Source organism: Oryx dammah, unplaced genomic scaffold (assembly GCF_014754425.2).
Source record: "Oryx dammah isolate SB20612 unplaced genomic scaffold, SCBI_Odam_1.1 HiC_scaffold_2, whole genome shotgun sequence".
Taxonomy (NCBI): domain Eukaryota; kingdom Metazoa; phylum Chordata; class Mammalia; order Artiodactyla; family Bovidae; genus Oryx; species Oryx dammah.
The window spans coordinates 149285518-149573875 of NW_024070186.1; the positions used below are offsets into that span (position 1 = coordinate 149285518).

The following is a 288358-nucleotide window of genomic DNA, read 5'->3' on the forward strand; positions in this document are numbered from 1 at the left end:
GGGCTTCCCGGGTAGCTCAGCTGGTAAAGAATCCACCTGCAGTGCAAGATACCCCCGCTTCGATTCCTGGGTTGGGAAGTTCCCCTGGAGAAGGGATTGGTTACACACTGCAGTATTCTTGGGCTTCCCTGGTGGTTCCGATAGTAAAGAATCCCCCTGCAAAGCGGGAGACCTGTACTCCATCCCTAGGTTGGGAAGATTCCCTAGAGGAGGGCATGGCAACCCATTTCAGTATTCTTGCCTGAAGGATTGCCATGGACAGAGCGGCCTGGTGGGCTACAGTCTGTGGGGTCCCAAAAAGTCCACACGACTAAGCACACAGCACACACAGATGTAGTTAAAGATCAGAAGTTGAAACGGGTTTTTTTCAGGGTGAAACAAACAGCTGTCAGGCTTAGAAGGTCCAAATTGTATTTGTTTCTCTCTCTTGGTCAGATTTTTCTGTGTATAAATTGCCCGAACTCTTATTAAACCAGTTTTTCATTGTAAGCATTGGAACTTTTCGATCTACTGGAATACAGAATGGAACAGTACTGTTTTATAACATATCTTTTAAGATTTTAAAGCACAAATTGCCTTGCTGTAAAATGAACTGTTTTTATTTTAAAGTCTTGGGTATTTCTGGTCATGGAATTCTAATTATTTATGAGGCCATGATAGTTATTTTCAAATAGAAGCCTCCTGGTAAGATTCAACAGACCTTCCTACAGCACAGTAAAGGCTTGTCAGATGTAGAGTGGTTCCAGAAGTTAGAAACCCCTCAAGTCTGTTGTTTTTGAATATTTCATTTGGGAAGTTAGGTGCTAGTGAAGTTGCTCAGTTGTGTCTGACTCTTCGCTACCCCATGGAGTATAGCCCACCAGGCTCCTCTGTCCATGAGATTTTTCAGGCAAGAATACTGGAGTGGATTGCCATTTTCTTCTCTAGGGGATCTTCCCAACCCAAGGATCAAACCCTCATCTCCTTAGGTGCTACAGTGCCCCTTAAATACCGTCAAACCTATTTCTGGAATGGGGATGATTTGTACTTTTACTGTATATACAAGATTATGTTGTTGTTTAGTCACCAAGTCATGTCCAACTCTTTGCAACACCCCTGGACTGTAGCCCGCCAGACTCCTCTGTCCATGGGATTTCCCAGGCAAGAATACTGGAGTGGGTTGCCATTTCCTCCTCCAGGGGATCTTCCCAACCCAGGGATCAAACCCTCATCTCCTGCATTGTCAGGTGGATTCTTTACCACTGGGTCACCAGGGACGCCCATGTACAAGATTATAGGGGAGGATAAGTACAGTAGAATCAAGAATTTATGTATTTAATTGCATTCTTAAGAGTATTAATATTCTAAGGTCAGATTACTTGGATGTTTTCCCAATTCATTGTAGAGATGTATAAATACAGGATTTCTCTGCTACTCTAAGTCTATTATTAGTAGAAAGCAGGGGTGCTCTTGTCTTCCCCTGGGATATGCTGATGGATTCATGAGTTACTTCAAAATGAGAGAAACATCTTTTATAAATAAACGTGATAATACCTTTTCATTTTTAGGAAACACCAAACTAGGAGCTCCTTCTGGGAAAAGCTGATGTCTTCCATATTAATATTTCCAACCCTAAATTAACATTCCATTGTTTATGTAATGTTTTGTGAAAATCAAAAACTATTATTTTATAGACTTCAATCACACATCCAAAATTTCAACAGTTTTGAACACTAAATGAGCACTAAGTAATTATTGGAAATTAGGTTATTTATAAATTTCTTTTATATTTCCATGTATTTTCAGGTGAGGGATGAGTCTGGGGAATAGACATTAAAAGTAGCATGAGTTATTTTCCATGAAGTATATTTTAATACCACTGTGCTAATATTTATTTTATTTTGTTTTTTTAGAGTGGAAATATGCCTCGAGGTTGGCTCAGGGTCTGGAGTGGTATCTGCATTCCTAGCCTCTGTGATCGGTCCTCAAGCTTTGTATATGTAAGTGTAAGTGTACACATTCATCCACACCTTGGTCTAAGAGAGTCACTGTCACTATGACTGCTTGAATGAAACCATTTTTGTAAGTGGATAATATGTATCTGATAGTGTCTATTTTAAGTGTACTCTGAGAGTCACTTGGACTGCAAGGAGATCCAACCAGTCCATTCTAAAGATCAGTCCTGGGTGTTCTTTGGAAGGAATGATGCTAAAGCTGAAACTCCAGTACTTTGGCCACCTCATGCGAAGAGTTGACTCATTGGAAAAGACTCTGATGCTGGGAGGGATTGGGGGCAGGAGGAGAAGGGGATGACAGAGGATGAGATGGCTGGATGGCATGACTGACTCGATGGACTTGAGTTTGAGTGAACTCAGGGAGTTGGTGATGGACAGGGAGGCCTGGGGTGCTGAGATTCATGGGGTCGCAAAGAGTCAGACACGACTGAGTGACTGAACTGAACTGAGGACTCTGATTACAAATTATGCCTCCCTAAAAGTGACAAATGCATGTTCAAAATTGTCCCATTATACTGCATAATTATAGAAGCCACATAATAATTTTAAGTCATCTGTAAATTTGAATCATTTTTAGATAATTTATCAGAAAAAAATTGGAACATAATAAAATTTCTTTATAGAAGATTTGAGAATATAGAAAATATAAACAAGAAAATAAAAATCACCCATAAATTTTACCACACGTGGCCCAACTGTTTCATTTCTTTCCTTCCTGTGTTTTTCATTTAATACTGTATGATGAGCATTTTCCTTTTAAATTTCATTTTTGGTAGCTGCATAGTATTTCTCCATTGGATTCATAATTTAATAAATTCCTTCAGATATGTTTGCATGTAGCTATATCCTACTCTTGGACTTTACATCAATATAACAATTTTTTTCATTAGTATGACAAATCCAAATTGTTTTTCTATTCACCATTATTAAAGTATTTCAATTTTGTTCTAAATCTACTTTATATAAAAGGAGTGGGACATTCTTTGAATTTTTATCCATTGACATAGGGTATAGTTTTTTCTTTTCTGTTTATAGGTGCACCGATGTCAACCCTGAGGCAGCAGTATGTACCCTGGAGACTGCACGCTGTAACAAAGTCCACATTCAACCAATAATTACAGATTTGGTAAGCTGTTACTCTTTGCCCAGCAGTGTAATAATTAATTTTCTTTTCAATTAAGTTAAGGTCAAGACGATTTACGTCAAAGAAATTTGAGTGGTTAATTAATTAACTTTTAACCCAGTACAGTACAGTGCAGTTCATTCAGTCATGTCCGACTCTTTTAACCCACTAGACAAAGTAAATTCTTCACTGATCAGTTCAGTTCAGTTCCGTCGCTCAGTCGTGTTCTACTCTTTGCGATTCCGTGAACTGCGGCACGCCAGGCTTCCCTGTCCATCACCAACTCCCAGAGTTTACTCAAACTCATCTCCATTGAATCAGTGATGCCATCCAACCATCTCATTCTCTGTTGTCCCCTTCTCCTCCTGCCTTCAGTCTTTCCCAGTATCAGGGTCTTTTCCAGTGAGTCAGCTCTTCGCATCAGGTGGCCAAAGTATTGAAGTTTCAGTTTCAACATCAGTCCTTCCAATGAATATTCAGGACTGATTTCCTTTAGGATGGACTGGTTGGATCTCCTTGCAGTCCAAGGGACTGTCAAGCATCTTCTCCAACAACACAGTTCAAAAGCATCAATTCTTTGGCACTCAGCTTTCTTTATAGTCCAACTCTCACATCCATACTTGACTACTGGAAAAACCATAGCCTTGACTAGATGGACCTTTGTTGGCAAAGTAATATCTCTGCTTTTTAATATGCTGTCTAGGTTGGTCATAACTTTCCTTCCAAGGAGTAAGCATCTTTTTATTGCATGGCTGCACTCACCATTGCAGTGATTTTGGAGCCCAAAGCTCTTAAGCTAATACAATCCACTTTTTCCACAATCCAAAGGAAACTTCTGCTGGCTTGTACAGATCAGGTATCATTCAGTCAGGAGTGAAGAGAATCCATCAAACCAGCTTTAATAAAAAGAGTGGATGGCTTCAGGCACGGCTAGCTTCAGGAACTCAAATGATGTTACAGGCATCTTTTTCTTAGCTCTAAACTTCTTTCTGGTAGCTCTGTTCCTCTGCAGTCTTTGGCTGCATAGTAGCAAGATGCTTGTATCTCCGTATCTTATTTCTCAGCAACCCTATAGGGAAAGAAACTTTCTATTTTCAGTTACTATAGCAGAAACCCCAGACTGAGTACCGTTTGTATCAGCTTCTGTCACGTGCCCATCTCTCAGTCTGTGATCCAGGGGGATTAGATATGCACAGATTGACTTGAGCCTGAGCGGTAGTCCCACTCCCGCAGCTGGGCTGAAATAAACCCTACCCGTACCACTCCTATTGAGGAGGAGTGGAGGTAGAGTTTCCTCAGTGAAAGGCAAGGAGACCTCATCACAAGAAAGGCAGAACAGGTCCAAGGCTGGTAAAAACAACAGGTGACAACTCCAGAACCATTATTTTAAGTCACACATCATACATTTCTCAGTTCCAGTTTTTAGAATATTTTCAATTGTACGAGTAAGATTTGGATAATTTTGAAACTTTTTTTTACTTATAAATATTAATGACTTTTTAGAAGCAAAAATCATGATAGTATGTACAAGGTGGGCCTAAGACATATAAAATGCTTTCATGTTGTTTGGCCTGTGTTACTCTTAGACTGATAAAGTTTTGAGGTTTTCCTTTTTTTTAAACTCACAAATGATTTAAGGAATCAAGCCAAAGATCTAAGAAATTTTGTATCACTGGAAGTCGTTAGTGCTATTATTAAAAATTAGACTATCAAGAAAGGTACTCAGTTGATTTACATGAAATCAGTATGGTGCTTTTGCTCTTGAAATTTTTTAATATGTCCATAATTAGTATTAAATATTAAATTTTTTTTGTATAACAATAAAACTTCAGAAATAGAAGAAATTTGGAATATCTATTTTTGTTAACAGGTAAGGGACATTTTTTGAAAGTCACTGAACTAATACAGTGATAAATCCAGAGTTTATGCCTAGATTGTCTGAATCAAAATCTAGAGGTCTCACAGCTTTTTAAAGGTGGAAGTCAGTTCTAAAGCTGTCAGAATCCATTTTGTCAATAGTGAAAGTTGACCATAATACTCAGTGCTGACTTGTGGCAAAGAAAATAGAAAGAGGTAGGTATGAAGTGAAGTGAATGTTGCTCAGTCATGTCCGACTCTTTGTGACCCTATGGACTATACAGTCCATGGAATTCTCTAGGCCAGAATACTGAAGTGGGTACCCATTCTCTTCTCCAGAGGATCTTCCCAAGCCAAGGAATGAACCTAGGTCTCCCGCTTTGTAGGCAGATTCTTTACCAGCTGAGCCACAAGGGAAGATCACTTTGAAAAACTTTATATTTACTTGTATTCAGAACATTAGATATAGATGATCACAACTATCAAAAACTATTATTTTGGATAATTGAGTTTGTTTACAGAGTTTGTATTTCCTTTTTAGCTTTAGAAGGAAGTCTTTTTCAAATGTGTCTTATACACTTCCTTATATTCTTAAACTGAACATAATTTTACCTTTTAGTGATTCAAGGTCATTAATATGAATATCAGTTATTCTGTACTGCATGTGATGATGACAAGGCTTATTAGATTCTAAGTTTTTATTTTCTGCAGTGATTCTGAGTTTTTATTTTCTCTCCTCTTTGTCTTTTCACTTACTTTATGTTGTCATATTTTACTGCTCCCCATAGATAGCACTTCCTCTCTCTTTTCATATGCTTTGTGCTAGAAATGCGTGGATGTGTGCTAAGTCAATTCAGTTGTGTCCAACCCTGCGACCCTGTGGACTGTAGCCTGCCAGGCTCCTCTGTCCATGGGATTCTCCAGACAAGAATACTGGAATGGGTTGCCGTGCCCTCCTCCCAGGGATCTTCCTGGCCCAAGGATTGAACCCACGTCACATACATTGCAGGTGGCTTTTTTTACTGCTGAGCCACCAGGGAAGCCCTTGTGCTAGAATATCAAGCAACTGATTTAGTTGGATTTGTATTTAAACTAAGAGGTTAACAGTTCTGAACAATTCTATAGGAAGTTGTATCAGTTCAAAGATTTGTAAGATGCCAAACAACTTGTTTTTAGTGTCTCTTCCCACTATTTTTAGTTCTTTTTTTCTTTGATATATAATTGCTTCAGCCAGTACATTTACAAATTACTAAAGAAGTAAAAAGAAAAGTACAGCCCCATCATCTGGTATTTTTGTCATTAATATATGTTTTCTGTCATCTTATAAAACATTTCTGTTATTTGTAGAAAATAAGTATTTAAGTTAGCAGCTGTAAGTTTAAAGTTGTGTACAAATCTATGTAAAGTATATGAGAGCTTGCCTCCTTCTTATTTTATCTTCTAAAAGTGAGCCCAGGGTGTAGCCATTGAAGCTATTGAAGAGCAGAGTGTTCATTCTGATAAATAGCTTATTTTCCTTGTTTCTGGGTGGAAACATGTTTTTTTTTTAATCTGAATCAAAATACAAAAATATTTATCTCCATTTCTGTCTTAAATATGGGCTCTAACACACTTTTGTCTAAAAACGTGGGAGAATATATTTAAAGATTGATTGATTGATCCATCTATCCAACCATCTACTTATTTATTTATTTCTGGGTCCAGCTTAAAATTCTGACTCTCTTGAACATTTTTTAGGTCAAAGGCTTGCTACCAAGATTGAAGGAAAGTGTTGATCTTCTTGTGTTTAATCCTCCTTATGTTGTGACTCCACCTGAAGAGGTAAGACGTACGGCAAAATTTAATTACTAATATTTTCAGCTGTTTTCTATCTCAGATCAGATGTACTTCATCAAATGACATCAGTCAGCTGCTAATAACAGACTGCTCTGATTTTACTCATGTGCGAAAGTGAAAGTCATTCAGTCATGTCCGACTCTTTGTGACTACATGGACTGTACAGTCCATGGAATTCTCCAGGCCAGAATACTGGCGTGGGTAGCCATTCCCTTTTCCAGGGGATCTTCCCAACCCAGGGATCGAACCGAGGTCTCCCGTACTGCAGGTGGATTCTTTACCAGCTGAGCCACAAGGGAAGCCTAAGAATACTGGAGTGGATACCCTATCCCTTCTCCAGCAGATCTTCCCAACCCAGGAATCGAACTGGGATCTCCTGCATTGCACGTGGATTCTTTACCAACTGAGCTATCAGGGAAGCCTGATTTTACTCATAATTGTCTATTATTCAATACTGTTGGTAGACATAGGAAAGGAGCTTGAAATTAATGGAAATTCAAACTGTGATCCATATCTAGTCTTTAAAATCCCATGCATATCAGGCCATGGTATTTAAATCGTATGTGTGTGTGTACCTTTATCATGAATAACAAATCTGCAAAACAAAATATTTTACTCAGCCTTAAATTCACATAGGAATTATCTCTGAAAGGCTCATGTTTCCATCTTTCACAAGTGGGGGAAGAGGAGAAACAGTTCTCACTTCAGGTAGGAAAAGATATAACCTTGAAATACATAATTATAGCGTTTTTAGTCATGAAGAGGTAAACCATATTAGAAGTGTTAGGTACTCAGTCATGTCTGACTCTTTGTGACCCTACGGACTGTAGCCCGCCAGGCCCCTCTGTCCATGGAATTTCCCAGGCAAGAATACTGGAGTGGGTTGCCATTTTCTGCTCCAGGGGATCTTCCTGATCCAGGGATCAAACCCCCGTCTCCTGTGCTTCTTGCATTGCAAGTAGATTCTTTACCCTCTGTGCCACCAAGGAAGCCAACCATATTAACCACTTCCCAATTTAAAGAAAGAATGGACAAAGCAGACAAGTGTAATAATGGACTAAGGCTTGCTTTCCTTTGAATTATTATACCTATTTTATTCTTTGATTATCAGCAAAGGCTGATGAATATTGTATTCATCTCCACCGAGAAGGGAGAGGTCTGCATTGCTGCTGCCGCTCCTACTGAGAAGCTGTTGCTCCCTTGACATCACTTCAGTTCAGTTCAGTCGCTCAGTCGTGTCCAACTCTTTGCGACCCCATGAATTGCAGCACGCCAGGCTTCCCTGTCCATCACCAACTCCCAGAGTTCACTCAGACTCATGTCCATCGAGTCAGTGATGCCATCCAGCCATCTCATCCTCGGTCATCCCCTTCTCCTCCTGCCCCCAATCCCTCCCAGCATCAGAGTCTTTTCCAATGAGTCAACTCTTCGCATGAGGTGGCCAAAGTACTGGAGTTTCAGCTTTAGCATCATTCCTTCCAAAGAAATCCCAGGGCTGATCTCCTTCAGAATGGACTGGTTGGATCTCCTTGCAGTCCAAGGGACTCTCAAGAGTCTTCTCCAACACCACAGTTCCAAAGCATCAATTCTTCGGCGCTCAGCCTTCTTGACAGTCCAACTCTCACATCCATACATGACCACTTGAAAAACCATAGCCTTGACTAGACAGACCTTAGTCGGCAAAGTAATGTCTCTGCTTTTGAATATACTATCTAGGTTAGTCATAACTTTGCTTCCAAGGAGTAAGCGTCTTTTAATTTCATGGCTGCAGTCACCATCTGCAGTGATTTTGGAGCCCAGAAAAATAAAGTCTGACACTGTTTCCACTGTTTCCCCATCTATTTGCCATGAAGTGATGGGACCAGATGCCATGATCTTCATTTTCTGAATGTTGAGCTTTAAGCCAACTTTTTCACTCTCCTCTTTCACTTTCATCAAGAAGCTTTTTAGCTCCTCTTCACTTTCTGCCATAAGGGTGGTGCCATCTGCATATCTGAGGTGATTGATATTTCTCTCAGCAATCTTGATTCCAGCTTGTGTTTCTTCCAGTCCAGCATTTCTCATGATGTACTCTGCATATAAGTTAAATAAGCAGGGTGACAATATACAGCCTTGACGTACTCCTTTTCCTATTTGGAACCAGTCTGTTGTTCCATGTCCAGTTCTAACTGTTGGTTCCTGACCTGCATAGAGGTATCTCAAGAGGCAGGTCAGGTGGTCTGGTATTCCCATCTCTTTCAGAATTTTCCACAGTTTATTGTGATCCACACAGTCAAAGGCTTTGACATAGTCAATAAAGCAGAAATAGATGTTTTTCTGGAACTCTCTTGCTTTTTCCACGATCCAGCGGATGTTGGCAATTTGATCTCTGGTTCCTCTGCCTTTTCTAAAACCAGCTTGAACATCAGGAAGTTCATGGTTCACGTATTGCTGAAGTCTGGCTTGGAGAATTTTGAGCATTACTTTACTAGCATGTGAGATGAGTGCAATTGTGCGGTAGTTTGAGCATTCTTTGGCATTGCCTTTCTTTGGGATTGGAATGAAAACTGACCTTTTCCAATCCTGTGGTCACTGCTGAGTTTTCCAAATTTGCTGGCATATTGAGTGCAGCACTTTCACAGCATCATCTTTCAGGATTTGAAACCACTCAACTGGAATTTCATCATCTCCACTAGCTTTGTTCGTAGTGATGCTTTCTAAGGCCCATTTGACTTCACATTCCAGGATGTCTGGCTCTAGATGAGTGATCACACCATCATCATCTGGGTCGTGAAGATCTTTTTTGTACAATTCTTCTGTGTATTCTTGCCACCTCTTAAAATCTTCTGCTTCTCTTAGGTCCAGACCATTTCTGTCCTTTTAAGAGATCTCTAGTCTTTCCCATTCTGTTCTTTTCCTCTATTTCTTTGCATTGATCGCTGAAGAAGGCTTTCTTATCTCCTCTTGCTATTCTTTGGAACTCTGCATTCAGATGCTTATATCTTTCCTTTTCTCCTTTGCTTTTCGCCTCTCTTCTTTTCACAGCTATTTGTAAGGCCCACCAGACAGCCATTTTGCTTTTTTGCATTTCTTTTCCATGGGGATGGTCTTGATCCCTGTCTCCTGTACAATGTCACGAACCTCATTCCATAGTTCATCAGGCACTCTATCTATCAGATCTAGGCCCTTAAATCTATTTCTCACTTCCACTGTATAATCATAAGGGATTTGATTTAGGTCATACCTGAATGGTCTAGCGGTTTTCCCTACTTTCTTCAATTTGAGTCTGAATTTGGTAATAAGGAGTTCATGATCTGAGCCACAGTCAGCTCCTGGTCTTGTTTTTGTTGACTGTATAGAGCTTCTCCATCTTTGGCTGCAAAGAATATAATCAGTCTGATTTCAGTGTTGACCATCTGGTGATGTCCATGTGTAGAGTCTTCTCTTGTGTTGTTGGAAGAGGGTGTTTGCTATGACCAGTGCATTTTCTTGGCAAAACTCTATTAGTCTTTGCCCTGCTTCATTCTGCATTTCAAGGCCAAATTTGCCTGTTACTCCAGGTGTTTCTTGACTTCCTACTTTTGCATTCCAGTCCCCTATGATGAAAAGGACATCTTTCTTGGGTGTTAGTCTAAAAGGTCTTATAGGTCTTCGTAAAACCGTTCAACTCCAGCTTCTTCAGTGTTTCTGGTTGGGGCATAGACTTGGATTACTGTAATATTGAATGGTTTGCCTTGGAGACGAACAGAGATCATTCTGTTGTTTTTGAGATTGCATCCAAGTACTGCATTTTGGACTCTTTTGTTGATCATGATGGCTACTCCATTTCTTCTAAGGGATTCCTGCCCGCAGTAGTAGATATAATGGTCATCTGAGTTAAATTCACCCATTCCAGTCCATTTTAGTTCGCTGATTCCTAGAATGTTGACCTTCACCCTTGCCATCTCTTCTTTGACCACTTCCAATTTGCCTTGATTCATGGACCTGACATTCCAGGTTCCTATGCAATATTGCTCTTTACAGCATCGGACCTTGCTTCTATCACTAGTCATACCCACAGCTGGGTATTGTTTTTGCTTTGGCTCCATCCCTTCATTCTTTCTGGAGTTATTTCTCCACTGATCTCCAGTAGCATATTGGGTACCTAATGACCTAGGGAGTTCCTCCTTCAGTATCCTATCATTTTGCCTTTTCATACTGTTCATGGGGTTCTCAAGGCAAGAATACTGAAGTAGTTTGCCATTCCCTTCTCCAGTGGACCACATTCTGTCAGACCTCTCCACCATGACCAGTCCATCTTGGGTTGCCCCGCGGGCATGACTTGGTTTCATTGAGTTAGACAAGGCTGTGGTCCTAGTGTGATTAGACTGACTAGTTTTCTGTGAGTATGGTTTCAGTGTGTCTGCCCTCTGATGCCCTCTTGCAACACCTACCATCTTACTTGGGTTTCTCTTTCCTTGGGCTTGGGGTATCTCTTCATGGCTGCTCCAACAAAGCACAGCCTCTGCTCCTTACCTTGGACGAGGGGTATCTCCTCACCGCCGCCCTTCCTGACCTTCAATGTGGGATAGCGCATCTAGGCTCTCCTGTGCCAGGGCAGCTACCGCTCCTCGGGTTGCTCCTCCCGGCTGCCGCCCCTGGCCTCGGGCGCGGGGTGGCTGCTTAGGGCCACCGCCCCTGGCCTCGGGTGTGAGGTGGCGTCTCCCAGCCTCCCCTGGCCTCGGACGCAGGGTAGCTCCTCTTGGCCACCCTGGCCTTGGACATGGGGTGTCTCCTCCTGGCCGCCCCTGGCCTTGGACACAGGGTGGCTCCTCTCAGCCGCCGCCCCTGATCTCAGACGCGGGGTGTCTCCTCCCGGCCGCCACTGACCTGGGACGCTGGGTAGCTCCTCCCAGCCGCCGCCCCTGACCTCAGACTTGGGTAGCTCCTCTCAGCTGTTCCTGCGCCGTCGCAGCCTGGCACTCTCAGCCGCTGCCCCTGACCTCGGATGTGGGGTAACTCCTCTTGGCCACGCTTAGTGCGCTGGGTCGCAACCGCCCGCGCTTGGTGCGCCGGGTCGCAGCCGCCCGGATGAAATCATTTTTGAGAAGGAAAGTCATTGTCATAAGGTGAGCAGCAGTTGAGGGAAATGCAGCTAAATAAAATACATGCAGCTCAGGAAAGCACTATGGAAATAAATATCAAGAGTAACAAAAATGGTTTAGTCTAGTAATCTCAGTCTTTGAGATGTAATTTAGGAAAATCATTAACAACAGAATAAAAATTTACAAAAATATGTTTATTGCACCTTTATGTGTGTCTAATGTGTCGTCACTCAGTCGTGTCCACTCTTTGTGACCCCATGGGCTGTAGCCTACGCAGCTCCTTCTGCAGGGGATCTTCCCGACACAGGGATTGAACCCGGGTCTCCTGCATTGCAGGCAGATGCTTTACCCTCTAAGCCATGTATATGATGGCAAATAATATGAACCTAAGTATGAAACAGAAAAGAAACAAGTAAATCATGGTTTATCAGGCCCACAAACTACTGGGAAGCCTAATGAATGAAGAGGAGATTCTGGGAACATGCTGGCACGATTGGGCTTCTTTTCTGCCATATTCCTACTACTAAGCTATGCGTGTAATTATACAGATAATTGAGTGTGGGCAATGTCTTGGACTTTGTCACTGTTCCAACAGAGAAAGCTAGTGTCATCCGTTAGCAGAGCAGTTAGCAGGGTTAAAAGGCAGCCATAACAAAGATTTCCTCAAGCTTAAAAACATGTTTTACAATGTAAAACATTAGGAAACGAATTGAGAGACTGTAGTCTCTATCATGACCTGAACCAGTGGTCTGGAAACCAAATAAACTATTTTGGTTTATGAAGATAAAAACAATGAAATCATGAAGGTAAAAGGAAACTTAGAGGTTAGATCCAGGAGATGTAACAAACAAATACCAGGAGTTTGCGCATATAAAAAGTTGTGTCTGTACTTACTGTTCCATCCCTAAACGTGAGGTTAGATATTGTGGTTTGAACCTGTGACCTGTCAAGGATTAGGAGCAGGCAGTCAGCAGGCCACCAAAGGTGACCCTCCTTCCGAAGATGAGAACTCCCCTCTGTGGCCTATGAGATTGTGGTTGATGCCAAGCCATCCTCCTGAAGGGCTGTCTCTAGTGCAAGCAGACAGAGCTGGCTGAGCATCCCCGGAAGGCAGGTAGACAGGGTCCAGCACCGAGGGCTCCTAGTCCATGCTAAACAGGCCATCACCATGCACGCTTTGCACAGAGCAGTGTACCCTATGAAACATTCAGAGAGTGGGCTCCTCTGAAAAAAGGGAGGAAGCCAAGGAGGAGGAGGACATGAGCCCCAGAAAAAGAGGGTGCTAGGGAGTGCTAGGAAATGAAGTCTCCAGGAGGAAGGTCTTGATTAAAACAGAGGGACTGATAAAGTCCTTTCTGTGATTAACTGTGGGAAAGTGTATGGAAAAGCTTATGACATGTATGAGAATAATGTAAATACAAAAAAATTAAGCAAATGGACATGCTGAATGCCCAGCAATAGCTAAATAAGAGATGATACTTTTACACCATAAAATATTATGTAGCCATTAAAAAGGAAATTGAACTGTACCTGTTCACAGGAAGAGATTTCTATAGGGTATTGTTGAGTGAGAAAAGTAAGACACAAGTAAGAACGTAGATACAATCCTATCTTTGTAGAACATGGACAAAAAAGAAAAACGTGTATATATGTGTGTGTGTATAGAAGATGGGATGGGAGCAGATGAACAAAACAGTAAAAGGGGAAAAGTACAGTGCTTTTTTTTAAGGTGTATGAACATACTTCTTTTAATTATACATGAACATGGTTATAGGTATAAAGAAATTACTTTTATGCCTTGACGAATGAAAGTAGAGTGTACAGCTGTACATAGATAATTTAAGCTTAAATATGGACAAAAACCATTAAACGGACTAGGAAGAAAATAATTATATTAGAGTTTAAGTAGTTTTTGAGTGATTTATTCAATATATTCCTTAGTTTTAGAAACAATATACAGTGGTAAGGCTCTAAAGATTTTTAATGCTATATAAACTCTCAGGGTTTTGTTTCTATAATAAGATTGTTATAGGAAAAAGTGCTTCCTTATACCTTTATATAATAAATGAGTTCCTAAGAAAGGGCTGTGATACTCTGAGTATCTAAGAGAGCCGGCTGCTCTGGGACGTTGTCAAATTTTGTTGGTGTGAAGTAGATCTCTTATAATACAAGTTCTCCCGTCTATTTTCTTTCTGATTGTTCTGTTTTAAATAGAAGAATTTAAACATGTTGATGATAACAGCTATTACTAAGCCACATTATTATGTTCAGGGCACTGTTCTCAAACTTTAAATATACTTCCTCATTTATTCCTAATGGATAAAAAGATTTTTTTGATCATTTTCCTAACTGTACAGGTTACTTTCCTAATGTTGCAGATGAGAAAGGAAACTAGTTCATCAAGATTAGAGACTTACATACAAGGTTACACATGCTAGGAAACAGTGGGGCCCAGATTCAGCTTTACCACCACCTCCTCATCAGCTGTCAAATACAGAATACATACCTGTTTGGTCATCGTAGTTTGTCAAAAAGATTCCATTTTTTGTGTGTGTAACTTAGAACAGTCTTTCTAATTGGGTACAGGTCGGGAGTCGCGGGATACAGGCGGCTTGGGCTGGTGGCAGAAATGGTCGTGAAGTCATAGACAGATTCTTACCACTGGCTCCAGATCTCCTTTCACCAAGAGGATTGTTCTATTTAGTCACCATTAAAGAAAACAATCCAGGTAATACAGACCATTTTATCTTTTAACCATTTCCTTAGCTGAAATCAAGGTTACTTGTGTCAAAGACTGTAATTAAGTAACCCAGAATGTTAATGAATGTAATGCTGACAACTGCTAATACAGACTAGCATTCATGTTGAAAGAGGAGATTTTTAAGAGGTAGATTTTTCTGATTTTAAAAAGTATTGTGTTTTTGGGGGGTTTTCCCCTAAATTATAAACCAGTACTCAAATACAGAGTCTGTAGTTTCTTCTTCTAACACCTGACCTTCAATACTGTGAATTTTCTATTTTCTAGTCTTTTATGTCATCGGCAGTTCTGCTGTATATTCTTTAGTTCATCTGAAGTTTTATCATGAAAGCTATCTCCTGATACTGATTTTTATATCCTGGCTTTCAGATTAGTTGGTAACTAAATTGACTGTAATCTTTCTTCTCTTTTCTGTACATCTCAGGTTTGATTTTTATGTGGTATGTTATATTCTTAGTTCCTCAGATCACATCATAATTACTAGTGTTGTTGGTTTGCGGGGGGGAGGTGGGTTGTGTGTGTGTGTTTTTTTTGGGGGTGGGGGGTAACTCCAGTTTCCTGGTTTTGTCTTTGTAGTGTTATATATTAACAAAGGGAAAGGTTTACTTTTTTCAGTACTCCTGAAAAAAATAAGCTGTTTCGTTTACTGCCACTTTTCAACATCACCGTATGATTTGCCCATACCCTTGTTGGCATTTTTCATCCGGAAGGAGGAATGTAGGGCAGAGATTAGAGTCAGGCAACTCAAAAATGAAGTATTTATTGTAATAGCAAGTATAACTCCTGTTTCTGTTGAGTCCAGAGCAGGCTACTACTGCAGCGCAGTCATTCACTCTTCATTAGAGTTCTCAGCAACACCCTGAAAATACAGAGTGCACTCATCTATCTGAAGTACAAGTTCACTTTAATAGAAATTGCATGGTGTTCACTGTTTTCTCAGATGAGTGGAATTTGTAAATAGTCCGTTTATCATCTTACTAAACTGTCTAGTGATCATGCATACTTCACCAAATGATTTAATTGGATTTTATCTTTTAATTTTCATTTTAGAAGAAATTTTGAAAATAATGAAGACAAAAGGTCTACAAGGGACCACTGCCCTTTCCAGGCAAGCAGGCCAAGAAATGCTTTCAGTCCTCAAGTTCACCAAGTCCTAATCTACAGTGTGTGCTACTTAAAGCCGAATGCTTTTGGCGTATTTTGAAACTGAAAGTTTTTTCTTTGTTAACAAGTAAAATTGTCAGAAATTTGTTATCTAGAAAAAGGCAGGCGAGTACAGCATTTCCTTTTACCCAGCAGTCAGGCCTACAGGAATATTTGCACAAATGCAAGTAAATATATATATACATTTTTTTTCACATATTTATAGGTATTATATGTGGAGAATATGTAATGAAAAAATTACACTTAATTATACGTGAAAAGGGTGTTCATTTTAGCATTACTTGTAACGGCGGAACAATGAAGTTAACTGTCCATCAGCAAAGGGATTGGTAAAATAAAGTACAGTATGTTCATGTTACTAAACATCTCCAGCCATTAAACATGAGTCATGTCTGTATATACTGAACCAGAAGGGGTTCATTATGTACTACTGATCAGTGAAAAAAAAAGCAAGTTGTAAAATAATGTTAACCTATATGTATATTTTTAAAAAACTAACCAAGAAGGTTTGTGTGTATGTGTATATAAGAAATTCTCAAAAAGTACATGCTGCTGCTGCTGCTGCTAAGTTGCTTCAGTCATGTCCAACTCTTTGCGACCCCATGGACTGTAGCCCACCAGGCTCCTCCGTCCATGGGATTCTCCTGGCAAGAATACTGGAGTAGGTTGCCATTTCCTTCTCCAGTGCATAACAGGTGGGAATAGAGGAACCTTCATTCTTTTGTGTTGGCATTTGTACAGCGATAATCTATTCTATAATGAAACAGTTTTTTATATAAAAATTTTTCAAGTTTACATGCTTATTGTCTCCATTCTCTTCTATTATTTAGCATGGCTTCTGCTTCCATTCTTCTCTCTGGTCACATTTCTCCCACTTTTTATCCTCTATCATATATTTCTATTTTCTTCATATATATTTCAAACTGTTCTTATTTTTTTCCTTAGATAAGGGAGAGTTGTATGTAAATAAACTCAACACTCAGATTAATCACATAATGTAAGAGCCTAGGGACTTCCTTGATGGACCAGTGGTTTAGAATCTGCCTTTCACCACAGGGGACGCAGGTTCGATCTCTGGTCAGGGAGTTAAGGTCCCACATGTCATGGGGAACTGCCCGCGCACCACAACTCAAGAATCCCGTGCGCCGCAAGGAGCTGCCAGTGTGCCTGCCCCAGCAGGAGAAGCCCACGAACTGCGCCAGAGACCCAGTGCAGCCAACATGTAAATAATCAATAGTAAAAGGTTTTTATGTTTTTTTCTTTTTAAAGAGTCCTCATGTATCTTTCAAGAAATGTCAAATTACCTTAACTAAGTTTAGGAACCTCTTCTGTAATTCCCTTCCCAACCCCCATTTAAAGTATGCAGTTGACCCTTGAACAACATGGGTTTGAACTGTACAGGTCCACTTACTTGTGCACAGGTTTGTTTCAATAAAGACACTGCAGTACTTCACAATCCGTGGTTGGTTGAATCCGTGGAGACCATGGAGGGTCTGGCTATAAAGTTACATGTGGATTTTTGATGTGCAGAGGGGATCAATGCCCTAACCTCTGTGTTGTTCAAGGGTCAACTGTATTTATGAAAGTCAATTAGCAGGACTGTAGGACCAGAGTGAGAGAAATCTAGAATTTATTTTTATTTTGGTTACATTCAGAATCACCTGAGGAAGTTTCAGTTCAGTTCAGTTGTGTCCGACTCTTTTCGACCCCATGAACCGCAGCATGCCAGGCCTCCCTGTCCATGACCAACTCCTGGAGTTTACCCAAACCCGTGTCCACTGAGGCGGTGATGCCATCCAACCATCTCATCCTCTGTCGTCCCTTTCTCCCACCCTCAATCTTTCCCAGCATCAGGGTCTTTTCCAATGAGTCAGCTCTTTGCATCTGGTGGCCAAAGTATTGGAGTTTCAGCTTCAACATCATTCCTTCCAGTGAACACCCAGGACTGCTGATCTCCTTTAGGATGGACTGTTTGGATCTCCTTGTAGTCCAAGGGACTCTCAAGAGTCTTCTCCAACACCACAGTTCAAAAGCATCAATTCTTCAGCGCTCAGCTTTCTTCACAGTCCAACTCACATCCATACATGACTACTGGAAAAAGCATAGCCTTGACTAGACGGACCTTTATTGACAAAGTAATGTCTCTGCTTTTTAATATGCTGTCTAGGTTGGTCGTATCTTTCTTTCCAAGGAGTAAGCGTCTTTTAATTTCATGGCTGCACTCACCATCTGCAGTGATTTTGGAGGCCAGAAAAATAGAGTCAGCCACTGTTTCCACTGTTTCCCATCTATTTCCCCTGAAGTGATGGGACCAGATGCCATGATCTTTAAGCCAAGTTTTTAACTTTCCTTTTTCACTTTTCATCAAAAGGCTCTTTAGTTCTTCTTCATTTTCTCCCATAAGGGTGGTGTCATTTGCATATCTGACGTTATTGGTAAAGACAGTACTTAATACGTCTGTGTGATAAGCTGAATGGTAGCCCCCAAAGATATCCATGTTCTAATCCCTAGACCTCTGTAAATATTACTTTATATGGCAAAAGGGACTTGGCAGAAGCAACTAAGAATTTTGAGATGGGAAGATGATCCTGGATTTTCCAGGTTGCCTCTCAGTGTAATCACAAGTGTATTATGAGACAGAGGCAGAGGGAGATTTTACTACAAAAGAGAAGAAGGTATTATAACGACACTGCTGTCTTTGAAGATGGAACACGGACTGTCAGCCAAGGAGTGCAAGCGATGAGCCCTGGAATCTAGAAAAGGAAAGGAAATGAGTCTCCCCTAGAGCCTTTGAAGGGCTTGAAGCCCTGCTGTCAGCTTGATTTTGGTCCAGAAAACCACATTTCAGACTTGTGGCCAACAGAACTGCAAGAGAGTAAATTCCTGCTGTTCTAAGCCACTAAGGTGGTGGTAATTTGTTGCAGCAGCCATGGGAGACTAATACATTATGGTCAAAGTTCAAGGGTAACTACCAAAATAGTAGAAACAGGAGAGGAAAACAGCAAACTATAAAACAAAAAGCCTCAATTAATGCTCTAGGACACCACCTTTTGGTCTTTCTGAGCTCTTAGTGAAGGTTTACCTTTAGTAATACTTGTAACTTCCTCCGTAGGCCCTGAATTTGATTTTTGCTTAAGACAGCAAAGTGAAAACAATTGAGGCTGAGTCTCGCTGTCATTCTCACAGATCTTTAAACTCCAAGTACATTGGCTTAACTCATCAGCATAGGCAATAGAATTGGCAAGAAGGACCTCACGATTTAAGTGAAGAGTGGGAAAAGAGTGTGAAGTATAGGTCACCAGGGAGACTTGTTTCCGTCCCGTAGCCCTTGGTGGTGGGTCCTACAGAAACACTTTTGCAAATGGGCCCTTACAACGTTTGGGGTGTGGACTATCGCATGAAGACCCATTGGCTCCAGTAAGCCAGCATTAATGGAGGTTCCGCAGGGAATACTGCAGGACTCGGCACTGCCCAGAAGTGTAGAAAGATCGGAACGTTTACCCTACTTGAAAGCTAAGAGGTTAACCTGACACAGTTTCACTGTTGGCAGACGAAGGCAAGCTTTCTGAATCAAGAGACAAAGAACTTCATTACTCAGCATAGCAAATAGTATGAACATCAGCATATTTTCATCGGCTTCCCCATGCCCCTGAGCCCCATGGGAGCACCATGGAGGGGCCCAGGTGGGTACCTGCTTACACAGTGGGTTGCATTATAGGAGAGAAAGCCTGGCCTTGGGAAAGCTCAGTTCTTCACCACAGGCATCAAGCATGCCTTCCCTTTGCTGTTAAGACACACTATGTTTATCAGACTGGAGGATAAGAGTACCTGTTCTTTAGTTGAAAAATGTCCTCTCTGCTTTGAGAGACACTATCCCTATTTGTATAGTGACCACAGGATGGTCACTATACAAGTATACTTGAAGAGGTAATCCAGAACAGAGAGAAGATAGTGCCTTGATTTCAAGACATGAAGAGACCCAACAGGCCCATGAAGAACTATGTTCCAACACGAATCTCCAATCAAGTAGGGGAGATACGGGACTAGGAACAGTGACTGCGTGTCCACAGGGCCTGCAGGGACTGTAACAGCTCATGCGATAGGAGTCTCAGAGCCTGGGCCATCTGAGAGGTGGTTTCCCTGCATGACTGCTCCAGTAGGGTGATGGTGGAGATTCTGGTGAATGGTTTGGTCCTCCAGGCCCAATCTATTCAAGTCACCACAACTTGAGCTATGCTAACCAACTGATTTCAAATAGGTGACAACTAGGAAAATGTAACCATTTATCATTGCCAGAATTCAGAATACATTAGTGAGACACCCAGAGTTTGGTGGCACCACCGGAGGCTTCTGTTACAGCTTTGGAGGGCTATTCATGTTGTGTTGATCTAGTTCAAGGGCTGGCAAAGCATAGCCCACAGGCTGCATCTGGGCCACTATGTGTTTTGGTGAATAAAGTTTTATTGGACCACAGCTCTTCATTCGATTCTGTGATACACCGGCAGAGTTGAACAGCTGCCCATAAAACATAGAATATTTACTACCTGGCCCTTGGGCTTCCCTGGTGGCTCAGATGGTAAGGAATCCACCTGCAATGTGGGAGACCTGGGTTCGATCCCTGGGTTGGGAAGATCCTCTGGAGAATCTTACTGTCTTGGATCACTCACTCTGGAGGAATCCAGATGCTGTGTTTGCTGGAAAACTCAACCCCTTGAAGACATCCAAGTGGTGAGGGGCCACAGTCTCCTGCCCACAGCCATGTGAGTGAATCATTTGCAAGAATATTCTCCAACTTCAATCAAGTCTTCAGAAGATGACTACAACCACAACCAACATCTCAACCTCAATTTCATGACAGACCCAAAATAGAACCACTCAGTTAGACCAGCTTCAAATTCCTGACCCATAAAGAAAATGTATCAGAAAATAAACGTTTTTTAAAATGGAAGGCTTGGGATGATTTGCCACATAGTTATAATAAAACCATTAAATAGCTTTCTACTCAATGTTGAGCTTCTTAATTTGTAACATGCACTTTGTGGTCAGATGTTGGTTGTATCTTCAATGGAATGAAATTTCAAGAGGTTCATTCACTGTCGTGAATTGAATTTTAAAAATTTTAAATCAATTTTGGCACTGATTTAACTGATTTCTTTTGATGTGTCTAATGACCCTGGTATAAAAACTGACATTTAACTACAGAGTTCTGCTAATGGGCTTCCCACGTGGCACCAGTGGTAAGAACCCACCTGCCAAAATGAAAAATGTGGGTTTAATCCATGGGTTGGGAAGATCCCCTGGAGAAGGAAATGGAAACCCACTGCAGTATTCTTGTCTGGAAAATCCCATGGACAGAGGAACCTGGCAGGCTATAGTCCATAGGGTCACAAAGAGTCGGACACAATTGAAGCAACTTAACACACACTCTGCTAATGAAACACATCAATTATGATAGTTTTGCTTTTCATGTGCGAAGTTAAAATTGGGATAGAAAATAATGAAATTATTTGAGAAAAATCACTTCATTTAAAATGAAGTCATGCTTCACAGAGTGATACGAATGGGAGAAAATAATAGCAAATGAAGCAACTGACAAACAACTAATCTCAAAAATATACAAGCAACTCCTGCAGCTCAATTCCAGAAAAATAAACGACCCAATCAAAAAATGGGCCAAAGAACTAAATAGACGTTTCTCCAAAGAAGACATACGGATGGCTAACAAACACATGAAAAGATGCTCAACATCACTCATTATTAGAGAAATGCAAATCAAAACCACAATGAGGTACCACTTCACACCAGTCAGAATGTCTGTGATCCAAAAATCTGCAAGCAATAAATGCTGGAGAGGGTGTGGTGAGAAGGGAACCCTCCTACACTGTTGGTGGGAATGCAAACTAGTACAGCCACTATGGAGAACAGTGTGGAGATTCCTTAAAAAATTGCAAATAGAACTGCCTTATGACCCAGCAATCCCACTGCTGGGCATACACACGGAGGAAACCAGAATTGAAAGAGACACATGTACCCCATTGTTCATCGCAGCACTGTTTATAATAGCCAGGACATGGAAACAACCTAGATGTCCATCAGCAGATGAATGGATAAGAAAGCTGTGGTACATATACACAATGGAGTATTACTCAGCCGTTAAAAAGAATACATTTGAATCAGTTCTGATGAGATGGATGAAGCTGGAGCCGATTATACAGAGTGAAGTAAGCCAGAAAGAAAAACACCAATACAGTATACTAACACATATATATGGAATTTAGAAAGATGGCAATGATGACCCTGTATGCAAGACAGCAAAAAAGACACAGATGTATATAGTGGACTTTTGGACTCAGTGGGAGAGGGAGAGGGTGAGATGATTTGGGAGAATGGCATTGAAACATGTATAATATCATGTAAGAATCGAATTGCCAGTCTATGTCCGATGCAGGATATGGCACGCTTGGGGCTGGTACACGGGGATGACCCAGAGAGGTGTTGTGAGGAGGGGGGTGGGAGGGGGGTTCATGTTTGGGAACGCATGTACAACCCATGGTGGATTCATGTCAATGTATGCCAAAACCAATACAGAATTGTAAAGTAAAAAAAAAAAAAATTTAAATAAATAAATAAATAAATATGCAAAAAAAAAAAAAACAAAGAAGGCCTTGGGAAAATTGTCAGCAATGTTAAATTTTTTACAACCGTCTTTACAATTGTCCATATGGAAAATAGACATTAGGTGAAGTCTGTTTATATATGATACAACTTTGTCAGAAAAATTATGCCCAAATCCCTACTTGATTTGTTCATTCTAAGGATAAAAAAATAAAATAAAATAAAATGAAGTCATGCTTCACAGAGTGATACGTAAATGCACTTTCTGCAGTAGCTTATAATAAAGCCATTGTTTTTGAGCAATCACCTTGAAATAATTAAATTCAAACTCACTTCTGCTTCATCGCTTTCTTAAATTAGAAAGAACATTTTTTCTAGCACAATACTGTACTCCACCCAAATCTGTATGTGCCCTATCTCCACTATGCGGATTTTAAAGTACGTCCACAAATTCTTTGACACTCCTCCCTTCAAAACATGGAGCCTACTTTTCAACATCTTGGGTGTAATTTGGACTTAGCGATTCACTTCCTAGGATCAGAGTATGCAAAGAGAAAAACAGTAACCACAACAAACTAGAAATAATAACCACAGTGAAGTCTATGAAGAAATTTATTTTATTTTCACTATAAAATAAAAAGGCCAAAATGCTTCCTGTATTTTTTTAAACAAAATCTAATTATCAGTCATATTTAAAACTGAAATGAAAAAGTACCACATTTCAGTACTTGTGGAAAATGGTTCAACTAATAGAACCTCATCTCCCAAATACATCTACTAGAAAACAAAAAAATATAGAAAGTCAATGAAAAACATATTACAAAAAAAAAAAATCATTACAAGTATAAAGAAATAATAGGAAAAAGTAATGAAATAAAATCTGAATGGTTAAACAAAATAAAACCTGCAAAGATTAATTAGACAAATCTTTAGTTAGGTTGATCGAGAAAAAGGAGAAATAAATATTAGGGATGAAACAATCATACTTACAACTAGTGTACAGATACTAAAATTCATAAGGAAATATCACAACTTTATACCAGCCATTTGAAAACTGATGAATGATTTCTTAAGAAAATAAAAACTTGTGAAAAAAAATCTTAAACGAGTCTATGACCATTAAAGAAAGTGAGTTAGTATAGTCTGTCCATTCTATTTTACAAAATAAAAGCAGGCTTCCCAGGTGGCTCAGATGGTAAAGAAGCTGCCTGAAATGCAAGATACCTGTGTTTGATCCCAGGGTTGAGAAGATTCCCTGGAGAAGGGAATGGCTACCCACCCCAGTATTCTTCCCTGGAGAATCCCTGTGGGCAGAGGAGCCTGGTGGGCTATACAGTCCATAGGGTCACAAAGAGTCGGACACGACTGAACTGACAAATACACACGTGATTCTACAAATGAGTTTTACCAAACATCCAAGAATCCTAACATTTTTTATATGAATTAGTATATCACTGATATGCTAGTATATCGGTGACACCAAAACCAAACCGAAACAATATAAGAAAATTTTAGGTTACTCTCACTTGTGAATATACAGTACAAGAAAGATTATCATAGGGTGGTTTGTGAACAAGGATTCAAACTTAAATATATTTAAAATCCACAAATATATTATTAATAATAGTATTGATCATGACCAAGTAGGGTTAATACCAAGCATGCCAGGATGGTTCAACATTAGAAAATCTATTTAGGAAATCACCACAAGGATAATGGGAAGGAAAAAAGAAAACCTTGCCATTTAATTAGATGTAGAAAAAGCATTTGTTTAAACTCACCATCCATTCAGGCCTTAAGAAAACAAGATGTGAGATTCTATAGAACTTTTCTCAGAACTACCATCAAGCAGATTATGATAAAACTTGAGTTACTTAGCCATGTAAGGGTTTTAAATTAAGAGAAGTGCTATCCAAAAAAAAAAAAAAAAAAATCTAACTACTTAATTGTAATCTTGTGACAACTGAAAACTCATTTCTAGTAACACATGTTAAAGTGTATATTCTTTTGTTGACAGAAAATGTAACCTCTACATACCTGTGTGGGCCTAGTTTTCAAAAAATATACTTCAGTCAACAGATGGCAGGCAATTGAAAGCAGAAGCAGACATAGGAATCCAGCTGTCTTCCATCAAGTCAGACATTAAAGAAATCTACAAAATTATCAACTATGTTGCTTTCCCCCTAAACATTTTATTTTGGAAAATATAAATGTTTGTCATAAAAAATAAGCCAGTTCTGTACGAACAGTTGATGGATTTCTTACTGTTCATTTAAAGTAAATTAATATGTGTTAAAGAAAATACAATCTTTTCACTTTGTCAGAGCTGTCAGTTCTCATTAGGGAAGAATTAGGGCTTCCCTGGTGGCTCAGCACTAAAGAATTCACCAGCAATGTAGGAACCACAGGAGATGGGATTTGATCCCTAGGTTGGGAAGATTCCCTGGAGGAGGGCATGGCAACCCACTCCAGTAATTCTTGCCTAGAGAATCCCATGGACAAAGGAGCCTGGCGGGCTACAGTCCATGGGGTTGCAAAGATTCAGACACAACTGAAGTGACTTAGCACAGCATACACAGGCTTTGACTACAAACAGTTCTGTTTAACTTCTCTCTTTTCTGGCAATGACTAGGATCCTAGCAACAGGGCCTTTGGAAGACCTGGCCCAAGCAATACAGCAGTTTCTTCAACATTCCTAGCACCATGACTTGACTGGCTCACCTGGAAGATAAAGTGACCTGCAATTTATAACAGATGCTCTAACACCAAATCTAAAGTTAAGAAAAATTTTTAACTCTCTAAAACGTTCAACAAAAAGCTGTTTGTGTGGATCTGTCAAACTTGTATGGTAACTTGCTGCCAACCTTTCACTTACCATTTGTCAGAAAACAATTTCCCAAACAAATTTTAGGTAAGTGTGTACCACTTCACATATTTGAATAAAATCAAGTTTAAACAAGTGTAAATAAGATAATTTCCAGGGGCATACTATAAATACACTTTTATAAACAGAAATTGCTACATCATTCTTTTAAACATATCTAATAGAAATTAAATACTATAGCAATTTGATTCCCACCATTATCAATAAAATACAAGAAAGTTCAACAGTCAAACATTTAACTTCATTCACTGGATCTGTATTTTTACTCCATTTCCCTTACAGAATTATAGTATATTTGGGGTGCTGAAAATAACTTATTTTATTCCTCCTACAATGTATGTGTGTGTGTGTGTGTGTACACACCAAGTCACTCAGTTGTGTCCAACTCTTTGTGACCCCCTGGACTACAGCCTACCAGGCTCCTCTGTCTCTGGAATTTTCTTCATCCAGGGGATCTTCCTGACCAATGATTGACCCATGTCTCTTGCATCTCTTGCATTGCAGGCAGATTCTTTACCACTGAACCACCAGGGAAGCCCTATAATACTGCTGTGTAATAAAAATATGAATATAAATTTTAAAAAATTTTAATTAATTTCCTGTGAATAAGCTGTAGGTATTAAAAATATTTTTCTAGATTGTTACTAAATAAAAATTAGAACAAAAATGTTAAAGATAGAAACATTAAAAATATTATAGGTAGTTAAGAATAAAATATTTTAAATCATACTGAAAATTCATCTGTTAGAGAGTTGAGAGTAATTTGTAGGTGTTTTAGTTCATAGTTTCATAAATATATATTACTTATAACTATATAATTATTTCTATAACCTGTTTATATATAACTAAAAGACAGCAGTTGACATAAATTCTACTCCTACTTTTCCTGATTATGCATGAAATCACTGAAAAAACTTTTCATGTAAATATGTAGATAATGGAGTTTTATAGTAACTCAATCTTTTATTAGTTGATGTCACTACCTTCACTAAATTTTTCTGAGTAATATGCTAAATATGAAATAGTGTCTAATGATGTATTGACTGAGAGCTCTATTAGGACTTTCCTTTTTGGCCATGTGGCATGTGAGAGCTTAGTTCCCTGACTAGGGATCGAACCCATGTCCCCTGCAGTGGAAGTGTGGAGTCTTAACCACTGGACTACCAGGAAGTCCCTCTGCTAAGCTTTTAAGCAACTGAAAACCACTGAGTTGCAAACAAGCATTTGTTAGCCATTACAAACGTTTTTTGCAACATATTTCAAATTACCTCTCTAGATTCCCAGGGTTTCTTTTTTGTTTACCCCACCATGGCCACTGTAAAATTAGAGCTACATGAGCCAGAATCATGTCTTAATTTTGTAAACAAAAGGACAAATGTGCAAAAGGACAAATGTGCAAAGGACAAATGTAGGAAAGAAAACCAATCTGAGGTGAGTATATTAACAGGAAGATTGATTTTTGGAGAGTACATGAGAAAATAACATTCACTTAAAATTCTCCCTGCACAACAAGCATCTCTTGAAAAGTCTTGGTGTGTTCTATTTGCTAAAATCTGATTTAGGTAACATAAGGGTATTTACTGTCTCACATTTAGGAGTAAATATAGTATCAATGAGGGTCTCTGCTTATGAATTAAAATGCAGCCACTTCTGCATACTGTCCAAAGTTATATTGATGAATTTATCTGAAAGAGAGTTGGAGGGTGTGGACAGTGAAAGTCACCTATCATTCAGAAAGCCTTCACACTGGTGAGCATTTGGGAGAAAAAAAGAAACAAACAAGGTTTAACTCAAGGATTGACTTGGTATATCTGTGTATGTTCTTACCTTGCAAAAATCTGAATATTATATAGTCTCTTAGTGTGAGTCACTTCTGTGAACTATAATTGACACAGAGTCTACAAAGTATCCAGATGAAAAGACTAACTTAAATTCAAACTAAAACACACAGTGAAAGTTCCTGAACCAAGACAGATCAGATTCTAGTTTGAAATCAAATAAAAAGGGAAAGTATGATCTATAGCTGGCTTCACCAGTGCTTCTACCAAACATCCTCTCTCCATCCAAGCATGAGATGGTGAAAGCGTGTGAAAGCTCTGCATAGACTGAGGCATGGCAGAGTGATAAAGCGTCCTGAAAAGTGCTCAAGCAGAGATACCAAAGTGTTACATGTGTATATAGTATTGCTTTGAAGGTTATAAAGTTTCTAAAAGAAGAGAGGAGAAAATGAACAGGACTGATATTCTAGGAATAATCTAGGTAACTGCTTTCCTCTAGTGGGGGCTTTGGTCATGCAACAGATTGTGGGGACTTCTGATTTTGGCTATAGGAGACTAACATTTTATCAGGCCAACTGCCCTGGCCAAATATTAGATGTAGTTATAGATACAAAATCCACCTGCAATGCAAGAGACCCAGCTTCAATCCTTGGGTTGGCAAGATCCCCTGAAGAAGGAAATGGCAACTCACTCCAGCATTCTTGCTGGGGAAATCCCAAGGACAAAGGAGGCTGGTGAGCTACAATCCATGCGGTCGCAAGAGTCGGACATGACTTAGCAACTAAACCAGCACCATAGATACCAATATAAAGATGGAGAGATCTTTATGGTCTACTTGAAAAGACCAGGGCCACCAAAGCAGTAAGGACTGAAGGCTCAAGAGCATGCCCAGAGGGAAGTACAGAAATGAGGCTATTTAGCATTTGTTTTCCCTTTACGGCAACTGCCAATTCATAAGCAGTGGCCCAAGACTGAAAAGTATGAAAAGGCAAAAAGATATGACACTGAAAGATGAACTCCCCAGGTCAGTAGGTCCCAATATGCTACTAGAGAAGAGTGGAGAAATAGCTCCAGAAAGAATGAAGGGGCTCTGAGCCAAAGTGAAAACAACGCCCAGGTGTAGATGTGACAGGTGATGGAAGTAAAGTCTGATGCTGTAAAGAACCATACTGCATAGGAACCTGGAATGTTAGGTCCATGAATCAAGGTGAATTGGAAGTGGTCAAACAGGAAATGGCAAGAGGGAATATTGACATTTTAGGAATCAGTGAATTAAAATGGACTAGAGTGGGCGAATTTAATTCAGATGACCATTACTTCTACTACTGTGGGCAAGAATCCCTTAGAGGAAATGGAGTAGCCCTCATAGTCAACAAAAGAGTCCGAAATATTGGTACCTGGATGCAATCTCAAAGACAACAGAATGATCTCTGTTCATTTCCAAGGCAAACCATTCAATATCATACTATGCGCCAACCACAAAGCTGAAGTTGAAAGGTTCTGTGAAGACCTACAAGACCTTCTAGAACTAATACCCAAAAATGATGTCCTTTTCATCATAGGGGACTGGAATGCAAATGTAGGAAGTCAAGAGATACCTCGTGTAACAGGAAAATTTGGCCTTGGAATACAAAATTAAGCAGGGCAAAGGCTAACAGAGTTTTGCCAAGGAACACACTGGTCATAGCAAACACTCTTTTCTAACAACATGAAGGACGATGCTACACATGGACATCACCAGATGGTCAACACCAAAATCAGACTGATTCTATTCTTTGCAGCCAAAGATGGAGAAGCTCTATACAGTCAGCAAAAACAAGACTGTGAGCTGACTGTGGCTCAGACCATGAACTCCTTATTGCAAAAGTCAGACTTAAATTGAAGAAAGTAAGGAAAACCACTAGACCATTCAGGTATGACCTAAATCAAATCCCTTACGATTATACAGTGGAAGTGAGAAATAGACTCAAGGGATTAGATCTGATAGGCAGAGTGCCTGATGAACTAAGGACGGAGGTTCATACACTGTACAAGAGGTGGTGATCAAAACCATCCCCAAGAAGAAGAAATGCAAAATGGCAAAATGGTTGTCTGAGGAGGCCTCACAAATAGCTCAGAAAAGAGAAGCAAAACGCAAGGGAGAAAAGGAAAGATATATCCATCTGAATACAGAGTTCCAAAGAATAGCAAGGAGAAATAAGAAAACCTTCCTAAGTGATCAATGCAAAGAAACAGAGAAAAAACAATAGAATGGGAAAGACTAGAAATCTCTTCAAGAAAATCAGAGGTACTAAGGGAACATTTCATGCAAAGATGGACACAATAAAAGGCAGAAATGGTATGGACCTAACAGAAGCAGAAGATATTAAGAAGAGGTGGCAAGAATACACAAAACTATGCAAAAAAGATCTTAATGACTCAAATAACCACAACGGTGTGATCAGTCACCTAGAGTCAGACACCCTGGAGTGTGAAGTCAAGTAAGCCTTAGGAAGCATCACTACAAACAAAGCTAGTGGAGATGATAGAATTCCAGCTGAGGTACTTCAAATCCTAAAAGATGATGCTGTGAAAATGCTGCACTCAATATGCCCATAAATTTGGAAAACTCAGCAGTGGCCACAGGACTGGAAAAGGTCAGTTTTCATTCCAATCCCAAAGAAAGGGAATGCCAAAGAATGTTCAAACTACTGCATGATTGCACTCATCTCACATGCTAGCAAAGTAATGCTCAAAATTCTCCAAGCCAGGCTTCAACAGTTTGTGAACTGTGAACTTCCAGATGTTCAAGCTGGATTAAGAAAAGGCAGAGGAACCAGAGATCCAATTGCCAACATTCGTTGGAACACAGAAACAGTAAGAGAGTTCCAGAAAAACATCTATTTCTGCTTTATTGACTATGCCAAAGCCTTTGACTGTGTGGATCACAATAAACTGTGGAAAATTCTTAAAGAGATGAGAATACCAGACTACCTTACCTGCCTCCTGAGAAATTGTGCGGCCCTAAATGGGAAACCTTAAAAAGAAGGGCTAGCTTTGCAGTTTAAAGCTAAGATGGCGCCTGGCGGAAGAGATGAGGGCGCGGCTTAAGTTGTTTGTCAAAACTTTTGATTGGCTCTCTTGATTTCCGTGCACGTGGACAACATGTGATCACCATAGACCCCTGTCATGATGTAAGCACGTGGTAATCTGACCTTTAACTTGATTGGTAGAACTATGGAAAGGCCCTCGCAAAACCCCCCTGCTTGCCTATATAAACCAAGAGCTTGCAGCAATAAAGCGGAACTGCTCAGACGGAACCCGTCGTCACTCGCTGAGGGGCTGGGTTGGCAGACAGCAGGCTCACCTCTCCTCAGGACCCCTTGGCTTTGCTGAGGGAAGTTCCACTGCCTCTCTCTGCAGAGTGCCCCCCGCAGAAACCTGTATGCAGGTCAAGAAACAACAGTTAGAACTGGACATGGAACAACGTACTGGTTTCAAATTGGGAAAGGAGTATGTCAAGGCTGTATATCATCACCCTGCTTTTTAACTTATATGCAGAGTACATCATGAGAAACACTGGGCTGGATGAAACACAAGCTGGCATCAAGACTGCTGGGAGAAATATCAATTACTTCAGATATGCAGATAACACCACCCTTATGGCAGAAAGTGAAGAGGAACTAAAAAGCCTTTTGATGAAAGTGAAAGAGGAGAGTGAAAAAGTTGGCTTAAAGCTCAACATTCAAAAAACTAAGATCATTGGTATTGGGTCCCATCACTTCATGGCAAATAGATGGGGAAACAGTGGAAATAGTGACAGACTTTATTTTCTTGGGGTCCAAAATCACTGCAGATGGTGACTAAAGCCATGGAAATTAAAAGACACTTACTCCTTGGAAGAAAAGCTATGACCAACCTAGACAGCATATTAAAAAGCAGAGACATTACTCTGCCAACAAAGGTCTGTCTAGTCAAAGCTATGGTTTTTCCAGTGGTCATGTATGGATGTGAGAATTGGACCATAAAGAAAGCTGAGCACCAAAGAGTTGATGCTTTTGAAGTGTGGTGTTGGAGAAGACTCTTGAGAGTCCCTTGGACTGCAAGAAGATCCAACCAGTCCATTCTGAAGGAGATCAGTCCTGAGTGTTCATTGGAAGGACTGATGTTGAAGCCGAAGCTCCAATACTTTGGCCACCAGATGCGAAGAACTGACTCACTGGAAAAGACCCTGATGCTGGGAAAGACTGAAGCCAGGAGAAGGGGATGACAGAGGATGAAACAGTTGGATGGTATCACTGACTCAATGGACATGAGTTTGAGCATGCTCCAGGAGTTGGTGATGGACAGGGAAGCCTGGCATGCTGCAGTCCATGAGGTCTCAAACAGTCCGACGTGACTGAGCAACTGAACTGAATGGAACTGAAGACTGAAAAGCTAAAGGTGGGAAAAGCTGAGCAGAAAATGGTAGTCCAGAGGCTGATAAGGTAAATAGAGTTGAACACAGTCTTATAAGTGTGGGGATAAACCAAAACTGGAGTTCAAGATCAGCTGAGGTGAAAGAACGCTGGATGAAATGTAAATATACCAACCCTCAAAAGGACTGAAGATCAGTTGTGAACCAGTTAATTCTCCCAGTGATCTGTTTTTATGCAAACTGCCTGCTGCTAGGGTCAAAAAGTAAATCCTTTCTGGACTTTTGGTGGCACAGAGGATAAGAATCCTTCTGCCAAAGCAGGGGACATGGGTTCAATCCTTGATCCAGGAAGAGTCCACATGCCACAGAGCAACAAAGCCTGTGTGCTAGAGCCCATGGTTTCCAGCAAGAGAAGCCACTGCAGTGAGAAGCCTGTGTACTGTAACGAAGAGCTGTCCCTGGCTCACTGCAACTAGAGAAAGCCCTCACAAAGGAATGAGACGTGGTGCTGAGTGTAAAGAACCCGAAATGCCTGGAGCTTGAGCAGGCACCTTGGCCCATGGAGTGGAATCACACATTGCGGATAGTGGAGCAACAACATAAGAAATCTAGGTCAATATACATATATAAGAAACCCAGGTCCATATTCATACACAAGAAAGGTCTATACACATACATAGGAAACCTAGGTCCATCTTCATACATAAGAAACCTAGGTCTATATACATACATAGGAAACCTAGGTCCCCAAACTGCTTATATCTAGACTTCATTTAAAAAGAGAGAAATTTCTTTCTTGTGTAAACCACATTTATTTTGGATTTTTTTGTCACGCAGAACCAAACCTAATCAATACTGAATTCACAAGAACTTCTCCTAAAACTAAAGAATATTAATATCCTTCTAATATTAGACTAGATCTTGTCTAGTATCCAGAGAATAATAATAATAAAAAAAACTTAACAGCAACAACAAAATTTTATCCCAATTTAAAAATGAACAGGGCTTCCCTGGTGGTCCAGTGGTTAAGAATCCGCCTTGAAATGCAGGGGACACGGGTTCGATCCCTGGCCCGGGGAAGATCTCACATGCTACAGGGCAACTAAGCCCGCGTGCCACAACTACCGAGCCTGCACTCTGTAGAGTCCACAAGCTGCAACCACTGGGCGCACATGCCACGACCGCTGCAGCCTGCACCCCAAGCCCATGCTCTGCAACGAGAAGCCACTGCAAAAAGAAGCCCTCGCACTGCAAATAGAGTAGTCCCTGTCCACAACTACAGAAAGCCCACGTGAAGCAATGAAGACCCAACCGAGCACAGGCAAAAATGAATAAATTTGAAAAAAGGCTAGACAAGGGTTTAAATGAAATAAAAATGAACAAGGTATTTCTCCAAAGATACACAACAGTCAACAAGTATGTGAAAAGATGCTCAACATCATTAGTCATGAGAGAAATTCTATTCAAACCCACGAGATAATACTATCTATCCACTAGGACGGCTATAATTTTTAAAAATGCAAAATAACAAGTATTGGAGAGACTGTAAAGAGAGTGGATCCCTCAATGACCTTGCTGAAGCAGAATGTAAAATTTGGCAGCTGCTGTGAAAAACAGTTTGGTATTTCCTTAAAAAGTTAAATACAGAATTACCAGCAATTCTACTTCTGTGTATGGACTTCCCTGGTGGCTCAGAGGTAACGAATCTGCCCAATATGCAGGAGACATGGGTTCGATCCCTGGGTCAAGAATATCCCCTAGAGAAGGAAATGGCAACCCACTCCAGTATTCTTGCCTGGAAAATCCCATAGACAGAGGAGCCTAGCAGGCTATATAGTTGGTGGGGTCACTAAGAGTCAGACATGACTGAGCAACGAACACTTTACTTCACTTTCCTACTCCTGTGTACATACCCCAATGAACTGAAAACAGGTGATCGTAAAGATAATTGAACACAAATGTCCATAGAAGAAGCACTATTCACAACAGTGAAAAAGTAGAAACAACCCAAGTGTCCATTAAAGAAGACTGATAATCAAGTTGTGGTATATACATGCTATGGAATGCTATTTAGCCATTTAAAAAAATGAAGCACTGATACATGCTACAACCTCAAAAGCACACTAAGTCAGATGACAGGCATAAAAGGTCATGTGTTGTACAATGCCATTTATATGAAATGCCCAGAATAGGTAAATCCATAGAGACAGAAAGCAGGTTGGTGGTCACCAGGGGCAGCGTGGGAGGTTGGGGAGTAATTGTTTAATTTAAAATAGTTAATTTTATGTTACATGCATTTTGCTTTATTAAAAAAAAGAGGTAAATTCAGCAAAAGCTATTTAACTAACAAATCCAGTAAGAATAAAAAAGCCTCTCTCTCCACAGTCCTGATAAAAGACTGACTATTCTACAGCCAGTAAAAAGTGAGTTAGAACCAACTCAGAATCTATTTAATCAACAATAACTTGATCAAGTAACCTTGCCTCTGGAAGCCAACCATTCAGTGAGTCTCACACTTTTGAAGGCCAACCAGTCGACGAACTTATCACTAAATCTTCTGACAGCCAGCTGGCCAATGTGTCTTGCCAGAATAACCATGTTTGTAAGGATGACGTCAACCCACTCCACCTTTGTAACCAACATAACATGAAAACAATACTCAAATCAAAAACCTTATGTAAAATTAGCAGTTAGATTTACTCAAAATGACAGGCCTAATCAGCATAACTTTCCCTTAAATAATACAGATTTTGTTTCAGATATCAAGTGGTAATCTTGATCTCTCCCTTGGACAACCCTCAAATCAAGATTTTTTAAAAAGACCTTACTGACAGTATCCCAAGGAACCCTTGGACCAACAAGGAAGACCAGTGGCCTCTTGAGTCCCAAACTCCAATAGTTCTCACATCTGTTTGCCAGGTGAGTCTCTCAAAAACAATCTGAACTTTGACTAGGTTCTTTGAGATCCAATTGCTGAATTTATTTTATCTAAGAGTTCTAAACAAATAACAGATCTTCATATAAGATTACTGAGTACATTTAGATATGAATTTATGATGATCAGACCCACTGCTTGGTTTCACTTTCTTGTTGATCTATTTATATAAATTCTTATGTTATATATTTTTATTTTGTCCCTTACTGTCTTGTATCTTGAACATATATGGAAGTGCTTCAGAGGGAACAGATGGAGGCGTAAGCTAGGTCTCCAAGTCAACACAAGTTGGCCCTAAAGACTGATGGTTCATTAGTTGGATGAAAACAGGCTGCTAAAATGATTGGGTCAGACTTTGCTTTGAGTCCCTGATGAGATCCTTTTAAGAGTACTCTGCAAGGCCTGGCAATTTGTGAAAGAAGTTCATTTTGTTTAGTCCGTATTTCAGGACCAATTGCTGGGGTCCTTGATCACGTGGCTCCTTCCTATCCTCTGCTTCATGAATTAACAAACAGCGCTGTTCATTAGCAAACACACTTCGCTGTCATTAACACAGACACTTGACTTACATAGTGCCTTTTCCTTGTTGTCACTGATTAGACTGTCAAAGGCATGACATTCTCCTGGCAGAATTCTCACAATAATCCAATCCCTTGTGCTTACCTTGATAAAAGGAGATTCTTGCTAAAACTGTCTTAGAATTACAATAACCATTATAAGGAACTTCTGATAGGTCAAGGTTTATATATTTCAAAGGAGCTCTAGAAAAATAAGGGGGGGAAAGGCTAAAGCATTCAACAGTCAACTGCTGAGGCCTCTAAATGAAACAAAGACTCTTAGCCTCCCTGAAAGAAATACCAGTTAATTCCTATTTTAACCTTCTGAAACCCACCCTGCTTGCACCTTTCTCTCTACCCAGCTGTATCTCTACCATCCACTAAAATCCCTTCTATCCTTCTGCACCTTCTTTTACCTCCCAAACAAGTAATCATTTCCTGCAAGTTTTTCTTAACAGATCATTTACATTATACATATCCCTTCAAAACTAATACACCAGAATACAGATCTAAAGAAACTGATCTTTGAACTATGATCTAGAATCAAGTTGACAGCTTTAATCAAGGATTTTTCTTAACCTTAGGAAGACAGGTTTATACAGAGTTCAGATTTTGTACGGTTTTTACTGTCCTGGACTACTAAGTTTGTACCAACAAGTTCACTTAATTATCAGCCCCTAAGATGAGGGCAAAAGAGTCAAAACCAGCAAAAACAATGACAACAAAAACAACACAAAGAGCTAGGAGATGGCTTAAATATTCAGCTCTTCATAATTCAAGGAATGACCTAGGAGTAAGCAAACAGGAAATGTATGATTAAGGCATTTCAGATGCCTTTCCTTTAGGAAAAGTCCTAATGAAAATCAAAACTATAAACAAACAAACATAAAGATGAGGTGAGTAAGTAGCAGATTCCAAAACAAATCCAGAAAAAACTTCAAACAACATTCTAGAGTATCCTCAAAAGCAAACATGAAGACGGGCTTGCCTATTTTTTGAAAATGGACTCCAGAAGTACCAACCAAGATGATCTTCAACATGTCACTAAACACTTCAAAAATCTAGAAATCAAAACAAACTTCTGACCTTCAAGATAAAGCAGATGATATACAAAACAAACATAAGACCAAAAGGTTCTCTGTTCTATGAGAAATGGGCAGCTGTGTTAATACCATAAGCACGAAGGCCAGGGGAAGAATTCACGTTCTGTAATGACTAAAAAACAGGACAACTAGCCAAAATCTCCTCAGTAACTTACTCCAGGAAACATTCAGTTCAGTTCAGTCGCTCAGTCCTGTCCAACTCTTTGCGACCCCATGAATCGCAGCACACCAGGCCTCCCTGTCCATCACCAACTCCCGGAGTTCACTCAGACTCATGTCCATCGAGTCAGTGATGCCATCCAGCCATCTCATCCTCGGTCGTCCCCTTCTCCTCCTGCCCCCAATCCCTCCCAGCAGCAAAGTGTTTTCCAGTGAGTCAACTCTTTGCATGAGGTGGCCAAAGCACTGGAGTTTCAGCTTTAGCATCATTCCTTCTCACCCATTCCAGTCCATTTCAGTTCACTGATTCCTAAAATGTTCACATCCACTCTTGCCATCTCCTGTTTGACCACTTCCAATTTGCCTTGGTTCATGGACCTGACATTCCAGGTTCCTATGCAATATTGTTCTTTACAGCATCAGACCTTGTTTCTATCACCAGTCACATCCACAGTTGGGTATTGTTAGTGTTAATCGCTCAGTCGTGTCCGATTCTTTGCGACCCCATGGACTGTAGCCCACTAGGCTCCTCTGTCCATGGAATTCTCCAGGCAAGAATACTGGAGAGGGTTGCCATTCCCTTCTCCAGGGCCCTGGCCTTTTAAATATAGATGAACAACAATATACAGATATGAGTAACTTTACATACTAACAATTCTAGAACCACAGGACATCAGATCCCTCAGAGTACTAAAACCACTTAAGTGGTGGAAGTGTCCAACAATCTTTAATGATTATCTTGGGACCATTATCAGAATTTAGTACTTTCCTCATGATACAACAATTTAATAGGTAAGGTTTTGTTTCATAAATGAAACTGCCACATAGAATTTACTGCAGAATTATTTTTCAAAATTGTGGGAAATGCTATGTATGACCAAAGTATAGCTGATTTTGACATACAACTACACTATGCATGATTCAAAATTAACCAAAGGATAAGCTATGACCCCAGAATTTTATGGGCAAAAGACTCTCAAAACATAGGTAAAGTATTTGGAGGTGAATTTAAGGGTCTAGGCTGATCCTTCCTAGATTATCACAAGCCTTTCTTTTTGTACGGACATGTAAGGTTATGCCTATACTGTCCAATACAATAGCCACTAGCAACATGTGATTAGTGATCTCTTGAAATGTGGCAAGTGTGACTGAAAAACAAAATTTCAAATTTTTATTTAATTTTAATTAATGAAAATTTCAAAAGGGACACCAGATCCAGTTATTGGAAGACCTTCAAGTGCATTTGGGAAAAACTTGGGCACATGAATTTATTTTTTAACAGTAAATTTTCTGAAATCAAAGTATTTCTGATGAAAATTTCCTATCTAAATTGGAATGTGCTATAAATTTAAAATACATTGAATTTCAAAAAAAATATGAGAAAAGAATATAAAGTACCTAATTCTTACTGATTAAATATTGAAATAGTACTTTGGATACCAAGTTAAACAATATGTGTTATTAAAATTTCACCTATTCTTAAATTTTAGGCTATAAGAGAACTTAAGATAGCATATGTGGCCCACACTGTATTTCTATTGAATGGTGCCTGATTAGTCCATGTTATAAGGCAATGACTGTCACCGAGGGACAATTTTACCACCTGGAGAACATCTAGCAATGCCTGGACATTTTTGGTTCTCACAAGGATGGTACACTGGCATTGAACAAATATAGAGGCCAGGGATGCAGCTAAACATTCTACAATGCCCAGGACAGTCCCCGAAACAAAGAATTTTGCAGCCCAAAATGCTAACAGTAGTGAGGCTGAGAATTTCTGCTCTAATGGTTTTTCAAGAGCATGACAAAAATAAAAAATCTGTTGCCTCCTACAGCCCATCCTTTGAGCCACCAGCTTATTTTCTCTTGCACCAAGAAACTGCAGCCTAGATTAATTAGTTGAAGTATCTTCAGAACTTGTACTCAGGTCACCTTTAAATTTGATTGTATTAACCACAGTTTAACATCATAATGCTGAAAGACTGAACGCTTACCCTCTAAGATCAGGAAAACAAAGATTATCTGTTCTCACCACTGCTATTCAATACTGGAGTTTCTAGTCAGATGTCTAATAAAAGGCATGCAGACTGGAAAAGAAATAAAACCATCACTATTGCCAATGGTAAGGCCTTATATATAGAAAATTCTGGGTTATACACACACACACACACACACACACACAATTAGAACTAGTAAACAAGTTCAGCAAGATTGCAGGGTACAAGATCAATGTGTAAAAGTAAATCTCATGATACTATATATCTTCACTTTCTCCTTCTCATTTTACTATCAACTATACACTAGAAATGTATGCCTTCTCATATTGAGAAATTCTTTTAACTTTAGCTGATGAAATAAATTCCCACGGTTATACCTACACAGTTAAAGAAACCCATGCTCAGAACAGATGCATTGAACACTCTACTCCTAAGTTGTTATAGATAACCGATTGTTAATGGGTCTTAAAGAATGAAAAGGAGCAATACTCTCTGGCTATACAATAACTACACTAGAGTTTTTTAGTATCCAGTACTTAACTAGGTAGACTCCAGTGGTCAAACTTACAGTCTTCTATAGGGTACATAATACAAGAGTAAATTGTATACTGCAGCCAGTATTTTTGAGATAACACGTCAATTTGGAATGCCATGGAAACAGGTTTCTTGACCTCCTCAGGTACCTCCATAAAATCTGGACAACAAATATACGAATTATTTATGCTTTTGTGCTACCCAAAGAAGTTGCTCTCCTTAAAAAGAAAGTCACAGTTAAAAAAAAAAAGACACTGTTAAAGCTACTGGAACTAGCTGAACACATGCTAAACACTCTCCTTGACCCAAAAGTCCTTTTGCAGAAACTTGTGTAAAACAGGTATCAACCCACTCCAGTATTCTTGTCTGGGAAATCCCATGGACAGAAAAGCCTGGCGGGCTACAGTCCATGGGGTTGCAGAATCAGACACAACTAAGCAACTAAAACTTTCTTCTTATAAAACAGGAAGAAAAATTCATGGTGAGGTTCAAGGATTTCATTCATAAACATACAAAATTTTTGCCTCTAATTTTAAAAACCATACAGAGAATAACTAGACTGTAAAACCTTAAGTATAAAATTTGGCAAAGCCAAAAGAGCCTCCTGGTCCCACTAGTTAAAGCCTAGGATGGACACCTATCAGATTCTTCCATAAGACGACCCATTATAGTAAGGGCAAATAGGCCATGAGAGAACACAGCAGGGGAAGAGAGTTAGAGTTCTTGGACAGCAGAGGACATGTCTATCTAGGAAAAGTCTTAAAAGAAGAATAAGACTAGAAGACTACTTACCTACTCTGCAAGATTAATTGTAAAGCTATTTTTTAAAGAAAAAAAATATATATGTAAAATTAACACAGATAAATAGACCAATGGAATAGAATACAGAGACCGGAAACCAATACACATACAACAAGATTTGGTAATATAAGTGAGGAGGCACTGCGAAGTCAATGGATAATGGACAGACTATTTAATAAATAATATTATGAAAACTGGCTACCAATATGGGGTAGGATTTCTACCTAACACTCACAAAATTGCATTTCAGGTAAATTAGGTATATGTTGAAATTCGTAACTTTTAGAACAAAGTATGTAATATATACATATATATTTTTATATCTGAGGGAAGGAACCAGTTTTTAAAAATGAACACAGAAAAGCCTCAGTCATAAAGGAAAAGAATGATCAATTTGACTAAACTTAACAGAAAAATTCTGTATAATTACAGATAGCCAAAGACCATGTTAATGTCAAGCCACCTGCCAGAAGAATCCCTGTCCACAACATGTGCAATCTGCAGGGAAAACAGGCATATAGATAATATATTCACAAATAAAGACCAATAAATATATGGAATAAAGCTAAGATTCATGGTAGCCAGGGAAATACAAATGAAAACAAAGAGCTACTATCTCACAGCTCTGACTGGAAAACTTTAAAAGTGGTAAGACTAAGTGTTTTGGTGATGACGTGGGAAAACCAGAATCCTCTTGTATCACCATTGAGAGCACAAACTTACACGCCACTCTGGAGAGCAATCTGTCAACATGTAAGAGTCAGACACAACTTAGCGAATGAACAACAACAACAAAGTCACAGAGCACATATCTAAAATCAGAATATCTATTACCTGAAATCCCATTTGGGGACGTGTGTTCAGAATACCTAGCACGTTTCATCTGCATAAGAAAATACTATCAAGAGTGTACACTGGCAGCACTGTTCAAAATGGCAAAGAGTAACAACTGAAATGACCATTAGTGAGGGAAATGATAAGCAAACTGGTATGATACAAAACAGCAGTAATGTTGAACGAAAAGGGAAACTACAAAAGAACACATCACAAAATTTTGAAAAACTGCTGTATTATTTACAGACACAAACATGTGGTAAAATATAAAATCTTAAGCAGGAAGGAGTCATACCAACTTCAGGAAGGTGGGCGAGCTCCAATGAGGAAAGGAGGAGATGGTCTCAGGGAAGAGTACAAAAGAGTAACATTTTATTTCTTTAAAAATCAGAAGCAAATATGGCAAAATAGTTTATGAAGAGTACAAGGGCATTTATATTATTATTATTGTTATGTATATTTGAAATATTTTGCAATTAAGAAGAATTTTAATGGGCACATATGGTATAACAATCAAATAATTATTCACACCATACAAACTCAAGTAATGACATTGCTTTAAGCCACAGAAACTTATATACATACATTACAGCATGTGATAAATAAGAGTTAAAAGTAAATTATAAAATTTGCAATTTACATCAGGGCTTTAAATTAACAATTTTGGTAATGGGCTCTGAATCTCATGCAATTTTAAAATGTCCTTAATGCTAGAATTTTAAGGGATGCTCTCGAGTTGTCAAAGCTATATCAACAAATTTAATTATAATGTGATATTCTGAATTTCAGTTTTATTTTGGAAAGCTTCTTCTTTAGTGTATAAACAATAACAAGCTTTACATTTGTATTTACAAGTCTCAAAGAAATGTGCGAAGAGTCCTAAGTATGACAAGTAGCCATTTCACTTAATTATACTGTTTCACCAGAGAACCTGATGCCCCGAAGAATAATGTGGAAAAACAAAGCTCCATTATTCCCTTTTCTTTTCTGCTTGGGGTCTGGGTCAGAAACAAGGTGTACCACTACTGGAAAAGTTATAAACAAAGCCTTACTATAAAACAATTTTAAAGGGAAAGCATGTAATTGTGTTACAGAGGAGTTAACACAATCTTTTGGGTTTACTATGTCAGAGAGAGACATAGGAAAAAGAGAGAATATTTTAAGAAAGGGGTTAAGAAGAGGTAGTAGAATTTTGCTATCTGTATTCCTTGAGCCTAAGGCTGTAAGATAATAAATACTACAGAGAAAATTTTAGGAGACAGATAAAACTGGGTAGGACACTGCATCTACACTACAACTCAAGGTCTTTAACTCACACGGAATTCTTCAGTCTCCACTACAATGCTCTGACCACATTCATACTATTTCAATAATAACCATTTTACCCAGTAGATAGTAAGCAGTAATTTTATTTAACACGAGTTGCTTTTTGCCAATTAAACATTTGCAACAGAGATGATTAGCTGAGTCTTCATGTTACCTGGCTATGAGATAGGCTAATTATTTCCCATGTGATGGAAGACTGCAAAAAAATTATTCCAAGTTCCAAACTTTCAGACTTTTATATTTTGGGCACAGTTTTTAAGGGCAGTAATGCTGTAGCAAAACTCAGGTCTTCACCTACCCCATTTCAGCCTGTTATACTGAATTATACTTAGTATTAAAATGTCTAACTTGCACTTATGAAGGCTAGAAAAAATTAGCTCCCCTCAACTCTAATTTAGTGTAATTCTGACCAGTAAGAATAGCAAAATTTGCTTACAAAATTTAAAGCCTCCTACAATGTTTTTATATTTTTTGCTTTTTCCACCACTCTTAAGTTTCAGAAATAATTCACTAGTTCTTTGCTCTTGACAGAGGAATAGAAACCACTCTGCTTCAGGAATGAAATAAGGTGACTTCTGTTTCTCTCAAATTCTCACCCTCCAGAGACTCACTGCAACTGAGTAATAAATTCACTGACACGTCTGCAATCCAAATTTCACTAGCACAAGGAAATTCTCTTACAGTAAAAAGGTCAGTGTTCTGAATTTAATTTTCTGAATTTCAAAACCCTTAATAAATGGAGGCACCTTAAAGTTCAGTTTATACTCTTTTACATAGGCTTTCAGAGCATGCTTTAAATAGCTTAAGATAAGCTATATTAATAGCTTATGTCATTTTATCATTAAAATAATCTACAAATATCAGAATACTAATTAATTTTTTTGTTGTAACTAATAAATAAGTCTCAAAATATCTGTGGATCTAAATCAACCCTCTCAATTCATTTACCTCACTCGGACTGTTCTAAACATAGATAAACTAACTGAATAAGTTTATCAATATAATATACTTGTGCAATGCTTTCACTAATTCCAACTCTGTACTTTAGGGTTTTTCCATATTTATTGTACAAAGCGATTAAACTATTAATATAAATATTCTTCTCTCCAATATGTAATATTTTTATGTAAAAGAAAAGGTTTCCAAACATTTACAATCTAAAGATAAGTAAACCTGATTTTAGGATCATTACATGAACCAAAATAATTTTCCAGAGAAGGCCCTATTTGAGAGTAATGCTCAGTGGCCTCCTCACATCAGCACTTCAAGATGAATCCAAATCCACTGCCTTTGCTTGAATTTCTTCAGGGATCAATTCCAATGAGGGGAAAAAAAAAAATCTCAGAAAAAGGTCTCACGACAGAGTGGACAGGTGGATTTGTTGCTGGATGTAAACCATTTGTACTGAAAAAGAAAAGTCTAAGTATTAAAAACTTTTTACACTGCCATTTTACATATACGTCTAAAGTAACAATTTTTTAATATAAAAATATACTTTATAATTACACAAAATGGAAATTAAAGCAAACATTTCTTATCAAACTGGCCAAGTTGAAAAGACAATATTATCTTTTTTTAAAAATAAAACAAGATGACTACAGCAATCCTTTATTGAACAATGATGCTCAGCTTTGCATGTTCCATTTAAATAGTGGTAGGTTTTACATAAACCATCTTTTTTTAATCCTTTCAACAACCTTTAGAAAAGTATTACTATCTCCATTTTACAGATGAGAAAACTGGAACTCAGGGCCGCAAGTTGGTGCTTTGCAGACTAAAGTAACTTTAAAATGATTAAAGTAAGAAAAGGGAGACTACCGAAGTGTTCGTTCTTTGCATTCATCTCCAAATCAACACGGTTCAGTGCTCCTTCCAGAGGCCAGTGGTTCTCCACACTCAGGCTCACGCTCACAAACACAGAGGTGTATAAAGAAACCTGCTGTGACGGGACTGAGCATAGCGAGACTTTCTTTATGATGTCTGAAAAGGGCAAAAAGCTCTGATGCCAGATGGCTCTCAGTTCCAATTTGTTCAGTCTCCTTTACGGTATACATCTTACAAAGCCATCCATTTTTTAAGTGCCAAGAGCTATTTTAGAAACTTCCATTTATTAAAGTGCTTTGATGCTACCAGTCTCAGTAAATTACTAATTTTCTTTTATAGATTTTGAAAAATCATTTTTAATATGTCTCCCATTAACCACAATTAAGAGTTTAACATCCACAGTTTTCCAAGGTTAGATATCATCCATATATAATATTAATATATGTATGATATAAATAAGCTAGTTTCTCTTTAGACTTACCAAACAAGCTGAATGGAACTTTTTTTTGCACGTTCTACAGGCTTTTTTGGGAAGAGAATAGTTGAAACCGTGAATGACTGAGAAACAAATCATGCAATCTTCAACACCCTCAAAACGTTTGTCTACATTATTTTTCCATAATGCTAAGCCTTCCATAATACTTCCATTCTGTTAACAAGGAAAAAATAAAAAATAAAAAAATAAAGTTAATATACCCTTTACACACACACAGTGTCGCTTAGTCGTGTCCTACTCTTACGACCCAGTGGACTGTAGCCTGCCAGGCTCCTCTGTCCATGGGATTCTCCAGGCAAGAATACTGGAGTGGGTTGCCATTTCCTTCTCCGGGGGATCTTCCCAACCCAGGGATTGAACCCGGGTCTCCTGCATTGCAGGCAGATGCTTTATCCTCTCAGCCACCAGGGAAGCCCTAATACACCCTTTAAATCACCAATATCATCTTTATTCAATTTCACAAGTTTTAAAATTGTATTATAATCTGGAGAGAAGAGAATCTGCTTGGCTATATTCACAATTCTAAGTTTTATGAATACTGATTTTCAAAATGACCTCCCACGTTTTAGGAACCAGGTACATTTCTTCATTAAGTGTCAACTTGAAAGAAAGGCTTCTGACCCAGTTTTCAATTTTTATAGTCTTAGCTTGTTATCTGATGAAACTTTTTAAATAATTAAGTTGTTTGGATCAGTTCTCCTAACTGTTAATTAACAATGATAAAATTAACTATCTCACCTACTCAAATGCTGATTTGTTCCAGCTCTATAATACTAGTGAATAGACTTGTTTTAAAATACTTTTCCTCTACTGTAGAATGCCTGAGAAGCATCACCAGGTGCAAACAAAACTAGAGAAGACTTAACAATCTGTTTAAAATGCAAAAAGGTCTTTGAAAGTACTGGGATTTCTCTAACCACAGGAGGAGAGGTGAAACGTTTAAGTAAAAGCAGCTCAGAAGACATTCAGCTGTCCCGAGACTTACAAAAAGATTCCCTCTCAAACTTTAATACCAGGTATTGTTCTATAACATCTACAGGGTCAATGAAGAAGAGTCGATTCTTTTCAAACACAAGGGGAAAATGCTACAGAGCATTTTTAATTTTAAAAAATTAAAATAAGCTTGGCAGGGTCAAATCCTTTAGACATATATCTGTTTCAGTTTCTGTTCAGTCACTCAGTCGTGTCTGACTTTTTGTGAAACCATGGACTGGAGCGTGCCAGGCTTCCCTGTCCATCACCAACTCCTGGCGCTTGCACAAACTCATGTCCATCGAGTCAGTGATGCCATCCAACCATCTCACCCTCTGTCATACCCTTCTCCTCCTGCCCTCACTTTCCCAGCATCAGGGTCTTTTCAAATGAGTTGGTTCTTCGCATCAGGTGGCCAAAGACTCTAGAGTCAGCTTCAGCATCAGTCCATCCAATGAATATTCAGGACTGATCTCCTTCAGAATGGACTGTTTGGATCTCCTTGCAGTCCAAGGGACTCTCAAGAGTCTTCTCCAACACCACAGTTCAAAAGCATCAACTCTTCAGTTCTCAACCTTTAGGTTTGGTCCAACTCTCACATCCTTAATGACTACTGGAAAAACCGTAGCTTTGACTATATGGACCTTTGTCAGAGTCAACAAAATATAGTATCCATTTCTACTGAAGCAGAAGAGAGAAAGCCTCACTGCCCTTTCGCACGGTAAAGCAGCGACTTCTCTCGAGTTCAGAAAGCCTAGCAAGCATGTACCTGGACACTTACTTGATGGGTGAGGTAAGTGCTTAGCTGGAGCATCCAGTTCCGCCACTGCTGCACAGCCACTCCAACTCTTTTCCCACTCTCCACTGTTATTGAGCCCAGTGGATAATTTGAAGGCAGCTGTATTATAAGTTCAATCACTATATCCTCAATGCTGTAAGTGGCCATGACTTCTCGAGTAGTAGCTCGAGCTTTAACCTGCAACATATGAAAGGTAATTTTTTTTTGGCCAATTTTCTTTTCCTCTCTTTCATTCAAAAACCATCTTGACAGGTTGACAGATAGCAGCCAGTCCTCATTCAAACAAAACACGGGTAAACATATTCACTTATCTAATGTGAGATATTTAAGAAATAGGTTCAGATATCTGACGTGTTTCATAGCGATGTTATGACAAAGATGTTTTTAAAAGAAATGCACTGAAAAAGTATGTTTTGATTATATTAGGCTTGTCATATTGTAGTTTTTGAATAGAAGAGTATAGAATGGGTTATTATTAATTATCCCTTCTCTTCCAAAGTCAGTGTATCAAATATCACTTCTATTTAGATGTCTTCCAAGTCTTTCCCTCGGAGAAGGCAATGGCACCCCACTCCAGTACTCCTGCCTGGAAAATCCCATGGGTGGAGGAGCCTGGAAGGCTGCAGTCCATGGGGTTGCGAAGAGTCAGACACGACTGAGCAACCCCACTTTCACTTTTCACTTTCATGCATTGAAGAAGGCAATGGCAACCCACTCCAGTGTTCTTGCCTGGAGAATCCCAGGGACGGGGGAGCCTGGTAGGCTGCCGTCTGTGGGGTCGCACAGAGTCGGACACAACTGAAGTGACTTAGCAGCAGCAGCAGCAGCAAGTCTTTCCCTACCACAGAATTCCCCTGAGCTTTAGAACCAACCATCAACTGCCAGAATATTTATACCTGATCTTTATTTTCCTACTAGGATTGCAAACTCAATAGAGAATACAAATCACCATCCTTTAAAAATTTATTCTTCTGAATTTCATATTCTATGCTAAAAAGTGTAGCATCATCTTAAATTTCTCTTTCAGATATTAATTAGCTGTAAGTTTGGTTAAATCACCACAGAATTTCTCACATCCCTCCCCTTTTAAGGACTAGTCTCACTGATACTGTTTCCCACAGGCCCTCCTCATAATGTCTACACATTATGAGCCTCCCTAACTGCTCACATGAACCGACAGCCCACGCCAACAGCCCATGCTAAGACTTCAGTCACAGCAATTTCACTGCTTTAACTGTGACACCATCACTGCCTCAGAAGAAAAAAATTCAGTGGCTATGCAGTACTAAATATTTTAGACTGTTAGTTGATGCCTTTTCCAGTATGGACTCAATTCATCACAGAAGCAGTCTGTTCTCTATTTACCTTCATGAAAACTACTCTATATGAATACTGGGCTACTCATTATTTCTTAAGCAATCACAGAAATTATTAATAGATTCTTATCTTCAAACTTTTTGCTTTTGCTGTGCTGTTTTCTCTATATTAACCCAAAGCAGCATCCTGCCGACCTCAAAATAAACTGCCCCCATCAAGTCTTACCTAGGCCCCTAAGCCAGATGACCTTTTCCCACCCTAACTGCAGAATACTGTTCCTCTTAATGTGCCACTTTCCAGTTTCCAATGCAAAGAAACCTTACCAGTATCACCTCTCTTTCCTTTATCGGACTGTATGTTATTATACAACAGGAATGTGACCCTTCTGAACTATTTTGCAGGTGACTGGCACAAAGCACCTGGCATCTGTAGGTACTCCAATATATATTTTGAATTAACTAATGAACATTCAAAAACTATTTAGCATAGGTAAATGAAATTATAACACCACTTCAATCGATGCATTAATTTGAGATCTGATGTCTAAGAATCAGAAAATAAAATAGACAATTTCTGTAATTTCTGAACCAAGAGCTACAATTGTGATCATACTCACTACACTGGATAGGCATAATCAATACTGAGACTTTTCCAGAAAAAAATTCAAGATAATACTAACCGTCATGCCATTAAACAGCTGTGTACTTGTTTGCACAGAAGATATTTCTTGAAACGAAAGAACACTGCTAACATACTTGCTGGTAAATCTATCTACGATATTGAAAACACGCTTCTCACTACTGTTCCACCACAGCCTAACCATGGCTGGCAAGTCTTTTAATGTCATGTGATAGACTGAACAAGCCAAGTGTGGAATATGGTAGGGAAGAGCTGAGGTATCTGAGGAAAAAAAAATTCTTAGTTAGTAACATGTATGTCTTACACAGAACAGACTAATATGAGTACTTTCCTTGGAAAATCACTTTCAATTCCTTAACACTAGCACCAGAGCTCATAAAACAAACATACCAAGGAAACCAGAACTCTGTAGAATATTAGCTTTTTCTCCCACATTCGAAATGAACAATTAGAATGGTAGAAAGAAGATCCTGAAGGATACTGAAAAATCTGCCCCCAAATAGCACTATTTTGCAGGAAAGATCACAAATAAAATGAAGCATACACAATTCAAAGAGGAAAAATTAAAGATTCTTTTTCTTATGAAAGTGAAATCGCTCAGTCATGTCCGACTCTTTGCGACCACATGCACTGCAGCCTATCAGGCTCTTCCATCCATGGAATTTTCCAGGCAAGAGTACTGGAGTGGGTTGCCATTCCCTTCTCCAGGGGATCTTCCCAACCCAGGGATTGAACCCGGGTCTCCTGCATTGCAGGCAGACGCTTTATCATCTGAACTACCAGGGAAGCCCCAAATTATGAAAAAAAAAAATTGGTGGCCTTTACTTTCCCCAGAGTTCACTGATGTGTTATACAGAAGTTCTAGAGTCCTACTGTACTATTCATAAGACAAAGTTCCAACCTCAGATCTCCAAGGCATTTAAAACAATTCCTATTCTCAGGAAATCCTTTTTAACACTGAGGCATAGCTAGATGCATGCATGTCTACCCCTTCAGCTAAAATGTGAGCTCCCGGAGTGAAAAAAATAATAAATTTTACTCATCTTCATTTCCCCAACAGAAGACCATCCACAGGCCTATAAAACATTATTGTCTACAGAGTAAAAGATAATAGTAATCAAGAAACTAAGCTCCAAAAATGAATTAAATTCCTAAAAACTTTAACCATAAGATCTAATTATTTATTCTATGTAGAGAAATAGGGAAAATCTGGCACTTCAACAATGTCATAGAGGGGACCCACGTTTGGGGTTACTCTCCACGTCCTCATGGTAAACAGTCATACAATCTGACTTGAGCCTCATCCCCAGGAAGAAATACACACACACATCATACTGACCTCTAATACTCAACTGGAGCTCTTCTGTAAAGAAAGTTCGAGGGTCCTTATTGGAGAGCTCAACAGCTGTCTCTGCAAAGGCTGGATTTTCTGGCATAAGCCTGAACAGGTGATAAAGCAATTTATTCAAACTTTTTGTTTTTCGAAGGTACATTGAATACAGAGCTCGAAGCTGGTGGAAATGAGAGAATTTTTGTTAGTACACCCAATTAAATAGGACATTCAGCAGACCTGGAACGAATTAAAGTATAAACTTCCCTGAGGGTGGTCCAGCAGCTGAGACTCCATCCTCCCTATGCAGGGGGCCCAGGTGCAATCCCTGGTCAGGGAAACTAGATCACACATGCTGCAACTAAGATCCAGCACAGCCAAATAAATAAATAAATATTTTTAAAAATATGTATATTACCTATATATATAGTACAATGTATATATGTGTATGTGTATATACATATATAGTACAAGAACACAATGAAAAAATGCATTTATCTGAATACTGAGAATGACATGGAAGAGTCCTACAAAATACATCACACAGTGTTACTTTCCAGTCAGGTCGTCTGATGACACTGCTCTCCCTTCTCATATACTGGCAGAAGTTCTCACTACCCCTTTGTTATCAGACATATGCCTCTAACATCTTTTCCAAACTGTCTCCTATTGATAAGTTCACCGCCACTTGGGAGTCTGAGCTGAGAAAAATCTATTTGCCATTGCCCACAAGATGCTTCACTCATTCTCCTCCCAAATCTTTCACACCACAATCTCTAATCTTTCAAAATTCTGCTCAAAACTAATCCCATTGCTATGGCTGCCCTCACCCTATACCAAACATTCCAGCATCCCTTTACGACAGCACAATCTGGTAGCTCAAAATGTCCTGAAGTTGTTTTATAAATCAAGAAATTTCACATAATAATATGGCTTTTTTTTTTCTGATTTCTTTCTTAAAAATAGGAAAAATCTGGCACCACTGGGTATACTACAGGTATCTACATGAGACATGTGTTTTAGAAACTCATTCCTCAATGATGTAGTTTTCATTTGTTCACATTTACCTTGCAGTTCTTTGGTATTTGTACCTGTTTTAAAATTACTTTTTCCACTATGCCATATTGTCTCCTCAGAGTACACAGACACCATTTTCTGGACACAATGAATGCTCAAATACAAAGACCAAGCCACAGGATCTGGCATTTGAGATTCCTAAAAAATCAACCAAAGACCTTTACCGTGAAGAAATCTGGAGGACACTATCTTTACCAAGTAACCAAACTTAACATCACCAAGTAAGAGGACACACGATATTTTGTGCTCCTAAGGTGACAGTGAGAACACAGCACCACTGTGCAGCAAATCCTCTTGCTGAAAAATAACCAGAATGTAACTACGAGGAAACTACAGACAAACCCCAACTGGAAGACAGTTTACAAAATAACTGACTTGGTGAATGACAAGTAAGAAAAGGAGAGAAATTATAACCTAAAGAAACATGATAGACAAATACAAACATAATCCTTGACTGAATCCTCAATAGAAAAGGAAATAAAACTATAAAGGACATTACTGGGAAAACTGGGAAATTGTTATTTTTTTAGGGGGCAAATTTTAAATACTAATAGATAGTATTATTGCATCAAAATTAGAGTATAATACCTGTATTACATTTATGATGAAACATGTTCTTATCTTAGGAATTTATGTATATGTACATGGGTGCTTGGTTGTATCTGACTCTTTGTGACCCCACAGACTGTAGCTGGCCAGGCTCCACTGTCCATGGGATTTCCCAGACAAGAATACTGGAATGGACTGCCATTTCCTACTCCAGTAGATCTTCCTGACCCATGCGTCAAACTGAGTCTCTTGTGTCTCCTGTGTTGGCAGGCAGATTCTTTACCACTGCACCATCTGGGAAGGCCATTTCTAGGATATACATGTTTAAATACTTTTAGCAAAGCATCATGATGTCTGCTGCCTACCATCTCTGCAAATCTGAATATTTTTCAAAATAAAAAGTTGGAAGGAAAGTAGAATTTTTAAAAAAATTTATTGCATATATCAATGGGTTTTTAAAAAACCATATCTACTGGCCAGCAGTCCCATAGTATACAACACAAGAGAAATTAAAATAAATGAGCACACAAAAACTAAGGCATAAACCTTCACAGCAGCTTGATTCACAATCGGCAAAAAGTGGAAATAACCTAAACGCCCACTGGATGACTGGATAAGCAAAATGTGTTACAGTCATACAATGAACTATGTTTCGGACATAAAAAATGATGCCATACTGACACACGCTGCGTTATGAACCAACCTTGAAACCACTGTGCTATAGGAAATAAGCCAGACACAAAAGGCCATGTATGTGAAAAGTCCACAGTAGGCAAATCATAGAGACAGAAAACAGGCCAGTGGTTGCAGTGGCCAGGGGGTTTGAAAGGAAAAGGGACAGCAGGTGGGCAAGGGTGTTTTTTTGGGGGGGAGGGGGGTTGGGAGGAGGGCTGGGTGTTGATGTGTGTGGATATTGAAAATGTTCTAAAATTAGATGGTAGTGATGGTGTACCATTCTGTAAATACACTAGAAACACCAAACTGTACTCTTTATCATTTTTTTTTAGCCACACTGGGATCTGAAGTTTCCTGACCAAGGGTCAAACCTGCGCCTCCTGCAGGAGAGGTGCCTCCTTAACCACTGGACCACCAGAGGAGTCCCCAAAGCTGCATCCTTTAAATAAGCAAATTTCTTTCTGATGATATGTGAAATACATCTCAGCAAAACTGTAAGACACACACAGACACACACAGACACACACACATTTCCAATTCAATTTAATTCACTAATTCTTTTGAGATGAATGTTAAAACCAACCCAGGTTAAGGACCAAAAATTTATTTTAAAAATGGTCTGTTTTAGGATTCTCCTAATTACTGTTATTTACTGAGTTATGATAGTTTACTTGTTGACAGCTCAGTTCAACTTCTAGGCTCAATAAATGCTGATCTAATTGTGCCCCTCCCCCACCCTGGCTTAATGAAAAAGATGATGTACTAATAATTTCTGAGTATAAGAATTATATAATTATTCCTAATTTCTGAGTATAACAAGAAATGAAAAAGACGATGTATTCCTAATTTCTGCATATAAGAATTATACAATTATTCCTAATATCTGAGTATAAGATAACAAGAACAAAATTCTTAGATATAAGGCCTCAATATGCTGCAATTTTTTAGAGATCAACAATATTCTAAGAAACAAATGCAGAAACCCAAGTAGTTCTTGAAATATATAATCAGTGAATTAAGTCAAGCTCAAATCACAAATTAAGTGGTAAGACTGAAAATAAGTGAAACAATCTGAACATCTAGATCAGTGTTGCCTCTGTGATTTCATTTTCTCCTTAGATAAACAAATGCAAAAACGTATATGTTGATATATTTGTACCAAGAAATAGATTATTGAGCTTCCCTGGTGGCTCTGGGATAAAGAACCCACCTGCCACTGCAGGATACATGGGTTTGATCCCCAGTCCGGGAAGATCTCCTGGAGAAGGAAAGCAAAACCCACTCCAGTATTCTTGCCTGGAGAATCCCATGGGCTACAGTCCATGGGGTCGCAAAGAGTCAGGACTAAGTGACTAAACAACAACATGGGTTCTTAGCAACAACCTAAGTTATAACTTAAGGATTTTGAAAATCACACTGAAAATGAATGCCATGATATTTAGTCACACTTTAAATATGTAGTGATTTAAGTCTTGTATTAACCTGACAAAGAAGTGACCTACTTTATTAAACTGATTCAATGTTTAAAATTTATTAAAAGCAGGCATCTGTCTAAAAGAATTTTTTTAACTGGAAGAGAGCTTGCCAGCTTCCTTCTTAAACGTGAGACAACAGAGACATCTAGTGGCTGCTAAAATAATTTGGGCAAAATAATTACTATAGGATATTTTCATTATTTAGTGATAACACCTTGAATTACATGTGGTAATATTTCACAGATCTTTCTCTAAACACTGATTTTCAAATAAGGTGAATTTCCGTTGATATTCCCACAAGAGTCAGTAGTTAACCAAAGGGAAAAAGGAAATAACAAGATCTGGTTCTTTAGAAACTGTTACTATGATAGCACAAAAGTAAATTATAGAAACCTGGTTTCCCAAAATAAACAGACTTGGTGGATACATTCCCTTAGAAAAAAACTGATCCAAGCATAAAACTGTGGGAGGATAACAATGTAGAGACAGAAATAAATTTAGCAGAATATCTGTAATGAGCCAGATAAGATCAGATTAAAATGTGAGGCATATCCTCATTTTTCTCCAAAAGGAGGGGAAGGAAAGGGTTTAAGACAGTAAGAGAGAAACACATATAGGACAGAACTGTCAAAAGTTGTCTCATTTTATTTACCTGAGATGAAGCAGCTTTGAAGAAAGTAAGTATTAATTTCCAAGTGAGGAGGTACCCCAGAACATAACAGAAGTCTTCACTCAGTGGCTTGATAGTAACTATCTGTCCAACAGGAATACATCCCAAAATATTTTCTAGTAAGTCCTCTTGAGTGCTAAGAAGAGACATCAGTGCAGCTGGTGGCGACCTAAGAATAAATGATTAAACACCACAGTTTTCTTCATAATTTGTCTCTTAACAAACTGACAGCATGTATAAATTTCTATTTTCCAAAAACCATTTTAAAAGTTCCCCTTTATAGGTTCAATTTTGACCCCTAATTTTGTATAAAGGCAATTATAGAATCTGAAAGGCATAAAGTGATATAGAAATATATTCATATATTTTCATATTTATAAATATGTAAGATATGCTATAAAATTTACTCTAGAAGTTAGTACTTAAAAGAAAAACTCTCTTCAGTTCAGTGCAGGTGCTCAGTCCTGTCCGACTCTTTGCAACCCCTGTCCATCACCAACTCCTGGAGTTTACCCAAACTCATGTCCATTAAGTCAGTGATGCCATCCAACAATCTCATCCTCTGTCATCCCCTTCTCCTCACGCCTTCAATCTTTCCCAGCATCAGGATCTTTTCAAATGAGTCAGCTCTTCACATCAGGTGGCCAAAGTATTGGAGTTTCAGCTTCAACATCAGTCCTTCCAATGAATATTCAGGATTGATTTCCTTTAGGATGGACTGGTTGGATCTACTTGCAGTCCACGGGACTCTCAAAAGTCTTCTCCAACACCGCAGTTCAAAGGCATCAATTCTTCTGTGCTCAACTTTCTTTATAGTCCAACTCTCAGATCCATACACGACTACTGGAAAAATCATAGCCTTGACTAGACAGACCTTTGTTGGCAAAGTAATGTCTCTGCTTTTTAATATGCTATCTAGGTTGGTCATAAGTTTCCTTCCAAGGAGTAAGCGTCTTTTCATTTCATGGCTGCAGTCACCATCTACAGTGGTTTTGGAGCCCAGAAACATAAAGTCAGCCACTGTTTCCACTGTTTCCCCATCTATTTCCCATGAAGTGATGGGACCAGATGCCATGATCTTAGTTCTCTGAATGTTGAGCTTTAAGCCAACTTTTTCACTCTCCTCTTTCACTTTCATCAAGAGGCTCTTTAGTTCTTCGCTTTCTGTCATAAAGGTGGTGTCATCTGCATATCTGAGGTTATTGATATTTCTCCTGGAAATCTTGATTCCAGCTTGTGTTTCTTCCAGCCCAGCATTTCTCATGATGTACTCTGCATAGAAGTTAAATAAGCAGGGTGACAATATACAGCCTTGACGTACTCCTTTTCCTATTTGGAACCAGTCTGTAGTTCCATGTCCAGTTCTAACTGTTGCTTCCTGACCTGCATATAGATTTCTCAAGAGGCAGGTCAGGTGGTCTGGTATTCCCATCTCTTTCAGAATTTTCCAGTTTATTGTGATCCACACAGTCAAAGGCTTTGGCATAGTCAATAAAGCAGAAATAGATGTTTTTCTGGAACTCTCTTGCCTTTTCAATGATCCAGCAGAAAACGTATATTTCAACCTTTTGTTTTATAGATGAAAAAAAAAGCATATACCCAGAGAGGCTAACTGATTAGTCTGAAGTCCCTGCCTAGCCAGGGGAACAATTAGGGCTAACAAATCCTATCAGGTCCTTTATCAACCAACAAAGGTTTAGAAGATCATAAGATGTATTGTCTTTCAACACAGTTAAAGAAATGCAAAAGGAAACTTAACATTCATAATTAACTCATGGCAATGTAAGGTAATTTTCTTCTTTATGGAAGTAGTGTACTTATTAACACTTTTAGACAAGCTTGTAAGAGTCTTAAGAAGTGAAATACTTGTGTGTGTTGTTGTTGTTCAGTTGCCAAGTCATGTCTGACTCTGCAACCCCATGAACCACAGCACACCAGGCTTCCCTGTCCCTCATCATCTCCTGGAGTTTGCCCAAGTTCATGTCCACTGAATCAGTGATGCTGTCTGACCATCTCATCCTCTGTCACCCTCTTCTCTTGCCTTCAGTCTTACCCAGCATCAGGGTCTTTTCCACAGACTTGTGTGTACCTCCAGTCAAATTCTCTCTGACATTCTGACTTCAGTCTCTTGTTTTACCTCTGTGATCTTTCTTTCCTTGTGGCTTCCTACTACCAGCCCATAAGTAAAAGTTCTCTTCAAGCTTCTGCCCTTAAGTTTTTACCTTTAGCACCACCATCTCATGTACCAACCCTTCTCCATTCCATACCAACCATCAGCAGATTTTACAAAGAACAACTCTCCACTTTACACACTAACCTCTATGCACTTTGGAACTTCTGGAATGGCCTCCACCTCTGCTTGCTACTTGTTCAGTTTATGAACCAGCTGATGGTATCTCATCTTCTAACAAACAATGCCCCGCTCTCCAGAAAATGTCATTTTAAAGGCCCTTCATCACCCTCCAGCTTTATTGTTCACTCTACGCTCCTTGCCTACTCTGCACATATTTATTTGGCTGCACTGGGTCTTAGTTGCGGCACGTGGAACGTCACTGCATTGTGGCACAGGGACTCTCTAGTTGTGGCAACGTGGGCTCAGTCGTTTCAGCATGCAGGTTTAGTTGCTCCCCAGAATGTGGGATCTTAGTTCCCAAACCAGGGATCAAACTCACGTCTCCTGCATTGCAAGGCAGATTCTTAACCACTGGACCACCAGGGGAGTCCCTCATTTATTCTCTTACTCAACAAATGAGGATTATTCATAACTATTTAAGGCCAATAACTGGGTGCTAGAGGGGAAAAAAGTCAGGAGTAAGAGACTAAAAGCCTTAAAGAGCTTATATTCCAGTGGAAGATCTAAAAATTAAAAAATATGTCACATGGCAACAACTTGATATTCCCCAAGCATATCATGAGCAGTCATGCCTCAATGCCTTTACACATGGTGTTCCTGTAACTTTCCCCTGCCTGCTGAAATGCTCCCTAATCTGAAAGGTCTTCCCTTTCATCAATGTCTTCCCTTCTTGGCACAGCAGTTGTGTCTCACTAACATCATCCTTTTTCTTAGCACTTGTCACACACTGTCTTCTATTATAGGGTGGTTGTTTAGTCACTTAATCGTGTCCAATTCTTTTGTGACCCCATGGACCATAACCCACCAGGCACCTCTGTCCATGAAATTTCCCAGACAACAATAATGGAGCAGGCTGCCATTTCCTTCTCCAAGGGATCTTCCCAACGTGGAGATCAAACCCACATCTCCTACACTGGCAGGTGGATTCTCTACTGCTGAGCCACCAGAGAAGCCCACTCAGTTTTAGGGTAATACATCGAAATTAGATTATAAGCTCCTTAAGAAAACAGCTTACTGAGCACTATATTCTCCCCTCACCATTTAATTAACACTTGCACAAAGGGGTGCTCAATACATTTTTGAACGCTATACTCTATCCCCAGTTACTATGTGGCCAAAGAAAGTTTTACTAAACAGTAGCAAACTGAAAATGACTTAGAAACAAATAGAAGAGAGAGAGTAACTATCTCTTCAAGTGAGCTCTAAAATTCATTTATATCTTACAGACAAACGTACAAGACTTGTGGAATGAATGTATTCACTAAATTTAGAGCTTTTGCATTGCCTCAGTCTTCTAAAGTCATCATGATGGATTAAGAGAATTTAACGAAGCAATCCAACTTATGATGGTTTGACTTCTAATTTTTCAACACTACAATAGTGTCAAAGCGATAAGTGTTCAGTAGAAACTATACTACAAATTGTGACCTTTTCCCAGACTGGCCATATGCAGAATGATACTCTCACCATGCTGGGCAGTGGTGGTGAACTGTAGCTCCCAGTCAGCCACGCAATCACAAAAGTTTAACAACCAAACCACTCACAACCATTCTTACCCAGACAACCATTCTGCTTTTCACATTCAGTACAGTACTGAATAAATTACAGGAGATATCTAAGACTTTATCATAAAACAGACTTTGGGTTGGATGACTTTGCCCAACTGTAGGCTGACGGAGTGTTCTGAACACGCTTCAGTAGGCTAGGATGAACTGATGTTCAGCAGGTTACGTGTATCAAATGTATCTTTGACTCAACATGTGTTCAACTTACAATGAGGATGTAAACCTGTAAATTGAGGAAGACTTGTATTAAAAATAACTTACAAGGCTGGTTCTTCTTCTTCATCTCCATATGATTTTAGATTATCTTGATCATATTGTGGGAATTCAGGCATCAATCTGGAAGTCAGAATATTAAGTTACATGTTTCAATGCCATTCTCCCAAAGTAACTAACCTCCAATTAAAATAAATAAATTAAAAATAAAAGGATATTAAGTTACATGAAATGGTTCATTGTTAAGTCATGCTTAGCAATAGAAAGTCCAACACTTATTCTGTAATGAGCATATCCTTTTACTGAGCGTATTCTGAAATAATCCACTATGGCCAGGACTATATAAATGTAAACTGTGCATGGAGAACAGTGACCATTCCTGTTACTGAAACGCTTAGTCAAGCTTACTCTGTTGCTGTTTTTACTTTTACTTTTTTTTTTTTTTGGTAACTTATTTCTACTTTGACTTTTTATTTAATGACCAAAAATTAAAACTACATATGTGAAAGTGAAAGTCATTCAGTCTTGTCCGATTCTTTGGGATCCCAAGGACTATACAGTCCATGGAATTCTCCAGGCTAGAATACTGGAGTGCATAGTCTTTCCCTTCTCCAGGGGATCTTCCCAACCCAGGGATTGAACCCAGGTCTCCCGCATGGCAGGCAGATTCTTTACCAACTTAGCTATCAGGGAAAGCCAAAACTATATTTCATTTTTTAAAAAACCACCACAATACTGATTCAACTGAAAGAATTCTTACTTGTATAGCATATGATAGACAGCAATTTGCACAGGCCGAGCTCTATAAAGGAGTAACGGGGCTAATGTATTTAACAAAGTCTGGAGGTATTCTGGCAAGTTTGTTTTCTGACCAGCAATCAATCTTGCAGGGAGTTTCTGACTCAATAGCTGATCCTTTGGGATATAAGTTAATGTTTCACACATGGGCTTCAGCATTGCATTCTGAAATGATGTTTCAGATGTATCTCTGTTTTCTCCTGATGACAAAAAGGAAAAAAAGAGTCATACCCCAAACAAAGTGAGTAATACAACTTGACCGATTCATAGATAACCAAATGTTATTTAAGAAAATGAAATAAAAACTTGACAAACATTAAAGCAGTCCAAACTAGAAGCATGAACTGAATACATATTTCAGATAATCTCAACTATTTAATGACTTCTATTATCTTATCCTTTAAAAAAAAAGTTTGAGTTAAAATAATTTATTCATATTTTCTGAATTAGTATGATTCTAATTTTCAGTGATCTTTAGGTATCTTGTGATGTTTCAATTCTTGTCTGTAAAGCAGAAGAATATACGATGATTCTGAGATGATAAACTTTCTCTCTGGTTCTTTTACTATTTTGTGTTGTGTGACCTAAACGTCCAAAGTTGATTTTGGGGTGTTTTGTGTTGTCTTTTTAGTTTTTCAAAACAAGTTATTTTCAATGACTATCAATATTACTCCCTTTTTCACTTGCCTGTAGCAGTCACCAAAAGAGGTAAAAGCAAACTGTGGATGCCAGGAGAAAAAAATTCTTTCCATTCGCTGATTAGATTTACAGGAAGGCTGCCAGTGGTGCCCAGAGTTGTGGAATCAAAAAAAGCGCTGAGTTCACAGGCCAAATCACAGCTGACATAGGCAAACAGTTGTACAAGTGGAACAGAATACAGTGCCTGATTCTCATTTGTTGTCTGAGGAAACAAAAATTAAATAGGTAAGCAACCTCCTGTAGAATATTACAAGTCAAGGCAATAAAGAGAAGTTCCTTTTATTTCTCTAAATTTGAGAATAAGAAACAGTTTGAATGTATAGTCTCAGGAGACATTTATATACCCAAATAACTTATTTTCAGAATTAAATGTTAGGAATTAGAATTAACCCATTTATCGTGAACTGTTCTTTTTCATTTCTGCAACCATGAAGGAAAATAATATCAATTACTATATACCAAGTTAAATATATTAAAAGCACATTTATAATCTTCTCAGGAGCCCTCCTAATTGGGCATTATTAAGTTATTTTAAAATGAAGAAACTGAGGCTCAACTTAACTTTAATTCCCTAAGCCACACAGTAAACAGCAGGGAGAGTAGAGATTCAGACCAATTCAACACTAACTGACTTGCTGCATGACCTGCTACCTAATACCCATAGTTATTACACAGCTGGTTGCTTGGAGTCATAAAAAGAACTCTAATTCCCTCTGAATTTGTTTAATCTTTACTGCACTAGTCTGGCAATAATGAAACAGTACACTGTAAGAATAGAAGCAAAAGACCAAAAACCTTGTCATGAAAAGATAAAACCTTAAAGGGCTATGCTACACATATTACCCTAAAATAAGCTAATGGAGAGACCATTTTAAAAGCAGTTGGCAATAAATAAATAAATAAATAAAAGCAGTTGGCAGAATGGTTACTGAATGATATCAGCAAACACTAAACCTCAGTCATTTCACTGATCTGTCAAGCAGCAGTCAGCAAGGAACATATCTATAAAGTGTTCAAATGTTTGCAAAGGAGCGAACTACAATCATTACTTAAAGAGGATGAGAAAATACTTCTGGCACACAGACATGCACAAAAGCCCAACAGCGGTGATGACTCAGAAGGTTAATTTACCTCCAACCAAGCCAACATGGAACACATGATGAAGTCCCATTCGCTCTCTGCCAAAGGAGATGAGCAGTATTTCAGAAACAGGGAAAGGAAACGGATTATTTCTATATTTACAGCCAGTATCTCTGGACTTACTTCTGACAGATTACTGTGATAAAGACAAAAATAAAACATCGACAAATTATACAGACATTCACTGAGAAAAATTTAAATCTTATATACTTAGACTGACTTAAATGCCTACCACCCTATTACTCTACGAAATAGTGACTATAAGACACATAATCTGAGTCCACATCATACACAGAGGGAAAAATATAAAGTATTACCTACCAACTGAAAAGAAAAATATCTTCGTGATCTTTTTTCCAAGTTATCAGAATTTTTAATAGACCATGTAATAGCTCTCCATCATCTATGCTTTTGGTCTGCAGACAAGAATTGAAAATGGCAAGATGTCCAAAACCTCCTATAGCAAAATTAAAACATTTTAAAATTGTATCGCTACTATAAAAAAAGAAAGCCTATGCTGAGATACGTTAAAGACTTTCTTCAAAAGTGTCCAGGTTAATAACTCTAAAATTAGGGCTTGTAAGAAAGAGTCAACAAATGAGCTTATAAACTCCATAGGCAGGGACCTGCCAACATACTCAGCCCCCAGCACGGAGAAGAAAGTGTGGCGGGGCAGGCAGAGGGAAGCAAGTGAATGACACTATGCATTAAACTCGCCTATGCCGTTTTTTCCTTTGTTTCCTTACGTATAGGACTTACTCAGCATACCCACCTCTCAACAAACAAACAAATCTCTAGCTAGAGTACAAAGTTAAATAAAGTTGGAAAATAGAACATACTGTTTTATAATTCATACATTCACTCAGTAAGCATCTATGTTGGGAAAGCTCGTGTGGGGTTCCCTATTCTTTAGACTCCCTGATTCCTCCTTATTCTTCAGTTCTCAGCTTAAACACTGCCTCCACTCTGAAATTCCCAAGTACATCAAGTATGCCCCTCCTCACTCCTCTAGTATCACTTGTTTGTTGCCTTTACAGCCCTAATGTTTGTTATTATCTCGTCGGGAAGTAAGCTCCATGAAAGCAGGAACCTTGTCAGTTTTACTCATCACTGTTATGGCCTCCTAACACAATGCCCGAGATACATTTATTTTGACTGACTAAATAAAGAACGAATAAATGAATGCATACAAGGTACACTGCTAGACAGATACCAGGGAGAAAGCTGAACAAAATCCAGTCCCTGAAGGGACTTACTCAGTAGTACTGGCAGACTTAAAAACAAATTAGAATAATATGGACAAAAACTGAGACCCAGAGCAGGAAACTATAGTGAGTCAGAAAAGGCTTCCCCAAGTTGGTGTGTGAACTGGGATTTTCAAAAGATCAAGGTCTGCAACACTAGAAAAAGGACGCTCCAAGGAGTGCTAAGGCACAAAGCTGTAAGAAAGCGTGGGCTGATCAAAATTCATGACAATTTAGCATGGTCAGGGCCCAGAGTGGAAGCAAAAGAGGTGAAACTGGAGAAATTGGTTGCAATAAGATTTTAAAACATCTTACAGGCCAAACTAAGGACTTAGGTTTTTATCCTGTAGGCAAAAGAGAACCAACAAAGAAAGCAAAAATTAATTAATTAATAACAATGTAGTCTTCCTTTAAAGGCAGAGGAAGAATTTTTTTTAAATCTTCCTGACAAAATATCAATAGAAGAGGCTTCAAGTTTAATCAGAAACAACTCATGTTCTAATAACCGAAAAGTATTCGTTAGCTAATTCTGCTTCATCACTTGGGCTAGAAGAGAAAAACTAATTGTCAAACCTTAAAAAACTACTCTTTCATTTACAGATTATACTACCACCTACCTGACATGGACTCTGAAAGCAGTATTTCCATCTAGCCAACAGCCTACTGCTTACTGACAATCCCCATTTGAGTACTTATTCCATAGCCACCTTAATCGTAATCTCATGTGTTCAAATCTTAACATCATCTCCCTGTACACTCCTTCGCCACCTTCCATCCAGCTCTGAAGTCTCCGGGCAGGGTTTCCTATAAGGCCTCATGGTACTTCCATCTGCCCAATCCAGAAATATAACCACAGAACCCCAGCAATTCTACTTCCTACCTCTCTCAATTCCATCTCCACTCTTCCATCTGTGCCTACACTCAAGAGTTCTTATCTCTCATTTTGATTATTCGAATGGCTCTCTATCTATATAGTCTCCTACCCCTAATTCCTCTCTTCTCCCATATCCACCCTTCACACAGCTGTCAAGATAATCTTTCTAATGTGAATATGATAGTCTGACTACTTTCCTACCTAATTTGGGCCACTAGTTCCTTACCTCCTATCGCTTAAAGTCCAAACTCCTTACCTGACAAAATGAGGCCTTTATGATCTGTGCCCTGCCATTCGCAAGATCCATATTCTTGTGCACCCTAACACTCTTTGTCCCAACTTTCTACCTTAAATCCAACCAAAAGGAAGCTACCTGCACTCTTCTAGTTTCTGTGTACCTGGGATGCCTTTCTCAAACTATAAGGAAAAGTACCTTTTACCACTACTAAAATATTTCTCTTTGTGAAATAGCCACTGCTATCTCAAAGCAAAGTGGAAAATCTTTTTATGCACTTCTGCACATAAGATATCTTTTTGCTATATCAGTAATCATATAACTTTATATCTATCTTCTCTACAAAAGAGACTGCCACATGGTCAGGGCTCAGTAAGTGCTTGTTAAATTAGCAAGCAAAGGAACTAACAAGAGTACAGAATGTCTGAAAAGTTTAAAACATAACAAAAGCTGTTTCCTCTTTTGCTTTTGTAAGTTCACTCGTCGGTTGACTATAAGAAGAGCTACACACAGTACAGAAATGATCAGAGGGTACCTGTGGTTATACAGCTTCCCTTAGGCTGCAGTATTTCCATACTGCAAAGTAACAGTCACTCTCCAATGAATGACACTTACCCTACTGAGTCAACTTGTTATGTAACAAGTATATTAACTAGGAAAAAAAGTAGCTATAATTTATCTCTGTCAGATTTGGATTTAGATGTTAAGAAACACTTCTTTCATCTCAAGCAATAATTAAATTAATGAAACATTTATTACCAAGTAACTAACCATTAATATGGCAAACATTTTCCTTGGTCCAGGCCAAAAGGGCAGGTATACACTCAGCAATGAATTCTTTCTTGTCTTCTTTTGACAAAAATGGACAGAGACTTTGAATAGTATGCATATTACCTTCTGTTAGTGGAAAAAAACTGTTTAAAGAGGGAAAAAAAGGTGTGAATTATATTTATCCTAAATATTTATTTCAGAAAATTCCTCTTATTCATACAATTTAAAAAGACTAAAATTTCCACTATATAAAATAACTGAATAGAAAAAGAATAAAAGAAACTCTGAAAGAGGTTGACACTTGCTGATTCTCTTTCATGAAACTGTGGACAATTATTTTTTTCTGCTTCTCTTTCTTACATGTTTCTGATTTTCAAAAAATAAGCATATATAACTTTCCTCAAGGATGATTTTTTTAAATTATACAAACAGTACATGATTATGCTGTCATTAAGAGCCAACTAATTCAATTTAAAGAGGACCAGTTACATATTGCTCATATGAACTGATACTCATATATATGCATATATATACTTGGGTTTTATGTATCTAAATTTTATATTACCTGACATTTATATACTTTCTAGACCACTTTACAGCAGAACATATAGGTACAAAGTATTCTATTTTAAAACTACATATCTAAATAAAAAACAAAACCAAAATATTTCATACAATCATAATTTAACTATTTTTCTATTAGTGAACATTTAGGTTTTTTCCATCAAATTTTTGCTCTTACAAATAACACTCTGTATCATGTGCAAACACCTCTTTAGCCTAGATTCCTGGAAGTAGAACTTCAAAATCAAAGGATCTGCATGTATTATATTTTGATAATTTCAAGTTTTTCTTCAAAGAATAATAATCAATCCACAGTTTCACCAAAAATATACAAGTTTGACTTTTCTGCTGTACACCTAATAATTCTTTTTAATTCCTGGCAATAAGGTAGATAAAATATATACTCCTTTGTATTTGTCATTATTAACAAAGCAAATCCTTTTCCATTCCACATTTCATTAATGAACTACCTTTGACTATGTCATCTATGAATTACCTGTTCAAGTCCTTGACACATTCTTCAGTTTGAATAGTTTAATTACTATAAGCTACTTATATTATGAATATTAATTCTTTATTAATTAACAAGTATTTTCCTCTATTTTGTCACCTATCCTTTATACTGTATTTTTATCATACAGAAGTTTCTTTTTTAACTGTGGTAAAATACGTAAAATTATGTAAAATTTACCATATTATTTTAATTTAAAAAAATGTTTTTTTGGTCATGCCGTGCAGCATGAGGGGTCACAGTTCCCTGACCTGGGGTAGAACACATGCCTCCTGCATTGGAAGCATGGAGTCTTAACCACTGGACCATCAGGGAAGTCCCGCAGATTAACTTTTTAAGTGTACAGTTCAGTGATGTTAAGTTCACTCACACTGTTGTGCAACCAACCTCCAGAACTTTTTCATTTACAAAACTGAAACTCTGTCCATTAATAAGAACTCCCCATCTTCCTTCCATTCAGCCCCTGACAACCACCATTCGACTTTCTGTCTCTATGAATATGCCTCAGTACTTCATATAAGTGGAATCATACAGTATTTGTCTTTTCATGACTGCTTTATTTCACTTAGTATAATGTCCTCAAGGTTCATCTACATTTTAGTATGTCAAAATTTCCTTCCTTTTTAAGGCAGAATAATACTTCATTATAACGCATACATTTTTGTTTATCCATTCATCTGTTGATGGACACAAAGGTTTTTGCTTTTACAAAGTCAGGTACCTACTGTTTCTTCTATGGATTCTGGGTTTGTGCTATGTTTAAGATCTTCCCTGTGCCAAGACTATACAGTTTCTTATTTTCCCAAATACATTTATAGATCTGTTCATTACATTTAATTTTCATCTGGACCTTACTTTCATGTATAATGTAAGGGAGTGGGTCTTACTTTTTTTTTCAAATATAAGTCCAATTTTCCTATCTCATTGATCTGAAAGACCACCTGTATCAAAAACTAAATTTTCATTTATGTGTGCATTGGTCTTTGGACTCCATACTTTGATCCAAGGATATATCTATTCACCAATTTCATACTGCTTAATCACTGTGTTGGTAGGGCAAGTCCTCTTCATTTTTCTGTTTCATAAATTTCCTAGCTATTCTTGAGCATTTTTTCCTTTAAATGCACACCATATTTAGAAGAGTTTGTGAAGTTTTTCAAAAACTGCTGCTGAAATTTTGACTATTATTACACTGAAATTAGATACGACAATTTTTACAATTCATCTTCTCACTTTGTTTTATGATCTTTAAGTTTTACAATTGCAATTTTTTGTTAAATTTATTTCAAAGTACTTACAGTTTTGTTGTCAATGTGAAAAGAATCTCTTTTTTCCTATGCCATTTTTAAGTTGATTATTACTGATGAATAAAAAAGATACTGACTTTTGTATGTCAAGTATATATCCATCTCACTTGTAATTAGTTCTAGCAGTTCTTTAGTTAATTCCCTATGACTCATGTAAACAGAAAAAAATTTTAAATTATGCTGAATAAAAAAAGTTAATATGAAAAGATCATATGCTGTATGACTCCATTTATATAACATTCCTAAAATGGTAAAAATTATAGAAAGAGTAAGATTTACTGGTTGCCAGAGAGGAAGAGAATGGCAGGAGGGCAGGTGGCTGTGGCAAGAAAGGGTACCACAAGGTATCCTTATGATACAACTATTCTGTGACTTGGATTGTGGCAGTAACACGTGATCTACAGAATATACACGTAGATGCAAGTTAATTCAGTCAATGAACTATATCAGTGTCATTTCTTGGTTGTGAAATTGTACAAAAGTTATCCAATGGGACCATTTGGAAGAAACTAAGTAAAAGGTACATAGAACTTCTTTGTGTTTCTTATAATTGCATGTAAACCTATAATCCACATTAACTGAATTCAAAACAGTAAATTAAAAAAAAAATTAAGACTTAAAAATCAAAATTCAGCTTACAATTTTACTGTGCCAGAACACACACACACACACACACACACGTATATATACACATATATATAATTTCCAAATTCTTGATAAATCTGTAAATTCAAAATGGCTCTTGGTAAATTTCAGGTAAGTGTTTAATCTGAATGCTCAGCTTCTCTAATATAATCAACTCTAGTAAATCTGTAGTATGTCCAACCTCACTATCTATTTCTTTGCCTTAAGGAATATATTTATTGTCTTTTTAGAATTCACTTCAGTGGGATGATCCTTATTTTGAAGAGTAAGTAACTTTCTTATCACTTCCATTTAGCAAATAAAGGGATAGAAGGATGTTAGAGAGAGGGAAAAAGATTCTACCCGAGAGATTTCTGGGTAAAAGAGAATAAGCTTATCAAATGCTAATTATTTAAAGTACATACAAAATTCTTCAACAAAATGTTATAAGGTTAAAAACACCTCTTAAAAAAGTATGGGTCCTCAACCTAAAATGATTGGAACTGTTTTACACTCTTCAAGTCTCATATTCTTTCATTTAACTTCCTCATGTCCTAAACCTGTTTTCCTGATTCATTACACAGTCAAGGGTTGCCAGAGTGACCAATCATAATAAATTTCAAAGTAAAAGTATTTTAAATAAAAATACCCTTCTTTTCTCTTATAATGCTGTTTTACTTCATCAGATGAAACACTTCGGGAAAGGATCAATTTAGCAATAATAAGAGACCAAAGGGTGCCGTTTTTCCTGGATCTAAAAAAGAAAAAAAATTCTGTTTTGAAACTATACTTAATGTTCTGAAACACTTGCTTACCTGGATACCTTTTACAGAACTAAATAAAACACCCTGCAGGGTATAAATTCACATAGTACTTTTGCACATAAATAACTGCTGTTACCAAAAGGATGGCAACTTAGGCTTCTGAAACTCCTTTACTGAGCTCTCATCAAGGCAATCGCAAAGCCCCTTCGTCCCAAAAGGGAAAAGGATCTTAAGGATTAAGCTGGAGGATCAGAAGTTGCAGCTTCAAAGAGGACAGAGAAGACCCAGAGGAGACCAAGGATTGGTGAAGCTGAGGAACCAAGGAGGGTATTAACTGAGGAAAGTTCTGCGAGTCAAGTAAGTGGAGGGGGACTCGAGAGGAAGACCTGTTCAGTCTGAGGCCTCTGATACTGCAAAGCATACGAAAAATACTACAGGCAAATGTAAAACTCTTCAGGAGAAAGCAGTTCAACAGGATAATTTCAACCAACTAAACATCAGACCACTATAACCTCTACAACGACTCTGTTTTCAAACCTATTTCCTCATTGAGGGGCAAGGGTTTTGTGGTTATGATATTAAGACATACCTGCAATAAATAACATACAAGATAAAAGGCTAAATTTTACCTTGGAAATTTTAGGTGGAAGGATGGGTCACATATGACAAATTGAAACAACTTCTACAGGACTCTCTCTCTTCCACTGTCATCTGCCCCTTGCATCATATTCATGGATTTAATAACACAAAGTACAAATATCTCCCCAGAAGAAGAAATCAAGTACTTAGTACCCATAAAGTATTTATCATTAATGACTGGGATTAATTTAGCACAACCCTCTGATTCAAAGATTAGCATGAAGTGGGCTTACATTTTATAGACACAAAACCATAAACTAGCAAAACAGTCATGAAACAGAAATTGAAAAAAGGTTCCCACCTGTCAAATAACAGCTGCAGAAGGCCGGAAGTATTACCAAGTCCACATAAGTTATCATACGTGATATTCATTTTCTGAAGCATTTCACAAAATCCAGTTAGGAAAATAGGCGGATTGTCTAATTCTTCATACCACTGCAATGAATAGAGCAGTTCTGCAACTAACAGAATGGACAGCACATTATCGGGTGCACTCTGTGAACAGCACTTCCAATTGCCCTCACTTGTCTCCTGTTCTCTAACACCGCTGTGCCCACCAATTCTAAAATATCTATGAACTGATTTCCAGCTCCTTGATATACAATTATAATGAAAACTGAGCGTATCGGATACAAAATACCACTCCTCTCCCAAACCTTACTTGGTCCCTTTTCTGGTGAGTTAAGAAAGTGACAGGAACCGAAGTTATCAGATATGCCAGAAGAATCTTCCTACTGTTTTTGCCACAAATGGTAAGAAGTTACATCCAGGATAAACAAACTAAGGGACCCAAGACCTGAGAAGTTCAAGTCATTGTGTTAAGGAAGAGAGCAGGACCCAGTACACAGGGAAGGGCCTCGGTGACAGACCCGTCTGGATTCAGAAGAGCTGCATACACTGTTATCAACCAGGATACGATAAATCTACCTCAGGGGACTGTTGCGAGAATGACTGAGTCTCACGAAATCTGGCCATACCACAGGTTCTTAATACATAATTAGTCACAACTCTCCAGGTATGGATTTTGGAGTCGAGAGACTTGAAACCTGGTTCAAAATCTAACCCCGTCCCTTGAAAGCTCCAGATTAAGAAAAACAACAAAAATTATTACCCTAATTCCCAGTGTTGTTTTTGGACAAATTCACTGAGTAAAGTAAACAGCAGGCTAAGCTCCTTGATCTTAACTGCAGGTGGAGCTGGCTCATGGTAAGAGGTGTTTCCAGCTTTCTTTCACAGGCATATATTCTCTTCTGCTAGGAACCATACTCCAAGTCATTACAACCAAGCCTGACACAGGAATTATTCAAGTCCTCCACCTTTCAAACTATTTTGTACAGGTCACATGGTTACCTACAATGCTATACCATTTCCTAGAATGGGGAGGATTTTCCAAATCTTTTTGAAATTCAACATCTGAATGACCACTTGCCAGGGAAAAAATTATCGCCCTATACAAAAGGACTGATCCAAAAATTAACTGAAAAAAAATTAATTGAAAATTCAGAATCCCTGATGAAACACAAGGCTTAATTAACCATTTTCCTCAGGGTTATGTGCTACAGGGTCTGCTTTTATTGACGTCATGCCAGCTAAAGTAACTGTGGTGGTGGTTTACTCGCTCAGTCGTGTCCAACTCTTTGTGACCCCATGGGCTGCAGCCTGCCAGGCTCCTCTGTCCATGGGATTTTTCAGGAAAGAATACTGGAGTGGGTTGCCATTTCCTTCTCTAGGGGACCTTCCCCACCCACAGATCGAATCTGGGTCTCCTGTATTGCAGGCGAATTCTGTACCAACTGAGCCACCAAATTCTGCTCTACGGATAACAAGACTATAGCAAGATTTTTTGGTATGATTCCATCTGATTTGCAATTTAACATTCATCTCTTGAGAGGCCTCAATTTCTCATCACTAAAATAATTAAAAGGAGCTGAAGATTTTTCATTCTTTAAAAACTTAAAGTATAATCAAAATTATTTCAAATTTTTAATTAATTTTAATTAAATTTGATTTTAATTAATTTTAACTAATTCAAGATTTATATGTGTTTATCTGAATGCTCATACATACTTACTTATTTTCTCAAGTTCATTATTTTCTAGGACTGTTTCCTTTTTCAGTGCAACTAATATCATTTTGCTCAATAATGCTGAAGTACACAAATGGCTGGGAAGTTTCTTTGTATCTTGCTCTTTAAAATCTGTTTTGAAACCCTCATAATTCAAACTCAATCTTCCTTCTAAAAGAGGCCTATGCAACCACTGTAAAAAAAAAAAAAAGCATTAAATTATATACAAAATCATTCAACAGTCTAAATTATTTACTGCCTACACAATTAAGGCAGGGGACAACGATGAAGTTAATAGACTATCTTCAAAATGTTCTTAGAATAATTTCAAAAAGGAAGCTATTGCTAGTTTACTAGTAAAAGCACAGAAGCCTAGAAATTCGGTTTCCAGTAGCAGAAACTACCAACGTGTGTATTTCAGGGTACCTTCAGGACAGAACTATGTCCTGTCCACTGTCAACTGTCGTGTCAACTGCTGTCTTGTAAACATCAAATATCCAATATATGAGCATTCAAAGGCAGAAAGAGAAAGTAAGATACACATTTCATTTACATCTTTTCTTTCCCAGAATACAATTAAAATACTTAAGCCTGTATGAAATACAAACTTCAGAATGATATGAGCACCCTCCAATATCAAACACACCTGAACGGGAAGAGACTGTCTCATTTTTTCCCACTCGCTGTTGTCTGGCATTACACTTCCAATATAAGCTCCCAGGAGATTAGCATCTTTACTCTCTAGAAGCACATTTAGCAAATCATCAACAGCAGACAAGAGCACCTGAAGACTGAAAATAAAGCAAGGAACTTAACTGCTGTAGTTATGCTACAACCAATCTGAACACCTGGGTAAACATTAAATACCCTATGAGATAACAGTTTACCTGAGCAAAAAGACAAATGAAAATAAAGGTAAGTGACACCTCCACCCTCCTCTCGTGACTGACACACAATCGAATAGGGGATTTCATCCAACATTCATAATTTGAAATTAAGTGCTGTTTCTATTTCAGAATGAAGGAGACGTATTTCAGATCAGGTATTTCTGAAATACAGCTACTTCATTTCATGAAAAGAGCATGACACTGAGAGAAAGATTTAACCCAACCATGGCAGCTCTGGACGTGTTCTCTTAGTTTGCATTTTTTTATATATTTGTGGATTTAAGTACGAGACATCTCCAATTTCAACCACTTACAACAGTGTCTATCAGACCCCCCCAAGAAACCAACAATGAAGGACAATCACTGTCTGTGGTGGCCGTGAGAAGTTACAGAGTCACAGCCCACACCAGTGCAAGACCAGGACAGAAACCTATCACATCAGTGACCATAAGTCAGGAGTTCCGCAGGGAAGCGAAAACAAATCATTCTTCAATTACTTGAGTTCAAACGGATGTTCATTAAAACAAAATCCTTTCGAAAAAACCTATTTGGATCTTCTCTTAGAATCCTGTAGGTTTCTTACGTAACAAGTCATTTTTCACAGGCACTCACACTGATCATGAAAACTTATTTAAGGACAATGATCAGTTATTAAAGAGAAACTCTGCAACGGAGCCTCAAAAAAAGGTTACCTTGTGACATCCAAAGTCGAAGACTGAACTTGGTTCTTCAGCCACAGAGCAGATAAACGTAGGAAGGTGCTCTGTTTAAATGTGTCGCCAGTTCGATGAACCAATAAATTCACACCAGAGAGCCAAGTATTTTTCAGTTTACTGATGATAAAGTCTAAAATCAAGATGTCAACAGTAATTTGTAGTCCCTCTAAACTAACTATCAGCAATACAAAACGCTTTAAAGCACTCACTGCAGATCTGAGATTTTTAAGGTACCATTAAGAAAACATAAAACTATTATTTGCTTGCCAAAACAAAATAACTATGTCAGAAATATGTGATGATACAAGGTAGTTCATGCCATACAAATGTAAAAATGGTAAGAATCTCAATTTCATTTTAATATATACCAAGATTGAATGTTTCTAACTATTAAGAGAATGAGATATTAATATATCCCTTTATGAATATGGAAACTGAGGCATCAAGAAATTAGCAACTTGCCAGAGATACTGAGTGAAGGGGTTAGGACTAATTCATCTATCACAGCTGCTTCTAAACGGTTCACTCAACATCAAGTCAGAACTTGAGACAAAAGGTCTACATTCATCTTGGTTTGGAAACTTGGGTTTCTAAAGCTCAAAGTGTTTTAAGATTAGTAGCCCTTTACTCGAAATGCTTTCAACTCGCAAACACATTATGATTCAATTAATAAAGCCTGGGCACTTACACTATGAAGGTCAGAGCTGGAGAATCCCAACAAAACATTTGAGCAGTAGGCTATTACCTGGCAAATGTGTTTTTTCTTTGCTCTCAGCACATAACTGAAAGAGAGTTAATAATAAGTCTTCAGATGATGGCATTAGCAAGCATCCTTTTGCTGAGCTGAAATAGTTATAGGCCACATCACAGATAAAAGACACTGATGAGTCATTATTTTCAGCTTCTGACAATTTCTTTGCTTTGGATAAAGTTTCATGAAGTTTAACAATAATTCTTTCAACATAAACTTCTCCAATCAAGTAATCTAGAGAAAAAAATTCAGACAGACAAAATATAAAAAATATTAACAGTGAATTTTCTTTTTTTCAATCTTTGTTTTTCCTTTTTCAATCGGCGTATTTTAGTACTTCACTTTGGGTTAACATTCCACCTTGTCTCTCCATGTGTTTTTTAAAAATCAGGGTGTTTATGTATTAGATAGAAGAAAATTACATCAATAAATCAATCTGTTCCATCACACATAAAAGCCTTCATATAAAAAAGTTTTAAATTAAGGAAAAAAGACAAAATTAGAGTGAATAGTTAAATTCAAATCCCTTTAAAATATAAAACTAAAAGCATTAAACATCTCAAATGTTACAAAGGAGAAGGGGACGACAGGACAGATGGTTGGATGGCATCCCTGATTCAGTGGACATGAGTTTGAGCAAACTCCTGGAGATGGTGAAGGACAGGGAAGCCTGGCGTGCTGCAGTCCACAGGGCTGCAAAGAGCCAGGCACAACAACAGGGTGTTTACAAGATTAAGATATTTGAATGAACTAAATCCTGCTATTCTCAACTAATACTATGCTAACTGAATAACATGGAATCCCCCCAAAAAGGTGAAAAAAAATGACTCCCTTCCTACTGAAAAAAGAAGCCATATTTTTACCTACCGTTTTTAACATGTTGGGATAACACCAAGCTTAAAAGAGTCCATCTTTCTGAGAAGTAAGGTTCAGAAGATACTGTGGATTCCAAGTCTTTGTTACAAAGATGCTCTGCCAAGGTTACCAATTTCTCTCCAAGGATATCTCCTTTGAGCCAAGGTGTTACTAAAGCATGATTATCTGAACTAGAACATGCCTAAAACCATAAAAATTGTAGCAAAGATTAGGATCAAGATTAAAAAAACAAAGTGTACCTGCCCAAAATATTACCTACACCTCAGTACCTCCCTTCATCAGTATAGACCCAACTATATCCCCCACTCCTCCTCCTCAAGTGCTAAGAAAGCTGGTATCTTCCCTACTCCCCACTAAGTTTCGCTTATGTACATTTCCATGCTTTGTTCATGCTAGCTTCCCAACCATAAATATTCCCTCTCTTTTATTTATCAAAATTACATCCATTACTATATTGAGTATAAACCCCATCTGCTTTGTGAAGTCTCCCATAACAGCCCATACTCATCACTGCTTTTCTCTGAATTTCTAGAGCAAATAATGTTTCATCTGTGTGTTTTGTTTCCAATGAAACTGTAAGTTCCTTGAGAGCATAGACTGTCTTAAACTTCTTTGATACCTGCTATCAACACTGTAGATATGTTCAACGAATAATGAATAGATGAACTTTAAAGACAGATTTGAAAATGCTCTACAAATATTAAATTGTTGTTCATTAATTTTGTTAAAATTAAAGAATAATTAACATATAATAGTGGCAAATTACTTCAATATGAACAATGGGACTTATTATTTGCCCAAATTTTATGAAATAGTTACTGAGGCCAGATATCTGACAGCAACTGGTTTATTTTCATGGGGTGGGGAAGGCAAGGAAAAAAACTGTAAATCCACCCCCAAAAGCATGGTGATCCGTGTTCCCAGAGCTTCTTTTGGTATAAGGGCTGAGAAGAAATGAATTTGCAACCTGGTTCATTTCAAAGCAATCTGGAAAAAAAAAAAATCCAAATGCAGATTGGGTAGTGTCTGAAAAACTATTTTATCTCCTTATTTAAAATATTGTAGGTAATGAGAGCTTTTATTTTAGCCCAAGCTTTATCACTATTCTGGCTTTATGACCTTATACAAAGCTCTTAATCAACCCGGACCTGTCTTAATTTAAAAAAATGAACATTAACTTAGAAAATCTCTAAGGTCCTTTCCAGTTACAAAATTCAGGTTTGTTTTTAAAAAAGTTGGCTTTAGGACTCTGCTCATAAAATATGAGGTTGCATAAAAACATAAGAAAAACTAGACTTTATATGGCTATTAATATTAGCTTTCCTAAGATAGCTTACGAAATAAAACCTCTCTATAGAATTCTATATAATCCAGAAAGTAAACTCCTGAATAAAAAGTCTCTCAGGTCCAATACATGAAGTCCAACTTCTCAATGTTTTAGCACTTTCACAGAAAGAATCTGACTAGAGGATAGGAAAGCTAGTTAGGCATGAAGTAGAGGCAAACACTGGCTGTGAACTCCCAAACCCTGCCCAAGCCTTTCAAACAGAGATATCTGAACTATGTGGCAGCAACCTCCCTAAGTTGGACACAGATGTATCAATCTTCTCTTATCAAATTATTAACTACTTTTGCTCTGATTTTAGACTTATCCAGCAGCTTTATCATAATTTGGCTTTTCATGTAGCCTGCCTATAGAGAAAGAGGTAATGGATAAAGTAATTCAAATGGTGTGCCTGATAAATTATATTTCTCATTGAAAAACAGTAAATCAATACTCAGTGTTTATTTTGTAAAAAATAAACTGTTGGGGGAAATGGAGAGTTTTTGCTTAACGGGTATAGCATTTCAATGTTGCAAGGTGAAAAAGTACAAGAGATAAGTTGCACAATAACATAAACATTAACACTTAACACTTCTAATATTCACTTAATATTAACACAACACTTCTAACACTACTAAACTTTACTTAGAAATGGTTACATATGATAGAGTTTATGTGTCTTTTTACCATAATTTTAAAACTCAGGAAAAAAGAAAAATTTTTGAAAACTAGAGTTATGTATGTAAAATTTTAAAATAATGGAAAAATGCTTTTAAAAAAGGAAAACTTTTAGGTAACTAGTCATATTTCTTTGGTTGGAAAAGTGTTACATTATATAATTTACAACTTCATTAGGAAAGAATACTTAAGTCATTTAGAAAATTTTTCTAAATTGTTTATGTTCCTTGACTTCTCTTTATTATTCTCATCACTAATTTTCTTCCTTAGTCAAATGGCAAGTAAATAAAAGTGGGAAGACTTTAGTTTGCCTTTATAGTACTCTAGGGCAAAACAAACTTAATTTACTGGTTCGTTCTACTTAAAGCTAGAAACACTCAATCCATCTCTACAGACGAAAAAATAACTAGGGTAACAGAGAAAACCTTAGCTTAAAATATAAACTAAGATAAAAGATAAAGCATTTAACTCTTCCTTTGTTACCCACTAGGGAAGAAACATTAGATTTTCAGGAATCTGCTCATTCTTCCCTGATATTTCTAACCAGAAAAATAATTCTATAGAAAGGTGAACACCGTTGTCTTCCCAAATTATGAGAAGAAAGTTACAATAATAAAGAAGTTCTTTAACAGAGACATCTGATTACGGACTAGTACATGAATATGGCTGGGTTTTTTTTTCCCCCTACATCTATAAATACAGAAAAAGGAGAGTATCTCTAAGGTACCTTTTCAATGATCTGAAGAACAGAGTTCCATTTCAGCTCCACCTAAAAGAAGAAAAAGAGAAACAATCTGCTAGAACAAACAGTAACTGTTAAAACTGTTTGCAAGTAAAGTGAGCGTGAAATCACTACAAAACTAAAATGCTTTTTAGCTAGTCCCACTTTAAAGACTCCAAGAACTCACCCTTTCATTACCAAGTTTTTGTCATCTTAACATATTTACTCTTCACTGGACAGCGACCCAGAAGTCTCACATACTTCTTAATCCCAATCAAGAATATACTGTCGGCAAACTGACATTCATAGTCAAGAAACGATCCCAAATAACCCCCATCCGGGTCTCATTCTACTCACCAGTTATCAGTGCACCAGTGTAAACCACTACAGTTTAAAGAGAACAGGAGCTTCCCAGGTGACTGGGCAGTAAAGAATCCACCTGCCAATGCAGGAGACACAGGTTCCGTCCCATCTAGGAGGATTCCACATGCCGTGGGGCAACTAAGCCCTTGCACCACAACTACTGAGCCTGGGCGCCACAACTATTGGGCCCGTGAGCCACAGCTACTAAAGCCCGAGTCTAGAGCCTGTGCCCCCAAGAGAAGCCGCTGCAGTGAGAAGTCCGTGCACCACTAGAGTATCCCCCACTCGCCGCAACTAGAGAAAAGTCCGCGCAGCAATGAGGACCCAGCATGGCCAAAAATAAATAAAATTATTTTTTTTAAAGGTACAGAACAGTAATACCTCAATAAGATCATCCAGAATAGCTTTTCTTTCCACATTACTATCACAGCAACAGAGGGCACTGTACAGAATGTCCACCAGGAAACCGGCATCCTTCCTTTGATCTTCATTTAGCCAACCTGTTATTTTCTGGTACAGAAACTGTACCGCAGGATTTTTTTGTACAAGTTTGGCTATTTCAAGAGGCTTGCCTCTGACAGTGCTCTGTTTTTCATCACCTAGCAGCACTTTGAACACTTGACCTGAGGAGAACGAGTTGAGCAGGGTGGAAAGAAACCTGAGATGTTGCTCCGACTTCTGTTCATTGACATAATTAATGCTCATCTCTGCCAGTTTACAGACTAAGTTTTCCAAAGGTTTTTTCCTCAGCGGGGATATACGGTCGGAGCAACTCGGAGAGACAGAAGGTTCAGCCATTAACTCAGAGCCTTCACTGTTCTCTCCCTCTGAGGAGACACATTTTTCATTCTCCTTATTTTTTTCAGGCATCTCATCAGCAAATCTAACCTTACCAACTCTTTTTTTATTCAACTTCAAGGAGCTCTTCGGCTTTTGAAGGACCTGCAATAGGTTAGAAACACCCAAAACTGACTTAACATCGGCTTCTGGCTCATTGATTTTCTCAACACAGATCTCTGATAGTTTTTCCCAGAAATTCAGCAGCACTTTCTCCAAGTTGCAGGCTGTTTTATCATCTTTTTCCAAATCGGCTCTGGCTTCCCAGGAACTTAAAGTTTCTGCTAAATGGTTAAATAGCTGCCCATCTTGCAACTTTGGGTCTTTGAGAACTGCGTCAATAAAAGGAATCAACTGCAAGAGAGGGCAGAAATATAAAAGTTCACTTTTCAGTAGAAATAAAATTTGAACCTTATTTGTAAAGCATTATAAATTTTCTTATTTAATAACTGAAAAACATGATTTTCCCCCCAAATTCTGATAAGAGTTAAGTTGAACTGGAAAATAATTTTCACATCATTCAAAGAGCCTAATGATTTCACTGTTTCTCCTGTGAGTTACTTTTTATGATATAACTGACCAAGATTATTGGTCATCAACAAGTAACGGTTTTCTTTGTATCTTCTGAATTTACTCAAGTTTTTTGCTTTTCTCTAAACCAATATGAAAGAAATATAGGACCCACAGAATTCAGAATGCTTTCTCTTAAATTACAAAGGTAAGGAAAATTAAATATCTGAGATCAACTAGAACTGGGCTTCTATAATTAATTTCCTGCCTTAAGGAACCTTATTCCAGAACCTGCTCTTATCACTAGTCCTAAAAGCTAAGCACAATTATTCACAAAAGGATAGATGTACTACATATTTTAGAAGGAACAAGATGATTATTATATAACTTAAACTAAAACACAAAAGACTGAAAATCACATCTTCTAAATTGTTTTGCATTTCAACTCTCTAAAACAGGGTTTGTACAACCAGAGAATAACTAGCCCTTAGACATTATGGTATTATGCTAGTAACTAATAATACAGAAATTTTTATTTATCTGGTGTCAGTAATACACATTACTGTATAAAAATTTGCAAATCATAAAAATGAAATCTTTACAAGGAAGGCTAATAAAAATGACAGAAACACACACAACGAGCTTGATTCTTTACACATAGTGTGCAAAGGCACTGATGAGTTTTACAATATAAATACCTGATCATTGACGAGCATCTCTTCTATCTCTTCCTCCCCTAAGTTTTGTTGCATTATAAAACGTAAGCATTCAAAAAAAGCAGATATCACTGCTGAGCACTCTGAAAAACTGGTTTTGGTTCTTTCTGTTGATAGCCTAAGAAATAATAAATACGTGTGGCTTATTCTTTCATGAAAAAGAAAATAAGCAATTCAAAAACACCAAACTAAAGACATGGAAAACGATTTCTAAAAAATAAAATTCTTAAATGAAAACCTAAGGCTAACCAATCAAAATACAGCCCAACTAGCATATAAACTTGAAGAACTGAAAAAAAGCATATTTTCAAAAATAGGTCAACAGAAGATAACATTTATTTTCTATTCATGAACGAACCCACCTGCAAATTTCAAAGAGAAGACTTAACCAAATAAAGATAGTAGTGTTGTGAAAAAAAATTTTTAATCATTAATAAAACTGGGTATCTTTTACTAATTTCAATAAATACCATGACATTTTAAGTGTGCGTTTAAAGAGCTATTATATTTAAGTTAATGGAAAACCCGTCACCAGTTGATTTTCTGCATTTGGGCATTTGTATTTATCAATATACTAAAAAAAAAGGGTCATTGACAAAGAGCCTATTCCACCTAAACGGTCTTACAATACTTTACCTCACATTCTGCTATAGTCTATCACTGCAGACTTGAAAGCACCACAAAAAAGAATTTCAGTTGTTAACTGTCTGAAAACTTTAGAAGTGTTTAATGAACAGCAAAACAATTTGAGGAAATTTAAGTATGACAATAACTACGTCATTCTGTCCATTTATAAAAATAAGAAAAAAAATCTATTCGGCTTTAAAGGTCAAGAATTTAAATTCCTGGGGCTTCGCTGGTGGCTCAGTGGTAAAGAATCTACCTGTCAATGCAGGAGACACAAGTTCGATCCCTGATCCAGGAAGACCCCACATGTCGCACAGCAATTAGCTTGTACGCCACAACTACTGAAGCTGGCGCTCCCTAGAGCCCAGGCTCCACAAGGAGAGAAGCCACTACAGCAAGAAACCCATCCACCACGACTAGAGAGGAGCCCCACAACCAGAGAGAAGCCTGAGCAGCAGTGAAGACCCAGCACAGCCAAAACTAACTATAAATAAAATTATTTAAAAGCACACACACACACAAAACTTAAATTCCTTACCCTGCAACTAGGGAGGTGAGAAAATTCTTGAAGAAATCCAACTTTGGATCTGTAATGGACTGAGGGAGTCTGCTGATGAAGGGCAGAAGATAAGGATATATGACAGTAGCCAGACCCCGACCTCCTTCACGAACCACAGCTGACAGCTTGGGAAACACACTTTTTTTTGCATTTACATGAAGCCAACAGTCCTTGCCAAATTAAAAAAAAAAGATTATAGTAATTAAAGATCATAAACATAGAGAAAAGACACAAAGACTCTCAAAAATAAAATTCAAGTATTTTACCTAAAGGAGGTAAAAAAATCTGTCACTACAAACTAAAAATTTGAAATTATAAGAAATTTATTACATATGGTAACCAAGTATCCAACATGCTTCCAGGACAATATGCATCAAAAATAATTATTTAACTTGAAAGATTCCTTAAAAAGCTGCTTTCTAAACAAGAAAAAAAAAAAGCTGCTTTCTAAAAGTGACAGCAATTATTGTTGTTGTTTAGTCTCTAAGTTGTGTCCAACTCTTGCGACCCCATGGACTGTCGCACAACAGGCTGCCCCGTCCTTCACTATCTCCTAGAATCTTAAATGTAAGATTCAGATATGTTGACTTCATTAAGCCGTGTAAGAATTGATATTGACTAAACTGAAAGTTGGGCTGGAAGAAGCACAAGCTGGAATCAAGATTGCCGGGAGAAATATCAATAACCTCAGATATACAGATGACACCACTCTTATGGCAGAAAGTGAAGAGGAACTAAAAAGCCTCTTGATGAAAGTGAAAGAGGAGAGTGGAAAAGTTGGCTTCAAGCTTAACATTCAGAAAACGAAGATCATGGCATCTGGTCCCATCACTCCACGGGAAATAGATGGGGAAACAGTGGAACAGCGTCAGACTTTATTTTGGGGGTCTCCAAAATCACTGCAGATGGTGACTGCAGCCATGAAATCAAAAGACGCTTACACCTTGGAAGGAAAGTTATGACCAACCTAGACAGCATATTAAAAAGCAGAGACATTACTTTGCCAACAAAGGTCTGTCTAGTCAAGGCTATGGTTTTTCCAGTAGTCATGTATGGATGTGAGAGTTGGATTGTGAAAAAAGCTGAGCACAGAAGAACTGATGCTTTTGAACTGTGGTGTTGGAGAAGACTCTTGAGAGTCCCTTGGACTGCAAGGAGATCCAATCAGTCCATCCTAAAGGAGATCAGTCCTGGGTATTCATTGGAAGGAATGATGATAAAGCTGAAACTCCAGTACTTTGGCCACCTCATGCGAAGAGTTGACTCATTGGAAAAGACTCTGATGCTGGGAGGGATTGGGGGCAGGAGGAGAAGGGGACAACAGAGGATGAGATGGCTGGATGGCATCACTGACTTGATGGACATGAATTTGGGTAAACTCCAGGAGTTGGTGATGGACAGGGAGGCCTGGCGTGCTGCAATTCATGGGGTCACAAAGAGTTGGACACTACTGAGTGACTGACCTGAACTGAAACTGAAAGTAAAATAAAAACTCTATTTCATTTTAGTCAGTTTAAGATTTATACCAAGTTTTGGATTAAAGTATTTGATGTCCAAGAAAGCATTTTTCTTGCAAGTTTTAAAAATTATAACCTGATAGGCTCTCTTGCATGGTATGTAAGGCTTCTGAAACACAATTAAAGGAACTTTCCCAGTGGTTCAGTGGCTAAGACTCCATGCTCCCAATGCCAAGGACCCAGGGTCCCATCCCTGGTCAGGGGACTAGATCCCACAAGAGGCAACTAAGAGTTCGTGTGCCTCAACTCAAGACCCCAACTAAAAGACCTCACATATTGCAACTGCAGATCCTGCATGCACAACAAAGGTCAAAGATCTTCCATGCTGCAAACAAGACCCAGCGCAGCCAAATAACTATATGAAAAAAAATACAATTAAGAAGACAAGTATTCCCGGATATACTAAACGTACCTCTCTTAACTTACCTCAACAGTTGTAAGTGTATAAAGTACAGCTTCCCAGAGAGCTGGGCATACAATAGGGTCACTGTCATCGATGCTAAGAAGAACAGACGGGCTCACTTTGGATGCTTCATCTTTCATCAACTGTGGAATACGCTGGCACAAAGCAGAAACCAACTCAAAATAGGCTGAGCGGATCTGAAAGAAAAAGTGGAAAGCTGACTTAAAGTCTAGAAAAGATATGACAAAATTTTTTTTTTATTTACGGCCATGGCAGGTAGATTATTTATACTAACCTTCCATATATAAAACTAAAAGGGTTAGAAAAAACTTTTTAAGAATCTTAACATTTAAAAAAAACCTTAAGGACACCACATGGCTGAAAAGACATTAGGATTTACCAAGCCAAAATTGAAGGCACAAAGAATTCAACTTTCTTCTTCTTTGGCTCAAGCAAATAGAAATCTTCTCCCGTCTCAGAAGCCTTCATTTGGGGACTCATATCCTACGAATATACTAGTCAGCACAAAGTTGAATACAGCCAAACAAAAAATAAGATACTATGAGCCACTATGAGCAGAAACAAAAGATAACACAGAGACCTGAGACTTTAAAGTTTAGAATTATCTGTCAGTTACAAACTTCGTATCAACAACCTTTGTTACATTTAAAGAACCAAAGTTTAAAGAAATTTGAAGGGAAAAGGATCTTAGAAAAAGCACAGCAGATCTGGAAAAGAACCAAGTACAATTTCTAAACTAAAAGTAAATACACAAATAAATAAGAGCACAATTCATAGTTTAAGAGCATCATGCCACCACTTCTATTCAACATAGTACTGATATTCAACATAGTACTGAGGACATAATAAATACAGAGGAAAAAAGGGGGCGGGGGAAGAACTGGAAAGTAACCCGTTACTATCTATAATCATAGCAAAATAATAAGCTATAAAAATATTTTAAAAAGAATTTAAAGGCAAGAGTTGCTGGATACAAAATTAACAAAAGCGCAGCATTTCTATACAACAGTAGAAACAAAACAGAATGTGGAATTAAAAAAAAAAATCACAGTAGTAACAAAAACCACATTCAGTATGCAGCATATTATAAAATATTATTCCAGGATGCCAAGAGCCTTATATAGCCTAAAGAATTCTGAAAAAGAAGAGCAAAGTTGGAGGGTTTCAAGACTTACCATAAAACAATAATAAGAGTATGGTACTGGTATAAAGACAGGCATAAGATGTGGGAGAAGAGCCCAAAATTAAAATCCCACACATATGTTCAATTTAATTTTGACAAAGAACATGGCTGGGGTGGGGGGAAGCAGGGAGTTAGTAGTCTTTCAACAAATAGATACCTATACAAAAATAAATCTGACTCTCACCTTTATGCCTACACAAAAATTAACTCTAAATGGACCTAAACTATAAAACTTCTAGAAGAAAATATTTAAAAATCTTTGTAACTTTCAAGTAGGCAAAGATTCCTTAGATAAAACATCAAAAGTATGAAGTGTAAAAGAAAAAACTGATAAAAGGACTTCAAAATCATCTACTCTACAGAAACCATGAAAAAAGTGAAAAGGCAAGCTATATACTAGAAGAAAACAGTCATGATGTTTTATCTGACATCATACTTGTATACAGGATAAATAAAGCACATTCATAACTCAAAAATAAAGACCAAAAACCGAACTTACAAATAGGCAAAAGAATATGGAATAGTGAAATAGTGAAGCTGATACATTGATCTTCCTGCAAAGAACAACTACAGACTCCGTGAAAAAACTATCTGAGGTCTCTGAGGACGGAAATACACATTTTGGAGGAGGTGACATCACTTGGAGGCAGCAGTCCACACATACTGAGTTCCCATTTTGTTCAGCTTTGCCCTGAAGGTGGCTACAGTCACCAGCACAGAAGCACAGAGGCACAGAGGCAGCTACAGCTGCCTGAATCCTTCTGGGTGGAGGAACTGAAGGAACTAGGAAAAGGAGCCCAGGGTAACTAGGACGGCAAGAGAGCGGCAGGGAACTGCAGAGAGAAGACAACCCCCTCATTCTGAGTTTAAACAGCCTGAATCTACAGCTGACACTTGAACCATGCTCACTGCAGGCATGAGTTTGAGTTTGCTGTTTGAGTCTGACCAAGTTGACTGCCCACTAACACAAACATATCAACACCCTTTGGAGCAATGTAAAATAATCCTGTCTCCAAAACATAATATTCCAGGTGGTAATCTAAACATTTATATCCAAGATAAAATCTAACATCACTCAACATACAAAAGCCAAGAAAATGTGATCCTATCTCAAAGCATAAGATAATTAACTGATGCCAATCCCAAGATGATCCCGATGTTATTATCAAGACATGGACTTTAAAGCAGCTATTATAACTATACTCAGCAAGGTAAAGGAAACTATAACAACGATCAGAAAAACACGAGATAAACGTCATTATACATCTGTCCAAACCTACAGAACATACAGCATCAACATGAACCCTGATGTAAATTCTGGATAATAATGATGTATTAACGTAGGTTCATCAGTTGTGAATTTTAAAAAAAAAAGGTTTCACTCTGGTAAGGGGATGTTGATAATGGGGGAAACTATGTATGTGAGGGTCAGGAGGTATATTTGAAATATCTGCACTTTTTCCTCAATTTTGCTGTGAACCTAAAACTGCTCTTTAAGTACAAAATTTCATCAAAGAAACAATATACAAAAATCAAATAGAAATTTTAAGTATAAAAGATACAACATATTAAATTTAAAATGAGCAAAAGGGTTAAAGAGATACCTCAAAAAAAAAAGGAGGTGGGGGAAATTCCCTGGCAGTCCAGTGGTAAGGACTCAGCACTTTCACTGCAGGGGCCTGGGTTTGATCTCTGGTTACAAAACTAAGATTCTGCTTTCCCACTTGCCAAATGATATGGCCAAAAAAAATTAAAAAAGATATACAATGGCCAATAAGCACATTAAAAGATGTTCAATATCATTAACCCTGCTGCTACTGCTAAGTCGATTCAGTCGTGTCCAACTCTGTGCGACCCCAGAGACGGCAGCCCACCAGGCTCCCCCGTCCCTGGGATTCTCCAGGCAAGAACACCGGAGTGGGTTGCCATTTCCTTCTCCAATGCATGAAAGTGAAAAGTGAAAATGAAGTCGCTCAGTCGTGTCTGACTCCTAGCGACTCCATGGACTGCAGCCTACCAGGTTCCTCCGTCCGTGGGATTTTCCAGGCAAGAGTACTGGAGTGGGGTGCCATTGCCTTCTCCACACTAACCCTGAGGGAAATGCAAATTAAAACCAGAATGAAAAGTCTCTACTCTAGAGGTCAGCAAACATTTTCTTTAAAGAGCCAGAGAAGAAACATTTAAAACTGTGCAAACCATGTGGTCTGTTACTATTTTGCTTTGCCACCGTAGCATAAAGCAGCCACAAACAATACAAAAATGATTCACAAAAACAGGGCAGCTGTACCAGATTTTGATCCATGAGCTATAAATCGCTGATCCTCGATTCCACATCTGAGAGAATGACTTAAAACAACAGACAATATCAAAGTAAGGAGATAGAACTAAAAACCTCATACACTGCTGATTAGAGTGGAAACAGTATAACCACTTTGAAATACTGATATAAGCAACAACAAAGAATCTTCAAAACATTATGCTGAGCAAAAGAAGCCAGATACAGGGAACTCCCTGGTGGTATAGTGGTTAGGACTCGAAGTGCTCACTGCCAAGGGCCCAGGTTCAATCCCTGGCCGGGGGAACTAAAATCCAACAAGCTATGTGGCATGGCCAAAAAAAACCCCAGCCAAATACAAAGTAATAAATAAATAATCTTTAAAAAAATTTTTAAGTGAGAAAGGACTTCATAAGGCAAAACCAGTGGCTTTGATTACATCGAAATTAAGATTTTTAAATAAAAGAGGACACATAAAAGGTAACAGAATGGGAGATAATTTACAATGCCTGTAAGTGACAAAAGGACTAATACTGAAAATATACAAGGAACTCCTGTAGAATAAGAAAAAGAGAATTCTAGTAGAAAAAAAGGAGAGAAAGATATGAACAAGTAGTTTATAAAAGAAACACAAACATTTCAAAAGCTTATGAAGAGATGGTAAGTCACCAGTTAGCAGAGTAATTAAAATTAAAGACAGCTTCATTTGAGACTGATAAAAAAAAATAAGAAGTTGAATGATGCCTAGCCCTGGCTACAATATAAGATACATATTAATAGTATTCATCATGTATTGCTGGTTGAGCCTAGAGCAATGCAGCCCATCAGGTGAGTACTCTGGTGCTACTTCAGAAAATTAACTATGCATATACTGACTCAGCAATTCAAAAATTAAGACGATTTCAGAAAAAGAAATTCTCACAGATCCGGGGATACATGAATGAAGATGCTAACTGCTGCCTTATTTGTGGGAGCAGGGAGTCCGAGGCAACCAGGGTGTCTATTACTGGGGAAGTGAACAGGTATAAAATGGAACAAATGCAAACTTCTGGGTACTACCCATCAGTGAGAAGCCATGGGCCAACTATACACATACAGGAATGTGAAATAGTTCAGTACTTTACAAAAAAAATTACTAAGTAAAAAGAAATAAACGAGATGAAATATAACACAGAAATCATTCATGTGAATTAAAAACACATAGGTTGGGACATGCCTAACAAAGAAAATGAGATAAACGTCATTCAGGCATGAATGCTGTGTGGGAGTTCAAAGTTAGCAAACTAACAATATATGTTAATTAAGGTGTCTTTAAACAGACAAATATAAAATAAGGTAATGTACTGACCGATTACCAAAACTGTTGTGATCAGAGACTCACAGGAACCCTAAGAGCAATGCTTCAGTATTCAGGGTTTGTGCACTTCACAGAATGTAATTATCATAAACAATGAGACAACTACACAAGCAAAAGCACATAGATTAATCACATTTAGAATGGTCAGCTGGTGGAGGTGCAAAATGGAGAAAGACAAAAAGGAAAAAACAAATATATTAAATGAAAAAGCCTTACACACATACAAGTTTTAAGGTGCCATGAACAGAGGAAGACGATGATTCAACTCTGCATCTAAGGTTCAAATAACTAAGTAAAAAAATGAAAATACAATTAACATTCTAGTAAGAGAGGCAGGCAATTCAGTCCCAGCACAAAAATGTGTTTGCAGAGTTTTAAACATAAACAATAAACATTAAGCATAAATAAAAACTAACAAGATCAGGGGAGAAAAAGGAATCAGAGAAATGTCTTAAAACCAAAAGTTTAAGATACCTGAGGTATACTGTGTTTTCCATACTTCCAAAACTTATTCTGTGATAAAAGAGACTTAAATTTCTCCTCCAGAGAGTCAAGCTCATTATCAGGTAACAGGCAAAGCAATTTCTTTAATGCCAATAAGGAACAAGTTACGACTCGATAGAATTTAGCATCTCTCTCTTCCTCTGGAACAGTTCTTAATGTAAAAAGAAAATAAATATACATAAGGATTGAGGATAAGACAAGCTACGTATGCAACACTTCTTTTTTAAATGTTTTATCACTGAATATCTACCAAAGTTACTTTATTTCTATATTCATTCTCCCTGTGTCAAACCCTCACACAAAATACAAATACACATACAATTTTAATCACATATCTTTCTAATAATACCAGGTTAAAGTAGATGAAAAGGAGTGGCCTGATATAAGTGTATATGTATACATCACTCTCAGCAGCAATTAACTGGGTGTTTCTGGAGAATAAACAATACTGCATCTAAGACTGTTTTCCCTTACAAACTCTTAATAGCTTGATTAGAACACAAGAGTAAAAAGCAAATGGAACTTCTTAGTATTCTTTAAATAGAACTATTCACAGTTCTTCAGCTATTTTCATCCAGACCTTAAAATGATTCCTGTTATGACTGTCAAAAGGCAAATGTGGGAGAAAAAAAATCTAAAAACATCTCTTCGTAAAAGAACCAAATGTATGAGTTCCCAGATAATTCAAATTAAATAGAGGGACAACTTGCAAGTAAAAACACTTAAAATTGCACCTGGCAAACAGTATTTCATTAAGTATCTTCATCTCTACATTCCGAATCCTTTTTCTTTTTTTTAAAAGAATCCCTTTTTACAAAGTCACATTGAAATTATCCCCTTGTTACCTATGAGTGCAACAGAGTTTCACTTAACCAGAGTCACAGACACAATACAACTTACTGTGGGTCACTGAGGGTATCAGGTGTTTCTTTGATAAGATGATCCTGTAGCACCTACAGAGGGGATTGAGATCTTATTGAACTGTCGATGGTGAAGAGACAAGTATAAACTACATCTTACCTATAAGTTCTTAATCCTCTTCCTCACAAAAGAAGCAAAACTAAAAGGTCTGAATTTCACCAATTTTTTTCCCCTTACTAATTCCCAAGGTTGGCAGCTGTTAGGGTAAAGAAGGATAGGGTACTTCTTTCAAACATCTCTAGTTTCTGCCAAGAGGACTTTCTCCCTAAATACTCTTGTCCGCTTGCTTTTTCATTCCTCTTTGCACGCAGCAGTGAAGTGAAAGGACGCCTGATTAGCAGGTCTGGGACAGAATCAGGCTCTGCTTCCCTCGCCCTGCTTTTCTGAGCACCTCCCTCCTCACAGGGAAGAACACACACTGTGTCCTGCCCCATCACAGAGGAAGGCCGAAGGTTCCAATTGAAATGCAGAGGAAGGCTGCTTATTTCTGGGGTGGAGTTCGGGCAAGTCCACTGCTCCGGTATCACTCTTATCAGCAATAACAAGAGCCCACTAAATTTACTGAGCTTTTCCACCCACCTTGCATCCCATGCATTAATTAAATGAATCCTCACAGCAACTCAGTTAAGTACCCACTTTAACAGAAGAGGAAATGGAGGCACAGACACTTGCGGGTGGCCAAACACCCCAGCTAATGGCAGAGAGGGACGGGACCCAGTGGTGTGAGCCAGAGCCCATGACCTCTGCCAGACACTATGACATTTTAATCTCATTTGTCTTACTCCTCTCTAATAAACTGATTCTGAACGCAGAAAAGTTCAAACCGGTATCTGTATAGCTGTGACACGGCCAATTAAAGGTGAAATAATACAGGAACTAATCCACATATTCAATCATCAGTTATCCAATCATAACAAAGCCAAGAAGAAAAAAAACTATGAAGAACCAAATTAATTGTCTCAAAACTCATTTTCTCAAACTCTTAAAGTGTCCAAACTCATGACACTTCACTCTCATAACATTTATGCTTGATATTTTAAATAAACCAATGATTCCTAACTTACAGTTGGGTCAGAGAACTCCCTTTGAGACTATGATTAAAGCTACAAACCCTCATCCTAAAAAAAGAACTTTGGTCCCCAGAAAAATAAACAATGGAAGAACCAAGAATCTAAATAAGGAACTAGAATGCATATGTGTGCCTGTGTAAAGATATGCTGGGTGAAAAGATCAGATATGTATGTAATAAGGGATCATGAAGAATCCTGCAGGCCAAGAGAAGCAATTTCAATTTGTAAGGGTAATGGGAACTACAGAAAGGCTGATTAATTTAAAGAAGGCAGGAAGGGAAGGAGGGAGGGAGGGAGGTAAGGAGAGGGGGATGTCTAAGCAAGATTATACAGGGTGCTAAACAAGAGTACTAAATAGGGGAATGACTGAAAGCATGTTTTTTTTAAACCTCATCTCTTCTCAGTGGACTCACAGCTCACTCATTCTTACTTCTTGCTATAAAACTAACAAGTCTGGAATTTACTTTTTCTAGTTCATATATTAGGAATGGCAAATGAGGGAAAAAATGAAAAAATGACCGTATTACACACAAACTGGAAGTCGCAAAAGCTATGGCCAATATCAATTTGGTAAAGGTGTTGGCCAAGTGTTGGAGAAATGTATACCTGTTAAAGGGAGTATAAATTTGGATGGCCTTTTGAAGGGCAATTTACCATATCTATAAAAATTTTAAACGTTCTTATCCTTTGACCCAACATATTGAATTACTAGAAGTTCTGGTAACTCCCATCCTTACAGGGTATGAAGAGATCTATTCAAAAATGTTCACTGAAGCAGTGTTCGTTACCATAAAAAACTGGGGGAAAATCCCAAATGTATACTAATGTGAAAGATGTTAAATAAACTGTAGTATATTAATACAAAGGATTATCAGGATGAAATATATCTGTATACATGTATTGATTTGAAAATATGGGAGAAAAAAAGTTTAGATTTAATTTTTAGATGGATTCTTTTTTTAGTTTATATATTACAAAGCACATACCTCAAGTTTTTTAGACATGGTAAGTTAGATATTAAAATAAACAAGGAAAAACCTAAATAATTTAAGAATGATCCAATCTGAAAAGTTTATTATGTTTAAAAAGCCAAAATGGTCAATTTTGTTATACACCATTTAAAAAAAGCAATCTTCCACTGAAAATGTTTTCATGTCTCATTCCTTCACAATGCTAGGTGAAAGAGGTGCCTTTGTAATATGCCTCATATCCTTTAAATACTTTAAAAATTAGATATGGAATGGTTCCTAGGACTTACACTTGTGATTTCATCCTTACAAAATGCTATGGCTTCAGGTTGCTTGCTCGGAGGGAAAGCTGCTTCAAAGGCATCTTTTGCTGCAGAGGCAGCTGGCGTGTAAGTATCACACTGAGCCATCAGCCAATAACCCATTAAACTTTTTAAATAAGGAGCCAAGTGTTTCTTTACTTTAAGGATAAGTTTTTCAAAAGCTTGCTGTGTGGCTTCTCGAACCCGGCGGTCATGATCCTATTGAAAACACAGTAAGGTTTAAAACAGTTCTAACCCATAAAAACAAATACAGACATTTCTGGGTATGCTATGAAGACATATTAATAAGAATTCACCTATGTGCAGAGCTAAAGAAAAATCCATAATTATATAGAAAAATTGATTAATTCTTCCTTTATCCCAATGAGATAAAAAGAACTACATTCAAGATGGAGTCAAGGCTACTTCTGGGATAATGAAGCAATTCATTCTCATTCTTCCAGAGCAAGTATACAAAGAAATTACATTGTCAAAATTTGTTGCTATTTAGTCACTAAGTCGCCTCCAACTCTTTTGCACCCTGTGGACTGTAGCCCGCTACTATCCTCTGTCCTTGGGATTTCCCAAGCATGAATACTCGAGAAGGTTGCCATTTCCTTCTCCAGGGGATCTTTCAGACCCAGAGATCGAACTTGAGTCTCCTTCATTAGCAGCTGGATTCTTTACTGCTGAGCCACCAGGGAAGCCCTGTCAAAATTTACTATGACTTAAAAGTGTCTAGGGGGGCTTCCCTGATAGCTCAGCCGGTAAAGAATCTGCCTGAAAAGCTGGAGACCCCAGTTCGAATCCTGGGTTGGGAAGATCTGCTGGAGAAGGGTTAGGCTACCCACTCCAGTATTCTTGGGCTCCTCTTGTGGCTCAGTTGGTAAAGAATCCGCCTGGAATGCAGGAAACCTGGGTTCGATCCCTGGGTTGCGAAGATCCCCTGAAGAAGGGAAAGGCTATCCACTCTAGTATTCTGGCCTGGAGAAGTCCATGGACTGTATAGTCCATGGGGTCTCAAAGAGTTGGACATGACTTACATTTTCACTTTTCAAAAGTATCCAGGTAATTCTATAGTAACGACCTATTTTCCAAAAACACATACTCCTTTGCACAACCTACATAATCTAATCTGTATAACCATACTGACATAACAATCCATAACCCTCAGCAAAAATGAATCATATAAATTTGACAGTCCTCATAACTTCAAACAAAAACAAAACATCAACACAACAGAAATAAAATAGGAAAGTCTGAATACTTACAAGTGAAATTTTGCAGAAAATTCTTGGCCAGTATGGAAGAACCCCTTTTACAATTTCTGTGTCTCTCTCTGTACACATGGTTCCAAATTCCTGCATAGCCTAAAAGTAAATTATTAAAATCATTAGCCAATGAATCAACAGCCATAATAAACTATTGATTATATTTCATTTTTAAAATTGCAGAAATATTTTATGTAACATGAGAATACTTTGTTTCTGTTTGTGCCATATAATACTAATCTTAAGAGTTCCATCACAGATTACTATGGGAGAAACTTTTCTTTTTTTTTCCCCTCTTTTTAAAAAATACAAAACATATACAAACAAAAAAACCCATTTACAATTATAGGGTCAAAATTACATTATCTAATAGGAAAAAATGTAAAGGCAGAATTCCAAAGTGATTCTAAAAAGTGCAGAACAACAAACTAACTTATAATCCAGAAGACAAGTATAAAATGTATCAGAAAAAAAAGTACAATTGTAGAAGTAATAGTGGTAAATGATTTCGCTGTTCTTTATATAACATATGCTAATGAAGGGAATTCCCTGGCGATTCAGTGGTTAGGACTCCATACTTCAAACACAGGGGTCACAGGTTAGATCTCTGGTTGTGCAATCTGGCCGGGGGGGGGGGGGGGACACCAATGACATCTTAACAAAAAGATTTTCTTGATCATTTTAATGAAAAGAAAACTTGCTTTTAGTTTTGTTGTGACATCTTTCTTAGAAAGTTTCCGCAGCACCATTCGGAAATCAGAATCCACAAGACTGTCTATTTCTTCAGCTCCTTGAATAGCAGGAACATAGCCTAGGTCACTGTGAAATGTTCCAAAACCAATAAACCCAGGCACTGTTCCCTGTTCCTTGGCAAGGAGTTCTGCAGCTCGGCCACTGTTTGAAGGCTGGTGAGAGAGTAGGGAGAAAAACAGAGTTCAGGAAGAGTTCAAAATTTAACTTTGAGTTCTTTAGAATAATTCCCTGACAATTCCCACAAGGAAGCAAACTCATTTGAGGACATTTTCCCCCTAGCCTATGCCTCTATTTTAATATTCCCCAAAGATGAATACTTCTGTCACAAGTACTTAATGATAATGATCCTAGGAGCTATTTCCCGGTTTCCTAAACATCAGAACAATGTTTTTTAAGTTATGATTACAAGCCATTAGGGGCTTTCCAGATGGCTCAGTGGGTAAAGGATCCGCCTGCAATGTAGGAGACATGGGCAGACATCAGTTTGATCCCTGCATTGGGAAGATCCCCTGGAGGAGGGCATGGCAACCCACTCCAGTTTTCTTGTCTGAAGAATCCCATGGACAGTGGAGCCTGGTGGGCTATAGTCCATTGGGTCGTAAAGAGTCAGAAACACTAAAGTGACTGAGCATGCACACACACACAAGTCATTAGAGGTTCCTGATATCAACTTAACAGCCCGTAGATCATTTTAAAGAAATAGAACAAAATTTAAAATATCAGAATACATCACAAGTGGTAAGAATAAGTACTGTTTTGTGAAATTTTTTGTTTCAAATTTTTTTATAAATAGCATATATACACATATATGTGTGCTGTGTACTGATGCAATATTAAGTCGTAAATGGATTGTATCTTTTCATTCGTTCACTCATTCAAGAAATTACTAAGCAACTATCACAAGACAAGTCTAATGACAGCAACTTCTAGACCAAGAGTTCCCTGTGGGCAGACACACTCATTTCCACATACCAAAGCCTAGCCTAATGGGCTAAAATGGTTACATACTACATTAGTTATGGACATAAAAATAAATACAGTGGTCAGGATATAAGATACATTCTTTTGTTTTGAATGATAGTCAGTGGTTTGTTGGAAGGTACATAATATGGTAGCTTCCAGTAGGATTCTTTGTGACAGATACAGAAAATATCTAAACTGTTGAAAGAAATTAATGTATTCACTGTCATCTAATAAGAAAATGCCTCAGTTCAATGTCCAGGATGACATCACAACCCATCTAAACTCATCTGTTTATTTCTCTGTAAGAATGTCTGAAAATAAAAATGTGTGATTTAGTTTGCTGATACCCAGAAAAACTGTGTTTGGGAAACTCATTTATCAAGAAATTATCATCTGGACTACTTTCTGAACTAAAATGAGTGACCAGAAATGAAAACGATGGACTCATTTTTTCCCCCCAAAACAGAAGCATTTAAGACTAATTTCAAAAAAGGTTTTCTATTTTGAGACTTTATTAAAATGAACGAACATTATTCAGTCCACCTTTCTCAATACTGATACATGAATAAAGAGCTACAGAGGACTTAAGCATCCAGCGCAGGGACATGCATTCAAGCCCTGGTCCCGGAAAAGCCCACGTGCTGCAAGGACACCACGCCTGTGCGCCACCACTGGCACTGCAATGAAAAGTCCACCCAGGGGGACTGGGAAAAGCCCGTGTGTAGCAACGAAGACCCAGCACTTTGTTTTTAGAAAACAAAAGTAATTCATTTTTTAAAAGACCTACAAAGGAAGTCAGTGAAGTATAATTCTGAAAACCAACAGTGATGACACTAAGATATTGGAATTTTCTCTATAATCTCATGAGTGAAGTTTCATTGTGAAACAGAATAATGTAATAGTATAAAAAGCTGAAGGAGTCAAGGCTGAACTGACCTTAAGATCAGAGCTGACAGTGCAGAAGAAAAGCTATCAGATTTCTAGTTTCAAAAATAACAAACTATTCTTAACTAATTATATCTTTTTCAAGGTCTACTTTGAATTTAAAATGTAGTTACTGTTTCTTATTACTTTCTCCATTGTGGGTTAGCTACTTGTACCCACAGTTCAAAAATTAAGAACTTGGATTCTATTTCTGGCAGTTAATTTTCTTATACCACACCTACTTCATTCTTTTGTGCCTGGCTTCTAGAGGCATTTGAGGTGGCAACCCTGAGTCTACAGTTTAAAGACCAAATTCAGGACGACTTTCAAGATTTTCACCACCTGGACTCAACCTCTCCAGTCACCTTCCTGACACTCTTTTCTTCCCTCGTTCCATTACCCTCCTCCCCTCTCTTAATTTTGTTCCCACCATGTGTGTTCCAGACCCAGATTCAATACAAAGGTCCCTGCATATGTCATGCCTTTTCACAATTTGATCTTTTTTTTTCTTAACAGCAAACTTTTAAAAACAATTCTTTTTTATTGGAGTATAGTTGATTTACAATGTTTTGCTATTTGCAGGTATACAGCAAAGGGAATCAGTTATTCAGTTCAGTTGCTCAGTCAGGTCCGACTCTTTGAGACCCCAAGGACTGCAGCACGCCAGGCTTTCCTGTCCACCATCAACTCCCGGAGCATGCTCAAACTCATGTCCATCAGGTTGGTGATGCCATCTATCTCATGCTCTGTCATCCGTCCCCTTCTCCTCCTCCCTTCAATCTTTCCCAGCATCAGGGTTTTTTCCAATGAGTCAGTTCTTCGGATCAGGTGGCCAAAGTATTGGAGCTTCGGCTTCAGCATCAGTCCTTCCAATGAATATTCAGGACTGATTTCCTTGAGGATTGACTGGTTTGATCTCCTTGCAGTCTAAGGGTCTTCTCCAGAGTCTTAAGAGTCTTCTCCAATACCACAGTTCAAAAGCATCGATTCTTCGGCACTCAGCTTTCTTTATGGTCCAACTCTCACATCCATACATGACTACTAAAAAAACCATAGCTTTGACTCAACTCTTCGAGACTTGATGGACTGTAGCCTGCCAGGCTTCTCCATACATGGGATTTTCCAGACAAGCATACTGGAGTGGGTTGCCATTTCCTTCTCCAAGGGATCTTCCTGACTTAGGGATCAACCCAGGTCACCTGAATTGCAGGCAGACTCTTTACCTTCTGAGCCACCAGGGAAGGTGGCTTAAAATGAGGTAACAGTAACTAAATCATTACTTAGGGTGAAGTCATGAAAACATAAAGTTTTCAAACTACCAAAATAATAATTGATTTCAGGAAGAATCATCAAAGGATGCGCAAAACCATTAAGTGATATTCTGTAAGAGGTTAGTCCTAATCTCAAACTACCATTCCACAGATTCTTTGTTGATAGTCAGTGGAAAAAGAAACCTATACAGTGAACATCAGCTTAGTCAAGTGATTAAACATACACCACCTATAATGGGACAGGCAGGCACCATGTGTCTCCATGGTGTGAAAGGCACCAAGAAAGACACATCACCAAGGAAGTATTTCTGTCAAAAGCTGTTTACCTTGAATCTAATTATGAGGAACAATTAGACAAATCTAAGTTAAGCAAGTCAATTGCCTACATTCTGCCAAATTGTTCATGCTATAAAAGAATGCTCCTCCAAAAAACAAACAAAAGGCACTAAGAAACTGCCTAGATCTAAATGGAATGAATGATCCTTCAAAGGATCACCAATGTTTTTAAAAGTGTTGTATCTAAAATAAAAGTTATAGAGAACAATACTGAGATGACTACAGAAATATGAATATAATATTGTATATTATTAGATAATAGTATTATGAAAATGAAAGTGAAGTCGCTCAGTCGTGTCCGACTCTTTGTGACCCAGGCTCCTCCGTCCATAGGATTCTCCAGGCAAGAATACTGGAGTGGGTTGCCATTTCCTTCTCCAGGGGATCTTCCCCACCCAGGGATCAAACCCAGGTCTCCTGCATTGCAGGCAGACACTTTAATCTCTGAGCCACCAGGGAAGCCCCCATCATATGGTTAAGCAAAATACATATATTTAGAAAGAGAAAGCAAACGTGACCAGATTACCAACTGGTTTGTGTGTGTGTCTTAAGCTGCTTCAGTTGTGTCTGAATCTTTGTAACCCTTGGACTGCAGTCTGCCAGGCTCCCATGTTCATGGGATTACAGACCAGAATACTGGAATGGGTTGCCATGCCTTCCTCCAGGGGATCTTCCATATCCAGAAATCGAACCCGCATCTCTTGTGGCTCCTGCATTGGCAGGCCGGTTCTTTACCACCAGTGCCACCTGGGAAGCCCTACCAATTGGGTATTTCTAGGTAAAGAATTTATGAGTTGTTGCTCCAATATTCTTGCAACTTTTCCTCATTATTTGGAATACTTCAAAACTAAACATTGAGAAAAATTTTTAAATAAAAAATCAAAATTAAATGAGGATGCAAGTAAAGTATTTAAGAGTACTGATACAGCCTAGTTACTGTTATTATTGTTGATATTATTAACCGCGAAAGAAAACTGACAGGTCTAAGAAAACCGTGGTACTGAAATCACTAGAACTGGATCAGAAAGAAGCATCTTCATGAAATTAGACTGTACCATTAAAAATCTAAAGTACCATTAAAAAAAATCTTTATAAAAAATACACCATTATGACATTCTCAGTCTTGTATGTTTAGTCCACACTGGGGTTTAAACAAGCATTTAGTGAACTTCTGCTATATGCCAGTCCTTGTTACAGGTCCCAAAGATAATAAATAGCAGCAGATAAAAACACCTACCTTCATAAAATAGTTATATCCTATACTAATATTCTAACGAAGCAAGACAGTAAATGAAGCAGGACAATCAACAAATGGTATGTTATAAGTCAGATATGCAATGGGATAAAATAAAGCAGGAAAAAAGAACAGGGAGCGGTGGGGGTGGGGGCGGTGGAGGGGAAGGCTACAGCTGAAAATAGGGTGATCATGGGAGACCTCACTGAGATGTCTCGGGCAAAATTTGGAGCCACCTAACAAAAGAGCGTCGGGAGCCTGCCATGCAAGGTCAAGGTTCGGGAAGAGATCAGTTTGGCCTGATGGAGTGAGAGACAAGGAAGCTGAAGATGGGGTCGGAGATGCAAAGGGGCCGGAGCACACCCCATATCGTGTATATATATCATCGTAAGAGCTTTGCCTATACCCTGATGGATGTGGTGAGCCACAGATTTTTTGAGCGAAGGAGCGACGTGATCAGAGACTCCGTGCACTCCAGGCTCACCTTAACTATCTCCCACTCCACTCCCTTATTCACGATGCTACCCCCTGCTACCCTGGCCAGGTAACCTTCCAGGGGAAGCTGACACTGAACCAATTCTTAATGAAAACGGTGGGGAGTGGAGGGTGGCTAGGAAGTGTGCTCAGCTGGGGACAGCTGGGCAAGGTAACATCTTTCCCCTCTGCTTAACATTCCCATTCTGCTCAGAGATATCCCACCCCGCCCGCAGGGACGCACACACAACAGAGAGGTCACACTGGACACGCAAACCCATGCCACTCCACAGTCGCTCTCCACACAACCTCCGGCCATGTGCCGGGCAGACAGAGCCAGTCGCAGCGATGAGAGGACTCCCGCGCCTGCACTCACCCTCAGATTCCCCTTGGTCCTCTGCTTGTTCTTCCCGCCCATGGTCGTGGTCTCAGCCGCTCTCACAGCCCGAAGCCCCCGGGTTGACACAGCCGGGCCACAACTTCCGGCCCCCGGCACCGGAAAAGGGCTCACAGGAACAACCACCCCCAACCCGCCCCTTCCGCCACCCACCGGGCCCATCTCCCGCCCCACTTCCGCCTCCACCTCCAGCCGCTTCCGGGACCATCCGCTGCGGGAAACGTCACACTTGGAGCCACGCCCGTCCGAGTGACGTAACTCCTGCTCAGTAGGAAGCCACGCCTTGGAGACCCAAAGCGCCAAATGCTGCTTTTCTCCGTTTGCTAAGGCAACATTTGTTCCCTCCTTAGCGATAGGAGAATTTCTAAAATTCCTGCATGTCCCCACCTCCTCTGATTCTAGCCAGTTCTGCGTTTAATTTTCCTTTCTCTTATCCTCACCAGCTTCCTGCTTATTTAGAACTTGAAAACACGTGTTTCATACCAGTAGTCATGTATGGATGTGAGAGTTGGACTATAAAGATGAGCGCCGAAGATGCTTTTGAACTGTGGTGTTGGAGAAGACTCTTGAGAGTCCCTTGGACTGCAAGGAGATCCAACCAGTCCATCCTAAAGGAGATCAGTCCTGGGTGTTCATTGGAAGGACTGATGTTGAAGCTGAAGCTCCAATCCTTTGGCCCCCTGATGCGAAGAGCTGACGCATTGGAAAAGACCCTGATGCTGGGAAAGATTGAAGGCGGGAGGAGAAGGGGGCGACAGAGGATGAGATGGTTGGATGGCATCACCGACTGGATGGACCTGAGTTTGAGTAAACTCTGGGAGTTGGTGATGGACAGGGAGGACTGGCGTGCTGTGGTTCATGGGGTCACAAAGAGTCGGACACGAGTGAGCGACTGAACTGAACATTAAAGCTAGCATATAATAGGTCCTATTTATTGAGACCTGCTGATTGCCGTGTGTGTACAGTTTTAGGACATTTGCAAACGTCTCATTTAATCTTTCCAGCGTCCTCTGAGATAGGCACGATCCCATCCATGTTTATAAACAGAGAGAGACAGAGTCGGCAGAGTAAATCCTCTTGCCCTGGCTCCTGCTGCCAATGCACAGTGTAGACAAGACTCGAACGCAGCTTTCTCTGACTCTGCTCCTAGATGTTAACTACCTGCACAGTGTCCCAAGCAATGCAGGGCTCAGAGCCACTCGGGCTTGCTTGTATTTCCAAGTGGCCTCACATCATAGTGGCAGAGTTCACTCTGGCGACGTCCACTCTGTAAGGATGTGTTCCTTCCCTTTTTCCCTTTTGCTTAAGCAAAGGAAGCTGCTAGAGGAGAGTCTGAGCCCTTGATCCTCCATAACTGCTCACTTATAAGTAAAATGAGGGCTTCCCTCGTGGCTCAGCTGGTAAAGAATCTGCCTGTAATGCGGGAGACCTGGGTTCAATCTTTGGGTTGGGAAGGTCCCCTGGAGAAGGAAATGGCTACCCATTCCAGTATTCTGACCTGGAGAATTCCATGGATTGAATAGTCCCTGGGGTTGCAAAGAGCTGGACAGGACTAAGCAACTTTTCACCAGCAATAGGAGATTGGCCTGAGCCAAGTGGGAGGTATTTGCATACAAGGGTAGCAGTAGAATGACATGGTAGTGGCTGAAGGAAGATGGAAAAAATGTTCAGTTCAGTTCAGTCACTCAGTTGTGTCTGGCATCAGGGTCTTTTCCAATGAAAATTTTCCATTTTGAAAATGTTAGACCTTTCAAAATGCAATTATCACCATCTCATCTGGATGTTTCTTAGAAATGCATACTGTCAGGCCCACTTTGGGGCTGTTAAATCAGATTTTGCATTTTTAACAATGTTCTCAGGTCTTGTTAAAATTTGAAAAGGACCAGAGTGATTAGCTATGCACGTTTACTAAATTCTACTTATTCTTACTTCAAAATAACTAATGATTTTATTTCTATTTCCTTGACACTATCCACATTTCATAACAAGGATCCTTACCTCTTGATGTGGACCTTCAAACTATTCCAAACCACACAGGTCTTTGTTTGATTTTCCTAGAGCCCCATTTTATTATTTGAGCATTTGAAAATAGTCTCCATTATGTAACAGTTTCCAGCGCTCGTCTTTTTCAGCATTACTTAATCTTTTTAAGATAAGACCCTTTTAAAAAGAGTAATCTAAACAGTCCCTACCAAAAGAAGTAATATTATGTCATGGTCAGTCATTTCAATCATGTCCGGCTCTTTGCAACCCCATGGACTGTAGTTCCCCAGGCTCCTCAGTCCATGAGATTCTCCAAGAAAGAATACTGGAGTGGGTCGCCATTGCATTCTCCAAATATTATGTCAATTCCAATCAAAATATCCATAACGAATGTAAATCAAAGAATTAATGAACTTTGGAAATATGATTTAAATGTTTACTTGGAAGAATAAAAGAATTAAAAGGATATTTTTTGTAAGTAACAAAGAGAACTTTGTCATGTCAGATTATAACATCTATTTTGACATTATCAAATAATAAACAGGTTTTAAAGTACAAGACCTAATTAAAGATAATTGTCTAATTCAAAATGCATAAAAATTAAAACAATGTAGATGCACTACCTAGGAGAAAAAGGCTACAAATCTTAGGGTCATAACTAGAAAGAGGATGGGAAATTACAGTAGCTGAGATGTCAACTCTCAAAAGCTAAGTTTGAAACCTGTATACTCCCAACAGCATCCTCAGTGAGATTTTTGTTTTCAGATAATTTGAAACTATCTCAAAAGCTCATATGAAAGAATAAGGAAAGATATTTTGGAAAGCAGGCATAATAACAGTTTGTCCTAATAAACTTCAAAACTCAAGATACTGCCAATACTATCCTAACGGTGTTGTTAGGACTAAACTGAAATAGAATAGCAAATCTGGAACTCACACTCAGGTTCTGATGAAAGTGGCATGTCCTGTGTCTGAAGAATATAGATTATTCAAAAAAATATCACTGAATCAACTGCTTACCTTTTGAAGAAGTAATTTGAGTACCTACTTCATGAAAGTGTTAGTTGTTCAGTTCTGTTTGTAGCCCATGGACTGATATGTAGCCTGCCAGTCTCCTCTGTCCATGAGATTCTCCAGGCAAGAATACTGGAGTGGGTTGCTGTTCCCTTCTCCAGGGGATCTTCCCTACCCAGGGATCAAACCCAGGTCTCCTGCATTGTAGGCAGATTCATCACCTACTTCATGCAGCACTCTAAAATGAATTGCTGATGACTGAATGTTAAACATAAAGCCATAGGGACTTCCCTGGGGGCCCAGTGGCTAAGATTCCGAGCTCCCAATGCAGGAGGCCCAGGTTTGATCCCTGGTCAGGGAACTAGATTCACATGCTGCAGCTGAGACATGATGGAGTTAATAATTTTTTTTAATGATGCCATAAGATATGGCATAGGAACACATACATTATGAAAATACAAAGAGATATACGGGAATGATAAATTCTTTAGGGTAGGGTTAATACTGCCAAGGAATAGGATTGTAATCAGCAAAAGTACACAAGAGGCTTTCAGCCACACTTGTGTAATAGAATGGTAAATTTTGCTTGTTGGCTAAGTTCTCTTAAAGGAGTTGGTAAGACTATGACTTCATTTTTTACTTCTTTTCACCTTTTTCTATAAGGTAAATGTTCATAGTAAAATAAATAGTATGGATGTTACATATCTACTTCACAATAAGATTTTTTAAAACAAACAAAAAATTATGAGGTTCTATAGACACATTTTCAAATTATCCTGGAGTAGGGAAGTATTCTTCCCAGTCAATGCATCAAAGACAGAAGACCAAAGTTTTTTTTCTATGTCAGAAAAAAACAAATAGACAAACTTGGGGAATATCTGCAACATTAACTAGTTGTTAATAGGCTTTCCATTAAAAAAATTCTTACAGGGAGTTCCCTGGTGGTCCGGGGTTAAGACTTGGCCTCCCAACACAGAGGCTGTGGGTTCAATCCCTAGTTGGGGAGCTAAGATACTTCTAGGCCAAAAAACCAAAACATAAAATGAGGCAATATTGTAGTAAATTCAATAAAGACTTGAAAAAACAATGGTCCACATTAAAAAAAAAATCTTAAAGAGAAAGAAATAACTAAGGTTAAAATAGTTCTATTTTAAAAATTCTTAAAAAAATATTTTAAGGCTGCCCATTTAAATAAAAATTAAGTAAGGCATACACAGTCAATTCACAGCAAAAGAAATATAACTGACCAGTACACATATAAAAAGTTATTAACTCACACTAAAAGTCAAATGAGTTGAAGTGCTAAGTCACTTCCTTCGTGTCTGACTCTGTGACCCTATGGGCTGCAGCCCGCCAGGCTCCTCTGTCCATGGGATTCTCCAGGCAAGAACATATGTATATTACCTGGGGACATATGTATATTACCTGGGGACATAGGTACACCTATGGCTGAATCATGTTGATGTTTGACAGAAGACAACAAAATTCTGTAAGGCAATTATCCTTAAATTTAAAACTAAGTAATTTTTTTAAAAACTAAAAAAAAAAGATTACTGGAGTGGGTTACCATGCCCTTCTCCAGGTGATCTTCCTGACCCAGATCAAAAGTCAAATGAAGATAATATAAAACAATATAGATTTTTTTCCAGTTGGCAAAATGATAATAACCAATGTTGGTAAAAATCTAGGGCAAAGGAAATTTTATGTCTTTGCAATTTTCATTTCTCAACCTTTCACAAGTACAATTAGCAAGACAAATCCAGAATTTCAGAGTGAAATTCCACTTCTTGAAATCTAACTTGAAAAGATAATAATGGATGCTCAGAGCAGCTTTGTTTTTGAAACTACAACTAACCAGTGAACTGCTGAAATCAATTACAGTCCACTCAGACAACTGAATACAAGATAGTCTTGAAAATATTTAATTTCATGGAAATGTTTACAATCTATTGTTTTATCAAAGAAGGCAGATAACAAAGCAACACAGACACTATGACTTGTGTTAAAAAACAAAGACCACATATACAAAAATAATATACTAAAAAAACATAAAACAAAAATTTTTCTTCCTGGGCACAAGGTTATCGGTGAGTTTTATATCCAGTTATTTGTACATTTTATACAATGGTCACCTTTTCAGTAAAAATATATTTCACAGATTTACTTGCATATATTTTGGGATTTAGGGAGAAAAGAAAACAAGTTTACAAAACTCAAAATGCCAAACACCCCAGAAAAAAAAATTAAGTCTCCATATTGCATGAGCAAAACTTGTATATTTAATCATCCAAAGCAAATGATTCTTCAGGGACTATTTGAAAATAATCTGAAAATATTTTAAGAACAAAAGTGATGGTCTATCAAAATTTACTTTTTCCAAGAAAGTATATATTTGTATAATTGTATCACTTTACTGTAATAGAGAAGTTGCTGCTGCTAAGGCGCTTCAGTCGTCTGACTCTGTGCGACCCCATAGACGGCAGCCCACCAGGCTCCCGCGTCCCTGGGATCCTCCAGGCAAGAACACTGGAGTGGGTTGCCATTTCCTTCTCCAACGCATGAAAGTGAAAAGTGAAAGTAAAGTCGCTCAGCCGTGTCCGACTCTTCGCGACCCCATGGACTGCAGCCTACCAGGCTCCTCTGTCCATGGGAGTTTCCAGGCAAGAGTACTGGAGTGGGTTGCCGTTGCCTTCTCCGAATAGAGAAGTTAACACATTGTAAATCAATTATATTTTGATAAATTTTAAAAAAGAACTCTGATAAAACGAAATTTAGGTCAATAAACAAGAATTTTTTTCTAAATAAATTACTTTTTTCTATCATATTTTAGTTTCGGTTAATTTTAGTGTTAAAGAATCGTTAATTCGAACTTCAAAATATCTCAAGACGACAATATTGTTGAGCACTCGGGTCATTTAAATTTCTCTGAAACGACTTCGATTTGTTTCAAACAATAGAGTATCAGTTTAAAACGAAATAAAAATAGTTTTAATATTAAAAAAATAATTAAGTCTCCATTTCAGTAATTCCTTCGTTAACATCCAGGGACAGACACCCTGGTCCTCGAAGACACCATTCAAGTCCCTGGAGCATCATGCCTCCAATTATTCCAGCTGTTAGCAACACCTGGGCAATCCCAAGAGAATGTGGATCGATGCCATTTTTTTTTAAAAGAAAAAAAGCGCATCTCAACACCAGAGAAGCCTCTGGCAGGGTTGGAGGATGCCCGCCTGAAGGACGAGCCCACAGGACAGGACGGGCGCCAGGGTCAGCACCCTGCCAACAGATCAGAAACCAGCGCCCCCTGCCGGACAGCCTCAATACGCCTTTGCCCCTAAGAGGGAGCGTGCTTCCGGGGCGCATGCGTGAAGTCACCGTTGGGGGGCCTCCCAGCTGCGCAGGCGCAGGTCCGGTGACTGAACGCTGCTACCTTGTGAGCGAAGCGCGTGAAGTCTGTCCAGGTGCATTTGGGAGCATCTCGGGACCCTGGTGTCCCTAGGTAGCCAGTCACGTGCTTTACGCCGCTGAGCCGGAGTCTTCCCTCCCCGGGTTCTGCTGCTCCGAGGAGCAGATGTCTGCCCTTGACATTTCGTAGAGATAGCAGAGGCAGAGGACTTAAAGGCGTACATCCTTCTACGACGCGGTGGGTCAGATTGCCGGATGATGCTAAAGGGGAAGGCGCCTGGTGCCCCTTTGCAGAATTTTTGTGGGCTTAGATCTTCACTGGTGGCTCAGGCGGTAAAGCGTTTGCCTATAATGCGGGTAGGGCCGGGTTCAATCCCTGGGTCGGGAAGATCCTCTGGAGAAGGAACTGGCAACCCACTCCAGTATTCTTGCCTGGAAAATCCCGTGGACAGAGGAGCCTGAAGGGCTACAGTCCATGGGGTCACAACGAGTCGGACACAACTAAGCGACTTCACTTTCTTCTTTTAAGTAGTTGTATTCATTGTTTCGGGGGGGACAGGGGACTGGCAAGTAATGTCCCTGTACATGTCCTTCAGTTCAGTTCAGTCGGTTCCGACTTTTTGCGACCCCATGGACTGCACCAAGCCAGGCCTCCCTGTCCATCACCAACTCCTGGAGTTCACCCAAACTCATGTCCATTGAGTCGTTGATGCCATCCAACCATCTCATCCTCTGTCGTCCCCTTCTCCTTCCTTCAATCTTTCGAAGCATCAGGGTCTTTTCAAATGAGTCAGTTCTTCCCATCAGGTGGCCAAAGTATTGGAGTTTCAGCTTCAGCATCAGTCCTTCCAGTGAATATTAGGGACTGATTTCCTTTAGGATAGACTAATTGGATCTCCAACACCACAGTTCAAAAGCATCAATTCTTTGGCGCTCAGCTTTCTTTATAGTCCAACTCTCACATCCATACATGACCACCGGAAAAACCATAGCCTTGACTAGATGGACCTTTGTTGGCAAAGTAATGTCTCTGCTTTTTAATATGCTGTCTAGTTTGGTCATACCTTTCCTTCCAAGGAGTAAGCGTCTTTTAATTTCACGGCTGCAGTCACCATCTGCAGTGATTTTGGAGCCCAGAAAAATAAAGTCAGACACTGTTTCCCCATCTATTTGCCATGAAGTGACAGGACTGGATGCCATGATCTTAGGTTTCTGCATGTTGAGTCTTAAGTCAACTTTTTCACTCTCCTCTTTCACTTTCATCAAGAGGCTCTTTAGTTCCTCTTCACTTTCTGCCATAAGGGTGGTGTCATCTGCATATCTGAGGCTATTGATATTTCTCCCAGCAATCTTGATTCCAGCTTGTGCTTCATCCAGCCTAGCGTTTCTCATGATGTACTCTGCACAAAAGTTAAATAAGCAGGGTGACAATATACAGACTTGATACACTCCTTTTCCTAATTGGAACCAGTCTGTTGTTCCATGTCCAGTTCTAACTGTTGCTTCCTGATCTGCATACAGATTTCACAAGAGACAGGTCAGGTGGTCTGGTATTCCCATCTCTTTCAGAATTTTCCAGTTTATTGTGATCCACACAGTCAAAGGCTTTGGCATAGTCAATAAAGCAGAAATACATGTTTTTCTGGAACGCTTGCTTTTTTGATGATCCAGGGATGTTAGCAATTTGATCTCTGGTTCCTCTGCCTTTTCTAAAACCAGCTTGAACATCTGCAAGTTCACGGTTCATGTATTGCTGAGGCCTGGCTTGGAGAATTTTGAGCATTATTTTACTAGCGTGTGCTGCTGCTGCTGCTAAGTCACTTCAGTCGTGTCCGACTCTGTGTGAGCCCATAGATGGCAGCCTACCAGGCTCCCCGGTCCCTGGGATTCTCCAGGCAAGAACACTGGAGTGGGTTGCCACTTCCTTTGTGCGGTAGTTTGAGCATTCTTTGGCATTGCATCAGCTCTTCTTATGTTCTATGAACTCTTGGCTGCCGGGTAGCTTTAGTGGAATTTCACAAATGATAGATTGTTGGGTTTCCCTGATATACAACTAATAAAAAAGAAATCTGTGCTTGTTACTTTTATAGCTGCCAAAAGTAATTGTCAGTTCTGCTGGACAGCAGATAAGAGTTGTTTTTTTTTTTTTTTAATGCACTCTGTCAAAGTAATGTGCAGGGGGTAGGTTTGACTTTGTTAATCCAAACTTAATTTGGTTTTATGAGGTTAAATTTAGGTTTTATTTTGTTTTGACTTAAGAAAACTATTGTTTGTACCAGAATTACTTTTACAAATAAAAATGGCTATGTAGTGAATTTCCTGCCAACAATGTTGGTTTCTATAGATTCTATCGATTACGTTAAACATAACTTGAGACTAAGACTTTCTTTTAAAGATTTATCATTTCTTTACAGATGATTTCAGTTCAAGATATTTTTCTGATTAATACATTGACAATCTGTCATTGTGGAATAAACACCATGCAATCATACTGAATAATTTTACATTTAAGGATGTTTATAAACGTAGTACATTGGTTTGGGTGGTTGTTCACTAAGCCATGTCTGACTCTTGTGACCCCGTGGACTGTACCCTGCCAGGTTCCTCTGTCCATGAGACTTCCCAGGCAAGAACACTGGAGTGGGTTGCCATCTCCTTCTCCAGGAAATCCTCCCAGCCCAGGGATCACACCTCTGTCTCAGCATTGGCAGGCACTGAGCCACCAGGGAAGCCTGTAATCATTGGTAAAGGTTTAAAAAAGCTGTATTGCCTATTACATTTAACTTTAGTTTCTTACAGTTTTTACTGTGTCTTTTACGTTATATAATGTAGGCAAACTATCTAACTTGCTGTTTTCTTTATTGATGTATTTCTTTATTGAAGTATTGACTAATACTTCGATTCATTTTCAGAGAAAATTTCTTAATTATGCAGTTGAAAACTCTGTACTTCTCTTGGTCACTGTGTTAATAGTTCAATGTCTAAATTTGACAGTTGTCTGTGAAGAAAGCTTATAAAGCTACATTATTGTAGTCAATGTTTTTATGTTACGCTTGAGATCTATATATTTATACATACAATGTGGTTTTCATTAAAATAATGCACAAAGAGTGAAGAAGTTTTAGCAGTTTAGCTCCGCTCAAAGTAACATGGGCATCACCTGGCCCCCTTGGTGGCTTGTTGCCATGTCGGTATCATGTTTGGTGGGGTACTCATCCAAACCTGGAAGTGGCTGGGGAAGTCAGAAACTAAGGTACAGCTGGTGCATCTGGCTGTGTGGTGGCAGCCGAGGAGGGCCTGGCATTTCCAGGGCAGCTGACAGGGGACCGGGGAGGCGGAACCTGAGAAGGCATGTAAGACTTGCATCCATGAACACCATTTGGATTTTTCCCTGCGTGTATATCCAAGGTCTGTCTACGTTTCCTTGGAGTTCTTTTGTCCCTTTTTGTTTTCTACCTATGCTTAGTGATGGCCACAGAAGTTGCCTCTGACTGTTTTACTAAGATAAGCAATGTATTGTGCCCCCGACCCCAACCTGTCCCTCTATCAGTCTGACTCCTCAAGGAACACCCAACAGACAGGATCGATCAACCTAAGTGCTAGCAATTAGTAAATATTTAATCATCACTTTTGAAACTGGTTTATGCAGGGTCTTGAAAACCAGGTTGTGTGTTTATTTGAGTGGGTCAATTTGCTAAAAGTAGATTTACAGAAAGCCACTTGCAGAATGAAAAAAAAATGTGTCAAAATCCAATTTGCCAAGAACGAATGCTCTAAATTACCAATTCCATGCATGCTTGAGACCTATTAAAAAGTCTTCTAAGCCTTCTGTGAGGTAAGCCAAGGAGCAGGGCAGAGCATGAGCATACAAAAATAGAGATGAACTGCAAACTCTGTTTAAGAAAAATCCCACCTGTCTTTGTACCAAATGGCTGGGGTACATGCAAAACTAATGCTCTGAAAAAAATCTAATAGGCAAACTCACTTTCAGCTGCTAGTAACAGGCACATAAATACAAATAAAACTGGTTTTATTTCCTAATAAGCTGTCTAGAGATAGGCAGGTGCTAGTGTTGGATCAGTGGTTCAACTGCTTGAGGATTGGCATCTCTGTGGCTCTCTTCACCCCTCCTTCCTTCATGGCTGAAAGGACGTTTGCAGCTCTAGTGATCATTTTGGTGCTTGTGACAGAAGAGAGGGAAGAGGTGCCCTAGTTGTACCTATCACTTTAATCAGGGAAGCAAAAGTTTTCCCAGAGGTTCCGTGGTCAAAGCTGTGTCCCCCGGCCACCCTAGCTGCAAGAGAGTCTGAGACAGTGAGCATTTAGCTTTTCCAGGTTCTTTAGTGGAGACAGATACAGGGGAAAGGGGTTGGGAATGGGTGGCAAGTTGGACCACCAATGTTATAATTAAATATAATTAACTTCTCTTTCAGAATAGGTAGCTTGTAAGTCAAGAAATGTCTATCAACAATTTTAAGATTATAAATTAAAACTCAGTTCTAATCATGACATATTTTTAACAGATGCATTTCTGCTACATTGCTTTTCCTTTTTTCCCTCCCTAACATTCTAGAGTGGGACTAAAGTCAAATTAATCTTTCAAGCAAAAGAGAGGAAAAAGTCAAAAGACCAACAGTGGCAAAACGCTTTCAGCCACTCCCCTTCTCACTGTCCTTCCACACCAAACAACATCTGGAAAACATTCCCACATTCGTTGGCATTCAAAAACTGATACAGCTGACCAAAGTCCATGTGGTTTCCTCTGGCTCCATTAACACTGAATACTTTTTCTTCAAAAACTGGAAATTTTCTTTGTCTCTCCATGTCCTCACTTGTACCATCAAAAGGAATATCTTCTCGATGGCGAATTAAAATTCTCTTCCAGTTTAATTTTCTGAGCCTGAAAAAAAATTTTCAGAGTAGAAAATTTGAAGGTGTGTACTCTAAAGCCCTGAAGTAGAAGTTATAAAATAGATTTATCAATGCTTTTTCCTAGAAGTAAAGAAATTTCCTTTCATCTCACATGGATTTTAATCTAATATGATTCCAGTAATGAGTGATCAGTCATGTCTGTTTTGCAATGCTATGGACTGTAAGCCCGCCAGGCTCCTCTGTCCAAGGGCTTTTCCAGGCAAGAATACTGGAGTGGGTTGCCATTTCCTTCATATCCCATCTCCAAATTCATTTACTGCTATTATGACTGCCTGGTATCAGTATTTTACAAATGTAGAAATTACTGAATCTCGACCTCTTGAAGGGGCTTGTCATTTAGGATATCAGTAGAGAAATAAGATTCCCTAGTGGCTCTGTGTGGATCACAATAAACTGTGGAAAATTCTGAGAGATGGGAATACCAGACCACCTGACCTGCCTCTTGAGAAATCTGTATGCAGATCAGGAAGCAACAGTTAGAAATGGACATGGAACAACAGACTGGTTCCAAATAAGAAAAGGAGTATGTCAAGGCTGTATACTGTCACCCTGCTTATTTAACTTATATGCAGAGTACATCCTGAGAAACGCTGGACTGGAAGAAACACAAGCTGGAATCAAGATTGCTGGGAGAAATATCAATAACCTCAGATATGCAGATGCCACCACCCTTATGGCAGAAAGTGAAGAGGAACTAAAAAGCCTCTTGATGAAAGTAAAAGAGGAGAGTGAAAAAGTTGGCTTAAAGCTCAACATTCAGAAAACGAAGATCATGGCATCTGGTCTCATCACTTCATGGGAAATAGATGGGGAAACAGTGGAAACAGTGTCAGACTTTATTTTTTGGGGCTCAAAAATCACTGCAGATGGTCTAGTCAAGGCTATGGTTTTTCCTGTGGTCGTGTATGGATGTGAGAGTTGGACTGTGAAGAAGGCTGAGCACCAAAGAATTGATGCTTTTGAACTGTGGTGTTGGAGAAGACTCTTGAGAGTCCCTTGGACTGCAAGGAGATCCAATCAGTCCGTTCTGAAGGAGATCAGCCCTGGGATTTCTTTGGAAGGACTGATGCTAAAGCTGAAGCTCCAGTACTTTGGCCACCTCATGCGAAGAGCTGACTCACTGGAAAAGACTGATGCTGGGAGGGATTGGGGGCAGGAGGAGAAGGGGATGACCGAGGATGAGATGGCTGGATGGCATTACTGACTCGATGGAAGTGAGTCTGAGTGAACTCCGGGAGTTGGTGATGGACAGGGAAGCCTGGCGTGCTACGATTCATGGGGTCGCAAAGAGTCGGACACAACTGAGTGACTGAACTGAACTGAGTCGCTCAGACATTAAAGAATTTGCTGCAATGCAGGAGACCCGGATTCAGTTCCTGGGTCAGGAAGATCCCCTGGAGAAGGGAATGGCAACCCACTCCAGTATTCTTGCCTGGAGAATTCCATGGACACAGGAGCCTGGTGGGCTACAGCCCATGGGGTCGCTAAGAGTCGGACATGACTGAGCGACCGATACCTTTCATTTCTCACTTTCAGAGAAATAAGATTAGAAATCTTGTTCCACAGGGTACACACAACTTACAGCATCGCTAAGATGAGAGAAGAATCAGGTCCATAGAAATGGAGGGGACAGTAGACAGTGTTGTGGGCAGGGGCGGGACTTAATGTCTACCTACAGAACATCTTCTCTGCGCCGTGTGTCAGGTGAGAGGAGTACGCTGACCAAATGTGAGTGCTGTTTTAGACTAAATCCTGATATGACTTCCGGGACACACAGATTTCCACATCTCTAGTATCATGTGATACATGGCACAGTGACAGACTTTTTTTCTTGGGCTCCAAAAGCACTGCAGATGGTGACTGCAGCCATGACCTTAAGAGACACTTACTCTTTGGAAGGAAAGCTATGATGAACCTAGACAGCATATTAAAAAGCAGAGACGTTACTTTGCCAACAAAGGTCTAGTCAAAGCTTTGGTTTTTCCAGTAGTCATGCATGGATGTGAGAGTTGGACCATAAAGAAAGCTGAGTGCTGAAGAATTGATGCTTTTGAACTGTGGTGTTGGAGAAGACTCTTGAGAGTCCCTTGGACTCCAAGGAGATCCAACCAGTCTATCCTAAAGGAAATCAGTCCTGAATATTCATTGGAAGGACGGATGCTAAAGCTGAAGCTCCAATACTGTGGCCAACAGATGCAAGGAACTGACTCATTGAAAAAGACCCTGATGCTGGGAAAGATTGAAGGAAGGAGGAGAAGGGGACAACAGAGGATGAGATGGCTGGATGGCATCACCAACTCTATAGACGTGACTTTGAGTAGACTCCAGGAGTTGGTGATGGACAGGGAAGCCTGGCGTGCTGCAGTCCATGGGGTCGCAAAGAGTCAGACATGACTGAGCGACTGAACTGAACTGAGTATCATGTTGCATACTGTAATAATTGACAAGGCATACAAAAGTTGTGAAAACCTTGGACTTTTCTGGTGATACAGTGGATAAGAATCCACCTGCCAGTGCAGGAGACACGGGTTTGATCGCTGGTCCAGCAAGATTCCACGTACTATGAAGCCACTAAGCCCATGAGGCACAACTCCAGAAGCCAGCATGCTTTAGGGCCTGCAAACCACAACTCCTAAAGCCCTGCCTGGCGTCTTAGAGCCAGCAAATCACAACTCCTGAGCCCATGTGTGCTCTGCTACAAGAGAAGCCACAATGAGAAGCCCACAGACCACAACTAGAGAGTAGTGCCCACTCGCTATAAGAGGAGAGAAAGCCCGCACAGAGCAACAAAGACCCAGCACAACAACAACAAAAAAGGTGGTGATAGCCAACCTTGACCAGAATTCTTCACAGGCACTCTGTGGGCCTTCCACACAAACAACACCAGGTTTCCCAGGCATGCTAAACCCAGAGAGGGAAAGCTCCTTTGCCCACTCAAGAATATTCTTTCTTTTGTATTTGTTGTAGATGTGATGGCTGTAGATCCAGAGCCTTGTGAGAACGTGGTCGCCTGGCTGGACTGCACTTCCTGGAGCAGGGGATGGGGTGACGTCTTTGCTGATGTAGCCAGAAGCATGTTCTCGAACCCACTCAGTGGCATTCAGTATACAGACATCTCCGAGACAGTTCTTTTGTAGGTATGCGGTCAGATCCGTATTCAGCTGAGCCTGCTCGGATCTACTTAATAATTCTGACCTGATGGAAAAGATATGGGATTAAACATTAAATCAATTTTCTCAGAACAAACTTGAGAAGTGCTTTTGTTCTCAGATTAGTTTTGACCTCTAAAGTTGGCCAGGGTCTGTAACGTACCTGACAGTAATTTCAGGCAGAACTGCAGGGTATTTAAAAGGAAGAATACAGGCCAGAGAAACCATCACCTGATTAAAAAAAGAGAGAGAGAGAAAAATTGCCCTAAGTGCTGTTTTAAGTTGAGACATATTTCAATGCTTCCAAAAGCAACACTGAATTACCACTGCTTCCTCAGATACGTCCAGGTTCAAACTGATTGTAAAGTAAACTTTTGAAGATCGTCCTTCCATGGTCCTCTTTTCAATGCACTCTTTCAGTTCTGCTAAAGCCAGCTGGTCATTCATGATGAGCTCGTTCTCACCAGGGAACATACTGGCCAGCAGGTCCAACTCAGAGAGCTGGGCCTCTGCCTGCTCAATCTCAGTCATTTCGGGGTAGCTGTAAGTTTCTAAGAAAGTAAGGATAAGAGAGACATTTATAAATACAGTCTTGGGAGAACTCAACATCGGTACATATTGAATATGGGTACTTACTGAAAATCTGATTTCTTAATAAAATATGACATTTAATCAGAATACCTTCTGTGTTACTTTCAGATGTAATATACTAAGGATCGAAAGGGGTTTCCCTGGTAGCTCAGTTGGTGAAGAATCTGCCTGCAATGCAGGAGACCCAGGTTTGATCCTTGGGTCAGGAAGATCCCCTGGAGAAAGGAATAGCAATCTACCCCAGTATTCTTGCCTGGGAAATCCCATGGATAGAGGAGCCTAGCGGGCTACAGTCCATGAAGTGGCAAAAAGTTGGATGTGACTGAACGACTAAATCACCACCAGGGATCCAAACTACAGGACAACCCAATGACAGTGGTAAAACTCCAAAGAAACCCAGGCACCAGATTTCTCTATATGTAGATAGTTGATGTGGCGTCTTGAGATACCACAATGAGCAATTACACGGAAGTAAACTAATTGTGTAGTCAAAAGTCATAACAATGATATACCCAGGAGAGAGGCTCTGACTGGTTACCTTGGAAACTCAGAATGAAAAGAATAAGGAAGAAAGTTAGATGTGTGGTCATTTTTTTCTCTTAATATTCATTAGTTTTTAAAAAACAGAAGAATGTGAAAAACAGAAAATAAAGGCTAATTATCCCATAGCTCAAGTAACACATGTCAACAACAGCAAAAAGTTACAAGATTATAAAATTCAAATGACGGAGAAAGGTTAAAAAGTGAAGACACAGTTTGCTGCTGGTGATTGCTTCCCCTAGCTAAGCCCCCTATCCAAGGCAGAGATTTTGGTATTTCAGAAACATTTTAGGCATTACACATATACCATGGTGGTATAACGTGTAAATAAATGTAGAGAATGAAATATATCGTTAAAATCTACCTAGAAGGGGTGATATTTACAAATCTTTTGTCCATACTTCCTAACTCTCTCCCCACCAAATATATTTTGGAGATCTATTCACTGAAAATTAGAGATACCAAGGGAACATTTCATGCAAAGATGGGCTCGATAAAGGAAAGAAATGGTATGGACCTAACAGAAGCAGAAGATATTAAGAAGAGGTGGCAAGAATACACGGAAGAACTGTACAAGAAAGGTCTTCACAACCCAGATAATCATGATGATGTGATCACTAATCTAGAGCCAGACATCTTGGTATGTGAAGTCAAGTGGGCCTTAGAAAGCATCACTACGAACAAAGCTACTGGAGGTTATGGAATTCCAGTTGAGCTGTTTCAAATCCTGAAAGATGATGCTGTGAAAGTGCTGCACTCAATATGCCAGCAAATTTGGAAAACTCAGCAGTGGCCACAGGACTGGAAAAGATCAGTTTTCATTCCAATTCCAAAGAAAGGCAATGCCAAAGAATGCTCAAACTACCACACAATTGCACTCATCTCACATGCTAGTAAAGTAATACTCAAAATCCTCCAAGCCAGGCTTCAGCAATACGTGAACCATGAACTCCCTGATGTTCAAGCTGGTTTTAGAAAAGGCGGAGGAACCAGAGATCAAATTGCCAACATCTGCTGGATCATCGAAAAAACAAGAGAGTTCCAGAAAAACATCTATTTCTGCTTTATTGACTATGCCAAAGCCTTTGACTGTGTGGATCACAATAAACTGTGGAAAATTCTGAAAGAGATGAGAATACCAGACCACCTAACCTGCCTCTTGAGAAATGTGTATGCAGGTCAGGAAGCAACAGTTAGAACTGGACATGGAACAACAGACTGGTTCCAAATAGGAAAAGGAGTACGTCAAGGCTGTATATTGTCACCCTGCTTATTTAACTTATATGCAGAGTACATCATGAGAAACACTGGACTGGAAGAAACACAAGCTGGAATCAAGATTGCCGAGAGAAATATCAATCACCTCAGATATGCAGATGACACCACCCTTATGGCAGAAAGTGAAGAGGAACTAAAAAGCCTCTTGATGAAAGTGAAAGAGGAGAGTGAAAAAGTTGGCTTAAAGCTCAACATTCAGAAAACGAAGATCATGGCATCTGGTCCCATCACTTCATGGGAAATAGATGGGGAAACAGTAGAAACAGTGTCAGACTTTATTTTTTGGGGCTCCAAAATCACTGCAGATGGTGACTGCAGCCATGAAATTAAAAGACGCTTACTCCTTGGAAGAAAAGTTATGACCAACCTAGATAGTATATTCAAAAGCAGAGACATTACTTTGCCGACTAAGGTCTGTCTAGTCAAGGCTCTGGTTTTTCCTGTGATCATGTATGGATGTGAGAGTTGGACTGTGAAGAAAGCTGAGCGCCGAAGAATTGATGCTTTGGAACTGGTGTTGGAGAAGACTCTTGAAAGAGTCCCTTGGACTGCAAGGAGATCCAACCAGTCCATGCTGAAGGAGATCAACCCTGGGATTTCTTTGGAAGGAATGATGCTAAAGCTGAAACTCCAGTACTTTGGCCACCTGATGCGAAGAGCTGACTCATTGGAAAAGACTCTGATGCTGGGAGGGATTGGGGGCAGGAGGAGAAGGGGACGACCGAGGATGAGATGGCTGGATGGCATCGCGGACTCGATGGACGTGAATCTGAGTGAACTCCGGGAGATGGTGATGGATAGGGAGGCCTGGTGTGCTGTGATTCATGGGGTTGCAAAGAGTCAGACACGACTGAGCGACTGAACTGAACTGAACTGATTCACTGTCAGCACATAGATTGATCTATCTCATTCTTTCTGGTGGTTGACTATCATAATGAATCAGATAGATACGTCATAATTTATTGCATTCCATATCTACTGATGGGCACTGAGTTTTTTCCCACAGTTTTGCTATTATGAACACTTCTATAATGGAACTTTATGAATACACACACACACAGAGTTTGGTGAGCTGTGAATAATATATACACAAGAGTAAGTTTGCAGAGGTGGCTGATTGGTACAGCAGTTTACAAGTTTGGGTATTGTCAAGTTGCCTTCCAGAAAGTTGCTACATGGAAGTTTAAAATTTTCACACAGTCCCCTGCTTTAAAAAAAATTCTTGGCATATAGTCTTTATATGATGTTCTGTGTCTGTGTGAGCCATTCATTAGTTTTTATTTTTAAGGAGGCAGACTCACCAGCCTTTTCTTTTACAGCTTCTGGACTTTGAATCTTTGTTGGAAAAGATTCTTCCCCACTCCAAGGTTATAAAGATTACAAGATGCTAACCAAAATAGGATTTTAAAACATTTTTTAGAATTTGATAACTTGATTTTTTCATTTGCAAGAAAGTGCAGGGCCATCTAATAAAACATGGAGGCTGAGCATATGTATTTATTTCTCTTTCTCTCTTTTCCCTCCATTAAAATTAGAGTAAAGGAATAGATTCTTAAATATAAAGGGACAGGAAATGACAGATAAAAGCTGTCAACAAAATACGGGAAGATGGAAAGGGGTGAATGAGTCACAGCTAACTTAGATTTCAGCTTTCTTTCCTTTATTAACTGCTTGGTTGGGTGGGGAAGGGAACTGCAGAACTTCAGAAGGGCTCAGAACTGTCAACACCAGCTACTTTGGAAAGTTGCTCTGTGTATGCCGTAGAAAACATGAATTTGTTGAAACTCTAGAGTCTAGACTTTAGACTCTCTTTCAGGGTTTCTTAATATTGGCACTACATATCTGATGGCTGAATCACAAATTATAAGACTGTTGTTCTAAATGTATGTAGAAGAAAAATTTAAGATTATTATATCATTGAATTAAAAGTGACATAAGGTTTCTGTATTTTACTGACACTGGTAAAATATGATACCAGCAGACTATAATGGGTTGCTGCTTCTTCCGTGTCAAGCCTGGGATATTTGAGGCAAAAAAAAAAAAAAAAACCAAAGGAGAAATCATCATTCCTTTGTTGGGGCCTGGGTCCTTTGGCTGATCTGCCACCCTCTCTCTCTCTCTTAGTCTTTTTTTGTTTTTTTTATATATATATATATATATATATATATATATATATATATATCATGATTCTTCTGGAGAAGACTAGGAAAAATATCCTGAAAAGTGGAAGTCCCTCTAACATAATATTTTTAATTTATCAAGTTGGCATTCAAAAAAAAGAAAAAGGGGGAAACGTTGTTATAAGGAAAGCTGACTTAAAAATGCCAATCTTATGAAACTGCCCTAAAGAAAAACCAACACATAAAACTGTGTTTCTAAGGATGATCACTGTTAAAAATAAGAAAAAAATTCAGAAATGGCTTAATTGTTCAGCAACAGAACAGTAGTTAAGTAAATACATAGGCATACCTTTGAGATACTGCAGGTTTAATTCTAGACCAACATAATAATGTGAGTATCACAATAAAGTGAATGACACAAATATTTTGATTTCCCAGTGCATATAAAAGTTATGTTTATACTACACTGTATTCTGTTAAGTATGCAATAGAAATATGTCTAAAAGAAAACAACGTACGTACCTTAATTATGATCTTTTTTGTAATAATGACATCAAAGATCAGTGGTCACAGGTCACTATAACCAATTTGGTAATAATGAAAGTTTGAAATATTGTGAGAATTACCAAAATGTGAGAGAGAGACACAAAGGGAGCAAATGCTGTGGGAAAAATACCACCAGGAGATGTGCTCAAGAGTTACAACAAACCTTCAATTTGTAAAAAACAAAAAACACACTATCTGCAAAGTGCAATAAAATGAGATATGCCTGTACACCCTGTACACCCAAACAGTAGAATATTATGAAATAACTTAAAAAATGGATATTCACATTGATGTTCATGATGTATGGTTACTTAAAATAGTAGATTATAAAAATAAAAAATAAATGAAAATAGGTTGTAGAACAATATAAATAATCAATAAATAATATCACTATTCCTTCTTACGATCACACATACATGAAAAAAAAATCACAAAGAGAATTCACAAAACTACTGACAGTTGGCTAATGTGGGTTGACAGAAGAAGAGAAGGATTTTCATTTTTTATTTTGTATGCTTCTATATTGCTTGAAGTTCATGATTAGCATGTAGTACCTCTAAATTCACTAGAAAGGAGTAAGAGTTATACTTCTGAATGTAAAACTGAATCGCACTGATGCAGAGGAAACACGGCTTACCTTCTCAACGAGAATTTACTCTGGGGAATCAAACACCATTATTTCAGTTGGTGGTGTCTTCATGGACTTCCTTTTCATCTTTGGTAAAGGTTGATTGGGCAGCTATTATCTGTAGAGCTTCATCCTTCATTCCTTCCTGGAACTATTTAGGTTGAAGATCAGGACTTATATCTAATAAAATATAGAACAGTGAAGGTAAAAAGGCCAAGTGTTCAGTGACCAGTATTATCACAAGGATTAAAATGATCAATAAAATGGGTCATCAAAAAAAAGATTTGAGGAAGGTGTCACGATTTGAGTTGAGCCTTAAAGGAAGAGTAAGACTTAGACAAGGGAGGAGGAGGCCTAATGTGCCGAGGGAAGAAAGGTGTGCAGGGCAAGAAAGCACAACAGAAACAGCATGGACCTGAACCGGTCCCTTCTTCACAAGTCCAACTGCCCAGGTATAATTCAGGGATTCATTGTTTGAAATATGTTTGTCCTCTAAACCCATTCTTGGTCCTTCTTTACCCTTCCCTGGACTCTGGACAGCTGACCTCCACAGCCTATAGCTCCCAAGTCTTCTGCTTTTCTTGTGGTTGGCCAGTGCTCTGGCTGGAAGTGGGAGGATGAAAGGAGAAAGAGGCCAGGGTATTTCTTCATTATTCTTTTCCTGCTTTGGTGGGATTCTGACAATGACCTATGACCAAGCTCCTGCAGGCAGCCCTTCACTTCTTTAGCTCCAGTAGAACTTTCAGCCTAGAGAAAGTCATGGTTCCTTTAAATCTGGCCATACCTTGGGACTTCCCCCTGTGGTCTAGTGGTTAAGACTCTGTGTTTCCACTGCAGGGGTGTACGCTTGATCCCTGGTCACGGAACTAAGATCCCCTTGTACTGCTGCTGCTATTAAGTCGCTTCAGTCGTGTCCGACTCTGTGCGACTCCATGGACGGTAGCCCACCAGGCTGCCCTGTCCCTGGGATTCTCCAGGCAATAACACTGGAGTGGGTTGCCATTTCCTTCTCCAAAGCATGAAAGTGAAAAGTGAAAGTGAGGTCGCTCAGTCGTGTCTGACTCTTCATGACCCCATGGACTGCAGCTTACCAGGCTCCTCTGTCCATGGGATTTTCCAGGCAAGAGTACTGGAGTGGGGTGCCATTGCTTTCTCCGCTTGTACCATGTGATAAGGCCAAAAGATATATATGTAGGGGTGTGTGCATGTGTGTGTGTCTGTGTGCACTTAGTTGCTCAGTCATGTCCAACTCTTTGTGACCCTGTGGACAGTGGCCCACCAGGCTCCTTTGTCCATGGAATTTTCCATGCAAAAATAGTGGAGTGGATTGCCATTCCCTTCTCCAGGGGATGTATGTATACACACACACATATATTTTCAGAATATATATATGTGTATATATATATATCTTCAGAAATATTTAAAATCCCTGGATTATTAGAATTCCTTATCTTTTCTAGTCCTGTTGGAGTTGGGGAACTAGGAAACAACTTGTTAGATGGTTATTAGAGGAGGTGAATTTACTTTGGTTTTTATCATAGTGGTTAAGTATACTCTGTTGCCACACTGCCAAGATGCAACTCCTGGCTCTGCCACTTACCAACTGTGTGACCTGAGGCAGGTGGCTTAATTTTCTGTGCCTTACTCTTCCCATCTCCAGAATGGGAATGACAGGGCTGCTGTAAGTTATTAAATGAGGATGTGTGGGAAGTACTTAAAATGATGCCTGGCAACAGAGTAAGTGCCATAAAGAGCTTGCTATTTTTATATTCAATCAACAAATATTTCTTGGGTACCTATTGTATGTCAAGCACTAAGACTGTAATGATGGACTAAAGTAACAAAACAAAACAAAAATCTCTGCTGTCAGAGACTTAACCTAGTGGGAGCAGACTATGATAACAGAACACACACACACATTGCCATGCCCTCTTCCTGGGAATCTTCCCAACCCAGGGATTGAACACACTCTCCTGCAGCTCCTGCACTGCAGGCTGGAGGCACTGGGGAAGCACCACATACACTGGCCCTCTACACCTCACATATATGTCCACTGAATAACAGTTATGAAGAAGATAAATAAAGTGCAAGTTGCTGGGGGTGGTTCAATTATACACAGGCTGGCCAGGAACAGCCTTTTTGCTAAGGTGACTGCGGGGGAATGAGACTGGAAGGCACTGAAGAAGAAAGCCATGTGTTGAAATGAGCAAAAAGTCTTCCAGGCAAAAGGAACAGCATGTCCATAGCCCAGGAAGCAGGATGATGCTACACCAGGTGGCAGAAGCAGTGAGCCAGGGGCAGGGTTTTAGGACAAAACGTTAGAGAGGAAATCAGGGGCAGTCATGTTGGAACTCAGGGAATGGCTAGGATTTAGGATTTTTTAAAAATATATATTTATTATGTATTCGGCTGTGCCAGGTCTTAGTGGCAGCACTGGGGATCTTGCAGCATTCGACCACCAGGGAAGTCCCAGGATTTGGGGTTTTATCCTGACTGATATGGAAGGCCACTGAAGGGGTCTGACTTATTAAAGGCTCACACTCACTGCTGGGAAGAAGGATGGCAGCAGAGTTAGCAGGCAGGCACTACAACGACAGGAGAGATGATGGTGACTTGGCTTAGGGTATGGTAGTGGAGGTGGTGAGCAACTGTTCGTGTTCTAGACATGTATTAAGAGTAGACCAACAGGATCATTGATGAATTATATGTGATATGTAAGAATAACTCCGAGGCTTCCAGAAAACTGGAAGAACGGACCTGCCATATACTTGGATGGGGAAGATGGTGGAAATCTGAAGCTTGGTCCTAGACAGACCAGGTAATGAAATGTCTGTCAAGCCACCTAGTAAGTAGAGACGTCCAGCAGGCAGCTCGATGAACTACAGCGTTTGTAAGAGATCTGGCTGAAGATGTAATTTAGGGAGTACTGAGCATTTCTCTAAAAGCACGTTTGTTTAGTTAGTTGGGGAGTGAGTTAATTTGGGAACAGGCCTCATTGAGTTTGGAGGTTCGGGTCTCAGCGACGCATGGCTGGACAGCTACCGGAGTGATGTCACAAATAAATGATTTGTCCAGTTATTTTCGTAGACGAGGTTTCAGTCCCAGAAACACCTTGAACAGGATTTTCTGACTCAGGGTTTTAGTGAATATCACTGTAAGAACGCAGAATGACACGAGCTTCCTTTCTTTTTCCCTTGCAGATTTTTTTCTTATTTTGACTATTACTTCTTTTAAAGGACTTGGCTGTCCAAGTCCTACCTTACTCAGAAAGTTTCTCCTGGCCCCTGTCCTAACGACAGACCATGTTCAGGATGTGTGTGGTGTGTGGGAGTTTGGGGGAGGGGGGGCGGCGTAGAAGAGACGAGGGTGGGCGGGGCCAGGAAACGCGAAGCTGGTTCTAACCAATGAGCGGTGAGAAGTTAGTGGGAAGGCGGGACCACCAGGTCGCCGAGTTACCGAGCGGTGGACTGGGCCGCCGCAGCGTAGGAACTCCCGGTCCGCAGCTGGACAGAAGACTCACCTCGAGCCGTGGACCCACTCAGTGCTGTAACCCCGCGTTTCGTGACTGCATAAACGGCTCGATTCTTATTCGGAGACACCCTCAAGGATCCCAGGGCTAGCGAACCGGAAGCCGACAAACAGCCTTGGTCGGGCCGCCTCAGGAGAGTGAGACACCGCCCCCCCGGACGGGCGCATGCGCGTTCTCAAGCGCGCGCGTCCCGGAAGTCGGAGTTGATAAAACCTGGATCCCTGGGCCCGGCTTCGTTTCTGTCAGCCGGATAGTTTTTGTTCTTCCCTATTCGCGTTTCCCAGCTGCTGCCACTGTCTGTGAGAAGCATGGCCGGCAAGTTTCCTGGGTCAGGATATGGTCCACTGAAGCAACGCCCCTCAAATTCGAACTTGCGGCGGAGTCCTTCGGGGATCTTGGTATAACGCAGATGGGATTCGGAAGTTAGCCTTGGAGTCCCACGTTTTGCATTCCTAAGATCTTCCCAGTAGTAGCGGTCCTGCTGGCCCCTGAACGACGCTGAGTAGCAAGGCAGTAGGGACAGGTGAGCGTGGATGGTGGCCATGGCGACCCTAGGAAGGACCCTGTGCCAACACAGAAATTTATCGCCACGGATCAAGGACAGTTTTAAGCTGACTCTCCAACACGAGAGTAATTAAAAGATGTTTTTCTTAACCAACTAAATATACGCAGTGTACCTTTTCCTCTATGTTACATATTCATTGTAGAAATCTCACAAGATTTATCGCCTGATACTGGGTCTTTCCTGGCGGCTCAAACCGCAAAGAATTTGCCTGCAATGCTGGAGACCTGAGTTTGATCCCTGGGTTGGGAAGATCCCCTGGAGGAGGGCTTGGCAACCAGCTCCAGTATTCTTGCCTGGAGAAACCACATAGACAGAGATGCTTGGCGGGCTACAGTCCATAAGGTCGCAGAGTCGGACACGACTGAGTGACTAAGCCCAGTACAGCACAAGCTGGTATTAATATTAGGTACTATCATTGCTAATTTTTTTTTTTCTTTTTAAGATGTGTTTAAAGGTCTTCATAGCTTCATCTTCTACGTGGTGTTTTGTGAGCATTTTTCAGTGTCATTAAATAATCTCTCCAACTTTTATGGAACATTTCAAGCATTACAGCGAAGTTGAGAGAATTTCAAGTGAAGCAATTCACAAAGAAAGGAGAAGGAGGAAGTTGATTTTGCTCCTCAAAGGATTTTTGTCATGTCTGAAGACATTTTGAGTTGTCACAACTGGAAGGGTGTGTGCTTTGGGCACCCAATGGGTAGAATCCAGGGATACTGCTCAACTTAGCAGGGTGCACCAGGGTACACCGGGGTATCCCCCCTACAAAAAATTTGCTGGTCTAAAATGCTGATAGTGCTAAGGTTAAGTAACTGACCTCAACAATGCCTAACTAGCTTTGTCATAAATCTAATTCAGCCATCCCATCTCTTAATTCATTTCAAAGTAAACTGCAGACATTAGTCTTCTTCTAAGTACTTAAGCATACATAACATTAGGATTTGAATTACGTAGGGTTTTCTTAAGTAAAAAAGAAATGTATATTTGCTGAGTTTTGACAAATTCATACACCTTGGTAGCACCCCAGAAAATTCTTTCAGATTCCTTCCCAGTCAGTCCTCAAGGAACTCAACAGGCAACTATTAGTCTTTTTTTTTTTTTTCCTGCACACCATAATTCGTTTTGCCTGTTCTAGAACTTAATATGGAGAAGACAATGGCACCCCACTCCAGTACTCTTGCCTGGAAAATCCCATGTATGGAGGAGCCTGGTGCCCTGCAGTCCATGAGGTTGCTAAGAGTCGGACACGACTGAAGACTTGGCAGCAGCAACAGAACTTAATAGAGATGGAATTATCCAGTAGGTACCTTTGTGTAAGGCTTCATTGTGTGTATCCATGTTCTTGTGTGTATCAGTAATTTCTTTTATTCCTTAGCTGTATCCACTCAGTGACTATACCTCAGTTCTTCCATTCCCCTTTTGATGGAGACATGGGCCGTTTGCAGTTTTTTGGCTATTATGAGGAAGGTGTGAATAGTCAAGTACCAGCATTTCTCATGACTGAATTTCTTCAGTAAGTATTAAGCATTATGTTCCAAATACTTCTAGGTTCCAGAGATATAGCCACAAGATATAGAAGACAAAGATGCCCCCATCGCAAAGAGCTTAGGTCTGCTTGTTTCTGGGGCAGGGGAGAATGGAAATGGCACCCTACACCAGTATTCTCGCCTGGCAATCCCATAGGAGGCCGGCGGGCTACAGTCCACGCGGTCGCAGAGTCAAGACTGAGTAACACACACACATAAGGTCAGGGTGCTGGGGCAGGGAGTAAATACATAGGTAACTATGAAACAAAGATACCAGGTGGTGATAAATACTGGGTGGAGAAGTAAAATAAGGTGATGTGAGCGATAGGGTCGCCATGTTACCTATGTTTTTCAGCCAAAAGTGACTTTTAAAGTGTGAACAGAATTAAAAGCTCAAAAGTGAATGGCATTCTAGGTGTGGTACAATGGCCCTAAGGCCATTTTAGAAAAGAAAAAAAAAAGGCCTTTGTGCTAAATGATGAAAACTTAAAAAATTATATAAGCAGTATAGAGCAGGAGAGCCGTTTACCCCCCAAATTTAACCATCATTACTCTGGCCAATTCGACAGGTTAGGGTGCCCCTTAACCTACTTTTATCAGATTACTAATAACGGTAACTGTTTATTCGTATCATGTTTTTATTGTGAATTACCTGTTTATATCCTTTGCCTGCTTTTCTATTGGGACCTGCATCTTTTCCCCTAGCGATTATTGTGTCTTCTGCATAGGACTAAACTCCAAGGCGACGAAAGCCTATGTTTATTTCATTCTACAGAGGGCTTGGCACTTAACCTATTTCTAACGCATAAACAGTAAATATTTGTAAATTTTACCTTGTTAGCAAGGTTAGTTCCAGACTATATACTCAATGTTATAAGTCCGGCTGGTCAGAATTCGGGAAAATGAGTAAAATCTAAATGTCCCCCTTCAAATGTGATGTGTTTGAGTAAGGTAACCATCCAGGAGACTACAAATGTCTGACCACCCCCAGGTACCTATACTTTAGGACTATTTACCCAAAGTCGCTCAGTCGTGTCCTACTCTTTGCGACCCAGGGACTGTAGCCCACTAGGCCCCTCTGTCCAGGGGATTCTCCAGGCAAGAATACTGGAGTGGGTTGCCATTTCCTTCTCCAGGGAATCTTCCCAACCCAGGGATCGAACCCAGGTCTCCTGCATTGCAAGCAGACGCTTTAACCTCTGAGCCACCAGGGAAGTCTCCTTAGAACTATTAAAATAACCCAATAACCACAGTGGGGCCAGTGGTAAAGAACTCGCCTGCCAATGCCGGAGACACAAGAGACACGGGTTTGATCCCTTGATTGAGAAGGTCCCTTGAGTAGGAAATGGCAACCACTTCGGTATTCTTGCCTGGAAAATTTTATGGACGAAAGGAACCTGGTGAACTGCAGTCCACGGAGTCGCAGAGTCCGCAGGACTGAGCGCACACGTACCTAATTACCGGAAGCGGGGGGCGGAGGGGCGGGGAATAAAAATCATTGACAGCCAAGTCAGTCGCAAGCCATCGCGTTCAGACTTCCGGCGCGAGTCCCGCGCAGGCGCCGATTAACTAGCGTCAGTGCCGCCGGGCCGAGGGGCACAGCCGCTTCCCATAATGCCGCGTACCGGAAGTTGTTGCTTTCTAGGGGTCACGCTGGCTGCTGCTCTGTCGCTTTCAATTCGTCACCGGGGAGGAAGACGGAGCAGGCTGCCCGGCCCGAGGGCCCATTAGGGGATGCAGCAATGGGCGCTGTCGCCGTGGGTGAGTTCCGCTCCCACTGCCTTCGCAGTCACCACTCGCATGACTTCCTCCGCGCCCGGGAGCCCGAATTTTCCTGCCCCAACCTGGTTCTCTCCTCGAAGGCCCCTCTGCCTTTAAGCACGTTACCTGGCCTCGGCCCAGTACCGCGTTCTCATTGGCCTCAAGTCCTGTCAGTCCCAGGAGCTGACCAATGAGTTGTCGGTGCTGGCGCCCTCCTCGACCCAGTGGACCCCGAGGTTCCCCCCGTGGGTGCGGAGCAGTTGGAAGGGAAGGGGAGGTGTGGCGGACTTTGTGCGGCCGGGGACTCTTCTTACGAGTTGGCGCTGTTTGCCGCCGTGTCTGCTTGTTGGTTATTAGGACAGGCAGGAACTGTCGTATAGACGATTCAGTGCTCCCAGGGTAGGACACATCTTCGCGAAACTTGAAAGCCCTGTTTTAGCCCCGCTGACAGAAGTTTTCCAAACGCATGCATGTTTAATGGATCCCAGGCAGGCGTGGGAAATACTGGAAGGGCGGAGAGGGAAGGGAACTAGGTTAATATGAGAGCCGGCAAGACCAGCTATGGTTTCACTTTTGCGTGGAGCCCTGCAAAGAGTAATTTGGCCCAGAAGGTAACGCTCATCTGAAGACGCGCCTGAAAAATTGAGTAGATTTATGGATGTTTTATAGATGATAATACTCACAGTACTGTTGTCACAACTCATTAGATGCCCTTTATAGTTGTCAGAAATTTATTGGGAGCTCTTTTTTTCCACACTGAAGCAGTCCCCCTACTGTCCTCTGCCTGCAGCAATTACAGTTCGTCTTTCAAGTTTTCCTTTGGCGTCTGAGCGACTAGCAGGTCCAAAACCAGATTTGCTAGTGCTGTCTTCACTGCTGCAGAGTTCTTCCTTCTTTACCTTTTTCTTTCTCACCGGAATTTGTGTGCTTCATTCTTGTACACCTACCTTTGCACCTTATAATCATCCTTAATGCCACAGGTACTATTCTCTTTTTCTGTTTCAATGCAGGTAGTATTTCTAGATCTGCCATATGTTAACACTGTTCTAATGCTGTAGGTGATTCAGAAGTAAGGCCTAAAACACTTTCTTGCTCTTAGAACTTTAGATTCCAGATAGAGAAATGACACATGTCCAGGTAAAAGATTTAAGAAGCATCTCACTTAGGTATCTGATTAGGGTACAAGGTGAATAGCGCACACTGAACCCTGGGAAAGCAGAGTTGAGTGGTTTATTTAAAGTCAACTGGTTGCCTAAGGCTCCATTGAAATGAAAATCTTGGAGGAATGGGGAAGATTTGGATAGATGGAGTGAACTTCCAGCTAGAGAGTAAAGGCTTAGAGGTGGAAGGCAAGGTGTTTTGGAGTGGAGGGTTCAGAAGAGTCTGTGGGATTCTGCCTTGGAACCAAAAGATCTATGATTTAAGTTCCATTTCTGCCACCCTGTGATCTTTCATCATTTTGAGTTTACTTCTTTAGCACAATGCTCCATTTAAAGGCTTTTGTGAAAATCAAATGAGATAATATTTATGAAAAGGCTTTGAAAATCCGAAGCACTGTATGACTAAACATTCGTGGTTCTTTTCTGAGAAGTGATGAGAGTCAGGGTTACGAGAGTGTTGAGGACAATTTATAAGGGACCATGAGTGCACAGCACAGGAGAGTGAGTCGAAAAACTGTCAAGTACTTTGAATCAGGAGAGTGATTTGATGAAAATGGCATCATTGGAAGACATTGTACTAGAATGCAGCACAGATTAGAGGGAGTTGGATTGGAGGGAGGCAAGAACTTGGGTGCTGTTCCTCCCCACCACCTCCGCCAAATAAGAATATACCCTCATTTTGTATATAACCATATAGTTGTGTTCTGTTAATAAATACATTGGTTCTGTATAAATGAAACTTTGTTAATGTTTTATCTTTGAAAAGGGTAACAGTTAATGATTTGGCACTCATTTTTCTTACAAACCTTGTGGGATTACTGTGAATTAACCTCACACATTAAGAACTAAAGGAGGAATATTTTTAAGACTGTAAACCAGAGCAAGATGACAGCTACCTTTCAGAATTAATTGGGAAGTGTTTTAAAAATATATGTCCCACATCCTACTTTCCACTTATGGAATCAGAATTTTCATAAGCATCCCAGGTAAAATAATTATTATAGTCATTTAAGTAATTTTGACACTAAGTTATTCTAATGTATGTAAACTACAACTTTTCAACATCATTATTAGTTAGACCTGTATGTACTTTCAGTATTTATCATGTGTTCTGATTTTTAATTGTTGACTGAAGAGGTGATTTGATGGTACTAGATTTGTCATTCTTGCCTGGAAAAATCCCATGGATGAAGGAGCCTGGCAGGCTACAGTCCATGGGGTCATAAAGAGTTGGACACGACTGAGTGACTTCACTTCAGATTTGTCATATTATTTCAAACTGATTTTGTCAAGAATATAATAGTGTAGATGGCCGAGAATACAGATGTAGTCAGTTTTCAGTTAACATCCATAGGAAGTTCTGGTGTGGGAAGATGCAGAACAGTGTATCATACTATATATTTAGCTTTGACACTATTTTGCAAATTTTCTAACTCCCTCTAGGAGATTGTTTTCAGAATTATTTTAATTTTCTTTGAGAAATTATAAATCTAATTGCATTGCCTGCAAGAACTAAGAAAGATAGCTTTGAAGAAAGGGAAATTAAAGTTTCAAGTGCTACCACCATTCCACATTTATGTAGTGAGAAGTTAAGTTCCTAATAGTGTAAAGTGTTAAGACTTCAAGATCTGTGTAAGAAGATACAAATTCTCTCCAGACCTTTACATTTATTGAAAACCTCTTAACATTACTAAGAATCAGTTTCCTAAGCTATGAAAAACAGAGGTAATACTCTGCTTTGGGGGTTCTTATTAAAAACAATGATACATGTGAATGGTCTTTGTAACTTATAAAGTATGATAGATACACAAAATGATGTGGTTTAGTTACGTTACTGTATCCTAGAGAACTGTAATACTGTATCCTAGAGAACTGTAACACTTTTTTTTTTTGGTCAAGCTAACTTTGTCTTGTTTTCTAGATTGTTGTTTTGTGTCAGTAAGTAACCCCTAAAGTGCCAACATGGGAAAGAAACGGACAAAGGGAAAAACTGGTCCAATTGATGATTCTTCTGAATCTTTAGGTATATTTCACCAATTAAATCTTTAAAGTAATGTTTGTATCCCTAAATGGACATTATTTTAATACATAAAAATGGGATCAAAGTGTTTTGATTATGTTATTTTGTAATTTGCATTTTAACTTAATGTTTGTATAGACATGTAATTTAATAGTCTGCACAACATTTTTAATGGCGTGATATTTATTCCATTGATATAGAAGACTATGGGTACTTATTTCATGATTTATTTGGGTAATCCTCCACTGTTATAAATGTAGGTAATCTTCAACTTTTCAGTGTTATGAATGGAGTGATAGTAAATATTTTTGTAGCTCAAACTGTGCACATCTGGTTATCTTCTTGGTACAGATGCTAAAATTAGAATCGCTTAACTAAGATATAAATATTTTCAAGATTCCTTTGGATCTATTGCTATTCAGAGATGTATTACTAATGTAGGGGCCCCCTAGCAGCATAACAGGGTACACATTTCTCTGAACCTTTAATGACACAGGTTGGTATTATTTGTAAAAATTTCTGCTGATTTGCTAGTTGAAAAAGAATATTTTCTTTTTTCAATTTGTGTTGTTTTTGACAACTTACTGGGCTTTAGTAGTTTTTATACATGAGCTCATTTGCATTTGTATTCTCTTGGTGCATATTCATTGGACATAAAGCTAATTATACCCATTGATGAGTTTCTAAACCTCCAGGACCATGGAAGAACTGAAGCCCTTTAGAGTGGCTTGCATAGCCTGTTACTGATCTGGCCCCAAAGGGGTTTTCAGTCTCAGGTCCTGCTGCTCATTATTTCACTTGTGACTGCCATTCTGAGAAGAGAGCATGCATGTTTACATTTTATACCTCCATCCCTTTGTTAATGGGATGTGGCCTTTTCTGGGTCAGGAAGATCCCCTGGAAGAGGAAATGGTAACGCACTCCAGTATTCTTGCCTGGAGAATCCCATGGACAGAGGAGCCTAATGGGCTACCGTCGATGGGGTTGCAAAGAGTTAGACACAACTAAGCAACTAAGCACAAGGCCTTTTCAGATTGTTTACTCCATGAAATCATACTTTAAACTATGAGCTTGAAATTAAAAAGACTTAAACCCAAATTCTAGGATAGCCACTCAGTAGTTATGTGACCTTGGGCCCTAACTTTGAGGTTTCTCATCCATCATTGGGGGTAGTACAGTCTGCTTTTCATGGTGGTTGTGTAGATTAAATGAGATGATGTGTGTAAACAGCACAGTGTCATGCTCATCAGTTCAGTTCAGTCGCTCAGTCGTGTCCGACTCTTTGCGACCCCATGAATTGCAGCACACCAGGCCTCCCTGTCCATCACCATCTCCCGGAGTTCACTCAGACTCAGGTCCATCGAGTCAGTGATGCCATCCAGCCATCTCATCCTCGGTCGTCTCCTTCTCCTGCTGCCAATCCCTCCCAGCATCAGTCTTTTCCAATGAGTCAACTCTTCACATGAGGTGGCCAGAGTACTGGAGTTTCAGCTTTAGCATCATTCCTTCCAAAGAAATCCCAGGGCTGATCTCCTTCAGCATGGACTGGTTGGATCTCCTTGCAGTCCAAGGGACTCTTTCAAGAGTCTTCTCCAACACCACAGTTCCAAAGCATCAATTTTCGGCACTCAGCCTTCTTCACAGTCCAGCTCTCACATCCATACATGACCACTGGAAAAACCACAGCCTTGACTAGATGGACCTTCGTCGGCAAAGTAATGTCTCTGCTTTTGAATATGCTATCTAGGTTGGTCATAACTTTTCTTCCAAGGAGTAAGCGTCTTTTAATTTCATGGCTGCAGTCACCATCTGCAGTGATTTTGGAGCCCCCAAAAATAAAGTCTGACACTGTTTCTACTGTTACCCCATCTATTTCCCATGAAGTGATAGGACCAGATGCCATGATCTTCGTTTTCTGAATGTTGAGCTTTAAGCCAACTTTTTCACTCTCCTCTCTCACTTTCATCAAGAGGCTTTTTAGTTCCTCTTCACTTTCTGCCATAAGGGTGGTGTCATCTGCATATCTGAGGTGATTGATATTTCTCCTGGCAATCTTGATTCCAGCTTGTGCTTCCTCCAGCCCAGCATTTCTCATGATGTACTCTGCATATAAGTTAAATATGCAGGGTGACAGTATAGAGCCTTGATGCACTACTTTTCCTATTTGGAACCAGTCTGTTGTTCCATGTCCATTTCTGACTGTTGCTTCCTGACCTGCATACAGATTTCTCAAGAGGCAGGTCAGGTGGCCTGGTATTCCCATCTCTCTCAGAATTTTCCACAGTTTATTGTGATCCACACAGTCAAAGGCTTTGGCATAGTCAATAAAGCAGAAATCGATGTTTTTCTGGAACTCTCTTGCTTTTTCCATGATCCAGTGGATGTTGGCAATTTGATCTCTGGTTCCTCTGCCTTTTCTAAAACCAGCTTGAACATCAGGAAGTTCACAGTTCACATATTGTTGAAGCCTGGCTTGGAGAATTTTGAGCATTACTTTACTAGCGTGTGAGATGAGTGCAATTGTTCAGTAGTTTGAGCATTCTTTTGCATTGCCTTTCTTTGGGATTGGAATGAAAACTGACCTTTTCCAGTCCTGTGGCCACTGCTAAGTTTTCCAAATTTGCTGGCATATTGAATGCAGCACTTTCACAGCATCATCTTTCAGGATTTGAAACAGCTCAACTGGAATTCCATCACCTCCACTAGCTTTGTTCATAGTGATGCTTTCTAAGGCCCACTTAACTTCACATTCCAGGATGTCTGGCTCTAGATGAGTGATCACACCATCGTGATTATCTGTTTCATGAAGATTTTTTTGTACAGTTCTTCTGTGTATTCTTGCCACCTCTTAATACCTTCTGCTTCTGTTAGATCCATACCATTTTTGTCCTTTATCGAGCCCATCTTTGCATGAAATGTTCCCTTGGTATCTCTAATATTCTTGAAGAGATCTCTAGTCTTTCCCATTCTATTGTTTTCCTCTATGTCTTTGCATTGATCGCTGAAGAAGGCTTTCTTATCTCTTCTTGCTGTTCTTTGGAACTCTGCATTCAGATGCTTATATCTTTCCTTTTCTCCTTTGCGTTTCGCTTCTCTTCTTTTCACAGCTATTTGTAAGGCCTCCCCAGACAGCCATTTTGCTTTTTTGCATTTCTTTTCCATGGGGATGGTCTTGATCCCTGTCATGCTCATAGTAAGTGCTTAATCAGTGTGAGAAATGTTTATGATTATATGTATCTCCCAAGATTGTACAGGCATTACCTCTTCTGTGAACTTCCGTTGACTTTAGCATTCTCTTCTTGTGCTGCTATAGTATGTCTATAGTACTGCTCCCTAGGTGGTGCAGTGTTAAAGAATTTGCCTGTCAGTGCAGGAGACATAGGAGATGGGTGTTCAGTCCCTGGGTTGGGAAGATCCCCTGGAGAAGGAAATGGCAGCCTACTCGAGTATTCTTGCCTGGAGAATCCCATGGACAGAGGAGCCTGGCGGGCTACAGTTCATGGGGTCGCAAAGAGTTGGACATGACTGAGCGACTAAGCACCCACGCAGATGTATATAGCATGTCTAGAGATTCTTGTGCATTCACTTATTTGCTTCTCCTGCAAGAATGTGAGCTGTGCAAAGAAAGAGCTGTGAGTTGGTCACTTTTTCGGTTTTATTGTCTATTACAGTGCCAGACATGCAGCAGTTGTATTGTTGACTGAATGAGGGACCTTCTCTGCAACCTTATAAAATGAAGAGGATAATAGATACAATTAATAAATTGAAGTGAATTTAGGGTGGTGGTGGTTATACCTAGAACTTCAAAGCTTGTATAAGATCTTTTTTACATAATCATCTCATGATCAAATAGACAAAAATTTAAGTTTTTAGGTTATCTAACAATTAGTTTATAGAGTAAATTCATTTTTAAAGTTGAAATCAGGTGTAAGTTTTGAGATTAACTGAAGAAAGTCATATTCTACCTCATATTTATTATTTGTTTTAATAGAACCTATGTGCAGACACATTAGAAAAGGATTGGAACAAGGTAATTTGAAAAAAGCTTTAGTGAATGTGGAATGGAACATTTGCCAAGATTGTAAGACGGACAATAAAGTAAAAGATAAATCTGAAGAAGAAGCAGAAGAAAATCCTTCAGTTTGGCTGTGTCTTAAATGTGGCCATCAGGTATGCTTAGATTCTGATCGATTCGGGATTGTATTAAACTCTATGAACTTATTTTAGAAGATACTACCTAAAAGCATGGTATGGGTGACCAGAATGTGTGTTGGCGTAGTTTGTGTTCCCTGGGGAATAGGTTCTGAGACTTGTGTGTAGGGGGTTTATTGCGGAGTATTCTCAGGTACTCTACTAGGAAAGCAGGGAGACCAGCAAGCTTAGGTGGAGGCAGTGCTCCAGGGCCTCAGCTGAACCCACAGTGGAGTCTGGTCATCCAGGAAATCCTGAACTGCAGCACGGGGCCAAGTCTCTGTCCTTGTGCCTAGACCAGTCATTGGATGTTGGTTGCTTCTGGGGAATGGAACTGATGGTAAGGAAGGCAGCTTCGTTCCACTGAGGATAATTCTTGGGGATGGACAGACTGAGCTGTGACCTGTCCCCAGGCCACATTTCCGGCCTCTGGGGAATGAATACCTTGGGTCTGGTGGTATCTGGGTGGCAGAACGGTCACAGGTGTCATGATACTAAAGGTCAGGAAGGCGTCTTAATCAACGTTGGTGGTGGTGAGTTTACCTGTTAGGAAACTGGACTGAGCGGTGGTAACATTTTCTAAAACTACAGTGTAGTATCACAACCAGGAAATTAACATTGGTACAATCCAACAGTCTTAATCAGGTCTCCCCAGCGTTACTTCTCTTAGTTCATGTGGGGGTGTATGTGTGTTGTGTATGTATGAAGTGCTGTTCGGTCCGGCACCTGTGCAGATTCGTATCCACCAGCACACTCAGGGTATTGAAAAGTTCCAACATCACATGGAGCTCTTATGTTGCCTTTTAAAAATCATACCCACCTCTGGACTGCCACCCTTCCTCCCAGCCCCTCACAACATCTAGTCTGTTCCCTACTTCTAAAATTTTGTCATTTCAAAATGCTGCATAAGTGGGAACATGTGATACACAACGTTTTGGGATGACTTTTTTTTACACACTTCTGACGGTTTTCCCAAGTCCTGTGTCTCAATGGTTGCTTCTTTTTTATTGCTAAGTGGTATTCCATGGTAGAGGTGTACCATGGTTTGTTCACCCATTGAAGGACCTCTGGGCTGATCTCAGTTTTTGGTGATCATGAGTAAAGCTGCTATGAACATTTGTGTACACATTTTTGTGTGAATTTAAGATTTCATTACTCTGGGGAAAATGTCCAATAGTACAATTACTGGGTAATATGATAATTAAATGTTTCATTTTTAAGAAACTCCCAGGCTTTTCCAGAATGGCTGTCCCATTTTATATTCCTCCCAGTAGTGTTTGAGTGATCCACTCTCTCCATCCTTGCCAGCGTTTAGTATTGTCACAGTTTTTTATTTTACCATTCTGGTAGGTTAAGATCTCACTGTGGCCAGACAGTTACAAAACTTTATGTTAGCATTTTTATTTATTTGTGTTTGAAAAGTTGTCATTTAACCTGTTAGATACATATGATGAACATGAGTATATTTTACTACTACAAATTTTCCATAATGCATTTCCTATTATAAAATTTATTTATTTTGCTAGTTTTTTAATTCCTTGGGGTAAGACAGTATCAGTATTAGCTGTTAACTTTCATCCCAATAGTTACGTTTTACAGTGTTAGTACAGGATTCTCAGTTATTAAGATATCTCATGTTTATTTTAGATAGCCTCAGTTGGTGTTAGAATTTTCAAAATCAATACCAAATTGGAGTTCATTTATTTTAGAACTAAATGTTGAGTGGGATAAATTCAATCAGTAGGTTTGATGTCAATAGTTGAAGGGTTAGAAGCCATTGATGGATATTTCACCCCCAAAGTAATCTTTTTTAAGGGCTGCAGTAGAGACAGGACCACTAATGGTAGTGTCATCGGAGAGCTGAAGGGCTGGTTCACGTAGATACACAGTGAAGATGTGCTTCTTGGCTGTGGCTGGTCAGCTGGAGGTGAACAATCTGGTCGTGTTCTCTCATGAATATGCCTATGCAGATGTAGGTGGGAGTCTCCCACTTAACTTGTTCGATTAATGCTTATTGACCTCTCTCATTTTGCTAGTCTTTGGTAATAGATTATTCTGTTGTTCATGCCTTCAGTCAGTATTTACACTCCTGCGGAAGGGGTGTGAAAGGGAAGAAAGGATAGCAACACTAACAGCTTTACTGTAAGGTAGAAAATAAGGCATGCCCTCAGGAACATACACCATGTTTTGTGGGAGTTTGTCTATAGGAGGTACAGTGTTTCCTCATCTAGGAAGCTGGGCATAGGCTTCTAAGAGGAAGTGGCCTCTGAGCAAGATCCTGAAGACCAAGTGGGATTTGATCCATGGCAGTAGTGGTAAAGAATTTCAAGACAGATGGAATAATGTGAACAAAACTGTATTGTGGAAGTGAGGTGGTTTTAGCTAGTAGGTGATACTCAAATAGAATATGGGTGCTAACCCTAGAAAGGTGGATTGGGGTCTGAAGGTATCAGGTTTGTTGAGTAAGTTTGCTGAGAGCAGTTCATCACTTTTGAATTGAGTATATGAACAGAGCTTTTAGGACTATTAAACTGAAAAAATAAGTATATGAAGAAAGGTTGAAGTTAGGAAAATATTGAGGAAGATGTTAAGGAGTCTAAACTAGAACTCGTGACTGATTGCACTAGCATGGTTTAGCTAGGACTAGAAAGGGCGAGCTGGAGCAAGAGAGTACTTCCAGTGTGTGCTTTTCTAAGTAACTTCTTCCTTGAATGTCCTCAGGTGCCTCTTCATATTTAAGTTCTAACGGAATCTGGACTCTGCTAGCGTCTCAAGTTTTAATTTTAAAATTGTAAGAATGGCAGGATTTCTTGATCCACTTCCTTATTCATTGTAGATTGTGAATTCTCTCCTGGTGAGTTTTTGTGGCTTTGAGTTTTATGATTATGATTCTCTAGGGCTGTGGCAGAAATTCTCAGGAGCAACATGCTTTGAAGCACTACATGAAACCAAGATCTGAACCACATTGCCTGGTTCTTAGTTTGGACAACTGGAGTGTATGGTGAGTTTCAACTCCTGTGCCCATTTGCTGGAAATTATTTGAAATGTTGGAGAATGGAGGTGTTTGAACTGTTTTAAAGAGCAAGAAAGTTTAAATTTTTTTAGTATTTGTTTACATACCGTCACTTTCAGGCTTCCCCATTGGCTCAGTGGTAAAGAATCTGCCTGCAACCCAGGAGATGCAGGGGACTTGGATTTGATCCTTGGGTTGGGAAAATCCCCTGGAGGAGGAGTTGGCAACCCATTCCAGCATGCTGGCCTGGAAAATCCCACAGACAGAGGAGCCTGGCAGGCTGCAGTCCATGGGAGCACAAAGAGCGACACAACTGAGCTACCGAGCTCACACGCACGCATCACTTTCAGAAGGCTAGAGAGTGTGATGTTATGAGAAGCTTTTGCTTAGTATTGTACAAACACAACAATTATAGCATGTAGAATACATAGGAATTTTTACCCTTTGTTTTTCTCTCGTGATATTACAAAGCATATGGTAGAGTTGGGACACTAAGAACAAATTCCAGATAAACTGAGATAATAAATTTTGGCAATGAATCTGCATGAAAATGTTAGGCTGGTATTTTTTGTCTGTTAACATCATTAAAATTTTACATCTTTAAAAACCATTCACGTAGCGCTGTTCACTGAACGTGCACACGTGCTGTCACTTCAGTTGTGTTCGCCTCTTTGTGACCCTGTGGACTGTAGCCCACCAGGCTCTTCTGCCCGTGGGATTCTCCAGGCAGGAATACTGGCCTGGGTTGCCTTGCCCTTCTCCAGGAGATCATCCCCATCCAGGGATCAAGCTTCTCTCAGGTCTCCTGCATCGGCAGGCAGGTTCTTTACCACTAGCGCCCCCCGGGAAGCCCATTCACTGAACATCATTTGTCAGTTGTAAAATCTGTTAATTTTGATAATGTAGGTCTGTAATTTAACATATGATTAGAAAAAACTTTCACATTATAAACAATCATTTCTGTAACATGTTTGGAGCATTTTCACAGTTATTTATATGTAGCTGTAATTCAGGCTAACTTAAACGGTACAGCAGAGTTAATATGTATAGTCTTCTTCAAGAAAACAGCGTTTTTATTTTCAGTTTCTTTACTGGAATAGTTTGAGGGTTGCACAACTTTGGGTCCCCTGAGTTAAAATTAGTCTCCTTTTGTGGTTGTCAGTTTGTCACTTTTCTTCTCTGGGATCTTTTGGGACACAGGTGTTACCTATGTGACGATGAGGTCCAGTATTGTAATTCAAACCGATTGGGTCAGGTGGTTGATTATGTTAGAAAGCAGGCTGGTAATACAACTCCAAAATCAGGTAAAATCATTTGTTTCTTAATATAGACTGTAATGTTGATATATATTACCTGTGGGTAGTTTTACATACTGTATCATTGCATATAGCTGAATAACATTATTAATGATTGATTTCAAACTATGAAACTATCTTTGGTTAAGAATGTAAAACAGTAAGAACATAGATAATTATAAGGAGTTAGAAAGGAATCTGAGAAATAATACAGTCATGTATGATGAAGAATCTGGGTTAGCGATGAGCAGTAACTCCACACTCCCATACCCTGGCACAGGGCTTAAGGCAGACCTGCCTTATAATGGATTTATCTTTCTACATTGTTTGGGTGATGTGAAAGTTGGTGATGGACAGGGAGGCCTGGCATGCTGCAGTCCGTGGGGTGGTGAAGAGTAGGACTGGACTGATTGAACTGAACTGAACTGAACATTGTTTGGATGATGTGAAAGTAAAGTGCCTATGATTCCTTCAAAAGGCCAGATACTTCTCGGGTTTTTTCATTCATTATTAAGTTAATAGGGTTGATTTTCATCATCTGCTTTAAAAGCTCCTTTAGATTTTTACGGTCCCAGAGGTATCTTTTGTGCAGCCAGAATTGTTTGTTCTTAACTTTAAGATTAGTTTTTGTTTTTTTTAGTTAATGTAATTGGCTGCACCGGCATGTGGTTAGTTGTGGCATATGGCATCTTTGATCTTGGTTGCACTATGCTGGAACTTTTAGTTCTGGCATATGGGATCTAGTTTCCTGACCAGGAATTGAACCCAGGCCCCTGCATTGGGAGTGCAGACTCTTAACCAACGAACCACCAGGGAAGTCTCCAGGGTTAGTTTTCCACTCTCAGAGACTTCATTTAAAAATTTACTTCATGTCCATGTTCTTTGCTTGATTGCTTTATACTCCTGATTTCACAGGGTAAGATTGCTCATTTGTAAAAACATTTGTTCAGTTAAAAGGGGATTTATACTGAATACTGTTTGGTTTGCCTATGTCAGTTCTGAATATTTTTGGTTTATTGGTTTTTCTCTCGATGATAATTTATTTCTAATAAAACATTTAAAATCAAACAGGTGGCAAATCATGTTATTAGGTAAAATTCATAAATTCTGGTCCCAAGTATATCTTTGCATTTGGTATGAGTGTCTTGCACATTTTGCTAAATCATTTCTTTTTCTTCTTTTTTTTTTTAAGCAGCAAAAGATAATGGTAATATTGAACTTGAAAATAAAAAGCTAGAAAAGGAGAGTAAAAATGAGCAAGAGAGAGAAAAAAAGGAAAACATGGCGAGAGAAAATTCTTCCATGAATTCGACTTCCCAAATAACTGTGAAAGGACTCAGTAATTTGGGAAATACATGTTTCTTCAATGCAGTTATGCAGGTGCCAATGTTAATATTCCTCCCCTTTAAAAAGATCTTAGTGTTTTCCTCATAATGCTAAGATGTTTTTGCATATTTGCTACGGATAATATTGAGCTTTTCCCTCACACATAGTTTCTTCCTGTGTTTTCAAAGAAAATTCAAGGGAATGTTTACTTTACCTGACAGTAAATCCCTATGCTAAGCACTGGCATGCCAAAGGGTTCAAAACAACAGAAATAAATTCTTGGCTGCATGTGGTGGTGCTGGTGGTGGTGGTGGTGGTGGTGGTGGTGGTAGGGGTAGGGTAGCTACTTCATAGTAGGTGGTTGGGAGAAAGACCTGAGGTGATGACTAAACTCAGGACTAAAGTATTTATGAACCAGTTGGGGTCGAGGGAAGAGCATGATGTTACTATTGTGTAACAGACACAATAAAAGTTGCAGTGTTGATGGTGTTTTTCTGTTTTGGAAGAATAGACACTTAAAGTATTTGACTGAATTGGTTTGCCTGTAAATAATTTTTCCTTTCTTTTCCATCCTGCATTCCAGAATTTGTCACAAACACCAGTGCTTAGAGAACTACTAAAAGAAGTAAAGATGTCTGGAACAATTGTAAAAATTGAACCACCTGATTTGGCACTAACAGTATGTACTTTAAATTTTTCTTCTTTTCTTTTACTCTCTGAGTAGCAGCATTTTAAATTATTTTTAAGAACTGGTGCTCATTTTCACCTTTTCTATTTGTTGTAAGCTACCAAGTTAAATTTTCAGGCTAATGGATATTTAGGAGGGGCCTTTATGTGTGTTTGCTCCTGAAAGCCCTTCTCTGTGCTGAGTGTTTGGCTTCCTTCTGGGGAATGTGCTTATGAAGCTCTGAGCACTCATTATCAGTTTGAACTTCTTTTAAAGTGACTGATACGCTGTGTAGCGAAATGAGTTTTACCTTCTCCATTTTTATTATTTACATTTTGATTTAGCTCTTTCAGTTCCTAGGTAGTAAGTTCCTGATAACATAAAACCATAAAACTGAATTCTTTATCAAAATAGTTTAGGACTAAAAACTTTCTCCATCTTTTGATGTACATTTTGAACTTTTAATTGGAACAGCTCTATCAGGAACATAGGAATATAGGTTGACGAGTTACATTTTGATAAACAATTCTAAAATTTGACTGAAGAAAGTAATTTTTATTCCCATATTCAGGAACCCTTAGAAATAAATCTTGAGCCACCAGGCCCTCTTACATTAGCCATGAGCCAGTTTCTTAACGAGATGCAAGAGACCAAAAAGGGAATCGTGACACCTAGAGAACTCTTTTCTCAGGTCTGTAAAAAGTGAGTATCCATATTGATTGTGCTTTCAGTGCATCAGTAAGAAGCTGGGAAATAATATGAAAAATTAATAGGATTAGAGTTAATGCAGTAGATAATACTAAGCATGGTTTAAAAAAACATTTACTTTGTGTGAAAATTAAATCTGCCAAGGGTGTTGTTGGACTAAACAAAAATTTTGAGAAACTGGAACATGCCAAAATTTGGGATATGATCCTAAGATTTTATAAAAAATAGTTTCATTTTAGTGGACTCACCATAGTTTTTCTTTCTTCCCTGTAGAGCAGTGCGATTTAAAGGCTACCAGCAACAGGACAGTCAGGAGCTGCTTCGCTATTTATTGGATGGAATGAGAGCAGAAGAACATCAGGTTAGCATATATTGGCCAGTGTATTTTATAATCTTATCTTCATTAACTTGTCTGTCATTTGATGTTATTAAGGGTTATTAGAGCAATGAAAACTAGTTATTGAGGCCATTATATTAAAATTTTTTTCTTCACCAGCCTTTTCAACCAGTGTATTTTCTTTCCTTATTTATTTATTTACTTTTCTTCTTTTTTTTTCTTGGCTAGTATATTTTAATTATTAAATGAATGAAGGGAATTAAAAATGATTGTTTCAGGATGCTTTACTTTGCTCGCTGTTTGCATCATTATTGTTCACTAAGGGTTGACATTGTAGCCTATGTCAGGAGAGATACAGGTATGGAAAATATTCCTCCCCAGACGATTCCCAGTTGCAGTGCAGCCTCACTCTTACTCAGAGTGTGATTTAACACTCTTTTTAATCTGGGAAGTATTTTTATTTTGTAAGAGTCAGGGAGCATTTGTTGCATTGTAAAATTTTTGTTAATTGCCAGGATGTAAAGTAATTTTGGGGAGGGTATGTGTAGATATAATTAGTAATAGTAATAACACAGTGATAACGATACTTATTTTGCTTTTATTTTTTGTCAAGCACTGTTCTGAGTATTTTATGAATTACCTTACTCAGTTCTTACAACCATTCTGTGAGGTACATGCTACTGTCATTTTTCTCACTCCATAGATTATGAAGCTAGGATATCCAGAAGTTCATTGCCTGGTTCAGGGTCACCCAGTAGTGATGGAGCTGGGCTTTGAGCACTGGAGTCTGTCCCTATAGTTCTCTGCTTCTGGGATTTCAGATGGCTCAGGAATCTGCCTGCCAATGCAGGAGAGGCAAGAGATGCAGGTTTGATCCCTGGGTCTGGAAGATCCTCTGAAGGAGGAAATGGCAAAATTTTGCATGGGAATTTTCTGCAAGTATTCTAGCATGGGAAATGACATGGACAGAGGAGTCTGGCAGTCTGTAATCCATGGGTTCACAAAGAGTCGGACACAGCTTAGCAACTGAGCACACGCGCACTCTGCTTCTAGAACATGATATTTCAGTGGTCTTTTTCAAAGGAGGTGGGCATGTTCTGAGACACTTTGGTTTGAGTAGGTTAAAATCTTGAAATGCTAATACAGTGCCTTTGCTCAAGGGTTAGTTATTTTTTAAAGTATATTTCTTTTTAGTTCCTGGAATTAATTTTGAAAATGTGATTTTAAAAATACTAATTTTTATTTGGTAATTTTGAGGTGCTAATGTTTGATCATTTTCTTTACTTGATTACGACATATTTTCTAAGGAAAATAATTATATATTTAATAGTATATATACTTATTTTATTACTTTTAGAGAGTGAGTAAAGGAATTCTTAAAGCATTTGGTAATTCTACTGAAAAAGTGGATGAAGAACTGAAAAATAAAGTTAAAGGTAATCTGACTTCTTGAACTAAAACAGTATAGTTGAAATCCTGTGTACATTAAAACAGGATTGCTGGCACATGTATTTCAAATCCACAGTTATTAGTGTATAATTTCTCTTTATCTCTGTTGATTTAAAAAAATTATTCAGTACTCCAAAGGTAAATAGGAAAATTTAACCTAGAAGAAAAGAAAAGAAAATTGTATTCTTTTTATGTAGTATTATGGTAAAATTTATAAACATAGAGCTAAGATGACATCCCAATTTTATTTTTTAAAAGCTTAGACTTTATTTATTTGGCCCTGCCACATGGCTCGAGGGGTCTTAGTTCTCCAACCAGGGACTGAACCCAGACCTCAGCAGTGAAAGCCAGAGGTCCAAGTCCTAACCACTGGACTGCCAGAGAATTGCCTCAAAAGCTTAGACTTTAAATTGTCAGTGATTTACACTTGTCTTTGCTAGTTGTCAGCTAGTTTATTAATCATGGAGCTGACTTTATTCTTATCGTTGTGTAACATTTAATGATTTAAGAAAGGTTTGTTGAGTAGAACTGTCTGTGATGATGGATTACTTCAGTATTTCTGCTGTCTGATACAGTAGCCATATGTGGCAATTGAGCCCTTGAAATGTGACCGGTGCAAAAGGAGCTGAATTTTTATTTTCATTTGATTTTAACCACTTTAAATGGCTCCAGTGACTCGCAACTACTGAATTGTGAAGCACAGCTTGGAATCTACACAGAGCAACTGTTTGCCTCCTCAGTGCCCTTGGTGCTGGCCTGGCCATTAATGGAGAGAATCTAGCCTGCTCAACTGTCTGTCATAAAATGTGTTTCTGTATAAATGACACCTGTCATTTGAACAAGGCTTACACATTTCATGTAGTTAGAAAATTGGATGACTAGGTAGTAAAATTCCATCACCTTATGCTAAGCTTACCAAGGTTGTTTCTGGGGACATAGAGAAAGAAAAGGAGGATTTTGTCTGAAATACTTTCTTAAGGGCTTTTTGTTTTTGTTTTGATTTTGAATGGAGTTCACAAAGCAAGTTACTCTCAAATTTGCTGCTGGTGTTAGAATACTAGAGCTAAAAGTGAGCTAAATTATCATCCTGCATAGCCCAGTCTTCTCATTTTACTTTTGATAATTAAAATATTGATGCACAGAAAGTCTCACTGACTTGGCACAATTCATTTTGCACTGGCTAGACCCTAGATAAGAATTTTTGTGTGTGTGTGCAAGATGTGTTAAATTGTATACTGCTTAGAACGCTGGAGTACATTCTGCTGACTGTAGTATAAAAATAAAATTATGGTAATTATGAGTAGAGAAAAACAAGTCAATAGGAAATTAAAAATAAAATTTCAGGGTTAGATAGGTAAGTAAGTAGTTTCATCTTACTTCATTAATTGTGTACAGGTAATTGATAGCCTTTTTTCCCCTTATAGAGTATGAAAAGAAAAAATCAGTACCAAGTTTTGTGGACCGAATATTTGGTGGTGAGCTGACTAGTACAATCATGTGTGATGAATGCAGAACTGTAAGTAGATGCATTGCAGACTGGATTTATGCATATTAACAGAGGATAGTTCATGAGTTGTTTCTTTTGGAAACAGAAACATCTGCTTAGTTTTGTAAGATACTCTTTTTGAACTAAGTATGCATAGTTTTTTGCTAGAACTATGAACATTCCTTATATCAGGAAGAAGTTAGTGTAATATTTTAATTTCTTATACCTAACCCAAAGTCCTCAACACTGTAGTTTTTCATATTCTTAAGCCTTTATTTTAAAATTTAGCCCCCCTCCCCAAGATTTTACTATATGATGTTTAAAGTGAATCTTTTCCTCCTTTTCTCATCTTCTTTTTTGGTTGGTTAAGGTCTCCTTGGTTCATGAATCTTTCCTTGATTTGTCTCTACCAGTTTTAGATGATCAGGTAAGATTATTGAGTTTATTTTATGTAAGTAGATTGTTTTCTTTCCTGTGCTAAATTTTGTGAGGGAGGGTTTGTTACCATTTCCAAGTTTGTACTTTACTAGGCCTTGCATGGAAAAAGTTTTCTTAATATATGTGAGATAGAAGAGTTTTAAAGATTTGAAAAGAGAATGATTAAATATATATATTCATATATATATATTTTTTATGTGTGTGTATATGTGTGCATTTTAAAGACTATGTTTTGAATTGTTTATGGATGACTAAGTTAGTTTACACATAGGGAAGTATTTATTTCATATAAGTCATTATTATTTTCGTTATTTAAGATTAACCAGAAATCCCTTAAAGTTTAAGTTCATAAATATTAACAGAGAGTAAGCCATATAAATTTAGTTCTTATCAAGTAATAGTAGGGAAAAAAATAACATTATGAGTATTGGATAAATTATTATTCAGCTTAATATGAATTGGGGGGGTCCCTTTAAATCACTGTTACTAAGTGATTACCAAAGTTACTATGTCTTACCAAACATACTCTTATTTTTTCTTTTCTTTAAAACTGTTGCTTGCATGAGAAGAAAAGAATAAAAAGGAATACCTGTAGTTGGACATGTAAATCACTTATCAACAGAAAGTGCATTTAGAAATAGATGTAATTACCGCATGTATCTATTACAACTCACTATAGTCCTTTGTATTACACTCACATGTTAAATTGCCTTTTTTTTTTTATCGTTTTGTTTGTTTTCTCAGTATGTGAAGATTGTTTTCTAGTGTCTCAGATGAATGAATTTTGTCCTGGATATGTTTCCAAACAGTATGAAAAATAAATCTGGTGTAAATTAGGAATAGAAAACTGTTTAGGTAACATGAAATCTCTTTACAAGCAGTAATAAAATTTTACTTTTGGTCCATATTCTCTCCATATTTTAAGAGTGGTAAGAAAAGTATAAATGATAAAAACCTGAAAAAGACAATGGAAGATGAAGATAAAGATAGCGAGGAAGAAAAAGATAATGACAGTTACCTAAAGGAGAGAAACGATATTCCTTCAGGAACAAGTAAGCACTTACAGAAAAAAGCAAAGAAGCAAGCCAAGAAGCAAGCCAAGGTGGGTAATTAGGAGGAAAACTGTACTTGTCTAATTTTAAGTTTTAGACTATTGAGTTTGAAGTCTGAATGACACTGGTAGACATGTCTGTTATTTTATATACAGCACTTTAATTTGACAGGCTTCCCTGTTGGCTCAGAATCTGCCTGCAATTCGGGAACCTGAGTTGGGAAGATCCCCTGGAGGAGGGCATGCCAATCCACTCCAGTATTCTGGCCTGGAGAATCCCATGGACAGAGGAGCCTGGCAGGCTGCAGTCCATGGGATCACAAACAGTCAGACACGACGTGACTTTTGCTTTTACTCGATTTGGCAATTATAGAATTAGCTCATGTGATATTCTTTGCAGTGAAATTTCTTTGAGAATATGTGAAGAAAATTTTGTGCTTTAAAAAAAAAAAAACTGCATTACTTGTCAAGAATTTTTTTAATTTATTTTCAAGAATTTTTTAAGTTTCTAATACATTAACATTTAAAAATATAAAAGGTGTACAATAAAAGTCTTCCTCCTTGTATGATATATTAATCTTATTAGTGTCTTATTTGTGCTGGAGATATTTTGGGAAAATACAATCCAGTACAAATATGTGGTCTTGTGTTTTCCTGGTTTTAGAAATTATGCACACTGTTCTGGTCCTTGTTTTTTCCTATTTAATTAGATTCCTGGAGATCTTTACATTTCTTCGTGTTTCAGGATGCAAAGATTCTTTTTTTTTTAAACAATCATATAAAGAAACTACTTGATGCTCTGCGGTGACCTAAATAGGAAGGAAACCCAGAAAAAAGAGATATATGTATAGCTGATTCAATTTGTGGTCCAATTAAAACTAACCCAACATTATAAAGCTACTATACCCCCAAAATTTCTTTTTAAAAAGTTACATAGAATTCTGTTTTAGTAGTAAATGTTGTTCAGTCACTCAGTCATATCCAACTCTTTGCGACCACATGGACTACAGCACGCAAGGCTTCCCTGTCCTTCACTATCTCCTGGAGTTTACTCAAACTCCGTTGAATCAGTGATGCCATCCAACCATCTCATCCTCTGCCATCCCCTTCTCCCAGAATTGGCTGTTCGCATCAGGTAGCCAAAGTGCTGGAGCTTTAGCATCAGCATCAGTCTTTCAGTGAATATTCAGGGTTGATATCCTTTAGGATTGACTGGTTTGATCTCCTTGCAGTCCAAGGGACTCTCAAGAGTCTTCTCCAACACCACAGGTCAAAAGCATCAGTTCTTCAGCACTCAGCCTTCTACAAAATATAGTTTAAAAGATATACTCTTAAAAGATGTGCTATAGTTCATCTAACCATTTATTTATTGATTTAGATGTACAAACACCTATACTCTTTTGCTGTAATGGCCAGTGCTTCTGTGAATAACCCTATACATATGTCATCTGTAGGGTATATTTTGAGAAGAGGGATTGTATTTGTAGTTTTGCTATAAGGCCCTCCACAAAAGCTATACCAATTTATGTTCCCATCAGCAACATATGAAAGTGAAGTTAAGCATATTTTTATGTTTAAGGGCCATTTGTGTTTCCTTTGAAGTATTCGCTCATCTCCTTCATTTTTCTTTCATGTGTAACTATTTTTAACTGAAGCGTCTCAGAAAATGTTTGTGTCCAGGGCCCTCCCTGTATGTGGCCCTTCAACTTTCTGGTATTACAAATTAGCCTCATGGGGCTGTCCTTTTATGACAGCTCAAGTGCTAACCCTTTGAGTCTTCAGCCATTCCAGTCTAACAGGAATCTCCGTGAAACCCTGCCCACACCAACCCCACACCCCCATGCTGGGACAGAGGCAGCAAACAGCAAAGAAGTAGGTTTAAGTGGCTAGTGATTTAAGTGTCCTCTGTACATGTGGTTTCCTTGCTGCTTCTCTGATTTGGGGCTGTTTGTTTCCTGGAATTTTATCCTCCATCCTTCTGCTTGTCCTTGAGTTTTCGGTTTGTTTTTTTATCTCTTAAGTGAAGCCCTGATCATGTAATTATAACTCACATGGATACATCCCTTCCTGATGTATGTGTTGTCACTCGCCCCCCGCCTTCACACATGGCTGCTTGGGTTCAGCAGCCTCGCTGCTCTGTCTAGATCTAGACTGCTCTGTCTGAACCGTGCCCATTTTTATTTGCCCCTGTGTGACAGTTTTTTGAATATTGGTGATGGTTTACCCCTCCTTTCACAGAACTTTTCTTTATAATTGTTTAATCTCTTTGACAGTAAAGGAACTTTTCTGGGAGTGAACTCTTCCTTATTATTTATTTTTGATTGATGAAGAAAATCTAATGTGGTACATGTATGCCTTTTTTCTCTCTCTCTTTTTTAACATTTTGTACTTTTTACACAGAACCAACGAAGACAACAGAAAATTCAAGGGAAAGTTCTTCATTTAAATGATGTCTATGCCATTGACCATCCTGAAGATAATGAATGTGAAGTTGAAATGTCACTTCAGGGAGAAGCAGATATTAAATCCAACCATATCTCACAAGAGGAAGTTGCACCTAAAGAATATTGTGTTAATCAGAAAGATTTGAACGGCCATGAAAAAATGATAGAAAGTATAACTGACAATCAAAAATCCACAGAGAAAGCAGCTATGAAAAATGTCAGTGTGGATAATGATCTGGAGGTTTTGGCATCGTCTGCCACTGAATGTCCTAGGAACTTAAACGGTGCCTACCTGAAGGAAGGGAGCAATGGAGAAGTGGACATTTCCAGTGGTTTTGAGAACCTTAACTTGAATGCTGCTCTGCAACCTGACGAAATAAATATAGAGATTCTGGATGACGATCCTACTCCCGGGACGAAGGTATATGAGGTTGTAAACGAAGATCCAGAGACTGCTTTCTGTACACTCGCAAATAGGGAGGCTTTCAACACCGATGAGTGTTCAGTCCAACACTGTTTGTATCAGTTCACTCGAAATGAGAAACTTCAGGATGCTAATAAACTGCTTTGTGAAGTGTGCACGCGGAGACAATACAGTGGACCAAAGGCAAATATGAAAGGTATTTAGATGCTTCACAGAAAGTAAAGTTAATGTTCAGTGGAACAGTTTGCACTGCATCAGTAGACCGTTACTGTTTTAATTATGCCGGGATTTGGATGGAGTCACTAAGTCCTTTTCTTTGTAAACATTTTCACAGAAGGGTGGGTAAGCAGAGTTCACTGGCGTCCCAGTAGTTGGGTGGGACAGCTTGCGCTCTGCTAGCAAGCGCTCCAAGCGCTCCCGTGAGGAAGTCGTCCCGCTGAGCTGTTTGTCTCCACAGGCTCCTCACGGACAGGGGCTGTTTCTGTGTGTCCTTGGTTTCCTCTCACTTGTGATGGCCCTCATCCCCCCGCACCCAGGAAAACACACTTGAACTCTTCAGTGTGGTGACATCCCAGTGCAAGGTCCTGGGAGCACAGTGCTTCCTTACAGGCTTCTTCAGATACAGACAGAAGATATTAGTAATTCTTCTACCCCTAGCCCCCACCTTTTTATTTTTATAGATTGGGTTAAATTGGATAGGGAGGGACCATAGATTCCCTAAGGATTCTCACTTGAATTGTTGAAACACTTGACAAGTCTTTCTATGTTATTTTTATTTATTTACAGACAGTGAATCATGTTGATTTTATAGCATTTCTGTTTGCTTTAGTGCTGGTGCCAGTGGACCTTGGTTTGTATTCTAAACTTGGCCCACCTCTTGTTTTTATTGTCATCTCTGAGCTAAAAATATTTTTTATAGATGAACATTTGAAAATGATTTTATGATAGAAAACATTAACTTTGAACCCTGATTAATTACTTCTCCAAAAATAATTCTATTCTTTTCAGTAGACTGCAGTTGTACTCAATTATTTTATAATAGTAAAAATTTGTGGAAATTTTCTCTCGTGTATTAATACATATAAAATAGCCTTGATTTTTGCCTCTTGGTCCAGAAACCTAAAATATTTATTATTTGGTTCTTTCCAGAAAGCTCACTAATCTTTGACTTAGATGTTTTGAAATGATTTTATAGCAGGTGTGAATGCTGAAGAAGTCTAAAATGATGCTCACACTGCTAACATTTGGTTCTTTCTGTAGGCGAAAGGAAGCATGTTTATACCAATGCTAAGAAGCAGATGCTAATTTCTCTTGCTCCTCCAGTTCTCACTCTTCATTTCAAGAGATTTCAGCAGGTACCCCTTGTTTTCCTACCAAAACTTTGTTTCAGATATATAACACCTGCTTTATATGTTATTGTCTCTACACGTTTAAGTGTTTGTGTGGTTTTTGTTTTCTGTTATTTCTTAGTTCTGACTTCAAAGAGGTAGGAAAGTAAAACAGTACTTACGTGTGTGTGCTCAATTGCTCAGTTTTGTCTCACTTTTTGTGACCCCATAGACTGTAGCCCATCAGGGTCCTCTGTCCATGGGCTTATTCTGGCAAGAATACTGGAGTGGGTTGCCATTTCCTCCTCCAGAGCATCCTCCCACCCCAGGGATTGAAACTGAGTCTCCTACGTTAGCAGGTGGATTGTTTACCACTGAGCCACCTGGGAAGTCAAAACAGTATACATATGGGTAACACAAAAGGGTTTGATGAAGATAATGTCAAGATGGAAGAGAAATTTAGGCACAGTCCCTCCTTAGTCTTACTACATGTTGCTCTTTTTAGATATCAGTTCAGTCGCTCAGTTGTGTCCGACTCTTTGCGACCCCACGGACTGCAGCACACCAGGCCTCCCTGTCCATCACCAACTCCTGGAGTTTGCTCAGACTCATCTCCATTGAGTCCGTGATGCCATCCAACCATCTTATCCTCTGTCGTCCCCTTCTCCCGCCTTCAATCTTTCCCAGCATCAGGGTCTTTTCCATTGAGTCAGTTCTTCGCATCAGGTGGCCAAAGTATTGGAGCTTCCTCTTCAGCATCACTCCTTCCAATGAACACTCAGGTCTGATCTCTTTAGGATGGACTGGTTGGATCTCCTTGCAGACCAAGGGCCTTTCAAGAGTCTTCTCCAACACCACAGTTCAAAAGCATCAATTCTTCAGTGCTCAGCTTTCTTTATGGTCAAACTCTCACATCCATACATGACTACTGGAAAAACCATAGCTTGGACTTCATGGACCTTTGTGGGCAAAGTAATGTCTGTACTTTTTAATATGCTGTCTAGGTTGGTCATAGCTTTTCTTCCAAGGAGCAACTGTCTCAATTTCCTGGCTCCAGTCACCATCTGCAGTGATTTTGGAGCCCCCAAAATAAAGTCACCCACTGTTTCCCCATCTATTTGCCATGAAGTGATGGGACCGGATGCCATGATCTTAGTTTTCTGAATGTTGAGTTTTAAGCCAGCTTTTTCACTCCCCTTTCACTTTCATCAAGAGGCTCTTTAGTTCTTCTTCACTTTCTGCCATAAGGGTGGTGTCATCAGCTTACCTGAGGTTATTGATATTTTTCCCAGCAATCTTGATTCCAGCTTGTGCTTCATCTAGCCTGGCATTTCGCATGACATACTCTGTATATATGTTAAATAAGCAGGGTGACAGTATACAGTCTTGATGTACTCCTTTCCCAGTTTTGAACCAGTCCATTGTTCCATGTCCAGTTGCTTCTTGACCTGCATACAGATTTCTCAGGAGAGAGGTAAGGTGGTCTGGTATTCCCATCTCTTGAAGAATTTTCCAGTTTGTTGTCATCCACACAAAGGCTTTGTTGTAGTCAATAAAGCAGAAGTAGATGTTTTTCTGGAACTCCCTTGCTTTTTCTGTGATCCAACTGATGTTGGCAATTTGATTTTGGGTTCCTTTCAGGTTCTTCTTGGGTTTTTCCTAAATCCTGCTTGAACATCTGGAAGTTCTGTTCATGTACTGTTGAAGCCTTGCTTGGATAATTTTGAGCATTACTTTGCTAGTGTGTGAAAGTAAAGTGAAGTCGCTCAGTTGTGTCCAACTCTTTGCGACCCCACAGACTGACTGTAGCCTATCAGGCTCCTCCGTCCATGGGATTTTCCAGGCAAGAATACTGGAATGGGTTGTCATTTCCTTCGCCAGGGGATCTTCCTGACCCAGGGATTGAACCCGGGTCTCATGCATTGTAGGCAGACACTTTACCGTCTGAGCCACCAGAGAAGTCCACTAGTATGTGAGATGAGTGCAACTGTATGGTATTTTGAGCATTCTTTGGCATTGCCTTTGTTTGGGATTGGAATAAAAACTGAGCTTTTCCAGTCCTGTGGCCACTGCTGACTCTTGCAAATTTGCTGGTATATTGAGTGCAGCACTTTCACAGCATCATCTTTTAGGATTTGAAATAGTTCAGTTGGAATTCCATCACCTCCAGTAGCTTTGTTCCTAGTGATGCTTCCTAAGACCCACTTGACTTTGCATTCTAGGATGTCTGCTCTAGGTGGGTAATTACACCATCCTGGTTATCTGGGTCATTAAGCATCTTTTTTGTATCATTCTTTTGTGGTTTTGCCACCTCTTCCTAGTATCTTCTGCTTCTGTTAGGTCCATACAGTCTGTGTCCTTTATTATATTAGCATCTTACTCTAACCTTAATTTCAGGTTTAACGAAAAAAGACCATTTTACTAGTTATATCTCATACTTGGGAAATTTAGCATTTTCAATGTGTGTGTAGTATCTTATTTTTACTGACCCTTAATAATAAGGCATTAGTACCTTGGATTTCCATCTTTTTGGTGACTCCATCTTTTCTGAAAGACTTTTAGCCTGAGCAGTACCAGTTGTAAATTCAGTTCTAGATTCCCAAAGTATTTTTAGAGCATTTTCTCTCCTGTGCTTGGTGTGAGCTTGACTTACCTGGGTGCATCTTTACAAAATTTGCCAGGCTTGGTTAGAGTGAGGCCAAGGAGTGTGCTTCACAGAATTCTGCTATTGCTGAGTTTTAAGCACTCAAGAGTCTCTTGTCTAATCTGGCTTTTCTGGATGGTTAAAGCAGAAACATTGAGAATGTTCTTATAGGAACAGCTTACTCAATCTGGACTGTGTGTGGGTCTGGACTGTGTGTAGGTGCACTTAGCAAAAACCAATCAACTGGAAGTTAGCAGTGAGGGAGCTAGTCTTCTGAGACAATTTAACTGGGACTGGGTTATTGTTCTTCTGGGCATTGTGGTGGGTCAACAGTTCTCTTACCATGTGCAGTTTTTCCAGGAAAAGAACTTAAATCTACTATCCTTCTTTTTCAGGCTGGTTTTAACCTACGCAAAGTTAACAAACATATAAAATTTCCAGAAATCTTAGATTTGGCTCCTTTTTGTACCCTTAAGTGTAAGGTAGGTGAAACTTGCCTTTTTGGGGAAATCTTTTAGAGGGCATCAGCTTATTACCAAATGCTCCAACAGCAACTCACATAAGTATGAAGTTGATTAAGAGTTGCTGAGTACACTTAGTCTTTTGATCTTTGTACCTTTGTAATTTCAAGATCTGTGATCAATCATCTGCAACATAGAAAAGGGAGAAAATTGCAGTTCAGACTCATGATTTCTGCATTCTCAAAGGTTAGAGACCTTTGGCATAGTTTGCAGTTATCTTGCCTAGAAATAACTTTTTTGAATTCTGTTCACCTTTAAAGAATGTTGCTGAAGAACATACACGGGTACTGTATTCCTTATATGGAGTCGTTGAACACAGTGGTACCATGAGGTCAGGGCATTATACCGCCTACGCCAAGACAAGAACTGCAAACACTCATCTCTCTAACCTTGTTCTCCACGGTGATATTCCACAAGGTAAAAGGTTTTACAGAATTCTAGTATTCAGCAGATATTTATGGCAAAACCAAAAAAGGCTGAACTTGAATTTTTCCATTCCTATTTAATTTTACATTTCCTTTTTGACAGATTTTGAAATGGAATCAACCAAAGGACAGTGGTTTCACATCAGCGACACTCACGTGCAAGCTGTGCCTACAACTAAAGTACTAAATTCACAGGCTTACCTCCTATTTTATGAGAGAATACTGTAACAATTTCAAAGTGCTTTCTCTGGAAACATTTATGGCTTTTATAATGGCTATAATAAAAAAGTAAAGACTAACTGTAAATCGTGTTCACTTAAATACATGCCAGGAGAAATCATGTTTACTGAAATACTGAAGCGAAAATACCTAAAAATTTACAGTGGTTTTGTATTGTCACAGTGGTTTTTATCCCTGCTTCCAATTTCTGGAAAGGATTCTGAATTACTTAAGTGCTCAATAATATGTTGGTGTGGTGGTTTGCAACACATCAATAAAATTAATTACCCCCAAAATTTGCTTTATCAGTAAGTTGTACTGACATACACTACCAGAAAACATTTAAAAAAGTTTCAGACTGCCTAACAAAACTTGAAGTGTTAGTTAAAATGAAAGTATTAATTTTATAACCATAGGGTATTTGATTTGGCAGTTACATGTAGTTCTGCTGCTGCCAAGCAGTGTGCATACACTGGGGTGTTGGTTGAACTCAAGCCAGTGTTTCCAAGGCACATAGAACTCTAAGAGCCTTAAGAATACCAAAACTGTCTAAACTTCCTGTAAAGTTCTCTATTAGAATTTCTTTTGATGAGTTTATTATATAAGGCCCAGTCAGCCATACTGCATCTAAATTCCTTTGAAATGCCAAAAACAGTATAAAAGTGTTACTCAGTGACCTCATATAACCAACACATAGTAGCACATGTTCTATAAAGTAAGTTTACTTTTTAGTGTTCTTTGCTTTTTTCAAACCTCCACGGTATAAAAATTTATATGTCAAGAGGCATATTTTCAGTTGCATTGTTAGGTATCTTTTGTTCTCTGCTATATTTAAAGTCATCCATTCAACACATCATTCAGTGCTAGTGAAACAAGTCATCTGTCTTAAGAGATTTTCAGAGCTGTGAAAAAATACTAAAAATCTAGTCCAGGGAATGCCAGACTTCCTACAGAGCACTTTCTATAATTAGTAAACGTCTCAGAGGCCTTGCAAGCCACTTCATCTCTGTCATAAGTCTCCAACTCTGCTTTTCCCTTGTAGAAAGCAGTCATAGACAGGATGTAAATACCTGATCACATCTGTGTTCTAATAAAGCTTATGTACAAACAGCAAGCCAGATTTATACTGCAAACAGACCCCCTGATAACTTGGGTGACTTCCCTTAAGTGCCACAGGTTTTCATTAACAAGGTTGAGACAAAACAGGTCATCAAGATCCAAGAACAGTGGTCCTCAGACAAAGAGGCTTCGATAGTAACGTTTATTGCATCATCCATTCAAGGATACAAGATACAAACACAGATACTTCTTAATTTAAGGAGAATATGAAAACAACAGGCAATTCCTATAGTACTACTACAAATACAACCTTCACCTACAGTAAAAATGAAACCATTCAGTCATTTTGGTCTTCATCCCAGTCTTTCTTCCCACTTGGAGGCTTGGGCCCACCCGCTGGTTTTGCCATGATGATCTGCAAAACAAAATTCACAAGAGTACACTTACAAACTAAACTTTAGAATGAAGAGAAAGAATATTTTTCTGAGCCTGCTTTGTTATTAAACAATCATCACCAATGAGCAATCTGTTATTACACTGCATATGGAACACTAGCGTAATGTTGGTTATCCAGCAGGTAAGCTTTCCGTTTTCTGGACATAACAGCAACAAAATTCACATTCATTAGCGGGAGGCCTTCTAAGACATGCATTTCAACAACCCGATGTGCGGAATGTGAGAAACATCTGCATGCATCACTGCCATCAATCAGTTTAGCACCTGATTTGCTATTTATATATGAGATTCGTCTTGCCAACCATCTTTATCCCAATTTCCTTGTGGTTTAGGAGCTTTAGGTCCACCTGCCAGTTTTGCCATTATAATCTAAAGTGGTCAATAGGTAAAATATATTAAAGTTCAACAATGATATTTCCTAGTATCCTTCAAGTATAAGAATTGTGTTCATAAAAAAGTCCTAGCACCTAACTGCCTGGAAACTTACATGCCAAACAAAAGCCTCATTTATTCAGAATGCACTAACCCACCATTTTATAAGTATAACCATCTAGCATTTTTAAAGGATTTATGTTTGGGCAGAAAAATGTGGTTGCAGCTTTGGGGTCAAATGAATTTGGGAGAAGTTAAAGTTAGTTGGCTTTCCACAGAGTAGTACTCTTAAAACCCTATATATAAACCCTAAAAAGGAGTTCCCACCCCTTTTTAGAAGCTGCTTTCATAAAGAAATTGAAATTCCTGCAATAACATTTTACCAGTGAGTTAAGTGTTAGTTGCTCAGTTGGACTGCAGCCCATCAGGCTCCTCTATCCATGAGATTTTCCAGGCAAGGATACTGGAGTGGGTTGCCATTTCCTTCTCCAGGGGATCTTCCCAACCCAGGGATCGAACCTGGGTCTTCTGCATTGCAGGCAGATTCTTTACCAACTGAGCTACAAGGGAAGCCCTTGTACCAACTAGGGATAAATTCAGATTTTATTAAAAGCAGCAAGTATAATTTTAGAGCCTAAGTATACTTCAATTAAGAAAACAGACTGATGGGCCTCTTTCCAGAGTTTCTGATTCAGTGGATCTGGGAATTTGTATTTTTAACAAGTTGTTAGGTAACAAGGATGCTATGGATTAGGGGACAATTTGAGAACTAGTGAATTAAACACCTGAACAAACACTAATCTGGCCCTACTACACTGTCCAATGCTGAAAACTTTTCAAGTCCTTTTCTAAAATCCATACTATGCAAAATCAGGTACAACTGCTCAGAGGTTAAAGCGTCTGCCTGGAATTCAGGAGACCCGGGTTCGATCCCTGGGTCGGGAAGATCCCCTGGAGAAGGAAATGGTGCAACCCACTCCAGTACTCTTAGCTGGAGAATCCCATGGAGGGAGAAGCCTGGTAGGCTACAGTCCATGGGGTTGCAAAGAGTTGGACACGACTGAGCAACTTCACTTTCACTCACTTTCACTATACTGAAGAGTACAAGCTTGTTACAGTTGGATGGGTTCCTCAAGATAGCTATGTACAGAGTGCTAACGGCAAAAACAATGAACATCCTCCCTTAGGGTAAAACATAACACAAGCCTTCCTAGGTTAAGAAGTACCTGTGTGAGAAAGGCACTTGTTATTGGCTAATTGGCATGCAAAATATTCCTTAGAAACTTTCACTGTGAGACTTTCTGCTTATCTCATGCTTCAGTCTATTTAGCTTCTCCTGTCCCCTTCTACTTTTTCTTGGGGCCCCCATTATCTCTGCTTACAAACTCCAAAACCATTTTTTTCTAAAAACTGTATGATGCACTGACATAAGAATGCACAATTACTAAATCCAGTCCATGGATATCCAGTTCCATTTCTGGGCATCTTATATAGGAAAGAGTTCTTTACCGAAGTGAAACCTGTTTTGCTGTCATTACAACCACCTGGTCCTTGCTTAGAGTAAGTCCAATCTCCTTTCCATTTCTATGTAAAACTCTATTTCTTTTCCATTTCTACCTAAAATTTGCTTCTCCCAAGATTAATTTGGCATGATTTTCATTTAATGGATTTACACTGTGGCTCTAGCAATTAAAATTTTCTACTCAATATTTAAAAACTATTCATTGGTTAATAACCACTCCTAGAATTCTGTAAGAAAATAGATTTCATTAAGTTTACTAGAAAACACTTTTGAAAAATTGTGATTTCTGATTTAACTCAATTTGAAATAGTCTTCACCACTTTTCTTTGCCTAATTCCTCAAAAATATTAGCAGAAATACTATAATTTTAACACCTGAGGACCTTAAAACCCCCAAGACAACATCTGTCACAGAAGAACGCTTTTAACCACCAGATAACCCTGTCATCGCCACATTTCCTTGATGGTGGTACAGATTAGTGGTCCAGACATTACCCCTCAGATGCCTTCCAAGAACCTGAGTGGACGCCTGAAACAGCACAGTAAGAACTCTATATATGTAACAACACTCTGCTTTTTCTCACCCGTACAAGTCTATTGATCAGGTACAATAAGAGTGTATTCAAGCTGGCAGCATCACTAACTCCTATACTTTGGGACTGTGTGCTAAATCACTTCAGTCATGTCTGACTCTGCGACCCCATGAACTGTAGTCCACCAGGCTCTTCTGTCCATGGGATTCTCCAGCCAAGAATACTGGAGTGGGTTGCCATTTCCTTCTCCAACTTTGGGACCAGAAGTAAAATATGTTGATCTCATCATTGAAATGGCTAAGAGACAATGTACACAGCGTGGATATGCTGGATGAAGGGACAGTTCATGTCCTGGAGCAGGACAGCATGAGATTTCATCATGTTACTGATAACAGTGTGCAATCTGAAATATATGAGAATTTTCCATACAGTAGTCTGGTATAACAGATGAATTGTGGGTAAAATGAAACCACAGAAAGCAAAACTGCAAACAAGGGAGAGAATACTGTAGTCTAATGTCTGCTTCAGGGTTTTATGACCCCTCCATATTCCATATGGAACTTCCTCCTTTAAGAAGGGTTTTTAAAACTATGAATCTAAATGAGATTTATCTTACCCATTTCAGTTCCCAAGTGGCAAAGGAGTCTTTCATTGGAAAAATAATTTTAAATTAGTTGAATCAATACTTTCAACACAATGTGTAACTGCAACAGAAAACCAGAACTTTTTTTGGGGGGGGAGGAGGAGTACTTTACTTTGAATAGAAAGAGAACTGTGTTTTAGTCCCATGAAAATATACTTTGAACTACATAAAAATTAGTATTTTTAAAGATCAATATTTCATTTCTCACTCACCTGATCCACTCTGAGGACAGTGACGGCAGCATTAGTAGCCAGTTTAATAGCCCAGTATTTTCCCAGGTAAGTATCTAGAACACCAGCTTCCAACATGTCCTTTACAGCAGGAACTTCAGCCTGTCAACAGAGAACTGTTTTTATGCTTTCATTCTAAAGGTTTACATGAAAATATTTATACTCAATAATAGAAACATGGCTACTTGAATAAAACTAGAATAAGTAGCTAGGCAAAGTACAACCCTATATACACAATAAAACAGAAAGATAACTAAATTCTCTATCAGACAAACTGAAAAAGCTGTTAAGAAAATCCTGTGCTCACAAATCAGAACATTTTCTGATTTTCCTTTTAATGTTTATTTTTACATTGTACATTCATAAAATAAAGTTCACTTTTTTCCCCTCCCAAATACCTCAATATCTAATCCAACGTTTTTATTTCCTTCTTGATGTACTGCATAGAGTTTAGAGATTACTTCATTGGCCTTAACTCCAGAGTTTTCTGCCAGTGCCCGGGGAATAGCTTCAAATGCCTCTGCAAACTTCTTAATAGCATACTGTTCAAGTCCAGGACACGTCTAAAACAAAAATGTGCTCGTTACTCAATTTTATTCAAACAAAAACAAGAAAGTCAGTTTATACACAGAAAGCCATGTACCTCTCCATACGATGTGATCTGTTTGGCTAATTCAATTTCTGTGGCTCCACCTCCAGGTACAAGACGTTTATCCTATAACATATCGTTTAATAAAAAGTCACCAAGAAGCAATGTCCAGTTTCCTAAATCTTTTCAGATTCCAGCACTCCACTAGACTTAGAGGGTTAAATCTGATTCAGTTACAAATTTTATAAAACTTTAATTCCAATTAAAAAATGGAGTGATCTGGACAAGCTATCTTACCTCACCATAGGGTCTGATATATGAAAAAGAAGAATCAAAGTGAAGAATGGGAACACCACTGTGCAGTTACTTACTTTTCACAAATCCAGCAACAAGAATTTACTGGATAAGAAACTGAAGTGCAACAGAAGAAAAACCACCATAAACTCTTTAAGACAGTCAAAAAAGGAAGCCTTGATTAGCTGCTCCTTTTCATATTTCATTTTAGAAAATTCATTAGCAACAAACACTTAAATGGAGTCTTACAGAAAAAGGTGCTGTGCTTTACACAAGCCACTTGTGTTTTTCATTTTGAAGTTCTCAGGATATTTACGAGTCTGCCAACTGTGTTTTTGAGGACTTATAATTACTAAGTTACGATGAATGCTAATACTGACCCTTGTGAGAACTTTGAAAGTATTAACACCATCATCTACTGCCCTCTCTATATCATCCATCAGGTTGTCTGTAGAGCCTCGAAGCACTATGGTAGAAATGGCACCATCTTCCCTTTCTGTGAATAAATTAAATATATATTAGGAGATTAGTAAAAGAAAATGAACTCCCTACACATCAAATATGTACATTTCACCGTGATTACTCACCATGCTTAAACACAACCACTTGTGTATCTCCCACCTCTGACAGGTAAACACTGTCACAATGCCCCATTTCTTCAAGGACAGGAGGATTCTGTGAGAAAACGATTCTTGTAATAAAATAATCTGAATAGGTTCAACCATCTTTTAATAGTGCCCAAAATACATACCAATCTAGGAAGAGCTGTAGCACCAACTGTTTTGCATAATCTTCTGAGATCCCATTTTGAGTTCAGCCTTTAAAAAACAAAACAAACGCCTTAATAGTAAACACATGAGATTAAATAGGAAACTGTTCATAGGGCCTCAAGTCACCTTCTTTCTTCCCTGAAGGTTCAAGCTCAGAATAGGTCTGGACTGCACTGTGCAATCCAGCCACTTATGTTTATGGAATTATTCTAGAATTAGTTTTCAAGTCTCCTTAGGATGTCAAGGGTTTGTAGTTGTAAAACACAAAGGAAGCCCTGGCACACAGAACACTTTTGCTTTACTTTGGGCAACTGAATGTTCTGTGAGAAAGAGAACAGTGATTGCCTCTGCCCATTATATTAAGAAAGGTGGGAACAGTTAAGTTGTCCAGCGTAATCCATAAACAAAGTTATGTTCCTAACCCCACACTAGCTAACAGTGTGTACCAGATTTGTGTCTGGTCTCTTAAGCTCTTTCTCTGGCCTGGAACACTCTTCCCTCTCTCTTCAATTAACATCTGTTAACTGGTCCTTCAGCTCTCAGTCTAAAGGTAGGTTTTCTCAGATATTTCCTGTTCCCCTAGACCAAGTGAAGTCCACTTGCTACATTATCTAATACCTCATGCTGCTGCTGCTGCTAAGTCACTTCAGTCGTGTCCAACTCTGTGTGACCCCATAGATGGCAGCCCACCAGGCTCCCCCACCCCTGGGATTCTCCAGGCAAGAACACTGGAGTGGGCGTATCCGACTCTTTAGCAACCCCATGGACTACAGCTTACCAGGCTCCTCCGTCCATAGGATTTTCCAGCCAAGAGTACTGGAGTGGGGTGCCATTGCCTTCTCCCTAGTACCTCATCCTCCCCCCTTTTAATACGCTTAACAGTCTTTATGGTGTGCTGAATTTGTCTGTCCATTGTCTCACTGCCCAAAGTCACCACAGTCTGGAGTGACAGAATGCGGTCCTCTCTTACCTCACCAACATGATATTGTATTTGTTTGCATAGTGAAGAGCCATGTCTGCCACTCTGCCACCCGTCACGACAACATTTGCACCAGTGTCAGCAATAGCTTTGACTTGCGCATCCATGAGATTTTCTTCTCCCTTACTAAAATTCATCAATTCTTCAGCACTCTTTATCAACACCGTTCCCTAGCAAAATAAGCAAAGATTTTCTTTAAAACCATTTCATCACTTTGGTGTTCAAAGTCACAGAATAACATTAAAGAAACAATTTAAACATGCACATATAACAGAATACAAAATCTGCACGAAACTAAGAGAAATGCAGCTTGCTCCTAGACCAGCAATCTCTCCCTCTGCCACACTCGGCACTAATATATTTGCTCTTTGACAGGTACTTTTCGTGGAAAAATTAGACCAACTCTATACTATGAGAGGTCAGGCAGGTGTCCTGACATCTGCCTTCTAATGTCAACTAGTGTACTGAAACAACACTGTGGTTCTCAAACCTCCTCTAAAATGTGGACTAAATGACCAGGACCACCCCTCCCCAAACCTGTATAATTTTAAAAGCCACCAACCGCTCAAGATCTGAAGAATTCCAGGGATGAAGTCAACAGTGACTTATAAACTTCAGACTTACTATGTATTTTCAAATACAAACTTCCAATTATAACTGTTACTAACTTCAAACTATGTTAGCCTATTTTTGTTTCAGGATGCTACAGAATTTCAACGTTATTTAAAAAATTGCAATGAACAGCACACAAATGCTAATTTTTTCATTGAACATTTAGCCTGGTGAATGCCATATTCACTGGATTAAGAGCAAACTCCACCTCAAAGTGTTACTGAAAAGGAAGCCCAAGTTTTTACCTTCAAGATTCTGAAATCTACATACCTTAGTTTCTGTTATCATGCCATCAAAAGGACAAGAGTACACTGCTATTTTTGCATCTTTGACAGATGTCACATCACCTTCAGTTTCCTTCTTAAAAACCATACCATGCAGTACTGAAGAGGAATGCACACCAGAGCCCTGAGGAGTTGGATACCAAAATCATCAATGATTTCATGAAAATAACATCAGGGCTAACTGACTGCTTCTACATGTACCAAAAATATTCATTACTAAATAATGTACTACAGCAAGGCAGGGACTCTTGGGGATGATGATACAGTGATGGACAGTAAAGCACAGCAGTCTGTTCATTGCAGGGATCACTCTGGCAATGAGCCACAGTTACAGACTGGGATCCTGCAGTATACTTGGGGAAAAATCAAAGAACTGCTCTAAGCCATTCATTCACTCAGCACCAATGTACCAGGCTGGACTGTCAGCAACAGGGACAGAACAGGGATCAACGCCAAATTTCTGATTTCACACACACACCAGGTAACGGAGTAGGGGAGGCAGTGTATGGATGGTTAGAACAGAGCATGTGTATCACACACACAGCTAGCGCACGTACTTATGTAAGTTAAATTTGACAACGTTAACAATCACATGTCTATGTGTAAAACCAATAGTTACAGGTTTTACTGTACCAATCACAATTTTCTATCAAGTATATACCTTTTAGGTATTAAAAGTATGGATTTTATTATAGAGCAACAGAAAAACTTAAACCACATTCAAAATTTCCTTCTAAGCTCATTTTTATAAGTCAGCATATATGAAGAATGCAAATAATTAGTATTTTGTTTATGCACTAAACCTTCCAACTGTCATGGAAAAGTGGTAAGAATATGTTGATATCCTTTTAAATTCAAAGTAAAAGTATTACAATTTAGCAATATCAAAATCTTAAATGAAGGCAGGAAGTCTTAAGTGTCTAAAACTTACAAGGTAAAATTTAGATTAAGAGATTTTTTTTGGAGGGGGTGGGGGGAGAAAAAAAAGACCTATCTAGATAACACTGATGCATTTCTAAACTTACCAGAATCTTACAAACTCTGATGTTATCAACATTGAAATGGCCAGAGTCAGGAAAAATGGATACTGTTAATAAAACAAAGACATATCAAAAGATAAATTGGGAAAACAGAGAAAATACCTTAGTCACATGAAGACATTTTAATTTTGGATTTTTTCATTTACTGATATATACTCACCACATGCCTGAGCTATAAGCTTGGCCAGAAACACTTCATTACCATATTGTTTACTCATTACAGAGGTATGAAGTAGAGATGACACTTCATCAACATCCCGTAGATTTTTTGCAGAACAACATACCAAGTCAGGAAGAATCTCATGAGCTTTTTTGCAGGCTATTTCATAACCTTCTATGACCTTAAATGTAAAGAGCAAAAATACTTCCTCAAAGGACATAATTTTGACGTGTCTTAAAGCATCTCATCTTGGTAACCCAATGGATATGGTATATTCAACAGAAAAAGACAAAACGCACTCCCAGAGTAACGTTCATGGCAAAATCTACTATTTAAGAGCACAGGCTTTGACAGCCCACATTTGAACCCCAACTGCCATTACTAGCTACTCGAGCAAGGTTTTTCTAACTTAAGGCTCACTTTCCTATCTGAAACAAATTGAGATTACTTTTAATAGGCCCCACTCACAGGGTTCTTGTAAGGACAGAATGAGACATTGCAAGGGAAGCACATGTACTACAAACCCTGACACAGAGAAAAGTGCACAGTACTAGCTATTACTATAGTACTATCTTAAGTTTGAAACAGTAGGTATACATACATAAGCAAATTTTAAACAGGGCTAGGTTATAAAATGGACACTCACCTCTGAAACTGACAGGCCAAGTCTGAGAAGCTCTTCAGCTAATTCCAGAAGAGCTCCAGCAAAAACCAGAACAAAGTTTGTGCCATCTCCAACCTCTTGCTCTTGCATGTGAGAGGCCATTACAATCATCTTTGCAGCAGGATGCTGTACCTGGTAGAAGGGGTTTGAATTTAAATAGCAAGTTAAACATTTGACCCTTAAAGCAGTATGAAAAATTTCCTTTCCATTTCTTCCTAAATTAACAGACTCCAGTCTCCTATGGGTGAAGTAACTCTTCTGATCTCACCTATAGTGTGGTCACAAGAAGACAATCCAGGTCCCCTTATACCCATCAGCACGAATGCACCACCATAAATGACAGTCACTTCACAGGGCACTTTCTTTCAACTGACTGAGGTCAGTCACTCAGTATGTACACTGTATACATTAAGGTTCCTAACACGATTACAGGTTCACTAAATTAAAAAACAAAGTAATTCCAATCTAAGGCACTTTTAAAAAAAGGCTTCAGAGGTGCTAAAGTAGATGTCATTTAGCTTGGTGGTAAGTCTCAATATTTATGTATATCCTCATTGAAAGGGATTATGGTCTAAAAAAACCAAAAATATAAAATATTTCTTAAAGTGTATCAAAATTTGAAGTGGTCCTTCCCTAGAATTTAAGATGCTTTTTAAAGAAATAAGCAAGGAGTGACAACTGACAGCACTGAGAAAACTAAATAGCCGACACTGGTTTATTACGAAGACAATATCCTCACCATACTTAAATAACTCCTGAGAACATCACAGAGTACAATGTTAACCTTCATAATGACAAGTCCCTCCACAAATATCTCGTCGATCTGTTTCGTTCAATGTTATTACTTTAACACTATATCATTATTTGGGCTTCCCTTATAGCTCAGATGGTAAAGAATCTGCCTGCCATGTGGGAGACCCAAGTTCGATCCCTGGGTGGGGAAGGGCACGGCAACTCACTCCAGTATTCCCGCCTGAAGAATCCCATGGACAGAGGAGCCTGGTGGGCTATAGTCCATGGTGTCACAAACAGTCGGATACAACTGAGCAAGTGACACTCTCATATGATTACTTAAGAAGATGGAGAAATGTTAACATCTATGGAGTTCTGACTAAAGAATTAATCCTGGTGCTTTAAGAAAAATTCCCTGAGACTGAACATATCCTTCAATTAGCAGCTGGCTGAGGAGTGGTTCTCCATGTGTGATCAGGCGCCAGACTGTCCTCATAAACCCAACTCTATACCATCAAAACTGTAGGTGAACAAAATTCCACCAACTGATTTAATTTCACAAACACAATTAAAACAAACCCATCTTAAATATCAGCTGTTTCTACATTATAGAATAATTCACTTTAGTGTCACGCTCTGAAGAAGACAACATTCAATTTTATATTATCGGCAAATATATATGTATACTTTATCACAACCAACCTCTCCATAAATAACAGGAGATTTTAACAGGAGCAAAGATGTTAAACATAAAGAGGATTCTCTATAATTAGGAATATCTATAGCATGAATTTTCAAGTTGGGAATTTAAAAAAACCCTTATTATCCAATGTGAATGAAATAAAGGTTATTCGATGTTAGAATACACTGAATTTTTGACATCACCAAAACATTTCTTGGGTTTTTAAAAGAAATAACTTACTTCTAGCTCTCTTAAAATAGTCGCTGCATCATTTGTCACAAACAACTTCTCCAGATGGTTGATAACCATTTTGTTCATTCCTCAAAAATAGTTAGAAAAAGAAATCCATCATCACTCAAACCCTTCTCCAGACACCAAAGAAAATCCAGTGAAGAAACAAAAATTTGCTATCCATTCCTTGAAATAACTTTGTAAGAACTCAAAACATACTACCTATTCTTAAAGCCACAGCCCAATGGCTTCCCCTGCCTGCACACCTGTATTATTTCTTTCCTGCCAATTTCATATTTTTTAAATCAACTTAAATTATATTGACATGTACAAAGACTAAAATTATTTACTTGGAAGTGTATTTGTTTTGCTTATTCCATAAATTTGTATCAATTAATTCAGTTGATGGGAAGCAAGAGAAAATTTTTCTCCCTTAGCTGTAACAATGGTACTACCTCAAAGGTGAAAGCACCATAACTTTTCTATCCTCTCAATAGGACAAAAAGTAACATTTTGATTACGACTTTTCTAAAAAGATCCGAACTGCTGATTAAAGATTAGGAAAACTGTACAGGAGTTACTGAACTGTGAAATAATTTTCAACGCCATAGTGTATTATGGCTAAAACTCTCAATTTACATATAATATCCTCAAACAAATTTCAAAAAACTACTACACAAAATTCTATTGTATTACTGTATTTTTTATTAAACATGAATTTAGAAATTACCATTTGGTCCATATGCTGTACGAGTTGTTTGGGCCAGCTCCTTGCAAGCCTGTATGTTCCTGTACACAGCCTCTTCTAATCCTGAAAAATGCTGTAAAAGAAAATTTCTGATTAGGCAGGACAATGAATCTCAATAATTTCTTCATCTGTAAAATGGGAATAATATAATAGTACCTGTCTCAAAAGACTGTTGATATTATCAAGTGAGAGTTATGTACGTAAAGCATGGTGTTTGGTGTTCCTATGATACCACAGATACCATGGTAATCCATAGATCTGTCCACAAATTGAATGAATAAGGCATGACATTTTTAGGGCCCATGAGTACCTACTTACACATCAAAACATAAAGCTTAATTTTTTTTTAAGTGTAGTGAAAAGTGCAGAGAAGAGTGCTAAGACTGATTACAGAAAGCATATGAACCACTGCAGATTATAAAAACACCTTTCCAGAGTCTACCAATTCTTTCTAAAAGCTGTAATGTGGTATGAATGTGGTAAAACCTGAGCACTGTAGAGTCAACAGGTCTATGTTCAAAGGGAATTAACGTATTTGCCTTACACATTTTTAGAACTAAAGCATACAGATTTTGAATTCTCGTTTGAACTGAAACAAACTGCTCGTTTGTACACATTAATTCCAACGTGTATACACTGAAAACTGAACTGCTCACAATACTCAAATTTTCAAGTTTTACAAGAGTCTCAGATAAATTTCAAGAACCTACTGTTCATGTGAACATCTTTTTTCTTAACTGTTTTAACAAGGCAAACTCACTTCATCCTCAGTGAGTTTGGTCCCTTACTAGTCCCTTAGCCTGAAACATTATTGCCTTTAATCTTGGCCACTAAGCACAGAGCTGAGAGTTCTTTCCTTAACATTTTATTTACTGTTCTACCCCAAACTTTCCTTTATAATTTTTTTTAGAGGTGCATTTTCCTTTATCATTATTTCAAATTATCCTTTTGCTTATTTGGTCACTTATTTCTGCCTCAGAAGAATAAAAAAAATACGGACACTTCCCAACCTTTTAAAAAAAATTAGTTCATGTCATTTTCAGCAAACCTCTTTCACTAATACTTACAGTAAATCTCTTTACCTCCTAGAGTCACGTTATCCCCAAAGTGCATCCTCGCCAACAAGAAACCTAGTTCCCTCAAACTGTTACCACAAACGGAACCACACTATCTACATTCCTTTAAGCACAGAAAGTCTGGGGGACAATAAGGGAACGCAACTATTTGAACATAAGAGACACACTTACAGCAGTGTGTCTAAGACATTAAAAAAAGAAAAGAAAAAAAAAAACCATGCTGTTGAAATTACTTTCAAGACCTCGCCATAAAACAAAAGCTTTACTTAGGTCACGGTGTCACTTACTCTGTTGGTTACAACTATTTCCGTCCAATCTCCCCAACTGAAAGATGAGGAAAGTAAGACCCAGAGGATTCAGTTCAGAACAGAGGCTAAGTTCAGAACAGAGCCCACTGGGATTGTAACTAAGATTTATCCTATAACGCACTATTTCTGCGAACTAAATGGGGAGCTCGCCATTTCTCATTTGCAAGAGTTGCCTCGTCCCTCTCCTCCCTGGACCACCCGCTCCTGGAGCCGTTTCGCAGTACTCAAAGCAACCTCACCTACGTTATTTCACCTACTTCGCGTCCCCCAAAGGAGAGCCTCCTCACTCCCGTTTTACTGACGGAGGAAAAATGCAAAGAGCGGCCTTCACACCCTGGGCGGCTACAAAGCACAAAACGCGCCGCCTGCGGCCTCGTCGCCCACTCGCCGTTTCTGGCCGCTTGCCCCCTCTCCTGGGTTCATAAAAAAAAAAAACCTCGAAATGCCCGCGGCCCTCCACGGCCAAGCTTTCCAGAGAACACCTCCCTTTCTGGAATCTTCTTTCCCTCCGACCGCTATGTCGGGTGGGCACGCCGGGCCCGTTGGTAGGCTTTTCTTCTTGGCTGCGGCCGCCGCGGCTCTCCCACCTCACTCCCCCTTCCTCCTTTTCTTACCTTCGCTCCCTCCTTGAGCATCTGGGCAAAGCCCGGGGCCTTGGGGACGTGGAGCGCCATGACCAGTCTGCAGGGTGCCGCTCACGCGCCCTCAAAAGATCCTCGAAGAAGCGAGCGGCGCGCACAGCTTCCTGGGAACGTAGCGTGCGGCCGGCTCACGCCCCTCCTCTCTCTTCAGCCGGGCCCGCCCTTTCCCCCGGCGGCCTAGTCTGTGAAGCCTCGCGAGAAGGAGCAGTTCGCGCCGCCAGCACTAAGTTGACGATTTTCGATCTGGTCGATCGATGGGGCGGCTCGATCCGGCTGGGCCTTCCGTCTTCCTGCCGATGCACGCGTAGGCTGCCTGGCGGATGTGGCTCGCTCCCAGAGGTTGTTCCCTTCGCTTAGACTCATAGGCTCTGTGCTGGGGACTTTTGAGTTTTGTCAGTTTTGTCCTTGAGTTTTGCCACTCCTTCCAAGAGTAGCTTCCGTGTAAATCTTCCAGAGCTTCCCACGATATCAGCCAGGTGGGCACCCCTTTTTCCCGAGGCCTAGGATCTGCCTTCATCCTCCACATCTGTGGTTGAACTTGCGCTCAGACTTGGGCCCTGTAGCACCTCTGGGGACTTGAAGGTGATAAATGAAAATCTGAAAGGAAAGCTACGTACTGAGTGCTCATATGTGCCAGGCCCCATTATTTGCTTTATGTGCGGTATCTTAGCTAGTGGTCAATATTTTATTAATTACTTTTGCAATTTACAAAAGGTAGTTTGTACAAGATCACAGCGCTAGTAGTGTTAAAACTAGGATTTCTACCCAGATGAGATTGCAAAATGCACGTTGTTAGGCAACTGTATTCCTCTTTCCTCCTTTTCTTTTTTCTTCTGTTTTTTGGCCGCCCCACAGGCATGTGAGATCTTATTTCCCCCGCCAGTAGTGGAACCCTGCCCCCATGCAGTGGAAGCATGATGTCTTAACCACTGGAACACCTGGAAAAATCCCTTTCCTGCTTTTTCTTGGAAATATAAACCCCTTTTACTTTCCCACAGTCCTTTAAAACCTGTGTCATCCCACATCAGCACGTGACTGATTTCAAAAGACTGAATGATGACAGAAGACTTCAAAGAATAATTTCATACAGTGAAAGTAATCCACTCCTAGTAGAAAATGTAGACAACTGAGTAGAACGTTTGGCTTGTCTTTTGTTCCTTGGTCAGACACTTGCAAATGATTTATTTTCCTTAAACGGGACAGATTTAGTGTGTCTTAAGGAATAATCAAATGTGTCACATGTATTATAACTTCTTCTAATTAGCACTTAAATGCATAATTATTAAAAAATATTTTTGCGAGCCATCTCAAACCAACTGGTATGTGAACCACCTTTTGGGAAACATTCAGCGATCCTCAAAGGGTGGTCCAAGGACAACAGGAGATTTCCTTATGGTTTAGGCAAGAAATAAATGAAAACTAATTCATCTAACTCAGAAAGCATTGCTTATAAACATAACCAGCAACAACAACAAAACTGAAAGAGATTAAAGATGACACGATAAAATTTTAATAATAATTAAGGTATCAAGTCTTGGTAGAGACCATGGTAGATAATTTGAGGATAAAACTATTGATGAATCAAATTTCCATGGAAAATTTTAATAAAAAATTGATCTGGGGACTTCTGTGTCAGTCCAATGATTAAGACTCCACTTTGACTGCAGGAGGTGTGGGTTTGATTCCTGTTAGGGAACTAAGAACCTACATTCCTTAGCAAAACTGCCAAAAATAATAATAAAGTAACCATAATAACTAACAAAGTTTGAGAATTGATATTAATTTTAGTAAATTAAAAAGGAAATCGGAAGGATTAAATCAGTTAAAATCTTCTGTATGGTAATTGATCAAGAATTAAATTGATTTAATTGCTAAGAAGAATGCTTTTTAGATAAAAATTCATTTTGTATTACTTGGAGTAGATGATGTATTCATAATTGTGGAATTAAAAGCTCAAGGGCAAAATTTCCACTGGATCCAAATAATTAGCCAAATATTCCTCGCCCAGACTAAAAAGTAAACACAAACACTCAGTTTGGCTCGGGGCCTGGGTCCTGGTCCCTGCTTATGGCACCTGTATCTTTGCCCTGTTGGCCTTCCTCTCCATCTTCTGGCCACAGAAGCCTGAATGGTTCATCCTATCTGCTTTACCTCCTCTGCTTCAAGGTCTCAGCCTCTGCTCTCCTCTACCTAGAATGCTCATCTGCTCCCTTTTGGCTGAGTTAGTTCTACTTCAGTAAACAAACGCTTACGTTAGAAAGCCTTTGATGACTCCCAAGACGTTCCCTGTGAGTCATTCTCACAGCTTCTGTGCTTCTCCTTCACAGCACTTATCCTGGTTATGACAAAATTTGTTGCAATCTTTCCCACCTGGTAGGTAGGCACTGTATTGCCAGCATATATCACTGGACGTTGCATGAAGCAGAGACCTAACGGATGGCTAAATGGGTGTCTCAGTGTTACTGAAAGGTGTGGGGTCTGGCTGCTCACTGCTCAAAAGCTCACTGCTCAACAGGCCAGTTTGGTGGAAAGGAACGTTTGCTTCATTTCAGATGCTGACAGCTGGCAGGAGGGTGGACCTCTTTCCCAAGGCAGACTCACCCCGCTGGCAGCCAGTGGGGTGAGAGCTTTTATAGACAGAAGAGGGCTACGTGCAGAAACATCACAGTCAGCTCTGACAGTCATCTTCAAGTTGGTCAGCAGTGGTCTGACCAGGGTCATCTTGGTTGTTTTAGGTACAATTAATATTCAGTTCTAGGGCAGATTTGTTTCCACTGTGTTGAGGCCAATTCTCAGAATTGTGGCAGCCCATGTCATGGCTACAGTCTGATCATCAGCAATTAACTTCTCCACCTGGTAGGGGTTTTAAAATCTATAATAGACAATTCACAAGATATGGCTCAGAATGTCCTCTACAGTGCTAGAGAAAGAACTAAAGGTCCTTGACTATGCTTAATGAGTGTATTATTATTATTTGTTCTCCTTTGACTGTTTTCCTGTTTTCACATGTTCTTATTTTTCTGATTACACTTATGCTTTGACTAAAGTTTTCCACAAACAAAAAGCAGACTGAGGACACAGGGGGTGAGGCAGGGAAGGCCCATCACGTCCTGCTCCGTTTTATGAAGAGAAGACCAAAGAATTGGGAGATGAGGTTTCCAGTCATCTCTTTACATGCTGTGAAACCAGAAAACAACACAAAGCAATCAAGAGGTTTTGCTCAGGAGCTTGCAAAGACCAGGGAGAAACAGTTCATTCCCTAGCATTCTCTATGCTCATAGGAACAGTTTTGTCCTGATTACTTTAGCTGATAAATCAGATGAGATTTGCCTTGATGAATGTATTGTCCTTATCGGATCACCCCCTTTCAGCTTAGGTTTTGGACCACCTTTCTGTCATTTGAGGAATTTATTCTGTGGATCCCATAGTAGGAAGAACTGTTTAAATATCTGGTCTGTTAAAGAACAAATGAAGACATTCCCTAAGCCTCAAGTCACCAGGAGCCACTTTTATGGGGGGCATGCTGAATGGTAAATTTGTCACCAACTTGATTTGCATCTAGAGGCTGCTTTTTCATGTGGGTAAACCTGGAGAGGTCACTTCCCTCTATTCTGAGAGTAGTGGTCTATGAGTTAGGCTCTCTGAGGTTGCAAGGAAACAAAATGCTGAGATCACTTGGGGAGGGGGGGGTTGGTTATTAAGAATCACAAAAGTGTAAGAAATTGCACAAATATCTTAGAACCAAATGACTTTTCATTGGTAACTCTGAGTCACCAATTTCATATCTTAGTTTATCTCTGTTTCTATGCGTTCCATCAAGCTGGCATTTGATTCTCTTTACCTCTTTCAGCTGATTTTTCTTTTTTCTACATCTTAGCTTTGGCTGGCATCCTTCTCTATTTCTTTTAGTTTTTTTGACTCCCTTCAGATGGGTCTCTGTGTGTTTCATTCTTAAACATCCCAAGAAAAAGGGTCTGGTTCATTCAATATATTGCTATCTAACAACTCTGCCCCCACCGCAGGTTTGACTGAATTCTCATCAAGGATACTAAAAGCTTCTGTGGCTGCCTAGGCTGAAACAAGACTCCCTGGTGACCAGTGGACTAGGATCACCTGTGACTTTAGTATAAAGAAAGCTTTGCAGCTGTTTTCTGTGAAAATGAGCTCTGCATGTGCCTGACATTCAGAGTTTCATCAGTAGTCCAGTCAGTCTGTCCAAGACTAGGCTGTAGTTAGCATCTCCCTTAAAGCCTTTCTGAATCCAGGCAAAGTAAAAAGAAATGTATATTTAACTGTAGGCTTCCCAGGTGGCGCTAGTGGTAAAGAATCCACCTGCCAATCCAGAAGAGTCAAGAGACAAGGGTTCAATCCCTGGGTTGGGAAGATCCTCTGGAGGAGGAAATGGCAACCCCCCTCAGTATTCTTGCCTGGAAAATTCCATGGACAGAGGAGCCTGGGGGGTTACAGTCCATGGGATTGCAAAGAGTTGGACACACAGCACACGCAGCACAACACACAGTTAATCACTTCTTGGTTGTTACCATTCTGAGAATGGAGATCGTGGACTGGATGAAAGTGATCGTTTCCCCCTCAACTGTAAATGTTGGCTTAGCTGGCCCATGACTATTTATAATTGAACTGGTTCAGTTACAGAGATGAGGAAGGTGAAATGGAGTGAAACAATGTATTTAAATTCTATTCTAGGGCCTTAGATCTCTAGAGATTGATGAAATCTCTTAGATGACTTGGGAGAGAAGTTCCCCTTCAGCTGTTGTGAATGGATTGTTGATAAATGAAAACTATGTTTATCAGTCCCTCTCTTAGTAAAATTAGAAGTTACTGCCTTAGTTCTGCTAGATGGGCACACTGGTGTGGTTCTCAGACCAGAGAGCTGAAACTGTGTGTCCAGGTTTCCTTGCAGTTATGTACGGATGTGAGAGCTGGACCATAAAGAAGGCTGAGCACTGAAGAATTGATGCTTTTGAACTGTGGTGTTGGAGAAGACTCTTGAAAGTCCCTTGGACTGCAAGGAGATCCAACCAGTCCATCCTAAATGAAATCAATTCTGAATATTCATTGGAAGGACTGATGCTGGAGCTGAAGCTCCAGTACTTTGGCCACCTGATGGGAACAGCTGACTCACTAGAAAAGCCCCTGATGCTGGGAAAGATTGAGGGCAGGTGGAGAAGGGGGCACCAGAGGATGAGATGGTTGGATGGCATCACCGACTCAAAGAACATGAGTTGGAGCAAACTCTGGGAGATAGTGAAGGACAGGGAAGCCTGAGTGACTGAACAACAACTTGCAGTTATGGTTCAGGATATAAATAAGTCTCCACCAGTCAGAGACCTTATGTGAGGGCTGGAAGGTGGTGGGGAGACAGAGTCTATTTTCATGCCGCTTTATTCTTCCAACAAGCAGAGTCACGAGACGATGCTGTTTTGGCATGACTGGTCCACTAGTTACTCTGCGTGCAGGGGCAGCTGTGGTGATGGCGAAGGCTTCTTATCCTGGCTTCCTGCTCTTTGCATCACAGCTGCAGTGGTGTGTTCTTGATCTCAGGCTGTCCAGTGGTGAGTCCTGATTCCAACCTTTCTGATCCTACAGGAAATATAAGCTCTCAAGGTGGGTCAGTTCTGAGACACCTAGCTAGGATTTATTCCTGGAGGCTCACCGGAAAACTTGCTTCTCCATTCGTCCATGGTGGACTTCTGAAGCATCTGATTCCTTGTATGAAAACCTTTTCTGTCTCTGATACCTAGAGTGGTTTCTGTTTCCTACATGGAATGCAGATGGAAGCAATTGCTGTGTTTGTGATAGTGGGTGGGCTGAGGGCTGATAGGTTAGGAATCCTCAACTGAGACAATTATTATTCTCCAAGAGGCTACCTGGATTCGTATTCTTGGAAATGAGGGTTCCAAGAAAGCAAGCAGAAATGGGCAAGTGCCTTGTCAAATCTGCTTCTATCACATTGGCCATAGTAGGTCCACGCCCAGGGTCAGTGTAGGAGGGCAGCCTCAAAGGGTGTAGACAGAAAGAAGCATGATAACTGAGGACAAGCATGCAGTCAATATACCAAAGGAACCGATTTACCGTGTAGGATTCACTGGAAAGAAGCATTGCTTAAATTAAAATTTTCTTTTAGTGCACGACTGATATTTTTTGTTTCCTTGAGCTGCAGTGAATGGCTGATAACATCTATATTGAAAAGATTCAGGCTGAAAATTAGCGTGGTAGTTCTTTGCACTGTAGAACTTTGGTCTCTTAGTTCAGTTCAGCTCAGCCGTGTCCAACTCTTTGCGACCCTATGAATCACGCAGCACGCCAGGCCTCCGTGTCCATCACCAACTCCTGGAGTTTACCCAGATTCATGTCCATCGAGTCAGTGATGCCATCCAGCCATCTCATCCTCTGTTGTCACCTTCTCCTCCTGCCCCCAATCCCTCCCAGCATCAAAGTCTTTTCCAATGAGTCAACTCTTTGCATGAGGTGGCCAAAGTACTGGAGTTTCAGCTTTAGCATCATTCCTTCCAATGAATACCCAGGACTGATCTCCTTCAGAATGGACTGGTTGGATCTCCTTGCAGTCCAAGGGACTCTCAAGAGTCTTCTCCAACACCACAGTTCAAAAGCATCAATTCTTCTGTGCTCAGCTTTCTTCACAGTCCAACTCTCACATCCATACATGACCACTGGGAAAACCATAACCTCAACTAGACGGACCTGTGTTGGCAAAGGAATGTCTCTGCTTTTGAATATGCTATCTCCTTCCAAGGAGTAAACGTCTTTAAATTTCATGGCTTCAATCACCATCTGCAGTGATTTTGGAGCCCAAAAATTAAAGTCTGACAGTTTCCACTGTTTCCCCATCTATTTCCCATGAAGTGATGAGACCAGATGCCATGATCTTAGTTTTCTGAATGTTGAGCTTTAAGCCAACTTTTTCACTCTCCTCTTTCACTTTCATCAAGAGGCTTTTTAGCTCCTCTTCACTTTCTGCCATAAGGGTGGTGTCATTTGCATATCTGAGGTTATTGATATATCTCCTGGCAATCTTGATTCCAGCTTGTGCTTCTTCCAGCCCAGCGTTTCTCATGATGTACTCTGCATAGAAGTTAAATAAGCAGGGTGACAATATACAGCCTTGACGTACTCCTTTTCCTATTTGGAACCAGTCTGTTGTTCCATGTCCAGTTCTAACTGTTGCTTCCTGACCTGCATATAGGTTTCTCAAGAGGCAGTCTGGTATTTCTCAAGAGGTGGTCTAGTATTCCCATCTCTTTCAGGATTTTCCACAGTTTATTGTGATCCACACAGTCAAAGGCTTTGGCATAGTCAATAAAGCAAAAATAGATGTTTTTCCGGAACTCTCTTGCTTTTTTGATTATCTAGCGGATGTTGGCAATTTGCTCTCTGGTTCCTCTGCCTTTTCTAAAACCAGCTTGAACATCTGAAAGTTCACAGTTCACGTATTGCTGAAGCCTGGCTTGGAGAATTTTGAGTATTACTTTACTAGCGTGTGAGATGAGTGCAATTGTGTGGTAGTTTGAGTCTTACTTTTTCCTTTATTTATATTTTGAAAGAGATACAGAACTTTTAAGAAGGCATGATATTGGTGCTTCCTGAAGATATTGAGATGGCTGCCTTGGTTAGTTCCTCAACTTTCTCAGCTTTTACTTTACTACACAGACTATCTGTACCCTGGATTCTTGTTTGAGAATATAAGTTTTAACCATCTTTTATCAAGTTCTTATCAAAAGCCTAGTTGCAAAAATTAACATTTGAGGAAAATTCCATTTAGGTAATAACTTTTGCCCTGGGATCAAGCCAGAGCATCAACATTCTAGTTCTTTGGAGGACTGAGTCTGACAAAATGCATTTTCAGTATCATACCATTATCTTATATGAGTTGGCCAAAAGTTTCGTTAGGTTTTTTTCCATAACGTTATCATGGAGTAGCAAAGGAATAAAGAATAGTAAAGGAACAGGCAGTTGTAACAGCCTATTAACTTTATTCTGGGCCTGTTTTTGTGGAGGTCAAGCATTTCGTTACACAATATCCTCTTTCTGTGCACGCGTGTTTAGCCGTGTCTGACTTTTTTCGGCCGTATGGACTGTGGCCCACCAGGCTCCTCTGGGCAGGCACCAATGCTGGAGTGGATCGCCATTTCCTCCTGCAGGGGGTCTTTCCAGCCCGGGGACTGGACCCCTGGCTCCTATAGCTCCCGCACTGCCGGGTGAGCTCTTTACCACTGAGTCACCTGGGAAGCCCTTTTTATATGACCTGTGGGGAAAATTAGTCATTCACCCATTGTTTTTATCTCATGACCCCACTGAGTCTTACAACTTCCTCATCTCTCTGTTAAACTACTAGAAACTGAGCCAGTGTGTAGCACAGCTCTACCAACTGTATGGTGTGACGTTTCTGTAGACTATTCACTAGTTGGTTTTATTGTTTTCTTGCTTCTTCTTTCTTATTTTGCCCAGACCATCTCAACTTAAAAAAAATATTTATCAGTGTTATTTATTTTTATAAATCACATCAAATCCTTTATGGTATGAGCTGAGTATTTTTTTAAGTGTTAGTTTATGGGTTTACAGATACATTAGGGATGATTAAAGGAGTTAGAGGCTTTATTGCAGAATGACATTTTTCCTTTCTTTCTTCCTTCATTTCTTTTCTTACTAATTTAAATATAGAAATTGACAGTTTTGCTAGAAACACTACCACACTATAAGTAACACAAAACCAAAGTGTAAAACAAGCTTGAGACCTTCTTCCATAACCATACATTAATTCCATTGAAAACAACGAGGGGCTGGGACTTCCTTGGTGGTCCAGTGGTTAAAACTTCTTGCTTCCATTTAGGAAGGTGCAGGTTCCATCCCTGTTCAGGGAATTAAGGTCCCACATGACATGGGGGTGCAGCCAAAAAAAAAAAAAAATAGTAAAGGGAATCAAGGACAATTGTATAATTTTTTTCTTAAGATACACACATTCATTAATTCATGTAAAACAGTTCCCAATTTTGTTTAGTTATTTAGCACATGAACTAGTACTTATTTCTGTGGCTGGATTAGCAAGGTTGCTTGATATTTCAAATGCTTGTCGGCCATCATCATTCTCACTGGTCCTATTCTTAATGTTTTGGCTATTTTTGTTACAATGATTTCTACTAGGATTTTCATTAGGATCAGTCATTAGTCTCAGAAGGATCTATGTGTCTATTTATGAAATGGTTGGGTAGAGCAACTACATTTTCTCGTTGCTATCTGACAGAGCTGTTTTCTCTTCCTTAACAGACATTTACTCTTCTGAATCTATTCCAAGCTGCACTGCCAAGATGAAAGTTAAATTGCTTCAGGAATCTTGATGAAGAAGAAGGAGACAGGTTACCAAAAATCCCTTCATATATATATATATATATATATTTTTTTTTTTTTTTGGTCCCCCTACGACATCATCCAGGGATCTTTGAAAACTTAAGAAAACAGCTTAATAACTGTTAGAAATTAACTTCCTGAGATGAATAAGGAAATGTACTTAGAAAGCCTAGAAAGCAATATGTGTTAGAACATTCAAGGCAAGGTTTAGAGCATGTAAAGACACGCAGTCACTCAAGATGATTCTCATACTTCGCAAAAATTACAAAGGAAAAAGGGAAAAAAAATAGCAAGGAAAATATGTGTCTCCAAGCCTATGCACTTTCTCCTTACTTGAAATCTGGAATGACTCTTAGGTCTTTGCCTGGGGCCTTTGGACTGAGAATTGTGAAATAATGCAGCTCATTCCTAGAAGCTTTATCTTGTGGTTTCTCAGACAGATCAAATGCCAGCAGGTGTGGGCAAGCGCAAGCCAAGAACAATCAGACCAAGTGACAGATAATAGACAGACAGACAAGGACACGACATACTTAAAGGAAATTTGAAAAACTAGAGAAACATAATTGAGGCTATTTAGTGAAGCCATTGCATATATCAGTGTTTTAAAGTGATCATTGGCTATAAATAAAGAAAATAATGATTCTTACATTTCTTTAAGTGGTCATCGATATATGAAATACATTTAAGTTTTGTCAAAAACAATGGCAAATTTTGAAACATTTTCTGATTTTGGTTCTTGATGGCGAAGCTTCACTTGTCCGGAAAATTCATTTGTAAAAACAACCTCATTCCTCTCATATTATATATGACTGAAAGGCCATTATATTTAACATTGTATTTGTGTGTGTGTGTGTGTGTGTGTGTGCTCAGTAGCTCAGTCGTGCCTAACCCTTTGTGGACCCCCTGGACTGTAGCCCACCAGGCTCCTCCATCCATTAATTAAATGCTAATGACATGGTCAGGCTTCCCTGGTGGCTCAGAGGTAAATTCTCCTGCCAATGAAGGAGACACAGGAGACACAGGTTCGATCCCTGGGTTGGGAAGATCCCCTGGAGGAGGAAATGGCAACCCACTCTAGTATTCTTGCCTGGGAAATCCCACGGACAGAGGAGCATGGCGGGCTACAGTTCATGGGGTGGCAAAGAGTTGGACGCAACTTACCGTACTGAATAACAACAACAACAAATGACATGGTTAGTGTGTTGTTTGAAGCGATGTTGTGACAGCTGCGATGCGGATCATAACTCTTTATCACTCTATGTGAAAGACAACTAAAGTAGTTAAGTTCTTTCAGTGCAAGGCAGCTGGACAGTGCAGATAACTGAACCTTCAGTAGTTATATGGGATGTGGTGGCAAATATTACACCGTGCCCTCCTCCAACCTCTTCCCATAAGACCGACAACTGTCGTCCTGTATTTCAACAAAAATAGGGTAGGGAAAATGTAGAAGAGCAGTAGAAAGAAATGAACCTTTGGAAATCTCTACGCCAGCTACTGCCATTGGCAACCTCCAAGCACTCCAGGGCAGGTCAGTTGCCTATTTGTCGAGGTGCTGATTGAAACTCTGGGACACTGGTTCTATCCCTTAATACAAAGCCAATTTTGAGCCAAGCCATTTAAGACCTTTTGAAAATGGACTCTAAAATAGCATGTGATATCCAGAGGAAAAAATAAACCATGATTTAGTAAACGAAATGATCCTCGGAGTAAGGATTGCTTTATACGGCATTCTCCCAGAAATGAAGTGCACAGACAATGAGTGTGGCCAGGAAAAAAAAAAAAAATCCTTGATGCACCTGTGTGAGTTCCAACCTAAATGGATTTCTCCATGTTCCTACCTCAGTGTTTGCTGCCCACCTGCTTTGGGAAGTAGGTGGAGAGAGTCTCAGCAGGTGTGGGAAATAGGGAATCCACTTACCCAAAGATGCACTGGGAGAAAGTATGAAATGTCTATGTCATTTGTGATCATGGAGCTTGGGATTGCCCTTTCAAATTCACTTTGCCATAGGCAGATGGGAAAAATCAAGAATGGTGGATAGGGGTAGCCTAAGATTTGATTTCAGTTGTAGTTGATGATAATGATAATAAGGAAGATATCACAGTAAAACATGCCCCACAGTGATGAGAATTTGGCTTTATGGTGATGACAATTGAACCTTGTGCCCTGGTTGGGCCTCGTTCTTTCTACAATAATCTTGACCCTGAATCTTATAAGAAGGAACATTTTGGACCTCCCAATATTATACACCTGGGTTTAAGGATGACGTTGTCACCTCTTGCTGAGTGTTTACTCCGGGCCATGTCTTCCTGGTACTGAGCCCTTCACATTTTTAATCGTCATAGCCAGCCTAATGGAAAGCCTTTAATGCCTTCACATTGGACTTAAAATAAAAACGAAGCTCTATTATGGGGCCTTGAAGGCTCAGCATGATCTAGTCCCTATCTACTGCTTGTCCTGCTCTGCTTTTTAAATGTATCATTTATTTATTCATTCATTCAAATTTTTGGCCTCTCATGCAGCATGGGGGATCCTAGTTCCCTAACCAGGGATCAAATACACACCCCCTACTTTGACAGTGCATAGTCTTAACCACCAGGCTACCAGGGAAGTCCCTGTCCTGCTTCCTTTTCACTCACTCTGCCACAGTCACACAGGGCTCTGTTTTGTTCTTGGAACACGCAAGCTCACTCTCACCTTTCCACCAGCTGTTCCCTCTGCCTGGACGGCTCTTCTAGATGTCAGCATGGGTGGCTCCTCTTGTCATTCAGGTCCTGGGTTAAATCTCACCTCCCAGGAAAGGTTTCTTTGTCAACTCCATCTGAAGCATCTACTCAATACCTCTTTCGCATCACACTGTTTTATTATCATGACATCTAATATTCCCTGAAAATGTTTGTGTTAATTAATTAAAACTTTCTCCAACAATGTAATATGAGAATTGTTGCTGTTCAGTCACTCAGTTGTGTCCGACTCTTTGTGACCCCATGGACTGCAGCATGCCAGGCCTCCCTGTCCATCACCAACTCCTGGAGCTTGCTCAAACTCATGTCCATTGAGTTGGTGATGCCATCCAACCATCTCATCCTCTGTCATCCCCTTCTCCTCCTGCCCTCAATCTTTCCCAGAATCAGGGTCTTTTCCAATGAGTCAGTTCTTCACATCAGGTGGCCAAAGTACTGGAGCTTCAGTTTCAGCATCATGTAATGTAATCTTCCTGAGGATTTGGACCAAACATGTTCTTTATTATTATATTTCCAGATCTGAGAATAGTGTTTAGCACATGGTAGGGATTCAATCAATGAATGAACTCCAAATTTTGGATCAGGAAGCTGAAGCACAAAGAGGTTAAGTTATCTGTTTTATGCGACACAGCTCCTAAAGTCTTGCGCAGTATCTATTCAGGCTTAATTCTAAAGCCAATTTTTTAAAAACCACCCCGCTTTAAGACACTGATTAAGAGATCTCTTTACAGAAAACCTGGACTCATGTAGAGGTAAGAGCTGAAGACTAAACTGAGATGCCCAGGAGAGGGATTCGGTTGTGTTTAATCTACTAACTAAGTTAATTTGTTAACTTATTGAACCACTCTATTGAACCACTTTATTGAACCACTATGCATTAAATAGTGCCCATATTTCTCAAAAAGTGCTGAATTTCAAGACTATGCATTCAGGAGAGTGCAAAGTGGGAAAAATACTTCAATTTTGTTCTAATAGTTTTGATCAAGATAGATGCTTTTATTTTTTCAGCAGTTTAACTATGAAAAGTGAAATTTAAATAGACAAACAACTCAGGCTGTACTAAATATGCTTGATTAAGAAAGTTAAGCATAAGCATAAATATCAAATAAATACTATCACTTTTTGTTATGCTCTCCTGCAAGTGTTTATTTTAAAATATGTAATCCATTTTCACAAAAAGCACACAAGTTTGCAGACTTGCATTATATTTTCATCATATTTTGAATTATGTGTAAGGATAAATATAATTTCTGGGTTCTTGTAAGCTCTTCTCATAAGCTCTCCTTAAGTTATTTCACATCCTGCAAAGTTTAATTTAAGCACGTTAGTTTTACTTGATAGTCTAAAAGGAATGAAATTGGTTTTAAGATAAATTATGCTGCAAATAATAAAAATGCTATAGGAAATGTATTCCATAACACTAATGCTATATTTCTTGAGGCTACTGAAGCCCAGTTACTACTATCATTACAGGCAATCTTAGGCTACAGTTGATCAGTTTAGGAAAGGAGTTTTGGGGGCCCAAGGGAAAGTGCATGTGTGTGTGTGTGTTGAAGAAGGCAGGGCCAGTCCACCTTTTGTAATCCTGCTTTCTCTCATCTCATTACGACGTGCACTTTCCTTTGTTTCCTTTTTCTTTAGTTTGGAATCTTGGGGTGTGACTGACTGTACCAGTGAGTCAGTTACCTTTTTCTTTTCTTTTTTTTGCAAGAGAGAGAACTAACAAGACACTTGTTCTGGGAATACTGGGCCTGGGTATCCCAGAGGAACCTCTTCTCCCTAAATGAAGAAGTTGAGGAAGGCTGCTTATTCTTGTTGGGGAAAATGAGGTGGGCTCCTGAGATTCCAAGTTGGAAGTATTACGGGCCTTTTCCTATAAAAATACTATTACATATTATTTTGATAGAGTAGAAATAATTATATTGTTAGTAGTCTTTCTCAAATCCATTTTAGGTTAATGCATATTTGTATAGTTGCAAGCCGGTCCAGGAACAAATGAGAAAAGATGTCTAATTCTAAACAACCAACATATCAACTGCCTCTGGGAAGATAACCCGTTCCTAAGTCAACAGCTGCTTATCGTTCTGAACTTGACACCATTAAGTTTCTAGCTGATGAACGTTTGTAGTCTTAAAAGTTCTTGATCTCATCTGCTAGGTTGGTCTTAGACACACGAACCTCATAAAGAAATTGTAATGAAACAAACAGCATCGATCTCTAAGTTGAATCTCACCTTGTGCTGTCTTTACATAGGATTTATAAAAAGGGTGTTTCTGAGCTATTCACAGGATGAAAGAAAAAAAGATGGAGGGAAGGATGGAAAAAAGGAAGTAAGAAAATGCCGGAGGGAAGAAAGGAAAGAGTTGACATGACCTAAAAATAGCTTTCATATTATCAAACCTGTTCCCTTGCCCTAATTTCCATCCTCACTGAATCCATGGTGAAAGTTGTACGTGCAATAATGTGAAATGTAACTCATTCATTCATTATTATTTTTAGACTCCTCTGTGCCTGCTGCTGCTGCTGCTAAGTCGCGGCAGTCGTGTTCAACTCTGTGCAACCCCATAGACGGCAGCCTACCAGGCTCCCCCGTCCCTGGGATTCTCCAGGCAAGAACACTGGAGTAGGTTGCCATTTCCTTCTCCAATGCATGAAAGTGAAAAGTGAAAGGGAAGTCACTCTATTTTTCTTAAAACATTACTAAGTAGCCAGCAGAGGGTGCTCTTTCCCTAATTTAAGTTTTTCCAAGGAGGACAACCAAAAAGTGAGGTATTGCTTTTTAAGACCAAAAACTGTCCTTCAGTGAAAAGAGGTGAAGGACCTACAACCTCTCTTTTCTTTCCTCTTCCAAATGTTACAAGATGGAATATATAAAAACACATAGGAAGTGCAGTCTCTTTTAGCTTTTTTGCTAATAGAAAAATCTAATCTTGATGGTTTCTGTTCTTCAATGGAGCTAGGATTATCAAGCCTGATCCTCTCTCGTAAACAGATGATTTTTCAATTTGCTGCATCCTGGGAGCTTCCCGTTTCCTCAACCTGTGTGTGTGTATTCTTCCCTTCTTCCTATACCATTCCTGTCCAGTAGAGATATAATACAATCTGCATGCATAATTTAAAAAGTTTTCCATAGTCACATTAGAAAAGTAAAATGAAACAGGTGAAATTAATTTTTAAGTATATTTTGTTTATTCTATTGTATCCAGTTTTAGGGCTTCCCTGGTGGCTTAGAGGTAAAGAATCTGCCTGCCAATGCAAGTGATGGGTTCAATCCCTGGGTTGATCCCCTGGAGAAGGAAATGGCAAAGTATTCCAGTATTCTTGCCTGGGAAATCCCATGGACAGAAAGAGCTTTATGACCATGGGGTCACAAAAGAGTCAAACATGACTTAGCAACTAGACAACAACAAAAATCCAGTTTTTATCATTTTAATGTGTAGCTATTATAAAAATGGGGCTTCCCTTGTAGTTCAGTCAGTAAAGAATCCTCCTGCAATGCAGGAATCCACCTTGAATGCTGAAGACCCAGGTTTGGTTCATGAGTTGGGAAGATCCCCTGGAGAAGGAAATGGCAACCCACTCCAGTAATCTTGCCTGGAAAATCCCATGGTTGGAGGAACCTGGTAGGCTATAGTCCACAGGGTTGCAAGACTTGGATGTGACTTAGCGACTAAACCACAGTATGAAAACGTTAACAAGACATTTTTTATTATTTTTTGGTACTGAGTCTTTTAAATCCAGTGTGTATTTTACACTTATGGTACAATTCAACTTGACCTATCGCTTTCAGCTGCTCAATAGTCACATGTGATCAATGGTTACAGTATTGGACAGTCCAGCTCTATACCTTCCCTGTTTCTTTCATCATTTCCCCATCCCTAACAAAGCTGAGCGCCGAAGAATTGATGCTTTTGAACTGTGGTATTGGAGAAGACTCTTGAGAGTCCCTTGGACTGCAAGGAGATCCAACCAGTCCATTCTGAAGGAGATCAACCCTGGGATTTCTTTGGAAGGACTGATGCTAAAGCTGAAACTCCAGTACTTTGGCCACCTCATGCAAAGAGTTGACTCATTGGAAAAGACTCTGATGCTGGGAGGGATTGGGGGCAGGAGGAGAAGGGGACGACAGAGGATGAGATGGCTGGATGGCCTCACTGACTTGATGGATGTGAGTTTGAGTGAACTCCAGGAGTTGGTGATGGACAGGGAGGCCTGGCGTGTTGCAATTCATGGGGTCACAAAGAGTCAGACACAACTGAGCGACTGAACTGAACTGAACTGAACTGAACTGAAGAAAACTAGTAGAAACAGTATATTACAAAATGATGCTATGTCTGCTGGGACTCTTTATGTCTAATTATCTACGAAGGAAACATGACAAATGACTTGCATTGCTTTGAGTGACTGTCATTTACACATTCTGAGATCTTTAAATAGAAAGTAAATAATATTTCCTAGCCTGTCATTTTTTAAGCGGCTCTATTTCTATCACAAGAGGAGGTGTAGATTTGACTCAGAACCTTCAGTTTTATTTTCCTGAGTGTCTGTTTTCAAATACATAACTACAATCTATTGTATATTACCTATAAACCAGAGTGTGCATGCTCAGTCACTCAGTTGTGTCCGACTCTTTGTGATCTCATGGACTGTAGCCCACCAGGCTCTTCTATCCATGGGATTTTCCAGGCAAGAATACTGGCGTGAGTTGCCATTTTCTACTCCCAGGGATCCTCCTGACTCAGAGATCGAACTCACCTTTCCAGCATTGGATTCTTTACCACTGAGTCACCTGGGAGGCCCTCATATACCCAAGACTTGGTGCAAATTATTTATCTGGCTAAGTTGCTTCAGTCGTCTGTGACTCTGTGTGACCCTGTAGACGGCAGCCCACCAGACTCCCCCCTCCCTGGGATTCTCCAGGCAAGAATACTGGAGTGGGTTGCCATTTCCTTCTCCAATGCATGAAAGTGAAAAGTGAAAGCGAAGTCGCTCAGTCATGTCCGACTCTTCACGACTCCATGGACTGCAGCCTACCAGGCTCCTCCATCCATGGGATTTTCCAGGCAAGAGTACTGGAGTGGGGTGCCATTGTTCATTTAATTGTCACAATAGCCCTTTGGGTTAGTTCCTATTATTAATATTATTACTTCTATTTTAAAGATGAGGAGACTAAGGACAGGAAGGTTTAGGGAGTCGTCCCACGTGACCAGCCAGGACATAGCAGAGAAAGGATTTCATGCTGGATGTGCAGGCCTTCAGATCCTAGCTTCTTTAATTGTGTGCTTGGTATTTCCCAAGTTGTGAGTATATTAACTGCAAGTTTAGGTTGTTGGTAGGGCTTCCCATGTGGCTCAGACGGTAAAGAATCTGCCCGCAGTGTGGTAGACCTGGGTTCAATCCCTGGGTTGGGAAGATCCCCTAGAGAAAGGAATGGCTACCCGCTCCAGTGTTCTTGCCTGGAGAATTCCATGGACAGAGGAGCCTGATGGGCTATAGTCCATGGGGTTGCCAAGAGCCAGACTTGACCGAGTGACTAACACATTAGGATGCTGATAAAGCGTAGAATTCTACAGATGGAAGTAATCCTAAAGTTCCTATCATCAGTTTTCTGTTTTATAGGAAACACACACATACACATACCCAAGAACCCAAACCTGAGGCTGAGGGAAACTGAGTCATTTCTCCTTTGACTATTCAGGTCTGAAACCCAGGCTTTCTGACTCCAAGCCCAGTGCTCTTTCCTCGGATTAAAATATCTCCAGAGTTAGACCCCAGTCTATAGGACCATTAGCCATCCTCTCTCAAAAGGAGGCAAGAGGTTTCAAATTCTTGTCAGGATGAAACAGAACTGACATCAGAAGGTTTGTTTGAGGTCATTTGTCTCATGGTGACTTTCATTTGGCCTTGGTCTTTATTTAGCACATCAGTTTTATGCTCAGTGACAAGTTTGGCCATGTCAGAGGACCGTCCAAAGGTCAGCGAGCTGGCTGCTGGCGATGGGATGCTCCCTCAGAAGCCAAAGTCTATTACTGTGCCGTGGAAATCCCCAGCTCACCTCTGCAGGACGATTGCGTCTTCTCTCTGGAAGTTGTGGGCGTTGCAGGCTTTCTGCACCCTGCCCCCTGGGAGCCTGATGCTGGCCATTCAGCACTTCATACTGTGGGGACCTGGGTCACCGCAGGTCGAAGGCTCTCTGGTGTTCTGAGCATTCTCTGATTCGCTTTCATTTTTCTGTCGGGGGGTTGTGGTCTAGAAGAGAAAGACTATTCTTGAATTGGTTAATCGTGCTATTTTTCTTCCCTTCTCTGATTTGAGTACAAATCTCCCCGACATCTTGCCTAAGGCTCATAATAATGCCCAGATAGCTTTTATTTCCAAGTAATAGCTCATGCCAACATCTGTAAATAGGCTTCCTCTAATCTTAGATGTATGACACATTTTTCATATTAAACAGAATGTTGAAGTATTCTTACCATGATAACTTTTCAGCTAATCTTGAATTTGTTCCAAGAACAATGATACTGTTCAAGGCTAGACACATCCCCTCCATCACCTGCTTAATATGATAATTTTCTTTATCTACAAAAAGGAAGGATATGGGTTTAAGTTTCAGCTGTGCCACTTAGCAGCAGTGACCTTGAGCAGATTGAGTGACCTCTATGAATTTCAGTTCCCTTACCGAGTATACCAGGTATATGAGAATGACGATAGTTACCTTCCTTATAGGATTAAGGTGAAGAGCAAATGACACATATGAATGTGCTTTGTAAAGCATAAACTATTCAGATCGTCAGTTCAATTCAGTTGCTCAGTCATGTCTGACTTTGTGACCCCAGCAGCACGCCAGGCTTCCCTGTCCATCACTAACTCCCGGAGCTTACTCAAACTAATGTCCACTGAGTCAGTGATGCCATCCAACCATCTCATCCTCTGTCATCCCCTTCTCCTCCGGCCTTCAATCTTTCCCAGCATCAGGGTCTTTTCCAGTGAGTCAGTTCGTCGCTTAAGGTTGCCAAAGTACTGGAGCTTCAGCTTCAGCGTCAGTCCTTCTAATGAATATTCAGGACTGATCTCCTTTAGGATGGACTAGTTGGATCTCCTTGTAGTCCAAGGGACCCTCAAGAGTCTCTCCAAAACCATAGTTCAAAAGCATCTATTCTTCAGCACTCAGCTTTCTTTATAGTCCAACTCTCATATCCATACATGACCACTGGAAAAACCATAGCTTTGACTAGACAGACCTTTGTTGGCAAAGTAATATCTCTGCTTTTTAATATGCTGGCTAGATTGGTGAAAGCTTTTCTTCCAAGGAGCAAGGGTCTTTTAATTTCATGGCTGCAGTCACCATCTGCAGTGATTTTGGAGCCCCCCCCCCCACCAAAATAAAGTCTGTTGCTGTTTCCATTGTTTCCCCATCTATTTGCCATGAAGTGATGGGACCATATACCATGATCTTAGTTTTCTGAATGTTGAATATTAAGCCAATTTTTTCACTCTCCTCTTTCACTTTCATTCAAACCTTAGCTTATGACATATTATCACCTATCTGTGAATAGATGCATGCATATATAGTAATATAGAGATGTGATTGTTTCTATGCCATGATATAGACTTGGATCAGGCTCAGTCATAGTTATCACTTTAGAGCAGTGGTTCTCAACTGGGGGCAAGTTTGTATCTCAGGATGTCTAGCAATGCCTGAAAGTGAAAATGAAGTGGCACAGTTGTGTCTGACTCTTTGCGACCCCATGGACATGGGGTCTATAGCCCACCAGGCTCCTCCATCCATGGAATTCTCCAGGCAAGAATAGTGGAAGGGGTTGCCATTTCCTTCTCCAGGGGATCTTCCCAACCCAGGGATTGAACCAGGGTCTTCCGCATTGCAGGCAGACTCTTTACCCTCTGAGTCACAAACGAAACTCTGCAATGTCTAGAGATCTCTCATTTTATTAAAAAATCATTTATCTATATATATGTCTGTATTGAGTCTTAGTTGTGGCAGGAGGGATCTTTAGTTGCGGCATGTGAACTCTTAGTTGTAGCACGTGGGATCTAGCTCCCTGATCAGGAATTGAATCCCGGCCCCCTGCATGGGGAGCTTGAAGTCTTAGCCACTGGACCACCAGGGAAGTCCATGGAGATATCTTAGAGTGTCATATGAGGGATGGTGTGAAATCTAGTAGGCAGAGGCCTGAGACTCATCCAAACATTCTACCATGCACAGGGTAACTCCCATCCAGGACTTTTCTGTCTGAGAAACTTCCTTTAGGGCATTACTTCTCAGACTTTAGCATCCATCAGTGTCACCAGGGAAGCTTGTTAAAACACAAATTGCTCTTGTGTTTTAACTCCATCGCTACATTTTCTGATTCAGAAGGTCCAGGGTGGGGTCCAAGAATTTGCATTTCTAAGATGGTCTCGGGTGATGTGGTCCAGGAACCACACTATGAGAACCACTGCTGGAGACAGTTCCATCCATCTGCATCAATTGATTTCAGAGCCCACTTTGCTTAGCCTACCGAACAAGCTAGTATTTTTACTTGTTAAATGGCATCTAATTGGGACTTCCCTGGTGGTTAAGAATCTGCCTTGCAATCCTAGGGGCACAGGTTCGATCCCTGGTCAGGGAATTAAGATCCCACATGTGGTGGGGCAACTAAGCCCACACGCCCCAATACTGGGTCCTTGGGCCACAACTAGAGTGTCCATGTGTTGCAATGAAAGATCCCGCATGACCCGACAAAGATCCCCCAGGGTGCAACTAAGACCTGAGACAGTCAAATAAAGAAATAAATATTTTAAAAAACATGGTACAAAATTTGTACCAGCTAGTGGAGGAGTCTGACAACCAGGTCTAAATCCCTCGTGTGATCTGTCTTTATGTGATTGGAAGTGATGACAAAGCTTTGCCTGGTGGGCCTCGTGGAGGGAAGCAGCCCTGTGCACTCCAGACTTGGTACATTGCAGTTTTCCAGAGGGAATGGCCTGCATGGACTCAGGTGCCCCCACCCCTGCCTGATCATAGACTTAGCTCCTTCCAAGCTATGTCTTATAAGCTCCTTGGTTGCTTCCAAGCTGATGCCTCTTTACTGAGAGCCTTGGCTAAGATACTTCTCCCCCTGACTCATGTCTCCATTTCTAATCCTCTCCCTTCCCTGTTTCCCCAGCCTATGGGGTCCATAAAGGGGGAGGAGCCTTTGGTTTACAGCTCCTTTTGCTTGTGGATTGGTTTCTCTGACTGACCTGTGCTGCTTTTTTAAAAAATTTTTTTATTTTATATTGGAGTATAGCCAACTCGGGCTTCCCTGGTTGCTCATGGTAAAGAATCTGCCTGCCAGTGCAGGAGACACAGTTTTGATCCCTGGATCAGGAAGAGCCCCTTCCCATGGAGAAGGAAATGGCTACCCACTCCAGTGTTCTTGCCTGGGAAATCCCATAGACAGAGGAGCCTGGTGGGCTACAAGAGTCAGATGTGACTTAGTGGCTAAACAACAATAATAGCTGATTCATCACCTTGTGACAGTCTCAGGTGCACCGCAGAGTGACTCAGCCATGCGTATACATGTATCCATTTTCCCGTACACTCCCCTCCCATCCCAGCTGCCATATAACATAGAGCAGAGTTCCCTCTGCTATACCGTAGGGCCTTGTTGGCTATCCAGCAGCATGTACATGTCGATCAAAACTTCCTAGCTATTTCTACCCCGTTACCCCACCAGCCGCCCGCCCTGACACTTGACCCTCTGGCAACCATAAGTTCGTTCTCTAAGTCTGCTCACGAGTGCTCACGTGTGCTCTTTTGTGAGGGAAAACAGAGCAGAGGGGGAGCTGGAGCCCTTGTTTTTTGCCTCTTCCTTGCACTATTGTACGGGCTTCCCAGGTGGCTCAGTGGTAAAGAACCCTCCTGCCAATGCAGCAGACGCAGGAGTCGCCAGTTCGATCCCTGGGTCAGGAAGATGCCCTGGAGAAGGGAGTGACGACCCACTCTAGTATTCCTGCCTGGAGAATTCCGGGGAAGAGGATCGTGTCCACAGGGCCGCAAAGAGTCAGACACGACTGAGCACACACACACACACACTATTGTGTGAGTAAAGTCTTGATTATCACTCTCAGTTTGATGCATTGTCCTCATTGACCTCCTTGAAACCTGATTATCTGACAGTAAGTATTGAGTAGTATTAAGTATTTTCCTATACCTGTAGTCGCCTCTCAACCTACGTGCTATCAATACAAATGTGATGGTGAAAAATATCTGGTGTCAGTGATTACACGTGATTCTCAAGCTTGGCTGTATGTTGGCATTGCCCTACCCAGGGATCTTATTAAAATGCAGTTTCTAATTCATTAGATCTGAGGTGGAGCTGGAGATTCTTCATTTCTTCAAAACTCTGAGATGATGTCAAATCTGCTGGTCCAGGGACCACACTTTAAGTGGCAAGACTAATGTTTCAAGGAACTAACAATTTCATTAAGACAATTAGAATAAATACACAGAGACCCACAAAACAGTTAAAGTGATACCACTCAATGGTGTCAGCTGTTTCTAAGATCAAAAAAATGAGGTGAATTATGAGACACAGTGGTGCTCAACCCAGGGTGCCTCTGAGGAGTTTATAACTTTTAGTAAAGAAACATATTGTTGAAAGCAGTTGTTTAGGGTGAGATGTAAACTGAATCAGGAGTTGAAATATCATAGTTCTAGATTAGTAATTGACATTCTGAACTCTGGGTTCTTAGAGAAGCTCATGTCTACCAGCTTGATTCTGTTGGTTAAGAAGTGGGGATGAAAACACATACTACACTCCGCCCAGTTAATATGCACATAGCCCATCATAGGTGATTTTTGCCTATGGGTTTCTCAGGGAAGGATGCAGATTCTGAAGAGGGAGGATCTCTAGACAAGGGGCATTTTTAAGAAGAAATGACGGAGCAGTCAAAAGGTACAAACCTTCAGTTCTAAGAGAATAAGTTCTTGGGAGGTAACATAGAGCATGATGAATATAGTTAATGACACTATTATATATTTGAAAGTCTCTAAGAGAATAGATCTTACAAATTCTTAATGTATTGATACAGCCATATGGAGAGCAATATGGATATTCTTTAAAAAACTAGGACTAAAACCACCATATGACCCAGCAATCCCACTACTGGGCATATATCCCAAGGAACTCATAATTGAAAAAGACACATGGACCCCAATATTCATTGCAGCAGTATGTACAATGACAAGGACATGGAAGAAACCTAGATGTCCATCTACAGATGAATGGATAAAGAAGTTGTGTTACATACATACAATGGAACATTACTCAGCCATAAAAAAGAATGCATTTGAGTCCATTCTAATGAGGTAAATGAAACTAGAGCCTATTACACAGGGAAGAAAGTCAGAAAGAGAAAAACAAATACTGTATATTAATGCTTTTGCAGAATATAGAAAGATGGCACTGATGAACTTATGTAGAGGGCAGCAGTGGGAACGCAGACATAGTGAAGGGACTTGTGGAGACAGTGGGGGAAGGAGAGGGTAGGATGAATTGGGAGAGTAACACTGAAACATAGACATTACCATACGTAAAATAGACAGCCAGTGGGAAATTGCTGGGTGATGCAGGGAGCTCAGACCCAGCGCTCTGTGACAGCCTAGAGGGGTGGGACGGGGCGGGAGGGAGGCTCAAGAAGGAGGGGACACATGTATACCTATGAGTGATTCACGTTGATGCATGGCAGAAAACAACACAATATTGTCAAGCAATTATCTTCCAATTAAAAATAAGTAATTTTTTTAAAGTATCTTAAAAAATTCTTAAAGTAAGAAAGCAAATATGTAACCATGTAAGGTGATGGATGTTAACTAAACTAACTGTGGTGAGCATTTCACATACATCAAATCATCATGTTGTATACTTTAATACAACATTGCACGTCAATTGTATTTCAATAAAACTAGGCAAACAAAGAAATGGTGAATCCAGTAGTCATGTATGGATGTGAGAGTTGGACTGTGAAGAAGGCTGAGGGCCGAACAATTGATGCTTTTGAACTGTGGTGTTGGAGAAGACTCTTGAGAATCCCTTAGACTGCAAGGAGATCCAACCAGTCCATTCTGAAGGAGATCAGCCCTGGGATTTCTTTGGAAGGAATGATGCTAAAGCTGAAACTCCAGTACTTTGGCCACCTCATGCAAAGAGTTGACTCATTGGAAAAGACTCTGATGCTGGGAGGGATTGTGGAAAAGACTCTGATGCTGGGAGGGATTGGGGGCAGGAGGAGAAGGGGACGGCAGAGGATGAGATGGCTGGATGGCATCACCAACTCGATGCAGGTGAGTTTGAGTGAGCTCCAGGAGTTGGTGATGGACAGGGAGGCCTGGCGTGCTGCAATTCATGGGGTCGCAAAGAGTCGGACACGACTGAGTGACTGAACTGAACTGAGCCTATGATTATAACTGAGAGATCATAGGGTTACGGGGATTGGGTGTCCCACCAAACTCACAGGTACGGGAACGTATATTACCTAAATGAGAAGAGTTGCTCTTATCAGAAGAAAAAGGGGGCACGGGGAGGCTGAACTGACAGAACCAAAAGATATTCATTTCAAGTAACCAGTTGGAATATGGAGGGAGTATGCATGCCACAATAAGACCTCGATCTTTGCCCTAAAGACAGTTTAGATGAAAGGTTTAGTTTTGAATACATTGTTGAGATGTATGTAGACTATAGGGTAACCAGCAGTTATTTGGAGCTCACGTAAGGATAATCAGAAAAGAAAAGATAGGAAGAAAAGAAAATATAAAGATTTCCAAATAAATTGAAAATATTACAATCACACACAAAATAGGAAATAGAAAAAAATTAAAGTTTATTTTCACTTTTAATATCACCCCTGCAATCCCCTTATGCTGACCTTGAGATGTCTGCTAACTACCTATGTTTTGATGACACCTCCAGTTCTTAGGTTGGAAGAAAGTCAGAGTTATTACCAGTGTTTAGGTCATAGTCTTTTTTCTGGGTCCTTTTGAAATTCATCATTTCTCCTATAGACATTATGGTCAAGCACATGCTATATAAGTTACCACAACAATTGATTTCACATGAATTAGGCAGAACAGCAATATTCCAACTTAATTAAAGCATGCAAGGATATAATTTATATGATGTTTACAATTGGTCAAAATGGGTTACCCTTTAATGCCATAACTTTGGGATTAATAGAAGCAGAAGAGTCTTTATCATTTTTTTTCATGCTTTTAGCTCAGTCATCAGAAACTAGGCAAGCCATTAAGATTAGATAAAGTCATAAAAATGTATGTGAAAGCAAATTGTAGTTTCTTCAAATTGTGTCTGTGTAACTAAGGAAATCAACCCTGAATTTTCATTGTAAGGACTGATGAAGCCGAAGCTCCAATTCTTTGGCCACTTTATACGAAGAGCCAACTTTACGGCCCAAAGACCCTGACTCTGGGAAAGATTGAGGGCAGGAGGAGAAGGGGATGACAGAGGACGAAATGACTGAATGGCATCACAGACTCAATGGACATGAGTTTGAGCAAACTCTGGGAGTTGGTGATGGACAGGGAAGCCTGGCAGGGAAGTACTGCAGTCGCAGAGTCAGACATAACTTATCAGCTGAACGACAACTTGAAAGGATTATGGAGGAAAAATATCTAGGTGGGTCTGTTATCTAGATATGCACTGTCGAATATGGTAACTACTAATACATAAATTTAAATTGTTATATTAAATAAAATTAAAAATTCAGTTCCTAGTCACTCTGCTCACACTTCATGTGCTTAATAGGCACATGTGGCTACTATCTAACACATTGGACAACACCTATACAGAACATTCCCATTATCGCTGAAAGTTATTTGGACAAAGCTAATCGAGACACCATCAAAGGGTCAGGTTCCCTTTCTTCAGGATGAAATAAACTAAATACAAATTTTTAAAAGGGATTTTTCTCTCTTCTCATGCCCCAGAGTAAATTCTGTCAACTGTACCTTGAAAACACACTCCCAGGTCTACCCTCTTCTTTCCTTTTCTGCTGAGTCCAAGTCATTATTATCTCTCATTTGTACAGTTGCAGTAGCCTCCTGAACTCACCTCGTTTCCATTCATTCCATTTATATATGGTCTCCATAGGGCAGCTGGGGTGATTTTTAAAAAATAGATCAAATGTAAATTTCTTAAAAACAAAAAAAGAATACAAAAGAAGAAACTCAAACATTTATTGAATTCCTACTATTTGCACCACTCTGTGCTGTTAAGTGAACTATCTTCTTTAATCTTCATAATAATACATGAGGGAGGGACTCCCCTTTTGGTCCAGTGGTTGACAATCCACCTTGCAATGCAGGAATGTGGGTTCGATCCCAGGCGAGGGAACTAGGATCCCATAAGCTTTGGAGTAACTAAGCCCCAGCACCCCAACTACTGTGTTTACCTAGCAAGTGGCAAATCTGTCAAAGAAATGAGTAAATGATCAGACAGCAAAGTCCACACGCTTCCAACGAGACTGACTTGCCAAACACTGTTAAACCCTAAAGGAAATTTGTTATTGGGCTTCTTGCTTTTAAGGAAAAGAGGGACTCTATTTTTATCTGCCCTATCTGTTTATTTATCTGGACTTTGCATCCTTAGTTGAGGACAGCACTCTCGTGATCAGATTAGAGTTGAGTGAGTTCTGACATGGCTTATACTGAAAGGGTTCTCTCTCTGACATTATCCTAGACTTTAAAGCAATGGCTCCCCACTTTTGGGGGCTTGCTGTGTTTCGTCGCTTCAGTCGTGTCTGACTCTTTGCAACCTTATGATTCGTCTGCCAGGCTCCTCTGTCCAGGGGCTTCTCCAAGCAAGAATACTGGAGTGGGTTGCCATGCCCTCCTTCAGGGGATCTTCCTGACTCAGGGATTGAACCCGTGTCTTCTGTGTCTCCTGCAATGCAGATAGACTCTTTATCACTGAGTCACCAGGGACGCCCTTGTGGGGCTTGAGTCATATAAGAGTTTTTAAAGGCATACAAAAAGAGTTTGAAAGAGTAAAAATAGCACACACATAGAAAGCCAGTAAAAATGATAAGGAAGCATAATAAAGTAAAACAACATCTCAGGACAGAACCACAATTATCACACTGTCAGTCATGGAATTTCTCTCTGAAACCATGCCACCCTGTGCTGCACTGGATGGCATGTTCTGTCACATCACTGTGTTCAGAGTATGCAGACTGCAGCAAAAGGTAAGTCTTAAAACTTTTATTATCTTTGTTGTTGCTGGGGGAATCTCTGTGAAGAGACTGCCCCATAGCAGTTGGTCAGAGTAGAAGGTTCCTTGTTTTCTCCTACAAAATAGACTTCACCCCCCTTTTATCCTCTGAATGGCAGACTGGGATGTACAGGAAATTGTCTGCATCAACTACTATAACAATGGAGATTCCTAAGATTCAGTGGTTTTGAACTTCATGTCTTGGGTTGGATTTTAACTCAAAACAGCTCCGTGACTCTTTTCTCTTACATAAGGCATCCCTTGCTTGTTTTCCTAGTAAGTGACCCTGAGATCCAGGGGTCACAAGATAAAATCAAGGTAAAGAGGATATTTCTGCACGTCTCATAGGCCCCTTTGCTAAATTCCTCTGTATTACGTAGGTTCTCGTCCTTCCCAGGTTTCTAAGCCTCTGGCCATGGAGCGGCTCCAATTTACATTGAGAGTTCCCATCAGCACAAACTCATGCCATAATGCTGTTTATATATATATTTTTTCTTCTTGATGCACATTGATGCACATTTTCCTGCCAGCCAGTCTCAGGTTCTGTATGTTTCAAGGCCATGCTGTTCAGAGGGTGAGTGTCAGCATCAAGTCGAATGATTCTTTAAAAACAACAGATAATTCCACTTCTGAGTATTTATTAGAAGGAAAAGAGAACACTAATTCAAAAAGATATCTGCGCCCCCACATTCTTTGCAGCATTTTTTACAATACTCAAGACATGGAAATAACCTAAGTGTCCACTGATGGGTAAACGGATAAAAAAAACTGATATATACAATGGAATATTATTCAGCCACAACATGAAGAAATGTTGGAGACATCTCTGGTGGTCCAGTGGTTAAGACTCCACGCTCCCACTGCAAGGGGTGCAGGTTTGATCCTGATGAGGGAAGTAAGATCCCACATGCCTTGCAGTGTGACAACAGCAATAAAAGAAATCTTGCCATTTTTGACAACATGAAGGGACCCTGAGTGCATTATGCTAAATGAAATGTCTGAGAAAGACAAATGCTGTTTGATCTCACTTTTCTGTGGAATCTGAAAAACAAGCCAAAAAACAACTGAATTCATAGATACAGGGAACAGACTGGTTGGTGGTTGCCAGAGGCAGAAGGAGAAAGGTGGCTGAAATGGGTGAAGATAGTCTAAAGTACAAACTTCCAGTGACAAAAGAAATACGTCCTGGGGATGTGATATTCAGCATAGCAACTAAACAACATATACTGTGTTGTGTATTTGAATTGGAAAATTCCCAAAAGAGTGGATCTTAAACGTTCTCGTCACACACAAACAATTGTTAACCATGCATGGTGATAGATGTTAACTAGACTTCCTGTGGTAACCATTTCAAAACATATATAAATAGCAAATCATGTTGTATGCTTGAAACTAACATCATGTCATATGTCAATTACATCTCAATTTTTTTTTTTTTTAAACAAAACCATTTTTCCCCTCAAGTTTCCTTCTGAGAGGAAACATTCAGAAACATTCTCCAGGCCTCCTCCCAGCAGAGTTGTGGTTTACATTTAAGCTAGTAGAAAGACCCGTTCCACATCCTTAAATGTATTCACACTGCCCGACCCCGTGTAAGCTGGGAAGCGCACAGCAGTCATTGCATTTCCAGCGGTGGGCGCACTGAACCATAAGCGAATCCTCCACGTGGAGGCGAGCTTTGCTGTTCTCCACGCTGTGCCGGGCAGCTTTACCCACATACCGCTAATTTGAGAACCTCCTTTGCCCAAAGAGAGAGCGTGTCTCGATTAGAAACTTGATACTGTCCTGGGCTGGTAATATTTACACTCACACACAGGAAAGGGTTGCGTATTTGTTGACCTGCCTACATGACAGAATCTGTGTGTGGCCATCTCTAATTACAGCCATCCAGGAAGCATCACCCCCAGAGGGCGAGTGCTTGTAAGCACGGGCTAATCTTCATTAACGGAGATGCAGGTTCTCTTTCTGTCTCTACCATCTTCTAAATGGTATCCGTCCTGCAATCTCTCTTTTTTTTTTTCAATATTTGTTTATTTTGAGTGGGACAGGTCTCAGCTGCAGCACACAGGTTCTTCATTGCGGCTCCCGGATTCTCTAGCTGTGGCACATGGGTTTAGTTGCTGAGTGGGTATGTGGGATCTTAGTTTCCTGACTAGGGAAAGAACCCATGTCCCTTGCATTGCAAGGTGGGTTGTTAACCACTGGAGCAGCAGGGAAGTCCCTTCCTGCAGTCTTTCATGCCTTGGCAGCTCACAGGGCCATCCTCTGGGGGCACGTGGGCCTAGGTTTGCCCCTGATCAGATACACTCAGCAGTTATTCAATCATTTTTGTGAATAAACAGCTCTCCTTAGACCCTGGGTCCCACACACATGGGGGCCTGGAGAGCCCCAGGTAGGATTTCTCACGTGAGAAGCACCGTTTCCAAGAAGGGAAGCAGCTCAGCTGTAGCCATTTGATTTCTATCCAGGTCTCAGATCCCCTGGAGGAGGGCATGGCAACCCACTCCAGTATTCTGGAGCCTGGCGGGCTACAGTCCACAGGGTTGCAAAGAGTTGGACACAACTGAAGCGACTTAGCACACTCACACTGCAGTCGGTGGGATCCCACTACTGATTGGGTTTCCCGGGTGGTACTAGTGGTAAAGAACCCACCTGTCAACACAGGAGACACAGAAGATGCAGGTTCAATCCCTGGGTCAGGAAGATGCCCTGGAGGAGAGCACGGCAACCCACTCCAGTATTCTTACTTGGAGAATCCCATGGACAGAGTCTGACATGACTGAAGCTACTTAGCACAAGTCCCTTGGACTGTCAGGAGATCAAACCAGTCATTCCTAAAGGAAATCAACCCAAATATTCCTTGGAAGGACTGATGCTGAAGATGAAGTTCCAATACTTTGGCCACTGGATGCCAAGAGCCAACTCATTGGAAAAGACCCGAATGCTGGGAAAGACAGAAGGCACGAGGAGAAGCGGGTGACGGAGGACGAGATGGTTGGATGGCATCACCGACTCAATGGACAGGAGTTTGAGCAAACTCCAGGAGATAGTGAAGGACAGGGAAGCCTGGTGTGCTGCAGTCCATGGGACTGCAAAGAGCTGGACACGACTTAGCGATTGAACAGGCTTCCCTGGTGGCTCAGAAGGTAAAGTGTCTGCCTACAATGCGGGAGACCCAGGTTTGATCCCTGGGTCGAGAAGATCCCCTGGAGAAGGAAATGGCAACCCACTCCGGTACTCTTGCCTGGAAAATCCCTTGGACTGAGAAGCCTGGTAGGCTACAGTCCATGGGGTTGCAAAGAGTCGGACACAACTGAGCGACTGTCCCTTAGCAATTGAACAGGAGAACAGCAACTGCTGATTAGCCTCTGAGCCAATCCTGATCTTTTGCTTTCTGTCTCTAGGACCCCACCTCTGGAAGCAGGGCTTGCCCTGGGGGATTTCAGGCCTAAGGGAGGTTTTCTTTCTGATTCTTCTCAGTCCTTCTGTGGATGGTTTATCCTTTCTCTTCCACCCCTCCCCCACACCATGCTGATTATTAACCTTCCCAAGATGAGGTGTTGCCCTTCTTGCTGATCTTGGCGCAATCCAGAGAGCTCCTTGTGCTCTGAGCTGAGCTGAGCTGAAAAGATAAGAATGAGGTCTTTGGCTCCGGGGAGGAGTTTCCCACTCCTCTGTTGAGTCATACCTATAAACCTGTAATATGCCAGTGAAATCTGGTTAATGATCTGAAGGACATTCAAGTTGCATCCTTGAGGAAGGAGCTTGGAATTGTTTACCTGGAGGAGGAGTGGGGTTCAGGGAGAGATCCCAAGCTGTAGGGATAAACATCACGTACAGAGATAGAAAAACACGTGGAACAGTAAGAACTGTGTGTTCTAGCCCGCCAAGCTCCTCTGTCCATGGCCTTTCCCAGGCAAGAATCCTGGAGTGCGTTGCCATTTTCTCCTCCAGGGGATCTTCCTGACCCAGGGATTGAACCCACTGAACCCACGTCTCTTGCATCTCCTGTAATGACAGGTGGATTCTTTTACCACTGAGCCATCTGGAAGAGCTAAAAGAAGTTCACTTCAGGGACATTCTTTTTTCTTCTTTTTTAAATGTTTGTTTATTTGGCTGCATAGGATCTTAGTTGTGGCACACAGGATCTTCACTGCGGTGCATAGATTCTCCAGTTTCTGTGCATGGGCTTAGTTGTGATGTGTGGGATCTTAGTCCCCCAACCAGGGATTGAACCCATGTCCTCTGCCTTGCAAGGATTCCTAACCACTGGACCACCAAGGAAATCCCCTGCAGGGATATTCTGTATCGTAGCTTATTCTGGAAGTTCTGTGCAGATAGGCCAGTGGGAGAACAGGAGAGGTGATATTCAAGAGTGCTTTAAATCATCTATCCCTGATACATACGAGTGAGGGTGAGTCCTGTCCAGTTACCCCTTGGCGGGGAAGCATATGGCCATGCACTCTAGCTTTGCTGGACGAAGGCTACATGAAGGGAGATTCCATTTTAGGATATCCCAGAAAGAAATTTTTTCCTTAAAGTATTGTTGAAGGTAGCACATGAAAGTAGATTCTAGGCAGTCCTTACTTGGCTCCTGGCCTTTTCTCCCCATAATTGGGGTCCCTGCATCTCCCTGCTTTCCCGTCTGTAGGCTCATCCAAGTCCCCAGGCTCTAGAATCAAGCCAGACAGGGCTACAGGTAGCCCAGGTGGAATCTCCACTTGTATTCTAAAGAGGCACCTTCCCGTGGGTGGTCCAGGGCTTAGCAAGCCCAGTGCAGCTTTGTGAGTGTCAGAAATGGCCCTTCTGAAAAAGAAGATGCTCACTTCTTCAGGTAGATGGGGGCTCAGAAATAGGGTCACGGCTTGGAGAGCAGAGGTGAGCTGGGTTTTGGCCCCTTCCCACTTCCCTGGTGGCACAGTGGTAAAGAATCCATCTGCCAAAGCAGGAGACACAGGAGATGCAGTTTCAATCCCTGGGTGGGGAAGATCCCCTGGAGGAGGAAATGGCAACCCGCCCCAGTGTTCTTGTCTGGAAAATCTCATGGACAGAGGAGCCTGGTGGGCTACAGTCCATGGGGTCGCAAACAGTCAGATACTACTGAGCATCTGAGTGCAAGGAACACCCACACACTCCTTTTAGTCTAGGGCCCTTGCACTGATCACAATCTACACAGCTACACAAGGCAGTCCTGAAGTGTAACCTGTGGTGGGGAGCCTGGAATCACAAGACTTGGATTCAGATCTCGCCTGCCACTAGTTCCCCGTTAGACTCGGCTCTGGGCAGGATTTTGCACTATGATTGAGGGTAACTGGGTGACCCAGTTCTGAGGAAGTCTGAGGACTTCTAGGGAGAATTTTCTGCCGTCACCACTCTCACCTAACTTTGGTAGTTGTCATGTGGGGATGTGATCTATAGAGTTGTAGCAGCCATCTTGAGACCATGAGGAAATAAAGTTATAAAAACAATAAGGGGACATCGCTGGCAGTCCAGTGGTTAAGACTGCATTTCCACTGCAACAGGCATGGGTTTGCTCCCTGGTTGAGAAGCTAAGACTCTGTATACTGAAAGGCACTCCCCAAAAATAAAATAAAAACAATAAGAAAGCTAATAGAAAGCCCTGACTTTACTGAGAAGCTAAACTAATTCTGCTTCTGGACTTCTTGTTATTTGAGAGAATAAATGTCCATTGATTAAGCCATTTTTGTTGAGTGTTCTATTAATGGCTAATGAAAATGTCTGATAAGGAAACTATGACCTGCCAAGCACTGTACTAGGCCTTCATAATATTCATAACAAGTTAAGCAGTATGGACTGCTCGTCTCGTTCTTTTTGAATATGAATTTCAGAAACGTAATGTGTTTTGCCCAACAACACTGGATTTCTGTTGCCCCTCAGTCTATGGTATTTTGTTAGGGCAGCTTCAGCTAAGATATTTATTTATTTGCTTCTTGCAGCCATGATGAGTGGCTTGCACGATCTTAGTTCCCGGACCAGGGATAGAACCTGGGCTCCTGCAGAGAAAGCTCCTAGTCCTAACCACTGGACCACCGGGGAATTCCCCAAGACACCTATTTTAAGGCCTTTGATACCAACTGCCACATTATCCTCCAGAAACATTATAGCAGTAGGCACCCCCATCAGTAGCATATAAAAATATACATTCCTTGTTCTTATACCAATAGACATAGCCATATGTGCATGCTTAGTTATGTTCAACTCTTTTTGACGCCATGGACTGTAGCCCAACAGGCTCCTCTGTCCATAGGATTCTCCAGGCAAGAATACTGGAGTGGGTTGCCCTTTCCTCCTCCAGGAGATCTTCCCAACCCAGGGACTGAACCCATGTCTCCTGCATTGGTAGGCAGATTCCTTACCACTGAGTCACCTGGGAATCCAATCCTGACACCAATACTGCATGTACTCTTAGAAGACCTGAATATGAATGCAGTCCACCCTTCAGCACCTGGGTAAGCCACTCTCCCCTCTGAGTCTCAGTGTTCCCACTTGTCAAACTAACATAACAATGATTATCCCAGCTTTACTGGTGCCATCTCACAGGCCCATTGACAGTGTCAGTGAGAGGAAGAATAAGAATACATTTTGTAAACTGTAAGACACCAGCGATAGTGCTTATGTTTATTCATCTTACTGCCCCAGTAGAATAAACTATAGAATGTTTTGGAGGTTGAAGGAAACAGTCTGAAATAATACTGCAGTGTTAAATGGACTCACACGGCATGTAAATTAGTTAAAATGAGATATGCAAAAATACATAGGGTCCCAAAGTTGAAGTTGAATCTAAATTCATTGTAGACTAGGCCCAAACCATTTTCTAATTCTAGAAGAATAGCTCAAGAGTCCATGAATTTCCTATTCTTCATTGCAAAATTGTATTCCTGTGCCCCTAGTTTGTATCTTCCTATGAGTTTGATGGGCTTCCCTGAGTGGATCAGTGGTAAAGAATCTGCCTGCCAATGCAGGAATTTCTGGTTTGATCCCTGGATCGGGAAGATCCCCTGGAGAAGGAAATGGCAACCCGATCCATTATTCATGCCTGGGAAACCCCATGGACAGAGGAGACTGGTGGGCTGCAGTCCATGTGATGCAAAAGAGCTGGACACAACGACAAAAACAACAAATAGTAACAAACGAGATTGACATTCTCTTTTTTTAAAATTGGAGTATAATTGCTTTACAATGTCGTGTTAGTTTCAGCTGTACAATGAAATGAGTCAGCTATATGTATACATATAAAACTCCTCCCTCTGGGACCTCCCTCCCATAAACAAGATGAAAAGACAACTCTCAGAATGGAAGAATATCTGCAAGTGAAGCAACTGACAAAGGATTAATCTCCAAAATATACAAATAGCTCATGAAGCTCAATATCAAAATACCAATGCATGCACCCTAAGTTGCTTCAGTTGTGTCTGAGTCTTTGCGATCCTGTGGATTGTAGCCCACCAGGCTCCCTTGTCCTTGGGAATCTCCAGTCAAGAATACCGAAGAGGGTTGCCATTCCTTTCTCCAGGAGATCTTCTCCACCCAGGGACTGAACCTGGGTCTTCCACATTACAGGCAGATTCTCTAACATCTGAGCCATCAGGGTAATGCATTCAAATCTTGCCTCCGCTTTTAAGAGAATTTCTTTTTTTTTTTTTTTCCTTTGCTTTCCCCCTCCTCCTCCTCTCTAGTGTCCCCACATTACACACTTCTCCTCCCAATCCATGTTAACAAAAATGTCCTTTAACATTTTCTTCCAACCTCACACCATCCACTCAAATATATACATACAGGAGCCCACATATTTCTAAGTAAATATTTTATACAAAGAAATCATGCTTTTTTGCATCATGCTTCTTTTCACTCAACAGCTCCACATACTAATCCCTCCAAGACAGTTTCTATGGCTTGGATTCATTCTTTGAATGTCTGTAGGCCAGTCTCTCATATGAAAACAATATGATTAAATCAACTGTTTCACCACTGATGGACAGTCACTTTGTTTGTTTTTGCCATTACATTCTGTGTTTCAATAAACTATCTTGCACATAAATCCTCTGCACTGCAGCTTTCAGCTTTAAAGTGTAGACTCCCAGGAGTGAAATTTCTGGGCAAAAGTGGTAGAATTTAAATTTTAATTGATATTGTCATTTTGCTCTCCAGGAAGACATAGCTGTGTGTTTTCCTCATAACCCTGCTAACAAGAGATGTTACCTGTTTTAAAAGGTTATCTGTCCAATGATGTATAAAGTGATATTGTATTGTGTATTTAATTTGCATTTCTTTGGCCCTCAGTAGATTTGAGCATATTTTTACTTTTCTTCAAACCTTCTCCTACTTGTACCCATTCACATTTTTTTTTCCTGTTACTGTTTTCCATTACATCCTAGAACAAGACATTTTACTTTAAACACAAAAGGAATCTATCCCTTCACTAAAAAGCACATCCATTATATGAACATATGTTCATATATCTCACCAATTATATATGTCAATCACCTGTATTAATTATAAATTTTAACTAACGTCATTAACTTTGAGTTACATTTTCTACTTTTTCACCTTCACTTTCACTCCTTTATTCAAAATCAGTGGGACTAGTTCTTGGATTTTTTCATCTTCCCGCAGGTCCACTTCCCATTTCCATCTGTGTGCTCTATCTGCTGGTAAATAATTAATTTTCTATTCCACCCTTTCTACTGAGTTCTTCCATTTCTACTTTCATGTTCTTCATTTCGAAAGAAATCTTCCTTCTCGGAATGTTTCTTTTCTTTATACTATCCATTTTGTTTCATGGGTGCAATATCTTCTTTTAAATCCAAATGTGTATATACAGAATATTCTCTCTCTACATATAATCTGAATGTGTATACATATTTTTAATTTTTAAGTTTTTAATTGGAGGACAGCTGCGTTACAATGTTGTGTTAGTCTCTGCTGCACAACATGAATCAGCTATATGCATACATATCTCCCCTACCTCTCGACCCTCCCCCCCACCCGCCTCATCCCACCCCTCTAGGTGGACACAGAGCACTGAGCTGAGCTCCCTGTGTTATACAGCAGCTTCCCACTAGCTATCTATTTTATAGATGAATGGATAAGATATGGTACATATATACAATGGAATATTTGTTGTTGTTGCCGTTCAGTCGCTGAGTCATGTCCGACGCTTTGTGACCCCACAGACTGCAGCACACCAGGCTTCCCTGTCCGTCACCATTTCCTGGAGCTTGCTCAAACACATGTCCATTGAGTGGGTGATGCCATCCAACCATCTCATCCTCTTTTGTCCCCTTCTACTCCCACATTCAATCTTTCCCAGCATCTTTCCCAGGGTCTTTTCCAATGAGTCAGTTCTCATCAGGTGACAAAAAGTTTTGGAGCTTCAGCTTCAGCATCAGTCCAGTGAATATTCAGAACTGATTTCCTTTAAGACTAACTGGTTTGATCTCCTTGCATTCCAAGGGACTCTCAAGAGTCTTCTCCAACACCACAGTTCAAAAGCATCAATTCTTCGGCACTCAGTTTTCTTTATAGTCCAACTCTCACATCCATATATGACTACTGGAAAAACCATAGCTTTGACTAGATGGACCATTGTTGGCAAAGTAATTTCTCTGCTTTTTAATATGCTGCCTCGGTTTGTCATAGCTTTTCTTCCAAGGATCAGGGGCCTTTTAATTTCATGGCTATAGTCACCTTCTGCAGTGATTTTGGAGCCCAAGAAAATAAAGTCTGTCAGTGTTTCCATTGTTTCCCCATCTATTTGCCCTGAAGTGATGGGACCAGAGGCCATGATCTTCGTTTTTTGAATGTTGACTTTTCAGTCAGTTTTTTCACTCTCCTCTTTCACCTTCATCAAGAGGCTCTTCAGTTCCTCTTTGCTTTTAGCCATAAGGGTGGTGTCACTGGTGTATCTGAGGTTATTAATATTTCTCCCAACAATCTTGATTCCAGCTTGTGCTTCATCCAGCCCAGCATTTCTCATGTGTACTCTGCATGTAAGCTAAATAAGCAGGGTGACAATATGCAGCCTTGACATACACCTGTCCCAATTTGGAACCAGTCCATTGTTCCATGTCTGGTTCTGTTGCTTCTTGACCTGCATACAGGTTTCTCAGGAAATAGAATATTACTTGATCATAAAAAAGAATGAAGTGGAGTCAGTTGTAGTGATGTGGATGAACCTAGAGCTATCATACAGAGTAAAGTAAGTTAGAAACAGAAAAACAGATATCATATATCAATGCATATATATGAAACATAGAAAAATGGTGCTGATGAACCTATCTGCAGGGCAGGAATAGAGACGCGGACGTAGAGAGTGCACTTGTAGACATAGTAGGGGAAGGAAAGAGCAGCATTGACGTGTGTACACTACTATGTGTAAAATAAGTGGCTTTCTTGTAATTAGTATGCAGTTACAATTTCTTTTTTTAACCCTATCTGAGCATCTCTGCTTTGTAGTTTAATGATCATGTGTGCCGATCGAGTTGCTTCAGTTGTGTCTGGCTCTGTGCGACCCCATGGACTGTAGCCTGCCAGGCTCCTCTGTCCATGGGATTCTCCAGGGAAGAATACTGGAGTCGGTTGCCATGCCCTCGTCCAGGGGATCTTTCCCACCCAGGGATCGAACCCAGGTCTCTTACACCTCCTGCGATGGCAGATAGGTTCTTTACCACTAATGCCACCTGGGAGCCCTTAATGATCAACGCATTTCAATTTATTCCACATTTGATTTTATATTTTTAAAATACTTTATATTTTATTTTTATATATTTAAAATATATAAAAATATATAAAAGTTTTGACTATTTTTTTCTTTGTATTCATCTTTCTTGTTCATAATTTCTATACTTTTCCACTGTGTCTTCTCTTTTTGATCCTCATGACTATATAACATATTTCTCTACCACTGTTGGAAACAAGATACCATTTATTTCCCTTATCAAGATGCTCTTTATACTTTGCCATCATCCCTCTTGTCTTGATTAGCTGACTCCCCCAGAATACCTTTACTCTTCCTTCCACCTTCCCTCCCAGCAAATGAGACCTTTGGAACGTTTCCTGCAAATCCTCCTTACCTCCCAGCTTTCATTCTCAACTCCACTACTTTGGGGTGAGATAGTGGAGAATTTTTGATTCTGCACTCCTGCTAGAATTTCTTCTTGCAGTATATCTTTTCTTCAAGAGTGCCATTATGAGAACAATTCAGGGTTGTGTTTAAAGAACATGAGATCTGGAGCCAGACCATGTGGGTTTGAATATGGGCTCTGCCCCTTCCCTGTCTTGTGACTGTGGCGAAAGTCACAAGTTAAATAAGTCTAATCAGTCTGCGCTTCAGTTTCCTCCTTGGTGAAGTGGGGTTAATATTAGTATTGTTCTCATAAGGGATTTCGTGAATGTTTAGTTACTGAATGACCGGAACTTAAAACAGCATTTCTTTTATAGTGAGTAAGTGTTAACTTATTAATGCTTTTATACACATTGATATTGTCTTTGTTCATTTACATATTATCAAGATATATATGTGTATAGCTACACTACATGTATATATATATGTGTGTGTGTGTGTGTGTGTGTATACACACACATATATACACTTCCTGGGAGTGAGATGGTAAAGGTGGGGTGGGATATTTAGACGGTCTGGAGCAAGGTGGGTCTTTCAATATGGCAGAGGTTGATTGGGCTTGGGGAAAGTTTGTAATATAGTAATTGGGAGACATAAAGAGAGTTGTAAGACCAATCAGGAAGCATACACACTCATCTGATAAATTGGTTAATGGAAATGTTGTTCTGAGTGTGGGGCTCTACGTGGGAAACCTTAAAAAAAAAGGGGCTAGCTTTTGCCGTCAGAAACTAAGATGGCGTCCGGCGGAAGAGATAGGGGCGTGGTCTATGTTACAGTTTTTGATTGGCTCTCTTGATTTCTGTGCACGTGGACAGTGTGTGATCACCATAGACTCCTGTTACAATGAAGCGCATGACGACTTGACCTTTAACATGATTGGTGTAACTATGGGAGGTCCCTCACAGAACCCCCTTGCTTGCCTATATAAACCAAGAATTTGTGACAATAACACGGAACTGCTCAGACGAAACTCCTGTCGAGTGTGATTGTCTCTCGCTCGCCGAGGGCCTGGGTTGGCAGACAGCAGGCTCACCTCGCCTCGGGACCCCTTGGCTTTGCTGAGGGAAGTTCCACTGCCTCTCTCTTTCTGCGGAGCGCCCCCCGCACTGAGAAGGTGATGTTTGCTCTGATGAGGTCTGGTGAGTGGTCTAGTGCTTGGATAAATGACTTTTTTTTTTTTTTTTGATAAGTTTCCAGAAATGCTTAAAGTTACTTGCAACTTCATCTTCCAAGTTTCCTGGAATAGTAGAGCGATGTTAATGTAGATAGTGAGCTGTGTGGTGATAGATGATTCCTGTGTTCAGGGGTCAAGGTCAGACACCATTCTCTCATGCTTGTCTGCTACCAGCCATAGTCTTCAACAGGTGCATCTTCAACTCTGCTCTTTGAGGGTCAGAGTTTCTGACTTTTGGTTGCACATAGAGCAGTGATGTCACTAAAAGGAATTCAGGGCCAGATTGGAGGGACAATTTGTCTCACAAAAGACAAAGGTAGAATGGATTTGAGAATGGGGAAGACACTTTGGAATCCTTACTTGTTCCCTTACAGTTCTAAGCAGGGAGATAGGTTGGGAGACCTTCTAAAGGAGACTGTTGTTGGTTAACCGACTAAATCTTTAAAGTCATAGAGACTCATACGATTAAGCAGAAAACCATAATAATCTAAGAACTCTGGGATCCTGTTGGCTTTACCAAATCCAATTAGAAAATAATATGCAGGTTTATAGTGAAAGACAAGAAAGCTTGGCAAGCTTCAGTCCATGGAGTTGCAAAGAGTTGGACACAACTGAGCAACTGAACAATGACAACAACAACAAATGCAGGTTTATCAGAGAATCAGTTCAGTTCATTTCAGTCGCTCAGTTGTGTCCATGCCAGGCTTCCCTGTCCTTCACCAACTCCCAGAGCTTGCTCAAACTCATCTCCAGAGAGTCAGTGATACTATCCAACCATCTCATCCTCTGTCATCCCCTTTTCCTCCTGCCTTCAATCTTTCTAAGCATCACGGTCTTTTCCAATGAGTCAGTTCTTTGCATCAGGTGGCCAAAGTATTGGAGTTTCAGCTTCAGCATCAGTCCTTCCAGTGAATATCTAAGGATTGATTTCCTTTAGGATTGACTGGTTGGATCTCTTTGCAGTCCAAGGGACTCTTGGGAGTCTTCTCCAACACCACATTTCAAAAGCATCAATTCTTCAGCGCTCACCTTTCTTGATAGTCCAACTGTCACATCCATACATGACTACTGGAAAAACCATAGCTTTGACTAGATGGACCTTTGTTGGCAAAGTAACGTCTCTGCTTTTTAATATGCTTTTTAGGTTGGTCATAGCTTTTCTTCCGAGGAGCAAGCGTCTTTTAATTTCATGGTTGCAGTCACCATCTGAAGTGATTTTGGAGCCCCCCCAAAAAATAACATCTGTCACTGTTCCCCATCTATTTGCTATGAAGTGATGAGACTGGATGCCATGATCTTAGTTTTCTGAATGGTGAGTTTTAAGCCAGCTTTTTCACTCTCTTCTTTCACTTAGTTCCCTGACCAAAGATCAGACCCACACTCCCTGCAGTGACAGCATGGAGTCTTAACTACTGGCTGTGCTGTGCTTAGTTGCTCAGTGGTGTGACTCTTTGCGACCCTTTTAACTGTCGGCTCCTCAGGGGATCTTCCTGATCCAGGGATCAAACCTGTGTCTTCTGTGTCTCCTGCATTGAAGACTGATTCTTTACCTGCTGAGCCATCAGAGAAGCTCCTTAACCACTGAACCACCAGGGAATTCTCGGAGTAGATTAAAAAAAATTTTTTTTTAACTTAAATGACTTATATTTGGGAGATAGTTTTATAATTAATAAAAACAAAAGATTTTTATTCTGATATTTAAAAAGTCAAAAGCAGAATGCAGACAGAAAACTAAATAGCAAATATGAAGATAATGATGATAACTCTCAGAGTCTACATGATATGGCTCTGGCCCTGGACTCACAAGGAATGTCTGCAGTCCATCCCCTTGAGCTCATAGATTTTTGTCAAAGCAAAACACCCACAGTTCCCTTAGATAGAAGACAGAGATGGGAAGGGTCAGGCAGGAACTCTGAAAGCCAAAGGAGGCAAGATGCTTCTCTCAACAGGGGACTTGACCTTTGACTCCAGGCCCTCAGGAAATCTTGACTCTTTTCTTTAGTATTTGATCCTTAGCTGATGCAAGCCTTTTATTTATGTTCACCCATTGGCCAACAGGCCGTTGGGCTGTTTTCACGTCTATAAAAGGCAGTGCAGAGTGTTTCCTTTGATCTGACCCGCCCCTGCTGTGGCTTCGCCATTCCCAGCTAACTTGGTCTTCCCCATGTAAGGGCTCTGGATCCCACTCCTAAAAGCTCTAATTTGGGGATTAGAGCTTGAAATAGCCCCAAAGGTATCCTGTTTAGCTTGTCATTTAAATAGCTAAGCCCCTGCCATGGCCATTTAAAACCCTCTCACCTTTCATTTAGCTAAGCAGTTCTTTTTTCAAATTAGGCTTGTTTGTGAATACAACATCTCTTTTTCTTTATCCACTGCGATTCTGCATCTATAAAAAGCATTGACTGAGGGAAGAGAGAGTGAAATCAACACTCCTTTTAGTAAACGACCTTAGCTGGGATTGTAGAACTAGCTGGGAACTGATCATAATGGCTTCCAGCATCTCCCTTGTGGCTGCAGAGGCATGTAGGGTGTGACTCCTGGCTCCAGGAATGACTAGCTTTTTGACTTTGGGCAAGTTACTTAACTGCTCTTTGCCTCAGTTTCTGCACCTGTAAAATGGGAGGGTTGCTTATCCATAGCTAAATCGTGTCTGACTCTTTGTGACCCCGTGGACTGCAGCACGCCAGGCTCCTCTGTCCTTCACTGTCTCCTGGAGTTTGCTGTAACTCATTTCCACTGAGTCGGTGATGCCATCCAATCATCTCTTCCTCTGTCACCCCTTTCTCCTCCTGCCCGAAATCTTTCCCAGCATCAGGGTCTTTTCTAATGAGTCGGCTCTTCACATCAGGAATGACGAGCTTTTTGACTCTGGGCAAGTTGCTTAATCGCTCTTTGCCTCAGTTTCTGTACCTGTAAAATAGGAGTGAGAATAGAGTTAATCACCTACCCGGGATTGGTTGCATAATCTGTAGAGCTCCTTGTTTAAATTCTGATGTTATAAGAATGCTGGACCCAGTTGCTAGATGGTGGGAGCAGAGCATTAAACCAAGCATGAGGTCCTTCTGAGCATGAAGCCACTGTCGCTGCCCAGGAAGCTGGCCCTGCTCCTAGCACAGTTGTGAGGATTAAATGAATTATTGCATTTAAAGTCCTTAAAGCAGTGTCAGGCACATATGCAACCTCTGTAAATGTTATTTAAATTTAAAATTAAAGCAGTGGATGAACTGGGAGCTGAAGAGCTTATTGACAGCTCAGGAAACAGTGAGTTGGAGGTAAAGTGAGGCTTAGTCGGGGTCTGTTCTATGTAGGGCAGTTGTGGTCATTGGGGTCTGATTCTTTACAATCCCACAGACTGTAGCCTGACAGGCTCCTCTGTCCATGGGATTTCCCAGGCAAGAATCCTGGAATGGGTTGCCATTTTCTTCACCACCAGGTCCTATGGTTCCCTGCCTAATTTATTTATTAATAATATACTCCATGCTTTCTCCAGTGAGATTCATTCAATCAGCATTTTTTTAACGACTTTTACGTTCCCTGCACAGTGATAGGTAGTGATAATATGTAGCTCATGAGTTTTATTTCATTTACTTGTTCTGTTCTCTTTATTTAAATAAAGTGCTGTAAAACTCTAGAATAGACCTCAAGATATACCAACTTTGTCATTGGACAAGACATGGGATTCTTACCTTATTAAGCCATAATAATTTAGAAGAGTCAAGAAAATGATGTTGGAATCTTGCTATCAAAATATGAATGAAACTTGTGAGTATGAATTATTTTAAGAAGATATTGGAAGATTGGGGTTGACATATACACACTGTTGCTGTTGTTGCTATTGCTAAGTCACTTCAGTCGTGTCTGACTTTGTGCAACCCCATAGACGTCAGCCCACCAGGATCCCCTGTCCCTGGGATTCTCCAGGCAAGAACACTGGAGTGGGTTGCCATTTCCTTCTCCAGTGCATGAAAGTGAAAAGTGAAAGGGAAGTCGCTCAGTCGTGTTCGACTCTTTGCAACCCCGTGGACTTGCAGCCTACCAGGTCCTCCGTCCATGGGGTTTTCCAGGCAAGAGTACTGGAGTGGGGTGCCATCGCCTTCTCCATATACACACTACTATGTATAAAGTGGATAATTAATGAGAACCTATTGTGCACAGCAGGGAACTCTGTTCAATGCTTTGTGGTACCCTAAATGGGAAGGAAATCTAAAAAAGAGGAGAATCATGTGTATGTGTAGCTGGTTCCCTCTGCTGCACAACAGAAACTAAGGCAACATTGTAAAGCAACTATACCCCAATTAAGAAAAAGATAAATGTAGATATAAATATAAATTACACATGAGTTTTCTCATGGGGTAAATCAAGGGATAATTTAGGTGAGCCAAAAGAAATCTTCTAGTTCTAACATTAGTAATATAATTACATGTATCCCAATTCTTCTTTCTCACTGCCCATGTAGACACAACTTGAAAGTCCTAGTTAAAATTATTCTATTTTTTATTCTTAATGTGCCCTTAAAGAAAATTATTAAAACATCTCAGATCAATGGCAGATAAAATTTTCTTAAGATCTTAGTTAAAGAAAACCTAAATGGAGTACAAAATACTATTCAGTTGATATTCTGATTCATCTTCATTTACTTTTTCTTGGTAAAAAGGGAATGTCATTCTTCATTGTGAGTTTCAGAATCTAAATGTGGAAAGAGAATTCTAAAAGTATGCTAATTAGGGTCTAAAGAGAATTCTTTAAGATTTTGAATATATAAATAATTTTACCACTCAAAGTATGAATTAGCTATAGTTAGTCCAGAGGACTTATTTATTTAGTTTTTAGTCCAGAGGACTTTTTAAAGCAATTTACTTTTTTTCCTGTTCAAGAGTGTTTTTCTGCCATTTTCCCGGAACTCAGACCAGAAAGGGCCCTATAGTACAGACTTGTCTAATTTGAATTGTTTGGATTAATCTCACAACCCATGAAGTAACCCTTTGATTCTTATCTCGGTCATGGTAACCTTGGAACAGATTTTTCGTTGGTTAATAAAGCAAGCTCTCCTTTCATACACAAAAGCACTTGTGAACACTGTCCTAATTATTGATAGATTTCTTATATTTAACATATTCTCCAATCTCGAAAGGAGATAATCTCCTGTCCTTCACTGGGATTTGTCTGTTCCAGGAAAATGTCAATTTCTATTTGTAGACTCTTCTAGGAAATCTTCATTCTCCTTTAGCTGGAGCAATGATGGGAAGCTGCTCCTTCTCTGATGGGCTTAACAATGCTATTTCTGTATCTCATTTGAGAGGCTGGGCAGCCATTCATTTGTGGTTAATACTGTAATTCTTAAAATGTATTTTTAAGAAGGGGATGGAAATAGCTGAAAGCTCCATTTTAGTCTGAATGCTATCACTGCTCAGGCACATTCAGAACTGTCAGCAAAATGCTGTCTGTGTTGAGCAACTCTCATGAATTGAAAGTAGCTAAGCTAAAAAAAGGGAAATTGACAGGTGTCTTATTAGGCCTTAGCTATTAGTCATTTTTGTATCTGCACAAGTAATTGACACTCCACTTCTAAACAAAGAGGGTGCATTTGCATGCTTTCAGGAAGAAGTCCTGCTGGGTGATTCTAATACACTATTTTAGGATGTCATGGCTTAATTTGTAAAATGTTTTGATGAACCAAATGTGATCTCTTCCTTGTCACTTTTCCGGACGTCCTCAGGGTTCACAGTATAATCAAGGACTGAATGGATTTTGCTCGGGTATGAAATATCTGATGACTCAGGGAGTTTGGCAGTAAAATTGGGGGTGTTGTTGGTAACTGGCTTCAACAGGAAAAAGAAGAGGGATTATCTCCCTTCTGTTCTTTTCTTGACAATTGCTGTAAATATATTTTTGGTTCATTACACCCCAGTTGACTCTTTACTGAATCAAAACTAGGGAAGGAATTCTGAATAATTCTTTTTTCAATTAAGGGTTGTTCCATTTCTTAAAATGAAAAAATATATATATAATTGTAAGGAACTTTAGAGCATCAATTTAAAATCTCTCCCTTACAGATGAGAAACTGTTGTTCCGAAATATGAAGTGGCAATCTCAATGTGGCTAAATGAGATAAAGACAGAATGGAGATGAAAAGGTTACTAAAACAGTTTGATAAAATTTATGGAACTAGATTCCTCTTTTTTCTATCTTTGTGTTAGTGACTTTTTCCACAAAGAGGTGAATGGCTAGAACCACATTATACTCCCTACTTCTGCATTTTGGAGTCACTTTACTTTTGACCCTGCCTCAGAAAACATGGAGTATGTCCAAACTGATAATCTGATAGCAAAGTCTGAGTTGCTGATTTGATGAATTAAACACCACCACCTCCACAATAAAATGTTTACCTACCAACAGCTTCTCATTTAGGTGATTGCTGTAACTTCTTAAGCTATCGGTCTTTGTGACATTATTCAGGAATAGTGTAACCCCAAAGTGACTGTGCCCTTTGGGTAAACTCAGTTGTCTCCCTGTAACCAAAGGGAAGTGGGTCCACCAGGAAAGAGTTGGGAGCAGCACCACACTAGCTAAGTGCTTTACATGCAAATGATCAAAGAGCTTTGGGAATACCAAAGGTAGAATGATTATGCAGAGGAGGTGACAGCAGAGATAGCCTTGATCTGTAAGAGTACAAAATTGACACCAAGACTGAATGCTGAAAGCTGTCCTCTAGGCGAGAGTGAGTCAACACGGGGATCTTTCAACATCCTAATTGCTATCTCACTTTTACATGGACTTTGACTTACAATAAAGAATCAAAACCCAAACAAACAAAACAACCCTGCAGGGCTCAAGCTTCCTCCTTGCCATATTGAAGGCTACCTCCATTTCCTTGCAGTCTCCAGTGACATTTGTGAGCACTACAAAAACTTTTCTGACTACTGATTGATTTTTTTTTTTCTCATTTTCTGAGAAGTGTAATCTGCTTTGATACTCAGCCTTCCCTGCTTGTAGTTTGATTCAGCCTTCTCAGGGCTACTATTAATAATTCTCTCTTACCACTTTCCCACTTTCTTTCCAGCTCACAAAATTTTGTTTCTATTGTCTTTTTTCCCATTCTCCACTACCTTATGCATTTATACCTAAAAACACAACAAAAGCCCAAACAAACAAAAAATACAACAGCTAAAGTTTATTATTTTAGTAGAAGGATTTTGAAAACAGAAAAATGTTGAAGCTACCGTATTTACCTGGAAGTTTCTTTAGAAACAGAGCTACGGATCTTTTTCAGTTCAGTTCAGTCACTCAGTCATGTCCGACTCTTTGCAACCTCATGAATCACAGCACGCCAGGCCTCCCTGTCCATCACCAACTCCCGGAGTTCAGTCAAACTCATGTCCATCAAGTTGGTGATGCCATCTAGCCATCTTACCCTCTGTCGTCCCCTTCTCCTCCTGCCCCCAATCCCTCCCAGCATCAGAGTCTTTTCCAATGAGTCAACTCTTCACACGAGGTGGCCAAAGTACTGGAGTTTCAGCTTTAGCATCAGTCCTTCCAATGAACACCCAGGACTAATCTCCTTTAGAATGGACTGGTTGGATCTCCTTGCAGTCCAAGGGACTCTCAAGAGTCTTCTCCAGCACCACAGTTCAAAAGCATCAGTTCTTCTATGCTCAGCTTTCTTCACAGTCCAACTCTTACATCCATATATGACCACTGGAAAAACCATAGCCTTGACTCGACGGACCTGTGTTGGCAAAGTGATGTCTCTGCTTATTAATATGCTGTCTAGGTTGGTCGTAACTTTCCTTCCAAGGAGTAAGCGTCTTTTAATTTCATGGCTGCAGTCACCATCTGCAGTGATTTTGGAACCCCCCAAAATAAAGTCTGACACTGTTTCCACTGTTTCCCCATCTATTTCCCGTGAAGTGATGGCACCTGATGCCATGATCTTTATTTTCTGAATGTTGAGCTTTAAGCCAACTTTTTCACTCTCCTGTTTCACTTTCATCAAGAGGCTTTTTAGTTCCTCTTCACTTTCTGCCATAAGGGTGGTGTCATCTGCATATCTGAGGTGATTGATATTTCTCCCGGCAATCTTGATTCCAGCTTGTGCTTCTTCTAGCCCAGTGTTTCTCAGGATGTACTCTGCATAGAAGTTAAATAAGCAGGGTGACAATATACAGCCTTGACGTACTCCTTTTCCTATTTGTAAGCAGTCTGTTGTTCCATGTCTAGTTCTAACTTTTGCTTCCTGACCTGCATATAGGTTTCTCAAGAGGCAGGTCAAGTGGTCTGGGTATTTCCATCTCTTTCAGAATTTTCCACAGTTTATTGTGATCCACACAGTGGATCTTTTTAACAATTAAAAAAATTTTTTTGTATTGAGGTATAGCTGATGGTGGCTCAGACAGTAATAATCCGCCTATAATGTGGGAGACCTGGGTTCGATCCCTGGGTTGGGAAGATCCCCTGAGATGGGAATGGCAACCCACTCCAGTATCCTTGCCTGGAGAATCCCCATGGACAGAGGAGCCTGGTGGGCTACAGTCTATGGGGTCACAAAGAATCAGACACGACTGAGTGGCTAAGCATAACACAGCATGTAGCCGATTAACAATGTTGTGATAGTTTCAGATGAACACTGAAGGGATTCAGCCATGCATATGTATGAATGGATCTTAATTAGTAGCTTTTGAAGTTCATAAAGTACTGTTTGAAATAAAGGCTACAAAATCACGAATGTCCTTTAGAACATATTCATTACATAAACTGACTGATGGCCCTACATCTGTGAACTGTATGAGTTGGCCCAGTGGGCAGTGGGGTTATCTTGGAAGTGATTTCTACACTAGTTTGACCAGTAACACACTTTATACTGAGACAGAGAACTACATAAATATATGGATGGTAAGTGTAGTCCCAATGCAATTTCCATTTAGCCAAATTTTCACAACTGCTCCATCTCCACTCAAGTGTGGAAATGTGACAGAGGGGATGTTGGATGGTAAAGGACAGAAGTCTTAACAAATACATTGAAAATAACCAGATGTCTTTGTGCTTTTGGATAAATCCATTTTGAAGCAAAAAGCCTTCTGGATTTCCTAGTGATATGAGCCCATAAATACTCTGTGTTATCCAAGCCAACATTGCATTAGTTTTTGACTCTTGCAATGAAAAGAAGACTAATTTAAATCTAAAACTTGTTTTCTCTTTCCTCTCATTCTCATGGGAGATTTGCCTGGCCTTTGGTCTTCTCCTGCCTAGAAGGCTCTCCAAGTGAAGACATACACTGAAAGGGCAGAAAGGCACTGTATTTAATGGATCATGAAGCTCAGTGTTTGGGATTTTTAGAAACAGTTCAATGAGTTTCCTTAATAATTTTAGTGAAGTTGTGACCTTAAAATTGAAGCTCATTTGAGAAATGTGTGAAAGCCACTCAGGATACATTTCTTTAGGCCTTTAAATTTTAACAGACTTGTGTTCATGGGTTAATAGGATACAAAAGAAGCAGTTGTGGTTAGAACAAAAAAGGAGGTCAACATTTACAGATGCCAGATGTTCAGCATTTTTCTCAAATAATGCACAAAGGCCAAGGATGTCATGGACACCACTCAAACATGAGTTTCAAAGCAGGTCACAGAGGGGAAAGTCCCACAACGAATCAAGTGTCCTGCATGTGGCAATGTGGACAGGAAGAACCCTAATGGACCAGTACCAGAGAGTGAAGAGTCCTATGTTCAAGCTGTGTGCACTTGCTTATTCTCAGGAAAGCAATCTGTCATGTTAAATTAATGTGGTCAAATTGTAGTTTAACTTTGGTACTTTGTATTCAATTTGTAAACCTAGTTTTATAGCAGCTTCATAAACTTTTATAACTCTAAAACTCTTTAAATAAAGAGTTCTTAAGAAGCTTGCACAGTTTTAGGCTGTCCTTAAGTAACATTGTTATCAAAATCATCTAAGTTAATATTGGAGAATGTTTTCTTTTAAGAATAGAAGACACACATATTCACTACCTATGAAGTAGTCCTGCAAAAAACAAAATCAAGTTTGAACCTGATCAAATTTCTCGAGCTCATTGTCGATTTACAAGTAATCTAGAAGACAGAGAAGTGTGATAAATGACACGATGGAGGTACAGTTGTGGGAAACTATGGTTTTGAAAACAAATAAACTGCCCAAAATTAGTTGGCAGTGGTACTTAGAGATTTTTTAAAATGCAATAAAAGTAACAATCAGTTCTATATTTGAAACTTGTTTGGGTCTTGATTAAAAATAAACAATAAGCTAAAAAATAATATGAGACATTTGTGAGAAGACTGGAAGTTTTGAATGTTGTCTGGATGTTTGATGGTGTTGCTATTGCTGTGTTTGGCATGAGAGTACTCTTTTGTTGTGTAAAAGAGGGGAGTGGCTTGCCTGTTGGGGAATTTTACAGACAATAACTTTTTGTTTTCTTTAAGATAACATGAAAATGATCAACTAAATTTATCTGCTCTATAGTAACAAGTTTTAAAATTTTGTCTCAGCAATCCTTCCAGATTGTGTTCTTAGAAAAGATGCAAATGTTGAAATACAAGATCAACATGACTTCTCATAGTCAAGAATATTAAAGGAAATTTCATTCTCTCTCCAAGAGCTTGATGTTATTTTAGTTATTTTAGAAATGGGAACATGTAAATCAAATCTGTTGTTTAATTGCTAAGTCATGCCGACTCTCTTGCAACTCCATGGACAGTAGCCCACCAGGCTCCTCTGTCCATGGGATTTCCCAGGCACGAATACTGGAGTGGGTTACCGTTTCCTTCTCCAGAGGATCTTCCCAGTTCAGGGATAGAACCCGCGTCTCCTGCATTGGCAGGTGGATTCTTTACCACTGAGCCATCAGGGAAGCCCAAATCAAACCTAGCCAACTATAAATAGTATGTGTGAAGTGTTAGTCACTCAGCTGTGTCTGACTCTTTGCGACTGTAGCCTGTCAGGCTCCTCTATGCAGGCAAGAATACTGCAGTGGGTAGGCATTCCCTTCTCCAGGGGGTCTTCCCTGACCCAGGGATTGAACCTGGGTCTCCTGAGTTGCAGGCAGATTCTTTACTGTCTGAGCTGCCTCATACAGAATTTGAATAGTTTTTTGTTATAAACTTATATAAGCTTATATATTGTAATTTGAATGGTTTTATATATAAGCTTATAATATAAATCCATTCAAATTCTATATGAGGTTGGAAGGCAAAGGAATAGCCCCCAACCTCCTGCAACACCTACACTATATTATCCCAGTTTGGGAAAACTTAACTTTTCCTGTGCTTGCTTGTTGGCTAATTCTATAGGTTAATAGTGTGAAAACTATGGACCTTGGTTCAGGTCTGTCCCACTACCTGTTTTGGTGTGGTCCATGAGCTAAGAATATTTTTTTAATTTTTAAATCATTGACAAACATTAATAAGAGAATAATATTTGGTGACATTTGGAAATTGTATGAAATTCTAATTTCAGTGTCTATAAATACAGCTTTATGGAAACACAGAAGAGCCTGTTTTTACTATTTTTGTAAATAAAGTTGTATTGGCATCCATCGATCCATTTATATCTTGTCTATTGCTGCTTTCCATGATAGAAATGACAGAGATGAGCATAGTCATTACTCAGTAGTGGACTGGTTCCAGCAAGCCCTATGGCCAAATCCATGGATGCTTTAGTCCCTTTATATGAAATAGTGTAGTGCAGTGTTGTGTATCTCCAAGTTCTGTATCTCCAGACTATACATCCGTGGATTCAAGGAGCCACAGAGGTTGAATCCATGCATGGATTCAGAGGGTCCACAGTAAATGCCACAGAGACCATAGGGCTTCCTAAGCCTAAAATATTTACTCTCTGGTCCTTTACAGCAAAACTTTGCAGACCACTGGCATAAGTGAAAACACCGAAGTCTCAGAAGTGTTTGGTCTCAATTTGCACAGCTTTCTGAAGGCAGAATCATAATTCAAACTTAGCTCTTCTAAGTCTTCCAGTGCTGTTGGTTTTCCCTATATTTTGCCCCCTTGAAACCATAATTTCTACTCATATAGTGCTTATTATCTTTCCAGCATTGTTATAATTACTTTCCTTATATTATCTTTTAATCATCAAAATCGCCAGTAAGATAGGCACTATAGTTATTCCCCATTCTTGGGAAAATTGGGGTACAGATTTGTTAACTAGTTTTATGAAAGTCCCACATCAGCAAGAGACAGAGCCAGGTTGGGGACCCAGGAAGCCTGGCTCTTAAACACTGAGTAGTGGGAAAGAGGCTCAAGAGGGGAGGGATACATGTATACTTATAGCTGATTCACTTTGCTGTACAGCAGAAACCAATACAACATTGTAAAGCAATTATCCTCCAATCAAAAAAAAGAAAAAGAAAAAAACACTGCATATATTCTGTCCCTTTCCATGAGAAAAACACCAACCCCAAGAAACAGGACACTTTTGAGCGGTTTAGTGCTTCTAGTTCTAATGCCTCTCTCGAGTTTTATGATACAAAAATGATAGAGAGTTGGTCATTCTGCTGTCTCAACCATGCAGTGAACTTGGACTGGGCAAGTGGCTCCCAGTCACCCTTAAAATAAAAGATTGTGACAGTGCACGACCAGAAGTTCTTGGAGGAGGGCCACCTCATTCTTGCTCTGGGGCTCCCATCTTCACTCGATGATCTTCCGCTATATTGCCCAGACAAGCAGGTTTGGGAAGGAATGGCAACATCACTGCAAGTAAGGATCACAAACAGGCTTCTCTGGGGCCAAGGGAAATCCTAGCTGAGGTTTGACCAGGGTCAGGAGCGGAGGAAAGGACCACGCAAAAGAGCAACTGTGTGAGACCCTCTCACCGCATACACAGGACCCCAGGATGCTTTCTCACCCTTCCACTCTCAGTCCTGTGAACCAAGGGAAGAATCTAACCTCCTGAATCTGTTACAGGGAAAAGCCAGTTCTGACTCTTTGTCGGAACTGGTTTTTTTTTTTTTTTTTTGGCTTGCTTTTCGTAGCATTTGCCAACAAAGGTCCGTCTAATCAAAGCTATGGTTTTTCCAGTAGTCATGTAGGATGTGAGAGTTGGACTATAAAGAAAGCTGAGCACCAAAGAATTGATGCTTTTGAACTGTGGTGTTGGAGAAGACTCTTGAGAGTCCCTTGAACTGCAAGGAGATCCAACGGGTCCATCCTCAAGGAGATCAGTCCTGAATATTCATTGGAAGGACTGTTGCTGAAGCTCCAATACTTGGGCCACCTGATGTGAAAAACTGACTCTTTGGCAAAGACCCTCATGCTGGGAAAGATTGAAGGCAGGAGAAGGGGACGATAGATGATGAGACGGTTGGATGGCATCACCAACTTGATAGACATGAGTTTGAGCAAGCTCCAGGAATTGATGATGGACAGGGAAGCCTGGCGTGCTGCCATCCATGGGGTCACAAAGAGTCGAACATGACTGAACAACTGAACTGAACTGAATTTCCCGAACCTTTGTCATTATAATCATATATAATGGCCTGCCTCAGAGAGTCCTCTCCCTCTACATTAAACTAAAATGCCTTTGTTCAGAATCCTGTATGCCTGTGGATGGCAGGAAGAAAGAAATGAACACATCATTTGCCTGAGGCTTGCCATCCTAGGAGATATTTGCAAGATAAATGGCCTTTTTACTTTGTTTCTTCACCTCTTCCCATCTCTGATCTGTAAAAGAAAGTGACCTCCAGACCCCAATAAGAGGGTTAGTCTGAGACATTTATCTGCCCTCTTCTATTCCTTGCCCCAACACCTCATCTCCAGTTCAGTGGCCTGTCATGGGGTGAAGAGCTTGGACTTGGTAACAAATCTATACAGCTTTTCTTCTTTTTTTTTAAATTAATTAATGGTTGCGCCGGGTCTTTACTGCTCGCCGGGCTTCCTCTAGCTGTGGCAAATGGGGGCCGCTCTTTGTTGCGATGCAAGGGCTTCTCACCGTGGCGTCTCTCGTGGAGGAGCACAGGCTCTAGGAGCACGGGCTTCGGGAGTTGCAGGAGGTGGGCCCAGCAAGTGTGGCACGTGGGCTGTAGAGCTAGGGCTTAGTGGCCCTGTGGCATTCGGAATCTTCCTGGACCAGGGATCGAACCTGCATTGGTAGGTGGACTCTTATCCATTGTACCACCAGGGGAGTCCTACACAGTTTTTTTGTTTTTTTTTTTTTTCTTTATTTGCTTCTGCTGGGGCTTAGTTGTGGCATGCAGAATCTAGTTCCCTGACTAGTGATCAAACCCCAGGCCCCCTGTGTTGGGAGTGTGGAGTCTTAGCCACAGGACCATCAGGAAGTTCCTTTACAGCTTTATTGTGCTGCATCTCATAACAGATTTGCATTCACTAGCTCAAAGCAGCCTGCTAAAATCCTTGTACCTTTTTGCTTACTTAAGTATTTATTCCCTCGTGTTTGCTTCAAGCAGATGTACCAGTCCTTTATATTATAGAACAGTAGGGTTCAGAAGGAGCTTGGGGGCTTTTGTGTGATTGATGGAAGAAAAGTCTGACATACAAGAATTTTTTGTGGGGATGGAGTTGGAGGGATGAAGAGATAATTTTCTCCAAGGAGACTGCTCCTGCCACTGTGGGGAGCGGGCTCCTGGTGCTTCAGATTGCGGTGAGGTGAGGCAGGAGCTGGTAAACTATATCCTGCATGCTCAATGTGTCCAATTCTTTGCAGCCCCAGGAACTGTAGCCTGCCAGGCTCCTCTGTCCGTGGGGTTTCTCCAGACAAGAATGCTGGAGTGGGTTGCCATGCCTTCCTCCTGGGGATCTTCCCGACCCAAGGATTGAGCCTGTGTCTTTATGTCTCCTGCGTTGGTAGGCGGGTTCTTCACCACTAGTGCCAACTGGGAAGTAAATTGTGGCTGTGGGGCAAATCTAGGCTGCTATCTGTTTTTGTAAACAAAGTTTTATTGGAACCCAGATACGTCCATTTGTTTCCTGCTCTTGTAAATCAAGTTGGAGGCCCTCCGTTCAAATAGCTCTTTTTTAAAAAAAATAGCATTATTTATTTTTGGCTGTGCTGGGTCTTCGATGCTGCATGCACGCTTTCTCTAGTTGTGGTGTGCAGGCTTCTCACTGCAGCGGCTTCTCTCATTGCAGAGCATGGGTTCTAGGTGCACAGGTTCCGTAGTTGTGGGGCACTGGCCTAACGGCTCCTTGGCATGCGGATTCTTCCCGGACCAAGGATTGAGCCCGTGCTCCCTGCATTGGCAGGTGGACTGCCATCCACCGCACCACAGGGAAGTCCCAAGCACATCTTGTCTGTGGCTGCTTCTGTGCTACAGTGGCAGAGCTGAGTAGCTGTGGCAGCGATCACAGTAGTTCATTCAGTGTGAGACATTTATTATTTGATCCTTTACCGAAAAAATTACTGACTGATGGTTTTAAGGGAAGATTAATTACTTCACTATCATGAACCATTTCTTTTTTGGAGATTATAGGTTGCATATGTCAGATAGCAGGGGGAAGCTAACTTTAAATTATTGATGAAAATGTCTTTTAAGCCATTCTCTAAATGCTGCACAGAAATTTTTAAAATTTTTGTTTACATTTTTAAAATTTTTAAAATGTTCAATGTTAACATTTATAAAACCCTGAACCCAATCCTAGCCATGGCAGAGCCATGGGAATGGGTATTTTTAAAATGCATGAACCCGGAATGAGGAATTTGGGGAAATACTAGCCTGGTACATACCAAGTCTTCCCAAGATGCCTATTGAATTGTATCAAGAAATTGAGATCACATTAATTATGACAACAGTCTGTACCCTGAGCTGCTGTGTGTATTATAAACCACAATTCAGAAGCAAGTCAAGGGTTCATTATTTGAAAATCTCCTTGATTTCTATTAAAAATAACTTTCCAGGACTCTCTTGGTAGTACCAAGTGGATAAGAATCCGCCTGCCAATGCAGGGGGATACAGTTCTGATCCCTGGTCCTCTATCCCTGGTCTGGGAGGATCCCACAAGCCTTGCAGCAACTAAGTTCTTGTGCCACAATTACTGAACCCATGTGCCCAGAGCGTGTGCTCTGTAACAAGAGAAGTCACTGCAACGAGAAGCCTGCGCACCGCACGCAGAGTAACACCCGCTCGCTGCAGCTAGAGAAAGCCCTCAAGCAGCAAGGAAGACCCAGCACAACCAAAAAGTAAATAAACAAAAAACCTTACAAAAAATAACTTTCCATGTAACAATAAAAACCCATTTACTGCTGAAAAGGAGAAAACAAAAATTTTACATGTTGCTCCTAGCCAGAGACATACTGCTAATCTGTTGATATTTTGAGGTACACACCCTATTCTTTCTGGATTGAATTAGTATACTTCTATTGAATTCTTAAAATACCATGTAGTTATTTTGGGTTACAATTGTGGGAAGGGATTTCACTTGGGTTTCAGATTTGTTACCCTCTTGGAAGTGTTTAGATAAAGAGCCAAGAAATACATCACTGCTCCCATGGGAACAGAAGAACTGGTGAATATTATTATTTAAAGCCTTGAATTTGCGTGATTGGGCTTGGACAGAGCACATTTAGAATATTTCGATGTAGTCTTTTTGTTCCTTTGTTGTGATTGTCATTGTCCTTTAATGACGTCTTTTCCTTTGTATTTCTTTACCAACTGGGCATCATCACACCGCTGCTAATGTCATGAGAATGTAGCTGGACATAGCAGCCCACACAACAGGTGGTCCCCCGGACTGCTATGAAGATGCTGGAGAATTCTCTGTATAAAAACCTATGCTACGTCTGGCAGGTGCTTTTGACAACATCATAAGAGGTGATATTTCTGTTGTGTCTAGTGTATAACTGCCTTTTTCTTTCTCTGGTTGGCTCGCCAAGGGCTTTGATGATCAGGGCAGAGGAAGAAGATGCTACCTCCTTCTAGTCCTTCCATTATGAAGGGTCAGTTTCACTGGACTCCAGATGCCTTCAGTTACTGATTCCCTGATTTGGGAGCCAGTGCAGAATTGGTATCTACTTCCTCATCAGCGCACACAGGATCCACAAACTGCAGTTTCCTTGAGGTTGAACTTAGGTGTCATGGTAAAGATGCTGTCGGGGGAACCTAGATGCTAGACCATACCTTCGTCTCCTTCAGACCCAAAGTTGAGAGTCAGACATTGTTATTTGCTTGTTTAGTTTTGGCCATCCTGGGCCTCCGTTGCTGCTCATGGGCTTCCTCTAGTTGAGGTGAGTGGGGGCTACTCTTTGGGTGTGTGGGCTTCTTGTTGAGGTAGCTTCTTTTATTCCAGAGCACAGCCTCGAGGTGCATGGGATCAGTAGTTGTGGCCCATAGGCCTTGACCGCTGGCTCAGCGGCTGTGATGCACAAGCTTAGCTGCCTTGCAACCTGTGGAATCTTCCAGGACCAGGGATTGAATATGTGTCCCCTGCATTGGCAGATGGTTTCTTAACCACTGGACCATCAAGGAAGTTCGAGAGTCAGACACTGTTAACAAAACAACCCAATCTGATCTTTCATACAGAGTGCCTCCTGGTACAGTGGAAATAGCGTGAACCCAGGGATGGAATCCAGGTCTCCTGCATTGCAGGCAGATTCTTTACCAGGGAAGCCCCAAAATGAGAGAAACTGAATCTTTCCTGGGTCGTTATTCCATAATGATCATTTCTCCTTGAACCTGTTACTTAAATCGTCTGAGTCTCAGTTTGCTCATCCATTAAATAGATGACAGGATTGACCATGTTTATTTCATAGGATTATTGGGAAGATGAGGATGAACCTCTTGGATAAGACTCTTTGATAAATTTTAATGCAGTAGATAAATGATGTTTCCATAAAATAACATCAAACAGTATAATAATTTCTGGAAAGATTTGCTGTTAGAAATGCAAATCAGCTTATATGTGAATGCTTTTAATCATTTGCATCTATACCTCTTATTACTGTTCCTGGGCTTCCCAGGTGGCGCAGTGGTAAAGAAGCTGCCTGCCAGTGCAGGAGATGGGTCAGGAAGATCCCCTGGAGGAGGAAATGACAACCCACTCCACTATTCTTACCTGGGAACTCACATGGACAGAGGAGCCTGGTGAGCTACGATCCATGGGATCGCAAAAAGTCAGACACAACTGAGCATACACACACACACACACACACACTGTGTATAGCATAACAAATTAGCCTTTTATTCATTAGAGCAAGGAAACTTGCTATATCCTTTTACTTATTTATTTAACATTTCTTGAGCAATTTAAAGTTTACACGGAAAAATGAGTGGAAATCATGCAGCTCCCATCTATCTCCTCCCTCCACTTCTCCTCCCCTAATTTCCCCAATTCTTAACATCTTGCATTAGTATGGTACATTTGTTACAATTGAGGAGTCCGTATAGACACATTATTATTAACCAAAGTCTGTAGTTTGTAACTGTTGGTGTTGTACATTTTATGGGTTGTGACAAATGTACAATGACATAAATCCATCATTAGAGTGTCATACAGAATAGTCTCACTGCCCTAAAACCCCACGAGCCATCTATTTATCCCCCTCTCCCTCTCCACCCCTCTTCCCCTCTCCCCAAACATCATTAACTACTGGTCTTTGTACGTCTCTGTAATTGTGCCTTTTCCAGAATGCCTTGTAGTTGGAATCATACAGTATGCAGTCTTTTCACACTGGACTCTCTCACTTAACAATACACACTTCAGCTTCCTTCGTGTCTTTTTGTGGCTTGATAACTTATTTCGTTTTATCACTGACTGATATTTCATTGTGTGGATATACAACAGTTTGTTTAGCCATTCACCTATGAAAGGATGTGTTGTTTGCCTCCAAGTTTTGGCGATCATGAATGAAGCTGCTGTAAACATCTGTGTGTAAATGTTTGTGTGGACACAAGTTTTCAGTTCCTTTGGGTAAATACCAGGCAGTGTGAATGCTGGATCATATGCTAAGAATATGTTCAGTTTTGTAGAAAACTACCAAACTGTCTCCCAAGTGGCCACATCATTTTTCACCCTTATCAGTATTTGGCATTGCCAGTTTTTTTTTTTTTTTTGGATCCTAGCCATTCTAATAGCGTATCTATTAGGGTATCTCATTTTGCTTTAATTTGCAATTTCCTAACAACATATCGTATTTAGCATCTTTTCATGATTATTTGTTGTCTGTATACCTTTGTTTGTGAGATGTCTATTCGGAGATTTTGCCCACTGGATTGTTTTTCTGTTGCTGAGTTGTAAGAGTTCTTTTTATGTTTTGGATATCTGTCCTTTACCTAGTATGTATTTTACAAAGATTTTTCTCCCAGTCTGTACATTCTCTCTTTTTTTATTTATTTTTAATTGGAGGATAATTGCTTTACAATGTTATATTGGTTTCTGCCATACAGCAACATGAATCAGCCACAGGTATACATATGTCCCCTCCCTCTTGAACCTTCCTCCCATCTCCCACCCATTCCACCCCTCTAGGCTGTCACAGAGATCAGGCTGAGCTTTTTGTGTTATACAGCCAATTCCCACTGGCTATCTATTTTACATATGGTAATGTCTATGTTTCCATGCTCCTCTCTCAATTTGTCCCATCCTCTCCTTCCTCCACTGTGTCCACAAGTGTGTTCTCCATGTCTTCATCTCTATTGCTGCCCTGCAGATAGGTTCATCAGTACCACCTTTCTAGATTCCATATATACGTGTTAATATACAATATTTGTTTTGGTGCATCCTCCTAATATTTGTTTATCTTTCATCACTTAAACTCCAACATCCGACTCTTCTGAAGTACTTCTGACCTCCAGGTTGATGGCTGTTAAAAAGTTTGGACAGTTTGAACTCTCCCAGCCTGTTTACCATTGACTCTTGTTGCGCGGTTAGTTGCATCGTAGATGAGATCAAGTCATCAAGCCCAACAGCAGCTCAACCTCAGCCCTCACGTTCTTACGCGGAATCATCGCTCTATCATCTCCTCTGAGTCGGCCGATGGCCCGTCCAAGTTGGCCGGGTCCCGGGGAGCCGATTGGAGCGGCCGAAACATTTTTGCTGACTGCAGTCATGCTCTCCCGGCCCGTTTGCTGGAATAGACACAGACACCAATTGGGTCACGCTGAAGACATTCCTGTCTTGTGAAGCAAGTCTGTTTGTATTTTAGGTTTGCCAGGACTAATGAATTAAAACATTTGGACACTCCGCAACTTGCTGTTTATCAATGCCTCTTGACAGGAGGAGGGTTTTTCTTTTGCGCTTGCTTTTTCTAGAAGCATGACAACATCCTGGCTGCGGGAGAGGCAAGGAAAGGAGAGAGGGGTCGTGGAGGGAAGCGGAACAGGGAGAGGCCCCGTGGGACGCCGGGGTCTGGGGGACAGCAGGTAGCAGCGAGCCGCCCTCCCAGCTGTCACTGCTGCTCAGATTGTCACGCTGCTATGTGGCAGGTGCAGCCTGGACTGCCACTAGGTCTCCACTCCACAAAGGCAGCGACCGGCCAAGGCAGTGGCTGGCCCTGGATTACACGAGTCCAGACACTCGACTAAGTGAGGTAAGGCGACAGGTGTGAAAGGCCAACGAAACGCTCAGAGCACCAGCAACTTCACCAAAGCTCTGCTACCGCCCCGAGGAGGAATCAGCCCATTTCCCCCAGGCGGTGTGATGAAAAGGCAAGTGGGTGCAGGGGCTGACACCGTGTGGAACTCCAGATCCACCCAACTTTGCCGCCCGCCATCCTTTGGGAGGCAGACAGATGTTCTCCTGTTGTGTGGAGGGGAGGGGCTCTAATTAGCTGTGTTGATCAATTTCATTCTCCCCCACCCCTTGGCTGGAAACCCTGCCAGGGATCTCTCTACAAAACCCCCGGAGGCAAATTTCCACCCCTTGTGGTTTCTGAAATGGTGCAAGAAAGCACTGGGAGATTTAGCCAAAGGAGGAGTGAAGCTTTTCACCCTCAGATGTTCCGATAATATGGTTTGGTGATGGTACAGGGTGTGATGATAAGACTTTTTCTTTTGGCTGCAACTTTAAGGGGATTTTTATTGTTTGTTTTGTTTAATTTGAGACAGTCTGTTCTATTCCCTAGGAACAGGTGGCTAACGAGATGGTTGATTCTAACCAGACGAGACTACACACAAATGTATGTCAGAGCTAAGATAAAGCAAATTTTGAGTCAAGTAACAGTGATTTTTATATTACCCTTTTCTTGAGTCGAATGTTTCATGTTAATACTTTTTTCTAACTTAGAATGACATGACTTGGAGTGCTTTACGGTTCATTGCTATTGTAGTGTTAAATGAATGGGCCAAGTATGATTCTAACTGGGTGATAAACAGTTGCTGGTTTTTCTCCAAAGCTATACTAGGTGTTTAATATAATAAGCCTGTTCTCTTTTCATGTACTGGGTAAGATGATTCCATATGTATGTATGTCTAAATATACATACATATATATATATGCATTTGCTTTGACTATAAATAATTATGAAAACAAAATTCAGTTTTCTAGAACACTATTTTTAGATAGAGAAAAGTTATGGGAAAGAATCAGAAACCTTGCTGTGAGAAAATGCCCTGCTACAGCAGTTCCCAGAATCTCACTAAGGATGGGTAAATAGATGATTTATATTTTGCCATTTTTAGAAACGTTTTCCTTAAAATATCGTTCAGAGTTTTTGGTTTACTGTCTCCATGAGAAGGAAAATAGAGGGCTTAGGGGGATGCTTGAAAATAGAGATGTTAAATATATGGGTTTAAATGACAAAGATATTGTGTATTTATAATAACATCTTTTCCTAGTTCCATTGAATAAAAACGATCAAATATCTTTGTTAAAATGTACTTGGGCTACATTCTCTTATTTTAACAAAGAAATACTCATATATTTTCACCCACCCCAATCCATCTTATCTGTAGTTTGTTTTTCCATTCATTTCTATCTTAGTTTATTAATTCAATGATAATTTAGTAGGTGGGGTGGAGTATGCGTAAGGATGTTTTAGGATTTTCTTTTGCTTATATTGTATGTTGTCTTTTGCTTTTATCATATCTATTTTAGAAACGTTTGATAGACTTATAGGTAGTTAATCAGATATTTAAAGCACATACTATTCATAATATAACGGGGGAATGTCTTTAAGTAGTCTTTGGTATTGAAATAATTAAGTAGTCATTGAAATAATTCCATGATATGATACTCATTTGTTACCACTCCCAGATCAATAATTCAGATCCAATTTAGGCTTCTAAGTGTGAAGAGCTGTCTGATGCCTTATTAAGATTCATTATCCCCCTCAATTAAAAATAAAGCACTATGTAAGACCTCAAAGGGCCAGGGCTGGATGGGTCAGTATAGGGGATATTAAAAACAGTGAGGTGGGTGGAGATTTTGCTCCATCCTGTAAATCTCATTCTAGATGTATTTCTAAAGGAAATTTTTTTTTATAAGCCAGAAAAAGAATTTTAAGTGGAGCAGGTGTAAGGAAAGGAAGCTAGGAGCTAGAAACAGCTTTAAAATAAGAAAACATTGCTTACTAATTTTCTTTTCTAATTTTCAAAGGGCTCTTGGGACGATGTTGGATAAAGTGACCATGGCTCTGTCTTGTCCTTGCAGCTGGAAGACCCAGAGGAAGGCCAAGGCTCAGGTGCCCACATGATCAGCACAGCCAGGGTACCTGCAGATAAGCCAGTACGCATTGCCTTCAGCCTCGACAATGCCGCAGGTATGCTCTGCTCTGAGGAAAAGAGCCCCCCTACCACCACCCCACCCGCTGCCTTCTTACCATCATCTTTTTCATGAAGGGTATTTAAAAATGCATGCCTGGGGAATTCCCTGGTGGTCCATTGGTTAGGACTCTGCACTTCCTCTGCAGGGGCCACGGGTTCTATCCTTGGTCAGGGAACGAAGATCTTGCATGCTGCATGACCTAAAAAAGAGAATGCCTGATATGACCCAGTGATGGGGAATATGATTTTTTTTTTTTAATCACGAATTGTTGAAGTGTGGCTTCCAGAAATCCCTCTGGTGATATTTCCATATCCAAAGCTTGGGTGGTTGGAGCACATTTCTTTTTCACTTTCTTTTATTATAAAATTCATGGAGCTATAGCAATTTCAAAGGAGAGCAAATTATGTCGTTGTTCAAACTGCATGAGGAAACGTGTACTAAGAGCTGGCAGTTGGCTAGGTAAGATAAAAATATCACTGTCCTGGTTCGAGTAGCATTTCCTGAAGCCCAGTTCCAAATGCTGGTTTCTCACTGGTGCTCCCACACTTCCGGCTAAATAAACAGACTCCAGCGGGAGTGATGAATGGGACAGGTGAGGCGGACCCTCTTGAAATAGTTCGGTCTGAGGTGAGGCTGCCATACTTAGAGCCCTGTGTCATGGCTTCCTTCAGTGACCTCTTAACACGCATATTCAGTTGCACCTCCTTTAACAGGGGACCCCAGGTGGTGTGAGGTCACAGATGTGAGGAAGGGAAGGCTTGGGTTTCTTCCACTGGCATCAGCTTTTGCTTGCAGTCTAATATCATCCATTAAAGTCACATAATCATACACTTTAAACCACATCATCATTTAAACCTTAGATCCTCTGAGAATTGATTCCTTCCTTCCCTCCTTTTCTTCCTTCCTTCCTTCTTTCTTATGGTGCTCCTGGAGGAAGGAACACTTTGAAAAGTAATGATTGAAAGAGGACAAAGTAATACAGAGTAAGGATCTGGGCTCTGTGATGGCTGACATTACACAGCCCATTCAGACTTGACTGTGTGCGTGCAGTCGCTCAGTCTTCGCTACCCCATGGACTGCAGCCCACCAGGCTCCTCTGTCCATGGAGTTTTCCAGGCAAGGATACTGGAGTGGGTTGACATTTCCTCCTCCATCAGACTTTACTAGATTGCATGATTATGGTGGTGACAATTACCCTGGGGTTCCTAGACTGTGCAGCCCCCAGTGGCGGATTCGTTCTACAGGTGAAAGAGGTGAAGCCTTGATTCTTCATCACTTACTCTTCTGACACTTTCCCCGTGGCTGCTGTTATGCTGTATTCCCACTCAGTGTTGCCCTGAAAGACAATGGTGAAGGGAAATCCTCCCAGCTGGCCAATCAACCCATCCTAACTTAGAAATGACAATGACTATCAGTTGCATTTGTCTTCTCATTAGACTTTCATTTATACTATTTCTGATCTTTGGAATAACCATGCTATGTACCTATTAGTATGCTTAATTTGCAGAGACAAAGATTGAAGTCCAGAGACCACACTGTTAGTAAATAACAGAGTTATGATTTAAACTCACATCCCTGGACTGGACTGTTTAAACCCTTTCCATTATTCCAAGCTGCGTCTCTAAGAAGAAAAAAAAAACTACGTGTGTAGGGAGAAAGAGTCTGTAAGAACTCTCTATACTTTCTACTCAATTTATCTATAAACCTAAAACTGCTCTGAAGAATAAAGTCTCCTGTTAAAACAAAAAGAAAAACCAAACAACAACAAAAAAAGAAAAGCTCCTTCTGTTTTTATGCATTTCATAAATGCAAGATTTTGAGGAATAACAAGTGCTTGACTGGCTGGCTCTCAGGACAGACACATGTAAACCCAAACTCCAGGCAGAAAGCAAATGTACAATTTTCTACCTTGTGCTTGTGTTCCACACGAGCAAGACAAGTACTGTTATAATCAACAGAGTTCCAGAGAAAATGTAGTATATAAAGCTTGTTTGTTCTAAATAGTATGCTTATGTCATAATTTGAGATGACACAAATAAATGTTCCCTCATTTTCATTTTAACAAAATTTATGTACAGAAAAGAGCCATGGAGAGAGGAGGCCCTTGCTCTCTGGGTTGCGTGAATAGATTCTTCCTTGAAAATACAAGATGTACAACTTGTAATTAATTTACCATCATCTTTTGAGCACTGAGAATTCTTGCATATTTTTCATCAGTCAATTTTGATTGGTTTGTTCCAGTCTCTTTCAAATGTCCCAAGAATGTCCACTTCTGAAATTCATGGTTTTTTTTTTTTTTGATATGGTAGCTTCCAATAAGGGTTGTCATTTATTTCAAGTAATTCCTGCCTTTTACCCCTACAGAAGGATGGTTATGAAGTTTTATGAACAATCTTCTAAAATTAAATTTTAAAAAAGATCAATGCATTCGCATAGATCTAGAAAAGGCACCTAATTAGAGAATCCAAGAGAGGAGTTAGAGTTCCCTGTTTCTCGATCTTTCTTAAAATAATCATTGGAGAGCACTCATCAAAAATGTATGTTCCATGGCCCTAGTCCTACTGCAGTAAGTTCCGACTGAAGTCCAACAATCTGTATTTCCCAATTCACCTGAAGTTACAAGAGTACAGAAGGATGCTTTGCAGACACTTGGGGACACTCCCTCTGAATTCTTGAGTAAGGAGTGTGTGGAGTGTCACACCACGCAACACTTGCCATCACACGCACTGTGCATGCCTTTTGAATTCCAGTGCATGTGGTCTATAGACCACACATGTAGGGGGGAAACAAAGGAAAACATCTCATTTATAATAAGTGAGAAAACCAAGTAAGCTTCTAAAAAGTAATTCCATATTACTGAATTTATTGTAGGGAGTAAGGAGAGTCCACGAGAAAAGGAGCCATCTTAGTCTATGAATGTTGACTTGTTCATTTCTCATAAGCCTAATGCAGTGCTTATTCCTCTAGTCATCTCTTATTTTTCTTCATATTTTTCTGAGACAATTTAGTGTAAAAGTGAAGGGCCTAGGGCTTTGGAACTAGTGAGGGGTGGTTTCCAGATTCGTTTCCATCACTGTGTGATCTTGCATAAGTCACTCAACTTTTCTGAACTTCAGTTTCCCATATGTGTTTAGTAATAACTCATAGAGTTGTTGGAAGAATTAAATAACACTATATAGATAAAGGGGGCTTCCCAGGTGGCTCAGTGGTAAAGAATCCACCTGCAGTGCAGGAGATGTGGGTTTGGTCCTGGGTAGGGGAGATCCCCTGGTGAAGGAAATGACAACCTACTGCTGTATTCTAGCCTGGGAGTCCCCTGGACAGAGGAGCCTGGTGGGCTATAGTCCATGGGGTTGCAAAGAGTCAGACCTGACTTAGTGACTGAAACAATAACAGCAATGTAGATAAACCATTTAGCGTCATGTTTGATATGAATTAAGGACTAAACTAGCCCCTGTGTTAATGATGACTGATTCTGGAGAATTAAGCAAAGCATAAACCACGAACCAGCTGTATGTTTCACCTACATCTCACACTTCTACCTCATGTCAAGGTAGAGTTTATAGGATAAATGAGCAGCAACTATTTAGCGACTCCTTATCCACTTGGTGGATTGTGGGTGTCTCTGCTTCTGCTCTTATTAATTAGATGAGCTTTACGTAGTTTCTGTATTTCTAGTACTCTGTCAAAGTCTGGTGGGCTGTGCCACAGAGAAGTACAATGAGATCTCCTATGGGTTTTAAAAGGCAGAGAGATTTGGGGGGAAAAGTCTGTCACCCAGAGAGATGGGTACAGCTTCTTGGAAGATGTGATAGTCATCATGGGCTTGAAAGCAGGTAGGGTATAGAAAGATAGTGTAGGAAAGATACCATTTCTGGAAACCAGGTGTAAAAAAAGGAAGCTACACATCTTCTGGGGCTTCCCTGGTGGCTCAGCAGTAAAGAATGCGCCTGCAATGCAGACGATGCGGATTTGATCCCTGAGTTGGGAAGATCCCCTGGAGAAGGAAATGGCAACCCACTCCAGTATTTGCCCCTAGGAAATCCCAGGGGCAGAGGAGTCTAGTAGGCTATAGTCCAGGGGGTCGCAAAGAGTCGGACATGACTTAGTGAGTCAACAACAACAACACATCTTTTGACAACTCTTCTTTTCTCCTTCAGACAGAAATCATTAGCAAAAGCGCACAGTTTGTTCAGGAAATGCTTAAACTCTCTTCAACTGGAGTAGATGTCTGCACTGTGGAAGAGTAACCTGACATTTACTAAGCCCCTCTCTGAGCTGGGCATTTTGCTGGAGTCTTGTGTGGAAAGTTTGTTTGCAGTTCTTCAGTCGCTCGCTTTGTTTTAGATAGCAGTAAACTAGCATTACCAAGTCAATCTTCAGAGTGCAATGAAAAAGTTTGTTTTGATCAGAAGCAGCAGAGTGTCAAGAATTCTTGAGCAAAGGAGTAATATGATGAAAATGGTAAGTGTTCAGTTGAAATAGCCTGGAATGTGAGGATATGAGAGAATGGAAGAGGCTTCTTATCATGGCACACAGATAAAGTGGTGAAAGCCTGGATTAGAGAATGGGATGGGATGACTGAATTCAAGACTACATTTTGAAGGAAGGGTTGGCAAGACTTGCCGACAGACTGGCCTGGGAGATGGGGAACTGATCGTTGATAGCAAAATGAGCCACAAGTCTCCAAAAAGACTATGGACTCCAAGGGGTTAAATGAAGTCCATTTTTAGGGGGGGGAAAAAAAACCTTTTAAAATACAATCACCATTTCTAGCCTAACATTAGAATGCTTTGTTAAGTAACATTTAGCTAACCATAACTGCCAGAGGCAGCAATGCTTGTCTGTCTTTTTTTTTTTTTTTAAGAATATATTTTATTGGAACGTCCCTGGCAGTCCAGTGGTTAAGACTTTGTCTTCCGATTCGGGAGGTGCAGGTTTGATCCCTGATCAGGGAGCTAAGATCTGACATGGCTCTGGGCCAAAAAACTAAGTCATAAAACAGAAGCAATATTGCAACAAATTCAATAAAGACTTTGAAAATGGTCCACATCAAAAAAAAAAAAAGAATCTTTAAAAAATTTAATTTAAATTTATTTATTTGGCTGTACCCTGTGGCTTTGTAGGATCTGGGAATCTCAGTTCCTAGACCAGAGATCAAACCTTGGCCTTGTACAGTGAAAACTTGGAGTCTTAACCACTGGACTGCAAGGAAATTCCCAGCAATGCTTGTCTTTAATAAACCAATGATATAACTTGTATTGCCTCCAAACTTCGAATTCTGAGTTGACTTTCTAAATAGGGACTTTCACGGAGTCAGTTTTCCTCAACAGAAAATGTGCAGAAGAGAAATATGGATCACATCTCTTGGGTTATTAGGGAGAATAACCTGGCCCTTCTCCAATTAGAATTTAGAGTCTGATGGACATGCAGATTTGATGTTAGTTACTTGAGAATTTTCCTTATCTTCAGTGGAGCCAAAATCTGGCACACTTTTAAAGAAAATCTAGGCCTTGGAGTTAAAAAAAATTTCTTCTTATTATAGTCAGAGATACTTATTATTTAGAGTCAGAAATTTAAGCCCAAGCTCATAGCTTTCAACGTTTATTTATTTATTTATTTTAAATCTGGGTATGATTTCATTAGAAAACATTTAGTTAAAATCAAGACTCACTCTGTTTATGTAAACTGTTTTGTCCCGACAAACTGGGTGTTTTGTATGGCAGTGGGAATTATGTGGAGTAGCTGAAACAACTATCTTTGAATCCAATTTAACTGCATATTATACGAAGGTCTCTTTGGAAGCAAGCTTTACACATGCAAAACTAGGTCTCAGCAAAATTATGATACAGGTGAAGTGTCTCTTGTCATTGTTTTCTTCTTTTGACTTTTTCTACCGTTGGTATCTTTTGGTGTTATTTCTCTTTTCCTCCTCAGGGTCCCAGAGTTTCCATACTCCCTTCTCTTCACATTTCAATCCTTGTTTTCAGGAAAGACTCTGGAAAACCTCATTCATGCTAAGCGATAAGTAAATGTCAAGACTGACCCTTTTATTCTCTCTCGGTGTGTTTGTGCGTATCCATGGGGGAATCAGTAGGAAGCCTAGGGATCAAGTTCCTGTGGGAATTCTACCAGCCAACTTGGTAAGGGTGGCATTTGAGGACATGGGCTGGGTGAGTCTCTTTGCATTTTCCTGAGTTACATTCTGTCCCAATTCTGACCCTACTTTGAGTTCATCTCTGCATGAGCTGACAACAATCAGCTGAAAACCACTCGAGCTCTTAGAAGTGGGGGCGTGATCTCCTATATTTGTATTCTTTTCAGGAGCAATCCCCAAGCTTTTTGGCACCAGGGACCAGTTTTGTGGAAGATGATATTTCCACAGAAGGAGGGGTAGGTTTTGGGATGATTCAAGCACAACACATTATTTCTATTTATTTCTATTTCACTTTATTTCTATTATTATTAGTTCCATCTCAGGTCATGAGGCTTTGGATCCCAGGTGTTGGGGATCCCAGATCTATAGAGCACAGAGTAGAGAACCCTAGTAGAACTTAATAAATACTATAAAATCTATAATACAATATCGATAACCCCTTTGAGTTCGTGCTTCTGATACCAGGTGAAGATTTTTTGAGATGTAGCTGGATTTATTGGTTGGAATCTGTTGCTTAAGGCTGTAAAGAAAAGATCAGAATGGAAATGAATGCTTATGGAGTTCCTGGGTGCTTTTGCTTGTACTATCTCATCAATTTAGTCCAAGTGATGACTCTGCTGAAAAGATGTTATTATACCCATTTTACAGAAGTGGAAATGTTGGCTAAGGAAGGTTAAATAACTTGTGGAGGCACTAGTGGTAAAGAATTCACCTGCTAATGCAGCAGACAGAAGAGACATGTGTTTGATCCCTGGGTTGGGAAGATCCCATGGAGGAGGACATAGCAACCCACTCCAGTGTTCTTGCCTGGAGAATCCCATAGACAGAGGAGCCTGGTGAGCTACAGTTCATGGGGTCGCAAAGAGTTGGACATGACTGAAGTGACTTAGCATGCAGGCACTCTAATCAAGCAGCTGATAAATAATGGGAAAGGATTCAAAGCCAGGCCATTGGGGTTAATTTTACTTTATTACCCATTTGGAGGTAGGGTCCAGGTAGCACAATGGTAAAGAATTTGCCTGCCAATGCAGGAGACACAAGAGACGAGGGTTCGATCCCTGGGTCAGGAAGATCCCCTGGAGGAGGAAATGGCAAACCCCTCCTGTATACTTACCTGGAAAATTCCATGGACAAAGGAGCCTGGCAGGCTAGAGTCCACGGGGTCGCAGAGAGTCAGACACGACTGAGTGCAAGCAAGGAAAGAAGGAATCCAAGTAATAAGAAAATGAATGCTCCTGTCAGCAAATGGCTTCCCTAGTGGTCCTGGGAAATGATGAAGGAAAGTTAGTTCTGATACATTTTCATAGAGTAGGAAAGAAGAAAGGGAGAGGTAAATTCTATTTAGTGGTGTGCTGAGAAATAAATGTATTTCCAAAGAGTTCTTGGAACACATGTTTCTGAGTGAGTGACTATGTTTCTAAGCTGAAAGTGAAAGTCAGGTCGCTCAGTCGTGTCTGACTCTTTACGACCCCATGGACTGTAGCCTACCAAGCTCCTCTGTCCATGGATTTTCCAGGCAAGAGTACTGGAATGGGTTGCCACTGCCTTCTCCAGGGGATTTTCCTGACCCAGGGATTGAACCTGGGTCTCCAGCATTGCAGACAGAAACTTTACTGTCTGAGCCACCAGGGAAGCCCGTTTCTAAGCTAAGTAAGTCCAAAAATTCTTACAAAGGGATAAATCAGTAAGATTCACAAAATGATAGCTACAATAATGGTGACTAGATGAGTGTTTCATAGAAACATAAAATCTATGTTTAAACTTAAAAAGGTCTCTCCGTGCAGAGAAACATCACTCAGTCTATTTGATATATGATCTTGTTTGCCTGATAGTTTTAGGTACTGGTTAAAGTAACATGGTGATTTTTACTAATTGACAACCTATTAGGTATCATACCAAAGCTGTACCTTTATCCATATCCGTATTTCTAGTCCTAATTTTATGGGCCCTGAAAATTCAATGTGTATTAAAACAGTCTCATCTCTACTGTTTAACAAGCAGAAAACAAAGTTTAAAAAAAGGATGAAGTGTTTCAAAATGATATGATGCTCTAATAAGAACCAAGCTATCTATAAATCTTAAAATAGGTTTTTGATGTATTAGTAATGTGAGTTGGCTGCCCTATGTCATTTATTTATTTCTAAAAATAATGTGAATCTTTATTTAGATTTCAAATGAAAGTACTCAAAAGACTTTTCATGTGTAAGTTAAAAATTTTTTTAAACATTATTGTGTATAATATTTGCTTTGATAGGGAAGTAAAGAGAAACCCTTTTACAATTCAGATTTGAATGAAGAGATTAAACCTTAAAGATCCAAAGTTATGGCCACACCAGGGAAATCTTTAACTTGGCATAGGGTGAGTTAAATTACGTAGAGTACTGAATTACTCTAATTCAGTAATTAGAGTCGGTGTTCTTGATCTTACCTGTTCTCTTTGGATTATTCAGATGATGAAGATAATACCCTTGATCCTCACCATTATACATATACTCACACATGCCTGCATGCGCACACACACACATGCACACACACACACACCCCTTCTCTCGCCGTTATAACTTTGGCTGAGTTTATGGTGAAAAGGTGGAAAGTAAACACGATCCTATCAAGCATTCATTATTACTACTGATTATTTCCTAGGTGCTAGGCTTTAGGCTAAATGATTGACATATGAATTCCTTTACTCATAATACATTTCTGAGACAGAGAATGTCACACCCATTTTGCAGAGGAGAAAACTGAGTCTCCAAGAGATGTTGATCTTCCGCTCTCACCACTTAAAGAGTGGCCAACTCGAGATTCAAGTGCAGGTCTGTCTATCCTACCGAGGGGCACTGACCCACGTCCTTAGTGGTTAGGAGTCTTCACAGGCAAACGGTCACCGGGAAAGGTTTCTGATGAACCTCTGTACTGTGGGCACCACCCAAACCTTGCCTCTCTAGCGTGAGCTTGCCCCTGATGTATCTTGAAAGACAGTCTCCTGGGCACCAGCACCAGGGATTGTCCTGTAGGTAGGACAACAATTTGTGGAGCCACAGCGCAAAAATTCTGGGGCTCTTTGCTCAAAAATTACTAAGAATTTCAAGACAGCCTACCCAGATCATTAAGCCAAGTGTGGATCGCCTGGGTGAAGAGCAATTGCGATTGTACGGGTGCATTCCCAGGAAGCCGGCTCTGACTGCCAGACGTGTAGATGCATTGAATGGATTCTATGCCAGCTGTCTCTCAGCTTCTTGGTTGGGGGGTGGAGTGAGGCTTGGGAATATTCTCTGAATGTGACTTCTTCCTCTCCTGAGGTCATCTTCTCTGGGTGGAGAGCTACACTTGTTTTACCAAGGATTTAGAGTTTGGAAGGCTAGATAAGACTTAGTTGTATGTAGGATTGGAGGCACAGGGGTTGGGGGGTAAGGGGAGATGGTTGACTCCAGAGTCCAGTCAAGATGTTGTCTAGAGCAGTTGTTCTCAAACATTGGTTCATAGACATGCTTTGGTTTTGATGAAGTTTTCCTCTCTGAGGTTAAAAGAAATAAGAACATGGTAGTGTGTGTGTGTGATTATGTGTGTCTATAAAGCTAAGTTTATCCAATGTTATTGTTGTCGTGGGGCTTCCATGGTGGCTCAGATGGCTTACAAAGAGGAGGCCTGGGTTCCATCCCTGCATTGGGAAGGTCCCCAGAGGAGCCTGGTGGCTACTGTCCATGGGGTTGCAGAGTCAGACACAACTGAGTGACACACACACACCCCACACACAAGGGCATGATTCCCAGTGTTTTGGGGAATGTGTTCCTGGCTCATGAAGTACAAAGGTATGGGAAACTCTGGAGCAGAAGGCGAAGCAGCGCAGGGCAGCATGAGAAGAGCCCTGGGTGGGGCGACAGCGCTTATGAGACTCCTTGCCCTTCTTGGGGCCCTTTGTCTTCAGCTCCGCTCTGAGAATCTGGGACCAGATGATTGCCCAGTCCCTTCCAGCTGCAGCATTCTCTGAGAGCTCCGGCCGCATAGCTCTAATTACTAAATATCAGCGAGGATTTGGGTTACAGACCCAATGGGTCTTACTTATCCCATTCATGGAGAATCACAGAGCAGACAATTTAAGGAAATCTGAAACAGAATAACCACCAAAGCAATCCAACAGCTGCTAAATAGATGCTTAGACAAGCCCATCATAAAATGTACTATGGTATGTCATAATGGTTGGGATACCAATCAGAAAGTTCTATCTTAAGTACCATTGACTTAGTCACATTGTGCTTGCAAAACAGGCAGTGAACATCTGTTTATTAAAAAAAAAATGTCTCTTTCATTCTTTCCTTTATCTTTCATCCTTTTATAAATTCCTGGGGCTACATTTTGCTTGATCCATCAAGCCCACAGTGCCATTTTGAAAAGGAAGCCTATGAATTATTTTCTTAGTGCATTAAAAATGTGATAAAGTGATGTGCCAGTTGAGCACAGAACCTCAGTCCCTGCCTTGAATATAATAGGTATTCAATAAATATTTGGTAAATAAATACATTTTAAAAGATATACTTGCATTCTGATTTTTATCACATTATACACATATCGAGCAGCTACTCTCCTTTTCTTTTCTTTTTTTTTTTTTTTAAACAAAAGCCAAATTTGCCAAGGTGGTGTCTTACATAGCTACTATACACTCTACTTTGTGCTTCTGGAATTGTCAAAACAAACCTAACTGCACTTACGAACTCTGATCTGATATCACTGTCAAAATGTTTTACAATGATTTGGCCAAATGTTTGTGGAACAGCTGTGCTACTAGTCTGCCTGAGTCATTTTTCTTCTTTCATTTTGGCCCGATCCAGTGATTCATTATTCTGCTTTTAGAATATTTGCCTATTTTTAAAACCAGTCAGAGAAGGCAGCCACTGTTTAAAAGTAAACACACCACACATCAACTTGGAGCAGCTTTGTAAGCAGCTTTGCAAGCCCTGAAATTTCTGGCTGGCAGGGATGCCAGCTAAACCAGATGGCATCAGGCAGTGAAATACAGGACTGGCTTTCAAACACAGCCAATTCCTTACATCTGTCTTTGGTTTTCTTGTTTCCACTGCCATTTCCTGCTTGGATTAATCCAACCTGACCCATTCCTTAACAAAAATCTTGCCTTTATTTTCTGAAATATTTTTTATGTATTTATTTCTATGTCAATCAATCAGACTTTTTTTTTTTTCCAACTCTAGGAATTCAATCTTAAGCCTTTACTTATCTGCAAAATTGTCAACTTGGTCCCATATATGTGCTTCTATTATATACGGTGTGAGTATCAATAATGACAGACTTTTATAATGGGCTTTATTAATTCTGAGTCACACCAGATATTTGCTGTTTACTATGATAATAAAGATGAATAATTCCCCTCTCCCCTTTTTATAGTTAAGCAGGAAGCAGCGTGATTTCACAGGGAACAAGGTGGATTAAGTCCCAGGAAGCCTTGAGTTCCATTCCTGGCTTGTCTTCTAGAATTCTAGAGTGCACTATCTACTCTGGTACTTCATAGGAGTGGTTTCTCCTAACAAGTGCCTGCTCATCTATGACTTATTTGGGTTGGGGTGCCAAAGTAGAATAGGTTCCCATTTACCCATGCCAAACAGTGTTGCTGGCCTTGAGCTCAATGAACTGAAATAATCATGATTTGGGTTATTATTGATGTTTAATCTCTGTGCGGGGCTTCCCTGGTGGCTCAGACAGTAAAGAATCTGCCTGCAGTCAGGAGGCCTGGGTTTGCACCCTGGGTTGGGAAGATCCCCTGGAGAAGGGAATGGCTACCCACTTCAGTATTCTTGCTTGGAGAATTCCATGGACAGAGGAGTCTGGCAGGCTACAGTCCATGGGATCACAAAGAGTTGGACATGACTGAGCGACTAACACTTTCCTCTTTGAGTTATTGAAGTTTTATTGAAGTCAATTTAAATGCACCTTAAACCAAAATCTGTTTTACAAACGATAAGTTTTATAATAAAGGCTACCTCCAAAGAGTCAATAGAAATAAGGACTATTTCTTTTTTAAAAAACCCTGTTTATTGCCCAATTCTTTGTGAATGATGAGATGGATTGAAAAAGTCACAAAATATTGGGCAGAAGTTGTCACTTCTGAGTAGGAAGAGTCCATTCGAAGGACCAGGGGATTGACTGTCCTCTTTTCAAGGTGAGATGGCCCTCCAGCCTGCAGCGAGGGTCTGGGGAAGAAGGTCCCCCCATTTCTACTTGCCCTCTGAAGCTGCATAGTATCAGTGAACATGGGGGCATTGTCTGGTAGGTACAGGCGCAGAGAAATTCACAATTGGTACCACATTGTTACTGGCTGAAGCCACTCAAGTGGGGGTATTGTTATACTTTCGTTGTTGTTTATACTACTCTTGGATAAAATGTACCAGATGGTCTTGAGGCATTTTGCAGGAATGAATCCTGTGCTTGTTTGAATCATCTTTCTGGTGATTATATTTGGTGCCTTGGAGGAAATGTAATTCCTCAGAAACTCGGAACTCTTCTGGATGAAAGTGAAAGTCACTTAGTTTTGTCCGACTCTTTGCGACACCATGGACTAGACATTCCATGGAATTCTCCAGGCCAGAATACTGGAGTGGATAGCCTTTCCCTTCTCCAGGGGATCTTCCAACCCAGGGATCAAACCCAGGTCTCCCACATTGCAGGAGGATTCTTTACCAGCTGAGCCACAAGGGAAGCCCACACTCTGTCTACTGCATTTTATTTGGATTGTGCTGTCAAGAAGTGGATAGAGGATGCTGGCTTTTGCGTTGTGTATGGCCCATATCCCTTCTCGAGTTTCAAACAGAGCTTCAACGGTTTTTATAAATGAATTTGGTTATGGTAGTGAGAACATAAAAAAAACCCAGGATCCTTCTTTCTTATAATTTAAAATAGACTTGGCTTTTCAGTTATTTGTTTCACCTGTATTGCATCTTATTCTCATAGTCATACCTGGGGTAGGTGTTGTCAGTGAGGAGAGGACTGGAAATGAATGGTGAGTGGACCCACAGGGCCAGAGGTACAGAGGTTCTGCTGACAAGAGGGCTGTCCTTTCAAACCACGGCTAAAGGTCAGAAGTATGTTCTTTTTTTAGAAAACCTTTAAAGACAGTCTTTATTAATGCTAAAATTGCTTAGTTAAGCCTCAACTGGAACCACTACTATCTTTTTTTAAAAAAATATTTTTTCTGTTCAGAATTTTCTCATTTTTTGTTCATTTATATTTTATGTATTAATTATTTTTATCCACACCTCAAGACTTGTGGGATCTTAGTTCTCAGACCAGGGATGGAACCTGTACCCCCTGCATTGGAAGCTCAGAGTCTTAACCACTGGAGTGCCAGGAAAGTCCCCAAAAGTTCTGTTTGTATCTGTACAGAATAATAGAATGAACACCAATAGCTACTCACTACTCTAGATCCCATAACTCTTTTAAACTTCCTAGTGAGGGACAAAACGCTCTACTTCAAGGTCATATTATTCTTGAGAAGCACTTTCTTCTGGCTCTATGCACAGTTTTTCTTGCCATGTGAATCCAACTGGCATGAATTCTTTCAGAAATTCTGCTGTAGAAAACCTTTCCTCCTGCCCAGTGATTGCCTGGTACAATTCCCATAGTCTTTGTCTGAGGAGGTTAGCCTTATTGCTATGGCAAGGATAGCAGCAGCAGATTCTTGAAGAGATGTGGGTAAGCTTATCCGGTTTCCTCTGATGCTTCTGTGAACCACCTTTTGATCCAGCAGCACCTGCCTGTTTTTAATGTTTTTGGCTGTACCGAGTCTTCCTCGTGGTGTTTGGGCTTTCCCTAGTTGCACTGCATGGGCTTTGTCATTGTGTCATGGGCTTAGTTGGCCCCTTTGGCATGTGGGGTCTTAATTCCTTGACCAGGGATTGAGCCCACATCCCCTGCATTGGAAGGTGGATTCTCAGCACGGGGCCACTGGGGAAGTCCCAACACCTGCCTATTGCCGCCAGCCAGTGGAGGGTAGCCAGTGGAGAGTTGTGGACTCTCCTGCATTAAGGGCAGTGGGTTGTGGTAAGGGCAGAGGGCAAACCCATCAAAGCTGGCCACGCTTGGAGTCTTTCAAGGCAGAAGTAACACTTCTCTTTTTCACTCACACATTCTTCTGTTCTCTTGCAGTTGTCCTGGCCACCTCATTATCACCTTATTAAATAAAGCACTTTCCTGCATATCATATTTTTTGGTTTTGGCTAACGTCAGAGTATTGAAAGACAAGCAGTGCTTCATTGGGGAACTACCAGACTGAGCATTTGAGGATTCTGCTTGGAAAATTTGGGGACAGAGAGAGCACAGTGTACCAAAAATGAGCAAAATTGCCTTCTGCATTCTTTCTGTCCCTAACTGATGTTTAAAGGTCCAAAGATGGTAACAGCAGGACAACTCTCCCTAGAGAAAGGGCTCTCATAGTGAAGAATTTTTATTTTCATATTTTAGATGATACACCACCTGAAGATACCATTCCTCTGGACTTTCCAGAATTAGAGCAGCAACTACAGGTAAGCGTTTTTCTATAGAGTCTTTCACTTTTCCTCCTTAGTTTCGTAAAATATAGTGAATAGAAAAGTCGTCTAATTGGGAAAGACTGATTTGTAGACAGAGTGGAGATTTCACATCATCAAGGTCTGTGTTACTAGGACTCCACAGTCATGAACTCTCAGGTAATGTCCCTGTCTGTTTATCTGGCTATAGCACCAGAATATTAAGAACTCAGGGTATAAACAAGTTCCTACATTAAAAAAAAATTATTTATTTTAACTGAAGGATAATTGCTTTACAACGTTGGTTTCATTTCTGCCATATATCAGCGTGAGTTAGCTACAGATGTACATATGTCCCCTCCTTCGTGAACCTCCCTCCCACCTCCCACCCTTTCCCTCCCCTCTAAGTTGTTATAGCAAGCTCCTCCTTTGAAGGAGTTTTGGAGCGTGGGGATGGTCTGGGCCCTGCTCTCCTTACCTGTGGATGTTTCTGGGCCATTGCAGTTTTGGCCCATGGTGGATTGGTGATTTAGTGATAAACTACAAGAGGGATTTGCCATGTGTGGTAAGATTCAGAATAATTTTCATTTCTCAACTCCACCCTTGTCTCCTCCCAAGTTCTCTGAGAATTCTTAATAAATGTAATTATTTTAAGTTAAATCTTCTGAATACTTTATGTACTTATGGAAAACCATAATGAACTTTTTGGCCAACCTGATATTTCGTATGCATGATTTATGGGTGATCTATCAAAGATATCCTCTTTTAATACACCAGAATTATTTGGAAGGAGCAAATAATTATGACACATTAATTTTCTTCAGATGATATATGCTGATTTCAGAAAGATGACTTTAGGAAGAGGTTCTGCTGAAAATACTGGATACCGGCTTTGGGTCAGATGTTCTCTTGAGTACTTCACTTTGCAGTCACATTTAGACCAGTCTAGTAGGGGTCTGGAATCCCGTTACAGATATTTGTTTAGTCACCACTTTTTTTTTTCCTCTAAATACCAATTCTGGAAATCTTTGATGGGGGCAGGGGGTCCATCACCTCCAGTTAGTTCCCAGCTGATGTTTCTCCTTGACTTATACTTGGCAGTTTTCCCATTTGTGGATGTGCCTGGTATCCTAATGTCATTTGAATTTGGGACCCCTGGACCAGAACAGCCCTTGACAGAGGTGGAAAGAACCAAGAATGAGCCCTGTGCAACCCGAGATAGGGTCCTTTTTTTGTGATCTGGAAGCACCTAGGTTGGGTCTGAAGAGTGGTGCTCCACTGCTGGGGTGGTCCCTGAAAATGTACCCATCATGGGTATATGTTGACTAGACGTGGTGCTGACCCAACATGGGCCAATATCAGGTGTGATCAGACCTCCTGGAGGAGCCCTGACCTCATCTCTGCACAGTCCTGGGCATCGTTCCAGGCCTCCAATAGAAAGCCTGCCAACAGAGCCATATCAATAATGTAGAGATTACTGAAGGTGGTCCAGGAGGTGGGAGGTTATGACCACACAGCTGTCAAAAGACAGCTCCATTCTCCTCTAAAATGTTTTCTGCAGCTATTACCTACAGTACCTCCTTCCTCTCCCGTCCCCATGTAGGATCTTCCACCCAGCTCTCCTGATTCCTGAAATATAACCCCACCCCCCAACCTCTCTTCTCATCATGGAGGACAGCTCAGCCGTTCCTCTGCTTTCCAGTCTGGGATGTTCACATGACATCCAGCCCCCCTTGCTTAGGTTCTGTCCTTCCAGAGGCCTGGGTATGTGCTACTCATGGTGTAGTTGGGATTGCAAAATAATAACTATTTTTTTCCCCAGTCACAGCTTTTTTCCTTTATTTTACTGCTACCTCAAAGCTATCTTATTATCATAGGAGTCAGCTGAAATTAAGGAGTTAACATATTTTGAAAATAAAAGTGTGTTCAGATTCTTATTCCCCCATCAATAGTGTGGATCGTGAATTCTGCTTTTTTGTATTGACAGTTTTTTTTCCTTTGGGAACATTAATGGTCTTCTCTGACTCGTGGATCATTCTTCGCAGGATTCATAGCACCCCTGGAAGTTATCCAGATAATTCTTCTGTTAAAGTATTGCAAGATCCATTTGAATTTTACAGCTTTAATCCCATTTGACATATATTAGAAATTAAGTCTATTTAATTATTTAATCCAGTGAGACTATTTCATCTTCATTGAGCTTTAATGAATTAGTCAGTTGAAGGCTGTCTTCTGCTTCAGGGGTTATGATACCCCCAACTTTCCCACCCCTCAACTTTCACACCCCCCAACTTTCCCACCCTAAAATATGGCCTTGCTTTTTCTTTTTTTTAAAGAGTTTTTGATGTGGAACATTTTAAAAGTCTTTACTGGATTTATTACAATATTACTTCTGTTTTATATTTTGTTTCTTTGGCCATGAGGCACGCAAGATCTTAGCTCCCTGACCAGGGGTCAAACCCACACACCCTGCGTTGGAAGGCAAAGTCTTAATTAACCACTGCACCATCAGGGAAGTCCCTATAGTATTGTTTTACCACTTCATGACTAGAGAGAATATTCCCAGCAGTACAACTAAAAGCACTTAAGTGAGGGCTTATTTTTTGGGTGAAGGATCTGACTGAGTTTGTTATAAACATTTACCATTAGTCAAGCCATTTGGTTAGGGTTGCCTCTGTCTAAGACTTGTTGTCTGTTACCTTTATTGTACACTCTAGGGTATGAGTGATAAAATATAAGAAGGTAAGGATTGAGAGGGGAAAGTTAACTCAAAGCTATATCTGAAAGCACATTCTTATTCCTATGCTTAGCATAAGCATATAAATTTAAGCCACTCTGCAGCAGAAAGTCTCTATATTGAAAGCAATAAAAATGCTTTATGTATGAAAGGAACCATCGATTCCGTGGAGCAGGCTGTCTTTACAGTCAGTTCCTTGTGCTTTCATCACATAATAATGGCTCTTGGAATTTTACCGACCATCATAATCCTCTACTGAAGAATAAAAGTTAGGTTACAGAGGTATATGAGTGCTTTGTGGTTGTTTGCTTGAGGATGAACTGACTCTTACTTGTCTCTGAAAAAGTGTAAGTGAAAGTTTCTGACTCTTTGTGACCCTATGGACTGTAAACTGCTAGGCACCTCCGTCCATGGAATTCTCCAGGCAAGAATACTGGAGTGGGTAGCCATTCTCTTCTTCAGGAAATCTCCCCAACCCAGCGATCTAACCCAGGCCTCCTGTACTGCAGGCAGATTCTTTACTATCTGAGCCACCAGGGAAGCCTTGCTGCTGCTGCTGCTAAGTCGCTTCAGTCTTGTCTGACTCTGTGCGACCCCAGAGACGGCAGCCCACCAGGCTCCCCCGTCCCTGGGATTCTCCAGGCAAGAACACTGGAGTGGGTTGCCATTTCCTTCTCCAATGCATGAAAGTGAAAAATGAAAGGGAAGTCGCTCAGTCGTGTCCGACTCTTAGCAACCCCATGGACTGCAGCCTACCAGGCTCCTCCATCCATGGGATTTTCCAGGCAAGAGTGCTGGAGTGGGGTGCCATTGCCTTCTCCGAGGGAAGCCCTAGAGCCTTATAAATATGAAAAATCACTGATGCTAGCTGATGATTGCTAGCCCTGCTCTCTGCATTTAAATCCCACTCATGCACACTGAGTGTCGCTTGGACAAAGGGTGTGTCGCCACAAATGATCTCATTTGATCCTTACAACACTTGTGTAAACTCTTATGTCTCCGCTTTAAGGATGAAACACGTGAGTCAAATTTTGGTCTACATAAATTTGCTATTTCTGACTAGATCTCTGATTCTGAATCTAGGTAACATTTTTTTCTTTTCAACTGTGGCAGAACCTATGGGCTGCTTAAATTACATTGAGAGGTGGAGAATGTTTGATTTGTGAGGTTGCTATACTGTGGTTGTAGAACAGACTTGTAAAATCTGTTCTGACTTTCAGATGTCCATTACACTCTCTTTCATAGTTTATAAAATGCAGCTATAAAGTATTTGGTAGTTACTCTACCACCAATTTGACCCCCAAGATTTTTCAGTTGCTTTGCCAAGAATCTGGACATGTTTGAGCATGTAATTCATGGTGCTTCTATTTTCACAGAAGCCAAAAAAAGCCCTGGGCAAGAATAGCAGTGACAAACATTTCTCTTGATGTCTCTATTAATGCGAAACGTTGGGCAAGAGACCTTGGGGGTAAGGTAGGTGTTAAAATGAGCAACTCTATATAGGCCGCAGCCCAGTGGCAGATGGTAGGTTGATTCTATTTTGTGTGGATTCCTTTCCTGGAACTTGGTTTCTAAATTCTCCGTGTCCATTAGGGGCAGTGTTTGGGCAGAGCTAGTTTAGACCATACTGTCAAAAGAAAGGAGGTTCAACTCTATGTCCACTTGTCAGAATGAATGAAAACCATGACTTTTCTTTAGGCCTCTGTTTCCTTTTATTTGAAGAAGAGGCCGTGACTGACCTGCCTCTCTTTTCTGAAGGATGGCACAATCCTTTAACAGTCCCAGGGTCTGGTCAGAACCAAATTAATCTTGTTAGTAAAATTTAACCACGTTGTTATGTTTTGGAGATTGTAGTTTGACCTATGGAAGACCCAAAGCTAAGCTCTGTGGTCTTTATTACCTTGGGAAGATTATGCTTTTATAATCAGGTGGAGGACATGCCAACAACTAGATTGTAATAAACTTGTTAAGGGCAGTGACACTGGGGTATGCACAGTGGCATCAGGCTGACCTGAATTTGGACCATAGCTCCCCATCTACTAGTTTAGTAATTTGGAACGTGTTATTTCCTTTCTGTAAACCTCACTGTTTTTTTTTTCTTTCAGTTTTTGTCTCTTTTTTTTGGGGCCATGCCATGGGCCATGTGAGATCTTAGTTCCCTATCCAGGGATCGAACCCACATCCCCTGCATTGGAAACCCCGAGATGTTAAACACTACTGCCAGGGAAGTCCCAAACCTCACTTTTTTGATCTGCAAAGTAGATAAAATATCTCATATCATTTTGCAAATTAAATGAGATGACGAATAGATATAGCACAGTGCTTGGCAAAATAGTTGCTCAATTAATGTTAATTTCCTGCTTTAGTGAAATTGTTTATTGAATGAACTATTGAAGTACTAGCATCTTCATATGTGTAAAATGAAATGAGAGAAGCATCTCTTTGGATTTTTGAGTTAGGAATAGAGATGGCCTCTCCTTTAAGATATTTGGAAAACAATGACTTTTTTTTTTTTTTCCAAACCAAATTGAGCAATAGTTTCAATCCCTTCTAAAGTCCTCCCATCTAATCTGAGTAGACAGTAACAGGTGTCTCCGCGGTACACATTGAACTTGCTTTTTTCTCAGACAGAGTTTGGTAAGTCCAGAAACTGATGTCACCTCCACAAATAACCAATTTCTTAGCTTTGGTTGTGTACTATAGTGTCTTGTTATCCTAGTAGTCTCTCCTGAAACTTCTTTTAGGTCTTGCATCAGTATATCACTTGCTGTCTGGCAAACAAAGATGGTATAAGATGGATGACGAACATTCCAGGATTCTACTACACTGCTCTTGAACATCCAGATAAAGCACTAAAAAAAGTTCTGCCATTTTCTCTCTCACGCATGTATTAAAAAGTATATTACAGCTACTTTTTTTTTTTTGGCTGCTGTGACTACACAGAAAACATATATAGATAACTTGGAGCTTTACAATGATACCTTTATTATTATTATTTTCTGAGTAGCCCAGTTTTTAGGCTATGCATTCTCAGAAACATTTGGGACACTCAACTTATCTGTCCCTTTAATACTGCTTATGTTGATAGAATTGACCTAAATATCCTTCATTCCAATATTATATAATATAATGTTATATTATACATATATAAAATTTTATTTATGTGTAATGTAAAATTATATATGTATAACAATATATAAAATTTTATGTGTTTAATATTATACATATATAATATATAATGATATAATGTATTATATAAGATATGCTATAATTATTACTTAGTGATGACTTTGACCATGATGTAGATACTATGGAAATGTCAATTCTTAAAATATTAAAAAAAATATTTACCGTTCCAAGATAAAAGAGTTTTCAAATATGGCAGTTAGTTCTGACTGTGGTTTTCCACTTAGTTATGACAAATTACACTTGTTCATTTGGGGACATTGAAATGAGACAAAATTTAAGCCAGACACCCCCTGTGCTACCCCCAAAATAAAGATAACACGGAGAATGAAGGAATAAATAAGTCTACTCAGCAACTGTAGAATATTTATTTCTCTAAATATATCTTCTGTGTGGGAAGCTGGGAGAGGAAAATTAAATTCTTACGTTTTTTAAGTGGATGGGGCCAGTAGTATTTGAAGAAGCCAAGTAGAAAACGGAAATGCTTAAGCTGGCTTTGCCCCTTGTGGAGAGATGCTTGGCTTGGTCCGTTCCCACGGGCCTCTTTCCAGAGGAGAGTCCATTTCAGGAGGAGCTAGCTATAAAACGATGGATTAGGATGGTGTGGCTCAAGCCAGCATTCTTGGAACAGGAGCCTGTGGTTTCTCTCTTACTTCATCTTGTTAAATTGGTCCTGATGATTGGGGTGGATACCAGAGATCGTAGTGGTTCACTCACGCTGCCGTGTAATTTAAAGCCCTTGCAAACTCTATCCTTAGGCAGCGGCAGGATGAGGGAAGGGATGGGGGTGAGGAGGAACTGCCTTCTCTGGGGCTCTGACTTCATCCAAACCCCAATCTGTGTCTTGGGAAAGTGCGTTTCAACGTTGGCTTGAGACACTGTCGAGGGAAGGTCTTAATTTAACCTTCTTAGAACTGGCTGTGTTGTGAGTAGACCAGAAACCACATATTGAGTGTATCGGAAAAGTTGTTTCTGAAGTTTTGCAGAGTTTGTGCTCTAGTGCCCGAAAAATACTTTTATGTTTTCATTTTCTTTTCCTTTTTTAATTTTTTCTTTTTTTGCAAATGATTGTATACTTGGGATTTTTTTTAATTAAATCTTTTATTTTATATTGGGGTATAACTGGTTGACAGTCTTGGGATAGTTTCAGGTGAGCAGTGAAGGGACTCAGCCGAACATATACATGTATCCATTCTCCCCCAAACTCCCCTCTCATCCAGGCTGGCACGTAACAGTGAGCTGAGTTCCCTGTGCTATACAAGAAGTCCTTGGTGGTTATCCATTTTGAATATAGCAGCGTGTATGTGACCTTCCCAAAGTGCCTAACTCAGATAGGGTATCTTTGGCTTCCTTTTCTTTGAAATTCAATATTTCATTCTTTAAATAAGAATGTGCAATTCATGCATCCAAACCAAGGGAGAATTTAGGGTAACTGTGGAGAAAGTAACAAGAAAAATTTCTCTTCATGAAGCGAAAAGAAATTCACTGTCAACATGGAGTTTATTTATTGCTTGTCCATTCCTAGCATGGGAATATAAGTATGAAAATCTCTTGACAGAGAATAGTCAAAATCAAGCAAACAGAATTGAAATAAAAAATGAAAATGTTATAGATAAATGAGAATTTACTGTATAGCACAGGGATACGTATTCAATATATTGTAATAACCTATAATGGAAAAGAATCTGAAAAAGAATATATATATGTATATGTACACTTATATAACCAAATCACTTTTGCTGTATACATCTGAAACCAACACAATATTATAAATCAACTATACTTAAAATTTTTTAAAAATGTGTTAGTTATTATTCCAAGAAATTAATAGCTATTTTCATCTGGTTACTACAGGCATTCTTTTACATTATTTTTTAGGTTTTTTTTTTTAATGTGAGCACATGCTAAATAGTATCTTAAATCAAAGTGTGACTGATTGATTCATGAGTGCCAGTGTTTTAAATGTCACCTGACGTAAGCCTACTAGTAGCTCCATTTTAAAATTGGAAACTTGATTCCTGTGCTTGAATTTTAGGAACCTATTTCCTCAGGCGAACACTTTATTCAGTGAACTCTGTTGGTTAAATATTGTCTCCTATTTTGAGGGCTTATAAGAAGGGAAGAGAGACTCACTTTTGGTGAAGGCCGTATGGTATGACGCACACACACACACACACACACATTATACCATGAAACAGTGAGAGTGGGCTGTGTCATGCTGGGCCACACATCCCATTACTCTGTAGTTCTGTTTTTATATCAGGTAAACTCCTGTTGGGGTGAGAACAATATGTGCTTAGAAAACTCTTGGATTAGTTTCCTGAAATGGGGTAAATGACCATCGATGTTAAATGCCATTCCAGAGACAGTGGGTCCTGCGGACCAGAGGGCACTTTGGTTTGTCCAGCAACATTTGGGTTAGTGGTACACAGTTTCAAGTTATAAAGGGGTGGGAAATTTTAATTCCCTGGGGAGAAATTTGGGAAGGAGAGAAAGATAGGGTGTGAACAAAGTGAGTCTCAGATGAGGAACCCTGCAAGTGATGCTTGGAAGATGGGTTGGGGCCAGCAGAAGGATCTAATGATACTTTTTGTTTTCCATTAACTTTTTAAAAAATTGTGGTAAAAGCACATAAAAATTATCACCTTAATCAGTTTTAAGGGTACAGTTTTTTTTCTTAAAGTCATGATAAACCAAGAAGATACATATATTTGAGTAATTTAAAGATGAATCTAGGGACTTTTCTGGTGGCCCAATAGTTAAGACTCCTCATTTCCAATGCAGGGGGCACACTTTCGATCCCTGGTCAGGGAACTAAGATTCTACATGCCAGGCAATGCAGCCACAAAGTTAAATAAATTAGTTTAAAAAAGCTTTTAGAAAAACAATGCCAATAAAAAAAGAAGTCATTAAAACCTTGCCCCTTTAATATAAGCATTTCATGTTGGCAAGCCAAGGAGGAAAACAGGCCTCTTGCCTCTTAAGAAAATTATTATCTGTAATTTTCAGTGTTCCTTTTAAACTATAGCAGTGAAGGGCATTTCTCCCTTTCTGTGACTTCTCTCATCTGTATCCTTTTGGCATGCAAGCATGCAGTCCTAGAATTTTCTGGCTGTCACATAGGTAGCTATGCTGAATTCATCGTGCGGGTACCTCCATGTGGCAGCTTATGGGCTGAGCTGAATCTAGTTTATGAGTGTTCATAAGGGCAGGAAATAGGATGCGTTGAGTCTTAGGGCTTTCCAGTAGGCAAATCCTTTAACAGGGCACAGGTGATTTAATAGCAGCTTGGCAAGGGTACCCAGAATAAATTGCTTTCATTACCCTTACTCTTACACCTGGTCATTTGCCAGTGTAGCAGGTGAAAATTGAGGAGGGGTTGGTGATTTCTAGGACTAGAGGAGCCAGGAGTTCTGAATGCCTTTGGCGATGGCTTTATCTCCTGGGGTGAGTTGTACTGTAATACTCCTGGGCACTACTTTGCAATTTATTTCACTGTAAAAAAGCATAATGGTTCCAACAGGGTGAGTTTATGCTGTGAATGTGTCCATGGGGCAGTGGGGAAAGATACTACGTAATAGAATTATTGGATTAATTTCCGTAGATTAGAACACAACAGATGTTCCACATAAAGGTTCATTTCATCCACATCTACTTTGAATTTTATTTCCTTTAGAAGATCTCTACTCAGAAGGCTTTATGACAAATAGGAAGGGTTATCTTATTTATCAGTCAGATTTTATAGAATTTTGTAGAACTTTCTAGAATTTTTTTGGCATCTTGGATGAGACTGCTAAATATGACACCTAAAGAAATCAATTTTCTTGAAGAATATGATGAGAGGCACAAGTAAGGAATTCATTATTTCTCATTTACTAATATAAAATTAGTGAGATTGTAACCTAGTCAGACACATAGCTTACATATTTAAGAATATTGTGAAGAGAAGATTAGACAGAAGAGCCTATATAACAATTAAGTCATCTTTCTTAGATATTGGGCTTCCCTGGTGGCTCAGATGGGAAAGAATGTGGGAGACCCAGGTTCGATCCCTGGGTTGGGAAGATCCCTGGAGAAGGGAATGGCAACTCACGCCAGTATTCTTGCCTGGAGAATCTCAAGGACAGAGGAGCCTGATGGGCTAGAGTCCTTGGGGTCCGCAAAAGAGTCAGGCAGAACTGAGCGACTAACACTTCCTCAGATATTATGCAACATTTTTTTATAAATAATTGAAAAGGGTGGTTACAAACCTCTTTAAAAGAATATTAACTAGTTTTTCTCAAAGTAATGTGTTTAATAACATGCTGCTAATTAGAACTTAGAATTGCGAACTGAGGGAAAGCCAGTTCTTTAAAAATAAATTCTAGAAAGAAGTCAGCATGTTGTGGTTAGAAAAACTTGTGTGCTGGCTGTTGTACCCCTCAAGGATGGGAGAAAAGCACAGATAGGAATCCTTGTTCTCTTTGCCTGCACATGTTGTAAGCATCGTTTTATTTGGGATTTGGTCTTTCCTATGGTTTGTTAATTGTTGCAAGCATTATTTCCAGGCCAGCATCATTTCTTCAGTTTGGATTCCTTTCTTTCTTTTTTTTTCCTCTTGGAGTATAGTTGATGTATAATGTTGTGTTAGTTTCAAGTGTACAACAAAGTGAGTGAATCAGTTATACAAATGCATCTTATTTTTTTAAGATTCTTTTCTCACAAAAGTCCTTACAGACTCCTGAATAGTGTTTCCTGTGCTACACAATAAGCACTTATTAATTATTTATTTTATGTATAGTGATGTATGTATGTTAATCCCAATCTCCCAATTTATTCCTCCCCTTATTCTCCCCTGGTAACCATAGGTTTCTTTTCTATTTCTGTGACTCTATATATTTATTTATTTTTTGTAAGTAAGTTTATTGGATTCCTTTCTTGTAGGGCTCCTCCTCTCTACAAGTTGCATTTATGCCTCTGGGCATCAGGAATAGAAATCAAGGGGTAATTGAAACAAACAACCAAAATATTCTCTAAAGCAGAGTTTAAGATTCTTAGAATTATAGGGGACTTATTTTTCAGTGCATGGCAGGTAACTGACCTGTCATGGGTCTCAGGGCTCTGGCCTGGGCCTGAGGGTGCCCTGGAATAATACTGGAAGACGCATGCGGTGGGGGGCTGGGGGGTTATCACTTCTCCATTTGTAGTCAAATAGAATCAGCCAATCTCTGTCCAGTGTGGATTGACAGTGCCATTCTCCTGCAAAACCTCTCCCTCTAAAGATCATCAGGATAGCACGGTGGTTGGTAATTTATTCTGCAACAAGGAAACGGACTGATTTCTCTTTTTTGTGTGTGTGAAGCCTCTGCCACCTTGTCATGAGTCCATGGAATCCATGCAGGTGTACAAGCAGCACTGTCAGATAGCAGAAGAATACCGCGAGGTGAAAAAGGAGATTGCCCTGCTGGAGGAAAGAAAGTAAGTACTGTGCCCCCCGCCCCAGGTACCCTCATCCTTGACCGCTGACTGCTGCTCAGGGACTGTGGATGGGAGGGGAGGACAGGCTGAGCATGGGGGTGAGAGGGAAGGAGACAGGTGGGCAGGAGGTTCTGGGGTTCAGGCCTTCTGTGCCTTCATCTGTGATTCTAGGAGCGATACAAGCGGACCTGTGCTAGAGGAAAGAGTAGCCAGAGGGACCAGGGGAGTGTGTCCTACTCAAAACTTAACTTTTTAACGAGCCTTCTTTAATTCAGGAAGTTAGAGGTGCTAAAACACCACCTAGAGCCACGTGATGTTGCCTGTGAATGTGCTCAAAGGCCCCAGGGCACTTTGTCTTAGGGTGGATTTTAATGAATGCTTTAATGCTGGCATGCCCACCTCAGGTGAAGAAGCCACTGGGATGGCTCCTTGGGATAAGGTAAATGTATTAGTTGATTAACTGCATTTTATAGCTCAATAGTCCAGTAAGTTTTCTTCTTCTTCTTTTTTTTTTTAATCTTCACAGCTTCTATTATCATTAAAGTTCTGCTGAAGGGAGTTAGGCAGTTTATTAATTAAAGCATTCTCACTTGACGTACTCATAACTTTATGCTTCTGAATTCTCCTTCTTTTTGTATATTAAACGTTTTGCTTCGTATTGGAGTATAGCCGATTAACAATGTTGTGAGAGTTTCAGGGGGACAGCAAAGGGACTCAGCCATACATGTATCCATTTTCTTGATTGCACTAAATTCTGCCGGTATCAACTCAGTGATCCCCATTCTTTCATCCTTTCAAAGCCTCAGACACTTTTTCTTCATAGCTTTGGTCAGTGTGTACTTTACACATTTATTAGGGAGATCTTTTGATGAATATTTGCATCTCCTGCTAAGTGGTAAGTGTCCTAAAAAGGGAGGATAGTCAGGTGTTTCCCACCATCATTTTCCTGAAGCACAGTACATAATATGTAGATACTCAATAAATTTCTGCTGAATGAGTGACACATAAGTCAAACATATTGTGAGTCTTTTAAGTTTCTGCTTTTTGTCTTCTTCTTACTGGGGTGATACATGGTATCACAACATATTTATATTTATACTTATATAAAGCATAATTTTTAAATGACTCTAAGGGAAACATATTTTGTTTTGAGAGATTTATGAAGCTCTCGGGACCCTTTGAAGACTCCCCAGAATGGTAGTTGGACAGGATAATATGGTGCGGAGCAGCACTGGTTTTAGGGTTGGACGTCATTTATGCTAAGACCAGTTGGCATGTTGCAAATATCTTCTTACTTCCTTCCTGCTGTTGTTGCTGCTAAGTCGCTTCAATCGTGTCTGACTCTGTGCGACCCCATAGACGTCAGCCCACCAGGCTCCCCCGCCCCTGGGATTCTCCAGGCAAGAACACTGGAGTGGGTTGCCATTTCCTTCTCCAATGAATGAAAGTGAAAAGTGAAAGTGAAGTCGCTCAGTTGTGTCTGACTCTTAGCGACCCCATGGACTGCAGCCCACCAGGCTCCTCCATCCATGGGATTTTCCAGGCAAGAGTACTGGAGTGGGGTGCCATTGCCTTCTCCTTACTTTTCTTCGAACATAAAGTCATACCTGGACTTTTGGCTATAGGGCATTGAAAGATGCTCATGAGGAGATAAGAAACACAACTTTTCCTTTGTATGTCTGAGACTTTCTTTTGGTCTAAGAGTTTTCACAAATTGGTTGGAATGCTTCAATTGTACATTTGCATACAATCTGAGTCCTTCAAAAAGTGTCATAAAGGAACTGAAGATGCCTATTAATAATGTAACCAGTGACGAAGTTAAAGGAGGACTTGTATTATCAGTGACTTATAAATGTATCTTCCAGTTGGTGTGTATGTGTTTGTTAACTGTGGTGTTGTGATTGATAGGAAAAAAAGCCCCAGGTAAATTTTGTATTTATTTGTAAATAATAAATATTTTAGACTGAAGGTATAGTGTTATTTAAATTAGCCCCATGTGTAGCTTTTTTTGAGAGGTGGCAATACAAGGCTTTCCCCCTAAATTATATGTTTTGTAAGTGTATATTTTTGTATGCTGCATCAAAAAATACAATAGGACAACAGTATGAGAGTGATTCATTGCTCTCTTATTGGAACATATTCTTGCTGTTTCTGCAAAACTCATCTTATTTCCTCTCTCAAGCCTATTTGGAAGGGTTTGGAGTTTTCTTGAAATCATGATGTTGTCTTTTTTTTTTTTTTCCTCCCTAAGTAATTCATTAGATTTTAGACAAAGGCCAGATTCTTCGATTATTTTTTTCCTTTCTTTTTGGTAAAGTCTCTCAAAGTCCTTTTTATTCATTCCGGTTTCTGCCATTTGGGATTGGGACTTGTTACTTCAAATCTTGGTCAGCATAATATTCTAACTGGTTTCCCTGCCTGTGGTTTCATGTTGCTAGAGAAGGACATGAAGTTCTCCACCTAGATAGTGAGATCTGCCTCAGTATGGTCTTAGTACCTCTGCAGAATGTTTTAGCTCATTCTCTCCTATTCACTTTTCCTGCCTCAGTGCCCTTGCTCACACCAGGCTCAGTCTAGAGTCTCCTTCCTTCCTCTTCATCTGTCCAAATGCTACCCTTGAAAAGAACTTAGCCTGTATCCCTCCCCAACCATCCTACCATGATCAGTGCTTTTCCTGGGTGAAGAAAAACTTACTGGAATGATTCTTTGGGCACTTTTTGCTAGTGTTATCAGTAGTTACTCACTGACTGGGCTCAGACAGTAAAGAATCTGTCTGCAATGCAGGAGACGTGAGTTTGATCCCTGTATCATGAAGATCCCCTGGAGAAGGAAAGGCAACCCACTCCAGTATTCTTGCCTGAGAAATCCCATGGACAGAGGAGCCTACAGTCTACAGTTCATGGGTCACAGAGTCAGACATGACTGAGTGACTATCACTATCACTGAACTGTTTGTCCTGTCTTTCTGATTCTGTCTAGTTCCCTGCAGAGCTCTATACCCTTTAACCTCTCTTTGTATCCCAGTCACTGAATAGGGAGTTGAGCATAGGATAAAATATGAGTTGGGGTGGTTTATAGTGGCCGATTATAGGAGATCATTATATCCACCATGTAGCATTTTTTATTTGTAATTTGTATGGTCTGTATTTAAAATATGGAGTCAGTATCAGAAGTAAAGAATTGCTAAGATAAATTGTTAAAACTGGAAGTGTGGTTATATTTTATATTTGTAAAAAAATGAGCTTGATCCTACAAAGGCTTTGTGCGGTTCATGTTGTTTATTTTTTAACACTTTACTGAAGAGGGCTTCCCTGGTAGCTCAGATGGTAAAGCGTCTGCCTGCAGTGCAGGAGACCCGGTTCGATCCCTGGGTTGGGAAGATCCCCTGCAGAAGGAAATGGCAACCCACTCCAGTACTCTTGCCTCGAAAATTCCATGGACTGAGGAGCCTGGTAGGCTGCAGTCCATGGGGTCACAAAGAGTCGGACACAACTGAGTGACTTCACTTTCTCTTTACTGAAGTAGAAATTCATTTTGCAACAGATATTTTCCTAAATGGTCTTTGTGTTTAGGCAAGATTGTTGTTCAGTTGCTAAGTTGTGTCCGACTCTTTGTGACCCCATGGACGGCAGCATGCCAGGCTTCCTTGCCATTCACCGTCTCCTGGAGTTTGGTCAAACTCATGTCCATTGATTTGGTGATGCTATTCAACCATCCCATCCTCTGTCGTCTCCTTCTCCTCCTGCCCTCAATCTTCCCCAGCTTTAGGGTATTTTCCAGTGAGCTGGCTCTTCGCATCAGGTGGCCAAAGTATTGGAGTTTCAGCTTCAGCATCAGTCCTTCCAATGAATACTCTGATTTCCTTTAGGACTGACTGGCTTGATCTCCTTGCAGTCCAAGAGACTCTCAAGAGTCTTCTCCCACACCACAATTCGAAAACATCAATTCTTCGGCCTTCAGCCTTCTTTATAGTCCAACTCTCACATTCATACGTGACTACTGGAAAAACCACAGTTTTGACTAGATGGACCTTTGTCAGCTAAGTGATATCTCTGCTTTCTAATACACTGTCTAGCTTTTTCTGTTATAGCTTTTCTTCCAAGGAGCAGTTGTCTTTTAACTTTGTGGCTGCAGTCACTGTTCACACTGATTTTGGAGCCTGAGAAAAGAAAATCTGTCATTATTTCCACTTTTCCCACTTCTCTTTGCCATGAAGTGATGGAGCCGGATGCCATGATCTTAGTTTTTGGATTGTTGAATTTTAAGCCAGCTTTCTCACTCTCCTCTTTCACCCTCATCAAGAGGCTCTTTAAAGGAAACAAACAAAAAAAAAGAGGCTCTTTAGTTCCTCTTTACTCTCTGCCATTACAGTGGTATCATCTGCATGTCTGAGGTTGTTGAGACTTAGTCAAAATAGAGTGGACCAAATGGACTTGACCGAAATAAATCAGCTCTTCATTTTTCAGTCATTTGGATGAGAATTTCTTCCCTTTTATTTAATAAAATGTGACTGATTACGTTGCTTCTGGTGATTGGCTAGCATAAGCTAGACACACAGAGAGATGCTAATCCAGGTGTTCTATTTTAATTTTTAAACATTCTATTTATTTGTTGTGTCTTTCAAAAGGCTTCCTTCAGTTCTATCTAACCCGTCTATACATAGCAAATATCTACTATGTGTCCTACGCTGTCCTCATTTTCACAGAATTTATAGTCTTGCATAGAGGAAAAACCTACACAAGATGGCTTACAAAGCAAGATAAAATGATAGCAAACTTATGCCATAAAGACATGCTGTAAAACTTCCCCAAATTCCTCCTCTAAGAACAGCCATGGACTCAGACTTTGAAAAGGAACTTATGGTCGCTGGGGGCAAGGAGCAGGGAAGGGCTAGTGAGAGAGTTTGGGCTGGATATGTACACACTGCTATATTTAAAATGGATAATCAGCAAGGACCTACTATATAGCGCAGGGAACTCTGCTCAGTATTATGTGACAGCCTGGATGGGAAGGGAGTTTGGCAGAGAATGGATATATATATATTTGGATATATCTATCCAATGGCTATATGTATATCTATATATATGACTGGATATATATACATCCAGAGAATGGATGTATATGACTGAGTCCCTTTGCTGTCCACTGAACTCTACAACATTGTTATTTGGCTATACACCAGTACAAAATAAAACGTTAAAAAAAAGAATAGCCACCGCGTTCAGTTATGCAGTGAATGTTCCATACCACACTGAGAGGGGCACTGTCCATATTAACCCAGGTGTTTAAAAGAGTTTTTACATGTTGGAACCATGTGGGCACAGGTTAAACTGAAATTCACTCTCATCTCCAGAGGGGGTCTCCCTGGATCTAGTTTGAGAGACTTCGCAGAACGGAGAGAAAAGTTGATTATATATTATTTTAAATATTGTCCATTGGGTGGATAAAGAGAATCAAACATTTTCTAAGATTACAAACTCACAATAAGGTGAATTTAATTTAAAGAATATTTTCTGGTTTATTGATTAGTGATATACAAACAGCTGCTTCTTACTTTCATTGGAAAATTTTCTCTTTTCAGTTGAAAAAAAAAGACAATTTTACTGAAAGCTTTAAAAATTTACCAATAATTCTGACATCTTTGCAAAACTTCTATCATTTGTATGTAAATAAATATATTTATATAAGTACAAATATAGTAACATAAAATATATACATATTTTTTCAATAAATATTACGAGCATTTTTATAGAACACATGTAAATTTTCTGTATGTAATGGAAACTCATAGAAATGAGATTTTTTTGTTGTTGTTGTTGGGCTATAAACTTGAGTTGGTTATTTTGTTATTGTTTTCTTTTCGTTTCCTCTGTTTTTTTTTTTTTTTTCTTGCCATTTCCTTTGTTGTTTTCCTTGCCATCCTGTGGGTTAATTGAACATTTTTTAGAATTCCATTTTTATCTATTTTAGTATTTTTTTAAAAAAATTTTATTGTGATATAGTTGATTTACAATAGCAAAGTGAGTCAGTTATACATACATATACATATAAATATATATGTATATATATACATACACACGCATACATATATTCACTCTTTTTTAGATTCTTTCCCATATAGGTCATTACAGACTTATTGAGGAGTCTGTATAGTAGTATACTGTGCTATAGAGTAGATCCTTGTTAGTTATCTATTTTTACATATAGTAATGTGTATGCTGCCGCCGCTGCTGCTAAGTTGCTTCAGTCGTGTCCGACTCTGTGCGACCCCATAGACGGCAGCCCACCAGGCTCCCCCGTCCCTGGGATTCTCCAGGCAAGAACACTGGAGTGGGTTGCCATTTCCTTCTCCAGTGCATGAAAGTGAAAAGTGAAAGTGAAGTCGCCCAGTCGTGTCTGACTCTTTGTGACCCCATGGACTGCAGCCCACCAGGCTCCTCCATCCATGGGATTTTCCAGGCAGGAGTACTGGAGTGGAGTGCCATTGCCTGTTCAGAGTAATGTGTATATGTCAACCCAAATCTCCCACAGATATTTTATGACATTTGAAATTTATCACTGAATTGTTTGCATGTCTTAAAAATGTGTTTTTGGGAATTCCTTGTCAGTCCATTGGTTAGGACTCTGCACTTCCACTTCAGGGGGCCTGGGTTCAATCCATGTTGAGAAATTAAGATTCTGCAAGTCATGCGACACAGCAAAAGAAAAAAAAAGAAAAGGTATAGTTAAACTATAATTAGTTCTAAAATTAAAGTTATAATTAGTAAAGTTTGCTTTGTATTTTATCTCATTCAGAGGAGAAACCACTTGTTGCTTTATGTATGAAAACTTGTGTTAGGTGCTGTAGTGTTTAAAAGTTTGGCTTAGAGGGGCTTCCCTGGTGGTTCAGTGGTTAAGACTCTGAGCTTCCACTCAATGTGAGGAGGGGATGGTGAGGGTTAGATCCCCGGTCGGGGAACTAAGATCCTACATGCTGTGGGGTGTGGCTGGGGTGGTGGTGGTGGGAAGATTGACTTAGAATATCAGTAAAAGAGGTAAACTCTTAGAAAATTTGGGTTGAAAAATATTATGTAACAAACAATTCAGGGTTTTTTGGTAGACTCAGAGTTGTGCGACCATCATCACAATTTTAGAACATTTCCGTCACCCCAAAAAACAAACCTGGTGCACTGACAAGTCAGCCCCCGTTCCTCTCCCTCCTGCCAGCCACTGGCAGCCACTCAGCTACTTTCTGTCTCTGTGTGTTTGCCTGTTCTGGGTAGTTCAGAGAAGCGGAATCATGTGGTTTGTGGTCTCTTGTGACTGGCCTCTCGCACTTAGTGTACTGTTTTCGAAGTTCATCTGTGTTGCGGCATGTGTCAGTACATGCAGACCTTGGAGGTGTTGCAAGTTTGGCTCTAGACCACGGGCAATAAGGAGAATATCGCACTAGAGAGTCACACAAATTCTTTGGTTTCCCAGTGAATATGAAAGAACCTGCCTGCAATGCAGGAGACCTGGGTTCGATCCCTGGGTTGGGAAGATCCCCTGGAGGAGGGAAAGGCTGCCCACTCCAGTGTTCTTGCCTGGAGAATTTCATGGACTACATAGTACTGCTGCTGCTGCTGCTGCTATGTCACTTCAGTCATCTCCAACTCTGTGCGACCCCATAGACGGTCCCTGTCCCTGGCATTCTCCAGGCAAGAACACTGGAGTGGGTTGCCATTTCCTTCTCCAATGCATGAAAGTGAAAAGTGAAAATGAAGTCGCTCAGTCGTGTCCGACTCTTAGCGACCCCATGGACTGCAGCCCACCAGGCTCCTCCGTCCATGGGATTTTCCAGGCAAAAGTACTGGAGTGGGGTGCCATTGCTTTCTCCTGGTACATGGGGTCTCAAAGAGTCGGACTCGGCTGAGCAACTTTCACTTTCGCTTCACTTTCATGTTTATACTATTAATCTATTAAGTATACTATGTAATCTATTAAATGTGTAGCAGCATTATGTCTAAAAAAGTACATGTGTGCATGCTAAGTGGCTTCAGCCGTGTCTGACTCTTTGTGACCCTATGGACTGTAGCCTGCCAGTCTCCTTTGTCTGTGGGGTTCTCCAGGCAAGAATACTAGAGTGGGTTGCCTTTCCCTTCTCCAGGGGATCTTCCTGACCCAGATACCGAACTCACATCTCTTGCAGCTTCTGCACTGCAGGTGGATTCTTTACTGCTGAGCCACCAGGGAAGCCCAAAAAAGTACATATCTTAATATAAAAACACTTTATTGCTAATAAATACTAACCTTCAGAAAATTATGGTCTTTTTACATAATAACATCAAAGATCATGGATCACAGGTTACCATTACAAATACAGTAATAATGGAAAAGCTTGAAATATTTTGAGAATTTCCAAAATGTAATACAGAGACACAAAATGAGCAAATGTTAAAAAAAAAGAAAAGCAAAATACAGTATCTGTGAAGCACAATAAAGCAAAGTGCAATAAAATGAGATACAACTATGCTTCATTTCTTTTTATTGTCAAATAATGTTCTACTGTATGGTTATACCACGTTTATTTATCCATTTGTCAGTTGATGGACCTTTGGATTCTTTGCACTTTTGGCTATTACGAATAGTGCTGCTACAAACATTCACGTAGAAGTGTTTGTGGGGATGTATCTTTTCAGTTCGCTTTTACTAGGAGTAGAATTGCTGGGTCCTGTGATAGTCCCACGTGTAACCTTCTGAAGTGAAAGTCACTTAGTCGTGTCCTACTCTTTGCGGCCCCATGGAGTATACAGTCTGTGGAATTCTCCAGGCCAGAATACTGGAGTGGGTCGCCTTTCCCTTCCCCAGGGGATCTTCCCAACCCAGGGGTCGAATCCAGGTCTTCTGTGTTGCAGGAGGATTCTTTACCAGCTGAGCCACACGGGAAGCCCCATAACCTTCTGAGGGGCTGCCAGACTGTTTCTGAAATGGCTGCACCGTGTTATATTCCCATTAGAAATGTATGAATGATCCAGTTTCTCCACATCTTTGCCAACACTTATTATGTCTTTTTGGTTATAGTCATGCTAGTGTCTATAAAATGATGTTTCTTTGTGGTTTTGATTTGCACTTCCCTGACAGCTGAAAATGTTGAACATTTTCTCATGTGCGTTGTGATATTTCTATGACGTCTTGGAGAAATGTCTGTTTGGATCCTTTGCCCATTTTTAAATTGAGTTGTCTTTTTATTATTGAGTTGAAAAAAAAGGATATATAATTTTCATGGCAAAACATTAGAAAAGGGTTTTCATACCACAATTAACATCTGATCTGTATTTCTTGTCTTTTTTTTTTTTTTTTTGCTGCTCTGCATGGCATGTGGGATCTTAGTTCCCAAACCATGGCATGTGGGATCAAACTCACATCCCTTGCATTGGAAGTGGAGTGTCTTAACTGCTGGATCGCCAAGGAAGTCCCGTCACGTCTTTTTAAAGTATTTAAAATGATGCTTGAGGGAGTAATATCTCACTGAGGGGAATATATCGGGATGGAGGAAATGGAGTGAAAGAAATTTGTAAAGTCAGTTTAGAAACAGCCCTATTTTGATTTATTTTTAGTTATGGTATTTAATTTGTTTTGAAATTTCCAGCAGCAAGAGGTTTTTCTATTTCACAAGAAACACTTACTTCTTTGGGACATGCCTGTGTTACATTTTGGAACTCAGAGGTGTTTAACCTCTGTTCTGGGGAAACTCTCAAAGATTGGGGACGAAGAGGGTGAGGGGCAGGGAAGGGCCAGATGGTGGAAGTTCAATTTTACGTGTTTTACTTGCTTGACTTCAGGGAAGTTTTCTTTCCACAGTACCACAGTTAGCAAACATTGAAAACCAAACCTCGCTTTTTTTCATTCCCAGCATATTTTTCTGGGAATATTTACACAGCCCTCAGAAAGTAGGTTTTCAGGGTTATAAACAGTGAATGAGGATATTTCTCCACAAGTGTTTGCAGGGTATGTAGTAATGACGGAATGAAATTCGACCCTCTTTCCTAAGATGTCTAATAGATAAGATGGTTTTTGGTAAGTGATAGGATTCGAGTTCATTTTCCAGCAGGGGAGATACACTTCCTGAGACTAACTAGCCAATCGAGAATGGAGGCCAGGGCTTGGCTTGTAATAGGATTTCAACAAATATGTGTTGAGTGACTGAATGGAAGGGCCAAAGAGGTGACTTGACTCTTCACTTTGCTCCAAGAGGCGGAGATGTGGTCAAGGGGATTCTTTCATTTTAGGACTGAGCTTTAGGTGAAATCCCAGTATCCCAGATTTCATCAGACTACGAGGTTACACTTTCAGTTGGTGCCCCAGTCATAATGATTTGGGCCTTTAAAGAATCCTCCTGCAAATGCAGGAGATGCAGGAGATGGGGGATCAATCCCTGGGTCAGGAAGACCCCCTTGGAGAAGGAAGTGGCCACCCACTCCAGTATTCTTGCCTGGGAAGTCCCACGGACAGAGGCACGTGGCGAGCTACAGTCCATGGGATTGAAAAGAATCCAACTGGACTTACAGACTAAACACCACCAGGGCACATATCTTTCGAGAATCACTAACCGTGCAGTCTAAGTCTTAATTTAAACTAAACGCCTCCCTAAGATAGAGATAGTATTGTATTACTTTATTATTTAAAATGAATACTTTAGCTCCTAGGGGCTAACCTACCAGGATTTTCTTTTCCAAACAAAAATCTTTAGTCAGCTTTGAAATTTCAAAGAGCCATAGTAGTGGTCTTCACAGAAGCAGAGAAATATTTGTCCTAATGATGAATCTATTTCCAACCTCCTACAGCATAAAGAACGTCCTTCATTTTGGAATTACTTTGCAGAAAGTCTTCAAGTTCTTTCTACCAACTCACTAGGATTTCCCCTTTTCCTATTTGTTTTAGCAAATCAAACCTTTGCCAGGCATGCAGCTTAGGATGGGGACAACAGATGATCTCTGGTGCAGCCAAGGTTATGACCTTTTCACTGTTGAGGTACATCATGTGGAAAACTATGTTACAGGTTCTTGACATCAGAAATAAGATTCCTGTAATGATTGTCTTCTGCACCTTCATCAAACTCTTTTGAAGGGAATGGTAGAAATGATAAATAAGAAATCAAAGCAAGACCCTGTTTAGTCAATTATACATATTGACTTGTTCTTCAGATCATCTCTTTATAAGATTATCTTTGTAGCTTGATGTGCCAGGGTTTAATTATGAGTTGCTAATGGATGAACATCAATTTGTCTGTATAAATGGGAGACCTGGGTTTGATCCCTGGGTTGGGAAGACACCCTGGTGGAAGGCATGGCAACCCACTTCAGTATTTTTGCCGGCAGAATCCCCATGGACAGAGGAACCTGGCGGGCTACGGTCCATGGGGTCGCAAAGAGTCAGACACGACTGAGCGACTAAGCACAGCACAGCACAATGGAAGAGCATCAGTTTGTCTGTGTAACTAGGTCTTGGACAGGAGGCAACAGATGTTTTGACAGTATTCATTGAATAGATGTATAATTGTTTATAAAATACATTAAAGTAATTTAGAAACCTATCAATCGAGTCTTCTTGATTCCAGTAAGGAATAAATTATTATTGACTTTCTCCGACGCAAGAAGATTGGATTAGATAATCACGACCATTCCTTTTAGTTGTAAAATCTGTGATTTTGTGATTTATTTTCTCTACCAGTTAAAACTGGTAATGGATGTCCTCAGGAGTTTTAAACAAGATCAGATATGGAACCTGGACAGTAGCCACTGTTTGTGTGACACAGTTAATTTGAAGAGATGAAAAGAACAGGAACAGATGATCTGATGGGTGAGGGATTTGGAGGCATGTCTCTTTTTACTTACATAAGTTTTACTGATCAAGTTCTTTAAGAAATTTCTTCAGGACTTCCCTGGTGGTAAAGCATCTGCTACAATGCAGGAGACCTGGGTTCAATCCCTGGGTCAGGAAGATCTCCTGGAGAAGGAAATGGGAACCCACTCCAGTATTCTTGCCTGGAAAATCCCATGGACGGGGCAGCCTGGTAGGCTACATTCCATGCAGTTGCAAAGAGTCAGACATGACTGAGCTACTTCACTTCACTTTCTTTAAGATCGTTACATAAGAAACTGTGTGTGCATGCTCAGTTGCTTCGGTTGTGTCTGACTCTTTGTGACCCTATGGACTGTAGCCTGCCAGGCTCCTCTGTTCATGGGATTTTCCAGGCAAAAATACTGGAGTGGGTTGCCATGCCCTCCTTCAGGGTATCTTCGCAACCCAGGGATCAAACCACATCTCCTGCAGTGCAGGTGGATTTTTTACTGCTGAGCCAACAGGAAGCCCATAAGAAACTTAACTAACATTTAATTATTAATGTTTATTGCTTAAGTTTAGAGGCAAGAACCTTAAACATTTAATCGGAAGAATAGGTTCGATTCACAGCTGTTTCTTAGTAGGTGTGTGACTTTTCCCAATTAGATTAAGTACTTTGAGTTTCTATTTATCTTTAAAACATGTGTTGACCCTGAGGTACCTTATTCTCCAATTATATTTAATCAACAAGTATTTTTTTGCAGACTTTATATTCCCCCCCTCTTTGGCCACACTGAATCCGATCAGGGATCAAACCCATGCCTCCTGCAGTGGAAATGTGAAGTCCTAATCACTGGATTGCTGGGGAATTCCCTATATTCTTTTTACAAACCATTTTAAAAAACCATTTTAAACCATTTAAGTATAGTTAATTTACAATGGTAGGTTAGTTTCAGGTGTACAGCAAAATTATTGTTATGTATATATACACATATAAATTCTTTTTCAAGTTCTTTTCCATTATAGGTTATTATAAGATTTGAGTAAGGCTCCCTGTGCTGTAGGTCCTTGTTATTTATCTATTTTATATATGGTAGTGTGTATATGTTAATCCCAAACTTCTAGTTTGTCTTTGGGAGCCTTTGTGTTCTAAATGCCATGGAAGATTCAAAGATCAATTAGAGCCCAAAGGAACTTTGTGTGTATGCGTATCAGTGTTCCAGGTTATCTTCCCTTTGTCCCTGTTGGGCTGTTTCTTTCCAATGCCTGATTTTGCTCAGTGGTCACCAAGTTGGGTACACAAGGTAGTCCATTGAATGCAGGAAGAAAATGCTAGAACTTCTATTCTTATTTTTTTTTGCCCTTTTTCTTAGGCAACTTTATTTTGACAGTTTCAAATTTATAGAAAAGTTGCAAAAATGATATAAAGAACCCCCATATTTCCTTTATTGCATTCACCAGTTATTAAAAATTTCCCCAGCTGTGCTTTATTCTCCCTCTTCCCAAGGCTGCACACTACTGGGGTTCTTTCTCTCTTAAAGAGGTAGGATATGTATCTATCTATATCACATGTACCTATTCAGATAAATAGTGAAAAGTGAAAGTGAAGTCGCTCAGTCGTGTCCGACTCTTTGAGACTCCATGGACTGTAGGCCCACCAGGCTCTTCCATCCATGGAATTTTCTAGGCAAGAGTACTGGAGTGGGTTGCCATTTCCTTCTCCAGGGGATCTTCCTGACTCAGGGATTGAACCTGGGCTTCCGCACTGAGGGCAGACGCTTTACTGTCTGAGCCACCAAGGAATCCCATATATATATAGATATATATGTGTATGTCAAATCAATATCTATATCTCTATCATGCTCCATTGTCCTAAATACTTCAGTGATGTTTTCTAAGGACAAGGACATTCTGTCACTTGACCTCAGTACAATAATTAAAATTAAGAAATTTAGCATTGATACAGTACTGTTATCTAATTCATAGCTTGTATTTAAATTGCATCCCCTAGTGGCTCAGCTGGAAAGAACCCATTTGCAAATGCAGGAGACACGGGTTTGATTCTTGAGTCTGGAAGATCCTCTGGAGAAGGAAATGGCTACCCACTCTGGTATTTTTGCCTGGGAAATCCCATGGACAGAGATGACTGGCAGGCTACAGTCCTTGGGTCACAAAAAGTGGGACATGACTTAGCGACTAAACAGCAACAACAAATTGCATCACTTTCCCTGTAATGTCCTTCACAGCTTTTTTTTTTCCCCAGTCCAGAATTGCATATTGATTTTGTTGTCATTTCTCTTTAGTTTTTTAAACATCTGAAGCAGTTGTTTTTTTAACATTTTGAAAAGTACAGGCTAGCTATTTTTTTTAGCATTTCCCTCAATTTGAGGTTGTCTGTTATTTGTGTTTATTTGGAAGGAATATCCAGGTGGCGCTAGTGGTAAAGAATCTGCTTGCTAATGCAGGAGACGTGAGACGTGGGTTCAGTCCCGGGGTGGGGAAGATCCCCTGGAGGAGCATGATAACCCACTCCAGGATTCTTGCCTGGAGAATCCCGTGGACGGAGGAGCCTGCACAGCTGCAGTCCACAGAGTCACGAAGAGTCACGACTGAAGCAACTTAGCTGAGCGCGCACACACCACAGAAAAGATGTAGGGTCTTTTGTGACGCATGCAACATCTACTGATCTCGTTACTAGAAATGTCAAGTTTGATCACTTGGTTCAAGTGGTCTTCCAGGTCTCTGTACTTTTTCCTACAGAGGAGGAAGAAATGTGACATACCCTTATATGGAGGTAAAGGAGAATTCAGTTAAATCTAGTTTAGGATTGCTAAGTCACTTCAGTCGTGTCCGACTCTGTGCAGCCCCATAGATGGCAGCCCACCAGGCTCCCCCATCCCTGGGATTCTCCAGGCAAGAACACTGGAGTGCGTTGCCATTTCCCTTCTCCAGTGCATGAAAGTGAAAGGTGAAAGCGAAGTCGCTCAGTCATGTCCGACTTAGCGACCCCATGGACTGCAGCCCACCAGGCTCCTCCGTCCATGGGATTTTCCAGGCAGGAGTGGGGTGCCATTGCCTTCTCCCTAGTTTAGGATTAACTGACACATATAAGGGGAGTGGACCTGTTTTGGGTTGTCATGTTTATTAATGGTTTCCTAGGTGGCGCTAGTGGTAAAGAATCCGCCTGCCAATGCCGGAGATGCAAGATATTCGGGCTCAGTCTCTGGATTGGGAAGATCCCCTGCAATAGAAAATGGCAACCCACTCCAGGATTCTTACCTAGGAAATCCCATGGAGGGAGGAGCCTGGCAGGCTACAGTCCATGGGATCATGTGCCCCCCCCCCCCCAATTTATTAAATCTAAACATGGACTACATATCTTTAACTCCTTATTATGTGTATTTACATCAATGAATTACTTACAAATATTTATTGAAAACTGATCTTGTTTAAGGTGTTATCACTACAGGTTCCCTCCAATAACCTTAGCCTGCTTCCTGAATTCTTGAGTCAGACTCCTACCTGTAGTTAAAGTGACAAGATATACATATGGACTAGAGAAAGACATGGAAAGTAAAACCTGCAGGAAGCAACTGGAATTTCTTAGTTTGAAGAAACTTAGTCAAGGTTTGTTAAACTCAGAAAACAAAAGAAGTAATATCTGAACTTGGAAGACAAAACTTATTAATAGATGAGGGACAAACTATAGTCCCCCTACCCTTAAGACAGTAGCATCTTGAGTTGTAAACAAATTTTTCTGCTTTTTTCTCCAAAATAGTGGTAACATTTACAGTTGGTTGAACTCTGTAAAGGATTACCTTTCTGACTGTCAATGGACTTATTGAGCTTTTTGAAAGTGTATTTTAAGTATTTTGGATATACCTAATAGAGGTGCTGGGATAAAATAAAGGGAGCTAACATTTGTGAAGCTGGAAAAATGACAGTAAGTCACTGAAGAAGCAGAGATGGGTCCAATTTAGCAGAGCGGAATGACATATTCGGCTTCCAGTATACTGTTGCTGTGTAATTTAATTTGTTTCATTACGGTTTGTGCTTCTGCCTCACCTGCCCCATGCATCTTCAGAAAGGAGCTCATTGCGAAGCTGGATCAGGCAGAAAAGGAGAAGCTGGATGCCGCTCAGCTGGCCCGGGAATTCGAGGCACTGACGGAGGAGAATCGGACACTGAAGCTGGCCCAGTCCCAGTGTGTAGAACAACTGGAGAAATTGAGAATCCAGTATCAGAAGAGACAGGGCTCGTCCTAACTTGACATGATTCAGTGTGAGCGTAAGAGGTTGGTGACTGCTGTGCGCTGGCCAAAAGGTTTTTTATTTTAAAGGGATAGCGAGTAAAATCTGTTGCTTCTCCTTATTACACACACGGCCAAGGTCTACACTAATGAATTGCATGCTTGCCAGTCTAGTTAGACAGAAGGGCTATTTTCTTTTAAATAAGATAATGAAGGCAAACCTTTACCAGATACTTTTAGAGATCATAATTAGTTTCAAAACATTTTTTTTCCTTATTTAGCGAGGTATGATCATACTGTATATAGCTGGGTAGAAAACGATAGAGAACATTGACTGTTTCTACTAAGAGTCACGAGCAGAATTCAGCCATGAAACAGACTAGTAAGATGCTCACTGCAGTTTCACATCGGTGTATTTTTAAATTTCATGTCTTTGATATTTCAACTGTGCTCCAGTGTGAACTGTCAGAAACTTCACTGCATATATTTATGTTCACCAGTTAGGTTTAATCCCTCAATGATTGATTGCCCTAAGAATACATGGTTGCATATCATAAAAGCTTTCTCATGAAAATATTAGCAACAAGCATGTTTGTGTCAGTGCACATTTGCAGTGCTAACTTGCTGTTGTAATAAAAAACTGATAAAGGAACATTTTCTTCATGCCATGTTACCTCTTGGTAAACATTTCTGCCTTTGCTTGTGTGTGTTCTGGGGGAAACGGAAAGGTATTGTTTGGACATTACTTTGGTGAGTTCCCATGTAAACATCAGTAAAATTCTAACTACCCCTCTGTTTTGTTTAAGGAGATGTTTTGGGCCAATGGTGACTAATAAGAATATATGAGTAAATTCAGGATTAATATGATCTTCCCCTGTTCTATCTATCACAATATTTCCCCAAACTGATCTCTTTCTTTTATGTCCATTTCTATTCTTGTAACTTCTTTTTCATTAAACATGGATCAAAATTCTCCAGTCTGTATTTTGTTCCTTTTTTAACCTTAATTTATGCTAAAAGTTGGCATAAGCTAACCCTAGTCAGAATTTGCTCTTAGTTGTATTTGCAAGTGCCAAAAAAGCAGTGAAGTCTCTTTTCTTGGTAAGATTGTGGTTTCTCATATAAATAATTTAGACCTCTATCCTGCAATGATGCATTAATGTCTTAAAGTATTTGCCCAGAAAACAAAAAACAGAATAGCTGATTAAAGCACTAAGATGGCCTGGGGTAGACCAGTTGTTATTAACTGGGGTTGATGCCCTCAAGGGACATTTGGCAAATTCTGGTTGTTGTCATGACTAGAATGGGGAGTGCTACTGCATTTAGAGAGGCCAGGGGTGCTGCTGGACATCCCGCCATGCACAGGACACCACAACAATGAAGAATTGTTTAGCCCAGGCTTCCTTTATGGCTCAAGTGGTAAAGAATCCACCTGCAATGCGGGAGACCTGGGTCAATCCCTGGGTTGGGAAGATCCCCTGGAGAAGGGAAAGGCTACCCACGCCAGTATTCTGGCCTGGAGAATTCCATGGACTGTATAGTCCATGGGATCACAAAGAGTCAGACACGACTGAGTGACTTTCACTTTCAATGTGCCAGTGGCGCTGAGGTCGATGTACCTTAGACTAACCACTGGACAGTCGGGCAAATGCCAAGGGGAAACATAATGCAGGGCCATGGGTTTCTTGTCCTGTGCTGTTTTCATAAGGTCCTTAGCATCCTCAGCCTCAGCCTTCTCATTTGTAAGACGAAGCTTTTTGACATCTCAAATTTGAAATGTTATGTGAGCCTATTCACCCTTAGGCTGCTTTGTAGAGTGCAGAGTGCTCAGCCTGGGGCTCTGTGATGACCTAGGTGGGTGGGATGGGGGGAGGGTGGGAGGGAGGTCCAAGAAGGAGGGGATGTATGTATACATATGGCTGATCTGCTTCGTTTTACAGCAGAAACCCACGTTGTAAGGGAGCTATACCCCAATTAAAACAACAGCAAAAATAAAATGCCAAAGACAGCAAAAGCAAAACAAAACAATAGCAACAAAACAAACATTTAACCAAAAGTGAAAGTCCCTATTATCCTGTTCAGGTCAGTTCAGTTAAGTCGCTCAGTCGTGTCCGACTCTTTGCGACCCCATCAATCGCAGCACGCCAGGCTTCCCTGTCCATCACCAACTCCCCGGAGTTCACTCAGACTCACGTCCCTCGAGTCAGTGATGCCATCCAGCCATCTCATCCTCTGTCATCCCCTTCTCCTCCTGCCCCCAATCCCTCCCAGCATCAGAGTCTTTTCCAGTGAGTCAACTCTTCTCATGAGGTGGCCAAAGTACTGGAGTTTCAGCTTCAGCATCATTCCTTCCAAAGAAATCCCAGGGCTGATCTCCTTCAGAATGGACTGGTTGGATCTCTTTGCAGTCTAAGGGACTGTCAAGAGTCTTCTCCAACACCACAGTTCAAAAGCATCAATTCTTTGGCGCTCAGCCTTCTTCACAGTCCAACTCTTACATCCATACATGACCACTGGAAAAACCATAGCCTTGACTAGACGGACCTTATTATCCTGTTAGAATCTTCTTTTTTCAGTAACCTCAAGACATAAATACTAATATGGAGGAGGATTTGTTCACTAAATTTATGTTTCTAAGGTTAATGAATGGATCAATGGTAAGTTACTGATCTTTATATACAAGGATTAGTTTTTGTTCACTGCCCACCTGAAGAAGGTTACACATATTTACAGAATTCAAGCAGTCATGGCACCTTATAGAAAATGGCAGGGGGGAGCAGGGAAATAAATTTCCAAAATCTTTCCACTCTACTAGAATGAAAATAATCTTACAAGGTCAAAATACTTGAACACTCTTGTTATTATGTTAAGGAGACACTAAGTAAATAGTTTTCATATCTCTGCATATCTAAATAGCTTTCATATCAGTCTCAGCCTGAAATTTTATTATATTCCCAAAAGATATCTATTCATGACTCAAAGCCAGCATCTCTCTAGGTTTGCATGTATGTGTTTTAATATTTTTTAAATTGAAGTATAGTTGATTTTTAACTGTGATATTAGTTTCAGGTATACAACACAGTGATTCATTATATGAGTGTGAGTTTTAAGCAGATTTTATTATTTAAAAATATGGAAACAAGATTTCTCTGGTAATCCAGTGGTTAAGAATCTGCTTGCCAGTGCAGGGGACGCAGGTCTGATTCCTGGTCTGGGAAGATTGCACATGCCACAGGGCAACTTGGCCAGTGCGTCGTAACTTCCGAGCCTGCGTGAGTCCTAGAGCCTGTGAGCCACCACTACTGAGCCCACACACTCTGGACCCTGTGCTCTGCAGTAAGAGAAGCCACCTCAAGAGAAGCCCATACCCCTGCTCACCGCAACTAGAGAAAGCCCACATGCAGCAACGAAGACCCAGCACAACCATAAACAGAAATAGATAAAATTAAGGAAAAAAATATGCAAGCATCATATACTTCTGTAGCATTGCCAGGGAAATCTAAAGGCAAAATTTCTCATTGTCATTTTCATCTTTTCATTCATTTGATAATTCCCCCCCAATCTTATGTACACTACTTATCATCTATATAACACAGAATCATTTAAGAATTTTCTCTCTTCAAATATATTTGCAATGTTCTTGTGATTAGCAGTAACGAAAAGTTTATAGAGCATTAAAAATGAGCACAGAGGTTCTGTTAGTATTAAAATGAAGGTACTTGAATGCAAGAAAAATGTAACCCATATTATACTCTGCAATTGCTCTGCTAAAGAATCTGCTGTTTGTGAGCCGTTCAGTTTGTGTAGACATGGGAAGAATGTGGTCACGGGACTGAAAGTCCAATCTCTAGTCATCGGTGTCGGTGTCTCTGTCACTCTGGTGCCTGAGCTGGGATGTATTATTAACTCGGTACAAACAAGGAACTAAGAGGGATCTGGAATTCAGTTCCACAGAAGTTTATTATTTATTTACCAAGTGCAAGGCAGAGTAGCCACAATAGGAACCCCAAAGTGAATGACTCAATGCCAGCCTTTCACCCTCTGAGGAGTGGCAGGCTTCCCAGAGGGTATATCTAGGGTGTTAGTGAGAAATGAAGTTGGGAAGTTCCACTGGGCCCTGTTTGTGGGAGGGTTTGGACAAAACAAACACTTTTCTGGACTTGAAGATAATGAATAGGGTTGCGGGGCACAGACTGCGTGGAACTAGAGACACAAGGAATTGTTAGGAGGTCAGTAGGAAGGGGTATGTGGAGGCAACAGCAGGGATGGAGCACAGGCTAGGAGCGTTGGGACAGACATAGAAGGAGAATCCAGGTGCCTTGGGATGGATGGCGTGTGTCGCTGAAGGTGAAGAGAAGTGACATTTGATGAGCTCCTTCCATGCCAGACAATCCAGGTTCATCACATTGGCTGTGTTATTTCTCACAACAGCCTGGGAGGTAGCTGTAATTATCCCCATTCTCCAAAGCCAGAAATAAGGACCCAGAATTTGTGCAGTGTTCAGTGTTCACCAGGGCTGGGATTCAAATGAAAACTGACTTCTTCCCTCCCTCTCTCCATTCCTTCCTTCACTGCTTCCTTTCCCTTTTCCTTCCTTCCTTTGTTTCTTTTTCTCTCCCTTTCTTTCCTCCTTTCCTTCTCTCTTTCATTGAATCCTTGTACTTTGCCAGGCATTCTGGAAAGTGCCGGAGATACACAGTGAACTACAGAAATGTGGGTCCAGTACTCAAGGATCCCTTAGTCTAGTAAGAGAGGTAACCATTTACTTAAATACCTACTCATGCATGCATGTGCCCTAAGTCGCTTCTGTTGCATCCGACTCTTTGTGACCCCATGGACTGTAGCACCCACGAGGCTCCTCTATCCATTCCATGGGATTCTCCAGGAAAGAATGCTGGAGTGGGCTGCCAACCCAGGGATTGAATCTGCGTCTCTTGCATTGGCAGGTGGGTTCTTTACCTCTACTGCCACCTACTGCTAAGTTGCTTCAGTCGTGTCCGACTCTGCGCGACCCCATAGACGGCAGCCCACCAGGCTCCCCCATCCCTGGGATCCTCCAGGCAGAACACTGGAGTGGGTTGCCATTTCCTTCTCCAATGCATGAAAGTGAAAAGTGAAAGTGAAGTTGCTCAGGCGTGTCCGACTCTTCGAGACCCCATGGACTGCAGCCCACCAGGCTCCTCCGTCCATGGGATTTTCCAGGCAGGAGGACTGGAGTGGGGTGCCATCACCTTCTCTGCTACTGCCGCCTAGGAAGCCCCCAAAATACTTACCCTGGGTGGTCTTAAATCTATCCCCAAATTCCTTCACTAGGTAGAACCTAATTGTCCTCCTCTTGAATGTGGACAGCAAGGAGATCCAACCAGTCCATCCTAAAGGAGATCAGTCCTGGGTGTTCATTGGAAAGACTGATGCTGAAGCTGAAACTCCAATACTTTGGCCACCTCATGCAAAGAACTGACTCATTTGAAAAGACCCTGATGCTGGGGAAGATTGAAGGCAGGAGGAGAAGGGGATGACAGAGAATGAGATGGTTGGATGGCATCACCGACTCAATGAACATGAGTTTGAGTAAGCCCTGGGAGTTGGTGATGGACAGGGGAGCCTGGCATGCTGCAGTCCATGGGGTCACAAAGAGTCGGACACCACTGAGCAACTGAACTGAGTGTGGGATGGACTTAACGACTTATTTCTAACAGAGAATAAAGCAGAAGTGGCAGTATGTGTCTTCTACGCCGAGGTCATGAAGACACACGGCTTCCTTCTCATCTGCTCTGTCTTAACCGGGAGCTCTAGGCAAGCCAGCTGCCTGGTTCTGAAGAGACTTGGGAAGCTCGTGTCAAGGCACACGTGATAAGAAGCAGCCCACATGGAAGCAGGTCCTCCAGTTCCCGGGGAGACTGCAAATGGCAGTAGGCTGGCTGACCTCTTGCCTGCAGCCTCATGAGAGACTCTGAGCCAGAATCAGCCGCCAAGCTGCTCCTGTTTCTTGAATCTCAGGATCTTGGAGATGATAATGTTGATTTAAGCCACGGAATCTTAGGGTGATATGTTATGCAGCAATGGATAAAAAGTACAGCAAATAAATGAGGTAAGTGCCAACCAGAAAAATATATATATAGTCTATGAGTTCATATGGGGTTCACAGCTAGTGGTAAAGAACCTGCATGCCAAAGCAGGAGACATGAGACGTGGGTTTGATCCCAGGGTTGGGAAGATCCCCTGGAAGAAGACATGGCAACCCACTCCAGTATTCTTGCCTGGAGAATCCCATGGACAGAGGAGATTGGCAGGCTACAGTCCATGGGGTCACAGAAGAGTTGGCCGTGACTGAAGCAACTTAGAAGGCACATACACATGAGTTCATGTAAGAAAAAGAATCTAATCGAGATAGGAGTCTGGGATGCTTTCCTTAAGGTGGTGACTACTGAGCTAAGATCTGGTGGATGAGTAAGAGCTGGAGAGGCAAAGAAAGCAGGAGGGGGAAGAAGTCCAGATGGAGTGAAACACGTGCAAAGGCCCTCTGGCATGTTCAAAGACTTGCATGGAAGCCCGTGTAGCTGAGCATGGGGAAGTATAGAGTCTGAGATGAGATGATGCTGCAGAATAAGGCGGCACCTTGACGTTCACATTAAGAATTTTGGCTGAAATCCTAAAAACAGTAGGAAACAATGAAGACTTTAAAGCACAGGGGTCACATGTTAACATATTATCTTCTAGGGAAACATGTTTTACGAGTTTTCTTTGTGAAGTTACTTCATTTTAAGTTGCTTAGAGTGCTATGCTTTAAAGAGTCATTTATGCTATACAGATTTAGCTTGCTAAACAGATGATAGGATTATTCGTATAGGGTTACCTTTAACTTGGGAAGTCATTTCAGAGAACATTTTTCTCCTTCTTGAGTAAGTTAACCCTTAATGGTATCACGTGGCCTGGCTTAGAACAGGAGACAGACTACCTCCACTGTCGTCATTAATGAATATAATTGAATGACACTCAAAATCCTGCTTTTCACGAAGACTTCTGTGATCTATCTGTTTTTTTTTTTTTTTGGAGAGGGAGAGGGCACTTACTTCATATTTCAACATTTTCACTCATACTTCAAAGTTGCCAAACTCAGAGCTGATAAACACATATAAGTTGGGAGTATGTTAGTTGCTCAGTCGTGTCCGACTCTTTGTGACCCCCATGGACAGTAGCCCACCAGGCTCCTCTGTCCATGGAATTCTCCAGGCAAGAATACTAGAGTGAGTTGCCATTTCCTTCTCCAGGGCATCTTCCAACCCAGGGATCAAACATGGGTCTCCCACATTACAAGCAGATTCTTCACCGTCTTAGCCACCAGGAAATCTTAAGCAATAACAACTTTGGACACTTTTTTTTCACCTGTCTGCGTTATTTTTACTTATTATTTTTTTCACTGAAGTATAATTGCTTTACGATATTATGTTAGTTTCTGCTGTACAGCAAGGTGAATCAGCCATATATACACAGATATCCCCTCCGTCTTGTGTTTCCCACCTCTTCCCCCTAATTCCACCCCTCTAGGTCATCACAGAGCAATGGGCTGAGCTCCCTGTGCTGTATAGCAGCTTACCACTAGCTATGTGTTTTACACATGGCGGTGTATACATGTCAACGCTACCCTCCCAGTTTATCCCACCCTCCCGCCGTGTTTATTTTTAAAGGATGATAATGATAAAAAGTGGATGTTTAGATCGAGTCACACGTGTGAAATGTCCGCAGGGCAGAGATGAAATCACCCACAAAGCTGACAGCCTTAACCTTCAGCTTCTTTGAACACCCTTCCAGTTCTTACATTCTATGTTTCAATTTACCGGGAATATATTATTTCCCAGGGTGGTGGTTTAGTCGCTAAGTCGTGTCCGACTCTTGTGACCCCATGGACTGTAGCCCACCAGGCTCCTCTGTCCGTGGGATTCTCCAGGCAAGAGTACTGGACTGGGTTGCCATTTCCTTCTCCAGTTATTTCCCATGGTTAGAAGCAAATACTCCCTGAAAGAAAAGTGTCTTATATTCAAGAGAGTTTGAAGTTCTAGTGTCAAAATCATATCCACTTCCATTTGCTCCCTGCAACTTTGAGCATGTTCCTGATGAGTCCTCATATTTGCATGTTTCTCAAAGTGCTCTGGGGCAGGTTGATAAAAGCAGCAGCTTTTACAAGTGTAGATAACGCCCTTGAAGTGATGGCCTGAGTCACACAAGCTGGAAAACAACGTTTTCCCCAAGGAGTTTGTCTTTTAAAACCTTCTCATTCTTTTGGACTCTGAAGTTTAAGACAAGAAATTCTGAGCAGAAGAACTGAGCCAGTGTGAACAAAGGAGGAATCATGTTTCGTTTCGTTAATCGTTTAAAATTTGTTTTTTAATTGGAGAACAATTGGTCCACAATGTTGTGTTGGTTTCTGCTGTACAACAATGTGAATCAGTTATATGTATACATATATTTCCTCCTCCTTGAGAGAAATATATGTATAGCTATACATATATAACGGAGAAGGCAGTGGCACCCCACTCCAGTACTCTTGCCTGGAAAATCCCATGGACGGAGGAGCCTGGTGGGCTGCAGTCCATGGGGTCGCTGAGGGTCGGACACGACTGAGTGACTTCACTTTCACTTTTCACTTTCATGTATTGGAGAAGGAAATGGCATCCCACTCCAGTGTTCTTGCCTGGAGACTCCCGGGGATGGGGGAGCCTGGTGGGCTGCCGTCTATGGGGTCGCACAGAGTCGGACACGACTGAAGCGACTTAGCAGCAACAGCATTATATAAACATATAGCTATACATATAGAGGTATATCTATAAGCTATTGCTAGCCCTATTGCTAGCAAGAGCTACGTGTAGACATATATTTCCTCCTCCTCCCTCCACCCCCCACTTCGCATCCCACCCCTCTAGGTCATCACAGAGCACCGAGCTGAGCTCCCAGTGCTATACAGCAGCTTCCCACTAGCTATCTATTTTACATAAGGGTGTGTATGCCTGTCAATCCCAATCTCCCAATTTGTTCATTTTCTCCATCCCCTGCTGTTTCTATAAGTCCATCTTCTACGTCTCTGTCTCTACCCCTGCCCTGCAAATAGGTTCATTTTTCTAGAAGGAATCAAAATTTTCAACAGCCAAATTAGGAAGAATTTGCATCTGCCATCTGCTACACTGATCTATTTTATCTGTCTCTGGACATGTCTGGGCAGTGGCTGTTCTCTCAAGGTTTAAACCTTGAAAAGCAAAAGATCAAGAAGTAGTTGGAAGAGGTAAAATTATGTATGAAAACAGCTCCCCGCCCCGCCACCCCCAGCTTCTTAATTGCCTGCTCACTTCTCAAAAATGGAGTAAATGCTGAAGTGGCTGACTTTCCCCATCATTCCTGTAAATAAGGATATGACTCACAAACCCTGCAATCTCCAGAGTGCTATAGAGACTATGGTGATTTGGTTATTTAAAAATAGCTGAGAAAAAGAGCAAAAAATTGACCATGGGTAAGTTGGGGTGTTTTCTTTTTTTTTTTTTAATTTAAAAAATTTGAAAATTGAACTTGTTATTGTGCCCAGCACTAAGTATTCTCGAACATCTGGCCTGTCAGCCAAATTTAGGGGTTTTATGATTTCTGGAAATGAATGCAGTGAACACAGCGAGCAGATCTCAGACCCCAGGCAGGAAAAAAAACCCCAATACTTACCATGGGGCCATTGTAGTCTGTGTGCAAATTCTCCTTTTCTCTAACGTAGAGATGAGTGTTGATAGTTTGTATACACAGCCCCCCACCCCCAAACTGTTATACAACCATTGCAATATTATCAATACAAATAAGTAAGGTGCTAAAAGAATAATACTGGTAGGGCTAGCAATAGCTTATATTAAGTCTACTGAGTAGCATTCATTGATGTGTAGCTTGCTGGCCCAGAAATTAAAAAGGAATCTCTTTATTGTTGGTGCAAAACCCCCCAAAGCAAAACTATCTGAAAATCGATGTTTGAATTTGAGATTGAAATTCAGGCAGGGCATCTCCATCTGCCTTAAATCTCAGTCTCCCTGAGTTTTGTAAGGAACACACAAAAGAGGCCGCTAGAAGAGAATTTCAGGGGTAGACTATTTACAATCTTGGGGACAGAGGTTTCTGATTTGACTCTTGTGTTCTCTCTTTGTCATATCATGAAAGTGAAATTGTTAGTTGCTCAGTTGTGTTTGACTCTGTGACCCCATGGGCTGTAGTCCTCCAGTCCTTCCTCTGTCCAGGTGGGCTACAATTCCATGAGGAGCCTACTAGATTCTCCATGCAAGCATACTAGGGTGGGTTGCCATTCCCTTCTCCAGGGGATCTTCCTGACCCAGGGACTGACCCCAGGTCTCCCCGTGGTAGACAGATTCTTTACTGTCTGAACCACCAGGGAAACCCATATCATAAAGCCCCATTGCTGCTGCTGCTGCTGCTAAGTCACTACAGTCATGTCTGACTCTGTGTGACCCCATAGACGGCAGCCCACCAGGCTCCACTGTCTCTGGGATTCTCCAGGCAAGAACACTGGAGTGGGATGCCATTTCCTTCTCCAATGCATGAAAGTGAGAAGTGAAAGGGAAGTCGCTCAGTCGTGTCCGACTCTAGTGACCCCATGGACTGCAGCCCACCAGGCTCCTCTGTCCATGGGATTTGCCAGGCAAGAGTATTGGAGTGGGGTGCCATCACCTTCTCTGAAAGCCCCATTAAATGTCTGCAAATACGAATCAGGAGAACCAGAAACTCCTCCTCCCTAGAGATGGAGCAGGAGTAGGGTTGCCAGATAAAACACAAGATGTCCAGGTAAGCTGGATTTCAGAAATCAGATAAACAGTAAATAGATTTTTAGTATAAGTATGTCCCACGCATCACTGAGCCCACCAGTCTCGTAAGTCCATGGAATGGAATTCTCCAGGCAAGAATACTAGAGTGGTTAACCATTCCCTTCTCCAGGGAAGCATTACCTGGGACATACTTACACAGAAAATTCTTTTTTGCAGTTCATCTGAAGCTCAATTTTTAATTGGGAATCCTGTATTTTTATTGGATAATACTAGTACTCTTGCCTGGAAAATCCCATGGACAGAGGAGCCTGGTGGGCTGCAGTCCATGGGGTCGCAAAGAGTTGAACACGACTGAGCGACTTCCCTTTCACTTTTCACTTTCATGCATTGAAGAGGGAAATGGCAACCCATCCCAGTGTTCTTGCCTGGAGAATCCCAGGGACGGGGGAGCCTGGTGGGCTGCTGTCTATGGGGTCACACAGAGTCGGACACGAGTGAAGCGACTTAGCAGCAGCAGCAGCAGCAACAGCAATCCTGATTAGGGGGTAAGGTGATGAAGACCCTGCAAATGGAGCCATGTAATCTGCTGTCCCCTGCCCCTTGCCCCCAACTTTGTCCTTCACTGAAGTATGTTTAGTGCAAAAAAAGTACCCTCTAAGTAGAAAGTGGTATAGAACCTCTGAAAACATGCTCTTGCAACACCAGTGTTTGAAATTTAAAGTATTTATAAAAAACAGAACCAGAAAAAAAAAAAAAAAAAAAAAAAACCAAAGCATTGATTCATAGTCATACAACTTTGAGAAACACTGGGCTAAATTAAAGAGCTTTTGCAGCTCTAGGATTTCTCCTAGCATTTAATACTAACATATATTGTGGCACCAATAATAGTATTTTCTCACTTTATTTAAAAACCATCACAGCAGGGACTTCCCTGTTGGCCCAGTGGCTAAGACTCTGCACTCCCAATGCAGAGGGCCTGGGTTCAATCCTTGGTCAAGGAAGTAGATCCCACATGCTACAGATAAGAGTTTGCATGCCCCAACTAACGTGGTGCAATCTAATAAATAAATATTTATAAGAAATCACAGTGAACAGATAACAGCTCAATATCCTTTGGTTCCACAGTGACCATGAGTTTCCATTGAAATGCAGTTTAGATTTGGTTGTTGTAGTTGACTCTTTAAGTTGTGTCTGACTCTTTGTGGTCCCATGGACTATAACCTGCCAGGATCCTCTGTCCATGAGATTTTCCAGGCAAGAATGCTGGACTGGGTTGCCATTTCCTCCTCCAAAGGATCTTCCTGAAACAGGGATAAACCTGGGTCTTCTGTGTCTCCTGCATTGCAGATAGATTGTTTACCTACTGAGCCATCGGGGAAGCCCAATAAAATCTTTAGGGCCTCAAATTTTTCTGCCATTATTTAGGGATGTCCCTTGTTTTCACAGTCTAAGACAGTGGCCGCTAGAGGAGGAAGGTACAAGAAGGGTCACAGTCTAGGAGAGAGCCAATTATCCTGGGAGCTGACACAAGATGCTTCCAGTGACATTCCTGAGATTGTTAATTTTATGTGTCAACTTGACTGGGCCACCAAGTGCCCAAATATTTTGTCAAACATTATTTGGACAAGTCTGTGAGAGTGTTTTTGCATGAGATTTGCATTTAAATAGGAAGACTGAATAAGGCAGATTGCCCTCCCTAATGTGAGTGGGCCCCTCTCAATCAGTTGAAGGCCTGAATGGAGCAAAAAGTCTGACTTTTCTATGAAAACTCCTCCTGGCTGGCTGCACGGAGCTGGGACATTAGTTTTTCCTGCTTTTAGAGTAGAAGAGAAATGTTGGCTCTTTCTGAGTGTCAAGCCTGCTGACTTTCAGATAGGAACGACACCCCTAGCTTTCCTGAGTCTTCAGCTTGCACATGACAGGTCTTGGGACTTATCAGCCTCCATAATCACATGAGGCAATTTTTTTTATAATAAAGCTATCTCTCTATATGCCTCTATTGCCCTGTTTTCTGCAAACTCTGACTAGTACAATGCTATTGCCTGGAACTTAGGACCAAAGGAGAGAAGTATACAGAGTGAAACACTTGGGGTAAAAGTAGGATACTCTGCTACAGGAGGGAAACTCAGACTGTTCAGGGCAATTGTGAGTAAGCAGTGATGTTGGCCCAGTCTTTTTTATTTGGGGAAATGATCAAGAGTGTTGCCACATCAGCAGGTCAAGTTCTCCATTTATCAAATTGGAAGGCAGTGTCTTCCTCTGTCCCACCAGATGGGAATTTTAGGAAGATATTAATCATATCCAGATGCCTTTGCCTTTTTTTTTTTTTTTTAGTTCTACCAGTTTATTGCTACCAACCCTTCTCCCTCCACCCTCATGCATGCATGCTCAGTCTTGTAACCCCATGGACCGCAGCCTGCAAGGCTCCTCTGTCCATGAACTTTTCCAGGCAAGAATAATGGAGTGGGTTGCCATTTCCTTCTCCAAAGATTCCTTTACTTTTAATGTCTATCCAGAATATGTTAGATACAAATACTTCTACAGATGGAAAAGTCTGATGCACATTTGTGTTTATATGAATGTGTGTGTTTATAAAACCTGGAAATATTTATAGGTTATTTGTCTGTCTTAATGCTTGAAATGAAAATCAGTGTTAGTTACAGTAAGTAATACACTCACAGATTGTAGGCAGGTTTTTTCTTCCTTACACCAAGTAAAGTTTGTTATGAGTGAAAGATGTCAAAGGAAGGTTTTGACAACGGTGCCAAATTATTTTACTCAGTTCCTAGATTGGGGATTTTCAAGCCGTTTCATTGGTGAGGGACCACCATTACACCATAGTGTCATCCAGTTATTAAAGGTCTAGTCCTTGATTGTAGAAGTGGTTATTCAAGTTCTTAGGAACACTGCTAATTAGCTTGCAACTCTTCTCAAGCTCTGCACAAGGACCAGTTGTATATAGTTTCTGATGGTTGTTGCTCACGGTTATCTCTTGCCTCTGGTTCTTTCCATCTATGGGAAGAATATGGGATGATGGGATCTCAGTTTGGTTTGCTGTTATTCTTGGATCCTATCATAAGACCATTAGAACAATCAGTAGGTGGAAAGTAGTTTTAATTAATTGGTTACCAAACTGAAAGAAAAATTTGTTTAGTATCAGGACCAGTTGTATAATTTGCAGGACCAAATTATGCAAAATAAAATTTGGGGGCCCTTGTTTCAAAAATTATTAGGAGTCTCAAGATGGTGACGGTAGAGCACCAACGTGTGGGGCCCTTCTGAGCATCTGAACAGGTGGCACATCTATGATGCCCTGATTAGCCTTGTATGTTCAGCACGTTAGCATCCTTTAGTCCTTGAAGTCCCCACCAAACTCTCACTTCATACCCTCATCCCACATCCTTGCTTCTTCTCTTACTTCTGAAATCTTTACTTTTGTATAATATTATGGGACCTACCTGATAAGAAAGCATTAATTGGATTTAACCTAGCTTTTTCCCCTCTTTTATTCCTGAATATCAGAGCTCACAGACACTTCCCTATCTTCTGATCCTAACATGATGTGGTACCTTAGGTAGCTTCATCGTCATGGATACACAAGTAGTGAACATACGTGGTGCTGTTTGTAGGGAATTGAATCCTACCAAAGAAACTAAGAATATTCTTCAAAGGCCTTTGACATTTAATATGGAAAAATGGCCTATAAGAATCAAATCATTCACATGTAATGAAGAGTGAGTTAATTACCTGGGGAGATGAAATGTACCTGGGTTATGAAAAATTTATAAGGCAAATTAGAGGCAGATATTATAATCAAAGTAGCTGCTGATTGTCTTATTTCCTATGTTACTGTGTTAGGGCTTTCCAGAGAAACAGTGTATATACTCATGCAATTATGAAGGCAGGCAAATTACAATATCTTCGTGGTATGTCTGTAAACTGTACTTGGAGAGTTGATAGTGTATATTCCAGTCTGAGTCTGATGGTCTGAGAACCAGGAGAGCCAGTGGTGTTGTTACTGTCCAAGGCCAGCATATTTGAGACCTTGGAGGAGCTGATGTCCCAATTTGATAACTTTTAGGCAGAAAGAATCTCTTACTTGGGTGGAGGGTCAGCCTTTTTGTTCTATTCATGCTTTCAACTGATTGAGTAAGGCCCACCAACTTAGGGAGAGCAATCTGCTTTACTAAGTCTATGGATTTACTTATTACCCTTTTAAAAATAAGTTTATTTGTTTATTTATTATTTTTGACTTTTCTCTAGTTGTGGTGAGCAGGAGATACTCTCTGGTTGCAGTGCGTCGGCTGCTTATTGCTCGGGCTTCCTGTTGCCATGGCTTCTCTTGTTGAGGAGCATGGGCTCTAGGGTGCATGCGCTTCCGTAGTTGTAGTGCTTGAGCTCTGCAGTTGCAGGTCCTGGTCTCCAGAGCACAGGCTCAGTAGCTGTGGAGCATGGGCTTACTTACTCTACAGCATGTGAGACCTTCCTGGATCAGAGATCGAATCCATGTCTCCTGCACTGGCAGGCGGATTCTTTACCACTGGACCACCAGGGAAGCCCTGTCAGTTTAAATGTTATTGCCCTCACCCCCAAACACCCCCACAGATTCACCCAGAATAATGATTCACCAACTATCAGGGCTTCCTGTGACTCAATCAAGTTGGCACAGAAAGCTAACCATCACAAATACCCTGTCATCACAAGCTCTATATTCAAATTCCTAGCTTCACACTTAATACAGAGAGCTGGCTACTGTCTGTCATATTTTTTCAATTCTACCACTTGCCACAACTGACGATTTAATTAGAACAAGGTCAATGAGAAAATTAGAAAAAGGTAAATTCTTGCATCAACAGTTTACTGAATGCTTGCTTTGTGCTGCAAGCTTGGGCTGTGGAAATGACTAAGAATGGTTGGTTAGTCCAAATAGGCATTGTGGAGAAGCGATTTTATTCAAAAGGGTTTCACTTAAGAATTTCCTCCTTTACTTTTTATCCCTCTTAACCAGGGATGTGCTTTTCTTTTCCCCTATGATTGCACTTTTAAATGTTGCTGCTGCTGCTGCTAAGTCGCTTCAGTCGTGCCCGACTCTTAGCGACCCCATGGACTGTAGCCTACCAGGCTCCTCCATCCATGGGATTTTCCAGGAAAGAGTACTGGAGTGGGACTTTTAAATGTTGGAAACCTACAATTGTCTTGCCACCACTGTGTACAGTATGGTTAGGTTATGTAGGAAGGAGAGAATGAGGAGTGAGTGGAATCACCCAAAGAGGACTAGAAAGTAGCGATGGCTAGAGGCATCAGTCTCCGTGGGGTAACAAGAATTGGAAGGAGCAAGCAGAGGGAAAAATAAGAAAATCTTTGATGGAGCAGAGAGAGCGAGACTGACAGAAGGAAGGTCAGGAAGCCAAAGACAGGTGGTCACTTTTGGTTCTATGTTCTTTCTTTTTTTTAATGTATTAACATTTTTAAAATTTAATTTTAATTGGAGGATAATTGCTTTATGATGCAGTGTTGGTTTCTACTTTACAGCAACGTGAATCAGCTATATGTGTACATATATCCCCTCCCTCCTGAGCCTCTGTCCCACCCCTTCTCATCCCACCCCTCTAGGTCATCACAGATCGGTTCTACCTTCTTCTTTTTTTTTTTTTCCATTATTTTTTAGTGGAATATAGTTGCTTTACTTTGTGTTGATTTCTGCTGTACAACATCATGAATCAGCCGTGTGTATACATATATCTGCTCTCTTGTGACCCTTCCTACCACCTCCCCATTCCACCTGTCTCAGTCATCACAGAACACAGAGCTGAACAACCTGTGCTCTACAACAGCCTCAGATGCTTACACTACAAGGAGAAAAGAAAGGAGAATAGAGGCGATGAGGTGAGAGAGAAGGAAGAGCTGTCATCGTTGAATTCTTTGAGAAAAACTGTCAAGAGGTTTGAGGCCTCAAGATACAATGGCATCCATGAGCCAGAGCAAGCTTGAACTAAGAGGAAGATTTGATTAATTAATTAGACGTTACTGCCATATTCATTGTTACTTTACGCATTTGTTCATGCTGCTCTCCCTGCCTGGGGTGCCTTCTCTCTCTGCCATTCCCTGCTGAACTCTTA

At 40.2% G+C, this 288358-nt stretch overlaps 6 protein-coding genes across 15 annotated transcripts in view; 3 read left to right on the plus strand and 3 right to left on the minus strand.

Annotated features, from left to right (window-relative positions):
* Window positions 1–17248, plus strand: part of N6AMT1 (N-6 adenine-specific DNA methyltransferase 1) — an 18185-nt gene extending 937 nt beyond the window's left edge. Inside the window, exons 2-6 of the mRNA XM_040227669.1 lie at window positions 1893–1979; window positions 3030–3120; window positions 6712–6795; window positions 14460–14601; window positions 15682–17248. Coding sequence (XP_040083603.1) covers window positions 1893–1979; window positions 3030–3120; window positions 6712–6795; window positions 14460–14601; window positions 15682–15788 — 511 coding nt within the window. The 3' untranslated portion in view covers window positions 15789–17248. The remainder of the gene's footprint in view (window positions 1–1892; window positions 1980–3029; window positions 3121–6711; window positions 6796–14459; window positions 14602–15681) is intronic.
* A 23363-nt stretch (window positions 17249–40611) lies between these two features.
* On the minus strand, window positions 40612–97724 carry LTN1 (listerin E3 ubiquitin protein ligase 1). Its single transcript, XM_040227671.1, has 30 exons — window positions 97592–97724; window positions 91962–92165; window positions 91261–91359; window positions 89978–90208; window positions 87629–87681; window positions 86699–86879; window positions 81412–81585; window positions 79448–79638; window positions 78265–78400; window positions 76601–77410; window positions 75863–75904; window positions 73125–73314; window positions 72252–72491; window positions 71483–71636; window positions 70550–70694; window positions 69910–70096; window positions 68140–68299; window positions 67085–67189; window positions 63430–63572; window positions 60627–60762; window positions 60297–60441; window positions 59154–59367; window positions 58429–58666; window positions 57717–57791; window positions 53520–53706; window positions 49101–49272; window positions 47802–48022; window positions 45788–45982; window positions 44020–44187; window positions 40612–43118 (listed from the first exon to the last, which is right to left on the minus strand). Exons 1-30 carry the CDS (start codon window positions 97631–97633, stop codon window positions 43056–43058), a joined length of 5301 nt encoding a protein of 1766 aa, XP_040083605.1. The 5' UTR covers window positions 97634–97724; the 3' UTR covers window positions 40612–43055.
* Window positions 97725–107611: 9887 nt separating this feature from the next.
* Window positions 107612–122421, minus strand: RWDD2B (RWD domain containing 2B). Its single transcript, XM_040227683.1, has 6 exons — window positions 121319–122421; window positions 117808–117978; window positions 112420–112646; window positions 112259–112326; window positions 111779–112141; window positions 107612–108914 (listed from the first exon to the last, which is right to left on the minus strand). Exons 3-6 carry the CDS (start codon window positions 112624–112626, stop codon window positions 108680–108682), a joined length of 873 nt encoding a protein of 290 aa, XP_040083617.1. The 5' UTR covers window positions 112627–112646; window positions 117808–117978; window positions 121319–122421; the 3' UTR covers window positions 107612–108679.
* Window positions 122422–125047: 2626 nt separating this feature from the next.
* Window positions 125048–152409, plus strand: USP16 (ubiquitin specific peptidase 16). Of its 6 annotated transcripts, none has more exons than XM_040227673.1 (19): window positions 125079–125176; window positions 125967–126156; window positions 128258–128359; window positions 132348–132526; window positions 135445–135548; window positions 136761–136864; window positions 138048–138235; window positions 138765–138860; window positions 139420–139550; window positions 139830–139917; window positions 141251–141329; window positions 142767–142858; window positions 143199–143255; window positions 144192–144368; window positions 146718–147381; window positions 148446–148540; window positions 151553–151639; window positions 151939–152095; window positions 152207–152409. In XM_040227673.1, exons 3-19 carry the CDS (start codon window positions 128299–128301, stop codon window positions 152329–152331), a joined length of 2484 nt encoding a protein of 827 aa, XP_040083607.1. In that variant the 5' UTR covers window positions 125079–125176; window positions 125967–126156; window positions 128258–128298; the 3' UTR covers window positions 152332–152409. The 6 variants fall into 6 exon arrangements, with proteins under 6 accessions (XP_040083606.1, XP_040083608.1, XP_040083607.1 ...); XM_040227675.1 differs by having other exon boundaries at window positions 125086–125176; window positions 138051–138235; XM_040227672.1 differs by lacking the exon at window positions 125967–126156 and having other exon boundaries at window positions 125048–125176.
* Window positions 152410–153564: 1155 nt separating this feature from the next.
* Window positions 153565–167114, minus strand: CCT8 (chaperonin containing TCP1 subunit 8). Of its 2 annotated transcripts, XM_040227681.1 has the most exons (16): window positions 166920–167100; window positions 164904–164994; window positions 164183–164262; window positions 162511–162660; window positions 161865–162045; window positions 161690–161751; window positions 160651–160788; window positions 159760–159938; window positions 158771–158837; window positions 158607–158694; window positions 158400–158515; window positions 157780–157851; window positions 157535–157699; window positions 157119–157238; window positions 154102–154206; window positions 153596–153796 (listed from the first exon to the last, which is right to left on the minus strand). In XM_040227681.1, the coding sequence occupies exons 1-15, from the start codon at window positions 166977–166979 to the stop codon at window positions 154114–154116; spliced, it is 1662 nt and encodes a 553-aa protein (XP_040083615.1). In that variant the 5' UTR covers window positions 166980–167100; the 3' UTR covers window positions 153596–153796; window positions 154102–154113. The 2 variants fall into 2 exon arrangements, with proteins under 2 accessions (XP_040083616.1, XP_040083615.1); XM_040227682.1 differs by lacking the exon at window positions 154102–154206 and having other exon boundaries at window positions 153565–153796; window positions 166920–167114.
* Window positions 167115–226787: 59673 nt separating this feature from the next.
* On the plus strand, window positions 226788–272410 carry MAP3K7CL (MAP3K7 C-terminal like). Of its 4 annotated transcripts, none has more exons than XM_040227684.1 (6): window positions 226788–227166; window positions 227701–227754; window positions 229227–229335; window positions 243964–244025; window positions 255272–255387; window positions 271273–272410. In XM_040227684.1, the coding sequence occupies exons 2-6, from the start codon at window positions 227719–227721 to the stop codon at window positions 271451–271453; spliced, it is 504 nt and encodes a 167-aa protein (XP_040083618.1). In that variant the 5' UTR covers window positions 226788–227166; window positions 227701–227718; the 3' UTR covers window positions 271454–272410. The 4 variants fall into 4 exon arrangements, with proteins under 4 accessions (XP_040083618.1, XP_040083640.1, XP_040083626.1 ...); XM_040227692.1 differs by lacking the exon at window positions 226788–227166 and adding an exon at window positions 227529–227606; XM_040227706.1 differs by lacking the exons at window positions 226788–227166; window positions 227701–227754 and adding an exon at window positions 227176–227284.
* The last annotated feature ends 15948 nt before the right edge of the window (window positions 272411–288358 follow it).

Coding starts and splice junctions, on each gene's coding strand:
- MAP3K7CL (XM_040227684.1), top strand. CDS start 227,719: ATGGTTGATTCTAACCAGACGAGACTACACACAAAT. Junction 229,336..243,963: donor CAGCCTCGACAATGCCGCAG/GTATGCTCTGCT, acceptor TTCATATTTTAG/ATGATACACCACCTGAAGAT. Junction 255,388..271,272: donor GCCCTGCTGGAGGAAAGAAA/GTAAGTACTGTG, acceptor ATGCATCTTCAG/AAAGGAGCTCATTGCGAAGC.
- RWDD2B (XM_040227683.1), bottom strand. CDS start 112,626: ATGACTGAGATTGAGCAGGCAGAGGCCCAGCTCTCTGAGTTGGACCTG. Junction 112,327..112,419: donor ACGTATCTGAGGAAGCAGTG/GTAATTCAGTGT, acceptor TTTTTTAATCAG/GTGATGGTTTCTCTGGCCTG. Junction 112,142..112,258: donor CTGCCTGAAATTACTGTCAG/GTACGTTACAGA, acceptor CTTTTCCATCAG/GTCAGAATTATTAAGTAGAT.
- LTN1 (XM_040227671.1), bottom strand. CDS start 97,633: ATGGGCGGGAAGAACAAGCAGAGGACCAAGGGGAATCTGAGG. Junction 70,097..70,549: donor GACAGTCTCTTCCCGTTCAG/GTGTGTTTGATA, acceptor TTTTTTTTACAG/TGGTTGCATAGGCCTCTTTT. Junction 48,023..49,100: donor GCTCCAGTTGAGTATTAGAG/GTCAGTATGATG, acceptor TTTTTTCCTCAG/ATACCTCAGCTCTTCCCTAC.
- USP16 (XM_040227672.1), top strand. CDS start 128,299: ATGGGAAAGAAACGGACAAAGGGAAAAACTGGTCCAATTGATGATTCT. Junction 132,527..135,444: donor GTCTTAAATGTGGCCATCAG/GTATGCTTAGAT, acceptor ATGATTCTCTAG/GGCTGTGGCAGAAATTCTCA. Junction 139,551..139,829: donor TTTTCTCAGGTCTGTAAAAA/GTGAGTATCCAT, acceptor TCTTCCCTGTAG/AGCAGTGCGATTTAAAGGCT.
- CCT8 (XM_040227681.1), bottom strand. CDS start 166,979: ATGGCGCTCCACGTCCCCAAGGCCCCGGGCTTTGCCCAGATGCTCAAG. Junction 162,661..164,182: donor CTATTTTAAGAGAGCTAGAA/GTAAGTTATTTC, acceptor CCCTTCTACCAG/GTACAGCATCCTGCTGCAAA. Junction 154,207..157,118: donor CTGTCCTCAGAGTGGATCAG/GTGAGTGAGAAA, acceptor TGACCACTTTAG/ATTATAATGGCAAAACTGGC.